This window comes from Buteo buteo, chromosome 21, assembly GCF_964188355.1.
Source record: "Buteo buteo chromosome 21, bButBut1.hap1.1, whole genome shotgun sequence".
NCBI classification, from domain to species: Eukaryota; Metazoa; Chordata; class Aves; order Accipitriformes; family Accipitridae; genus Buteo; species Buteo buteo.
The window spans coordinates 6,000,948-6,210,698 of NC_134191.1; the positions used below are offsets into that span (position 1 = coordinate 6,000,948).

Consider the following 209,751-nt stretch of genomic DNA (forward strand, 5'->3'; position numbering starts at 1 on the left):
TTAGATCAACTGTATAAAAAGCATGAGTGATTCCATTAGCAAGCACAGCTGAGAAAAGACAGGATTTAAATCAAATCTAAATATGACAAGATTATACAGCCAAAGTGACATGTCCATTTTAGAAAACATACAGGGCAGGGACAGAAGAGGCAAAACAAAAGTAGAATTTGGGGGTTATGCTGTAAAACATGTTCAATCTTACACAGCATTTAAAAACCTGATGGAAGCATCCTGTTAGCTCCTCAATTTTATACTGTACTTGTTCTAGGAAAATAACAAGTGTGCAGTTAATTTACAGGGACACCCTTTGTTCATCTTTATTGCAGTATATTTGCATGATTCAACCCTTCGAAGAGTCATTGTGTCTTATCACTTGATACAGTCATCATACACACAAGCCCTTCTACTCGGAAAACAGCAAAGCTGCCCGCAGAACCCAGTTTCAGCTCCTAAAAACTTTTGGGGTGTTGTAATGTGTCTTTGCTCTACATGGAAGGTGAAGGAAAATGTGCCAAAGGTTGGTGTTACATGGGACAGTCAACTGTTTAAAAGAAAAGGATCAGGTTTTCTAATCTGTTCTCTTTTTGAACAGGAGAGCTCACCCTGCACTTCATGAGCCTTTTCATCAAAAATGTAGTTGGAAAAATCTCTTTCCAAGAAGCATTTTTTGGATAGTACAGCATCCAACAAAGTCTACTGTATACAGAGAGACACAGGGGGACAGGTAAAGGATTAAGAAGCAGAAAGAGATGCCGTAGCTTTATAGCAGCTGATACTAGCTCATGATCTCCGATTGCTCCCTGGAACAGTTTTCTCCTGTCAAGGTAATCTTTGTGATTTCTGCTGTGCCAGAGGCGAATGAGCCATGGTATGAAAGCAGGACAAGCATCGGCGGGCCTTTGCCCCAGCTCCTGAAGATTCCTGCTTCCTCATGCGCTGCCCACTCCCGTCCTTGTCTACATCCAGACGGTCTCTCTGAAATACGTTTAATTTGTAAGCGATTTCAACACAGTTCAAAATCAGGAGTAGAGAAGGACAGGCATCAATGTTCATCTTCTCAAAGTTATAATCAAATATTAATCCATTTTAAGACCCTTAATTTTACTATGCATTTCAGTTTTTCCTATAATCTATAACCCATACACACCACAAAGTCATCACTGAGAGAGGAAGCTGGAAAAATCCAGCTACCTTTCCAAATTGAAATCAGAAGATATATTTTTAGCTACATTAAGCCAACTGCATGCAGCTCTGCACACTTATGTAATTCCAACATAAAAATAATCCATAATATTCCAGAGGAACAAATCCAATTCTTAGTCATATAAATTTTCATATTAGTCCATCAAAACCCATTCCAAAAATGTCTCAGTCTCTCTGAGCACTAGAGTTGGAACAAAAGAGTGAGTCCTTTAAAATGCCTTTGGAGCTTCCAGGGATGTTAAATCTAATTGCCCTTAGCATAGCACCGATCCACAAAGGTTTAAGTCATGGAAAATGTATTTTACCTTTATACAAGATATACTACGCAAAGTTTATCATGGCACAGTAAAGTCAGATCTAACTTACTTTGTGCAAATTTCAGACAGAAAGAAATTAACCTTTGATGCTCCACTTTGACTAACCAGGACAGAAAATGTGTCTTCTCGTTGCAGACACGCAATATTGTATTAAGGTATGTGACACAGTATGGTATGATATGATAAAATATCAATTTGTGCACTTGAGTGTAGATGTGTATGTAGAAATCCATATTTATACAAACAGATATTTATAGCAAAGCCTCTGTGTTCCAAGAAACAAGAAAGGATAGAGAGTGGGCAAAGATTAATTGTGATAGAAACCTTCTTAAGACAAAGCCAGAACCAACATTATTTGTTAATACCTTTAGAAGCTGTATAATTATCAGAGCTAAGGTTGAGCAGAAATTTCCCAGTAGAACGGTTGTTCATGACAGAGCGATCATTTGCTAAAGCAGACCTTGCAGCATCGCGGGCAAGGTAGCGTTGGGAACTGCTCGTTTCCCTGGAGGGCTCCGTGGGGCTTTGGCAGCCCACAGAAAGAAGAACGACCCAGGCGCTTGCCTGGGAGCCTGGGAAGTCCTTGAGATTCAGGTCAACCATCTGTTCCATTTCATTAAAACATAAAATAAGAACTAGAACAGAAACCTTCTTTTTTTTCCAGAATGAGTTTTCTTTGACAATCCTTCTACACTAGTTCTTTTATTTTCTAACATCTATCTGAACCGGTATTTTCCCCCAAACTCCAGAATCTCTGGTGGAATAAAACCCCCTATCTTTGGCTGTAATGGCTCTGTCACAACCAGTGTTTTACAGGCATAGGAGGAGACGATGTCTGACCCAGAGAGCTCCTAATTTTAAAGATGAAAGAGGGAGAAGTATAAGACTGTACAGTCTGCAAACAGGAAAGCAGAACAAAGGGACCAAGGGTGGATTTTTTCCTCCGAGAACTTTATTTCTCAGCTAGAAATCTGATCTGCAGCAAGGGGGGCCAAGGGACAAGCCGTGTTTATAACACAGCCAAGGACGCGGTTCCCTTGGTTGGGTCCCCCCGGAACACTCAACACTCCTAAGCTGCGTCTACTCTATAAAGGCCCAAGAAAACTTAAGCAGCCGAAAAAAAAGAAAAGAATTTGCAATGGCACGTCTTCTTAACCAGCATCATGGAAAAGTCACGCTGCTCTGCATATAGCCTTCAGGATTGTGTCTGTAACACTTGAAATCCTGCCCAAGTCTGGCTTCGCTCGCACTAACAGGTACTCTGTGTGCTTCTGCATCTTTTCCTACAAGCAAATGTTGCAACTTTCCTATTGCGACAGCTGTAATAGGCATTCACTTTACTCTGTTTTTCCTTAACACTCCCGATTCCTTTTATATCTAGTTGGGAATACACTCAAGCGCTAATGGCACTTGTTCAGCCATCCAGAGAAGGCGCAGCGTCGCCTTTCAAGCTATTTGTATTTCTTCATTTTGGAAATCTGAACTTTGCCGAGATCCAAATGCCTGATATTTAACTTAGAGTCATCCCTCTTAAGGTCAGAAGGAACCATTAAAATTATCTGGCAACACAAGATCGGCATCTACTTGGAGAAAGAAGGTTTTAAATCAGTCATTCCTTCCTCTTACTTCTGTTTGGGCAGTAAGCGGATTCCAGGTGCCAGATAATTAAGTCACCACTGACAGATGAGACAGGTGATAGACCTGCATCCATATGCTATCACTTCCAGTTTGGTAACCTCAAGGGATGTGGCTCACGCTGCACGATAGTGATCTACAGCTGCTGGTGTTTGCTAGGCGGTCAGCACAGGCTCCTTCTGCCACCGCCTGATGGAAAAGTCCTAAGGGGCTGAGCAGAATATGTAGCTTTTAAGGCTCTAAAGGCATCGTTTCATGGAAAAGGACCTGCTCTGGGGTTTCAGACCATAAGCGCTTTCTGCTGTCAGCCGTATGGGGTGGTTTGAGGCGTAGGGAACAGCATCAGCGCAGTCCTGCACAGCGGCAAAGAGGCTGAACTGCCTCGCAAGCCACTTCCAAATCTTTGAATCCATGTGCGAAAAATGGCTTGAACGGTATGAGAAGAAATGGCACTAATAAGCCCTACGAAACCCATTGGTAAGGCAAAGCAAGGAGAGCTGCAGGGGAGCTGAGGGAGTGTGGCGACAGCCAAAAAATTCAGAAACTCCTTCAGCAAACAGGGAGAGAGACATACCACCACCCAGGCAGGTCTGACATAAGGGTTTTGAACGGGAGCCTTCAAAGTTTTATTACTAGGCTCCTTTTTGTAAGGCAGGGCACAGCAAATACTCCATTTAAGGCTTCTGTGGAGTAGAACCAGAAATATCCAGCCTTGCAAATATCCTCACCAGCCAAGCGCGGAGCCGAGACATGCAAAATGAGCGCCCGTCAGCTCGGTGCCAGCACAACAGAAGGCAGAAGTGCTTCAAGGAACTTGTGACAGGTTCTCTGGATGCACCAATTCGAGACGGGCCAATCCCTGCTCGAAATGTGCAAACTCTCACACTCCTTGGCATGACCGTGCAGCCAAAATGCACATTTTTTAAAGGATTCAGAGAAAACACGACCAAAGGGACAGGAACACAGAAGAATTTGGCAATGGGAAGCAGATGCTTCCTAGGGAGGAGACAGGACTTAGTTCGGAAAAGGTTTGAGGGAAAACTTTATATATAGCAATGAAGTTGTTGAAGTCTATTTTATTGCAGAATATCTAACTTACAGGGAGGACTGTACTCTAAACAGTCACACCTAGAAAAGCAACTCCATGGAGATTCACTCTGGGGAGTGAGGAAACTTGAATGGTATAAGTATCAGTGCTCTGATTTACCTACAGCAGCCGCTGCTGGCTGACACTGCAACCATCCATCACAACCCAGGCTATGCAGGTTTTGCCATTCGCTGCTCTCCAACAACCCCTCTGAAACCCCAGAGGCGACGTACCAGGGATAGCGAGAGGGTGAGCTGGTGTGCGGAGCTGGACTGGGAAAGAGAAAGAGAGGGGATCGAAATGCATATAAGGCACAAAACAGAAGTAGAGAGACTCAAGATGAACTCCAAAGTTTCTGGCAAGAAAGAGAAACACGACCATCAGTTTTGAGGAGGGAGGTGGTACAGTCCAGGCTTGTTCCTGGCTAGTAGGATACATTTTTTGGTTGAACTTTGTCTGACAACTGAAGTGGTGCTAAGCACTGAAATGGAAAGAAAATGAAGGACAGGCTGGCTTGTGAGGGATGGAGCTACCTACCTACAAGAGAGAGAAATGGCTGGTTTGGGGGGGAAACGACCAAGGACAGGGCAGAAAGTCCTACAAGAGAAGGGAGAGAAAGAATATCCCTGTTCTCCTTTATGGCACTGAAAAAGGGTTTGCCTCCATCCAAAGGGACCTTACTTTTCTTTCTTCTCATAGGCAAGTATGAAATACATTATTCCAAACGGACCTCAGTTACAGCTTGGGCTGAGCCTTTGCATCCTTCAGTTAAAAAAAAAATAAGACACTTGCGGTTCTCTGGGCTTCAGTCCTTTTCATACTGGTGTTAATTTTATTTTTGAGGCTGAACAAGATCACTCCTCATTCACATCTTAGGGCCTCCTCATAAAATTAGCCTGGGAAAGCAAGACAATTGGACTGAAAATTTTTGGACTTGCCTTGGCTTTGGAACACTCCTAAAAACCTCATGTTTCCTTGGAAATACTCCCCTTTTGACCAAACTAAACCTGCTCTATTTCCACTAAGTGTCACAAGATCATGCCTCCCTCCAGCGGGACCAGAGAGTTTCCTTCCTATAAAGCCAGGTTTAAAGGCCAGCTGCACTCCCGAGGCTTCAGCAACAGCCTGCAGTCTCCAGCACACCACATGCCAGAAACCAGCATCTATACGGGCTCACAAAGGCTGTAAAACATCTTGTGCTGAGCGGAAAAAAAAAAAAAAAAAAAAATGCCAGGAAGCTTTGCCAAACACTTTCTGCTTATTTGCACATATGCCAAATGCTTTGCAGTCTTTTGCGGGGGGCATCTGAAAGTTACCCCGCAGCAGCCCTGGGAAGCAGGGACCTTCCTTCTGTCAGCATCCTGGGAGAAGGGCTGGGACAGAGCTCATGCTCCCAGGGAACTGCGGTAGCTTTGAGACGTCTGCAAAGACATTAGGCTGTCTGATGCCCTTGGGGAGAAAACTTTCATCTGAGGCACAATTTAATTCCAGTCCCGCCACAGAATCCTTTGCAGTTGCAAGACTGCTGCCTCAGTTTCCCCATCGGGAAAAAAATGTTAGTATGTCCTTTACACAGCTGTCTTGGGCACTGAAGGGACATCCACTTCTGAATCACATAGTTTGGAAACAGAGCAGAGAAACAGGGAAATGCAGGACATGAGCTATCCTCCTTTTGAAGAGGACTTGAGCTTCTGCAGCAGCTTGGCTTTGCTGCCCACACTGTCCTGTAGGGACCTATGAGACAAGCTCTTCTCCACACCTAACAAGAATTTTTGGCTTCAGGAGAAGCAGCTTTTCCCAATCTGGGATGTGGAATGAGGGTCTTACAGGTAAGAAGAAGTTCCTTCTTGCCCAGAAGGAACAAAGCTTGGTGAGAAAGTGAACCAAGGGGGAGAGCTGACTTAGGCCGTGCCCTTCGCTGCTTTGAAAGAAGCTGAGAGGAGCTGCATTCACCTGTTGCAGAGAGAGAAGAGAGACGTTTAAGCGCAGCAATTTTTAAGCAGTAGAGAAAAACCAGTGTCCTGGCTGGGGCGGGTGACCGGGAGCATCCCACACTGCACATGGAGCAAGAGAAACAGCGAGGCACCAGCCAAGCACTGCTCACAGGAAGAGCGGTGAAGATAAGCACTTTGCAGATGAATAGACTTGACCACAACTAACTTTCCTTCTCCGTATTTTGCTTCCTTTACCAGTGGTCATTGCCCACCGCCTTGTCCTGGCAGCCCGGGATGAAGCACCGGGTGCTTTTGCCTGGGCAGCCCTTGCCCTGGCAGCAGGGCAGCCCCGGCTCCTGGTGCTGCTGGAAGCTGCGGTGAAGCCTTTTATCATGAAAGAGTCATTTCTTCTATCGGGGGAGCGTTCAAAAGCCACAAGGGGCCACGCAGACATCCAAGAAGGCATAAGCCTGTTTGAGGAGCTTACAACATGGGAAGGCAACAACGACTCAAGAGAAATGATGGGAGAAGGCAGACAGAGGGGTACAGGGTGCTCTGGGCTTCAGGCAGCCAGTCATTAATTCCTTACTTCAGTGTGGTTTTGTTATTTCGCTATATAACGATTTGCTTAACCAGCCTCAAGTCTTCAGCTGTGAGCCCCCCTTCCAACACAGCAGAAATACTCAGTTTGGAAGGGGAAACACAAAGCACAGAGGTACCTTCGCATCTCCGAGCGACCTTAACCTCCCTCAGAAAGCACGGGCAAAGGCAGGTCCCAAACTGCTGCCCTCACAGGTCAGCCTAAATCTGTCCTTTGCGAAGGACAGCTGATTTTGACTTAAACACAGCTGTGCCTCATCCTCGGCTCCTGCAAGCTGGCATCCACCTGCCGAAGTGGGAGTCCCTGCTAACGGCTGCCAGGGGAGGACCCGGTCCTCCGCATCCGCAGCGGTCGCAGAGGACACACGAGCATCCTGAGAGCGCCGGACGGATGGTCCTGGCCACCCTGCCACCGAAGGGACATCCTTCCCCAGGTGCCTGCCCTCATCCCTCCCCACCACCTCCCTCTCGCCGTGCAGGCACCAGCGCAGAATCTGCCCCGATAATGAGATCCGGGACTGTCACTTCTGACATGGGGCTGACTTTTGTCAAAACCTATCATTAGGACTCTGTTTCCCCACTGTTTTGAACCTTCTTACGTACAACATTGAAGCCTCAGATTTGTCAAAACACGCAAAGGTGCTGCCAGAGGCTCAGCAACTCATTTTAGTCCCTTTACAAAGCCATTTTAAGGAAAGAAACAACATGTCAGGGCGATGCCAACAACTGACTGTACCAACAAGGAGAGATTTGACGTACTTTTCTATGCTGCAGTGACTGTTATAATAAAAGACAGCAGTGCATTAGTGAAAGATTTATGCTAGTATTTCAACAATGGAAAACATGAGCTTTGCTGTATTCTCATTCACACCGAGACAGGCAGCGAGGGCATGTCATGTAACGCTATTTCCAGGAATGATGTTACAATTGAAGAAATGCTGAATTGCTGGTACAGTAAGACAATTCCTGGAAGCAGGACAGACCCTTGTATTATTATCATCGCAGAGGAAGAATTTGACTGTACGGCTGCTTATCCCCGGCCGTTTAGGAGGGACGACTCTCCTGCTCCCAAAGGGGAGGAAGAAAAGGTGAGCCAGAAAGCCTGGGAGAGCTGCCGCTCCGCAGTGGCCCCCTCTCCGCGGCAGCAGCCTCCCTGGCACCGACAGAGCCCTCCATGCCAGCAAGCGCAAGTGCCAGCTAATTGAATTTGCTAATGATACATTCTCTCGAAACCCTTCGCGCTGCACCCACCATTTTGTGCTTGCAATTAAATCACAAGCAAAAAAAAAAAAAAAAAAAAAAAAAAAGAAAAGAAAAAAATGCCATGTGGTGTCATTTGACATTTAGATGTCAAAGTAACTGATTGACAGGGAAAAAAATCAACAGCGAAAGGCCCGTTCCTGCCAAAGCCAGCGAGGGGAGGTTGCCAGCGGCGTTGGGAAGAGCAGGATCGGGGCCCCCGTGGGCCAATGGGATGAGGCGAGGTGGTGGAGAGCGGACAAGCAAGCCCCTTGCCAGCTTATCCTGGCCCTGAGAAAAGTGGGAAGAGGGAATCAGCCACCTCCAGGAGCCTCCCTCTCCCTCCCGCATCATCCAACACGGGGGTTTGGGACCCACGGGGGTTTGGGACCCACGGAGGGAGGGAGGGAGCAGACCCCGACACCTTTGCGGGAGGGTTGTTCTGTGCAGAACCTGGGAAGAAGATGGGGTTCTCCCACCTTGACAGAGGTTTTGACGTCTCGGTGGTTTTTTTCTGCCCCTGTTCAGTATAAAGAAAGGAGGGATTTAAAAGGAAAATCGTTTCTGAGCTGACCATTGGGAAAAAAGCAGAATTAAAGCAAATAACTCATTTTGATCATTTTGAAATCTTTTCTTCAATTTTTTTACCTTACACAATTTTTATTGGTTTTAGCCTAAAGACTAAAGTAATGAAAATTTCAAAGGAAAAAGGAAAATTTTTAGATGTCAAAACCTGGACAGTTTTTGTAATTTAAAAAAGCTTTTTTTACCCCAAACCTTTTCAAACTGAAGAGGTTCACCACAACAGGCCCCATCCTGCTCAAAAGCCTCAGCAACGCTAAGTATGATGTTTTTCCAATGGGATTAAAGGTTTATGCCCAGGTTCCTGGTGAGCCAAAGGAGGGAGACCTGCCTCGGGGCTCAGTGAGGAGGGAAGGGGACTGCTGCATGCTCCCCCCTGCAGCCTCCATCCGCATCTGCGCGTGGTCCAGGAGTGCAAAGCACAGCTACAGTCGTGGGCCTCTGGTTTGAGAAAGGGAAAAGAGAGAAGAAACAAAGAAAAAAAGAAAAAAAAAAGGGAATTGCAGTTGCGTCTTTTCTCTTTCCTAGACCTTATGTGGAAGTTGGCTAGAAAAAATGAGTTTTTTGGGTCACCCACTGCAGGCAGTCCCGGATCCACCCATACGGTGCTCAGCTGCTGGCAGGGTGCGAAGGCACAAATTCCTATAAGAGATGAAAAAGAGGAATAATACAAAATTAAAGGCTCTCTCCCTCAAGCTCACTTACTCAGTGTCTCTAGCAAACGAGGTACACCAGTGAGCTCCCCTGCCTGCCTCCATCCCTGCCTGCAGCAGCAGTCTCCCGCAGATCCCACGGACCACCGGTGCCGTGGGTTTCGGTGGGCTTCATCTCAGCCCCCCCCAGACCAGTGCCGGGCAGACCGTGGGCGCTGGGACTCGTGCGTGTTTTAATGGAACGGACGAGGTATGTATGTGGAGTTAAAAATAAAGCTTTGGGGCTTTTTTTCCTTCTCTTAGATGCAGGTGGGGCTATAAAACCCTGTTAGCATGAGTCAGAGAGCCAGACTTGGCAAAGCTTGGCTTGCCACTTTAAAAACAGAGCACTAATTAAATCAAGTAACAACAAGGAAAAAAAATACCTCTTTTTTTCCAATAACTAATCCAGCCTGAAATGAATTAAAAATATTTTACCTGGACTCTATTCATGTAAAGAATAAAGCAAAAAAACACGCCTGAAAAAAAAAAATGGCTTGGCAAAAACCTAATGCAAATTGCTCTAGCATGAAAGTGCAGACTCTTTTTTTAAGCAGTTTAGATAGATTTAATCATGAAGCTGAAAGCCTCCTTCTTCTCTGAGGAGAGGCCAAGTGAGTAGCCCTCGCTTGGGTGTTCTTTGTAGAGGAGAGAGGATGGGACCATCAGAGTCATTCTGAATATCCCATTACAAGCTGCTACTAACAGGCAAAAGTGTATCCTTTATCTTCCAATGTATATTTTACATCCTATCGCAACTGTGAGTGGGTTTATTAAGGTGATGTCATGGCAGAAGTTTAGGCTTTCGCTTGGTCCTGTATCCCCTGTGCAGAGATTTGCCATCACTCGTAAGCCCTCGCTGGGTGATGCTGCGTGGCCCCGCTGGGCACCGCGGGTGCCTCTGCCCCAGCACCATCCCTGCCATGGAGATGCTGAGCCGGTCCTCGTGGCAAATCTTACAGGCACAACCAAGACAACAGATTTTAATAGCCATTACAGCAATTTCATTCCCCTATGTTCCCGCTTCATGCAAACGCTTGAGGAAAATGAGATCCATTTTGAACTCGCACCAGTGTAGAGAAATGTTCATTCTTCCAGTACTCCACAGTTCCTTGGCACTATCCTTACAGATTTTCTTCCAGGTTTTTTTTTTTTTTTATAATCTTATGTTGTTTATAAAAAAAAAGAATCTTCAGAAATGTTAGTATCAGCGAGACACAGAAAATTAGTGCGAAAAACACTCAGTAAAAATACTAGAATGTGACAGGAAGTAATCTATTTCTAAAATGCAGCTAATTCCTCCTGAGCATGCGACACTTGCAGAATTAGTTAGCAACAGTTAGGTTTCACACAGGAGTCACGGGACAAAGTTACACGGCTTGCGTTGTACAGGCCATCCGATCGGCTCGGCACAGCATCACTTGCCTATAAAATTACTTGGGGCAAAACGATGCACAAATCCAGCTCACTGTACATGACAGTCATGCCATTAACTCCAATAGAAATCTGCTCGCCTGAATAAAACAGGAGAGACTTGCCGGGGAATTTCTATCAGCGCAGTGAGCAGTAATAGATACAAAGCGCACAGCCTGCAGTTATTCATTCTGGAGATTTATTTTTATTGGGAGCTATTTACAGAAGTATCTGCAGCTGCACATTTGCGGATGCTCGGGCCAGCCTGGACCACAGAGCGTTTCCCCAGGCGTGATCCCGAGCGCAGCAGAGACACGCTGGCTCCTCTCCCCGTCTTTATCTGCTGCAGCCGGTGCTCTGCGTGCTACGTGCAGGCTTATACCTGCACCCCGATCTGCCGTTAACTTCGGGGACAAATTTGGCTGCCAAATAAAAGGGATGTCTGGTCCGGTCGGCCGGGTGGGTGTGTGCCACGGCAGGGTCTGCGTTACCCTTGAAGCCGATGCGTAAATCCCGTTAACGGTCATTAAAATTCCCGGCTGGTGTTGGAAGGAAAATAGACATTGATTGGTATGCGGGGGAGTTCAGGGGAGGCGGGAGGCACCGGGGAATTGTGCAGCTCTTGTTTAGGGTCCCGATCTACCGCGGGGGGGTTTCTGTGGGTCAGACCTGGTTCGGGTACGGCTCACCGAAGCACGGGACCCACAACCGCAGCAGCGCCGGTGGGCACGACGCCGAGCCCCGTCGCAACTTGTCCTCGCGCTGTTCCAAGCACCTCGCCTGCGTGAACACGGCTCCCTGGTATTTCTGCACGGAGCAGAAAACTCAAGGGCCATGCCCGAATTACATGGCAAAAGCAGTGCCGCCTGAGACTTTCCAAGTCCCATCCCTTCCTCTTTTCACTGAAGGCGTCTTTGGGGTTTTTTTCAGAGTGCTCATTTAAATTACATTTAATAAGATAGGCATGTCAGATTTTGTTTACAGAAGTTTACTGTTCAAGTCAGTAGGGAAAATAAAAATCTATCGACTGTGGCTTTTAAACAATAAGAACACAGATTTTTTTTTATTAGCACTTTATTTCAGTGCAGACAGAAACATCACTGACTATCACTGTTGTTTACTGTTAAAGGCACAGCTCCTACCGCCTTTCCACACATAGAATATTCCCATGGCAATCAATGGAAGTTTAGCATAAAGAGCAAAATATACTCCATCATGTTGTCTCTCTATATAGTAAATGCTAATTTCTTGCCAACTATAAACTTGAAAATTTCTTGCAGTACATTGCAACATAAACCTATTCTCAGTGTGTAATTTAGATTTTCAAGATGTGTACATTCCCAGCGGAGAGTCATTTGTGTGTGTATGTGTGTGTGTGAGTATATGTATAGAAGAAATGAAATGTTAATGACTTCTCCATCTACGTTTCTATACTTGTTAGCTTTTCCTACTATTTTCTTCTGCCCTTCAGAGTGCTAATTGTGCCTGTAAAAGTCCAGGAAATTTGTGTCATAAATAGTTTCTGCCTATTATAGCCAATGAAACACATATTGAGACAAATATATGGGACTGAATCACAAGTTATTTCACTGAAGTCAATGGGGTTACTCTGCATTTTGATTTCGATTTGGCAAAGCATGTGGTCTAAAGTTGGTCTTGGAGACGGGAATAAAATTAAGCACATGCATAACGTACTTGTCTGGGGCTTTTTTGTTTTAAATTGATTCCATACAGGGAGCAGAATTCAGCTAAATACATTTAATACAATTTCCTTCTGATTTTCATCACTATAGATAATAGCTTGTATTAGGAAAAGTGTACCATAAATATCACACATTTGCCAGAGAATGGGCAAATAGGAAATACTGATGCTGCACTTGAATCAGCAGTAGTGCTGATTTTGATATCCAGGTTATTGCCATCTGGCCATTAATTTTGCTGGTAGGTTGGAAAATAGTATGCTTTTCTGTGTTAACTAATTAATTTTGTATTCAGGAGCAAAAAAAAAAATCCTTTGGTTTCTCAGGTGTTCAGAAGTACTACCGTTTCTTTGCCGTTACCTATTCCCTAGTATTTTCGGTGTGTGACCCTCTTTGGTGGGTATACTCAACCCTTAAAACTAAGTTGCTCTTTATTTTTCATGGGGTACAGAATTGTATGCATGTGTGGTTTTAAACAAGGGCACCTGCATAAAAAATGTCTATCCTCATTAGATCCATTTTCTCAATTAAATTCAAGTTTCTATGTCCAAAAGGCATAAATCTGGGTATCGATTTAGTCATAAAATAATGAAACTCCCAGCAGTCTTCTAAACCCATTTTACTTGGATGAGCGTATAAGCTTTTAAAATATCAAGTTATTCCAGTATTTAATACACATAACTGCTTCCAGAGGTCTGAAGGCAATAAGGCATATCTTCCCCACTCCATTTGAAGCAGTACAGTTAGAGCTAGCCAGTCCCTCACTACTGGTTTTAAGGCTTTTGACAATTTTATTCAGTGTGAGTTTGATACTTTCTCAACAGGGGCTATATCCCCCAAAGCCAAAATCAATAACCTATCAAATCAAAGCTCTATAAAATACCGATGGGCTCTTGGTGCTTTGCTCCCATAAATACAATTCAGCTTAATTTTACACTTCCAAAATGGGCTGACTCTACATTTACTGGCCTGTTCCACCAAGTTAACTGTATCGTCAATGTGTACTTCCAAAAATCTCTTTTTTAGGCAACAAATAACGATCTATTCCTTGTAAAGTAAAGAATCAAAACCAATTCCACTTACCTGTGTTCAGGGGACAACTCTGAATCTTTCTTTTTTTCAAACAGGACAGTATTTTGCTGCGCCTGTGCATCCTTTACCTCATTCAAGGACTTGCCCAGCTGAGCAAGTATAACCTCTGCGTGGAGACAGCGGGAGTCTGGGCAAAGTATTTAAGGTTCTTGTGGTCCTATTTCAGGTTAAACTGGATTTAATAGTGCATAGACCAATGTTGGTAAACAAGCTTTAAGGTACATCAGCCTCTTACTCAGCCCTGTCTACGGTCAGGGCAGTTTGAAAATATAGGAAGAATGGTAAGTTGAAGCAAATCGAAAAAATGCCAGTGTGTTTTATTTGACTCTTTCCCACTCCTCACACACATGCTGAAGCTGCTCCTTGATAAAACAAAATCTCATAGAGATGAGCATTTTATGAGCTAAGAAACATTCTCTTCTACTGCAAAGTGTAACAGTGCAAGCAGTAACTTACCTTGTTAAATCAAAACAAATTCAGCATACCATGTTTTTCCCCAGCTGGCAGAGTTTAGCAAACAAACTTGCCCTGCATAATATAACAAACATTCTTCTCATAACTAGGAGCAACATTTCAAATTCAGTGGGTTTGCGAGGTGTTTGATCTGCTGATGTAAGCGGCGGTTCCTTTCCTTTCCTCGCTTGCCTTTAGCAGCAGAAAGCTCAGTTCACAACCACATTCTTCCAGGATTTACAATCTATACCACTGGAGCAAAGGATCCTCACTGCTGGCTGTTTTCAAATGATTTCAAAAGAATTGAACTGTCAGATTTCACTGAAATTACACACACAGAAATCTGAAGTAACGTGGTGATGAATTATCCTCCAAGTATTTTGATTATTAATGAATACGAAATACAATTACTCCTAGCAGTTTGATATATACAATCTTGACTCCTGTTCAGCAGCAAGACTAGTTTCTAAATATAGTCTTGAGGTCAGCATGTAAAAAACGTAAAGTGTGGCCACACTTCAAATATTGTTGTATATCATAAATCAAAATTAATGCCAAAAATTTCATTCAAATTAGTATCTTTTGGTTCCGCCACTCCTCTCTTCTCTCTAATTAACTCTTCTCCCACAGACATAGTGAGGTAGTCGCTATTGTTTTTTCTCTGGATGGCATTTACATAGTTCCCCTACAGCAAACACCACAGGAACATATTTATGTATTGATCTCTCTGGTGTCCTCCAAAAAACCAGTTCTCTAATAGTACTTTATTCCAGACAGGTCCTTATATTCTTGACTCTGTTCTATAAAATTAGTAAGCACATTTTCTTTTATGTTAATAAAATCAGCAATATCGGCTGGAATAATCTTCTTCCACTATTACTTTCATCTCTGTAGCTAGCAAGGACGATGTCCAGATTTGGAGGGCTGAACAGCTGCCGCGCAGGACCACAACCTTTGTTTCGTGACATCTCTTGTTTTGACCCCTGCTTTCTGGTCACCAGAGAGATGATTGACTAAGTGCGCCGAGAAGTCCATTTTTAGTACGGTGGACTGGAGCACGGCATGACAAACTGTGATGTCTGAGTTTTGCGTTACACCATCTGGCCTGCCATTTCCAGAGCCTCACATCAGAGTCCTGATGATGTATGTTTAAGCTTGGCACTATCATTTATCTCGTATCTTGTGTTTAAACAGATGCAAGCTGAATATAACAGAAAAGGAGACCTTGATGCAGGAGTCGCTGCAGAAAGTGATGCTCTTGAGCTGTCTACAGACTCCAAGATTAAGTGTAAAATCTGACAGGGAGGATATGTATTAAAAAATATGTGTTGACAGAATGATTTAACTAATATTTTAAAGGCAAAACATCAACTGAATTTCCATATCATTTATAATGTTAGTGAACAAGGTACTACAAAGCAGGCTATCCCCTCCTGTCACCATCATCTTATTCGCAACTTTATTTTACAGATCAAGAATGTTTTAATAAAAGGAAGCTCTGGGGCCTGATTTTCAGCTGCTGTAAATCAACCCAGCTACACCGATAGCACCAGGGTAGCCACATTAATGAAGCGACGCCGATTTACATCAGCTGAGGATCTGGTTCCTAATTCTGATACAAGTTCTTGTATGCAAAGATAACTTGCCGCATCGCCAGGAATACAAAACCTCAATGATTAAAATGAGCGCTTGAAATGCCGTGGGTGGGAAAGGATGACTGCAGGGTCTGATCCAGATGAGTTGGGCAGCCAAGGAAGAGGAGAGGAAAGGAGAGGGGTCTGCCCTGTGCCACAAGGTGGTGCTGGGTGGAGGGTCCCCACTGTCCCAATCGTGCTCAACTCTTTTTTTTCCTTCATCCCACATTAAAATACATGTCTCCTCCTGGATCTAGCTCACATAAATCAGCAAATCCAATGGAGGAATGACATTTCACACCAGCTTTGGATTCAGCCCCTGCAGCCTAGATTAAGTTCACCAAATTTAAATTAGCCGTCCAGGTCTGCACTCCTAATGCACAGAAAGAGGTAGGCACAACCAGAAGGGGATGCAGGCCTTTTAAGATATGAAACATACCTTAAAAGAGGGGAACAAACCTCATTTCAGTGGCAGCAAAGGGAGTGTTGAGCAACCTCATAGTATCTTGGACACCTGGGTCCCGACATCCAACAGAGAAAATACCCCAGGGCAAACAAGCTAAGTGATGCAGGCAAATGGGAACTTCTGGGGGAGAAACTGAAGGTTGGAAGGGGAAGAAAACATGATGAGCTGAATAAAAGAAGCAGGTCATTGAGATGTGAACAGTTTGAGAAGACTGAACTGTACAAAACCTAGATACATCACCCTCATACTCCCTCAACGTTGCTGTAAGCGCCAGCAGCACTTCCATAAATTCCATGGGACGTCCCAGTGCTGAAACTGGACTAGGAGCAGCCACGGTGCCGGGAGGATGAGGGAGCAGCCCCTGAGCGACATACCCCCCGCAGCAGCTCCTGAGCAGACGATTTTCAACCCTTATTAAAATGTTAGCACTTTATTTTGTGAATGGAGTGATACTTTTATTGCATGCACAATTAGCCTTTCGTATTAGCAACTTCCTAGCAACTCTGTTTCTTAAAATAGGGACTTACAGTGCAAGCTTTTATCTTATATAATCCCTTAGAAAAAGATAGCTCAGACACCTTTTGGGGGTTTTAAACATCAAATCTTCAGCTTGAGACCTGTCTTTATCAAAGGAACTAGCAGCTCTATCTAGGGTTTATGTTCTTTAGAGGAATTCCAAATTGCCTGTTTTTTATAGACTACCTACATAACAACCTCCTACAGTATTTAAATTTTTGTAATTTTCTACTCCTAATGTGATCTTCACATTTAAATGCACACAGAGTATTTTACATTTATCTATTTAATATCATAGTTATGTCTTTCTTTAAATGCCTGTTATTCAACAACTTATTAATAGTGAACTGTTTTTTTCTAACAGAAGCCATTTAAATTTAGTTAGTTTATGGTGATTTCTTGTATCTTTTCAGCCAGGAGAAAAGCCTTAATAGCTTAGAAGACTGTATTTATAAAACATATTTGTCTATTTAACCTCAGATGTATCATCATTATGAGAGGACTGAAGCATTTTTCCTGACTTTTCTTTTCACAGATACTTCATTGCTACGCATTAATAAACGTGACTCCTCTGAAACAGACTTGCTGTTTATCACCAATCCTTAAAAACTGTTTTGGCATCAAAAACCAAAGAAGTTCTCCCCCACGGAGTGCTTAAAGTCTTCTCGGGAAGCTGTCCCAAAGACAAAGGTCACAGCAGAGCTGTGCTTACCTTGGCTGTCGCGCTGCTATGGGCTCCCAACACAACACTCTCTCCGGCATCAGCTGCCAGACGTGACCCCATCCTCGGTGGTACAGAGCACCCCGATGCCTGGGGCTGTGCACACGGGCTGAATACGGCCCAAAGAAGCATCATCTTGTTAGTGAAGAGTATCTCCCATCGCCTGGGCAGGGAAAGATAAGGGAGGAGAAACCAAGTGTAGCGTCATTTAGCATCACACTCCCCCCTGCACCCTTCTTACTCGTGTGGACTGGCCCTTCGGTGCACGGGTGGGCCATAATCCAGAGCCAAGCCTTTGCACGTGATGTGAAGAGCAGAAATGCTCACAGGGTTTCAAGGACATCCTTGGCCACTGCTCCGCATGGGGCCTCTGGAGGCACACAGCAGTGAAATGTGTGTTTTCCTGACAGGCTCTGGCACGTACCGAGAGGAAGAGATGAGGGCTGGCAGAAGTGTTGTTTGTAATGACCTGCACAGGACCATCAACGGTAGGTCCAGCCAACGGTGTCATTGACTTCACCCACATTGTTGACCCCAGAGCATCTCCCAGGCAGGAGGGAGGTGACCCGCTCGCTTCTGACGGTTGCCCGAACATCGTTACTCCGAAGCAGGCTGAGCAGGAGGAAATGGAGGGTTCCCCAAGGACGGGGACAACCCAGCTCCCCGCATTCCCTCTGGGCCCACGACATCAAGCGATGTCTGAGAAAGGGGTGACTGTAGAGGTAGCCCCGGGTGCAGGGAGGGTCTCGGTCCCAGAGCATCTCACCCACCTCTTTGGGTCGTCCTCCTCCCTGCAGGACCTGAGCCGTTCACAGGTCGTGCAGCTCCTGGCCTTCTCCCTTGCTATGGGTACCTAACAGCGAGACTTCAAGGAGTCCTTTTCCTCCTTTTTATTTATCCACCAAGCGTGCTTTGCAAGGGCTAATTTATATTTGAGCAGCAGTGTGTATGAAGGTCTATGCAAGGCAGCTCAGGCACCAGAAAAGTTAATATGTGCTTTGCATTTGCTGTCTCTAATTACAGGAGGGAAGGAGCGGAGGTACAGCTATGCCTGCCTCTGCATGAGCCACTTTGACTATTGCAAAGCTAATTAAATATGTCTCCTGTATATAAAATATATCATCTCCAGATAACAGCATACTGTTAAATTCTTCATCTTATTAAAAGCTTGCATTAATGCTTTTCCAACATAAATTTTAACTGTGGACAGGTACTATTTGAGGAGCCTGACAATAGGACTGACCTAGATTAGGCTGACAGTGCCAAAAGATATATCACCTCTAGCTGTCTGGGGGAGAAGAAGGATGAGGAATACATTCTCCATTATTGCCTAATGCTGATGTGCCGGCATTATCTCCAGGAACCCGGTGTTGCTTCGCCCTCTGCTCTCTTGGTACGGTAGGTGGCCATACCATGACGAGGAATGGTATTCTCTGCTTGCCGTCTCTTATTTCCCATCTTATAACAGCTGCAGGGACATTTAAAGGGGCATTGGATAATGATTTTAAAGCCGTTGATGAGTCCCCCTATAGTTTAAAAAATTACGGGAGAAGTCAGGTAATTCCAGGTGGTTGGGTTTATGCAGTAAGTTCTCGCAGGCATTTAGGTCAGGGCTGCCATCTGTACGGGAGCAGAAAGAAGTCTGCCTGTACTCAAGCCTTTGCAAATTAAATCTTCTCTAAGATTGCTTGGACTCTTCTGCTAGGCCTGAGCAAGCAAGGGGCAGTGATGACAAGTTTAAAAACCACAGGGAGTTTCACCACATAGGGAACATTTTGTTCTTTTAGTACATGTGCACAGAGCTGATCAGAGATCTTCTTAAGGCATCCTTGTACAAAAAGGAGACAGCAAGTGGGTTCGCAAAAAGCCCTTTACTGTCACACAACTTCTAATGCAGAAAACAAGACGACTGCTGAAAAGCAGCAATATTTCTCACATGCATTACTGAATATTCAAAAGATATGAAAATAGCATTAAAAGTCTAAGAAAATAGTAATCCCAAATATTAATAGGAACTCTGCCATCGATTTTAGCACAGAGCTTGCACTGACATTGTGAGATTGCTCAGTCTTAGACACTTGATTGACACAGTGATGGCTCATTCAAAGTGTATGCAAAGTCAGTGCAACTGTATTAGGCTTTTCTCTTGACTTCAGGTTTTTTAACTTTTTCCATCGACATCCCAAGGGCCATTGTATTGACAGAATAATACTTCTGTTGCAATGCTGGTGTATGACAGACTTTGCTTTTTGGGCAGGGGGAAGGGAAGACTCTTCCACTGCTGTCCTCCTGGATGAAGAGCTCGAGATACAGTGAATGAGGTGCAGCCACAGAGTCTCCAGCCCATGAAACACTTTTTGGACTAATTGGTGGGTTGAGCACTCAAAAATTCAGTGAAAACCAGTGGGAGCTGATCCCAAACCAGCCCTTCTGAAAATGAGACTTTATACATATTCTGCTACGGGGATGAAAAGGCCAAGGACCAATTTTGGAGCCACACCTCTCTCAAAGTTGACCGTGGTGTTTCCCAGAGCTGGCTCAAACCTCTTCAGCAGGACAGAAGAAAACCAACATTGCCATCTCCCAAAAGAGGACAAAACTGCTTCCCAGGACAAGGGAGCCATTTGGCATCTTTCCTCCCTACATACGCGGCGAGTCGCCTGCTGTAGCACAGACCTGGCCCTTCCCCAGGCCGTGAGCCCATGGCCCCTGGCAGGGGCTCAGTAACGAAGATACCAACGCAGGGAAAAGTGGCCTAGTCCAGAGGGGGAAAAAAAAATCCTTCGTTGCCACATGCTTTTGCTATATAACTGGGTGAAAGACAAAGAAAAGGAAGTAAAACTGATGGAGGAAAGGCCTCTCTAGGGGAAAAGTTATCCCTTGAGCACTAGGACAATAAAGTAAAACTTACTGTATCTAGGGATTCCATCCGATAAAAAGAAAATTCAGTGCCAAAGCAAAACTGAGGATTGGAAACTCAATGAGCAAGAACTGGAAGGGTCTCAGGATCACTTCCTCGGCAGGAATAAATGGCTATAAGTGCACTGGCTTTAATACCAGACAAGAATATGTCAGGGATCTATCAAAAATGTCCTACAGAAACAGATGTTTCCACCTACTCAGAGATATGGACAAGAGTCTCAGTTACCCTAAATCCCTTTCGTGCTCTTCTAAATATACCCATCATATGCCCTTTAAAGTGTGAGAATGATGCAAGACAGATTTCACGTGTATGAAAATCTTATCCTGGATTTTTAGAGGGAAAAGCATAATTTATCATCAAACTTTTTCCCAGCACTTCCAGTGGCTGTGGAAATTCACCTCCTCATTTTGGAAGGTATGTACAGAAATCTCTCTAACTCAAGGAAGAAAAATGAAAACTGACAATAAACCATCATAATCTGCTCGATCAGCTGGAGCACAGAAATAAAAAAATGCTACTTCTTAAAAGAGCAGTCTGAATTATCTTGATTTGTACATAGAAATAAGTGACAACAGCTTCTAGATAGCACCACTTCCTATCCGCATATTTAAACTTAAAAGTCAAGGTTGAGTGAAAAAATATTGCTGCCTTGAAAGATAAATATATTACTTATATTAGCTATAACAGGAATATGTGCTACTGCATAAATATTTAAATTCGGATTTGGAAACTATATATTTTGAAGAAAGCAAGGCCAATAAATATTGGATTACAAATTCATATTTACAATTTCCTTTTAAAAAAAACCCAACCTTATGATTTTTGTTTCACTGAACTGGGGTGGTAATAATTTGTCTATGTTGTACAAATGCTTGATTTGCACTCTGTTCTCCAAGCTAACATTTCCCATTTCCTTTTAACTTCCAGAAAAGTGAAAACCTTGCCCTAAAATATTTCCATTCAAATTTCCGAGATGAAATCATATGCTTCTAAACCTCAGCCTATGACCAAGACACTTTTCCTGCAGCCCTCCAACCCAGCTAGTTGAGAGGGATGAAAAGCAATAGAGTTGCACTAATAGAGCAACGCTAGTTTGGAACAGATAAAACAGAAATGCTGCACAGCAGGCAGCTGACAAAGCCCATTGCCAAAAGACATCCCTGAAAGAAGGATCTTAGCAAATTTTAAAAAAAGGAGGTGGGAGGAAGAGACCGTTGTACATAATTAGAGCAGAAAGGGCTTGAAATGTCTTAAAATATAAGACATGCGCCAGCCTGTAAAGAACGTAAGCAAGGAGGAGGCATTTCATTTGGCCTGCTCTTTCGCTTTGACCTACTGTAAAGATTACTGCATTTAGCTCCAGGGCAGCTCTTATGGGTCATTTTTACCTACAAAATTAGGCCTCCATAGCCTGGGGTCTCATATGATCTGATGGTTCCTACATTAATTACTGAATACCAGGTTCTTCCCTCCTTGCTCGGATAAGCTGCTGTTGGTCTCTGATGGTGCAGACTTTGAATCAGAGGATTTACAGCTGTGTCAGGGCAGGAGTTGGGAAACGATAAGCCAGGAGTAACAAAGGAAAGACTGAAAATTAACTTGGCAAGTGCCATGGTGCTAAAAGTTTAAAGTATGCAAAGGATGTATTTATAAAGTTTAGGAAGAATATAGACTCCAGTCACATAGATTACGTGGAACAAAATGCTTAAGCGGGGCTAATAATAAAACAGTCAAGGGAGAAAATAATCTGGTCCTCCTATCCTACAAACCTACATCTGCAATTGTTCAGGCTGGGTAAGATCCCAGAGGGGTGAAAAATCATGTCACTGAACTTGTCGAGTCCTGTCCCCTTGTGCTGGACCCCCACGTTTGCTCATGGGGAGAGCCAGCACCCCCACACAGGCATTAGAGGAATGCTAAAATCCACCCTCGCACAGCTGATGGTGCAAACTGCACATCACTCTGAATTTCAGAAAATGATTGCTGGTTTTAGTTGCTCTTTTTGGGTGGCTGCCCAAGAGAATTGATTGCCAGAGAGCAAGGGCTTGGGCTCACTGTGAATCAGGAGCTAATAAAACGTCTCAAGGGACAGGTGAAGGCATGCCAATTGTTTTTGAAAGTGTAGGCTTTTAAACATGACATGACTACCAAAAAAAAAGAAAAAAAAAAGAAAAAGAGAAATAAGTTTTGTTCATAACCAGCTCAATAAAAATACCTGATTTCAGAGGGAAAAAAGAAAATATGGATTTTTTTGCAAAATCCCACTAGAAAATTATCTCATTTCTGAGCACCTATGATGCTGACTCAAATACATCAGGCTTTTCTTTTTTTTTTTTTTTCCCTGGGAAAACCTAGTTATCTTTTACATTCCTCTCCTTTTCATTCTGCAATCGACTGTTGCCACAATGTAGTCTAACTCTTGCCCATTACTGGACCATCAATGACTGTACCAAAAGAAAATGCTGCATACAGTTGGCGCCTTGATCAAAAGGAAAACATAAATGACAAAGAAGTTTTAAGAAGCCTTGGGATAGATTCAGTTTTCACTAGTTTGAGCTACTTTACCACTCTTTCCAGCAAGCTGACCTCAGCACGGACAACCCACTGCATTCACATGAAGCGTTGACATCATGTCCGTGACTGTAAAATGAACTTTGACAATACATCTGGCTCTCTGGGATGCAGCAGGCTGACCGCTGGGTTTCCAAATCCTCCCCTTCTCAGGAAGTTTTTACACTTGTTCATTAATACTTAGCTTAAAGGGCAATTTGCTGCCCACTACTGTGTGGACAGCATTTTTAATAAATAATGCATGTTGTGTAATGAGGACAATAAAGGCCAAGGTAAAAAATGTAAAACATTTTAACGGGATGTCTTGATGAAAGCTTCCCATCACCTTCTCTAAATACTTCACTAATGATCTTCTAGCTTGGGGAGATTATTTTTTTTCTTAGAAACAAGTTCATAATGTACTAATAATATGCTGCTAATTGTTGAAGTAGCAAAGTTCAGATATGTTATTCCAGCTGTTCTCACTGAGTAAATGCACTCGTGTCACACACCGAAAGCTTCAGTAGGGTGTAAGTGATACATGTATGGGGTCTTCTTCAGGTCTGCGCTGCCTGGGAGAACTTCAGCCTCTCAGTACAAGGGTGGATTCCAGTTTTCAGGGGTGGAATATGGAATAATGAAGTGAAATAATAGCATTAACCAATACCTAATTAACACACAATCTATTTAATTTCTAGCTCCACCATTAGGTTACTATTAAAGTATATTTAGTTGGCCTGTGTAAAACCGCATTATGGCAGCTTTTCAGAGTCAGGCTATTCACAGGCCATTTGCAATTTTCATTTCTCTTCTCTCTTTAATGTCATAGACTTAACTTCATGAAGGTCTAGAGCAGATTAGTGCAGAAGATTGACGATTACAGCCTAATAGGTTTTTTTCTTGGCCCCTCCATAGCGTGTATTAGAAACCTGCATAGGTTCAAAGCAGCAATGTGTCTCCTCTTGGCCTCCAAGGTAAGGGGGAGCTGCATTTTAAGTAAGAGGAACCGGTATTTGAAGCAGAGCTATGGCATTCTCTGCTAGACACCAAAGTGTTTAAGCTATTTGGATACTCGGGCAGGTGAACAGGACCAGTGCCTTAAACTTAGCGCCCATGGAGCTAACAGAGTGCCATTCACCGTGGGAGGACTTTACATCCAATGCAATCCACGGTGTGTTACATCTCTCTTGTATTCCTGCCTCAGCTCCTGTTCGGGTCATGGCCAAGGGCATACTTGTCCGTGATGTGCACAACTCCAGTTCTGCATCCCACCAGGTCAAAACACTCCGCTTCCTCCCGACCGAGAAGACGGCCGCATGCAAGCTCCTGCTCGTGCTCAGGGACCGGCACGGTTCATCTGCCACCACTGGGCAGAGGGGACGGAGCAGCAGGAGCAGGTCCAGCGCTGCAGTGAGCACCAAGGGGATGAGTCTGTGCTTGCAGCCCTGGATTTCAGACCAGGTGGGCGCTGGGACAAGGGTTCAAGCCAAGCACATTGCAGATCAGTCTATCGGCACTTATTCCCTCTCGGTAAGGTCTGGGTCATGTGCATTCACAATTAAACTGTTCCATCTGCATCAAGCCTGACTGTGGCCACAGATATTATGGTCAGCAGGTGAGCCTTGGGGAGTCACCGTCCCCTGTTCTTCCCTGCCAAGAGACCCCGCAGCAATGGTCCATATGCTTAGTTGCTAACTTTAGTAAATCATTCAAAATACTGCCTAGCCCATAATATAAAGGACAGCTGTGATTTAGTAAGGCTCTCAGGCTGGGCAGAGCAGAGCTGTCTCTGTTACCTCAAGCTAGAAAAGGATGAGTTTTCAACAGACCTCCTCAGGATATTTTAATTTGTGTAAGTGCATTCAAAGCATGAAAGCAGACGGACAATATGTGAATTATGAACTAATTGGGGGAAGATGGAAATGAGAAGGTAAATTTCATTTACATTATCTCCCTTTTTACGCTTGCTAAGGTCTAAGGTAAAGGCTTGGTCTCTTTCTGGTCCATAAAATATGGATTGCTATTTTCAAACTACATCAACACTGCTAATAGCCATTCCCATTAGTCAGCCGTATAATAGCATTATGATGCTATGAAATATTGACATGATAAAACAATGTAAGCCAGAGGTTACTGACAGTGCAGACTCTGCTATTGACAAATAAATGCAGATTTTTTTAATGCACTTCTTTTGCCACCTTTCTACCTGGCTGACAGTATATAAAAAATTTTTTCCAGATGCTTTACTCAGTATTGCTAATGCCGGTTGATGGCAGAGGAACACTGAAATTAATGGGACCATTCTCACTGATGTTTTCCAGTGTGGAAAAAGAATTCAGGAATTTGGCTAAAATGGGCCCAGCGCTGAAGATTTTATATCTCAGCCAGTGCGGCGTGAGAGAGGCGACACAGGCGTGGAGGTGCGAGAAACCAACCAAAGAGATGAAAACTTGCTGGATAACACCCAGCTTTTTGGAAGCGTGAGCACACAGAAATGGTCAGGGTTGGGCAAAGTGATAGACCTGGTTGCTCCAGCACCTCTTTTTTTGCACCCACACACCTTCTCTGGAAGGGAGCTGCCCTGTACTGTGCCTCCTTCACCAGCTAGCTGGCAAAGTCACCTTTCTGCAAAACAAATATACATAAACACATATCCAGCTACCACAAGGGAGTATTCTATTGAGCATTTTTAAACATTAAAATCATTTATAACACCTGTTCAGTGCCTGATTCTCCACCCTAAATCACACCTGCAGTATTTTTTATTTTGCTGGGTTTAGGCAAATTTTATGTAACATTTGATGATACAGTATAGATGAGAGGGAAAAGCTTATTTTTCCAGAAATAATGATTACTGGACACCTACTAGAATGCATTCCAGAAACATTAAGTCAGAAATCATCTCTTTAATGGAAAACGTATCCTCTGTACCAGAGGTTTCCATTCATTAGTGTTTTCTTTACCTCTTGTCTTTACTGTGTTACTCTTCCTCTCTAACCGAAACATGTCCACACAAAATTCAGCTGTGGCCGTCTCTGTTTTCCAGGTACTCCAGTGATGCCTGCTCATTTACAGCTCTGTGTCCCGTCAGAAACAGGGATAAAGACCCCTGCCAGGGGATGGTGCTTCATTCCCTGGTGTTTGCAGAGCAATTGGATGTTCCCAGGCACGAGGGTCCAGAGGTCCTGTCCTGCGCCCGTTTCTGCTTCCTTTGCGCCCAAGAGGAGCCTAGCACAATTTTGTGGTTCTCCTGGAGAATGTGTCTGCTGGGCTCACTCTCCACCTCCCAGGAGTCCAACATAGGACTGAGGTCTCCTTCTCATTCCTCCACCCCATCTGGTTTAATGATGACTAATTTCCACTGCATGTAAACCACCAGCTCCCCCTTGTTTTGCTGGAAGAATCCTTATTCTACGGTACGTACCTCCTTATCTGTTCCTGCAACCAGCTGTCCTTCCTTTGATGGTTTCTACCAGGATTGCTACACAAAATCCCCAGACGGTATAAATCCCGTTCTGTGGAAATGTGGTGATTTTGCCACCGGGGTATCCAGCCCACTCCTGAGATGACAGGACCCGAGGAAGGGTCCGTAACAAGCACTGGCTTTGATGTTCTCTTCCCACACGCTCTGTCGCCTCATGTCTGAGGCTGTACGTACCGCAGGAGGGTACGACAAGAGCAGCCTGAGGAGAGCTTGTCCGGTGGGGCTCGTTCCAGAAAGACGCGTGTTTCTGGTCTCCATTATCTGCAGGAGTCAAACAGAGGACGTGTCAGTGTGAGCCGATGGGTAGTGCTGAGCTAAGGAGAACACAGCCGCGTCTGAGCACACACAGCTTCTGTGCGCCTTTAACAACTTACGCTTCGCAGGCGAGGTCTGGATAACACAGGGAATTTCACCGCCAGATGCTGTAGCCTCTACCTGCAGACAGAGACCACACAAGGGAGCGGAGCAGCACCGGGTGAAGATGGGAGGAAGGGAAGGATGGGGTCACCGCTCACCTCCTGTGTCCTGGCACTGCTGGGACAATGAGATCTCCTCTTGCTTCCCACCAACATGCGACACGTCCTCTTGCTTAAGATAGGAAGCGTAGCTTTTGGTTACGGAGGCGCGTGGATGCTCCAAACTGCTGTGCAATTAAAGCAAGAATGAAACAGAGAAATAGGAGCAATGAATGGAAGAACAAAAAGAGAAAGGAGAAGCTCGCGCTGGCAGGGGATGTGCTTGCTCCCCGGCTATGGGCGATGAAGCTGGGAAGTGGGTTCCTTTGTTGTGCCCAAATTACGGGATGTCGCTGCCATCCCCACGGGCCAGACAGGGCTCTGCCTCCAAACTGGAGAGGCAGAGACCTAATGGCCCAGTGAGCCCATCAGCGGGGCTTGAACTGGGACATTGTGATGGGCGATTGGTTCCCCCCAAGAGGCACAAGTACTTGCTGGACATATCCTGCTGCCTCCACTGATGCCTGAGGGTCACAACCCCGCATCCAAACAGGCTCTCCGGTTAGCCAACCTGAGGGTACAAGCAACAGTCTGCAACTGTGACTGTTGTAGGGCCATAAGGCTGATAGAAATCCTGGAGAAAGCTTACATCGCCACTGATTGCAAGCATTTTCGCTGATCTTATTCAGGAGACAGCTCATGAGGACAGGCACTCAAAAATAGACCTTCCCGTAAGACTTAACATTACTAGATTTTAGCACAGGTTTGAAACCTTGCTCGGTCTAGGTTACGATGCTTGGAATATGGTGTCCTGAGTTAGCACTTTAGTCTGCTGACCTGGCTCCTTACCTGAGCAATGCTTAATAGCCGAAAAGTAGCAGAAGCCATTCCAAGTTGTGCGCTGCGTTGCTGAGCTGGTGGGTGAAGCACGGGCAATTAAAAATGTAGTCAGAAATAAGTTTTCAACCACCATAGATAAGAGAAGTGATATGCAAAGCAGTTGCTTGTCCTTACTATTTACCTTGGTTTAGAAGCTGATGGCAACCCTCCAAAGAAATGAGTTTAAACTGAACGCTGAACTCAGTTTAATTAGTTTTAAGGTATTGACACCACAGCAAGAACCATCAGACAAAACTTCAGTGCTTGATCAAACATATGGCTTTATCTGTGTCCGATGCGAGGCTTTTGCTGCCTAAACCTGAAAACTTATCACTTAATGGCTTGGCTCGAAAGAAAGCTAATTTGGGATGGTAAGTGGATTGACTGACCAATTTGTGTTTTAAGACTAATCCACATGTGCTGTACTTCACAGTGCTCCTGGGTGAACTCCTCACCTTGTTCTGAAGCTTTCTGTATAAGCTATCTTCTGTGACAAGTGCAGGGAGATGCAGTGAAGAGTTAAAAGTGAATCTCCTGCCTCTTTGAACTGTTTTCTCAGTACTGCGTGTACACAGATACACTTTTGATGTGTTAACTAGAAAATCTGACTGAAAAAGAACAAAGCAGCTGTCACTGAAAGGAAGACACTGACGAAGAACCACACAGCCTTTTATTGAAGAACTGTCAAGATTGATCCTACAGCACTCAGTTTGTCTGTAGTATTTATCAAAGACCTAGATCAGATGAAGGAAATTAAAAAAAAATAATAAAATTCTATCCACTGGACATTTATAAATGGTATCTGAAAATGCATTACATTTAAGACACCTATGAGAATGGGGTTTTTAACAATTCAGGGACTGGAATATAAGCACACTGGCATTTTTCACAAGTCTTTGAAAATAATAATTTGTCATTGTTGAACAAACTCATTTAATTACTTGCGAAGTCTTAAGTAGCAAACTTGATTAAAAAACATTCTGTGTTAATAAATAAATGAACTCACAGAAAGTTCAAAATCTCTTGCCTTTAAAAGAGAAATAAAGCATGCAATGCATCCTTTTAAGTACCGACATTCATGTTACAGTTGTGCCGTGAGAGCTCAAAACAAGATCAGGGCACAAGTGTGCCAGAACCTCCCCAAACATCTGGGTAGGCTGCAGATGGCTGCATGAGCAGAGGGATTAAGGCATTTGCCCAAGGTCACACAAGGAGGCCTTTGGATAGTCAAATCTGCAGCCCTGAGGGTTTCGGTCCAGTACTCTACCACAAGGCCAGCCGCTAATGGAACGTCCTTGCTGGCCTAGGGATGAAGCACGTGATGTGACGATGTGAACTAGGGCGATACATATCTCACAATGGCAATGACCGCCGTTGAAAGGATATCGAAAGCCAAAATCCTCTCTGGATTAATATCGCAGGTCCTGGTCCTGCACTGAGCTCTTCTGGGGAACCAGCACTCCCTGGGGGAGGTAGCAGAGCAAAACCTGTGGTTACTGTGTGATATCTCTTGGCAAATGCTGACAGTTTAATGATGAAGACTCTGGAGATCTCTGCAACACAGAGCCAACAAGACAAGTTCTTCTCCATCAACCTCTCTTTAAAAGTGACAAAAATACTGTCCTTTCTTCCAAAGAGGCAAATGCTGCACAGAGAGCTCTGAAGTACTGTGCAAGTGTTGATTAACATACAAATTCTACTCGTCTACACACACACACACATATATACCCTGGGGCGGGAGGACAGATTAAGCTTTCTGTCAGTGTTGGAAATGGAAGTTGCACTAAGGAGCCATGGAAGCCCATGTTAAAAAAAAAATAATGTTTTGTGCCATTACCCTTTGTGGAAGAGCACAAGTAAATCCTGGAAAAGCTGGTGTGCTATTCTGCATCCTGGGCCATTTCAGGCACTGTTTCACACACACAACGAGAGTGGTTGCCGGCCTTTCTTTAGCCAAGGCTCACCTGAAGAAATCAGGAAGAAATCTGCGCCTCACTGGGTCCAGCTCCTTACACCACACTCACACATTTTCACTCATAATAGTTAATATCTCCTAACTACCAAGGCTGCCAACATTTCCACCTCTCCTTCCAGTAGAGTAAAGCCACGGCCCTGAACAGGATAGGGCATATGGCCAAGAAAGGCATATATATGGTACATCAAAGAACTGTCCATAGGGGGTTCATGCACACTCTCTTTGCACTGGCAAGCAAGATGTTTGCTAATAAGGTAGTCAGGCCTTCATAATTAATTCATGTGCCTACCGACAAGCACAGCACTGGCCTGCTTCTCCCATGAGAAACGGCCCTGGGAGACATGGCAGTGGGTTAGGCAAAGCAGGGGTTAAGGAGTTGGATTGGGAATAGACGTGTGTCTCAGTTTGACAGTCATACGCTAACTGGGGATGGCTGAACAGATGCTCTCCGAATGCTAATGTCACTCATGGTGTTCTACTTTGGGCAGACTCTCTCCACCAGCACAAGTCATCTGGGAAACGGCTGAGCCTGGAGGAGCTGGTGGCCCTTGTCCTGGGGCACTGGGGCTCTGCCCAGATGGAGCTCGCCCCAGCGCACATGGCCAGGCTAAAACCCTTTGCTCAAACATTATTTAAGCACCTTAAACCAGCATTGCCCCTTTTTGCCAGCACTTGGCAAGGGGTGGATTTCTACAAATCACCTGGGGATGGGGCCTTAGCCATTCAGATACTCTTGGAGGAATTGAAAAAGTGCACTGGACTTGCTATGTACACTGTAAAAGACATTTAGCAAGTCCTTAGCCAGCATATCTTCATTGATTAAGACACCAGTTCTGTATTCAGACTAGCTCCTCCAGACTCGGAGTCCTACTTCTGAAGCACCTTTTGAAGCGGAAAGGTCTGTGCTATCAAAGGCAGTGCATGGTCAAGACCTCAAATAACAGGCTGCTTAGATCGAGGATGTACACAGTGCCGCAGGGACCTGTGACATTTTATAGCGATCATTAACAGGACATACTTAAATTGCACTTGGAGAAAATATATGTTTATTTAAACTTTGAGCAGAAGACCCCAAAATTTTAAAATCACATTGGAGCTGTCCATTATAAACAAAATAGCAGAGATCTTCCTTAGCTCTACCCATATAAACTTTCCCTGAAATTAATCAGTAATTTGTCTGGGTGATTACAGAGATGTGGGATTCTGGGTGTACAGGCAGAAGCTTGCTTGCATAGGATGCTCTCAGTGGAGTAACACTGATTTACACCACTGAGAATCTGTCCCAGAGATTTTACTTTTTCTGAAAAACACTTCCCGCTGTGGCAGACATAACGCCATATCAAAGGCATGTGCTGTAATACACAATAAAGATATAGCTTTCATAATTTTCAATTACACTTCCTCTGCAATGATGTTAGTGAATCTCACCCAAAAGTAAATTATTCAGTGCAGATGATATAGAAATCATTTGATGAGTGTCACTTTTCCATTTAAAGTTTTACCAAGATCTTCTTGGATAAGGGGCTCTTTTTTCACATGACACATTTTATATTTTGTTTCTGTCCCTCACCTTCATTCAGCAGGCTGTTTCAACTTTTTAATATACTTTTCTAACAAAACATTGAGTAGCCATTCAAATAGGTCTATTCAAGGGAACTGCTCATTCATTCAGCCAGAAATACTGATATATATGTTTTATTTAGTTTTAAGAATACTTTTTTTTTTTTAATTTTGAGAACATTGAAAGCTAGAGCCAAATATGAAAAGGCAACCTTCTTTCAAGGCAGGCTTGGAGGGAGAAGTATCGTGGGCTGCACTGGGAATCCTTTTCTTTCATGTAAATAAATAGTTCATTTACAAGAGCTTTTTAAATGGAAAAACATATCCAATATACCAATACATTTAAACTCAATCATATGGTAAAATACAGCAAACTGAAAAGCTGAATTCCAGAATGTTTTTATCTTTCTTTTCATGAAGTTACAGATACATTGGAATCTAATTCCAAAAAAAAATTAAATGCCCCTTTAACTTCACAGTTATTTTCTACCTGCTGTACTTCAGATATGTACAACAATTAATCATTTCATTTTCCCATCTACTTTTTCTCTTCTACCAAACTATTCAGAATCCTGCTCATGTGACACGGCCAGTAAATGATGTCCTAAGTTATGTTTATACAAAGCAAGCTTCTACTTTTATTTCTGGATCACTAATACGGTCCTTATTACCTCAGCCATACTGGTCAAGAAGCACCAGGTATCGGTTCCGTAAGTGTTGTGTCAATTATTCCTGTTTGGAAATGGGTGGGTAACAACTAACTCTGGCCATAACTATTTTTGCAAGCATGGAAGCAAGGGAAGGAGCTGGAGGAAGAAAATGAGGCTTGCACATTGTTACGGAGTGTTCAGCCAACATAGAAAGAAGCCTCTATACCATTATACTAAGTTGGCAAAAAAAGCCCCATCTCTATCTACTGGAGAGAGGATGGTGAAATTTCACTGATAAACACATATATTAAGATAGACCAAGCAGAGCCTTGAATAGGAAAATCAGCAGCTTGTGTCCGAGACTAAAAGATGTAGCAGCAAAGGAGATAAAAGATGATGGAAGTCTGGATGAGAGAGATTTAGCGTGTGTTGATGTACAGGAAAGGCTGCATCAGCCGTGATGGGAGGAGAGATGACATTCTTCACTGTTTTCCTCCTTCTGCCTTGGAGTACTGCACCTGCCTGCATTTCCCTAATTCTTTAAAAAAGGCCTGGATCTATCTGCAGCTCATGACAGGTGACACATACCCATGCAAACCCCCAAGCTTCAGCATCTGTCACTGAACACATCAAAAGCATAGCAAAGTATACCTGTTTGTCCTGGCATTTATCCTGCACTTGCCTGGGTTTTGGCACCACTTAGGCAGTGCAGTGCAAGTCTGGTTCGAACTTGTTGTGAATAGCCCACAAGCAAAGGTCAAAGGTAGTCTTTATCCCTTGTGTCTTATATACTAACAGTATTTTTCTTAACAGTCTAGAAAACCTTCCTGAAGATTAAGACTTCCCACTAGTCCACAGACATACACAAATTTTTGTCCTCTGCTAGTAATAATCTAGCAACAGAGACACGCAACACTATCTGAAAAAAACCAAGGAGTTTTCCAGTGGGAGAATACACCGCTGCATTACACCGCTGAGGTCCGTAAGTCCAACTGAAGTTCTGCACCTGTAATTGATGCACAGTCTTTGGGAGAAGAAACCTCAAAACTTGGTGAATTATAGTTCCAGGGTATGGACCAGAACCGCTGTGTTATGGGCTGGCACACCAGTATTACTCAGAAGTAGTTCATAGGCAAGTGATAGAATAATCAAAGCTGTGGAAAAACCCGTATGTGAAGAGCTGGAAATTACTTGGGATTGTTTACCTTAAAGGAAAGGGCATACGAGAGAAGTGGGTAATATAGATCAACTACGACCTTCTGATCTCCCTGACTCAAAACATAAGGGGAACATTAAAAGATGGGAAATTAAATACTGGTGGTTATCACATTTTCCCAATTTGCTCAAGTGCAACAGAAAGTCCTTGAAGACTACAACCTTGCAAGATTCAAGAAGGGACTGGACGTTTGTACAAATTTCACTATCCAGAGAAGTCCTCTCTCTGCTTAACAGCCATCTAGTAAACACAACACATCATGATTTTAGCCATTCTTAGATTTTGAAATGGCAGACCAGTGTGGAAAGCAAAAAGCTCCTATCTCCCTGTTGTTGGGTTTTATATTACAAATGTTAGAGTTCTCAGACTTTTGGGGCTCATGGACCACGATAAATCCACTGATGTTGCTACTGATTCCCGTCCTAGCAACGAAGAACTGATAGACTTACTAGTGTTGCCATCTAACACAAATCCGTACATCAGCTACAGATCATATACCCTTGCCATATAACCAGATTGACAGCCCATGCTGGGAAAGCTGGTACAAACTTTGACTACTGTTGGCGTGCTCCTTGTACAGACTTCAATTCAAATGTGCACAGTACTCAAGGAAACCAGACCATGGCTCAAAAGACAACAGGACACCCCTTTTTGCAAGCCGGCTTATCTCTCTAAGCCAGCGATCTATCAGGCACACGATTCCTCCCTACCACAACCACTCATCTCTGAAAGAAAATTTGTAATTCCCGTTCTTGATTTCCTTTCAACCTGTTTCTCTAAAACAATCTTCCCCTCAGGCAACGTGAGTCTCCAGCCTTTGTTTGGCTGAAGATGTAAATATTTGGGCACTCACAGATTTGATATATATATACATATTTGTTGGAACATTTACCACCTGCTATTCAAAGTTAAATCCATAGATTACAGAAAACAAGTTCTTTATCACTTTTTGTCTAATGTAAAATTAAAGGCAGCTGAAAGCCTACAAGCTTATAAGTCAGTTGTAGCATAATTACCCCTCTAAGGCTTGAATAGCAGTGAAGAGCCAAATCTTCACAAAGGCCCATCATCCCAGCAAGAGCTCCAGGAGCTTCTGTGCTCCTGAGGACATTCAATCAGAGGTCGTTAAAGCAGCGGCCACAGACTAATGAAAACTCTTCGGCTGTACTCCTCATAAGCTCTCATCTGCCACTGATAAAGGCTCACTTGGCTCCTGAAGCAGGGAGACCCAGGGTCTCCACAGATCATCACGTGCTTCCTTCTGAGACCAATGCAGGTAACACTGTGGCGGTGCATTGTACAGGGTTTTCCCAGCCCCATTCCCAAAGTTAAAAGTGTTTTTTAGAGGTCTGTGAGATCTTTACACAGCCAAACCCTTCCTGTGTGTGAGGTCAGGTCTACCAAACCTGCATTGCTTTCCCTGGGTGGCTTTTCTTCTGTAAGGCACTGAAGCAGTCCTAGCAACAAGGTCCACCACTTGGCTATGCGCAGGTTTCTCCTCTCTCCAGGCATCTCAGAAACTTCTTCAGACTCAAAATCAGATGAAGCATCTGGGTGCCTGGTTACAATCATTGAAGTGAGATTCTGCCAGCACTCAAAAAAACCCCAAATAAACGAACAAACAAAAAAAACCCAACACCAAAACAACAAAAAAACCAACCCAAAACCCAAGGAGATGTGTCTGCTGGGAGAACTGCGTTGCATTCACATGCTTCTTGTTTTCATTAAGTTTCCAGGTGGTGACCTGGGGTGGTAAGAGCAGAGGAGAGCAGACTACGTAGGAGCAGGATACGTGTGTGGAGTGTACACAGTGGTACAGCAGAGCTGGTACAAAGAGTGATGCAAACTGCAGCAGTGCCATGACCTCCAGTATCAAACTGGGCTTGATTCTAAGTACTACGTCCGGGCCTCTTCAGGTTTATTTCACTCTATGATGAGCTTTCAGGATATGCTTGAATAAAAAATAACATCCCTAAAAGAGAACAGGCTTACTTTAGACATTTCAGAATTTCCCAGCCCCTTGTGACTACTCTCAGTAAATGGGTACCAGCACAGTTTCAACGCCCACATCCACTACTGGCATCCAGGCTCCAAGCACAAAACCAAACTGTTCACCTGGTAACTGCTTTTTGCACTTAATTGTCTATGTGCAAATATTTTTGAATACCCAGCTATGTATATGGGACTTAGATGACGTACACCGAATGGTACACACAACAGTATAAGCAATATTCTCCAACCGAGAAGGTTTGGAAATCTGAGAAGCAGAAGCACTGATGGCTGGTCATTAAACTGACTGTTTGGATTTGACTGTTACAGGAGAGGAAAGGTATGTCTCTGCTCCCTAATGAAAAGGATAGACAAATATTGAAGAAGAGTAAGTTGGACTTTAATTACTGTTTTTGATGTCTGATCTATAACTCCCTAAAAGTTTTGTACAGGAGTAATGTGTAAGCATCAGAAAATTCCACTGGGATATAGATGAGGTCCAGTTTGCAAAAATATCCTCTTCATAAAGAAACTCAATGCCCTCTTTTGCTTGGCAAACCATCATGAATTTATGATGCATTGCATTTGGAAGGCAACACGGCGCACAGCTGAGGCAAGTTACTGAAACGCAAGGAGAGTAAAAGCAAAATGTTCTGAGAGTGAGGGTGCATATGGGGATGTATTTGAAAAAAATTATATATATATAAATATACACACACATTTGCTAGAGAAAATGTATATGTATTTATAAAAAAATCTAAACTTCTCACCAGTCAAAAGTTAGAAATGATGCAAAACGCATCTGCTTTGATAAGCCTGTTATAAATCTCACAGCCTGAAGCTTTTAACTGACCCTTTCCAGTTCATGAATATTTTAAGCGAACCCAGTTTAATTTAAAACAACCCTGGATCAATATATGCATTTATTCTGGTACTGTCCAAATTTCAGGCCCTTGTATAATCAAAAATTGTATCATACATCTCCAGTTTGACTCCAAATCTAGGGTTCATTCAAGGCTGGACCTCAAATAAGGGGTAAACCTACATAGATTGAAACCTAAAAATGTCTGTATGGAACCCGGCCAAGCAAGACAATTTGGCTAACTATATTTAGAGCAATCCCGGGATATAAGGTCTCTCCTATTGTCCGAAGCTGACGCTCAGAGCAGCACACAAATGCCCTGGGGAATAGGTGGTTTCCAATATCACTTTGTGATGGAGTTCAGCACGGGATATCAGCAAGGAGGCATTTCTGCATGCTGGGGAAGACCACGCTACCTAGCTTCAGAAAACCCACCCGCTTGTTCCCCAGAGCATTGGTGGGGAGAAGAGATGCCCACCCCACCAAGAACTGACAGCTCCAACCTAGCGGGGGGCACCTTCCACGCAAAAATAGTTTCAATAACCCAGAACTGCTGCTGTCTTGAACTTCTTTTGGGAGAAGTGCTCTTGCCTGTATGACACACTTCTTCATCCAGGTGTGCAGAGGGAGTCGTAGGATGAGAACCGCGAGGCTGACAAATTATTCTTTGAAGCTTTTGAGGATCTTGGAGCACTTGTATGACTTTGCAAGACTTGCAGAAAGCAGCTATTTATAAGAATAACTCCAAATCTACTGTCCAGTTTAAATATTAATGGAATTAACAACTGTTCACTGTCCCACAGATCAGTGTTCTCCGCCTCTCATCTTCATGTCAGTGAGAGGCATTTCTTAATAACTACAGTGAAAATTAAATTCCGCCGCCTTCTTAAAGTCGATGAGAGTTTTGCTCTGAGTCATAATTTGTTATATACTTATGTTTTTCCTTTCTAATACTGTTCATTTTTTTAAAAAAAGTTCTCTTGAAAGACACTAGCATATATTCTACTGCACTAAATATGTTTTTCATTTGAAAACCTCTCCTTCCACACATCTCCACCCCCTGCAAAATTCATTTGGTGCCACTAACATAACGCAGATCCTGTATTAATCCAAGTGGCATACTTCTATTGCCATTAAATTTCATAGCAGTGACAGCCGCCTGGCCGTCATCCTCTCACCTGGTGTGGGGGCAGCAGCCAGGTCCCCAGCTGCGGTCCCTTGGGTGCGCTGGGACACCCTTGTGAGCACAGCACCCTTTAGAGACTTCCCAAAAGCATGGGCACGGATTTACAGGTGTCCGTGGGAAGGGCTGTGGAGTTTCTCACTTCTCAGGTGTAATTTTAATGCCTGAAAAACATCCATTTCCATAGGAAGGACAGCCTAAGTCAGCTTCCAGATGCTTTGGTAAAGAGAAAAGCTATTGGTCATTTTAAATGCAATTAATAACAGATACTAAGCTAAGAGTGCATCACAACGCCAACATTTCTACCTAATCACACATGCTAGCAGTGATAAAAAGGCAGAAACAGGGACCATTTTTACGCTTGAGGTGCATTTGGGGGGGCTTATTCAGTGCATAGATTGTGTAACCAACCTCTAAGGAAATACCTACATAAACATCCAGCCTATGACTTCATTAAGATGCTCAGTGACTCTATGGGAAGTCCATAATAATCTCCATAGAAAGAATGCAATCAATATGTTATCAAGAAGATAAGTCAGTGTCAACGCTAATGTTTAAATATTCATCTACTTGTACCAACATCTTGCCTGTTACTGAAACAACAGGAATATTCAAAGATTAACTCTACATAAAAGACTCGGTAATTTTTTTCTCCAATTCCTTGTTTTTCTCTCGTCAGTTCTACGAACAGTTGTTAAGTAGAACAGGTTGGCATTTTTTCATCAAAACGTTACTTATTTGAAAAATGGGTCTTGGAACAAACCAAGACTTTTGCAGAAAATTTTCATTTGGGGAAATTTTTCAGCTTGTTGTCAAGAAAAGTGAAAACTGAAAAGAACTCATTTTCCAGGATACACAATAGTTCTGAATATATAATCAAAAGAGCTAAAAGAACCAGACGGTATTTGTTTTAATCCAAAGAATTTGAAGGAAGAGAATATAAAAGGACTCATATTAACTGCAAGCACATTTATGAGGAGCTTCGGAAGAGAGAAGATTTGCTTCTTCATTCAGGACGACTAGACTAACTCCAGAAAGTACCAGAGGAGAGGAGAGGACAACTTCCTAGCATTTGCGACCCACTCAAGCCATTTCCATCACTCAGAGGAGAATTCCCAACATTTCTGCAGGGAAAGATCTGTTTAAAGTTAGAAATAAAGAAAAAACTTTATGTAGAAGATTAAAGAAGCATGTGAAACGCTTGGACAGAAAACTGCTGAAGTTCACTGAAGCTTGCGTTCTGCATGGTGCTGCCTGGAGGCTCTAAATATAACCAACATTTCTGCCACCAGAGGCAACAGTCCCCTGCAAAAGGGGAGAAAACTGATCTCCCAGATGATTGCACTGCCCTGAGAAATCCTGCTGAAGAGCATTAACATGGTTTCATGCAAGATGGTGAGTACATCTACCTGAGATCTGGAAAAAGTAAAGTATGGTAGCGAACCTAGTCCCACAACTAGTTCATCTATTGCAGCACAGGCACTGTGCAGCATATCAAAAGCAAAGCAACACTTCCAACACCTTATGCACAGGTAAGCATTGAAGTTAAGCCTGTTACCATTTTGTAGGTGGGATCTGAACATCCAAATTGGATGACTGATATGACAGTAAGAGAAGCAACAGAGACAAACCACACTGTCATCAAGAGAGTTTTGTAATGGAATAGCATAGTATTTGCCATTTTGCTATTTACCAAAAACCTTGTTTTAATCAGGGCTGTAATTAAAGCCCTTAATCATTCTGAACAGTTTTAAATGAATGGCTTCTCTCATGCGTTAACATATCATTTATGCAACAACTGTACATGTAAGGTAGTGTCAGTAGTCTGTCCGGACATAGGAAGTAGCCTATGGAAACAAAAATCTATTTGTCGGTACTTTAATACAAATCTGAAAATGCTAGTTTACACATTTAAGAAGCTGTTACAAACTGTCAAGCAAAAAAATATGTATCTTGTGAATTAATGAGGCTTCCTAAAGACACAAACTGAGTCTGTACACAGCATGCTGCGCCGGTGAAAGGGGAGCAAATAGAGCATGGCAGAAAGCGCTTGCAGCTGCCGTGTGGGGTTGTGTCCTGAAGGACATCATCCAGGGGAGGGCATATTGTCCCCACAGCCAAGCCAGCAAGGGCTGAATTGGTCCTCATCGAGCCCCAGACTGGGAAAGGACTTTAACAAAAGTGGGAGTGGGATCTACAGCCTTCCCTGATGCCTGGATACATTTTTCAGGCCACCCCTGGATTCAAGAACAAATTCAAGTATTCACATGGGAAAAGATTGAGGTGGGAGTTACTCGTACTCACCCATGAACAAGAGTCTTCCTGCGTTTGCTACCGCCGATGAAGTCCTGGTACCAGAAGCTTCACGGATTGCGACGGAGTCATTTGGGCTGCAAGTAAATGAAGGCTAAATCCAGGCCTTGGTAATGAGAGGTATTTCTGGGTAACCCGTGTGTACTGTCAACGTACTCTGCTTGGTCTCCGCTCCTCTCCGTTTGCCTTGGTGCAATGGGGCGACAGCAGCAGCACCAGGAGCAGAGCAGCGGAAAGAGGTCAGGTAGGGCAGGTGGGGAAGGGAGAGCTCTAGAGAAAGAGGAAGGAGGCACTGAATGGAGAAAAGACACTGGGTAGGTGAAAATCTAGCAGTGAACACTGCAGTTTGAGAGTTTTGAAGAATTTCAACCTGTTCTGGGGAGAAGGCATATGCTGTAAGACTGCATTGGGGTTCTCCAAGGAAGAGCATGTATTTTTCCTTCCCTGCTTTAAAGAATTAAAACAGTGTGGAAATTAATATATAATCAGATTTATAATCACAGTGTAAAACACATATGGTATTAGGCAAGGCTGGAAAAGGTATCCAATTTTCAGTCCTCAACTCCTTGCGTTTCTCCTCCCAACAACTGTTTAACTCTCTCTCTCTTGAAGATCATAAACCCCCTGTTCCCAGGTGCTACCGCTCTCTTCTGTTCCTCTGTCAGCTGGCCGGAAAGGCAGCGAGAGCCTCCCAGAACTTCTTGCTCCCTAAAGGAGTGGGAAAGGCAAGCCCTTTCTACCTTGCTAGCCAAAGGTGCAGGAATTTGCCACAAACCCTTTTGCCCTAAGGGAACTGCTGATTTCTTTAAGAAAATGTTCCAAAGTGGGTTTTGCTGAACTTCCAGCAAAACATTGAGGTGTTTCTGAGGAAGAACTGGTGGACTCGCAGCGCTGCGGTAGACTCCCCAGGGAAGCTCTAGCAGAGAGATCAAAGTCCTCAGCAGGGCACGTCAGAGCCTGGGCCTCCCAAAAAGCAGAAAACCACCAGGATTTGTGTCCTCACGGCACCTGGTAGGTCCAGTTTCCTCCCAGTGCAGCAGAGAGCCAAGAGAGCCACATCTCACCGTTCAGAGTTTCCTCTCCCGCTTCGCACTGGAAATTTGAACGGTCCCGGCTGCGTTTGCTCCAGTTACGTGCTGAAACAGAGAAGTAAAACGCACCTGTGGGAAGCACTTTACTGACCTGCTGCCCTTCACTTTGCATACCCATATACTTGAGCTGCCCGTCTCCCAGATGTCCTCCAGCATGAGAAATTTTATGGGTGCTCTTCAGGGCTGCAGCGTGGGGTGCAGCCAGCAGATATTCCAGGTCACCGGTCTTGGGTCACCAGACGTCACCCACAGCACCTATGCCTTCAGGGGTGTCACCTTAAAACGTTTCTTTCGGGGCGACCAATGGCGGATGGATGAGCTAAAAGTATAAAATCCCCCTTTTTCTCTCAGAGGCCACAATAACATTCAGTCCCACTTCCATGTCAAGCTTAGGTCTGCATTTTAGCATATACATCGAGGAAACTGTTAAAAAAAAAAAATCTAATATTATGCTTTTGAATAGAGAATTTACCTAAGTAAATAATTATTTTTAAACCCAAGATTTAGGCAGCTTTAGTATTCCACATTATGCTAATGTTTGACAATTACTAAGTGTGGGTATCAGCCAGCATTTTTTTTTTAAGTTTAATTTAAAGCAATTTGACATGGAAAGGTTATTACTTTAGTTGCCAATAAAAGCTGTACTTTTAACATAAGTGTACACCAAGCCCTAGGGTATGTGACTATTATCTTTTCTGCAATTATGTGGTGTTCTACATAAATGTTTAAAAAAAAAAAAAAAAAAACTTAGAAATATCAAAAGTACTAACTTAGCTACAATATAAAAGTTGAATAGCAGAGCCGGGAAGCCCGGCTCCGCAGACACAACACAGGTTGAGGTTTCCTCCTAGAGGTACCGCCGGGAACGGCGCCTCCGCCCGCGGCCGCTCCGCACCGCTCCGCACCGCTCCGCACCGCTCCGCACCGCTCCGCGCCGGGGCTGAGCTGCCCCGAGCAACCCCACCGAACACAGATGCTGCCTTTTCGCAGCTACAGCCGCATTCCCCAGAAAGGTGCTTTTTTCCAAAAAATTTTTTTTTCCTTCCCTCAGGTCTTCTGTGCTAAGAGGGGGAAAAAAAAAGGCTTTTCTTGCATCCCTCCAAGCTTTGCTTTCCCCTTATAAAGGGAAATCGCCAAATCCACTCGCTTTAGGGCTGCGTTGCCAGAAAAGACCCCACGACTGCGGCAATGAACGTCCCCCTGTGCCCAGGGCAGTGTGCGATCCTGCACCCGGCGGGGAGCCCCGTTCCCCGGGGAGCTGCCACCAGATCCCAGCCCAAAGGCAAAGTTTGGTCCTATCAGACAGAAGCACCACTGCGCGGTGAGCCCTGCCTGGGAGTGGAAATCAGCTTTTTCCCCCCAAGAAATTACAGGGGAGACCGTGAAGAGCCACAGTGTCGTTGCCGGAGCCTGTGAAGGGATGGAGGTCGTGAAGGGATGGAGCCTGTGAAGGGATGGAGCCCTGGGTACAGGCAGGTGGAGGAGAGAGGTGAAACTCTGTCCTGGCGAGGAGGAGACAGGTTGGCTCACACACGTGTGGGGAGATGCATTTCCCTCCCGACACCTGCTCTCCTCCCGGATCCCTTTCTTTGGCCCAAGGGAGGATGCCATGCAAACCAAAAGTGCCGTGAGGGCGTTTGCCCGTCGCCCCGGGGACTTGGCACCAAGTGGCCGGGCTCCCTCGGGCCGCTTAGTTTTGAGCCCCTGCTGTATCACGGAGTGAGAGACGGCCTTTTCCACCAGCCGCTCTGGGCCAACAAGAGGCAGAGCCAGGGTCCACGTGGACGCACGGCCGTGTCTCCAAACAGGGTCCAAGCCCAACATCAGCCTGTGCAGGGAAACTGGCTCCTCTCTGTTCTGCCCGCTCAGCCCTTCAAAGGCAGAGCCTGGGGGCAGACAGATCGGAGCAAGACAAGCTCTAGTCCAAACACCGGAGGCTGCTTAGCTAAGAGATCATTTTGATTTTTTTTTAATTTTTTTTTAAAGTCTGGAGTTTTTTTCTTTCTGTCTGGGTTTTGTTTTTAAAGTTAATTTGGAAGCTTGTGAAAGTCACAGCATGACACTTACTGGCTGAAAATCTTCTTCCCAAAAACACCCGGCACCAGGGCAATGAACTTCAGCTTCCTGCAACGCCCTGCCAGTGCCTTTGGTGCTAACCTGCAACCATCTCCAGACAGGGAAAGGGAGTTCAACCTCAGCAGCCTGTTCAGCTCTTTGTCTTTCTACCGAGAAAGCGAGAACATTGGTTACAGTTCCCAGTGCCAACTGCAGTTCATGTTTCAAATTAGCTCAAGTTTGTTATTTTACACTTTAGGTAGGAGCTGCAACAAACTGTTCACCAGCAGTCCAAGCGATAGTATACAAGCCCCTCTAGGATCCCTTGGAAGAGCTCCTGATGAGTTCACCAATGTTTGCACATTAACCTCTGGGTGAAAAGCCAGCCAGCGGGATGTGAGAACTCCACCGAGCCCTCCAGAGCATGACACAAAATGATGCAAGTGTGGGAGCTAGGAGAGAAAAGGTTTTGTGAGCCCAGAAAAATAATAAAACGTTTAAATCCTTAATTGTTTTTCTTGAAGATTTATCCAAAATTGAGCTCTCCTTAAGCCTGTGAGTTTGCAGAGCATTGTCAATAAATTAGATCATGCACACAAGGCAGGGATTTCAAGCCAAAAAGCTCTAGCCCTGAGTCGCTTAACAGCAACACTCCCCAGAAAAACGACTCGAGATGAAACATGAGATATGTATTAATTATCAATGGTCTAATAGAAAATTTAATGAAGACAAGTATCTTCTTGCACTTTATCCATGATAACGATGATAGTACGTCAGCGAGATGCATACCTTACGACGTGGCGGTGAATGTCAAGTCTGAAGCCATTATAGCAATTCACCACAATAATGGCTAGCCAATGTATGGACTTGTAGCACTTAATCAAAGTAATGACATTCATCCACAATTATTTATGTTATGGTAACAAAGAGCTGCCAAACGCAAAACAAATGACATGAGGATTTGCAAGTGAATTCCTTCCCGTAAATTCTCCTTAGGTTATGCTTAAAGGCCCTCAGGATGGAAGTCTGTATAAATTCAGAGCGTTATCGAAACGGTGGTGTTATTGTACCACGTTTTATTGCCTATAAGCAATGAACCCAGCACTATTGCCAAAATGAGCTCTTCAGCCAACAGAACTGTATTGGTACCGTTTGAGCTGGCCTTGATTTACACCCAAGACTTGTCTTCAGATTTTTACGGGAGAAAAAAAAATATTTGGAAGACGACCTTTGCTTACATCTGCCTATCGAGGAAAACAAAGACCCAGTTGTATCAACATTTATACATGGGTTTAACGTAAAGTATATGAGCAGTCCCCACTTACCTCAATGGGCTTTGGATTAGAGCCATTATAATTACGAACCATGATTCTCTGTTAAGTGCATTACTTTTCTTTCAGGGGCATTTATGTGGGTGTTTGTATAAACACAGTTAAAAACTAAGAACACCAGTAAATATAAAATGGCAACATTCAGGTTCAAATGCAATGAACTAATTTATTTTTTTTAACACTACATCCAACTGTTTTTCACCACTCATAGATGTCACTGGAACAACTTGAATACAAAAAATCGCCTAAGAACAATATACTACACAGACCAGCTAATGCTGATTGCTTTAAAAATGCCCCCTGTTAAACTAAGTAATAGCCAAATTTCACTGCAGTAAATGTGCCTTTATATCATTAAATACTAATTTAACAGAAATCTGAACGTGTAGTGAAAAAACATGAAAATGTTGAAAATGAAAGATTGCTTTTTTATCCTTTTTTTGTTATTATTTTATTATACGAGTCTCCAAAGCAACACCCAAAAGAAAAAAAACAATCGTTTCATATTAGCTGACCACTTAGCCGCACAGGCCAAAACTGGGACTGAGCTAAACTCTAACAGGCACTTTCCAGTGTGACCTATACCCCTGAGGGGGGGGGCAGGAGGACGCCCCTTACCACAGGCTCTGGCCGCCCTCGATGACCAGATTATGACCCGTCATGTAATCCGAGGCTTCGGAGGCCAAATAAACGACGGCAGCCTGCAGGTCGGTGGCTCGAGCCAGTCTCCCGGCGGGGATGTCCGCCAGCCAGCGCCGCACCAGCGGCCGCAGGTCCTTGGAGCGGATGAGCGGCGTGTCCACGATGCCCCTGCCACAAGAGAACAACCACCAAGAGTTTAGGACAGGGTTTTCCCTGGAAGGAAAAGCGGCCCTTAGAGGTTTTTGAGAGGTTAATTCGGAAGGAAAACCGTGGAATAGGACAAGGGAGATGCGCAAGTCAGACCCGCTCTGTCTCTGCTGAAAGTCGCGGTGCAAACTTCGGTAGCGCTTCTTTCCTATTGCCTTTCGCCACTGCCAGGCAGGTTTACAGGTTTTCTTTAAAGTGAGTACACACGTACTATCTTCCTAGCTAATAGCAGTATCCCCTTACTTTTAGGTTACTCGTTGTCATCGCTAGTTTAAATTTTTTTGCAGAAAACAAGCATGGCATTGGAACCGAAAGCGCCTTGAACTGGGTCTGTCACGGCCTTTGGGAACTGTCATCCTTCTACCCGTTTCTTTTCTCATCGCTTCGCAGCATAATGTCACACAGCCTGTTTGTGTACAGCCAAGAAACTGAAAACAGCCCAACTTCCCGCATGTCAAAAACCAGGGGAAACAAAAGCCAGTGCCCTTCCGGGCACCAGACCCTTTCCACACAAAAAAGGAGAGGCAAAGATAAGCACGGTGCGATACCCCTTAAACCAATACCCTGACAAATCACACCGCATCTCTCTGTCTTGCCTCTTTTACATTAATGAGTGACTACACCATTTATTAAAACTCTGCTAAGTTCATTTTCTTGAGGTGCCCTAAAAATGAGTGATGCTCCAGAAAGCACAATGCAGGGCGAACGTTTGGCTGGCTTTTATGACTTTAACCGCGACTGATTTGTCATACTCCTCCTTAACAACATATTTGTATTTTGCAAAATGTATAATTTTTTCAACCCCTGAACAAATATATTTACATAACTGTGTCTAACGAGAAATTACATTTAACTTCTCAGAAATGACAATAACTAAAACCTGAACTGCCAATTCCATTTCATTAGTGTGGTAGAAATGCATTCCAAATGTTAATAAAAATTCCAACATGCTGATAAATTAGCGCTTCTAAGGAGCATGTGACACCTTGGTTAACATATTCAACCTCAATTATATTTCTCTTCAGCACCCTGTTATCTGGAACCTTTGCTGGCAATCAGAGGTGCTGTTTTTCAGCGGCCAATTTTCTAGATAATGTAGCTTATCAACACTGTGGGTAAACTTGCCAATGAAATCAGGCTGCACTGAACCACACACACGCTAATTGCATCTCTTTTTTATGCATATTTACAGACTGTCACTTCAAAGAAATCAGTGGCCCATTGAGGCAGCCAGTTAGCTGGAAGAATTGCCTCTTGCAAATGAAAATTAGCAAACAAGCTAGTGATAAATATGAAATGAACAAAGTATAAAAATACCCGTTTTGTTCTGAAACTTCATCGGCATCCCAATTTATACTTCCAAGGAAATAATTTTTTGAGACACACTGGATTCTGGGTATGAGATTTACCTTTTGTTTTAAATGAAGGCTGAAATCTGCTATTTACTCTGTTACAAAGTGGAACTAATTCAGTCTTCCCCCCAAACATTTCTGTTTTCACTAAGCAGGCAGGATTTAAATATCAGCTTTATTTTTTATTGTAATTGTCAATAAACACCAGAGCAGTTCAGAAACACTGAGCGATGCAGATCACTTAAGCTCTGGCAATGTAGTAAAATCAAACACATTCCAGTATAGGACTGCAGACAGTTCACTTATTTCCCCCAAGCACAGACCCCTGCTCTCCCCCTTGCTCTCCCAAACTCCTCGATAACTGGTTTTCTCCAGCGAGAAACATGCTTTGAGCAGCAGACGAGAAATATATTGGACTCCTTTTCCTTACGTGCCTCTCACCGTGCTTACAAAACCATCAACATAATCATTCTGGCTTTACACTATCAGAGATCAGAATAAGATCCATGTGATTTTATAATTTTTTTAATTTACATATCTGTTTTAACCACAAGAGAATGCAGATTAGGGAGTATGACACATAGTCCTCCAGCACAACAGATTTTGCTGAAAAGAGGACATTTTTCAATCTGTTTGGAAAAATGATCTTTGGTCTGATCACTGCAACCTGTAAATCACAGCACTGTGCCTCTCGCTGGGCCTTTCTTTAGGTTCACTTCAAGTAGCAAAAATTTAGATACGTAACAAAACTTCATTACAAATTTTTGTTATATAAATGAGAAAAAAATATAGCACAAAACTTAAAAGTTGCAAACACACATACTGATGGCACTATAAATATTAGGCATGTCATTGATACTACACATCTTCTGGGAAAGCTTTGGTGCCAAGTTGGGCAATTTAATGTTGTCGAACCCTTTTAGGCAGATTTTAGTTGGCTTCTAACCAGTTCCAGCAAAGACAACTGCCAATGCATTAATTCCCTACCTCATCTCGTATGCAGTGCTGAGCCTATCAGTACTTTCTGTTGCATGTCAATGTAATATCAAACTGCTGGTTCCTTAATGTTAGATATGAGCATCAATATTTCATTATTGATACACAGGACAATTTGAGACATTAGGAAAAAAAACCCCCAACAACAAAAAAAACACAATTGCCTAAAACATTTCCACTTCGAGAGACACATTAGGAAAAATATCACTTACCAGATACTTAACTGGAATTGTTATGTGCGCTCAATCCCCAAATGAGAGGAAAAAAGATTCCATCTGTGTGTAACTTGATTTCTTTCAGATGAGTTATTAATTTGAATGAGTTAAGTACACTCCACTTAATCAGGAAGTGTTTAATCACAAGATCCACTTAATTGGGACATCTCCCACGGAATTAAGATTTAAGTCCAAAGATACTTACCAGCAACGACTGCTGCTTAATGGGGATAGTAATGCTGCTTAATTGGGACACCTTCAGGGGATGCTGGGGTGCTCCTTCTCCTGCCAGCTCTGCCTCTCCTGCCCCCATGATGGGGTACACCCCAAATCTGCAGTGATCCCGCCCTACCTGCTTTCTGAGATCTTGCACCCACCGCGCTAAAAGCCTGGTAGAGCACCGTACGGCTGCCTCCGTACCATCCCAGGGGAGCAAGGCAGGCGTGCGGGAGACAAAGCCTCTTTGGTCATCGCAGCCCAAACCCAAATCCCAGCAGCCCCTGGGACTGCTGAGTTTCACTGGGTCTCCCACAAGCTGCCCTGGCTGCGGCTGTGGGTTGAGCTGAAGATCAACTTCCAGCCGCCTATCCCCAAAGTCATGACATTATAGCGTTTTATGCCTTGCAAATCAAGCAGGGAGATACAATTAGCCCCCCAAACGGACATTGATTCAGCACAACAGCTACAAAACTTTCCAACGCTGCACGTGCCAAAAACCAGAGACCCTCAGAAGTCCCCTGCTCCATCACACCCAACGCGCTTCACGTAGGCAGGGACCAGCAAAGGGACTAAACTACCCCGTGGGCGGCCAGGCATCGGCCGCCAGGCAGTGCTCTGTCAAAGTCCCTCTTCACACCCGGGTCCCCTCCTCAGGCCAACCCCCACATCCCCGTCAGGAAGACCCCAGCACCTTCTTCATATTGCACGGCATCGGCTGCGCAGCAATCGCACTAGGTGGTGGCAGAAGGGCTGAGCGTGGTATCCTCGATAACACGGAGACGCTTGGCTGCTGCATGGAGCAACAGGCAAAGTCAGCCAAAACATCCAGGGGGTCTTGGCCACCTTCCCCTCGTGGGCATGAGGCTCGCCTGGCCAGCCGGAGAAGCCTGACTCTTCAATTTTATAAATGCAATAAATTATCCTGAGGACTGTGCCATAACATTTTATGCATTGATAACTTTTATGCATTGCTCTGCATAAGTTTTATGCACTCATTAAGAAATTAAGTTGATAAAAAGTGACCAGATAGGGAGAGGGAAAAAAGGCCAAAAGGTTTGCGTGGTGAAATAATGTTTAAGGCCAGACTGGAGTGTTTGGAGCGTCAGACAGAGGTAGGCTGAGAGTGCCGTAAAGCATTAATGCAAGTGTGAGTGGGAGGGGCAAAGTACTTAAGGACACACTTATATATTTTACTTATCCAGATATTATCTTCGGTACCATCACGCCCTGTATATTCACCTCTGTGCTCCTCACACTCCTCAAGATGCCCTCCTGTTATAAGATGACTACATGCTAGGGTGGACACGCATGCTTAGAAAGACTTGTGCGTTTGGGACATTTTCCAACCCTGCGAAGTACTCTGACAGCTTTGAGTTGCATTGAGGTTACTACCCGGTGTTGGGTACAAGAGGGTCAAAGATGCCCCCCTGCCTCGGTGAGTCACATCAAGAGACACGACAGCGAGACCGGTGGGGTCCACAGTTCTGGGGATGGGTCCAGATCTGCACTGAAACACAGGTTCGCATCTCGTAGAGGCAGCAGGGTAAACGTGAATATTTGTTCACTCTCAAGCGTATCTGGGTTTTGCTTGCGGTGAGGAGGGATCTGAGCTACATGAACCGCTGTGGGCTCCTTCCTCGGAACGCTGCCCACTCCTCCCCGGGCAGCCCGGCATGAGGGGCTCGGCCAAAACTTTGGACTGCCAGGAGGAAAACTCTGCCCGGCTCCCGGAGCGGTTCGGTCCGGGGCCGGGACTGCTCCGTCCTGGACGGGGGACATTAAAGACAGCAAAAACATTTGTCCTCTGTGCGCTCTTTCTGGCTATTCCTCTGCAAAGCAAAGCCTCCCTTCCTGTCACAGGATTTTGAGCTCAGAGCTGTTGTTTAAGACAGGTAGGGGATGATCAAAATGCAAGCCCGTTTTGGCTTGAAAAGTAGAAAAAGAGAGGCATGACTATCTTTTCTCCATGCTCTGACAACTGCCTCCAGAAACATAACTTCTTCGAGTAGGAGTGTCTGCTTCCAACTTACACAAAACACTGAGTTTTGATCATTCGGTGGATATTTTTTAAATTTATGTAAACGCTCTCGAAATGGGTAAATCCTCATCTAAGAGCTTCCTTATCCGTGATTGCTGTGAATACGGCACTACTATCCCACCTCTATTGGTAAAGATTACCCATGAGTTTTCAGATACAGTTCCTGCCAGGTTGTACTGAGCTTCCCTAATTCCCTTCATCTTCCCCGGCTCCCGAAAGCCAGTGTAAATTCACTAGCACTAGTCGTGAGAACACTATTGCAGAGCTGATAGCATTGGCATGGGGAAAATCCCATTATAAAGTAAAATGCTGTTTAAAGAATCTGTGGATCACATAGAGCGACGGCTGGAGTCACTGGTATAATTAGTAATAAATAATCATAAGGAAGACAGCTAGCACAAGGAAGTTGAGAGCAGACCCACAGTAAAAACACAGGCACTTGCCATTGAGCTCTCTGATATATTTTTTTTTTTACTCCACTTTGTGGATTAAAATACATAATTTGTTTTTCCTAATTTGATATACATTATATCTTCGTTATTACAATTTAACTCCTGGGTTAAAATCCTGCCCTTCTTGCTTACTCTGATTGACTTCAATGGTCTACAGAATTTGACCGCTTCCAATTAACGCTATCCACTTGGGTTTTTGCTTAGCACTATCATGCACTGTTAATTGTTTAATAAAATGACTGTGTTGGGTACGTGTGTGAGAAATAGGAAGAGAAAAAGTGTATGCGGCAAGAAAACTCTTCTTTGTGAATAAATACCGTAAAATGAAACATACACCTTTAAGCCTCTAAAAGTGAGGAAAATGCAACTTGTAATAAATATATATACATATATATATATATATTTACAAAATTACACCTGGCCTCCTGCGATTGTCAGAACTGAACAGTATCTCAATTACAGCAGTACAATGTGGCTTTTAAAGTGCCTATATATTTGTCTCAAGTAAAAAGGGGAAAGAAGTATTGTCTATTAAGTGTCAAAAGCCTTTTCTTTAACCGCAGAAGGCTTGGACAGACTAAGGAAATATTTCATCTGGAAGAGAAATGCTAAAAACTACCCTTCACGTTATTGGAAAACCTATTATCAAATGCTAAAACCTCTTCTTAAATCCCTGAGTATACACAGCAACAGAGCAGGCTTGGTTCTAAGTATTTAAACCTTTGTTAAGGAAAAGACAACATAAAAAGGGATGCAATCCACCTGCTAATTAGAAACTTTATTTGCGGAGATACTGTTCATTTGAGCTTTTTAGAACATTTCGTTCTCTTTGTACTTTCAAAATGAGACTACGTTTTACTTACGGGGAAATGCAGTTGACTTTTACTCCTCTGTCAATCCACTCGGTTCCTAATGTCTGTGTTAATTTTACGACCCCGGCTTTCGAGGTGTTGTACGCCAACTGCTTCTGCGGGTGTGGGACTAGAAGGGATTCAGAAATAGAAAATTATTTATTCTCCACAAATGAAGATAACTTAGGCACTACATGGACAATTCCCTGCATTGAGATGAACTATTTGCCATTTTCCCTGATACTAGGCAGGGAGCAACAAGAATTTAGCCACCCACAACACAAAAATCTAAATCTGTATTTTGCCATCTAACATTTTTGCCTCAGCAGCTGGGCTACTGGAAAAAAATGGAGGGGAAAAAGAAAAAAAAATAAGGTAATTTAAAAGGTTCCATATTTGGGCAAAGCCAAAACCAATGTATTAAACATACATCTGTAATATTTGACTACTTCTGAGAAAGAGAAATAATCATATATAGACACGCACATTCATATATTATACACATATGTATGTTTATATACAAAATACTTGTACACTGTAGTACTAATAAAATATAGTATAGCATAATATGATATAATATAAAATGTAATCTAAGTGCATAATAGATTTTATATAACATATTATATTATATATAGCTTCTTGGAACAAATTATTCTCCTTAATTTTTAAATTACCCATAGTCTGAACAAACACATCATATTATCTAATCAGTGTTTGTGTGGATGTGAGCGCAGGTGCGTCCCAAAAATTCAGAACACCCACCACTTTCAAAATCTGAAGCTTTTGAAAAATGTTTCAGAGATGTCACATGTCAGTCAGAGAGGGAAAATGATCGGCTTGCTAATTACAATGTTCAAGCTTGTTAGTGCTGTGTGCTTGGGCGGCTCTGCCCCTCCGCCAGCTCGCACACTCGCAGTGTTCCCAGGAAAGCTACTTAAGGACAAATCCCCAGTGGGTGCAAAGTGCTTTAAACCCACGGGAGTCCGACCAAGTCGGTCCAGCTGTTGGGATTTACACCCACAAAGTGGCTCTTCTTGGACTTTTCTGGCTGCCGTTATGACTTCATTAAACAAATCCAGCGCAAAGCGCTGATCCATCATTAGCATCGTATCGGTACTGAGTGGCGCTGAGTTGCTGACTCTTTCGTGGAGGGAGAGTGGGGAAAATCAGTGCTAAATATCAGTAATCACAAAGGCAAGCAATTGTAGCCTGCGGGGTTAGGTAACACTGAACCCTGGAAGAAAGTGAATCGCTGCGTTTGTGCAAGGTACAGCAGGCAAACTCCACAGCATTTTGATAAAAGCACGTAAGCGGCACTGGTAGATGGCATTAAATTGGTCTTAATTTATTAAGTTAAGCCGGTGCATCAGTTCTAGATCGCTGCCATCCATGGAATCCCAACATATCCACTCTTGCTTTTATTGACTAAAACTGTTGGTTTTGAGTATGTCAATTTAAAGGGCGAAAAGAAGATGATAACAAATTGAGTTATCCAAAGTCTGAAAGAGCCAAAAGCCCTGCTGCAAATTACTGAGCATGGGAACAAAGACCTTTGCCTTGAACATAGATGTTTGTGAGTAGATTTAAAGCACACGCATGATGGGAGCAGCAATTAGTGTTTCTTTTTTTCTGCATGTGCTGAAGGTTTGGTCAGAATTCAGAGGCCTTTTGCTTGCTACAAGGAGCATTTCACACCACGGCCCCCCTCTGCCAGCATTTTTTCTGCTCTCGTTTTTTGTTCAATATGAAATAATTCGCATTTTGACCAGCAGAACCGCTTTGTCCTCTACGTGTGCCTGTTGCCCCCCAGACGCAGCGCACCGTGTGGGTTCTCGAAAAGATATGGAACGTAATTTCTTGATTAATTGCCACGCATCAGCTCCAAGTTACATACAACTTCGGTAGTTAACCTTGTAACCTCCCAAAAGCGGTTCTTTGCTAAACTTTCCAAACATGTCTGTTTGTGATAAATCATTCGGCGTTTGCTAAGAGGATAAGAGTTTTGGCACCGGCTCCGCACCTCGAGCTCACGTGGGTGAGAACAGCAAGTTGCTGCAAGCTATCAGAATCAGCTTTCTGATTTGGGGTGGGTGCTGAGACAGGGTTTTCAAGAGTCCTTCCGTGTAAATGCTTTTGTCTTCCTAAGAATATCTAAGGAAGGTTATTCAGAAGATGAAATTTCCCCCTCCTGAGACACTTGGCCCCTCTCAACTGGAAGAGCTTAAGGCGGCGGCAACGGGCGCCGCGAAGCTCTGGCGCTGGGTGGGCTTTCTGCAGCTGAGCACCCCACGCTGCCTCCTCTGCCCTCACCTAGGGTCGTCTCTTATAGACAGAAGAGCAAATCTGCGACCCTTCAAACTTGTACAAAACGGGGCTAGAGCTTGTAAATAAAGCTGTGCCTCCAGCAGTGTCACCAAAAAAATCCGAATTTGTAGGGCGTCTGGGAAGCGAGGACGCTCGCTCCTGTTTCAGACGGAGAAGACGGGAGGAAAGCAGATAAAAACGCTGCCAACATCAGCTGCATTACATTTTAAACACCTGACACTATGTTTTTGCAACCTCGTTCGGTGCATAAGGCTTCTAGCCTGACTTGGAAGCAGCCATGTAATGTCAATGAGAGGTGCACACAGATAGAGAAGACCAGACCACTTACCACTAAAGATATTCACTGCAAAAATTACAGATCTGAGTTACACCTGTGCAAATCGCAGAGCCGCAGCAGCCTCGTCTCCGCTGCTGAAACGTACGTCTGGAATAATTCCAGTGAAATACCAGAATCAAAATGCACATATGCAAAATGTATGCAGCTTATCTTCAATTAATTAAAACTGATTCTGAGCAGTGTATCTGGAAAAATCACAAACAAAAACCTCCCTATCCTGCTAAGTGTCTCCTCATTTTCCTCTATCTCTGAGGAAGGACTCAACCTACCAAAAAAAAAAAAAATATCCCCTAACTATTTCTAGAAACATTTCATACTATGCCAGTTGGCCAACATACTTAAATAACCAACCAACCAACATATTTATTTAACATTCAGCAGATGGACATGATATGAACATCGTGGTTTTCAGTCGTAGTTTTATAACTACTAGATTTTTTCAATGCCAAGATTCAAACAGGTTCAGAAGGTAAACACATCTCTCCATCTCTTAACTTCTGGCCTAGCATGCATTAACTTTCAATGACATTTAAATGCATCTTGCAATGACCCTTCCAGGCTGCTCTCAGGGTTGCTTTCCAGTGTTCGTTCCTGCTCCAGGACCAAGACCACCCTCAAACGTGATTCCCGCATGGGTCTCAGTGGACTTGGCATGCCAGCCGAGGAGGTGCAGCCCCGAGTTGGGGCTGGGATGGCTCAGCAGAACTGTCCCAGGACCTGATGGAGAAGCTGGGAAATAGCTCTCCTCAAGCAGTGGAGAGCACTTCTGGGCTGCAAAAGCAAGACTGGGAGCAGTGTGCCACACCAGCAGACCCCCACCTGGTGCCAATTGCCAGAGCTTCACAACTTTTTCTAGGGTGCAATACTTCCCAGTAAATTTTGCTTTGTGACGAGGATGTGGACGGTGACAGCCCAAGCCCAGACCAGAGCCCCACTGTGCAGGGCAGAGCACAAAAAAAAAAAAAAAAAAAAGTCTTGGGCATTTGAAATTTAAAGCCTTACATTCTTTTCAAAACTATTTTTCTTTGGGAGAGTTTGTAAGTCTGCAAAGCTGGGGCGGAGGGATGGTGCCTGTGTTTAAGCATAAGTAAAACAGCTGGTAAAGACACTTGAAAAAAAAGATTAACAACAACATTATAAATGCATTTTTTAAGAAACATTTAAAGTTACTGTGCAATAAACTGAGCAGAATGTCACAGAATGTCAAACTGGGCACAGTAAAAATAAATGTTATTCCCAAGGAAAATAAAAGGACTGCATATTTATGTAACATTCAGCAGATGGACATGATATTAATACAGGAGTTTTCAGTTGTACTTTTATAGCTACTAGATTTTCTTGCCTAACTTGGCAACCCAAGGCACCATTTGATTTTTGGATTCGGACAATACTGCAACAGATGTCCAGACCAATAAAATAAATTCCTAAAGGGCTATGCTTAATTTGTGTAATTGATCAATTTTTGTTACATGGGCCTCAGTTCACCAGCATGTAACTGCCTTCCAGATTAGCTCAGCAGTAGGGATTTCATTCCATATGTTACGATGGTTTATTGGCACTTTTGACGACACTGCTGATTCAGCAGGGTTGGTGGAGACACCTGTTGGCAACGATAATGAAACAAAACCCGCGGATACTGGGGCGAAAACCAGCGCAAAAGCTTTCAGGTGGCTTGTAAACATCTCGGGGGCACAGCTTGCCACACTCAAACGCGTTTGCCTGAAATTCCTGGGGAGTGCACCAGCACCTCTCCTATGCCATCAGCACATCGGAGTCAGAGGAGGTGACTCCACCTCTTCTATAAAAAGTAATAAGTGCTCTAAAACATAGAGAACAGATAAATGTTGAAAAATGGTATCAATAAAAATTTTGTAGTACATTTCCTCTAATACAAAATGTCAGTGATTTACTCCTTCCCAATACAGGTTTAATTGATTCAAATAGCATCGGTAGTAATTAAAATATGGATTCTGAAGCACAACTGTTAGCTCTCATCACTCACCTATTAAACTTGCCATAGATGCTGTGTTAATTATCTTCCCATATCCTTGATTCAGCATAATGCGGCCTGCAGCCTGTGACAGAAATTAAAGGAAAGACCAGTGACCCTTTTTGTGATTGTGCTAATAATGACATGATAATAAATTAGTCTTCACTTTTCAGAAGAGTTTATGTGCTAACACATTTTTTTTAAGCACTTGATATAAAAACTTGGTATAAAAATGGCTGATGTAGGAAAAATCCCATTGCCATTTCAGACCCTCTTCACTTTCAGCAATATTTTTTCAAAATAATCACTAATGTTGGGAATGGCCCCCCACAGCTTTCTGGTTTTCAGAATGTGTCAAATAACTACTGTCCAAAAAAATCTGGTCATTCTGAAATAACTGGGCTTGGGCAGCCAGTAAGTACCAGCTGCTTTTGAAAATATTGACCAAAATCTGTGATTGATATAAAGCAAATCTCTCCCTAACTCCACCAAAACTAGGATCAATTTTATCGTGATAATTAGTAATAAATTGTTATTAAATCTTGGTAAAGTAAATGCATAGAAAATTGTTACCCATTTGCAAAACAAACCAGTACAGCATTTCACACTTACTTGGCAGCACAAAAATAATCCTCGTAAATTAACATTAAAAGTTTTGTCCCATTCTTCTAGGGAAGTATCTTCGCTTGCAGAGTTCATATTGATTCCCGCGTTGTTGCATGCAATGTGAACTGTGCCCCAGCGAGCTACGATTGTATCCACAATCCTTTGCACATCCTCGGGTTTGCTTACATCTGCTGCGAGGGCAATGCTTTTAATCCCTGCATTAAAATGAGAGTGATGAAGTCGGTACAGGAATTCATAGAGGAAGAAAAAAAAAATCTATGTTATGTTTATTTGTTAATTCTTATATATATATATATATATAGTATTTTACATATATATGTGCCACCTTAAGTCATCGCTCCACAAATCGTAGCAAAATAGGTGCTTGTTATAGTGATACTGCTATTAAAGTTGCTAACTGGTGTGAGGTTTGCTTCTTGGAGGCAAACCCAAACCCGAGGTGAGAGTGGAAGCTGCCACTCCAGCAGGACGAAGCTTTGAACACTGCACCATCTTCTGTCCAAACCCTCAACTGCAGCTTCCACAGACCAGCATCACTCGTGGGTGGGTGCTCAGGAGCAAGGTAAAGCCAAGGACTCTTTCATTTGCTCAGATGTAGATGGTGTTTAGGCCAGTTGCCCCCCAGGATGCTGCAGAAATCAAACCAGTTTGTTCAAAAAGGGCTCTCTGGATGAACTACGGCATCCAGACAGCTTGGAGCCTCAGACAGAATCAAACCAGTTTTCGGTGGGAGCTAACTGGGAATACCTGCAGGGTCACAGGTGTGGTAGTTATGGTGCCTGGCCTTATTTATCGCAAATCACGCTACCAGAATAACACAAACATTCAGAATTTAAGAGATTTACTGGATTTGAAACATGCAATAGTTGGGCTTTTTTTCCTAGAAAAATCCAGGCATTGACTTTTACACCAGTGCTGATCCGTAAATATCTTAATTTAATTCACTATGAAAATCAGCTTTAAATACCCGTATTATTAAACAAAATAAGCAGCCTACTGAGGCATCTGATGCCAATGGGATTACACCCATCCTCAAAGTCAAACAAGGCTACACCAGTAGGGGCTGTGGTGAAATGGGTCTTAAATCACAAGGAGGGAGGCAGCCACTGGGGTTGGACCATAGATCAGCAGTCTGCAAGCAAACAGTGCCCAGGTAGGAAGTTACAGCTGTTAAAGCAAGATTTTTTTACTTCTATTTAAATGGAAAATGTATTCCCTATTGGTCCCTCTTTTAGATCATTCTAATAAAAAACTTAAAAGAAGCCTTAAGCCTATCCTAGAAGAATAGGAGAAGATTCTCCCCAAACGAAGCTTTGAGATGGAGGCTTCCACGAAAGCAAGGCAAAGCAACAATTGCCCAGTGACGTTTGAAGAAAATGACAGGAAAGAGGCTTTTGGATGGAAAAGCTTCCCTTGATGTCCAAAGCCTCCAGGAGCCTGCCCAGAGCGCACGCCCCGAGGTGATGCTGGTCTGGGGTGCTCCCCATGCTGGACCATGGGACCCTCATGTCCCCTCTGGCCTTCAGCTCTGCCACGGTCCCCTTGCTCTCCATGGGAGAAAAGGGCAGGCCCATAATGCAGCCACCTCCAAAAATGAATGCACATTCTCCTACAAAACAAGACCTCTTATTTTATCACAGGTTTTATGCTAAATACGCTGAAAGAATAAGAATAGCCAGACAGCCCCCGTTGCTCCTCCTAATTGTTATCAAGACACGTAACATACAGGGAGCTGCTGCAATCTTTCTAATTCAATTTACAGGCAAAATGGGTGTGTGTTACCAATGGTAACAGAATGAGGCTCTTCACCTGCCCTCCAACTCTCACCCCATTTATGGCTTCATCTTATACAATAGTTCACAAAAACAGCACAAAAGGTGCCACGCGTGAGTATCTGGCGAAGAAGCAGTGAAGGCACGCTCACTTCAAACCAGAGTCCCACACTTGACCTTAATCAATTCAGCTGATATTCCCGCACTCTGGGAGAGGAAAAAAATCCACTCTCTGTCTCTCCACTGTCCCCCCAAACCATCTGTTAAAAATAATAAATAAAATAAACTATGAAAAGATAGCTTAAAATCTGTAGTCCCAACCAGAGGTAAGAAACCCAACCCATGACCGTGCTGCTACGTGCATGATGGTGCCAGTGCATCTCTACGGTCCTCAGTTTATTTCTGTGATGCTCATGGAGGCAGTTGTGTGATGAGAGGGGCAGGAGAGGAGCCCAGCGGCTCCGTGCTGGAGAGACATCCATGTGCCGAATCTGCCTGAGGTGCCCTTCTGCAGGGGACGTGAAGATGGCCCCCCTGTCACGAGCTTCATCTCTGGTCTCTCAGTATAAATGGAAGTCATATGTCGCATATAGACAAGAAGATCAGAAGTGACATTGTGGGGAAGGCATTTGCATAGTTTACAGTGAAAAGGCACATTCTAAAAATCCCATCAGACTAATTCTTCCCTTAAGGTACAGGCAGTGATTCCTCCTGAAGACAGAGGGGTATGTAGTGGAAGGTAACCCTTAGGATTTTTTGGTTATGTTTCATCAATTTTGGTTCTTCTGTCAGGATCCATTAGCAACTGTTGAAAAAGGTATTCACGCAGGATCTAAAAACAAAGACCCCTGTAACCAAGGGACATACACCCGAGCTGTCTAACAAAGCTAAAACCGAGATCAGAGAGGTTCTGATGTTTAAAACTCATCATGAAATGATGGCACCATCCCAAAAGACAGTAAAGGGCTCCTTGGTATAAGAAGCAAAGCCGGTTTAAGAAAGCTAAGCAAAATGTTTTGAAAAAGTATCAGTATGGGAATGACTTGGGGCACTGCGTTTCCAACTTTGAGTAAGAGATCCACAACCAAAGAAGGGGGGGGGGGGAATCACAGCTCCTTTGTGCTTATTATAGCAGGAAAAATATGTATTAATACTACGGTTGCTTCAATTTACTCATGTGAATATTTTGAGAGTAAAGCTAGCTGAACCTTTTTGTCAAAATTTATTTCCAACAGAGTACGTTACTTCTTTGAAGCCAAAATATTTCATGGAAACATATTGATTTCAACAAAAGTTTTCAAGGGAAAGCTTCTGAGGTCCAGGCTAGACTCTCTCGTTACCTCTGGAGAGAAAGAGATTGAAAACCTGACCTTTTCACATCCTTTCCAAAATTGGGCATTTGGATATAATTCCCTTTCACAAAAGCATTACAAAGTTTGGGTTTTGTTCCAACAAGGAATGACAATAAATTTGAAACCTCAAAAACCGTCATGAGATGGAATAGATGTGCCCTGACCAGCAGCACTGGTCAAGTTGATAGAGAATATTTGACCTCAAAGGATAAAGATGTGTAAAGACTGAGAAGCGAGATTTTCTTTACTTTAGACGGCAATAATATTTGCTATGCTTCGTGACCTCTCCGACTGCATTTTGTAACACCCCCCCACCTCCTCCGGGCTTGCAGCCCACCGGTGAAGGAGCAGAGATGTAGGGCAGCCATTGAAGGATGGATGATCAAACTCCTACTGAAAATGCCCTGGAGATAAGTTAAGTTAGTTTTCAAATAGGCTGCTGGCATCCAAAGTCTCACGGCTCTATCAAGTAGCCCATTTCTATCTGAATAGCTCTACTTGATATGCAGGATGTCACTGTGAAAAAATGTCCAAAAGGCGAGTTAACTTGTAGGGCACAGCTACTTTGTGCCAAGACCATATGGCTTTAGTGCATAAGAAAATGAAAAGCTTCAGGGAAGGAGGGACTGGACGACTCAAGAATTTGTAATAGGAGCTGGACACTTTCTATTCTAGGTCATTATTTGGGATCAGACCAGCAATCAAAGCTTTAACCGTTACACTGACACTCCGTGTAAAGTGTCTCCTGCTTACTAGAGCTGGGATCGTACAGGCTGAGACTTTTTGTTTAGGATGTTCTCCGAGGAGGCTCAGGATGGTATCAAAACCAGAACTGAACCATTCCTCTCCCCTTCCTCAGGAAGCTGACTGAGACTGGGTGATAGAAATACATCTGCAGGGGCTGGTTTTGCTGGAGAATATGGTTTCCAATGGCCTGATCCCTTTCTGAAGTCAGAGTGGAAATAAATACTGGTGACTTTATCCAAACGGGAATGTGAAAATTTCCTGGGTAAAGCTCTGTCTTCAGAGGCAATGAAGCACTGAACTCAGAAGAAGGCTCAGCTGTAATCTCACAAAAGGAATTACAAAATGAGTAACACTTCCTTTCTTTTCTCATTAAAATTATATTTCTAGTTTTCTTTTTCCCCTTTACAATTGCAGTTTAGCACGACTCTAGGGGGAAATTCAATTTTATGTTACATTTTCTGTTTTTACTGCTAAAATAGAAGTGGCTTGTAGAAGATTTTACCCCTTATTTGGGATTTTAGTTACTATGTCTATTAGTATTTCGTTCCTATGTCTGACCTTGCATGCATGTTTGAAAGAACTATAGCTGAGGGTTTAAAAAATGACTTTGCATCAATTTGAGGGCACAATGAAAGCTTTAGGCTGACAATACCTCTACCTTGGTTTGGGGTTTTGTCTTCACAGTCCAGACATGAGGTATGGAAGAGGTGCCAGGGAGGGGGTACGTGCTAATGAGTTCGTAGACCACGTCTGTCACGCGTCTTTAGTGAAGCCCGAGGTGCCTTGGCTGCTGCATGATTTACTCGGAGGAACACCATCTCTTTTTGTTCAATGCAGGTTATACAGATCTCATTTGCGAGAGGTGGCCCTTCTCTGTCCCTGTCAGTCAAGGCTCACTGCTGTGTTTCCTTCAGGCACTCTTGGCAAGGAATTTTGTTTGGATCACTTTGCCTCTCTGGTTGAGTTTATATTGATAAATAACTCTCGCAGATGATGTGATACTGATGACTGTTCGCTGAGACAATGCTGACAACCAGCCTGGGCAGGAGAAGCTTTATGACCAGGGCATATATTTGCTGTTTGAAAATCCTTTGCTCTAACCTATTCCCCACCAGGGCTGGATGGAAGATAACTGCACTGCAGAGGAAGGGTCGGGTCTGAACAAGGAAAGCAGCCCGTTACAGCACTCAGCACCAGCTTGCGTACAGCAGGACCTGCGGGTCAGTCCCGTGCTTACCTTTGAGGCTGAGCTCACACACCACCGCTTCTGCCTTTGCAAGGACCAGATCCACAACGGCTACTTTAGCACCGGCTTCTCCCAGGGCATGAGCAAAGGCTCTTCCAATTCCCTGCCCTCCGCCCGTGACGTAGGCCACCTTGCCATCCAAACGCAGACGGTCAAGGATGCGGCACTTGTTATAACCCCAGAAGACGTCATCCTTCACCACTTCTTTCTAAAACAAAAAAAAAAATATGCATTGCGCAATAAGGTGCAAAGCTCAGTAAGTGATAGCTCTGAAGGACTCTGCCTGTGAGAATGAGGTGGGAGCACAAACAGGGATCCATGTCTTCCTGGCTCATTATTTAATACAAAAGGTATGACTAATTCAAGCCAAAAAGCACCCATAACCCTACAGATATTAGTCTCAATAGAAGCACTAAGGTGCAAGATGATGGAGCAGAAGGGCTGTGGTTTGGGGAGATGCACCAACCACTCCACTTACATGAGAGTAGGGTATGGCATCTCCTGACCCAGCTTCCCATGGGAGATGGGTCAGGTACCATGTCTTAGAAGATAACTGATTAAGTCTTCCAGTTATTTCACCCTCAGGGCCCAATCCTGCCGTCAGGCTCAGCTGGCTCCAGGAAGGCACGGAGGCTAAGAACAAGTTTCCAAAGGCAGGATTTGGCTCAAGTGGAGTGCAATCAAAATATCTTCACAAGGCTGGTGCGCAAATAAAGGTATCAGCCAATAATTTAAACCAAGCTGTCATCTGATCAGCTGCCATACATCATTTCCCCCTGACTGGAATCAAAATGGAAAATACAAGATGTTTAAAATATTGAGTTTGAAACGCCAGGAATTACCAGTGGGTGTAGCTTTGGGAGCACTCAGAAACTGCAAAACAATCAGGACATTTGGGACTGGATTTACTGAGTTAAGCCATTACGGTTCCAGATGGGAATTTCATTACAGCTGGATGATGCCCACAACATAAAATGGAGAAAGATAAAAACACCGTCTTTTCCACAGGACAAGCAAAATCTAAGGCCGTGAAAATATTCAGCTCGGAGACCATAGGAGGGCATCATGTGCTGCCTTTGAGCAAAAAAAGAGCTACTTCAGAAACACTGCACTGGTTTATTATGGCTGGACAGCGGCTCCATCCGCCCACACTCCCCTGCACGGCGAGGACCGGAGAGCACCGGGCACAGACACCCAGTAAGCAGTACGCCAGCTGCTCCAGGGATTTATCATGGCACCAGCATGACTGATCCAAAAGATTTTGCAAGGAATCAGCATTTAATAGCTTTAGTGTAACCCTGGACTAGTGAGGCTCATATGTGCCAAGCCCTATGCTGGTAAGTCCATGCTGCACAGCGCCATGGCATGACAGAATGTGAGCTGGGGCTCTCCCCACCAAACCCCTGGAAATTATTTTTGTCATTGTCCTCAGCAGAGTCAGAATTTTCCCAGAAGTGCTCAAAGAGAGGAAAAACATACCTTGGATTCAATCACTGCATCTGGAAGTGCATGGCTCCTTCGAACGATGCTCAGTCCATTCTGCACAGGTAAAATTATCTGCAAATATAATGTATACACACACAGTTCTCAACTGCTCGGTAGCTGGTTTTCTATCATCCAAATTCCACTGACATGAAGGATAGTCCTTCCTTCCTTAGGTCAAAGTAGCTCTTCTCTTACTCCTATTCTTTAGCTGACATTCCTTCCAACACAAATATGTCAGGCATTTGTATTTGCTCACATTCCTCTTCCAAACTCATGGCTTCCAAAAATGCCAGGAAAAAAATGCAGTTTTGTCACTCTGTTTTCTAAATCGGTGCCAGCTGCTGAGGTTTCTGGGTTTCCACTGCCTGGCTACTGCTGTCATGAGGATATTCCAGTCTTGGAGCTCAGCACACCACAATAGCAACACTTCAGTGTTCTTCAGCGTTTGCCAGAACATCTGCACCCATAGACGAACGTCAGTGGGTTTTGCCACCTACATTCTCTGATACCATTATCACACTTTAGTGAAAGCTGCAGACGGTGTTGGAGATTCAACACCTATATCAGACTATTAGAATATTAGATAGGAAACCACATGCTATCTACATGCATTGAATGGCTAACAGCAAGATTCAGGGCATGGAAAATTGTCATTAATCTTGCCCTCTCCTAGAAAGAAAAGCTGTCGCTCCTGGTACATTAGCTGGTCGTTGTGTTGATGATAGAACAGCACAGAATCCCAGGAGGCACCTCCAGAGGCCACCTCACCTGCAGACAGACAAGGACCTTAAGGCTACGAGGCGCACACCAAAACATGAACCTCACCCCCGGTGCCGTGGGGAGCTGTGCCGGGGAGCGGGGTGGGTGGGAGAAGGCGGCTGGGACGGAGGTGGCAGATCTCACCTCTCCCACCGTGGGACCAGCCGTACGGTGCCGAAGGGCAGGCAGGGACCCGGCCATCCTCGGTGGCTCCCCCAGGCACGGCAGCCCCTCGGCCACCCCGGCGCAGCCACGGCACGGTATCCCTGGGGTGGCATCATTCACGCCTGCTGTTAAAGCCCTGGAGGAGAAGTGTCTAATTTTGCCTTTAGAACCACAGCATATTGTTTATGCACCCTATTACTTTTCTTTTTTTTTTTTTGTCCTGCTGAAGTAGGACTTTATTGTCTCCTGTTGTGCTGGTGATGCCCTACAGCCTGCAGAGCTTTAAAGCAGAGCGGCGGTTCCTCGGTTGTGCTGTAGAGCTGATTAGTCACTCTTAAGTGCTCCACTTTTATCTCGCCTTTAACGCTCTGTGTGGTGTAGACAGAGAGTAGGGACCATTTCTGAATATAGAAACTCATACATAGAGCTCAAGTGAGGTGAATTATAATAAAATTTGAGTTCATTTTAGGTCCTCTAGATAATGGCACCAACAAAAGAAACATTTTAAAGAGTACTTTGCAAAATCCATAGCTACAGTATGACAGGCACCTTAACCAATTGCATTGCACTAACCTGCTCAACACGAGGATCTGAATTAATCACTGTATTTAATTTTCTGACAGCTAGTACATTTTCATCAGATATGTTCTCCAGGTAGACTTGTCCTTTCATGAGTGTATTCTCTACACAGATCACTGCATCCATTCTCAGCAAGTGGTTATCCATGACAAAGCTGTAGTAGTTAACAGCATTCCTTTGATCAGCATCAATAAAGACTATATCAAAGTGCTCGTCCTCAGCATGCAATGCCTGGAAAAAAATTATGTTGGAGAAAACACTAATTATTTACCTGAAAACTTAAAGTCTTGTCATTAAAATGTTCTTTATATAAAATCCAAACCAGAGAGAATCCTGTTCTTTCAAGGTAACATTGCTAGATTTACTTGGGGAGATCTTGGGAGTTTTCCATGCTTTGCAAACAATTCTTCAGCAACGCTGGTACCCAAAACTCTGAAACTCTCAAAGAAAATCAAGCTATAAAAGAGGATGGCTCATTCCAACTTGTGGTGTTGAGAGTCACAGCAGAAACATCTGCATACCTAGAGTCAAAGCGAATTAATCCATCAGGGTGAGGGAGAGGACTGGCATCAAACCCTGCAGCTGAGGTGCTGCAATACGTTATCTCTTCTCAAAAGAGTAACTATTAACAAATTGAAGAGTGGCAATTATATCAGTCTGGGAAAAAGAGGTATAAGGCTGATCCTGGGAATTGCAAACTAGTGAGTCCCACTTTAGTAGCAGGAAAATGGTTGAAATCCCAATTAATAATGGAATTATAAAGCACATAAAAGAACAGGTCATGATAGAGATAAAGCAGCGCAGCTCCTATGAAGGAAAATGATGTTTCTTTAATCTAAAAAAATGCTTTGGATGGCTCAGCAACAGAGAGGATAAAAGAGAACTGGCTGCTATCATCTAATTGGATTTTCAGAAATGTGGCACACCTTCTCTCCAAGCAGGCTGCTGATGATAATGTATAAAAGTGTTGATGGATGACCAGATGGGAGCCTTTACAGCCTTCTCCTGTGGCAGTTAATGCACTCGCTGCCCAAGAGGCTGCTATGGAATATTTCAGATTCCATCTGGGACTATTTAACTGCATCTGTGTGCGTTGCAATGAAACAACGGCTCATCCACCTATCTCGGCAAGCAGAAATGCTTTCAAGTCTTGGCATTTCGAGCGAAAAGAGAAACAATTATGTTTTCCAGAACTCACTGTTTCTACCACAACTTTTAACAGTACTTCTTGCGTCCAGATTTCCCTTTTGTGTTTGGAGACATTGTGCACAATGAGTGATGAGCGATCCCCTGAGATGTACGAGAGAAAGCATCAACAACAAATGGCAACAGAATGTGAAAAACTAATTTGTTTTCGGGAATGAGGTTGATGGCTCCCAAACAGAGATTTCAGGAGCCTTTCTGAAGCAGGGAGTGCGTCATTCAGATGAGGAAATAGTGGGAAGTGGATCACTGAAGCTCTGAATTACTCTATTGTGCAAACTGGTGTCATTGTGAGCTCGTTAGTGGTTAAGAAATTAAGCCTGCCTGAGAGCCTGGATAGTCACACTTAATTGCAGATGCTTGATAGCACAGGAGCTCTGCCAAAAGCATTCATGAGTCCACATTTTGGACACCTTTTGATACTACACTATAATGAAAGAAGACCTTAAGGCCAAATATCTGCTGGTTTATAATAAACGAAGCAGAAACTGGGACATCTGGTTTCCTGGGATTCATCTTTTCATTTCATGACCAGTAAGAAACTTTTGCCCTGGTTCCCTCTTGAGCTCTATTGGGGGAAAGCAGCAGGAATATTTTTGCTACTGTGGAAGGGCATCTTTGCAACTCGGCCAGTCTGCCCAATGTAGATACTTTAGGAAGGGTCAGAAGATGAAAGCTGGGAGCAGGAGTCCATCAGGAAGAGAGATTAGAGGTCTCATTCCCCAGAGAGAAGAGCCAAAGCCAAATTCAAGTAATTATCATGACTTATCACTACTTTCTGACTTGTAACCTTCCCGGGCAGAGGAGGTGGGGGGCAGACATTCAGAAGCAGATGTGGCCATCTCTGAACATATGTTACTACTGCTCCGTGGTACGGCTCCCTAATGAAAAAGAATCTCACTTTTATGCATTGACTTCATTAGGTCCATATGGAGTTGTGTAGCTCTTTGGATATTAGCTGGACTTCTCATTTCAGCCCTCTTTCTCTACTGCCTACCTGCTGACAGCTTGTAGCCTTCTTATCTATCTTCTGATACAGATAAACCACCTTTTAACTTCACAGCTTTCATCCCAGGAGGGTGCCTGTGTTGTATGTGTACCCAGCACACGCCTGTCTTGTCCTTGCACTGCCCGGGTGTGCAAGGCCACCGTCTGGAAGGCATTTCTCTTCTGCCAGTTCATCAAGTCCTGAACGGCCAGCCACGAAGGTCACCTGGGCACCTTTCATTTCTTCTAGATACTTAGTACCAGGCACCTATATGGAAATGCCTGCATCACTGCCTCGGAGTTTTACCAGGACCCTGCCATTTGAGCTTCTTGTTTCCACAGCTTCAAGATTGCTGTTGGGTTTTCCCTATTTAGCTGGAAACAGCTCCAGGCGTATAAGGGGAATCCATGAAATTCCATGAACCAGCTTTGCCTCCAGAGCAGCCTCTACACAAGAGGATAACAGCCACGGGAATGGGAAAGTGCTCCATCTCCTTGAGCTCCTTGGCTAGCAGAGAGTGGGTCACCCAGACATGTGGTCACCGTGGCCTGGGTACCACACTGGAGAAGGTTTCCTCCCTGCCACCACCTGCTGCTGAACCAAGACAGCCAGAAGGAAAAAATGATGCTCTACCGGCAGCTCTGACTGTGGAGCTGAACACTGGAAATATCAGTGCAGTGGTGGAGAGGAGAACTCGGGGCTGTCCTTCTCAAAATGGATGAGGGGGTTTAAGAGGAGGGATTGACCACCCTTGTCCTCCCAGAGTAGACTTGGGTCAGGCCCTGCCTAGGACCTCACAGCACGTTGGAGATGCCTTTGTCCTTTGCTAGGAGAGAGGCAGAGCCCAAACCTCTCCAACTGTGAGGAAAGCTGAGATGCAGAAGGAAATAATCTGCCTGAAAAATATCCCGCTGAAACTAATTTCCTGAATGTTTACAGTGCAATCCCTGCTCCTTGCTACAGAGGCATCATAGACGGTAACAGATGGCAACAAGAAGTGTCTTAATTCAGAGCAAACTTGGCTAAAATTAATGCTTTTGCTTACAGTGAGTCATTAACTTTCTTTTGGATTAAAAAAGAAAAAAAAAATTTGTAGCACTGCATTCCATAGAGGAGATGCATTGAAAGCGAGCATAAGAAAGGGCATGGCAGCACTGTTGATGGATACGGCAAAAGATCAGGGAGAGGACACCCCGAATGAAAACATGAATGAGTCTTCTGCCAAAGCTCAGAGAAAACCTGATTGGAGTCCTGATCAGAGACAACACTCTCTTATAAGGCACATACAAACTCAGTCGGAAAAAAAATGACTGTCCAGTTCCTTTGATATGGATCATACAGTCAGCATATTTGTAATAAAGATGTACTCAAAACTTATTACCTTCCCTATGCCTTGTTCTTGACCTAAATGTAATAGCAATCCATCCTTAGGGTACACAGAATACATGAAAAAGTACAGCTTCCTTTTAAAACACCATTAGAATATTTTACTGTATGTGGACATACACTCTTGTTACTCCTAAATGCTATTCTATTGAGTACAGTTTATATTCACCGGCAAAGCTAAATCTCTAGGGAAGCTAGAGAGGGAATGCAATTTCTAGTAATAACAGCTCACAACAGTGAATACTATCCACTTATCCCCACAATTTCCAGCTATTTTGGACTCCTTTCTGAATTAACCTTTCATATCAAAAGGAGCAATTCTGCACACTAGAGACTCCGACACAATTTCATGCATAATTTATTCACTCAGTTCAACATTAAACGCAGAGTCCTTGACTTTGTCAAGGTGGATTCTGTTGGCAGACTTCACAAGCAGCAAAACAGGAGAAATGAGATCTGCAGCTCAACCTCTTCACCTATTCTGTCTGGTAAAAGGAGGGAAAAAAGAAAAAAGAAAACCCCGACATGCTTACACAATGCCCTGCAATCAGCAGAATCTGCTGCAAACAAGGTGTTATTTTTTGTGTTGCATTTTCAATTTTAAAATGGAAGGATCAAAATCATGGATGGGAATAATTTCCTGGTAGTTTGCATTCCCTCCAAACTCAATCCTGCATCCATTGTTCAACCAAAAGTCCACCGGGAATTAAAGGAAGCGCTTTGTGCAGGATCAGGCCTCTCACTCACAGCTGATGTATGGCAAGGCACATTACCCAGGCACAACACGACAGAGTTTAGACTTAAGGAGCTTGTTGGGAAAGGTTTTTAAATGCCGGCCCAGCACATGTTGAAGAGGTAGCTAAGTCCCACTGAAAGCACCTGTATCAGAGCCTGAACCCAAGGAAAGGCTTCCCCTCAGTCCACATTTCAAAATATTACGTAAAAATTACTGAGGTCATCGGGCACAGGGGCTTGTGCCACGGTGGATGCGAGCTACATGCTTTGGTGGGGACCTAGCTCGGCAGTGTCTGTCCCTCACGGGTGGGAAAGGTGGATTTTTTCCATCACGCTCTCAGGTATGAAAAATGAACCCCGCCGCCTACCTGAGCTGGGTGGCCCCTGTCTGGTATTTATCACCCTTTGACAGCTCAAAATCCCAGATGTTTTGCAGCTGGCTTTGATCTGGGACAAGAGACGGGGAATCTGGCCGACTCTGCCAATGCTGTGCGGTAATGCAAAGGAGCAGCAAGAGGCTTCAGAAAGCCCGGTCGAGGTGCCGCTACGGACTGATGTGCTGCCTTTGCGCTGCCCTCCGCTCGCTCACGGCCCCGATGTGCCGCGGTTGTAGGTGGAAGAGCCAGAGCCGCGTGGGCGCTCCAAAGGCCCCGCTGTCTGAGGCACGCCGGCACAGATGTGCCGCATCCTTGTGGCAACGGCTGCAACATCTGGCAGCTCTCCTTGTAAAGGGCGTCGACGCCAGATGTGGACGCAGGACTGGACGCATCCTGCAGCACTTGGACGGTAGCCTCTACCCAAGGCTAGGATGTGACTCCTGGGTGGACTAGTTTTACACCAGAAGTGAGAGTACATCATATACCTTCTGGCATTTTGGACTTTCTGAATCATAGCTTCACACAGCAGAAAAGGACTTCCCTGCCAGGTAGTGTTACTTATATATCATATTACATTTTTGTGCTTTGAAAAAGCCAGTGCGGCAAGGCAAATCCTCTGCTCCCAGGAGCTCGCACTGCTGTAAAAATTTGAGAAGCAGCAGATAAGCAGAAGTCCTGCCCTATTGCACTCAGCTTGGAAGCAAAATTCAGCCACAGTCACCACAGCAAGAAAGCTGCAGCAAACACCTCCAGAGAGCACGTGGCAGGTGACCTTCTCTGCCCTCTAATTTCTCTAGAGGAACAAGAATGAGACCTGAGGCTGCAGACACCATAGACAGCAAAGGCGATCCTTGCCAGAGCTTGTTCCAGCTCTCCTGAATCTCATGATGCTTTTCAACAACTGTTAGCCAGCTCTGCTCTAGACCAGCCTCCCTGCAGACGATGGGGGACAGAAACACTGTTGTTCTCCTCCTCCTCCACGAAGCTGAGCTTGTCTCTGCCATCCCTGGCCCATCTCCCGCCTGTGACTGCCTCGTCCTCCTGCCTTTCAGCATGCCCACATGGCAGTGGAGGAAGCCTCCTTGATCTCCAGCTTAAACTGGTTTTCTCTAGGAGGGAAAAGGCAGCACACTGTCCCCAGCCTGAGCCTCTTCCATGCAATCCAGGTGTGCTCCCACATGGCTGCCCCACTCCAGCCGCGCAAACCTCAATGAGCCCAAAACGCAAAGGCACCAGAGAGACCAAATGCGTTGTTTCATCATTTACAGCCACGGTGGATTAAGACCTGTAGGACAATCCTGACTGTCCTGGTACCAATGACCAAATACCTGCCAGGTTGAGCAACTAAAGTTCAGAGCCCAGTGCAGAAATCCTGCACAGAGGTGTCCCCAGTGCTGGGATCTCTCCTGCCGAACACGAGCGTCTCCGCTCCCATCCGCTCCAAGAGCTATTTGAAGCCCTGAGTACTTGCAGAACTGGGGTCAGGATGTTACTTCACGTCGCAATCGGAGGATATAAAATCAATTGCAACATTCCGTTTTAAGGATTTAATTTTCATGTCTTTGCTCCCTTCTTTAATCTCTACACAGCATGTACTCTGCCTGCCTCTAGATATTTTAATTCAGTCACAGTAAGTCAGTTGCACAGAATGGGCACTAGAGAGCAACAGCAATTCAATTAATTTCACACTCACTGCGGGGAGCTGGGATTTTAAATGCTGCACATTGCAGGTGATCTGTAACGTTTCGTTTATTCATATACTTGGCAAAGCTCTTTGTTCCTTTCTTATCAAACTTGGAGGTCATGAAAGCCAGAGGTCAGAAAGCTCCTGGCCATTTCATTTTAGAAACAAATATGGTACCTGTTAATGCAAATAAGGTTACAATCAAGCTCACACTGGCACATCCAGATTGAAATGGAATCAAATCAAATTGGTTGCATTAATAATAGAAAGGCTATATATTTAATGAACCCAGCATGGGCATCACCTGTTAGCGTGCTGGACCTGCAGCAATGTCCTGGAGATCCATAAACTGGAATTAAACGTGAAACTCCTCTAGCTGCTGGCAATCATAAGCTTTTCTCTTTCTTGGGACAAAGTCACGAGTCAGAATGAAACAAATATAGCTAACAGATTTGCTTGTCTGAAGCTTATCATGTTGCTCTGGAAGTGAGAAACTTGGGGTCTAATTGTCTGCAGTGTTTTCAGTGGGGGAAAATAGTGAGAGGTTGTGGTTGGATTACAAACAGCTTCAGGACTTTCCCACTTCTTGTGAACATTGGGAGCAAGCTGTCCTACTCAAGAGGTGGCTCAGCAGGGCACAGATATGCTCTTCCAGCTTGTTATATTTGGAATTAGAGACCCTGAAACAAAGCCCACCCACATCAAGTAAAACTCTGCCATTGAAGCCTATCGACCTACAGTTAGAGCTGGTGATTCCTCTGATCAAAAAGCTGTGGTATTTTAGTTAAAAAGGAGAAAAAGTATCTTGTGTGACAGAACTGTCCCATCATACATTGTCATGAATAAGCAATAACTCCAGTGCAAGAGTGTGTTCACATATTTGCAAGCAAACTAGGGTCGTCATCCAGCATTTTGCGGGCAGGATGTAGGACCTGCCCGAAATTCTTTAATCTGCACTGCACAAGAGCTCCCAAAATCCCCTTCCAACTGACTTTACCTCCAAAGTGTCTGCCATTGGTCCCACTCGCATGCTTATCTTTTTGCCATCTGAAGAATAATCAAATGCTTCTTGGCTGTTCACTCCGAGATACGGCACTTCTGTACATGCAAAGATTTTGCCATCATCTGGCAATTCTTCTGCAATAGCAAGGATACTGCAACCTTTAAGCTTGCCAATTAATAAAATCTTCCTGGCTCTGATCATATGGACAAACATCCTAAAAATTTGGCCTGTTGAAAGACAAGAATGAAAATTTAAAAATAAAACCATAGGAAAGACTGTACCCTGTTCACAATGAAAATTAGATGTACATTTTAAGTGATCACTAAAAAAAAAAATCTAATCTTAAAACACTTTCAAATAAAGATTTAACAACAGAATCTGACAAAGTTTCATCTAAAATGCAGCTAAAAGACAACAGAATAAAGGGACTGGTTTTAAATGTAGAACCTTTATCATCAATGCTGCTATTGTTCAAGTGCTTGTTAAATAGTGCTTGAAATATTGCATATTTTAACATTCCCCCCATATGAAAATGGCTTTAAGATGTCTCCATATTCTTTCTGGAACCCAGTTAAAAAAAAAATCACTACATTACCTTGCATTTGCTCTTAGAGTCATTATCCCTAGACAGCACCATCATTTAAGAAATTTATCATCAGTGGTGTCCTTCGAACAATGTATTAGTGTAATACATTATAAGAGTACTTCACCGTGATGATATATTACTCAAAAGATGGGAACATCTGGGAAGAATGAATCTGGGAATAGATTTAGTGTAATAGGCTTTATATGGGGATACAAGCCTGGGTATTGCTACTTGAAAAGGTGCAAGTGCTTGGCCATGGGCCACCTCCACCGCAAAAGCACGTAAACCCCTAGCAGACACCACCAAACCCAAACCAACAGGATTTTTCCCTTCCTTCCCCTTCCCGTGAGGACAGTGATCTCTTTGCTGCTCACTAAGGGATGGGGCTGGCACTGTGAATTACAGCACTCACCAACGTGTGCGTGGGGACAAGGGCACAGGAGGTGGGGGACAAGCAAAATTCATGCGAAAGGAAGATCTCAGCCTACAGGAGGTTCCTATCTTTCTCCTTAAGTAATTTTCCACATTTTCTGAACATTTCCGTGGCATTCATCCTTTCCCCACTCAAGATGGAGTAGAGGATGATGAACTTCAGTGATAACCTTTACACCAGTCTGGCGTCATTTTATCCTCTTGGTTGACCAACTTGCCGTTCAAAGAGCCAGAGGCACGTTCTTCCTGCAGCCTAACTCTGGTTTCAGTTCCTCCAGCGTCCCCCGGGCCGCGGTCAGGTGATGTTTTTCTGGAAAAAGAAAGAAATTTCGACATTATGGTAACAACCAAAATCTGAATATCCTGCATAAAAAACAGCAACCAAGAGGGAACTCCTGGAAAAGGTTCATCTGTGCGTGAGCATGAAAAATTAGCTGAGAAGCGTTATAAATATCCCTAAATTACAGTCCTGAGAGGACCTGGCTTGGCAATAGGCTTGTCTCAGTGCTGGCAGCCACTCCAGCCATAGGTGCTTGCGAAGAAGGGGTTGTGGGGCCGAAGGAAAGCGTTCCCCACTGCTCAACCCCAAATCTTCCCCATTTCCAGTTGGTCCCAGACAGGTGTCTGTCTATCCGCTGGTTTGGAGTAAATGGCTCCAGCTGCCCTGGCCAGGTTTCATTCAGCTCTAGGGTGGGGGGGGGGGGGGTCAGCCAAAGTAGCGTTTCATTGCAGAGTAGGGGAAAAGATGTCAAATGTAAAATTTTTTGCAAACCAGGAAAAAATTGGTTTTCCTCACTAACTGCTGAGAAAAGCAAGGTATCTCCAGATGCTATTTCACAGAAGCCAGGCCTGTGGTGTCTCTGGATGAAGTGAGATGCTACCTATTACAGAGAGAAGGAAACAGATGACAGGAAGAAGCCCATAGCCTCCAGACAGATTAGATTACCCTATCTGAAGAAAGTAACCACCAGAAATGGCTGGTGATACTTCTGCGGGCCAGAATTTAGAGCCATTTGAGCTTTTTTTTTTCCCCAGCTCCCCCACCACTCCTCAGTAAAATGAGAAAGAATTCATAACCCGTGTCAGCCACACTCAAATAATCCAAGACTTAAAGAGTAGAACATTTCATATAACCTCTTTTCTGCCCCTCACAAATGCTTTAACAACTTTAATAAGATAATGTATAGCTATTATCGTACAGCAAGCGTAAGTCAAACAACTATCAGCTATTATTTCAGCAACAGAACGAAGGCTCAGCGTTCCTGTAATCCACAGCCTGGAACAGTTTACACATTGTCAATTTTAGACAGAACCGGCTTTTTCCACATATCAAAATGTACACTGATAAATGGGAATTGTTTAGCAGACCCCACATGGCTGGGTAATATACTGTAGCTCAAAAAAGAATAATGAGGGTATCAGTTGGACTTCTGAATTAATGATACCTTAAATTAGTTTAATTAATTAGTTTAGTTACTAGAGTAATTTAGTTAGCAGATTAATTAATGTTTGTTGAGCGCTTGGAGATAAAAGCTGCATATAAAGGCTGTTATTACAGGGTGGATCCAGAGGTGCAGGCTTTCTTCATTATTTATCCCAGCACCAATTTGACCCAGAGGCTCATTCTTTGAGCCTTTCAGCGGGCACTGCATGGAGGCCAGCTTGCTGGTTTTTTACAGGTTATGGTCCAACACAGATATTGCCATAGTCAATAGTCAATTGGTAGAATATCTTCCAAAATTTAGAGTTAGGACTTTTTGTTCTCACCTCGTCTCCTCGAGGCCATAGGCATACACGGACGGACACACGTCCATGCACACTTTGCTATATATTTGGGTGCAGTTAACTCTTATTCTTCTTCCTTCCACTGTCCCCCATGTTTATGGCATATTCTGAACAGAAAAATCTAAGAACACACTCATACAATCACAGGAAAAAAGCACAAGGTTACAAAGGAGTACCCGTACCTCTTTGAAGTTGCCATTGCATCCAGGTAAGGGTCTAGTCCAAGAGCAACATCAAGAGCTTTTTGTAAGTAATTCTTGAGCTGTTCAGGAACACGAGAGTCATTGAGGGCTATTTCTTTGGCTTTGAGAAGATTCTCAGCAATGAGTCCAGCTGGGGTTTCTGAAACGGAAAATAAAAGGAAGAACAATGATTTTGTAACTGCTGAAATCAGCAGAAGAAGAATTTAGACTGCAAAAAACAAGTGCTTTTTTTTTTTTTTTTTGATACAAAATACAGGTTTTCGAAGGACTATGAAAACAATCATGGAAATGTTATCAAACTGGAAAAATATTATACTTCTAATTCATTTTTGTTGCATGCATTCTCCTTTTTGTTCCCCTCACAGCTGATCCTTTTCTGAGAGGAAAAGGATAAGAATATTTCAAAACCATGAACTTTCACTTTTGAAGCTCCAGGACAAACATTGGACACCGAACAACTGCGTACGAAACCCACTCCTCTAGGTAGCTTTTTCCTTGGAAAAAACCAAAGCGCTTCTCAAACCGCTCTTGCAAAACCAGGCAAATCCTCTCAGGCCAGGACACGCAGGAACCAGGTCTAGCTTTGTAAAAAGGAGGATCACCACTGCCTGCGTGCCAACGGGGTGCACGTGTACCCCCGACACATGTCCTTGCCATGGAGGCTGCTGTGCACAGAGTTTGCAGAGCAACACGTGATGCTCATGGCAAAAATACAATTACACCTGCCCTAATGCAGCCAAACTGACAAACACTCCAATAAAAAATTATTGTCCCAAATCCAGGATGGCATAAAATCAAATATACTCTTCCACTAATGATTTCAAGCAGGTGATGTAGCAATCACCCTGGCAAGAACGCAGCCTCCTAACCCTTCTTCTGCCTCCAACCTGCCACAACAGCTCATGGTGGTGATGCACCATCCTGAACTCTGTTTCTCAAGTCACTGTACTTGCCCTGAGACCCCAGAAAACCCGTATGGCAGCAATGCAACGATGGACCTCAGCAAGCTATGGCCCCACAGAGCGAGACACGGTTCAGAAAAAGTCCTCCACTCCTCAAGTGTAAGAGCACGTGCTGGGTTATGAAAGCACTGGCGAGACCAGATTTCAGAGGCACGGGGCAAGTAGGCTGTGTGTCTAACTGGGGTGGAGCAGATTGCCCCTGGCAGGATTTTATTCCCTATGATAGAAAAGCTGCAGACAACTAAGTGAAGCGGGTGAAAAGAGGACATGCTTCCTCTGGAGGACTGGCCTGGACCAGCCCAGCAGCCGCGGGGCAAAGTCCTGTCCCTGTGAAACTGCTGTTGCTGCAGGCACCATGTCCCCATCCCAGGACGGGTTTCTGGTGCGGTCTTGGACACCGTAGAAGTCATCCAGCCGTGCCATGGCCTACTGGCCCAGCTTCGGTGTAAAGCCACCGCAGACATCTGAGCATCACCTCGTATAGGTAACTCCTCCATAGCCCACTGTTGAGGAAGACTGTATGAAGGCAAATGCGACAGCGTATTCTAGGAATAGCTTTTAATCAGAAGGTCATTAAAGGATCAGAGTGCAAAGTGGAGATACGTATGTGCCTCTGACTTCTCTGTTCTCCATTTCTTCCCTATCTACTTAAAATGCCCCCGTGGATATATTCCCCAGGCAGCGGGTTTTATGGGTGTTCTCACACAGCCTTGGCTGTGCCCTGGCGTCAGCTTCTAGCCAAGCGGTAGCACGACAGGCGGGTGCTTGGGTTTTTAATGTCTTCTCTGTCTGAGCATTTCAAGGGATAAATCTGAGATGGATACACCGAGCAACGACGCGGGACGTGAGAATAGTCAAGTCTCCTCATTGTGGACGTGACCACTTTGAGTGTCTCTTTCTACACCCCCCAGCACACCAAGACGAGTGGAGGTACAGCAGACCACCCCGCCACCAAAAGAGCACCAGGGTCTCCAGTTGCTGGGGACCGCTCCTTCCCCTGGTACCAAGGGGCACCATATGAATAAACTCATGTCTTTGGGAACAGGGAAAGGTCCAAACCTCCCAAAAGGTCTGCTTCTCAGAGCAGCGTTTCTCAGCTTTCTGTAGCTACTGACTGCTCTGTTGATTTTTGAGATAACTTCACTGATTTTCATTATCCAAATTACAAAAAAATATGAAAGAAGACAAGGAACATAAAATACGTGTGCATTTTACATGGGAATTGCCAGCCTGGACCAGACTTAGAAGTCACCTAAACAGCAACATGCTCATGGCAGTAGCCCAGCCTGACGTATGAGGAAGGGAGATTTAGACCACATATAGCAGCCCCCGATTTACGTCTCATGCCAATCTCTCGCCATCACGGGAGGCTTATTTCTCTTTCGGCAGTTTCATAATTAATTGCAAGTGCAGGAATAACCACCCCCTTCCCAGACTATCCTAGTTTGTTGAGCTCAGCCTAGCTACGCGCCGCGTGAAGACACATTGGTTTTTTGCAGCATTTTCACCACCACGTGAGCGAGCATCTCGGGGCTCCCGCTGTACGGCTGCAGGGTGCTGGAGATTGGGATCTGCTCATCCGCCCTGCCAAGCACTCTGAGGCTTTTTGTTCATTTATGGGAAAAAACATGGGTTTAATCCATGTTGCATTTTAGTAATCATCATGTTACGCTTCTGGACGAGTAACAGACAAGGATTCCCTGTCACTCAAGGGGGAGGAAAACAAGATTTACCTCCAGCTGTTTTGTAACCTGTGTTATAACACCAACTGCAAGTACCAAGAAGTGCTACCGGGGAGAGAGAGCGTGCAGTGCATGCCAAGATCAACTCTACAGCTAAGATTATACAATCTTCTCAGGAAGCGCTGCATTTTTTGCAGCCTGATGATGCTTTGGGCCAACAGCAGAGGTCAGAATTGTCTCCATTTATGCAAGCACCCGACAAGTTGGAGCAGAGCTCAGGGCTGGCTGCCCAGCCCGGCCAGGCTGTGCTCAAGGCTCTGAGCACTAAGGTGAGCGAAAATTTATATAATTTTTTTTTTTTTTTATGTTACTCCAGGAAAAGGGCTTCATTTTCAGTGCATAGTTTTGCACTACCCCAGCAAAGCTGCTGCACCATATTAAGCACTAAACTAAGTTGCCTGGTTGCCTCCCCAAGGCTCTCTCTATGCACGGACGTCTCTCTCCCTTTCCCATTTAATTGTGCATCATCTTCTTCATGCATACAAGGAAAAAAAAGGACAAAAAGTGAACTCACTCAGAGGAGGAAAATGCTGCCAGGTGCAAAGCGGAGGAGTTCAAACCCTACCATGAAAGAGCAGGAAAAGGCTGCTTTAAGCCTCCAGCAGCTTCATAAAAAAGATAAGTTGGCAGTTATTAAAATGGACCACAGATGCCAGCAGGACTGTTCCCAGCATCTTCCTCAGTAGGTGCAGAGAGCACAGTCAGCCTGTTTTACAAGGAAGCTGAATTACACACTGCAGCCTCTCCTTTTTCCAGAATCAGGCACTTTTGGTTCAAGCCGGGAGGAGTCAGGATTGCAGGTGGGGGCTCTGTGTGGGGCATATTAGCATCCCCTGAGCAGGCAGGCAGTGCAGTGCCATGGAGGGACATGCTGGTCCAGAAGCGAAATTAAACTCTGCAGCTTGGGTTTAGATGGCACTTTTTTGGGGGGGGAGCTCAGCCAGGAAAGGGGAGGACACTGTACAGTTTGCAGGGGGCTGCCCAGGAGAAGGCATGGAGACAAGCGCACAAGAAGGCAGTCTGCATTTGGCAAAAACAAAGCAAAGATGCCACAGCCAAAGATGCAGAACCAGATCTTCGGTTCCCTTTTTTGGGGCTATCCTCACTTCACCTTCCAGCCTCTAAATCTATTTCGCAGCCCCAGCAATGACTTCCAGAAGAGCTCCCCTTCCCAGCCAGGGCAGAGCACTGAACCTGATCCACTGGAACACGATGCTGCCAGACAGCTCGGTGCTCAGGTGCCGAGCGCTTTGGCAGGAGCTGCTCAGTGCTAAACACTTGGAAATCCAGTCTGATAAGATCATCCCAAACAGTTCCAGCCACCATATTCACCCAGGCACCTCAGGCACTGACAACAGCTTATCACAACACTCACCACTAACTTCATCTTATTGTGTAAATACACCTCAGCCATCGCATTTCACCAGGCAGTCCTGTTTATGGAAACCACAATGCAACGTTCGAGCTATTTCCTTACCCCACCAGAACCCCGCACACAAAACTGCAGCCTCTTTAGAGACCGTATGTTACTGCTCGACCGAAATACGTTACACCCAGCATGGGCCAAACCCAACTGCCTGGCCATTAAGCATTGCCGGGTTCAGCTGAATTTATCAGCTTGGCCCCAGCATCGGTAGTGCCAGAGCCTGCAGCGAAGTCAGCAGCGACAGCAAGGGGAGAGGTAGCAGCTTTGGGGTGGAGCGGGAGCACGAGGAAGAGGAGGGGGAGGAAGCAGCCGGGGTGGGGAAGCTGCCGCTCGTGGCAGGAACCAGGGTGCTAAACTCTGCCTGAACTTCAGGGAAAGGTGAGGAAAACGTACGCCGGCCAACACATTTTCTATGGGCTCTATTGCTGGAAAAGAAATAGAAAAGCTGGATGCTCCCCAGCGCTCCTTTGCTTGCATTAGGGAGGCTCTGGAGTCACTGGCAGAGAGTATGCAAAGCATACGTTTATTTTCATACAGAATAAAGGACGCTGTGTGTGGCAGGAATAAGCGGCACCCACTGACAGTTGGATCCAAAGCCCAAGGCAGTCGAGGGCAGTCTTTCGATAGCTTCAATGGGCTTTAGATCAGGCTGTGAGAGAACAAAGTCTCCCCATTCTGAGAAGCCCCAATCCCCACACACAGCTGTTGATTTTAGAAAACAGCCAAAAAGGCAGCAAACATCTTGCTCTGTGTGCCACACCAGGCACACATGGCTATCACAGAATGCACCGAGGCAAGGTTAAAGCTGCAGAAAAAAAATATTTATAAAACAAGTGTCCCAATCCATCAGAAATTATTCACAGCCAAAGTTCTCTCGGCACTGCAAGTGTTCGCCTTCCCACCCACCCCTTTCTCCTGGGAGCATCCTCCTCCCTCCACTTCAGGTTCCTGCAGACCCATCTCCCCTGCTCAGCCCCAAACTCCCCTCCCCAGTAAAACCTTCCTCTGCTCCTTTGTCCCACGCCACAGAGCCTGTAGGTCACATCTCTGCGGGGCAGCGGGGGACCCAGGACTGGGACATCACCCCGTGTCCCCTCCTGTCACCACCACCTTCTCCTGGAGCTCCTCACCCCACATAGGGAGTTTTACCTGCAGGATTATGCATGTTGCTTCTTGCCCCTCGGCCTCCGAGGATGCTGCTGTGGGTTTGCTGCCTCTGCAGAGCAGCACGTCAGTGCTCAGGTGTCCGTCGAGGGGACGGGCTTCTCCACCCGCCGTCGCCTGGCAGAGCCCCAGCCCTGGGGAGAAGCTGCGCCGGGAGGATGGCCCCGGGCTGGGGCTGCACCCGCTCCAGCTGCACATACCTGCCCTCACCCAGAGCACGGGCAGCGGGTGAGATCCAACAGCATCTGACATGAAAAAAGAAGAATTAAAAACAACCAATAAAGTCAACTTTCAATGCCTTCGCTTTACGTAAGAGCGATGTTCAAATCCTGACTTGGGGAAGCTGCTGGCTCTCAAGGAGATAATTGGCAGTTTCGTAACGTTCTGGTTACATAGCACAGACGTGTCCCAGCTAATCGGTCAGGTATGAAGCCGAAGAAGGCCCAGGACTTTGAACCCCAGATTATCTACAAGTGGTCCATAGCTTCAGGGTCACCTCTGCCTCGCACAAGAGAACATGGGAGCGTCCCCTGCTCTGGGGTCCAGGTCTCTGCGTGGGCTGGCCAGTGTTGTGTCACACAGGTACCCATTGACCTCCACCCCCAGAAAAGGTCCCAGGAGCCTTTGGGAGGAACCAGTGGGAACATCCAAGGTATTCAAAAGCCTAAGCTGGCCTGCAGCAGAGCTGGAGCAGAAAAGGCTGGTGAGGAATTAAAGCAAAGTAATTAAAGAGCATGTGATGGAGCTGAGGTCGGTCAGCCATCTCCTCTTCACACAGATGAAACACACACTGAAGCTAATGAGGAAACAAGGACTACCCCATAACCAGAACAGCATCTTTCACCTCTGTGATGTATCACCTAGGCTTGTTCAGTCAAGGACCGACCCAACGTACCTGCAAAGCGTGCCGAGAGAGCCGGGGCTGGGCAGAGGAGGTGCAGAGGCTGTGGGGAGCCCGTCTTCGCTGTAAGGTTCTTGGCAGCCCCTCTGCAGGATGGATGGTACAAGGGCATGGCAGTCATTGGCTATGGCAAGCAGACGGACTTTGGAAAGTCAATTTGTCAACTTCTAAAATGAAACAGAAGACATTTCAATAGAATAGAATGTTCCCCAGAATAGAACAGGGAAGTATAAATGGAAAATAAGTAAATGCACAGGACAAAAGAGTAAAAGAAAAGCAAATAAAATAAGTCTCAATGCTCAGTGCATTGCTATTAATCAAAACAAATAAATAAGATGAAGAGGACAGACCTCCTTGAATACCTAAGATTATTCCATCTTATGATTTAGTAAACAACAAGCTGCATTAGACCTGCAGTCCCTGTGGAAAGCAATCCAAATTGTGTTTGGATTGGGAGTTAAAATTTCAGACGAGTATTTAGTAAACAGGCTAAGAGCTTTAGTATGCCATCTAATTCACCCTCTGCTAGCTTTGGAGGTGACTTTTGGCAAGTTGCTTCTCTTCTAGTGACTCTGTTTTCCTCTTCTGTAAAATGGGGATAACAGTCTGTCCTCTTTGCAAAGTGCTTTGCCATCTGGAGATGAAGCCAGCAGTGAGAACTAGATGTTAGGAGTTATTACCCTTCCTGGAGCAGGGCTACATGGCTTTAGAGTTTATTCTTGTAGCTTTTTCCCCAAAATTAATTTTGAGATAAATGTAGGTTTCTAAGTGAGTTTGGCTGCAATTAAGCCTTCAATGCAAAGAAGTGGTCTTGTCCGATGGGCTCTTGAAGAACCATTTTTTCAGCCTCTGCTTTTATGCCTGTTTTTTATTTTCTTGATCTTTGCTTCTGAACAAGGACAGCTCTCAGAAACACCGCCAAGAAGGTTGCAAAGATGGGTTTGTACCTTCAGGCACTGCTGGTGAAATCAAAGGAAGATCTTCCCCTGGGCTCAGCACACAGAGCTGTACGCCAAGGGAACGTTTGGCAAGCTGAGCCCGCGACCCTCTGAAAGCCCCAGCTGGAAGATCAGATGGAAAGGTGAATTGTGCATCCCCCGGTCATGGGGGAGCAGGGTGCTGGCCCCCCACGAGCCCCCACCACGCCATCGCTTCCTAGAGAAGGGGAATTCATCCCTCTGGCTGAGCCCACCCCACAGGATCAACATGCCTTTGGGTAGGGAGATGGAGTCTCCCCGAGTACACGGAGGGGGGATCTGGCATAGTCTTAAGAAGACAAATAGGTGACAATCGCAGGAAAGCTCGGGACCCAAAAAGCAGGGTCATCAAGGCTCAGATACCATTGCCTGGACCACACTGCTGATCCTGAAATGACTCCACTGCAGGGAAACCTCAGCATCTCAGAGTCCCACAGACAGCTGGGCAAACGAGTCAAAACTCAGCTCATCCGCCAAACGGCCCTTCAGGAGATAAATGCTCTCTGATTATGCTTTTTAACCCACCAGAAAAGCGAAAAACAACAACAAAAAATCATTCCTCAATGCAAGAGAATCTCAGGAATGTGAGCTCAAAAGAGATTTGACCAGCTGGTATCGATCCCATCCCCATGCTCCTGAGATAAATGTAGGTTCCTAAGTGAGTTTGGCTGCAATTAAGCCTTCAATGCAAAGAAGTGGTCTTGTCCAATGGGCTCTTGAAGAACCATTTTTTCAGCCTCTGCTTTTATGCCTGTTTTTGATTTACGTCTCACCCCGTAAGAGCGGGTTAGAGCCGCAGCCAGATCAGAGGCTCCGCACAGCAAAGGAGGTTCCTGAATGTCGTGGAAGATCACACAAATTGCCTTTCATAACTTTAAATTTGCCGTAGGGCATCATGTTGGAAGTTAATCTATGCACTCCTATTGTATGTATGTACTTCTTAAGAATTATAAAACTAGCCGATTACACAACCCCATCCTGGTACTTGCACGTGTCTTCAAATGCTCCTACCGCCCCTAGCGTGCATCCCACATTAGGTAATCTTAGTTTTGTAATTGGTCTCCCCCGTGGAGCGAAGACCTGCCCTTCCAACGCCTGGTCACCTGGAGCCTTTAAAAAGGCACCTCAAAGGCACCCAGTTACGGGAGATCTCTGAACAGGGAGATTTTCCCTTCTGGAAGCATGCCAGTGTCAGAAGAGACCCTTGCACCAGCGGCCCCGGCCACCGTGCCCCAGGAGCCCCGGCAGACGGACTTCCAGCTGGTGCGGGTCAAGAGCACGTGGTGCCGGGTCAAGAAAGGAGAAGCCCCTTCTGACTGCGAGGACAAGATAACTCTCTCCGAAGCAAAAATGTAAGTATAGGAGCCCACGTTGGTCGTTGGCGACTGCGCTGGATGGCTCTGGCTAGCCAAACTGCGCGGTCTGCCTGGCGGGATGCATCTTGGTTGGAAAAACCATCTTGTGTGCCGTTGCGGCTTAAACCCACCATTACGTGTACAACCCTGCAAAAGCGGGCTTCAAATGTGTGCAGGATGGCAGCACAGGTATTTGCTGTTCTCCTTGGAGTGATTTGGCTAAGTTACAGAGGGAATTTTATCAATAGCCTCAATTTTTGTAGATGGGAAGTTTCTTTAAACTTCTGAAAAACTTACTCAGGGACTTCCGAATGCTGCACTTGGGCTTTTTTTTTTTTCCCTGTACGTACATGAAATCTTTGTAAGCAAAAGCTCAGGCACAGGCATGAGAGAAGGATGCATTTATAGAGGTGGTTGCAGATAAATTAAATGCCTAGATGGAAAAAATAAATACAGTAGGTCACTGACAGGAGCAAAACCCATAACACATCTCTCAAACTGTAGAAGCCACCGGATGCTGCTTCAGAGAGAGGAGGGAGATAAATTTCCCCCAGGGATACATACAGCTCTTTGCTGATATTACATCTTTCCAGTTAATTATCCTTTAATTACAGGATACTTCTTTTCATGAGCACATGGAGCCCCATTTGCGATGCAGGTCTTCCTTAACACGGCTACATTTTGCACATCAGAAGTTTCCTAGTATTTGTCGTACTCAGGTTTTAACGTCACAAGTCTAACCCTTGTCTCGGTCAGGTCAGAGGGATCTTCACCAGCGCCGGCAGCGGCTGCACGCAACCATTGCTCAGGCAGAGCTGCAGCAGGTAGGACAGGACTTTAGCAGATCCAAAGGCAGTCTGCTGGACCTCAGTCAACAGCAGGATGAACCCAGGGCCCAGAGCACACCCAGAAAAATCCCCAGTTGACGTATGCTTTAACAAGGGTGTGTTCAGCCTCAAATTCACTACTGGTTTTGTACAGCAGAGGGGCTGCTACGGGTGCTAGTGGTGCCATCCAGCACTCAAAAGCTGATTCCGCCAACTAACATTCAAAACCATCCTGTCTCTTAGAAGGGTCACATGCCAGAGGTGGATGCACAAGCACATAAAGTAGAGCCATAAGGTACATACTTGATGCATTAAAATGTACATGGTCACTTTTTTGTAATACTGCATTTTAAAAGCACAGCAGAAGTTTTCTGGAAGATATAAATCCTTACGTAATACTTAAAAAAGTTAGGGCCAGATTTAGAGGTAATTTGGTAAAGAAAGCAGAGAAGCATCTATTTAGACCAATAAGAGAAAGCTCAGGCATGTGGAAAGAAATTGGGCATGTATGGACATCTGATTATCCAATGAGCCATCTGCTCATTCAAAAACAAAACAAAGGTTCGTGGAAACCTTCAATTTTTACCCAACTGCAGCTCAAGAACACGTCTTATATAAAAAACATTTTTTCAGTTTTGTTCTGTCTTTAAAAAAAAACAAACCCTTTCCTGATTCCCAACAAACTAAAAAAGCCACTTGTTTTTCACCTGGCTCCCCCTTCCCAACAGGAGAAGTAATAACTGGATTGCAGGGCTGCATTCTTCCCTGGTTTATATAAATACTACATGCCAGTTTTGTAGGCTTCTATTTGCCCTTTCAAACTCCACTACGGAAACCTTTGCCAACTCTCAGATAATTACTTTTTCATTTTAATTACCTGAGAGCACTTCCTATTTCTATCATACCTGTTTTGAGGTAAAGAGATCCACTCTTTGATGAGATCCACTGTTCAAATGGAGAACTGTAGAGCCATTATTTTGTATGGGGGGATGTGTGTATGTGTGTGGCTGTGTGCAGATAGACAGGAATAAATCCAATCACATCACCCAGATGTACTAGGCAGAGGATGTTTCCTTCATAAATACTTCGGAAAACGTTGGCAATCTCTTCCCCACTCCCTTTTGGGAAGCTGGGATGATTGGTCTGGGTTTCTCTGCTGTTTTATTGACAAATGAATGAATTAGAAGGAAAATTATTTGCTTCTCCAGCCCTTCTTGCTCTGTTTTATCATTACCATGTAAAAGTTCAGCCACTTGACTGTTCTGTAAGATGTAGGAGGGTTTCTCTGGTGCCAAAGCAATTGAGCCCTGACACCCGGGAGATGCAGCCCCACGCTTTTGCACTGCACGGGCAGGAGACACCACGTTCCCCACCCCCAAGCTACATCCTTAAACTAGTTCAGACATGCAAAGTACAAAAGAGGAATAAAATTATTTCAAACTGTGTTTTCTGATCCTTGCCAGAGGTGAATGCGTCTCCGAAGGTGGGATATCCTGGACAATCGAAGCTCCCATCTATTTTTGCTACAAAGTGGTAGAAACGTACAATATTCTGGATCCTTCTAACACTACTCTGCTCTGGGGTCACATAACTGACCCCCAGCAACTAGAGCTAGCCACTAGTGGCAAAAGGAAGCTAAGGCGCTTTATCGTCATAGATGAAGTTGTTGATGAACTTTATGGCTCCAAAGTCAGAGAATACTTTGAAGAGAATAATGTTCAGCACAAAATCCTCGCCCTGCCTACCACTGAAGAAACGAAATCCATGGACCTGGTCTTGAACATCTTGCAAGAAGTCCAGAACTTCAGCATTGACAGGCGAACGGAGCCCATCATCGCCATCGGAGGAGGCGTCTGCCTGGACATCGTAGGACTAGCTGCGTCGCTCTATAGAAGACGTACCCCTTACATTCGGGTCCCAACAACCCTCCTCTCTTACGTTGACGCCAGCGTGGGGGCGAAGAACGGGGTAAATTTCCTGCAGTGTAAGAACAAGCTCGGGGGCTACACCCCCCCGGTAGCTAGTTTTCTGGATAGATCCTTCATTCAGAGCATTCCTCGGCGACACATCTCCAACGGCCTTGGTGAAATTTTAAAGGTATGAACTTTTGCACCTGCTGTTTTCATCACTGAAATCATAGAATCATAGAATAGTTTGGGTTGGAAAGGACATTTAAAGGCCATCTAGTCCAACCCCATGCAATGAGCAGGGACATCTTCAACTCGACCAGGTTGCTCGGAGCCCTGTCCAACCTGACCTTGAATGTTTCCAGGGATGGGGCATCTACCACCTCTCTGGGCAACGTGGGCCAGAGTTTCACCACCCTCATCGTAAAAAATGTCTGCCTTATATCTAGTCTGAATCTACCCTCTTTTAAAAGTTTAAACGATTACCCCTTGTCCTATTGCAACAGGCCTTACTAAAAAGTCTGTCTCCATCTTTCTTATAAGTTCCCTTTATGTATTGAAAGGCTGCAATGCTGGTAAGCTGTCCATCAGCATCCATGGCATTGTACAAACCGCCCTATACAAACAAGGGTGGGCCATCAAGGCTGCACGGGGACTTTTAACTCTCATTGAACCTATACATACTTTTACAGCTGCTAAACTTGTTAGAACATATCCCTTCAACGCAGTGCCTGGTGCTAACGCTGCGGACTAAACTCCAAAACTGAAGGCTAGACATAGACACAGCACAACCAGGGAAGAAAGCATCTTCCTGTTGAGGCTGATCCATAGCAGTCTAAAATGAACTGCTGGCAGAGAATTTGAGGTTCATTATACTGGGCATTAATAATCTGCAAGATCATTTGCACTGACCTCGCGGGGTATGTTGAGTGTGGTCAATTAATCTCCTGCGAGACAAATTCTACTTCTAAAATTACCTGGGAAGCGCACAGTAAATGGTTTTATGCCTGAAGAGCTTTGAAAACTTTTGATAAAGCAGAGTTCAAGCTGTTAAAGTGTATTAGAGATGAGCTCATCAGGAGCATTTTTCAGTGCTTGCATAGTGGGAAATCCCCAGGATATCTGGAGGTTTCTGGCAGGCACCGGGAAATCTGCAGGTCACCGTTCCCCACTGCAGGAGGCGTTAATGCCCGAGTCAGAGGGTGAAAAATTACATACTTCTAACAATGAAACCGCTTCTGAACCTTCATATTGCCCATACTGCAGTGCTTTCCCACCTTCCCTTGCCCAAGGATTAGATGAGAGTTATCCCGGGGATGTCCACCATCCAGTCCCTGTCCTGGGATGGCCACCATCCAGCTGAGACAGTCTCGAGTTTCCTGCCAGGCACACAAATAGCCAAAGCTCATTCCAAACCATCTGCTGGGCTACTGGAGCATGTAGCAAGCTCACAGCACGGTCAGGGCTGTCCAGTAGCAAGGGAAGTTGCCCACCAGTGCTCCCATCATCTCTGCCATTTTACCAGAGCCTCACTGGACATTTCCACACTGCCTTTTCATACGTCTTCACTTACCATAGCTGACAACACATGTAATGCCACCAAGTCACATTTCCTAAAGCCCTGAATATCCACCAGACCGGTGTACCCTGCCTACTCCTACAGTCCCATATACACACTAAACAAGAACTGTGTCTACAGAAATAACTTTTGCATGTTGCAGAGGTAGAACTTGCCTGTGCACCAAGTATGTAGGTATTTCTTTGCTAGTGTATAACATGATATTATAGTCTAGTCTATTGAAACACTCAAGTTTTCGACAGCCCATACAAGAATCACATAATTATCTTTAATCACCTCTTCTGTTCTACCCTAGATGGCACTCATGAAACACAAAGGGCTGTTTGACCTGCTCAAGAGCCATGGGAAATACCTGCTGGACACCAAGTTCCAGTCCTACAGTGGTTCTGCCAGCCATGGGGATGCTGCACTGCAGACTACCAGGATTGCGATTGAAACCATGTTGGAAGAGCTGGCTCCCAACCTCTGGGAGGATGACCTGGACAGACTGGTTGACTTTGGTCACCTTATAAGCCCAGAGCTGGAAATGGTAAGTGACAGGCTTTATATTTCAACATCTGTTAAAAAAAAAAAAAAAAAAAAAAAAGTTTTCAATCAGCAGCATGAAAGCTTTATGCAAAAGGAGCTGAGCTAAATTCCAGATTTGCACATTATCTCAGATCACCCAACACACCCAGCCTGGTCCTGTTGGATAAAGAGACCCCTTTCCCTGCCCCGTTTCCCCCACAACTCCACCCGTGTCTCCTATTCAGACCACAGACCAGTTATTGCTTCTTACCGGGCATTTACCAAAGCACAAAGATAACCAGATTTCAGCGAAGCCATTAGAAATCACCAACATGAGCTACAACAGCGCAGAGGCATGGAAACCACAGCCTGTATTACTGAGGAGAAATTGCCACTGGGGAATAAGGGAGGGGAACTAGACCTTATGCAAAATTCAGAGTTCTTCTCTCCATCCCATGGTGCTCTTCATCAGTAATTTGAATGGGAGAAGAATTAGATCCTGGATCCCTATGGGAGATTTTACATGCAATTAATCACCCGTAAAAGAGATCATCCTCTGTAACCCATAAATCACAAGAAGCTAATATCCAGCAAATCTGTACTTCTACTGATTTGAGTCAAATGACAATTTTCACGAGTACTTTTTGAAAAATTTCGAAATAATTTCCAATTATTTACTGTTTGCCACCCCAAACCTTTTCCCCCACCCACCTTTGCTCCGTTTCAGAGGGTTTTGCCGTCGCTGATGCACGGCGAAGCCGTGAACATCGACATGGCGTTCATGACGTACGTCGCCCACGCGCGGGGGCTCATCACCGCCGAGGAGAAGGAGCAGATCATCCAGTGCATGAGGGGCCTGGAGCTGCCGGTCTGGCACGGCGGCTGCAGCTGGCCCCTCATCAAGAGAGCGCTGATGGAGCGTCTGAAACACAGCGGGGGACAGCCGCGGATGCCGCTCCCCACCGGCCTCGGTGTAGCCGGTACGGCGGCGAGGGGGGGCAGCGGGCATCACGTCCACTGACACGCTGGGAAACGCGCTCTGTGGTTCGGCAGTTGTACGTTTCTGGGTTTAATTGGGCTTTTCTTAACGTCTCAGTAAGCCCAGCGAGACACAGAGTCCTGCTCTTGTGTGTAAACACCAGAACTCGGTTAAGGACTGAGGGCTAATTGCATTATGATTGACCAATTCACTTTGCAAATTGGGTTTGCAAACCAACCGTCTAAATGCAGCGCTCTGGCAGACAAAACAGAAATGTCGTAAGGGAAAAACAACGCCTGTGTTATACTTGAAAATATTTGTTAAATAATCCTTGGCAAAAGGAATTTCATGTATTACTGTGCCTAGAACTAATACCTGAAAACTAAGTAGTATCTGTTCAAAATCTGGGGTGAAACACTCTTACGAGATTTTTTTTAAAAAACCCGACCCCTGCCATAGAAGCAATGCATGGGACCAGGTTGTGATCTCTTGCATTGGTATCCATCCAGACTATTTCCATGACGCTCAGTCTCTACACACTCACAAGAAAACAGACTCTCATCAACTGTTTGGAGGAGTTACTCTCCCCCCTAGTGAGTTAGTGTATGCAAGCAGGAGAGGCTTCTCTGGATGTCCAATTAACTACAAGTCTTATTTTACAGAGATATTCAACGACACTAGCGAAGAAACCTTGGAAAGAGCGTACAAGCTGTGGGTCAGGGACTGCAAGACGGTGCTGGAAGAAGAGCCCGCTGCCCTCTGAGAGCTGCGAGCCCGGGCTGACGGTCCTGCCCCACGCGTAGAGTTGTTCAACATCGTAAGTTTGTAGGCAGGACTGGATTTTAAACAAGATAAATACAGCGGCACCTGTGAAACGCCGTACACGCCAGAGGTGCATGGAACAAGAAGAATATTGGCATCCGACCTAATTCACCTCTTTCAATTGCTCTATTTGAAAGGGAATTGATTAGACCCGTGTAGCGCTCAAGAATTGATCACTCAGAAGCGAAACCACCGCGTGCCCATAGTGTAGTTCATAACAAGCTGTCTCCTTTGGGGGAAGCGAGTGGCATTTATTCATTCTTTTGGTTAATCCAACCTGGGGGCTGCCATGGCCTTGCACAGTGCTGTCCCACCATTGCTTGTTGCTGGACCCCTCAAGTCAGTAGGTGTATCTGGCTCTTAGACCATGTAAAAGAAGTGGGGCATCTTGACGGCACCACACAAAATCTCTGTGCTATATAAAATCTTTGAAGTGGGATATCTCCTTCACTGATTTTGGCATTCTGTGATCTTCTGGTTTTCTCAGCTCATTCAAACTAGCAAAAAAAGAAACTTAGCTGCCAGCCTTTGCTCCCAGTGTAAGGGAATGACACGCTTTGATTACAGGCACCTGCACATAGCTGCAGATCAGCAGATATCGCTGCTGTGAAGCACAACAGGACCTGTATCTTGATAGCGTGGGAATCCTATGTCTTGGGACTCTTAGATACCAAGGACATGCTGGGAGGCTCACCTTGCTGCCAAAACGTATAGCGGTGGTTTCACTGCGTAACCCCTGCAAGCCACCGGTGTGACAAATACGATATGATTTGAGTCAGTGTTGCCCGTGAACAAAGTTGAGCTCCAAGCTGTACCCCAGAACCCCCCGGCATCCTCACGGAGTGTCTGCCACGGGTCTCCTCGTACCTGGCTGGCTGGGGCTCCTTCCCCATCGCGGTGCTTTCTGGGTAGATAAGGTGAGCTGGGGGAAAACCAAGAGAAATCAGGGGACACCAAGAGAGTTTATCATTTTCAAGCAGCCTCAGTGTCATGTCTCAGGATCCTCGCAGACTCAGGCCAGATTACAGATCAGATGCTGACAGTGGAAAACGTAAAGGCAATGTCATCCTTCCACCTGGAGGTTGAATCAAAGGAATCACAATCAACAAACAGCCTTTGAATTATTTACGGCATTTTTTTTTTCTTATGTCATACCAGTTTGTGCTGATGTGCTGTCTTCTGTTTGCTGAAGTAATAAAAGCTATTAAAACCGGAAAACTTTTAAAATAATGATTCCATTGCTGCGCCCAGTGCGTGCATGTGTACATTTGCACGTGCTCGATAGACAGAAGGACACTGGAGGAGTGAGGAATAGACCTGATATAATAAATTCCCTTTTCCTCTTGAGCCCAGAGAAGATGTGCCTAAAATTACACAAAAAGAATTCCTCGATGCTTCCCCAGAGCCATGCATTTCTCTAGCTTCAGGCCGGCGTTTGACACAGACGGTACCACCTTACCAAGCAGACCTCTCCCAGCAAACAGCATAAAAGCAGATCCTCAGAGCCACGGTTTCCCATAGAAATAATCCCCTAACGCCCTGAGTTAAATAAGCCTGTGGCTGAGGACATCAATGAAATTTTGTCCTTTATCCTATGTCAAACATCGGGTCATTCAGCCGGTTCCCGAGAGCAGCCACCGAGCGGGGAAAGCATCGCTCCCGCTCGCAGGGCAGCTACCTGCACCGTCAGCCGTTCGCTAGAACAGAAAAGGAGGGTGCAACACGAGGCTAGACGAGGACCCGAGGTTTTTAGGAGCGTGAGGGAGCCCCAAGGACAGCGGTGCTGAGGGACAACGTGCTGAGAGCCTCTGGGAGGGAAGGTGCGGGTTGTCTCTGCCCCATCTGGTGCCGGCCACCTCTCGGAGATGATCTGGGACTGGAGCCCTGGAGCTCTGGTGCTCCTCTCCCAGAGTTTACAGGGATCACCCGGGTCCGCTCGCGAGCGGTTTCCCTCCTCCCCGGGAGCTGGATGGGTCGTTGTTCACATCAGATGATCTAGAACTGAACGGAGCGCGGGGTTATCGGCTGCCCGGGTGTCCTTCAGCGCAGCAGTGCTGCTCCCATCTACCTACACGGAGGAGGGACGAGACAAACGTCAGCTGGAGCTGCTTATTTTAAATGTCCCGGGAGAGACTCTCAGGAGCCCAAAGTCATTTCGCACTCCAGCCCCATGGAAAGCCAAGCAGCGGCTTAGCAGGGTCCAGCTAAACTGAACCCAGGAAAGTCACAGAACCACACGTACACGTTAAAAAGCCCAGCATCTAGGACTGACGTGCTGTCGGTGACAGTGATGTGGCTGTGGGTCACCTGCCAGACGTTCCCACACGTTGGCTTTGCCTCCATCTTCAGGAGCCGGCATGTGTGTGTAACAACATATCAAAGGAGCTGGAGCACAATTAAGACTGAAAAGTGAACACATGATTATTATTTTTTACCCTCCCTTCTGCTGTGGGTGACAGAATACAATCAACCCCTGACATGCTTGGTTGCTTAGTAGCAGACAGCCACATTTTTAATTATATACTAAAATATGCTAAAGAACATAAAACGGCTGTGTGACTAATACGTGTATATCAAGAAAGGCATATGACAGCAGCTAAATTGCTTCAGTGTCTGATAAAGAGTGCCTCTGCCTGGCTTGTCATCGAAAGATCAAGGAAAGGAGGTGGAAAGTATTATTAATAAAACAGCGACTTTTTAAAATACGCCTCATTGTTTGCAGTGCATTTTTTTTAATGTCTAGCATGAATTTAATTCTTTTCCATTTATTCAGCTTTGATTTAATTCCTGCTTTTTCAAATGGAACTGTTATCATTAGACCTAAAATCTCTGCTTATTTTCTTATTACCTTCAATGACGTATTACTCCAAAGAGAAAAGTGGAAAGCCGTACGGGACCCAGCTGGATTCTCCGCAGCACAAGTTCTTCATGGATTTGTTTGAACAAAATTACTTTAGTGGTCAGAGAACAAGAAATTATTTTACTCTTTACACGTTCTGAATTTTTTTCAAAAAATGAACTTCTGCAAAAGAAAAGCAATTTCTTTTGCAACAACCTGCTCTAGAAACTGCTTTTCAGCAGGGGAAAAAAAAAAAAAAGGAAAAAAAAAAGAGAAAGATTATGAGCTCTGATGTTTTTTAATAAAGGAGTATCTAAGCAGTTATTAATCATGTCCACTCAATAGTAGCATTCAATGTAGCCAATGCAAAATGAGAATCAGGCCAGAGATCTCGAAGGCACTAAAAGATTTTGACTAAATGTATTTAAAGCGGCTAAACAAACAGCGCTGAACATCGCAGCAACTGCCCGATTCCTGGTACAACGCAACACGTGCTCAACTGTTCCGCGCTTGTCTGCCCGGAGCCGTTACCGCTGGTACAAATTCCACGCTGTGTTCAGGGAAAACGACTTGCAAACGACAGTATTAAATCATAGTTCTCCCTCGTTACAGCTTTGAAGCCGGCCAGGAAAGGACGCAGCCCCGCAAGAGCGTGCTGTTCCCCGCTTTTTTTAATTAACGTCTAACTCTTGCTGCTATCAAAGGCAGAAAGGAGGAAAGCCGGCGGGAGCGGGGAGCTCTGGAGAGGCACTGCTGAACGGCGAAAAAGCCGGCAAAGCATTTGAGCCAGACCAGAGCCCCCAGAGCTGTGTGTCCCATCTGCCAAATCCCGCTCGGAACGCAGAGCGCATCCCGCACCCCTGCTCCCGCGGGACGAGCGCCGCGCTCCGACGCCGGGTTTCCCGCTGGAGCCAGGCGCCTGCTCTCCCTCCCAAATAATTGCAGCTGCTTTACCTACCGATGGCCATGGCGAGGAAACCGCTGACTCCCAAAGCCTCTGCCGGTGTCCCACTGCCACCCCAGACTCCCAGTTCAGCTCCCTGCCCGCAGCAGACGCATCGGGCATTCGGGATTTCTCCCATAGCTCCTTCGAGACGGGATCCACAATATGCAACCGTGTACATCGACCCCGTTGGTGATTTTTATAAATACATTAAAGGAGCAATCAATATTTAGATGCTTTGCATGCCCTGGCTCGTCCTACTGACCGTAGCAGCCTCCTCGTTGCCTCGCGCAGCTCTTGGACAGCATTAACGTAGAGGTCTGTCACAGGAACCGTCGTTTCGTTCTGCGATCACGGAGCACAACGGTGCCTCAGCCCCAGCGACCCCAGCCCTGGGAAGCACAGGGATGGGGTAAGAGAGCAGCAGCACGAAGGGCTGGGAGCTGCCTTCTCTCCAGGGAATCGCGAACGAGAGCGTCTGTCCGTGTTCAGCACTGCCGGAGTTCCACAGGCGGCTTCTCGCTCTTTTGCAGTCTAGGTGAGAAAGTCATCGAAAGGAAGAAATCGCAGCTTCAGGCTGCGGTGGAGACACGAGCCTCGACACATGCCCATTAAGGGAGTCACTCTCAAAAACTTGGTTAAAAACGGAGCAGTTTGAAGTAAGGATGCACTTCGGATCACAGGCAAAGGCAACGGCGATGGTCGGTGCACATGCATTTAACCTGCGAGCAAGCATCCTGTTAAGTCTTACTGATTTTAATAAGTCAGGGACGCTTTTTCAAGCCACGTCCCTCCAATTTTAAGCAAGCGGATCTCAAAGGAGCTGCAGAAACAGAGTATGACCACCATCCAGTGCCGGGACTACCCCCAGATGGGAGAGCAAAAGGAGCAGCAGCTGCCAAACCTGCAGAAGCAACGCAATCACCGTCTCCTTCCCCGCACCGAGAGCGGCTCAGCTCCCAGGCTGCATCTCCTCGGAAGGAAAGCGCGACGCGGTGACACGGGGGCAGGATCCTGCCGTGCCGCTGCACCACGCAGCCCACAGCCCGGCCACGGGGCTTTCCAGCAAACCAGACCCCACCGGGTGTTGGCGGCCTTAACATTCGCTTTCTTACCCCGCACAGAATTTTTCAGGCTTGTCCAAAGGAACTAAAAGGCTTCTAACCACATCTGCTGCCAGCTCTTTGCTGACACGCACCGAGCAACTACTTAGAGCCGTTCTCCCCGCGACGGGTTTTCTTCCCGCTCCTCCCGCGTTCTGCAACCCAGCCAAAACCCAGAGCTGCTCCCACCGACAACACGAAATGCGCTCCCAAAACAGCGCTGGCACAACTGACCACCAAAAGGAAAGCCAAAATACATCTAAAATCTCAAACTTAAATCAGAAACTATATCCTAGGCTGCTCATAAAAACATTTCCAATCGCAGTACTACAATGCCACATTCTAACACTGTGCTGCATTTTTTAAGAAATAGCATTACAAAGCCTGCTGGAAACAAGCTTTAACTCAAGTATCTTCTACAAAGAAGGAGCAGGGGCATTTCTACTGTAGTCCTAGCTTCGCCCAGCATTTTTTGGTTGGTTGGTTTTTAAACTGAGTGATGCAGGACAGCTAGTCACTTTTAATTGCAACTGAATTAAGTATTTTCTACTAATAGGTTTCAGATTTTCAAGACAGGCCAAATTCAAGACTTCTGTTGGTTGTTTTCTGGGCTTAAAACCCATGAGAGAATAGGCATTAGCCACCACTGCTGCTGCAGCAACGTCCACAGAGACGGCGAGGACTCCACGCTGTGAGCACAGTAAGCGACAGCCCGTCGAAGAACAACACCAGAAGGGATGAAAGCAACAGAGAGACAGGGAGAAACGACGAAGATGGGAAGACAAAACGAGACCTAACCAGCACCGGTTGCAGCTCCCAGCAGGGTCCAGGAGCAGATGTCTGCACATGAGGTGAGCGGGGGGTTCAGAGGAGCGACCCAGCGGGTGAGCAGAGAGAGGACGGGGATCTCTCCGTGCTCGGGTCAGCCGGAGAAGGTGGTGAGATGCTTCTGCGTAGGACTGCTGGGGGTAGGTGACCCTGAAGGAGGGACAGCGTGGCGAAGAGGTGTAGGGCTCACCGAGGCCATGCCTGACACAGGGCATCTGGTGGGAGGCGAAGGGCAACGCAGCCGGGGGTGGTTTTGGGAGACACCCCTTTGAGAAGGGAGGGAGGCGAAAGGCAAGAGCCCACGGGAGGGGAGAGAGGCAATGACATTTTTCCACATCCACCTGTTTTGTTCCTTACGCTGGACCGTAAGTTTGGGGTCTATCCGCTTCGGTGTGTATTTGCAAAGCCCAAGAGGGGCCTGATCTGTAGCTCCGTCTCCCCCCGTGCTACCGCAATACGGACACAACCAGACAGCTGCGGTACCACCGGGGCTGCTGACCGACACCAGCTCAGGAACACGGACACATCCACCGCCAAGTCACAAACACAGGAGCACTGCTGGGACTTCAAATGCATGGAAAAACAAGATTCACTTACATGGAAAACGAGTGGCTTACACAGACGTATGTGAAAAACCAAATGCTTTAATCCATCTATCAAGAACAACAGTTCAAATTATTTCATTGGATACATTAATATTGATCCATAATTTACAGTGCTATGGACCATACACAAATTATTGCTGCAGTCAACAGCAGATGAATATCAACATTACAGTACCAAGCATCATAGCAAGAGGCAGTAATTAATGTCACTTTTTCAAGAAATATAGGTATTTATACTATTATCAACATCAGCTTCCCCCCCAGTGCATTTTATGTCAAACAACATAAATGTAAGTGCATTATTTTGTGCTTTGTGCTTTCCTTATGTACCTTCTTTTTGCTTTTACAGGTTGTAAGAGTTAAATATTGCTTTAGAGGCCAAAAGCAGTAAGGAAGAACTTCATGGTACTCTGCACGTTCCTGCTTGTTGCATGGCTTTGGCAAAGTGAGAACTGGTAGGTACCCCATCCACCCGCTCAGGAAAGCCACCGACGGCCCAATGTCACAGAAGACACCCTCATCAGACTGGGCAACGACTTCTGTCCACCTCGCTCCACCTAGTTCATGCCAAACCCTGCCTGTAATTGCTCTCTCTGTCCTCTGCCATCGTTCCCCCTGTAAAATGTCACGGCCACACGTTCACAACGCTCAAATGGGCAAAAGACATCTCCAGTTAGCACCCGCCTGGAGCTCCACGTCTCCTAGAGATGTCCCCACCGCAGTGTCAACGTGCTTCCATTCCAAGGGTGGGCAAACTCAGAGGAGGGCTGTAGCCTAAGGGAACACGGGGTGAAGAGCGAGCAGGGCACAGCCGAGTCGTACGTTACCCCAGAGCAACACAACGTACGGGGAACACGCAACACAGCTGCTGGGGCCGCAGCGACTTTTATCAAGAAATCCAGCTCTTGATGTAACGATTCTCCTTGAATCCTAACTCGTCTCCACACAGCATGTAGCCAAAAATCAAGTCATGGCTGTCAGTGAGTACCAGTGGTTTCATCTAAGCTTGAAAAATATTTATATACCACAGTCCAGACTTCAATTTCTGAATGCCCATCATGGGCATCAACCCAAACCCTTATTTAATATATTCAGTGGTTTTCAGTTACTACACTCAAGCGAGCACGCCCTGATTCTGCACAATTCTGCAGAGCTGTCCCATTTTAACGGGGAAGGGTAACGCAACCCTGTGTTACAGCTACAAGCATTTTACAGCCCTGATTTTCTTTACCTGTCACCATTACCAAATGGCAGCACCAGAAGCCTGTACCCGCATACCCGACTCGGAGCTAACTACGGCACAGCTGCCTTGCAGAGAATTTCCCTGCCGGGGGGCCGCGACGGCCGCAGCGCATCCTGCAGGCTCCCGGGTCCTGCCCTGGGCCAGAGCTTCACTACCCTAGGAAAGACACATTCCCAAAAGCTGTCTGGGGTGGGGGGGGAGAGGCATCATTATAATCTAACTCCAGCTCCTCCTTCAAAAAATAATAAAAAAAAAAAAAAAAAAAAAGCCACAACCTGGTGGTTGCATCAATACTAACACACAGCTCGCTGCTCAAGCAGAAACAGAGACAGCCGGACGCAGCCAGCCACAGCCACGGAAAAGAGCGACACGAAGGCAGACCCCCGAGTACCGTAACAGCAAGTCGCGTCCCCGCCGAGCCCCGTGCCCCTCGCCACCAGCGCCGGGAGGAGCGGGGCCGGGCAGGGGACGCTTCAAGAACCCTTCCACGGGGAAACGTTTGGGTGAAAGCTCAGCGAGCCACGCCACGGGCTATGGGAACTCCCGACGTTGTCCCCAGCTGCCCCATCGCTACCCAATTCACATTTGATTTCTGAACACTAACTGCTGCGACCAAGGTTTCCTTATGAAGCCTGCCAAACTGGCACTCAAGTCACTAACCGTTTCACTTATCCTATGTAATTTCCAGTGTAGCACAAAGGAGAATGGGAAGCTCTTGTTTTCTATACGTAGGCACCATGCTACACTTCAACATCCTATGAAACACCACCCTAAAGCTCTCTCCTATGCCACACTTCAGTCAGTGCTAGTCGAGGAAGACTACAACTAGAGTTTAAGGCACTTCATTCTGAACGAGATACGCTTGCCTGCCGCTTGCGAGTCAGCTGTAGGCTGCTATTGAGAAATCCATTCAATCCGTCTAGCTCGTAACACCACATGTCACCTCTGTAAAACACCTAGGCTTGATATAATACAAGTATAACTACCGTTATTGCATAGGACTACACTTGAGTAGATAATGCACCGAACTACTTTTACAACATTGTTGCATGTTAAAAAATAATAACATTGTTATCAAGTAACAGTTATTTGCAGATACAGTAATTTACTCTTTTTTTTTTGTTTGTTTGTTTTTTTCTTATGTCAGCCCCAGTGCTGAAATAAAACACAAAATTACTATAACGGGTATATTAACTACATAGTTATGTTTCCAAGCATATTACTACTTTTTTCTGTATCACTAAAAATAAATATGTAAGTTCAGTTTCTCTACAGAGTTGTTTTATTACCTAATCTAAATTTGTACTCTACCTTAAATGTGTTTAAAAACATTTTCAAAGTGAGACTGTAATATACAAAATATTCTCAAAATCTCTCTTAAAACACAGAACCCTGCATAAAAGCTTCCTTTCAAGTGTTTACAAAGAACGCAGAAAACTTCCAATGAGTTTTAAAAATGTCAAAAAATTGTTGCAATATTAAGAGGCAAAAATCTTACAAATGAAATACAAATATATTTAAAACAAAAAGTTGAGGATAACTAAGGAATCCATGCAAATCAAAATAAACTGTACAATGCAATTTAAAAAAAATAAAGCCAATTAGATATGTACAACATAATGTGCCCAGCTGATGTATCAATTTTTTTTGTCCAAAGAGTGTATACCAACTTACAGTGCTCCTGCTTGGTTTACTGTTGGCAAGCCATCAATGCGTGTTTCAAAACAAAATAAAAATCTAAGAGAAAAACTCGAACCATGATCAAAAGGAAAACCCAAATCAGCTCAGAGTAAAATTAAACAGCACTCTGAGAAAGAGACTTGCATCTCCCTGCAATTTTCAGCAACAGCATTTTATATCACAATCAACACAATCAGGATGTCTTAACACTTTTTTTTTTGTTTGTATTCTGAGTGGAGTAGGGTGGGTATTTTTCCCTAAACACTTGTCATGTAAAGACCAACGTTTGAGGGACACTGTATCTTTAAGGCAGCACTATTCAATTAATACAATTACAAATTGGACTTTTTTTTTTTTGGTTTCTTTACATTCTTGAACTTTACATTTTGTTTCCAAGTAAATAGGTTGCATTTACAATTCTACGATTCCCCCCCTCCCCCCCAGTAGAAACAGACTCTTCATTTGTAATTCTATTGCTTTGAGTAGATTTGACCAGTTCAAAGTTCTTGGTGAATCCAGTTCACAGATACTGTACATATGCTGTACAATATTTTGGAGGCATTGGTAGTTTTAAAATAGAATATACAAGTTTCTTCACAAAAATTCTAAAAAAAATCCTATATATATAATATATACACACACGCACACACACTGGGCTACTGATGAAGCACAAGGAAAAAAAATCAAAAAATTCTACAAAAGGTAAATTATTTAATCTACTGATCAAGAAACAAAGCAGTTTATGAAAGGTGTGCCAAGTATATGCTAACAAGCATGATCGGTGTCCTCCATGCTCACGCTGCTCCGCCTGCTACTCGTCTTCGATGCTCCAGGGGACACAGAGGAAAGTAGCGGGTCAGTTACTCCGACAGGGGAGAGGGTATCGTCCATCAAGATATCTTCCAGTTTGGATCCCATTTTTGCAGGAACGCTGTAAGTGCCAGTCGGTTCAGTCACATTTCCGAGGTTGTCACTGAAGGTGATGGTACCGTCAGTGAGATCGAGGGTGGTAGTGCAAGACAGGTCTGTGTGGTGCGGCATGATGTCTTGGTTGCAGTTGTCCAGCACAGGTTCTTGTTTGATGACCCTGTTGACCATATCAGGGGAGCAAAGGCCTGTAGACGGAACAAGGGACAGTCCGTGTGCCCGAGCTTGCATCTCAAGTTCCTGTGAAGAAGGATAAAGGACAAATTAAGAAAAAATCTGAAAGCAAAATCTGTCATCTTACGCTCTTGTGTACTGCGACTTAGTTTCCTTCTGTTGTACACAAACCGTTCCCTCCCTTTCCAGTAGCAACAAGTGCTTGCACCTTGTACAATCCTGCCCGCAGTTTTTCACCTGAACATCAGTCTCTTGTAGAGGTGGGTGAACACCACCCCACACAGGTCCTCCACACCTCTCCTCAGGACCTACACCAGAGCCAAAACCCAGCGCCCTGCAGAACAGACACATTTCCCCTTGGGCCTCTTCCCAAACCAGTGCCACAGTAGGCAAGTTTGGCATCAGGTCAGGTGAGGAAAGCATTTAAAAGTTGGGGGGGGGGGGTGAAATAGCAGAAGCGTAGGCTTAGTACTTTTTAAAAAGTCATATGTGAAGGCATAGCATGTCTATATGATGCTTGTCATTTCCTGCCGAGACACTGGAAGGGACATTTCTCATTCTACAAGTCCAGTAGAGCTGGCAGTAAAGAGGTCAGCCGAAACTGAGCAACACTGTTCCTGCACTGAAATATTAGAGGCAAAGTCAGAGCCAGGATTCTTCGAATCTTCATGGAAAGTTTAAGTCCCACCTTCACATTTAATCATATAGATGCACTTGACTGAAAATAGATAATAGAAGAATTCACTTAAATGCTCTTTCTCAAATGCAGCAGTCAGAGAGATGTTTTGCTTCTACTTATGCATTATGTTAGGCAATCACAATCACTGCTGTGATTGTACTGTTTCTGGATATTCCTGTCACTGAGGTTGATTAACAGGCCTTTTTCCATTTTCAAGCTAAGACAACAAGCTTGTAATGGCATACTGCAAGATCAATGGAGAAGGTGGAACAAAGAAGCACTTATTCCATCAGCTAATGTGCCAAAATCAGGAGTTTCTCTTACTCTGTGCTTAATCAGAATCAACGCAAAAAGGGAAAAAAAAAAAAAAAAAAGACTTTAGGTTATTTGCAGCCAGTTGTATTGCCCATTATTCAAGGGTCTGTTTTTTACGTTTTTTTGATTGAAGAAGGAGCCAGAGCAGATGGATAATGCAAAGGAAGATGAAAGATGCTTAAAAAGTGATCTGACTTAACTTTGCAATACCACTCCTTGATGTTGCTCCACAGAAGGGTTGCACATCTTTATCATCTCACTCTAGCAAACATTGCCCAACAAAGCACAAAAACTGCGCTGAAGCTCAACCCAGCCTGTTCTATTTTAAAGCTGTTTACTGCCACACTTGACTCTCAGGTATTTCTAGCTTCATTATCTACTTTGTGGATTAGCCGTGCTGTGGTTCAGGGGTCTCCTGACACAGCAGCAAGCCTGGCACGCTGCAGCCTGCATGCAGAGTTCAGCTGTTCACGCTGCAGGTGAGTAGCAACACCAGAGTATCTGGGACACCTCCATCTCTGTGTTAGGTGTTCTTACACCCAATTCTAGATACGCTTCTTTAATTACCCTTTTATGAAGAGGCGCGGATAGCCAGCTATCTTTGCCCACCTGGAGAACATGGTTGACAACAAAAGCTGTATAGGGTGCAAGGGTAGGGTTTCCTATCCAGCTTGAGGTGAAAGCAAAGGAATTAATTAGAGAAACTGAGTTCTCGCCCCAAATCTCTGTGTAATATAAGCTATTGGAAACCTGGGTGAATCTAACAAGGCAACAACCCACAGAGAAAGCATATTCATGCCACCTACTGCTTTTCAGTGTTGAACAGGAGAACTCTTTTACAGCCCTACAGACTTCAAGGAACAAGGAAGACGACAAACCATAGCTCCTCGGACAAAAAAAAGCAGCTCAACATCCCTAGCTCTTGGCTGTCTTGCTGCAAAAACTCTTGGAGCCCTCACATTAGGTGTGCTTCTCTGCAACTGCTCTCAGACAAGCCAGGCAGCTTCAACATTAAATACAGCTGCCAGACCCCAAGATACCTATGGGGAACTCAAGATACAGTGCTGCAGCATCTGTCACCAATACTGCCCTCCCTGCCCATTTTGTCCTGCAAGCAGTATTTACCCTCCACCAGAAAGCAGATGACAGATTCCTGCAGAGCATCAGGGAGAGGCTGATCAAGAGAAGAAATAAAAGATCAGATGTAAAAGACCGCAATCTGCAGAGCTTTTCTGACAGATAGGGCCTAGATTGGTCCCCAAATAGTTTAGAAAATCCACAAGCAAAACAAAAAGATTTCATTTATTGCCATTTGTCCGAAACAGCTTCAGAAGAAAAGAAAAAAAGCACTAAAGCTACAGGTCAAAAAACCTCCACAAACAAGACAACTAAAGTGAACATACTCCCAAACAGCTGAACTGAATTTCATCACTATCAACAAATAGATGATAAATGAAGTCCCAATTTCTTAGGTCTGGCACCCAGAAAAAAATATTACCATACAAACCTTTTTTGTAGGATGGTTTGCAACTTATGTTGGCCATGGTAGACCAAAAATAGACCAGCCCTAATTGCCTTACTAGAGCACTGGGACTTTATTTTATATTTTTTTTAAACTAGTGTATCTTGGGTTTTTTTCTGGAAACATCTCTGCAGACATCTCAGCATTGATCACCATTATTTAAAATGATGGTTCCTTCCAACTCATATTTCTACAAACCAGCCTCAGTTACCATTATTTGCAGCCAAACACTGCAACAGCAAGAGCACTTGCAGCTTATTTATCAGCAAACCTGTATTCTGAGCAGCAGGTGCCTGTTGGCATGTTCCAACTTCTTCTGTCTGTTCTCAAGCTCCTTCGTGCGCTGCTGTTCTCTTTGCAGCTTACGGATGTAGTCCACCGAGGCTTTTAGAATCGTTCCCTTATTCCAGCGCATATCCCTTTGAAATCAATAAAAAAGGAAGAGTTAAGGCTCTCGGGGAGGCTTTATGTTACAGTCATTACCTTCACATCAGCAGCTATGATTACACCTCACATATACGTAACACCTGGCTAGTATTTATTCCAAGTTCATGCCTACAGAAGGCATTCGAAATGCACTAGAGGGGGCCAGAGCACAGCTATTGTGAAGCAGGCTGCCCCAGCCCCGGCCCAGCCGAAGGCACAGAGCCCAGGCGCTGCCTTGCAGCCCCCCCAGGCTCCCCAAAGCCCCCCCCGGGCCAAGCCCCTGCCTTCTGCCCAGTTTGGGACCAGTTCTGCGCAAGAGCCACTGAAGACCTGGGGGCTCCTTTCGTTGCCTTAGGGCAAGGCTGCAAGACAACAACGAAACCCCACAAGACTCTTTCTCGAAACGTGGCATGGTTTGCTAGCTGGGTGATGCCCGATTTTGGCTGGGGAATTAAAAGGATCATATATGTCCTGGTGCTTCTGTGGGAGAAAGACCTGAGGTTCTTTAGCTCCCAAGAAGCAGCAAGCAATAGCCCTCCTGGTGGCACTGTATCGCAGCTGTGTTACGGTAGGAAGAGAAGAGCCCAATACAGCAGCATATTCAAGTACTTTAAACCCTGGATAAAACACAAATGCCGCGTTGCAGCCTAGAGGTGACGGTTCTTCAGTCAGGCAGTTACATGGCTCCCATACTGCTTCTCCCACACTATTCCTCCCACACCCGCTTTAGAGAGAGAGGCTGCCTGCATCATCTTCTCCCCCACATCATCTTACTTTGTTTAAATTTAAAAGACAAAAGTTTACTGCAGACCATCAGACCAGAGATCCACCTGTCCCATAGGTTGATACTGCGCAATATTGTCTTGCTTGCCTTAGAGGAAGCTGAAGAGCCTCTCTGAAGAGTAGCTATAAGTTGCTCCATGAGCATCTGCCTTAAAATAATGGAAACTCTCCCCAAAAGTGTCACAGGGCATTGATTCAGATTTAAGTGACACTTTCAAGCTCCAGAGCAAGGGAGGGTCCTTGCTACTGAATCAGCATTGGGAAAGTGTTAAGACAAGTTAGTAGCAATGAAGTTACCTAAAAGAACTACTGGGAAATAACCAGAAACACTGGCGAATTATCAGTGAAGTCACACAGCTATGTTCTTTATTTTGCCGCTTTTTTCTTGGTGGGAAGGGGAATATGATGGCTTCCCTGATTAACTGCCCTCCATTTTCACAGAAAGAGGGATTAGTTCTGTCTTGCCAAGCTATGACATCTAATAAATTAAAAGAATCATTTAGCAAGACAAGCAGCCAGGCAGCCAGCTAAGCAGCGAGACTAGACAAAGGTTTCACATCCTGACAACTCAACCTCTGGTAGGGCAGTCATTCCTAGCATCAACCCCAACCCTGCCGGGTGCTGAGCTGCTGCACAATGGTACGGTGACTGTTTTGTGACAAAAATCAACAAATTAATGTAACTTCAGCAAGTTCCAAAAGGGAAAAAAATAACTCCCAAAACAATCTTCAAAAAACATAATGGAACCTTCATGTATTTCTACACTCAGGGAGTGCCAAGATCATACAACAAAACTCAGGATTTTTTTTTTTTTTTGTAAATTCTTTTTCTCCCCTAAGTTTCTTTTTTGTTTTTGTTTTTTCTTAAACACCTCCCTCCCAGTCTCCTTGGGCACATTATACTTACGGGTCATTTGACTTGGGTATCAAAGTGCCTAGTTCTTTTATACGATCATTAATATTAAATCTTCTTCTTCGTTCAACTTCAGGAAAAACAACACAAATGTTACAAGTAATATTCACACTTAATTACAATATACAAAGTGTTTCATCAAAGATTTCTTTAAGCACCTTTAAAATGTTCATCTGAAGCTTAAAATCCAGTAACAGAGCAATTTATTTTGCTCTCCTACATATGGATGCACTAAGACAGAAGTTCTGTCTATACTGTAAAAATGTGGGACTGTAGAAGTGGCAGAGTTAAACTGAGACACTAAAAACCAGGATGGCTGCATTAGCATAGGACTCAGCTGAGAAGCAAATGTTTTCCTAGGGAAAAGCATCACAGACAAATTCAGAGACAAAAACTTACATGCTCAAGGAAATCCCAAAGCAGGAAAAGGGACAAAATGTATAGGCTCTTTTTTAAAAATACTCTTCCAGATGCAACATTTTGAGGATCCAAAAGTTAAATACCAATTTTCCTGCATTAGCTTTTCATGCTATGAAAAAGGCTTCTGAATAGCTCAAGGCATGAAACAGTTCCTTTCTTCTAGTAATAAAAAGTATAAAAGGACAACTTAAGGATCCTTTAAGTCACAAGATGCTCATTATTTAAAATGGTTTTTTCCCAACTTGGAAATAAGTGTTCCCTTCAAAACCAGGATTTTTAAAATTGCCACACTGAGGGGTGCACACTGATGTTTAAAGTCACAAATTGACCACATATCCAAGATTTTAGATTAGTTTAACAAAGGGAAAAAAAAAAAAAAAGCAAAATTGTGCAAGGTGGATTTGTTCAAAGCAGCTGTATCAAATGTTGTTCCCAGTAATTCCACTGATAACAACCACCTGTTCACTTGGTTTATTAAAAAAATAGCTTTTAAAATTCAATAGTAGATTTAAGCATACATTTCACAAGAATTCAAGATATTTCATCTATGGGCATAACATAATGAACTGGTACTATATACTACATGCAGTGTCTTGTTCAGATTTAAAACAGCAGCATTCAAATGTTTAATGCGTAAAATCATTACTAGAATTGGTGCAAAATGCGAAGAACCAAAACTTACTCAAGTTGTGATTGTCTTTCTTTTGCCTCTCCTTAGCCAATGCTCTCGCTTCTGACTCTGTAGGAAAAATACATGCTGTGCATGTGAATGAAGTAATTAGAATTCAAGCAATTCAAACACAACATTTCAGTCTGTGAAACATTTGCACAGGAAGCCTGATTGATATTTGTCAAAGCAATTATTACACTCATTCCAAGGGGTGAGAAGGGCCTGTACAGTAAGCTGTGATTGCCAAAACACAGCGCTGGTGTTGAACTTCACTCCTGCACCTGCAGAGCACCTCTACCCACACTTCCCATACCGACTTCCACGACGAGAACGTTTCCCACGGAGGCCCTGACTCAGCAAGGTATTTGAGGACAACAAACTGCTGAAATCCAACATACCTTCTCCTACGTTTACGTACAGCCGGCACACTTACGTACCACACAGAAGCTGAACCAGAGGAACAGCATGCTTATTGCATTGCTACCTGCACAGGATGTGAAGCAGCCAGGAGTCAGAGGCTCTGCTCACTGGAATTAAGGCTACATCCTTCTGTGGCACGTGCATGCACATCACCACAAGACACAAGACGTAACTTAAGCGACCTATTAAAAATACTGTATTTTCCAACTATGCTAACTGTTCTCATTATATGAAAAAAAAAGATGAAAAATTCAACACCTTTATTAGCAATAATGTTAGAAAACAATGGTCCTTGCTTCAGGAAAAGCAAAAAGAAAAGTAATGATAACCATGCTGCACACTCATTGTCTCCCCAATTCAGAAGTGCTCTTTACCTTGCTCCACATGTTTATTATCAGACTTCAGCATGCAATAGTACAGGCAAAAACATAATTAAATTTGTTATTTTCAGTTCTCATTTGATCTTACATTTCTCAAGCAATTTTAAGTATTTTCATCTTTGCTCTCCGTGTTTTAATTTTTCAAAAAGGTGAGGTCATTAATCCTTGCCCTGTTGCATTTAAATCTCAAAACCACCAAGCATTTAGTTTCACAGTTAAGTCAGTGAGGAGGAATGAGTGTATGATCTATTATCACACATTCCATTACGGAAACAAAACCCCTCACTGACTCCAACAAGTTTCTTTCCTGTATTATTTTATTGTCAAAGAACATGGATTATGTCCCACACAATTCAAAATAACAGCTGATAAGGGTTTCCCTTGGAGTACTGGAAGCTTACTACTTCATTGCTTAGAATACAGAGCTACCCGAACATTATACGCAGTATAACAAGACATATCCTTTTCTATGTTAGGCTCCCAAAGGATCCCCCCCAAAAGTGTGAAAGATAGTTGCATGTCTTAATGAAATTTGGGCTTAATCTGACATTGCCTTATGAAACAGATATGAGGTTTGAAAGGCCAAAACTGATAGAAACTGCACTCCTGGGTGAGCAGGATTCCCATTAAATGCTTCAGTAACTACAGCTGAGAACTCACAACCATCATCAAGATCAGACACTGGGGATAACAGATTCGATTGGGGGGGGGGGGGGGGGTGTTCTTCATCATTTTGATATTTATACAGCAAGATGAAGAAAAGTTTCTGACAAATGCTAGATTTAAATATTGCAAGCTCTCTCCAGCCTAGCTCCAACATCAAAATCAGGAAGTGGAGAACCAAAAGACTCCTGCCTGCAATAACACGCTGATTTTAAAATCACTGGCTGTCAGAAAACACCATCAATAGCGCTTTCTGCACAAAGGCTTGGCCAGATCAGTGTCAAAGTGACACTGTTAAATTTGAGTTTAATTCCTAAACATCTCCTAAATAAAATGCAATCTGGTAGTGTATATTTTGAACAGAAAAAGCACTCACCTGATTTTTTTTTTTCTCTGCACAGGTGAATATAACATATAGACATTTAACTTAGTTCAGGTCTACTCTGATGTACTGAGGACTTCCATAAGACCACTTCACTCACTGATTTCCCCTGTCTTTCTGCCTTCTTTGCCTTAAGTCTTACACAACCATCTACAGTGAATCCACCAGCCTGAGCATCTGACAAGTTGGATGTTTAGTTTGCAGTCTACAGCCAGCTTTACCCTTCTATAACTGGGGCAATGAAACTGTCTGTAATGCAGGACTTTGAGTAGTTCTCATCCCCTCCCACCCTCCTCTTAACACAGTTCCATTGCTATACAAGCTTTTCTTTTTCTAGCAGCCACAATTCATTGTGCAGTTTCTGTGTCTTCATTTGGTGCTGAACTCAAATTTTGTGCAGTCATCTAAATGCAAATATCCACCAGCTCAGAGATGCGGCATTTCCTCCTGAGAAGCTGACTCCTGGGCTATTAAAACTGCTCTACTTAAACTAATTCTTGCCCAGAACCTGCTTTGCAACTGAGTCAGCCTGGGAGTTTTCACAACATAAACCCAGAAAGACGACAGACAAGAAACTATGCCTCTACCATACTGCATACCGTATGACTCGCTGTTGGGCTTAAGAACAGCCATTTCTGGGTATTAAGATGATTTTGTCATCGGTTCTAGAATGGATCTCCATTTGTTCATCCTGCGGACAAGCTTGCCTTGTATACCGTAACCTACCTGTGGTTATATCCTTTCATGTGAAGCGAAACAGCAAAAATAAAACATGCTTGAGAATACAAAACTTACTTCTTCCTTGAAACTATTTAGCTTCTGTACACATGTGCTTGAGAAAAAGAGACTTTTAATGTCCCCCTTCCCTCCCCCTGCCTCTGATGGCTTATTCAGAGCCCTGCTGGAGGACCCGACAGGACAAGAAATATACAGGACGCTTCATTTTCATCTTAAGACATCCATATTCTCTCTCTTGAGAGCCTAATTTTACATTTTATAGCATCTAGGTGTCCAGATTTCATATTACAACAGGCTATTTGTTCATTACTGCCCTCCCCTAGTAGAGTAAAGCCTCAACATGTAGCATTCCTTGATGTGAATCCCACAGAGACTCCAGATGTGAAGTTTGGTGTTGACAGAGCAAACAAGAAGCCCAAACTAGAAAATAGGTCTGCAACAGATGCATGGAAGTTTCCTGTGACACAATGCTTTCAATGTGCATATTTGACTATAACAACTAGGGACTTTATCATAACTTGTCACAGTGACCGCACACATACCCACACAACTGCACTGCAGGCTAATACATCTGCTAAAAAATGGTCCACAAAGCAAAAAGTAACTATTCATCCATACATTCTTTCTCGTAACAGAAATTATACCCGATATCACCTATTCAGGTGAAACAAACTATACAATTGTATTCTTGCTCCAAGGTGGTATTTTAGACATATTTACCTGTGAGCTCCCTTTTTATATTAGGAAGATTAGCTGGACATGAGTTGCTGATGTTTAGTCCTGGAGGAGGCATGCTTTGGTTGCCATAAAGGTCAATCAAATTGCCAGACACAGGCAACTGGAAAAGATAAGGAAAAGGATCATTTGGTTTGTCCTTATGAAAGGCTTTGTACAGAAGAACAGAGTTAGGATCTGCTAAGAAATCTGTGCTCTTTTCCATGCGCAAACAGAACATGCATGAAGGTCAGCAGAAGTCACAGATATGCACAGGCCTGAGAGGAATAAAACACCTACATTGGGAAAATTCTGTCTTCTCTCCTCAAGAATATGCAGGCAGAGAATATGCAGAAGAGGTAACGTGCTGACAATTGCAGTATTGTTGCTCCTTGGTTTTCAGTGAAACTATTACATCTGTACCCCCATCGCTTCTCTTACTCAAAACATCTGAAAGAGCCTACAGAACTCTCCTGGAGGAAGCCCCTCTTTTTTCAGGAATACATGAGTGAAAGTACTTCGCAAGTTGTCACATGGCTGAGGAAGAACACTGTATTAATCAATCGCATTTTTCATGTGATTTGAAAGCTACCTACACAGAAAACATTTAAGTTTCCTTTAACTTGGTTTTCGCCTTATGTAACAAGAACACGCATCAGTAGGAGGAAGATTATTTTTACATTAAGTTTCCTCAATTACTTGTTCATTCTGCTATTCTTATTTAGGTATGTTTAAGAAAGGAGATCTATAGAGAAATAGGATAGTATTTCAACAAGACTTATCAAAGCTATCCCCCTTTAAATTGAAATGTATTTAAAGAAGTTTACGTTTACCCTGAGTGGATTATTTTACCCATCTCTTTTTTGTTTTCAAACTAGGTTTTGAAAAAGACAGGTACAAAACACTTTGATATCTTATCTGACTGGCAATACTTCTTATCATTGCTGCAAAGAAAACCAATCCCCGCAAGACACTGATCCTGCAGTGATTAGAGTAAGTATTAACTTTACACCGGTGTAATTAGTGCTGCTGAAAACAATGGAGTGAGTCACAGCCTGGACTACTGAACTCCTACTGATGGTCCTTGCCAGACTGAGACTTAAGAAAATTTCTCCATCTGGAGCTACCATAAGAAGCAAAGTTGATATGCATCCATTAAAGTACCACCAGCTAGAAGCCATGCTGATACTTGTCTTGAACAGACAGTGGCCAACAACAAAAACAAAGTCGCCTGACTCAATCTTTTAAGTGACAGAGGAAAAATATAACTGAATTCTCACCAAGATTCAGTCTTACAATTCCTCATCCGCCCCTTAGCTCCTGACTGCGATATAAAAATGAAAAAAAAAAGAAAAAAAAAAAGGACCGTCTATAATAAAGCTAAGGTCACAGCTGTCCATCACAGACTATGGTCCTAGTTGTGACCTACCCGCATTAATGTCAGGGTGACCACTCGCTCTCACTGCTCTACAAGGCTGACCCTTGTATCTTTTGGCCCCTCAAATGTATCCATGACATAGGCACAGCAATAGCGTCATACGCCCTTCTGACTTGGATGTGCTTTTTCTATTCATGCTCCTATGCATGGGGAGAGCACAAAGACCTTGTTTGTAGCCCAGGGACTTGAAGTTCAAAACCAGACATGTGAAATCTAATTAGGAATTTTGGGGCAGGAGGGGGGAAATACATTTTTTTTTTCAGAAATCTAGAAGCTAGCATCTCAAAGCCTGGGTACAGCAGCTAGTTTATAATGAAACATGGAGAACAGTTAAAGTCACCAAGCTGCTTGCCTTACTGCAAGATGGACCTGGCTTGTTACAACAAGTTTGTGATATTTTTTTTATCACCTCCCCCCCCTAAGGTGTAAACACTGTGCCAGATTTTCTGTGTAAATAAACAGGACCTGTGTAAGCAATCACCACAGAAGGGGACAGTAACACAGGCAGCAGCTGCTGAACATGCACACTGAAGTCCTGCAGAAGTTGCAAGCACCAGAGGAACCCAACTAAGAGCTGTGCAACATCCAAAGCACAAGCACTGCTGATGCAGCATCAGCTAAACAAAGGAAGATGAAGGGAGAAATCTGCACAGCTGCTAAACTTTGCAGGTTTGCATGTACACATGAATGCTATATCAAGGAAATCTGTATTAAAGGTCGATGCCAACAGCCTCAGTTTAAATCAGTGATCCATAAGCAAAGAGACTGATTGGCTTCTTTCTTTGACTACTTTTCCCAGCAAGCTGAACTCCACAGGTCAAAGCTTCAGTTTTAACTTTTTACTATGAGTGTGACTACATGTATGGTCCACACTCACACTCAGTATGAGCCTCTGAGAAGCCTCTTCTCCAGAATGGCTGCAAGTCACATCTTTGGGACTAACTTTATACAATTCACTTCAAATGAAAAATACAAAGTGCATACAACACTTCAGCTCATCTCACATGGCTAAAATACCTGCAGTTAAAGATAAGTTAAAATTGAGGCACATCCTCTGTTCACAATTATATTCCAGGTCCCAGACAGATAAAATAGTTGACTTGTAAGTTAAGACCAATAATCATTAGTGCAGAGTTTAGGGAACTGCAAAGGGGAGGAGACCCCTATATGCTGAGGGCATTGGTTTGAGATAGACAAGTCAGCAGTGCTGTGAGCACACAAAAGCAGCCACTAGGCTGAAAAGGGGCAAAAAAACCCCAAACCAAAACCAGAAGGGGCTTATAATGGACACAATGCAACACCACCTAGGCATCTAATTCAAATGCTTCCTGTTGGAAGAAACTAGGAAAAATTAAACATTGTTTGCAAACATTTCAGCTCTAATCTACTAAGATAGTCAACTTTCATGCCTTTCCCCAAGTACAAAGAGATGGGAAAACGTTCAAAACTCCCACAGCCATTTCATTGGGAAGATGGAGTCTCAAAACTTTGAGAAAGACAAGGAATTTTCTGGTGCTGAGGCTCCTTCCCTGTCTTCTTCAAACTCTAGCATGTTTCCAGCCTAAACATGCTTTCCTTAAGGCTTTCTTAGCTACTTCTGGCTAAGAAGAAATTTAAACACAGCGTCAGTCAGATCATCTACCTTTACTCTCCCAAAAAGTAAATGCAGGAAGAGTGACTTATGCCAGGCTTAGCCTGTTATCTCGATTGAAATAGCATGGTCTAAAATGCCTTCATTTGTAAGATTTCATATTTCTAGGCCTTGGCTTCACAAGGTGCACAAACATACCAAGAAAAACAAATTTCAGCCTTCCTATCACTTTGCATCCACTTTTTTTTCCTTTTTTTTTTTAATAACTGCTTTTATAGAACAGAAATATCAAATATGGTTATTATTTCTGCAGATTCATCACAGTGTACATTCAGGAGAGTCTGAGGCTTTCCTTTCTCCTCCACTACTCCAACAAAACAAGCACCCACATTCAGGTCATTGAGGCTCTGTATAAAATCACTGAGACATCAGCTGGGTGATCAACAATGCTGCTTCGAAGGTATCAGTACACACTGGAATGGATTCTGCTCCCCAGCTCATGCAGCCTGCAATGTATTATTGTGTTGTTCCCTCACCTACAAGCACATGCTCAGCAACAGTCCCTGAAATAAGACTCCTCTCTACTTCTGGAGTTTAACTTCCACAGGAAAGTCACATTTAGAAGTGGAGCTGCACGTACTCACATAGACTCTTGCTAGAATTGATTAGTTGGATGAATTAGTTGACATCTCAACTTGGCATACAAGAGTCTTTACACAGTACCTAGCAATTCAATTACTAGGTCACATCTATGCAGAAAACCCTCTTGGCAAACTAGTGACCATTTTGTGATACTTTTCACCACAGAAGCAAAGCCAGTTAACTTGTGACCCAATACCAAAGTTTACAAACACTTCCACGAGCAGTTGATTGCAATGAGCCCTTTTCAATTAAGAGGTACTTGGAAACTTCCCTTAGCTCCCTCTACACAGAAATCTCTGCTTTTGCTTATCAATTAAGTACTGTTACCAAATGTAACAAACTGGTCCTTTTGTTCTTTGTTGGTTATGGAACAATAGCAGCCTTTGTCATAGTCTCAGCACAGCTATTTATAGGTTGCCTCTCTTTAGAGACCATTTCCTCTCTTGATTTCTTCCACCGCTACTTAGCTCAGTCTACAGACATTAATTCCTTATTAGTAAAATGTTGTGTGTTTTAAGAGCTAAATCGTGTTCCATAAGAAACCTGTCTGTTACACCAGGTTAATGTTTTCCCCTAAACCAACTGTTGGGAAACATGGTTCAATTTCCATCTCTTCAGGATTGGTATGAGGTTAATTCAGAGACTGAAACGTGCTTTTTGTCTCCAGCAATTTAAGTGTACTGGTAACGAAGTCTTAATTCTACTATTTCTTTATGTTACAGACTTCATCACATACAGTGGGCAATTTTTGAAATTTCATGGCAAATGTGGATCAGGCAGTCTTTACAAGGCTTAGTGTCACACAGAAAGCAGGAGGGATACAGACTACCCTAAATATTGACTATATGGACTCCTTGCACCACAAGAGTGCAGAGTACCATTATGTCCTTGCCTGGAAACAAAGAGCCACTGCTGGGGTAACTGTGAAATAAGAGAGGAAGAAAAGTACAAAGAAATCCAAGTCCCCTCTAATTTAATGGGTCCCAATCCAATGGAACTTCAGAGAAAGGACTCCAGAAGAACCAGATCCCTCAATAAAAAAAAAAAAAAATTAAAAAAAGAAAGAAAAAAAGAGAGTAACTATCTTGAAAACTATCTTTTTCACAGGTTTTTAAGTTTTCCTCTCCAATTCCAGGGCAGATGCACTTTTGAAGTCATCATACATTAAAGGAAAATTTATTTGTTCTGGTAGGACTCTGCAGTTATTTCTCAGTCTACTCAAAGAGCACTATTTAGCAAGGGATGCTGGTGGGCCGTTTCCTGCAGCACGCACCACGTCTCCAAGAGGGCTGTGGGAATCTGTGGGAGCGTCGGACTAGGTTAACACGACATCAGATGAGTACTGTCAGCAAATGTAAACCTATGCTACAAAATTGATGCTATGTGGTAAGCTGTAAATTTTGGCACTAGATAAAAAAAGAAACAGACGCCAGCCCTGGCAGACATCTACTCAGCCAGATCTAACAGCACTTAAACCTAAGGCAAAAAATTCACTGGAGCTACCCTCCACAAAAGATCAAAATAAGATTATGCCAGAAGTACGATTATATTAATGCTCGCAGCAATGTGAACCAGCAACCAGAAACAGCAACTCAGAGGTAACCTGCTCCTTCCCTCCCTCACCGACTTTCGCACCTCTGTGTTTTTGTCTTCTGTCACAGGCTTCCTATGTCCCCTTCTCCCGTTCAGTTTTTAAGTTTCTTTATTCCTTCCCCTTTTGTTTGTTTCAAAGGTTGGTTTTTAAATTATGTTTTTTCTCCCCCTAAATTTTGTAACATCTTTGCTGTCATATAGCTAGGGCCTTCTCTCCATTTGAAATCAGGTTAAGCTAAAGCTATGATGTTAGAGCTAACAGATAAACTAGAGTGTCTCTGGATAGGGATGCTAACATGTGCTTAAGCATGGTGTACAGTTTCTTACTTGAACGTGGTAAGATACAGGAACCTGGGGTGCCAGAGGTTTCTTCTAGGCTTTCCAAAGCCAAGTATAATGACCATGGCGATTTTAAATATGAATGGGTATGAGCTCACTCTGGTTAGCCTAGTTCACTCCTCTGTTACAATCCTCTCAGTGACTAACCGACTTTGAAATAAGAAAAGCAAAATTGTCCCTTGTATTGCCTCAACCTGACTCCAGCTTGTGTTTTTAAACCCACATTTTTCATAGCAAGTGTATACCTTCAGCTCTTCAAAGAAAAACTAATTACACTTTATGGGACAATACAATAACTACTGAATTGCTTGGAAAAAACCACATGCTACAGTTTTGCATTCTCTCAAGGAAAGAGAATCAGACTTAACAGGGAAACCAGAAGGAAAGGACCATTGTACCGTATTTGCCATTTGCAGGGCTGGGTCCATCAAGCCAAGGATTTCTTCATTGTAACTTGACTCCAGACTAATTATGTCATCGATCACATCATCCATCTGCAGCAGAAAAGGTGGACAAAGAAAAACGAAGCAGTTACCAAAACCACTAGGATACAGAGGCCTGGCAAAGCACTCCAGCCACACACTGGCTCTCTGCAGCGCAGGCCCAAGCAGAGGTGCCTGTGCACTTCTGCCACGCACCACATCCAATCCCTCAGCCCTGACTCCTGCTATTCAGCCAGGACATTCAGGTCATGAGAAAGCTGAGGCTTCGTGGTCTAACCCACTCCTCCCACCAGCAGTTACCCTGCCCATGGACACACTCTTCCTCCCAGGTACGGCGGAGGAGATAGCTCCCCATAAAACGAGCCACGCTAAAGATGTGAAACCCTCTCCCCTGTGCAGCACTGCCTGCCTACCCTCCACCGCCTTCCTCTAGTTGTGGGGTCAAAACCTGCGTACAGACAGTAATGCCCAAGCCCCTGACACCCGCAGGGGAAGGAGAGGGAACAAAGGCTTGCTGCTGGGCGACAGGCTGCCCGCCACGGACAACAAAATCCGAAGGATCCATGTCCCTCATACCGAAGGAAGCACCACCCAAGAGCAGCTGGGAGATGATTTTAGTCGGATGCAAGCAATCTTCTTTCTGGGGCTGGGCTGGAAAGTGCCTTTGTAAGCTCCTGCACGGGCAGGTGAAACCCGTGCAGGTGCTCCAAACTGTCCTGCAGGATTGACTGTTTCCTTTTTGCTCACTATAAAAAAGGAGCTTAAATGACAGTCATCTAAAAAATCAATGCATAACGCTGATGGTAGAAATAGTACTATATGGGATTTTTATATCAGCTCCAGAAAGTGTGATCAGAACCAATTACACTGACTGCAAGTGAGGGCAAGAAAGGAACTAAGAGTTACAGCCCATATCCAAAGTCTCATTACTAGAAGTAAAAAACCCTTAGCTGAAAAAACAAAACAAACCAAAAACCAAACCAAACCAAATCAAAATAAAATAAAATAGGATGACTACTGAGGACAAATTACCATGGATGGATTAAAACCTTCTCTCATTTTTTTAAACGCAACTGTGATCTGCATAGAAATGTGGTCTTAGAATCTATCAGGACAAGAACACATACATGCAGTCTTGAGAAGACTGCATTAGAAAAGATTTCCTGAAGTGAGACCTTAAAGCATGGTTGATACGTTCTTCTGCTATAGCATTACAGTGCTAGAAAAGCACTAGCCTTCTTTGGGTGTCTTAATGCACTTTTGACATCAATGCTAATAAACATTGTTTTGTTCCTTAAATACATCTTATATTCAGCTTCTTAAAGACACTATGGGGCAAGTTTATTCTTCAACATAACTTCAAAGAAACATGCTCATTAGAAAGGGGACCTGTGCTCCAACTCCTGTGTCATCCAGTACCTGCATGCATGATGCTCGTGAGTGTGTATTCAGAGCCGGGCACTCACTCTCAACCCTGCTTTGCTCTTCAAATTTATAAAATCCCTGCAGAAATAAAAAGGAAAAAAAGAAGGGGAAAAAAAAAAAAAAAGAAAAAGCAAAGCATGGATCTGAGTTCATGGCACAGTCTCCGTCCCCAAAAGAGCACGATTGAAACAGTGTCATGCACACATGTGCCTGATGACACAGCAAAGTGAAGCTATAAATATCTTGAGGAAAAAAAAGATTTGGGTACAACTGGGATGATAGGGTGGAACTATTTGATTTTCTTTTCTTTTGAAGCTATGGAGCACAAGTAATTTCTCTTGCATCTACAAAACATGTTCTGTAATAACTGTTTCTCAAAGTTGCATAACGTTTTCCTCACAGAGTGCATCTGTATTAAAAATCTGGCACAAAGGCTTGAGGGGGGAGGATGAGAGGACACGAGGAGCTCTACAATTGTCTTCTATTTGTCAAGTTACAAAATTATTGACGTGATTCTTGCACTCGTTAATAACTTTCAAACATCTTCCTTCAGCATGTGAGCACACGTGTCACATCCAACTAAGTTTTTGCCAGCAAAGATTAAGACAAGGTTGCAAAGGACTTCTAGGCATAGGCTAGTGAAGTCTTTTATTTGCAGCACTGAGCTCATCATGAAACAGCAAACAGTAACATTTTAGGGTATATTAGCTGGGATAATCTGGCCTTCCAGCTAACCAAGAGACTTGCTCAAATTTTACTGTAAAAATATGTAAAATAGCTCAAAAAGCTTTGTGTTTTTCAGTTATTTTTGCTATGCTCTTGGCTCTTTCTACACTGAATGAGCCATAAATAACATTATTGCAGAAAGCTACAGCTTACAAAACTGCTTTGTATTCTCCAAAGGTCAATTATTCACTGTGCGCATCAAGCAAGGGGGAGGAAAAAAAAAAAAAAGTAGTTTTAATAACTAGCTAAAATAGTTGAAAAAGAGGAAGTTAGACGGACACAGGTTTTTTGCCAAAATGTTCTATGCAAATACATATTCATCAGGCAGACACAGAGACAGTGGTCGCATTTTCAAAGTGAACAGTTCAGAAAAGAAGATAAACATAACATCTTAACATGATCAAATACGGTTTAAAACAGAAAGCAAGCAGACTGCAATTCCATTTTACTGAAAAATATGCAGGGTGAGAGTGTATTACCTCTTTTTCACAGTTGGAGTTAAGGGTAAGCATAGCCATTGGACTGTTGGGCGCGCTGCTTCCAGTTCCAGGCGGCATGACATGATCACCGGGCTGGTTTGGACATGGCAAGCTCAGGGCTTGGTTGGCATGTTTATTTGCTAGAGTGGTAGAGAGGTACTGCTTTACCTGCTGCCGCTGGGCTTGCTGAATATGGTACTTGGTTGGATTCTCAAGGTGAGTCTGCACCTGTATGACACAATTTTAAAAGTACTTTATTGTTTTACAACATCATTATACGTGCTATTGATTTGAGCTATACATTTGTGACATATATACCAGCTAAGCATTTCACTTAAAAGTACAAACCTGTACGTCCCCAAGGAAGTCAGCAGCGCTTCACTAATTCACACTTGGTGGCAAGAAATCAGTTTATGAGCTAGTGTTTCAATAACCGACTTATTAATGGTAAACCAAGAAGTTCCACTTATTTTTCTACAATGTGAGATTTTCACTTAAAGCCAACGCTCAGGTTTTCCAGTTTATACAGATACTCCAGAACAGACGGTTCTCCATTCAGACCTTCAGCTACACAACATTTAGTTTTCACTAAAATATGGAGAAACAAGTTGCACTGCGGCACTCATTTTACTTGTTTGTAGCTACCAGTTAAAACCAAATAGTATGGATTGCTATCCTTTATCAGATGTCAAGTAATGGAGAGATCAAAAGGTTTGTTGGTTTTTGTTTTGTTTTTTTTTGAAAGTAACACACTGGTTAAAAAAAGGGAATACACCATTTTTTTCCCTACAAATTATTTATATCTCAGATATATGGCCTAAATCATATACAAATAAGACAGCCTGTTTATAAACACATTATGCAAATAAGATGCAAGAAAAGAAGTGTTTCAGTTCAGATCAATCACTGTCCTCAGCAACAGCTATTTTTGTATTTAAGATAAGCTTTTCAGTACTTACAATTTTTTTAAATATAAAATATGAAAAACCTCATACTGAACTATTCTTATACACCCTAAATAAGCAAGAGAAGAAAGGCAATTTTTTTCCATGCAAAATTTTCACCATATCCTGGAAACTATTTGTCACCTTTCTTTGACCATTAATGTTTTTATCAGAAGGTAGAAAGCAAGCAAAAATATAATAATACTCTGAGAAGTTTTTTTGTTTTAGAACAGTTCCATTAAAGTGACTTTTGCTGTTACAAGTGACCACGTATGTTCCCCACTTATCTTTGCGGAAGAAATTTAAAAAAGCATACTAGATACCAGAGGAAAAGGATTTCCCGTATACTGTAAGCCTTCTTAGCAACAGGTTTTAAAGTAAGTCTGCAATAACAACTCACCTGATAATGATTATACTCAAGCATTTCCAGCATATTACTTAGAGGTTGCGAGAGAAGCGACTGCAATATCCTTTGCTCTACGCTACTCCAGTTTGAGGGATTCACATATGGAAGCACCATAAACAAGCTACCCCAAAACAGCAGAAGAAACTGGAATGCCGCTGCCCAGACTTATAGTATCCTATGCTAATTAGCCATGCATGTAGAGAAACAAACAGTTCACACAGGGGCTTTTCTTGGAAACTATGCAAGTTTAGCCCTAAGTATTGGTATTTTTTTTTCCCTGGCTTTGACATCATGCTTTTTCATAAACATAAAAGGACCTTTTAAGTGATGGGCTATCAAAGTCAGATTGACAGTTTGCTCAAGGCTAATTCACTATTCATCTTTCATTCCAGTCGTACTAATAGACAATGGTATTTTTCTTTAGCAGTAAGGTTAAAAGTTTTTAAGTACGAAGTAAGAAATAACTGAACAAATGTCCTACGAGCCTAATGCATATCCCCTGGCAGTGGGGCGCGCTGGATAAACCCATGGGGCTACGCAGTCCTATCTTCAGCTTCTAGGTGCAGCAGTCCACCGCCCTGCCCGCACAGCCGCCGGTCCACCCAGGACCTGCCGCTGAACGCAAAGGATTTGAAAAAGCTCTACCACATCCTCAGCCTCCCTGGTGCTTCAGAGCCCATTAATTCTGTCTCAGTCTATACCTGGAAAAAGTTTTCCAGTTCAGCAATGGTTGACAATGGGCTAAAACGTGTCCCAGATGCACTGGTACAAGAGTCACAGTACCATGCACAGTCCCTACACCTTCCAGAACTTACTTTTTCTTTCTGTCCAACCCCTTGACCGAAGCTTGTACTCAAGCACAGGCATCAAAAGCTGCTCAACTTGCATTATTTTCCAAAGTCTCTGCTGCACAGGGAAGCACACTTAAGATAGCGTTTCTAGAGAGTTTAATCTGATTTGTTGCACTAAACTGCAAGACAACACAATACAGAAGTCTTCTGTGATACGCACAACACTTGCTTTGTCAGTCCCAAACTGTGTTATCAATTTTTCTGTCACCAGCGGTAAGAGTTACGCTACCCAGATAAGTCTATTTTTCACTTAAATTTTCATCTTCTGAGTAGATAAAGTTATCAGTAAATGAGTTATTTTCATAACACTTATCTTTGAATATGTTATTTTAAAAACAAGCCCTACTTGTCTGACACAATTTGCACATTCCTTTTCCTGTGGCAAAGGGATGAAGCAAAGCCTCTCCTCTCTGCACCCATCTCCTACCCACTCCCCACGCTCCCAGGAGAGAGTCCTGCAAAATTCCAAGGTCCATATCTCAACTGTGCATCATCAAATATTATATTATTTATAATATATACTAATACACTGAACTGACTCCACTACAAGTCAAGTTTTGAAACACACAATGACATAAGATTTTTGTTGGCAAAACACATACTTATTCCACAAGAACATACTTTCCCCAAGATTTTGTTGTATTATACTACATCCGAATAGTTAGCATTATTTTGCTACTCTTTTTTTTTTTTTTTAATGGGCTGTGCTGCCTTCAGTATGCCAGGGAAGGCAAGAGAAAAAAAGTTGTGAACCTTAAACAAAGGAGCTGCGTTCTTTTTCAAACTTTTAAGTTGCAGATTTCTACTTAATACAGAAGTGTAACTTTTCTCTGAGAATTTTAATCTTTCTGAGAAGTGCATCCTCTCTGGTACAGGGCAACAGGTTTCAGCTGCAGTTCAGAAGCTACTGTCTGTGTTTTTCTTTTTTTCCTTTTTTTTTTTGGGGGGGGGGGGGGGGACGACAGGGAATCTTTCTTGCTCTGCCCACCCTTACAGTAAATTTAACAGTTAGATAAACACTACTGCATATTTGTGTGCAGCATAACTGCAAAGGCAAATTATAATCTAGCCAATTTAATTCCTGACACACCACACAGTCACTTCAGCTCACAGAAAAAGGTATATCCTTCTGGAAGTATTCTGAACAGTTATCCAGTGGACCACATTTTCATGTAGAGTCAACTCTTGCTACACATGGGCAACAAGTGACTCTGAGGAGATTCATTTACTGTCAGGTGTCTGGGCTTCAAATCAGCAGCAGCAGATAAGATGCTCTATTGCCTTTACAGACAAAACCTACCAGAAGAACCGTAGTCATTATACACTAGATAGGCACAGTTCTCCAATGACACATCACCTTCACACACAAGTCCCGTAGTGAACCAAAGAACACAGAGAATTGCCTTTTCTGGCACTAAATTGCACCAAAATGATGCAAAGGAGAGATTCAGGGACTGAACATTTCCTTTTAATCAATCCACAGCTGTTAAAACCCATTTTCACATTTGAATACAAGAACGTACAATTATTCTCTGAATGGAGAAGAATGCGACATGACTATTCCCACCCTGCACGTCAGCGCAACAAGGACAGGAGCTCCCGCAAGATGGAAACAGCTTCACACACGTTCCTTCTTGGACAGTTTCAGCTACCCTTGCTCTTGCCAAATGTGAGGCTTAACAGGCTACAACATAAGACATTTGAGAAAATTCAGTTTGATCCTTCGTTGTGTCACTTACTGCCCTCTCAAGCTGCCTTAAGAGCTCCATCACTGAAATCTGGTGGGGACTATCTTTATGAACTCAGTGCTTTTTATTGAGACTACCTCTGTCTTTAGCCTAAAGCATCCTTTTCTGCAGTCTGTACATCAAAGAGAGCCCAAATGTGCCTACTTGGGCAAATGTCCCAAGATGTACCAGTCATGGTCAGCCTGCAGAGAAGCCATAAAGCTGTCTCACTTTTTGACAAACTATCTCACAAGCAAAGAGCTGCAAAAGAAACCCAAAACCAAAATTCCGCTACCCCAATTTTGAAACCATGAATAAAAGCTTTAACTTAATTAAGATCCAATTTTGGTCCTCAGCCCCTTCTTGCCTTTGGGGTGAAGAATAGTTCTTGTTGTTCTCCGAAATTCATGAGATTCAAAGTGTAAGAGGACAACCATTTATTGGTTTGGATACACTACCAAAGAAATGCGTCTGAATGGGGACATGAAATAAAAATGGAACAACTTGAAACTGAATCGTCTGGATTTCCAGCCACCTCCAGGAATCTCAACCCAAGCTTTGCTGTAACATTACTAAACTGAGTAGAACACTGGTTTTTGGACATTTTGGTATTGGCAAGCAAGAAGTAATGGAAAGAAGTAAAGGAAGTATCAACTGCAGAACTCTGGAAATTATTTAAGACAAAGTGACAAAACCAGTTAAGTTTATCACACCATAGTAACAGAAGAATTTGGCTACAAGGAACTACAGATCCGAGGATGGCCAAGAGGCAGCCTACAGCCTGGATTCAGCCCAGAAACACCTGGAAGAAGGCTGTACTGTCAATTTGTATTCAGGTGCATTTTCAATTTGCACGGCTATCAAGGTACTGCTGACATGGGTAGCAGAATAACCCTGCCTTAGAAGTAGAGGCCCAGAAATGGTTTCATGGCAGAGCAGCCTCCAATGCCAGCTCAGGAGCATCTCCACTAATCTCCATGGGCTGGCTCCATGCACTACCATTGCACCAGGTACTCCTGCACTACGAGTCTCAGAGGTCAGCAATTCAAGTTCCATCCATTCTTGCCATGCTGACAGTAAGCTAGTACGTTTTTTCTTGAGCTGAAACACTGAGAAAAGCAGTATAAAGAAATCAGCTTGACTACACCCAGATGTAACCCAGCTTAGGCCCTACAAGGCTGAGCTGAGCTGGAAATGTTCTGGATGGAGGCACGCTGATTACTCAGCACTTGTCCCTCGCTCTTTGGAGTGTCCTGAAGAACAATGTTATCTCAAGCAGGGGAAAGGCTTTCTCATACCTTCACCGATCTCAACATGATTGCTAATTCCAGCACATAGATCCAGTTCAAGTATCTGAGTAGGGGAAAACCAGCTCCTGAGAAGCTGCCTATTTTCTTCCATATCACAGAAACAATGGTAATAACCCATATACATAGAGCAGGTGTTTCCCAGTCTTTGAGTCTAGTGTCAATTAAGCAAATATTTAATCAATGGCTTTCACTAGCTTTAAGCGTACACACCATATCAGTGGGAATTTTAGGTGTACTTCAGACTACGTTCTTCAAAATCCTTGTATTACATTAAACATCAGTGACAGGACTCCTGAGCAGACCCACATGCTCCCTTCAATTTGAAAAACTAAGAATGTTTCCCGTTAAGGTGATCGGGGGCTCAGGAATTTAAACACGAAGCATAGCTGTGTGCTTAAGCACAAAGCATACGGCTCAAATAGTTCCTCTGTATGAAGCCACACAAGCAACTGAAACAATACTTCTGCTATTTGCTCCTCCTGTCAAGTCTTGCTGCGAATCACTCAGACTTAATTTACTAATAACTTGCTAATGATGGCAAGAACTTGGAAGTGCTACATGGCAACAGAGCAGTGCATCCCCACTCCCAGTGGGTATGCACGGACCAAATCCCTTTTGTAGAGGCATACAGCAGAGTTCCCTCTTGGGCAGGCGCAAGGGCAGGGAAGCCTATTGGCTTGGCCAATGCGTTTTACACAGTGTAATCCAGAAACTAAGTGGCTAATGATTAAAATAACAGGGAACATATACCAGAATTAAAAAAAAAAAAAAAGAAAGAAAGAAAGAAAGAAAGAAAATCAGTAATTAGCTGTGGCTTTACTACCCATCAACCTCTAGGAAAACTTCAAGTTCATAGAAGCATAGAATCATTTAGATTGGAAAAGACCTTTAAGATCAAGTCCAACTGTCATTGGAAGTTGTTTAGTTGCTGCAGGATCAAGCTTTGACCCACCAGTACTTCTCAATGAAGGTAACTAGGCTAAGTTAGTTAGCCTGTGTTATTTACATACTTATGAATTTGTCCATGCACAGGTTTGATTTGTTTGAAACGGGTAACTGCAGGAAGCAAGCACAAACCCAGTATATCTTGTGTTAGGAGTATTTCTTCAGGGTGGAACACTGCTTACTGGGTTTGCCATCTCAGTTACTACTTAAAATCACGTGTTACTTGTCACATCTCCAAGTACCACTACTTTCAAACTTCTCTCACCATCGAGGGAGAAATATGAAAAAAAATTATCTATTTCAGCATGATCACAGAGCAGTTTTGTATGTACAGCCAAACCCAAAAACCAACCAAAAAAAAAAAACCAACAACAACCCCCCCCCCAAAATACCAAAGTTATAAAACTCTGAAGTACTGAATAGCTGTTTTACTTGCTTGTGGTCTTTCCTGTAACTACTGAATAATTTAACACGCGATTTCATCACCAAAACTTTTGCAGATACCCAGACTACTAAGGGTTTACTCATGTTCCCACTGCGTTCGCATGAAGTGAAGGCAACCAGGCCAAGTAGAAAAACCGTCAGGAAGAAAACACTTAACGAATGTGAGGGGAACAAAGCCGGTTCTGAACTAGCCACACTCGAAACCCCGACGCCAGGGCAGGACCCGTCCGCCCTGCGGACGGCGGCCCTGTCCTGCCTCAGGGAGCCCTACCTGCCCAGGTCTCCTGGCCCCAGGGCTTCCTGCCCCACTCTTCCTCTCTCCCTGTTTTTTCATGGCAGATATCACAGCCCCATCTCTCACCACACTCTGGGAAAGGCCACCACCACTCCAGAGCCCCCGGCCATCCCCTCGCCATGGGTCCTGCGCCCAGAGGCAGCACCGTGGTCAGCCTCTGCCACCCTCAGACCCAGCTTGGCCTGCTCGGATGGGAGCCATCTGCGCAGCCAAAACAGCTTCCCCTGCTCTCCTCCTCCCAGCTGAGCTTACAGGGCACAACCACCGTTTCCTAGCGAAAAGCAAGTTGCAAAGAACCGGGACGTGGAGTTAAGCGGCGGAGACCTCACGCCTGCGCACGCAAAGCTGAAGGTCCCCGAAATCCTCCGTTGGTGCAACGCAAGTGACGGAAGGCCATGGTGATGCCAGCAGCTCTTGGGCTGCCCTGCTCCTCTGGGCCCCACGAACTAGGAAGGACCGTACTCCCACTCCCCAAACCACACAGAAGGAGATTCTTCTCACCAAAAACATCACGGAACCTTCCTGTGAAAATAAAGCTAAACCACTTAATGCTTCATTTAAGCAGAGACAGGCTTGGGCACAGGGGCATAACAGAGATTTACAGAGGACAGCTAAGCAAGGGGGAAGAGACCTTTTCCCCTCAACCCCATTTTTATTTTTTTTTTTTAAATTAAAAAGACCATTTGTTTCAAGTAAATTGCCTTAGGACTTACAGTTTATAATTAAAAATAAAATACTTTTTGGTCAGTTTTCTCAGCTCAATAGAACTTGTTGTTGCTTAGACAGCTAAATGTCATGGGATTTTTAAGAAAGGTTAAAATTCTGTGTCATTTAACAATTAATGGTACCCAAAGAAAAACGATACAAACCCACATCCACTGAAGTGTTTTCCAAGGGCTACAGGCTTCAGCTGGGTCTACTGCAGCAGAAAGCCTGTTCAACACGCTAGTCCAGGGCTTCAAAGTTGCTTTTTAAATCTGCTTCGACACTACTTTCAAGGATAAAAAACCAATAGTAGCAGCAACAAATTGTTTTCTAGGACTCTGAATAAAAACAGAAAGCTGTATAAATAGGTGTCTGTCCTTTCAGGCTAAGAGGAAAAAAGAAAAAAAAAACCCAAAAAACATATGAGAAAGACAACCAATTAGTGCCTCTTGCATTGAGTGATTTATTCTCCTAAAGTTTTCTAATCCAGATTCAAGATTCTGCAAGTCACATTCACCACAGCTTGATCCACTAAGTCTGAAAATCCTAAAGACCATAAAAAACCTTCCATTATTCTGCCACGCAACTCGGAGCAATCCAAACAACCAGCCAGACAATGGTTTAACTCATTCTCAAAGACATTTTCCCACATGCTGTATTCAAACACTAAGCAACAGCATCACATTTTTCCCCCTAAGGACGTCAGTTGCCTGAAGTAGCTTCGCATGAGAAGTTCAGTCCTCTTGCTTTCCGAAACCTCTCCAGTCCTCCAAGATGGAGCAGCTACCTCATTATTTGAAACGTAATCAAAATTAAGTTGATTTGGTTGTAATATATCATTCCCCATAGGGCCACTGTGAATACATCTATTCAGTAACTTCTCCAACTGCTGTTCTCCCCTTCCCTCCATCTTTTCTAGAGCATATTTGCTCCCCTTTTAGTCTATAACCCAGGAATAGTGGCCAGAACACTGACCAGAAAGCCCAAGAGCAAGAAAAAGGTGAAGAGTTACTTGTATTGACTGGGGAATGACAGGCAGGATGAGCTGATTCCAGCGTTTTACCTTAGGACATATCCAATGCAAGGAAATGACATCAGTTAGCACAATAAAACTCCCTCATTACTTAATTCATCCAAAAAACCTTCTGAACTTGAAAACCAAGGCAGGTACGAGAAAGTTATTTAAGATCTTGCATCGTGATTGCAGTCTAAGTGGATGTCCTGGTTTTGGCTGGTAAAGAGTTAATTTTCTTCCTAGTAGCTGGTACAGTGCCGTATTTTGGATTTAGTATAGAGTAACATTGATAACACACTGATGTTTTAGTTGTTGCCAAGTAGTGCTTATCCTAGGTCAAGGATTTTTCAGTTTCCCATGCTCTGCCAGCGAGGAGGTGTACAAGAAGCTGGGAGGAAGCATGGCCAGGACAGCTGACCCGAACTAGCCAAAGGGATATTCCATACCATAGAACATTATAGACTGAGCATGAACTGGGGGGAGTTGTCCGGGAGGTGCCGATCGCTGCTCGGGGACTGGATGGGCATCGGTCAGCGAGTGGTGAGCAACTGCATTGTGCGTCACTTGTTTTACTTGGGTTTTATTGCTCTCCCTTTTTGTTACCTTCTTTTCCATTACCATTATTATTATAATATTTTATTTCAGTTATTAAACTGTTCTTATCTCAACCCACGAATTTTACTTTTGTTTTCCTGATTCTCCTCCCCATCCCACTAGGGAGGTGGGGGGAAGGAGTGAGTGAGCGGCTGCGTGGTACTTAGTTGCCAGCTGGGGTTAAACCACGACAGCGGATCCAATAGTCATCTTCAAGCACAAATAATTATGAAAAAGAAAAGGCACATTGTACAGAAGGAACATAATTTATACAACTAGGGGTTGTTTTGCCCATTACCAAAAATTCCTCTGCGTAACATGACTTTTTATCCAAGGGAAAGACATGAAGCAGACAAAAAGAACAAAGTTTTTGTGGATTAGTATTTAAAATCTGTGCTTTAGCTATAGAAGCACATGACAACAGTATCTAAGGAAATTAAAGAGAAGTTAGCCAAATTTGCTTAAGGCAACAGGAATTGATGTAAGTGACAGGTTAGTGGCATGCTAGCTGCCATTCCATAAGTGTGGCTTTCAGAGAGGATTCAGTTCTTCAAAGTCCTGCATTTTTTTGTTAGGAAACTAGTATTTCAGCTGTTTACTTCCCAACACACAAGCCATGAATTTTTATTTTACACAGTTACTGAGAGGATACCAAAAAGCATTGCAACCTTTTAGGACAGACAAGTAATTGACTCCATAAAATGTCAGATACAAATCTTGTGCTCTGATTTCACCTACCCCAGGTGCTTCAGAGTGTAAATATTTTATGACTAACAGGCAACAACATCAGCCACACAACTGCATCTGACAGTCAAGTTTGAATTATGGCACTGCCACAGTAAAATCTTAATTCAAGCACCTCATATTTACATCCACTTCTGCCATCCTCCTCTCTCATAAGGAAGCTGGGCAGCACTTTCATCAGCACTAGAGGGTTTGAGATTGCTCACAGCAGGACATGAATGACTCCTCCTTACAGGAATTGTCAAAGATAGACATAAAGTTGCTTCCAAAAAGCTCTCTTGCAAGACCTGATGTAGAGATGTGAACTCAAGAGCGAGCAGAATCATAGGACTACAGATATTTCAGCTGCCCAAGAGCCCAAAGCCGGTACGGACGGTCTGAAGCCATCTCTGCTCCCAGCTTCCCCCTGCAAAACCTTTCACAGCCCAGGCACAATCACCCGCCCTTCCTACAGCCCAAGCAACACCAACACAAGATTTACCAGACCAGTCTAGCACAGCTCACTATCCACTTCAAAGAGTCACATTAGAGAGGTAAAAGTATTTGTCCAACCTTATCTTTCACCTAAGGTTGCCAAGCACGGTGTTAGCCAGTGCCAGCTTCAACTTGCAGTCACATATTTAGAGCCTGAGCAAGACTATCAGTTACATTTCACAGGCGTTACTAATCCAGCCACCGTTCCAGCCCTCAGTAACCCCTGCTAGACCTGCACAACAGAGTATTTCACTTCCAGGTCTCTGGTTCACTACAAGCCTGCTGGAAAGACTAGTGTCTTCAATTATTTCACTCTACTGCATTTCCTATGGCAGGGAAGAGGTGCAGAATACAGATCCCTCTCCCCAGCGGGGCCTTGACAGGTCATACCACTACTTAAATCACATCAACCTTCACACATGCAAAGGATTTTGAGATTCTGGGTATACTTCTAGAGCCCACACCCGAGACAGCATGCACTTTGCTATATAAAAGGATGAACATGAGTTTTTCCTCAAGTCCTGCAATGCCCTAAGGAGGCTTCCCCAGGTGAGAAGAGGCATCCTTCGCCACTCCTGGTTTTGCTCAGGTTGCTCATTTGTCAAACATGCAGAACACAAGCGGGACTGGGTAAAAAATAATGTCATCTTTGTAGAAAATGAACACAGAAGAAAACAGAAACCGGTTTTATACAAGGTGTTGAGTAAGAAGTAAGCAGAACTAAGCTTAAAACAGAAGGAGAGGCAGCACATGCTGACTTTAAAATAAGAAGTCCTTATTACTACCTTCCTAGAGACATGGAGTTACGCACACACAGAATGGGGCAGGTTGTTTGCTTGTCCAGACTTTAATAAATAAAATACAAGAAGCTTCAAGTCTCCAGGCCAAAAGCAGATTTTAATGTGGTACATCCTACTTTCCCCCTTCATAGACTTGTCTTCATGTGTGTCATGCAACACTGACTTTTCACAGGTGAAATTTAAGCAAAAATAGGCTATTTTGCCCAACCTGTAAATAAAAAGTATAAGAGAGGGGAAATAACCCAATCTGTTACTCTCATAAATTTTAAAAACCCATACCCACAACACTGGTCTCATTTGTCACTATGGTTTGTGAAAGGTTGCTCAATTTTATAGCATATGAGACACAGTTTTGAGCCAAGATAATTTCAAACGTTAAGGAAGGTAATCTTTGGCAGTTTGGGGCTAAGCAAGAAGTGAGTTTGATTTAAAAGTCTTTCAAACCCACAACGCCAGCTTGTGAGAAAGAACTGGTGTTCGGAATATTGCCTGTAGGCTACTGAAGTATTTATTTACAAAATTGCAACATTCAGCACTGAAACACAAGATAGGGAGAGATGTAAAGACAGCACTAGATCAAAATATATCAAAGACCCAAAAGCCACAAACAGAAAACAGTTGCATCCTTCTCTTTTTCAAATAAAAGCGATTTGTAAACTCAAATGCAACTCTTGGATTATTATATTCAATGGAAAAAACCTCCCCACTTTAGAGGCACACTGCACATCAGAAGGACATCACAGAATCATAGAATAGTTTGGGTTGGAAGGGACCTTTCAAGGTCATCCCGTCCAACCTCTACATCTTGTTGCATACAAGACATATACACTTGCTGCATACTTGTCTAAAAATGATCTAGGTGAAAGACTGCTACACTCTTTGTTCACATAATTACATGGGGACTGTGAGACTGGCAGCATGCTGTCAAGGTCACTTACAAAGCACATATCAAGAACATGCCGCTAATCAACGACCCAAATGCGAAAACATAAAACAAATACACCAAACCCAACCAGTGCCACGCAGTGCGTGCTGGAACAGCTTGGCCTGTGCATCTACTGAAAAGCCTTCCTACCAAAACTTTTAAAGAAGCGTCCAAAAACAGGAGTGAAAATAATTTCGAAAAGACCATTTATTTTAACAAACCACTTGGCAACACACTGGCTACAGCACAAAGGACACTTGTTCTGGAACACACCTGTTATGAGGCTATCCGCTTTACAACAAATACACAGTGCCACAAAAAGAAGTTAGCAAGAGAATGAAGATTTTGTTAATTCAAAACAGTTTTATGCTGTTAACATGCCCTGGGCTTCTACATGTCACAGTTAATAATTAGGAAGACTTAGCTGGGCTCTGTACCACTTTGCCCACAGCTAATGATGTCTCATGTCAGCCCCAATATGGAAGGCTTGAATAAGCAGAAGAATAAAGCAGTCCAGATACATCCATTTTATTCACACTACTAATATGATCATTAGACACAGCCTAAAATAATAATAAATTGCTGACTTCATTTAAGTGAAGGAAATGCAAGCTGGCTTACCACCGAACTCCTTGATTTTTATCCTTCTGCTCAACGAGCTGTGATGTTATTTATGACTGTATTAAAACCTACTGAGTTATAATAAAACAGTTTCAGTACCTCAGAGTGCTTGATCATCAGGTTCGCTAATGTAAGATAATCCAAGTCACCTTCATGCAAACTCAACGGGCTATGATCTGAAGCATTCTGCCAAATACCAGAATTGGGATTTGGGGGGGAACTTTGGCAAGACACAAAGGTGGGTACACTCCTTGTACAGGGTGGCAAGCCACTGCTCTGCAAGGGAATTAACCCAGGGGGACAAATTGATGCCATAGAGCATCAAAACTGGAAGCCAATGCTGTCAGGGTTACTTTTGAATAGTGGTGGCTCTTCCTAGGGAGTAGAGTGCTAATGTCTGACTCTTCCATTAAGCAACATTACATCTTTTATTTCCTGACATCTCATTCACCAAGTAGGTGCTACAGCAGACATCATAGTAGCCACAAGAGACTAAAGGTAACAACAGTAAGAAATTAAGTATGTTTATTCCACTCTAATTTTAAACCCAGAAACCACAACGAAACTTAGTATTTTAGTTATTTCTTAGCTAAAGGAATGTTGCCATAATGCTTCTGTAACACAAAGACATATTTAAGGCAAATAGCCTTGCATGACCTCACCTCTACACCCCATGATCTTATTCCCACAACAGTCAGACAGTAGCTATCGTCTGGCTCCCAGAAAAAACAAGACTAGCATCGGCTCATTTATTAAACAAGGATGCCAACATTTCAACCCTTTTAAGATCTCGGGTCTTACATACATGGAGACGTAGCATCATGATCTATTTTATACTTACAAAACAACATCCAGCCACTCAGCCATTTTTGTAACCTTCCCCACACCTGCCCCTCCATGTCTTCCAGAGATGAGCTGTTGAAAACCCTTCTCCTCATGTTATTTCACTTATGGTAGGCAAATAATTAGTTACACTGTGAAATAAGAAGCCCCTGTCCATATAAGTGACCCTTCATCAGGCCAGAGGATGGGGCGCTTGCAGGACCATCACCTGAACCAGTGAAATCTTTTGACAAAAATATGAGTTAGCTGTCAGTAGCCCTGTTTATATCGCAGTTGTAACAAAAAACTGCAGTCAGGATCATTACCTCAACAGATATTACACAAGCGTGTTCTTCATCACGAAAACTTAAAGACTCTGAAAAATAGGTTATATAAAAAGATAGTCTAAACTTCTGCAGCGATGCTCTTCCAGCACACACGCATACCCTGGCACAGCAGCATTTTCAGCCTGTGAGCACATATAAGACCTCCAGCCTGCAAGGACTACAAGCTCTTGATTCTCTACTGCATGGAATCCTACCAAGGCTGGGGTTAGGGCTCTTTCTGCAGGATTGGAATCACATTTTATTACATGACACCAAATTCCACCTTCCCAAACAGCTTACAGAAAACTCTTTTCAATGGTTCCATCTGAACTTCAAAAAAGCACAAGCCAACAACTCACCAAGAGGCACACCCACAAAACACAAAGAGTGTGTGTTATCATTCCAGTTCTCCAAAGGTTAGTTGCAAATAAGACTCGCCAAGAAATTCAGAAGTAATCGTTTTGTCAGAAGATCAAAACATCTTTTGAGAAAGAAATTCAGGGCCTCCAGGCTTGGTCTCAGAAGAATCCTATTTTAAACCGCACTTGACCCACACTAATGTAACCCTTCAAATGCTATTACAAGAGCAGAACTACGTTCATGAGGGGAAACAGGCATAGTATCTTCCACTCCACTGAAGCCATATTTATTTATGTAAAAAAAATCATGCATTTCCTTTTAACTCTGAAAAAATACAAACGACATGACATGCATTTTAGAACATACCTCTCATCACTGATTGATAACATACACAAAGTTTTAGCTACCCAAGAAATACTATGGGAACATAACCCAATTCAAGGCAACCAGATACTAGAGTTAGATAGATGCAATTAGAGATTAGATGTGAATTAACTAGATCCCAACTCAATCTTCCCCACCTTCCTTACCCTTTTTAAACCTCAAGCATCAACCCATTTTAGCATATCACTACTTCACATGATGGAATAAATATTTCTAGAGATCTTAATGCTTCAGAAATGCAAATAAGCTCACACTGAATGTAGTTTATTTTAAATTAAATAAAGTTTAAACAGAGAAAAGTAAAAGTTCAGAGTTTTTTTAACATCTGCTATAAGCCAGAGGAGATGCCAGTACATCCACGATAGCAAACAGTTGGGTTTTGACAATGGGAGATAGAGCTGCAGCCAGTCCCGAGGACACCACAGCTAGCTGTGCACCCTCAAGCAGCACAGTGCAAGACGTGGGACCCCATAGGGGAATGGTTCAGAACACTATATGCATTTCAAGCTGTTGATGTCAGACCGGCTCTAGTCTGCTCTCACAGACTGAACTCCCAGTAGTGGCTGCAGAACATGAGGTCTTCTCATTTAATTTCCTCTGACAAGAATCTAATTAGTACTCATCAACAGCACTAGGCAAAAGTAAGCTAACATGTAATAAGTGGAGACAACTGGGAATTTACTTCAAAAGCGCATTGCTGCTCTACACTAATGGCAGAGCTGGCCTGAGAAGGTGTTGGTGCTGATGTCCAGCTGCTTGTTCTTGCCCTACCACATCAGCTCACTGCTCTTTCCAAAACCAGGGCTTTTTTAAAATTTCAAACTGCCTCAACAGTCCCACATAACTTTTAGCACGGCCCCACAAACGCACGTATTGGCATAACCACAGGGGCAGCAACTACCAGGGCTGCAAGGGACATCATCAGCCACCTTTGCTGCCAGTCACAGCATCAGCCACCTTTGCTGCCAGTTAATGAATCATGGGAACATAGCCAAAAAATAAAAATGGGCACAAATAAGGAACTGACTGAGTGACAGCCAAAGCTGCTTCTGCCTTACCCCATCTGGTGGCCTATTGCTTATATAGAGCTGGTACTAATAGCTATTTAGGCATGTTATTTGGAATTGCAGTTACTAGAGAAGAAAATGCACAGTTGGATTAACTGTGTTCCTCTAATAGTTATCTGTCATTACTCCCTGGGTCCGGTAGCAGTCAGCACATTCTCACTCCAGCATCTAGACACTGTGTGCTCAGATCATGCAGAGCCATCAAGAACTCAGTTCTCACAGCCTACGGCCTTTAACCAAAGCAGATAAATGGAATTAAGACATTTTCTTGGGGAAGGTGCAAGTTCAGAGAGAGAGGCTTCCTAAGGATAAGCCCTGAGAACAGGCAGAAGCCCTGGCTGGAAGCTTTTTCCTCATTACTTACATTAAACACCGCAGGGAAAGGCAGAAGGCAATTCTGAACAGTGACCCACGGAGGAAGCGGCACTTCGCATAGAGCAGCCACTTATTGAATAAGCAGCGCTCTAGAGCAGAAGGCACCACTTTTCTTCCCTCAAAAAGCCAATGTACCTTAGAAAAAGATAAACTCTTTTGAAAAGCCACAGTAGCATGATTAAATACTATTTTTCCTTTTACACAGCAAACCATACAGGGCTGAACCCTAAGGACTATATGAACTTTCATGTGAATGGAGCCCATTAACTGTCTCGCAATGAATGGTGCTTGCGGTCCAGAATTCATTTCCTTTTAGAAAGCAAAGAGGATAGAAAACTTACGATTGCTACACACAAGTGCTGACTCATTCAAGGCCATTCTACTCCTTCCCTGAACAAATTGCTTCTTTGAGACCCAGGCTAGCATGGTATTTCAGAAGAGTATAGTTTTGGTGGGAGTCAGGAAGCAGCATTGTAAAATAGTCAATTTAATGCTGTAGTAAAATAGTATTAGACTGCTCAAAGGACAACTTCTCAATTAGTAAGTTATGGTAATATAGATGATTGCTGTATTTTTTTTTAATCAGAAGTCTCACTTCTCAGAATTTTCTGTTTAACAAGGCAGGAACTAAATTTAAAGCAGTTCCTGAAAGGTTAACATTGCTTCAACAGAACAGCCCTACTTCACATGAGGCTGTAGCAGAACTAAAAGCAGCTCTGCCCCCCAGGAAAAACAAGCTGCTTTGCCAAAAGCAGGCTTATTGCTACCGCTGCTATGAGGACAGTGATGCTGGTTAAGGGCAGCAGCTCTCTGGATCACCGATATGGCTAAAGCAGAGTCTTTCCTGAGAATATCACACCCTCTAGACAGGACTCCCAAAACCCAGAAGAAATTAAAACCCCACACACCTACAGAAAAAACACGAGCAGAGAGAAGTCACAGCCTTACGCAGCTAGTAGAAGTCTTCTTAAAGACAAGGTTTAGTGTGCTGCCTATAGGTCCTTCACAGGACCTTTATAAAGACCTGGGATAGGCAGACAGGCTGTTTTCTACACCTCAGTCTTGAAATGGGCTCCTTCCAGGGAAGGGAGTATTTTTTAAAACAGAGAATTTCCGTTACTTGCCTGTTTATATTTTCCTCTGAAAAGAACAGAAAGTTTTAATTCATAGCAAGCCATTGAGTCCATAAACTGGATTTTGATGGTTTCAACCAGCAATTTCCTGACTTGTAGGAAGCAAGCCTGAAATACAAGCTTTGATTCACCTCCCTTGACATACAAACTTCCTCTCAAATTCATAAATTATTTTTGATTCCAGGTCAAATACTGCCATGAGTGGTTCAATACCCTTACCAGCATATTTTAATATAACAGTTTACTGGCAAGGCCTTTCATTCTAAGTAGGAAAGAAAAAGAAATGTCAGTGTTAGATAGGGAGGGAAAAATACTCTGAAACTCACTCTTGGGATTTTCTAGAGCTTGCAGTAATGAACCCTTAGACCTTTTAAAGATGCTTATGTGCCCAACTACTGCCGAGACTCCAAGCTCATCTCCAGTAACGGCACCCAACACCACTGTGCATTCAGCATCTGTAGCACTCATGGCCTGTGATGCTTTCTGGCAAGCAGATCTGCCATTCTCTGTGTTCAAAAGGAGAGGATGGATGGACACGTAGACAGACAGATACAAGGAGTATCTTGCCCCAAGACAGAAAAACAGCTCTTGGTATCATTGGTTTCTTTGAACACACAAGACACGTTCCTGCTGATGTCAATGTGTTCACTTGGAGATAAGACACAGATTCCAGCCAAGTCGGTAACAAAAATGCTGTTGTCAGAAGCCAAGGCTTCAAGTAGGTGGGTTGCCTGAAAACAGCTAATGGCTTCTGGGTTCCGTAAGCCACATTCATTTAGAAATACAGTAATATTTACTACTTTCTTCCAAAAAGCCATCACATACTTCTTCAAAGTATTTTTCTTTCACTAGCTCACATTGTCTAAAAAAATCAGGATATGTAGCACAAAGCAGGAAGGGGGATATAATTTAGCACAATACAGTTGTGTCTTACATCGCTTTGAGGATTGGGAATGTTCAATGGAAAAAACACTCCAGTTTTATCGCCTAAGCTTTTTTTAGCGCTCTAGTCTTACCTGCTGAACAAGTTTATTACTTCTACTGGACGCCAATAGCAGGTTTATTTAGAAGAGGCAGCCTGCCTTTCACAGACTTTCTAGTAGTAATTGGGTTTCGCATGTAATAACTTACATACAGCATTTACTGGTTAATGGCTTAAAGGTACCTCGGGGACATTAGGTGGTGAAAATAAAATACAATAACACAAGCAAACAACACGATTAGAATAACTGTCAAAACAGTTTTTAACACCTGAGTATTAGCCTTCATCAGTGAAAGGAATAGTCTAGAAAGACGACTTCCCCAGCAGCTGAGAGCTTTCCCAAGAAATATACACACTCTTGGAAACCGTAATGCCATCTGCTGAGAGACTGTAAAAGTGCAACACAAGGAATGACATACCTGAGTGTTCTCAGTGCTTCCAAGCATTTCGTGTACTAGTTTAATTACCGTAATATTGATGTTGAAATGCATGCTGCTCTTGACCAAGTTCAAAAGTAAAAAAAAATAATTCTACTTGAATTGCATAAGTTACCCAAGAGTTTTCAAAGATATATCTGGAACTTCAACTACTGATATTCAACAAGCCGAAAACACTAAGTCAGAGGTCTGTAACAAAGTATTGTTCCAGTATGTTAAAAATATAAGACTATGATGTGGGAAACTCAAACTATTAATTTGGCGTGGACATTCTAACTTTGCAAAAACACTGGTATTAAATAGAGTTGTGTTTGTTGTTGGGTGTTTTTTTCTTTTCTCTCTTTTTTTTTTTTTTTTTTTTTTAAGATACTTGATTTTCTGCTTCACATCATTACAAGCTGGAAAAAATATCTAGTTCTAAGTCAATTTAAACTATAGAAGTTTATTAAGAAGTCTCAAAATGATAAACAAGTGGGTAACTGGCATCCAGTGGCAATGCTTCTAGTGACAACCTGCAGGGTTGAGCTGTTAGCCCAATACCCCAGCACACTCTCTGCAACTGTTTGGAGGCAGCAGGGTATTCTTGTAGTTCATAACAAAAGAATTGCTGAGAACCAAAGATTGGAAGAGTAATATTTCCACAGAGGCCATCACTTTTTTTTTTTCCATTTACCAATCTGCCAAGCATAGAAAAGCAGACACGCAGTTTTGCTGGGTCACAGCAGCAAATGACAAACACAAGCTCCCCCAGAATAAGCACTACCCCAGGGGATGCATGGAAGACAAGCGAGGAGGATGTTTTTTCTTATTTGCACTGAAACACTATATCCAATTCTGCCCCCAACAATACTGATGAGTTAGAAGAGGTTCAGAAAAAGTCTTCTAAAGCATTCAAATCTGGCAAGCCTACCACAAGCGGAAGGCTAGCAGCACAGCCTGCTTTTCCTCTAGCCCACAACAGTTTGAGAAGTGTTGCAATCCAAGTCTGACATTAATTATTAAAGGAAGATTTACAGTAATAGTAACTTAATTATTTAAGTCAGACAGATCAACCTAACCTGAGCCACTGGCCAACAACTGTTGATGTAACAAATTCAAACTGGATGCTGCCATACAGAGATACTCTCCCAGAAAAGCACAAAAGGCAGCAGTGTACTGATCCAGTTCCAGCCTGATCCTCTCATTTAATTTCTAACGCAATTCCTATCTGTAAAGAAAAAGAAAGAACGCTGCATGAATATTTTCCTAAGCAAATACAAACCAGATGAGTTCTGTCATCTACAAGCACTGAAGGGACACGTTACTAAAATGGATCATTTTGCTCAAAGAACAAGACATGAAGCTGGCACTTACTTCCCAGAGGTAAAGGGTTAAAGCAGTTACCCATTTCCTCAGCTGGACGACTACTACTATTGTAAAGTCCATATTCAGCTAAATTCCATCAGGCCATGCTTTCTTAACACAATCTGACATGTACCTCTTCAAGATCTTGGATTTTTTCTCCTCCTCTCTGCCTCTCAGTAGTAGACACTAGAAATAAATACACCCAAAAAGCCAAATGGTAATCCAAACACAAAGTAATACTTAATTATCAAGTTGGGGAGACTGATGACGGGACTGAATCATTTCTTTTTTTAAGAAACAAAATAAAACACACTTGCCAGGTCCTTTACAGACAACACAATACTGGTTTTTGTTTCAAGTTCATAACTTGGCTCTTAAAGTAGTTGATAATGAACCAGCAGGCATTATTTTAAATCAACCAGTTTTATTAAATGAGCCAGAAAGGAAAGAGGCAGGGCTAATTACCAACATTCCTTGATGAATTACCTAGCGGTGTGTGGTAAATCTTCGGGCGTCTTTGTCTTTATCCCCAAATTTATCCCTTACTTATTTCTCAAGAGGTTAAAGGACATGGGGCTAATTAAGGAACCAATCTAATGACAGACAGAATCATTCAAGGTAAGGCTGGTTTTTACTCTTTCAAGCTTTTGCATCTCTGCCTGGTACTTCATAATCTAATTTAAAAAAAAAAAAAAAAATTACTGCTGGGGAGGGGGAGGAAAAGTGCTAATCTTGTCACGGTCAGGCAGGTTGAAATTGCCATGCAGTGCTGGGCAAAATGCTACATATTTGTAATTTAGCCAATAAGAAATTCCTTAAGCCTCTCCTGAATGGCAGGAATGTCTCCAGCTTGTCACTTTGAATTCATTCACTACACAGGTTCAGTGTCTTGGAGAATAATGCTGCCAAACTAGCTGAAGAACTGAAATATTTGCGAGTATACATAATACCAAAAGATTACCTTAAGCAGATCTAAATTTTCACATTTAAAATTTAATGTCTATCAAAGGTGTCAGCAGAGGCCTCCCCAGACCTCCACCCAACATCTCCCGCTCTCCAGCGCCGCGTGTGGCTCTGGGCTCTATTTTCTGCCGAATTAAGCTGTGGAAGCAACAAGCACAACTGCAGTAATCAACACTGACTCTCTTCATATGTCCTTGGCTTAACCAGGAAAGTGTAATAAGTTGTTTTTCTAAAATTAACGTTGACTGAAAGAGGACTTAATACAAGATGTTAAAATTTGCTAGCTGGCGGGCTGCAGAGCCTTGCCAATGCTTTTAATACCCGCAACTACGAGCACCTACAAATCTTTGGGAAGATTAATTCATCTTCTGCAGCTCTAAAACAGCCACTGAGACGTGGTGAACCACCATTTTCCCAAGGTCTGGTAGCTCAGCCATCAGATAGTATGGGTAGACCGTACCAAAAAAAAAAAAAAAAAAAAAAAAAAAAAAAGTGCTTTGAAGCTGTAACAGAACAAACTTAGCAAGCTCTCCCTAACTTTGTGGATGTTGTCATGCCAGCAGGAAGACAGCAAAACCTGAAGACCACCAACTAGGGTATATACCACCAAGAACCTCTAAAATGTGATCAGAGCTCAGACCTCCAGATTCCCGTATCATTTTGTGCAAATATATCCCTATTTGCTCCGTGTCAAAAATGTTATTTCAAACTACCAGGTAACTACTGTGAACTTGCAGGGCGACAGCTCTATGATAAAGAGCAGTTTCTCAGCTACCTTCCCGCTCCGCTCAGTTACCTGTGCACGCTACTCACGGTATCTTTTGCCCAGGGCATACCCTGGCCCCCTCCAGCAACATAACTCTGTCGCAGCACACTCTGTCCCTCCACTTTGGGAGCTGTATTTTACTTCACAGTGACCACAGCTGAAGAGACAAGATGCAAACATCAGACACCTTCATCAGCAACAGCATTTCTCTCAAGAGCTAGGCAACGCACATATTTGCATCCATAGGAAAAGGACGTTTGGGACGAAGGGCGAAAGCAGTGTTTTGCACTAGCAGTCAAGCAGTCAGACATTGGTACACCAAAGCATGTTGCCCCCTTGAATTCCATGCATTTTTAATGTCTAATAACCTAGGTGTTAAGCAAGAGTTTACATTTTACCTCTATTACTAACCACAGACATCTAGCACCAGTGCTTGTTTTGGAACAGCTTTCAACCCGCTAAGCAAGCAAAAGATTTAAGGCCTGAGAGATACTTTTACTTACGTGAAGCCTTAGGAGACAAGGCAGGGTTTAGCGGTTCTGTAGTTAAATGCAAGTTTTTCTTTATGAAGAATTTGCTGTAGGCTTAAGTTACGTATACCAGAGTCACTGAGCACAAGTAATCTTAGTTTAAATGTTCTATCTGCAGTTCACCAAGACTCGGTCTGGCAAATCACTCATCTAGGTTCTCAATTGCAAATAGACGCCATGCTTACATAACATACCAGCACACACTACTATCTACCATTGTCAGGTTAGATGATTAAATTAACTTTTAATCAGATAAGTGCATCCACAAACACACGTTTGCTGTAGCAGATGCTACCACACATTTATCTTGACATCCCATTGTTCCTGTTCTTTAGAACCGTGAGATAAGTCCCCTATACAATGAAGTTTTATGGTAATTATTACACCAAAAACACTATTGCTAACTGCCCAGCCTCCCCTGCCAGGCAGGACTGCATTACCACCACAGGTCACTCTCAGTAATAAGCACACTGGAAAAGGACTAGGAGGAGGTATTTTTCTGATATATGTCCATAGTCATTAACATCACTCAGAAGGCATGCTTGGCATTTCAAAAATGAAGAAATACAGGGTATCTGATGCAAAGAGCTTATCGTGGTGGCGCATTTAAAATCTGAATGAACAATGACACGAGGGTGAAGGCAAGAGGCCAGCCTGGTCGCCTGCACCCTTCCAAGCAGCGCGGCGGCAGCCCTGCACTCCTGTCAACTTGGGAAAAGTTGCTGTAAAGGGAAAGATGAGCACGAACTACAGCAACAGGACAGCATTAAGAGACAAACGGACCCGCTCTGGTATCGGTAGTGATCAGCCCAAAATACTGCCACAAGATGGGCAAAAGCTCTTGGAATAATAAAGCAAGAGTGGAAATCCAGTAAACAGTATCTGGTTCTAGGCTTTGAAACAAAGAGGTTTCAGCTTGTTTAGGACCCCAGTGGAAGAAGAAAGGCCACAATGAGAAGACGTAGCAGTAAGGAGCTGTATTTCTAGCACCAGAAGAGCAGTTAACATCTACCATGAAGATGCCAACCTAGGCAGTGCGGCAGTGGAAATCCTAAGTGGGGTCCCTCGTGGCAGAGAAATTTTTAAATGTCCAGCATATTATAAACATTATTGTATGCAAATACACTATTATAACAAATATTAAAAATGTTTTTGTAGCCTATATTTCCATACTTTTTTTTATATACATGTCACATTTGGCGGTGAACTGCCCCGTTAGCAAGAGCAGGCGCTATGTGGGAGCACAGAGAGGAGAGTTCTCAAGCTGCAGATCAACCAAGCAGGACCAGCCTTGTCCGGATCCCCTGGAGCAAGGGAACTGTTTGCTTGCTCTCCAGAAACAAGGATAAAAGGGACGTTAGCATCCTAAAACAGACCTGTTATATCATCTGCTGGTCAGGAGACCTCTTTATATCTCGTTACCCGCAAAGTGTTTGTGCAGCGTCCAAATGACATCTGCACCGCTGCAGGAACACGCCGGTCCGTGCAGCAGACACCCGCTGCGCACTGCCACCCCAGCCCTCGAGGCTGTACTTCGCAGAGGCATCCGACGTGGCTCTCCCATCTCAGCGCCTGTGCCAAATGGAAGTTACATTCTTAAATCCCCAATGGCAGGTAAAGAGGAAGAGAGACATCAGAAGCCCAGCAGATTTCTTATTATGCTATTCATTTGGTGAGACAACACTCGGGAGGAAGGGGAGGTAAACCAACCACATCCTTGGGAGCGTTGGCATGCAGCAGCCGGGACAGACTGGGACAGGGACCACGCCACTTCACAACACATCCAGTTTAGGCTTCCATCATCAACCCTTGTGCCGTGGCCTGGTGCATCACATTAAAAACACGACAGCACAAGCGTCACATCCATGTGCCAACTGAGGATCGTGAACAAATAACATGGAGGGGCAGAGGGAAGAAGTGTCCACCCTCAGTTTTCCACCTTCTCTCTGCTTAGTGAGACATGCAAAGTGCTGGACCTCAGCTGCCCACCAGTAATGTTTTCAGTTCTGCAAGAACTGGCAGTGTTTTCAAAGGAACTGATTTGCATTCTGTGGGCCGATGCTGGCCCTGAGCCTCCTGCCCTGACTCCTGACGATGCTCCAGTGCATCTCCTCCCATGGAGGACATAAGCCTGCTCATGCCAGTTGCAGCTTCTGCAATGCCACATTGGCGTTTTGGGCAGGCAGGTCCAAAGTACTTAAGGGATTGTGTTATGCTTGTTCTGAACAGTAAACTTTATCCAGAAATCAGGCACAACAATACGAACTGCACAGCATAGCTACAATTCAATTTCTGTAACGTCTCTCAGTGAGCAGACAGGTGAGACCCCACTCCTCCCCTGGCCCACTTCTCTGAATTTCTGCAATAAGGTTACTTTCTGGACCAGTGCAAATTCTGTAACTAAAACTACTTTGAGACAAGTGCATTTAAACAAAACAAAAAAAAATAAAAAAGAGCAATCTTCAAAGGCAAGCCTTAATCAAAATCTCAGGTCTTACTACTTCTATCAGCAGAACTTCTCAAAGACTAACCCAAAAAACAAGTAGAGGATTTTGCATGTCTTACTTGGGAGAATAAGGCATGATGGCTGATACTTTCAGCCTTTAGAATGATTCCTTGGTTTCTTCATCTGGATCTTTTAGATGTTTTAGATGAAGGAAAATCCTTTTCCTTCTGTGTTTCTTAAAAGCTTGTAAAGGGTAGTAAACCTCAAACCCATACTGCTACAGTGCAGCTTTAGTGAAGATGCCAGAGGGACATTACATAAAACGCTGGTCATACAAGTCAGTGTTTCTGCCTGCTGAACAAACAAATGGCAAAATCAGCTGCCTGGACTGATGTAGAAGACTGAAAACTACCCTATAGATGAGGCTAGGGTATCACTGCCCGTCAGAAAGGCAGGGAGTTGCCCTGCTGCTGCCAGTAACTCAGGAGGCAGGAGATCACTCACTGATCACAAGAATCCTGCAAGTTGCTTGGTAGGAAAGGAGGCTGGGAGCAGGCGAGGGGGGCACAGAAGACACAAAAAGCAGAACCCAGCAACTCGATCACATTAACAGGAGATGTTCCCCGAATAACTGTCAACAGACAGCTGCTAAGGCTACAGGACAAAAGCTAATTCCGCGATAGCAAGCAGGAAGATGGTAAAGATGAAGTCCAAGACAGCTATGGGGAAGCTGATTAACAGACCAGCTTCACCACAAACCAAGAGCCTATTCTCTCGATTAATAATAGTCAAGGATTTCACCACCTTTAACAAATTTAACTCCACAAGGTATGGGATTAATAGCAGTAATATTTTGCAAATGGATGACTGAGGAGCAAAAGGACTAACCTATCATCAGGTCTCAGGGACCACAGGCAGGGACCTGATGCACGACCTCCTCAAGTCCCAGCTAACCCTTCTTACAGAAATGCAGCAACCAGTTCCCAGCGATCAGCTCTGGAACACTGAAGTTAAGATCTGCAGCGGTGCTTCTGCTCCAACAGATAAGGACTCTCACCAGACGAGAGAATAATTGCAATCGACGACAACAAAAAGAACAGCTTCTTAATACCAATTAAGTACCCAAAACTAAAATAGACCCATATGGAAGAAGCTACTCCATGAAACAACCCACCGAAGACATCTCAAGACAAACTCTTTGTGAAGTAGTGAACTCTTTTAAAGAAAAATATAAACTTACTTTGCATCTCAGGAACAGATCCTGATCCAACATTGATAGGGCTTCGAACTACTCCAACGATCAACATCTTAGGCTATATGCTCCTATTTCCAAAGCAGAGCAAGAAGCTGAATTGCAGCAGAAGCAAAGAAACTCTTGTGACATCTCTGTAGGTGATCGATGTTGGTCATCGACTACCAACAGGAGATGGATGAAAAGGTGCTTAAAGATAAACCAGCCTGTACGTCTCTGAAGCTAGCATCAGCTCTGCAGAGGATAACTGAAAGCCGAAACAAATCTTCTTTTTGCTATTAGATTCAAAGAGATACTGTTTCAAATGCGTTAGACCTGCTCCTAGTCCATCTCTTAATTAGGCTGCACAAAGCAACTCAGAACTTGAATTCCAACAGGTCATTTCCTACCTTGCCAAGCTACATTACTTGGCAGAGAAGTGATGCAGTAAGAAGTCATTACTCAAGAAAATGAAATCCTATTTATTCATATGGCCTTGAGCATACCACATTATGTAATTTGGAGATTCCTATGCAGTGTGACATAGATTCGTATGTATTTCTCTTTCTTTCTGTATCGTTTCTAAATGAACATCTCGAAAACAAATATAAAATCCAAGCTCATTAACCCCTTTGGCTTCTTTTAAAACTAGTCATTCCAAACTACCATCCTCAGACACAGAAATATTATTCTCCCTCTCACACTGGGAGATATGGGAGAAAGGGCAACTCACACAATGTAATTAAAAACACAAAACGTTGACAAATGCAACAGGTTTGGAGTGGTGTTTTTTGATGCTGAGTTGCAAAACAAACAAACAAAACCAACAACAAAAACAGCTACTACATCTGGTTTTATTTGTTTATGAAGTAATATTCAAGAAGATCTCTTTTAAAGAAAGTTGCCTTGCAGATTAACATTTCTGAAAACATAAAAATCCCCTTTTTGTCTACCTCATTCTTTAAGGTCACTAAATCCAGACCATCTGGATAATAAAGTTACCAACTTAGTTCCCTATTTATCTAATTAACACTTCTGTACAGCTCATATGGAAAATTTGTCTACGGCTAAAAAACAACTGAAGTGTAAAAAGCAGCTGCAGGGAAATGATGTCACCCGTACACTGTTACTGCAGGCAGAGCTGGCTGTCAGCGGATCGGCACCAGGAAGATCCTGATTTATTGTTAATCTCATCTTTTGAGCCAAATAACCTATTTTTAAAAAAAAAAACACAAACCAAAAAAACACAACCAACCAAAAAATCCCACCAAACAAAAAAAACCAAAAAACCCAACAACCACCAAACCAAAATTATATGGACCTTTCAGCCAAATCCTACTCTTCCTGAAGGATCAGTGGTAAATTTTCAGCAAGATCATGACTTCAAGTCTGGTATTTTATACTATGGGTTTTTTTGTTACAGAACTGGCCCACTTTTATCAGTAAGGATAAAAGGATGAATCTTTAGCTGCTTTCCCCCACCAAAAACACAAGCAACAAAACTATGCAAAGCAGTCTCTTTTCTCTCATAGGCAGAGACCAAAAGGACTTGTTTTTTCTAATTTTGACTGTTACTTATGTAAATGCAGGTGATGAGAAGATAGGCATCATTTTGTTCCAGCAGGCAGCTCACGTTTCCACAATCATCACCTTCAATGTGCAATTCTCTGTCATCAAAAAGGCAGTTCTTGCCAGTTACTACTTTTAATTTACAAGCCAGTTAAGGATATATTCTCTTAATTTTTTGCTCTACAGGGTCATGCTCACTGCCACTTGGGCCAAAGACGAGTGCAGGGGAGGTGTCCTCCTCCTTTCCAGGAGACTCTCCTCCATCAAGACAAAACAAGAGACAGGTATTTCTTTTGCAATCGTGAAGGACGAGGATTCAGGTTCAAGTCCTTCGTGTGAAGTTCCCTAGGAATGCTCTAACTCATTACAGATTTGCATACAAATCCTCTGACAAGCCAGTTCCTAGTAACCCCATTGGTAATAACCAAGCATCACCTTTCGGCTGCAGCATCTTCTGTAGTTTGTCTCTCAGAAATAAAGGGCTGCCTCCTCTCCTCTCTCATATAAAGAGGCAATTGTAAAATGAACAATATAGACAACTGCTAGTGCTTCTTCAAGACATTACACTTGTTCCTTAACACTAAAATATCATCAGAAAATAAACACTTTCCTCCAAGATTTCAGAGAGGTTTAAAAAAACCCTAAAATTCACGTCATAACATATAAGGTTGATAGGGTGAAAGGGTATAAAAATGTAACATATGCTTATTTAACTAAGTGCATTACAAACAAAAAACTATTTCATAGCACCTACACATCTGCTAGATCTGAATTCTAACTACAGTGTCATAACCCGGAAACAAGTTTAACAAATTGTTATACACAAACATTGTGTGTAATGCAAAAATGTTAGACAAAATAGCTCTTCCCAGTCAATTTCGGACTCCTCACTATATGCACATGCACACACATTCAAAGTATATCATATTTAATTTTTGATGGAAGTGTGTGTGTGTGTATATATATATATATATATATATATAATTCAAAATTAAGCTGTCACCTTTTTGTTCCTAGATCATTGACCATACTTGAGTATGACTCTAGTGTCCCAATTAAGTATTAGTTTTGGCACAGTCAACACACTACCGTAATGCAGATTCAATAAATAAAAGCACCCTACGTTTTCTCCATAAACCCGTCACACAGACTGCCTCAAGGTCCTGAGCCTGCAAGTCTATTTTAAAAACTAAATCTTTGAATACGTATCATTGATATATAACAGCGATGAGCAAACTACAAGCGGGTTGTAACCAAGCTCAGTTAACTTATCTGGTAAGAATATGCTTACCGACTGAAAGTGGTTACTAAAGATCAGACTGTAATAAAAAGATTTAGCAATAATGCAGAGCAAATAGATCACTCTTCAGAACTAATGACAATTTTATTTTCATGAAATATGTCAGCAAATTTCTCCAAAACATTTTACATTCTTTTACTCACACATTTCACATTGCTTTACTCTACTTGGACTTAACCAGTGCATGAAATTATCTCTTTTCTTATAACTGTTCACGTTTTTCTCCGAGTAATTAGCAAGCTACATCCCCTTTGACAGCGGGATACTAACAAGCTCCTACAGTTTCCAGTAGGACAAGGAATCCAAAGCTACTAATAGCAAACAAGTCATTTAAGCAAAAAAGGATTACAAAGGCTCATTGCAAGAGGCTGGAAACTCACCCTTATTTCAGATTAAGGCTTTCTGAGGAGCTCTTTTGTAATGAGTTTTGACTCCATTTTACAAAAATATTTCATGGTTTTCTTTTAAAAACCAAAATATTGATTTGAATATCTATTAATAATTTCTTCTTTTTGAAAATAATTAAGTACTAGAAAGATGGAGAAGTATTTTCCAAAGGGAAAATGATGGAAACATTAGTTTTGTAACAAAACCTACCTCCCGAGATCTCAAAGTTTAAAGAACACAAAAGTCACACAAAATTTTCAAAAAAGTTTTTCCGTTTTTCACTACCAGGACGCCACAACGAGCTGCAAATCAAGCCAGAGCGCAGCTTGTTTGCAAAATTTCATTGCCGAAAATCCCTCTAGCCACGTCCCTGTTAAAGACAGTACGCTTAGATGAGCAAGAGCTCCTAGACGGAAAGGCAGAGAGACCGGCGTACCTTGAGGACCTCCATGGGTACCTGGGTGGCGGGGGGCAGGCTGGTGGGGACGCTGACGTTGATGGCAGGTGTCTGGCTGACGGGTACGCGCTGCTGCATGAACTGGGCTGCTTGCTGCTTCTGCTGCTGCTCCCGACGCTCCTGCTCCTGCATCTGCTCACGCATGAGCTGCTGGCGTAGCAGGATTCGTGAGGTCATGCTGGAGGAGCTTAAGGGAGGCTTGGAAGCGCCAGGATGCTCGGAATTGCTGTGGGAAGACCAGAGAGAGACAGCTCAGCTTCCACAAGCGGGATCGCGGCTCCAGCGGTCGGAGCTTGCAGAATCACACCAGAACGTGGGGCGGGATGGGTGAGGATACGCGCTGCACCATGCGAGGGGGAATTCGGAGCCGACCTACTTCAGGTACTTAGTAGCCACATTAGGCTGCCTTAACTTGGCTGCAGCTAACCATTTCCAAGCGCCAATATCCAGCTGTAAAGAGCTATTTGCTGTTTCAATTTTTACAGCAACCATCCACGAGAAGAATAAATGCTTTAACGGAGAGCAGCAGGCACTCATATTCCTTTCTTAAAAAGTAATAAAGGACTGTATCAAGTCCAATGATAGGTATAGATAATACTCCAGGTCTAACGATCTAGCTCAAAAATAAATAGATGAAATAAATCTACCTCTCCCAGGAAAGCAAAATGTAAAGTTCAGTTATTTTCTGCAAAATACTACCTCGGGGTTAGATTCGCTGGTGGCGACACTCTTCATAGCTAGAAACCAGACCCAAAAAAACCCAACCCAACTCCCGCTTGAGGCCTACCATGATCTTCCAAGCACAGTGACATACAAGAACAGGCAGAAAAAACAATAACGGCTTGTTTCAGTCACACTTTATAAAGCGTATCAGGCTGGCCCAAGCTCGCTCACTGCTTCACCACCTAAGAGCCATTTCCAAGCCACTGCCCAGCAGGGCTTCCTACCAGACAGCATGGGACAAACCATGGGACTTTGCCATGGCCTGCAGGGAAACCTTCTGAAGCAACCCATCATTTTATTAGCCCTCAGAACTAAAACCCATTTATAAGATATTTCTGTAACATAAGGCGGAACAACGAGGGTATGTAAATACCAAGCTGCACATCCTTTGAGGGAAGGATGTTGGAAGTGGGTAAGGATACATGACTCCATATAAGAAAGAGCTACAGTGCCTATAATTCCGGATATTTGGTTTCTGATTCTGACCTGATTGCTGTCAGCCCATGGAAGGAAAGGGCTCATTAGGCAAAAAGGATGCAGGGCCGTGCCTGGGGAAGCCAGCAGTAACCCTCCCGCTCTAGGAGGAGATTGCTCTTGAAAATCCCACCTCTGGCTCCGGTGTTTCGGTGCTACCTGCGGGATGCTGACCGGACAGCTTGCAAAGGAGTGCAGAAGCAAGCATCCCTTCCAGGTCTCGCCTGGAGGCTGAGGCACCAAGAGCTACTGGTGCTTGGACAACCGGAGCCAGCAATGCTGGAAGTTTTCCAGCTTTGTTTAGGACTGATGTTGAAAACAGTTCAGAGTAGAAACGAAAAAGGAGAACCCACACTTAGTCCCCCAAGAGATCAAACTCTGCTTTTCCAGAGCACGCATTTTGGGGGCAGGGAGGCAGGGGACCATCTTGCTATTTAAGACCTGTCAGGTTGAAACATTCACAGAGACACTGATCCTTTTGATAAAACAAGAGAAAACCTTTGTGGTGAAACTAATGCAGCTGTGGAATAATCGTACTAATTAGCTGCTCAAGACAAGTCATTGACTGTGATACTTGTAAAAAACACCACCCTTTCAATTAAGGGTGAAGCATTCTCACATATAAACCCAGCAGCATGTTTCCTGGCTGCACAACTGAACCACTTGCACATTTCTAAACTGAGGAGATGCTTTATTTCCATGACTAGGACAGTTATAGGTCAGTGGTCTCACAATTTTTTTGATCGTGCACTGCTACAAGGAAAAAATATTTGAGCGTGCACCCCCAATATATGTATATTTATTTATTTATGAATTACAAACATGTATTACTGAAGTGCTAATATTTTCTTCCTGCCCACCAATAATATTGCGCACCCCACTTTGCAGACCACTGTAATTGATGAGCAAAAAAAGGCACTCAAATGCTGCTTTTAAGGGAGATCCATTCTCCTTATGTTGAGGAAAAGCTTATTTTGTATCACACTAAGCAGGATTCTCATTTGTGTGTTACCGGCATTTTTTACAGATACCTAATTCTGCAAAATTCATAACCCAGCAGTTCCTCCCACCCTCTTTCATTTTGAACTGTTTCTCTGCCTACCAAAGCCAAGTATGCTAAAAAACATCTCAGAAGAACCTTCCCATATACTAAAATTTTGGGGAATGTTAGAGAGAAGGACGGGAGAAATTATTTCTATGGCATTTCAAACAGCCCCTGCTAGAAACCTCATATTGCTCACACGATTACTGTACCTGCTCACACCAACAAATCTCCTTACAGCTTCCTGCAGATGAGTCAGGGGTCTACTGTTGATTGAAAATTGTCAACAAAAGCTGCAAGTAGTGCGTCTTTAAAAGAAACAATAGTCCCAGAAAATGCCGTTCTGCCAAATTCTTCCCCAAAGAGCAGAGACTCTTCCAAGTTTTATTTCTTTTGCAATTCTGCTCAGTATTTTAATTATTCAATGGGAAAAAATGGCTTAGATGTAATTAGGTAGGTAGTGCAAGGTCAGGCAATGTACTTTTTAAACAAGTATCAAAAGAAAAGCAGACACCAGCAAGGGGAAGAAGAGTCTGATCTTATTCACATCCAGAACACCAGATTTTGGTGGCCAGATGAGGGGGAAGGAAAACCTTGAGAGAAGATTACTGAACGTCTTGTTCATCCTTATTTCAAAGAAGCCAGAAACCAGCATAGCTACAACAGAGCCACGAGCTCAGCGGACGCATCGTTCTCTTATTTATGCACATTACAATTATAGGCAGAATAGAGGTGCACAAGCCCTGAACGCAGGCAGCGCTGGCAGCAACTTGCTGCCAGACCGCAGCTACTGCCATCAACGTATTTGAGTTGAAATAATGCTTTTATCTGGCATAAAAGCTGCTGCGCAACACCTGCCTGCCTGACCGGATACTCCTGTCACAAGCACTGCAAAGGAGACTGGACAAACACAAGACAGCTCCTGCCACGCAGATTTCCCGTTATTTATCCCCCGGGGGCTGTAAAGCTCCTCCAGCGGGCAGGGTGGTCTCACCGCACCAGCACTCCTTCCACTGATCAAACCTGGAAAACTGTTTGAAACTTCGGTATCTCCTCCTCTAAGCCTGTCCCATGCACAACACGGACCATCCTCCTGCCCAGCTTCCCTTCCCCACCGCGTCTGCTCCTCTTCTCAACTGCAGGACGCTCCGCGCAAAGCTCCGAGGTGGAATGGAAGATGGTTTGGGTTTCATCACTGTGTACCCTCCGGAGAGCAAACAGGAGAAGGTTTGTCAGAAACTCAGTTTTCCAATCCAAAAAGCAATTAGAAACTTGTTATGTCACAGGCTTCATCAAAAGAATTTTGAAAATTCACATTTTTAAAGCTTCTTGACCTTTATGTGCTGCTGCACAGGCAGATCTTCTCCCGTGATCAAGCACGGTGCCACGTACCGCAGTATGACCCAGAACCTGGACACGTGGATGCAAAACTCTCATACGTGAGCTGATTCACCCCCAGATTATGTAGAGTCGGTAACAGAGCCCACACACACAACTGATACACGATGTGATTTAGATACTTCCTGCAAACATGGTTTATAGATATCATTTAATTGCAATAAATGAAACCAACTCATCCCTTTAATTGACATATGATTAAACCAGTTATCCATTAGCAGTCTAATAAGCATAGTGTAATACAGACAGAGTTATTAGTTATGAGTGTCATGTGCCAATCCAATTAATCATGAAGCGATAACGTTTTATTAAATAAGTTTAAATTACATATCCTTTGCTCAGATGCCTGGGAAATGTTAGTTACTGCATACATAAGTTATAATGCAGATGGCCATTGCATAACAAAAGGCAACTGATCAGACTAAAATCAAGTTTGATTTTGTTGCTGTCAACTCAAGAGATTACAGAGACCATATCTTTTAAAGCCTTATCCACCTTCCCAGATGGGTACTGATTATTTTACCTCTGTCTCCTTGGGCAAAAAGACAAACTAGTCTTTGGTTGGTCAGGGTTTTTTTAAGATTCTTATAAATTGATCAAACAAGTTATCTAGTTCACATGCATTATTTACATGAGTTGTCGGGTTTACAAACATTATTTTGCATTAGCTATGTATTTGTTAAGAAACCTCCCCGGAGATTTTGAACTGGAAAAAAAATATTTCACTCAGCTTTGCTTTTTAATTACTGTTTTAGAATTTTATTGCTTTTTTTAAAGAAAAAAGAAAAACCTCCAATGTAAGGTTTCCTAGACAAATTACAATAATTAAAAACACAGACCAACTCCTCAGACCCAAAGCTTCCTCAAACACAGATGAACAAAAAGCAAATAAAATGCATTAAAAAGAGCTTTCAAAACCACTTGCTCTGGCAGGATAGACTGCCCTGCTCTAAGCAGAGAAATGGCACACAAGAGGGAGGCTGTTGCTCTCCTCTCTTCGTGCCAACTGTTTGTTAATGGGTTAGTCCACAAAGAAAATCAGCCAAGAAAAGCAGATTTAGCACCACAAGAAATCCACTGAGCTGCACCAGATCTCGGAGGTCAGAGGTAAGAAACAACACGGGATTTAAATGCTTGTGTTTCATGTCTTACCCTTATCCCATTCATAATTATTTATAGAGAAAAGAAAGGCATCCGCATTTATGGATCTAACATTAGCATAAAACTATCCTGATCTCTAAAGCAAGCAGATGAGAGGTTGCCAACATTATAACTCAAATATTTGGCTTGACCTCCAGAAGGTATTATCAGAAGAGACCACTGCACAGCTCCCCTTCCAACACCCCTCCTGTTCAATGACCACTAGAGTTTCCTCAAAACTAAAGTCTGTTTGTCCAGATTTTGTTTTCAGTCTCTCTACCAAGCAGTAAAGCCTGAAGAAACTTTTTGTTGCCAGTACTACTTATGTGGCTGAAGCAACAACACTTGTAGCAGCATTTAACCTGCCAGCCACCATCGCTGTTTACCACAGAGGGGGGTGACGGAAAAATGGAAGGATACCAAAAGAAAAAAATAAAAGCAAGAGGGAAACAGATTGCCCTCCAAAAAACCCAACCCCCAAAACCAAAAACCCCACAACCAACAAAAATGTCCCCTACTTAATCTCTTCTCCCCTATCTTCAGCTAAAACAAGGGATTCTAAGTACAAGAAAACTACGAGGGCATTTTCCCTGGAGCACTTTGTACTTCATTCCTAAAATTTAATAATTGATTGTGGGTTACAGCGATGCTCTACTCACCACACCAACTGGCTAGCGCTGCTTAAAGTATCAATGTTAAAAAAACAAACAAACAAACAAAAAAAAGCCCCAACAGTTGGCACCCTGGTATGTCCTTTCTTGCCAAGGACACAGCAATAACATAAACGGTGTGGAGACCTTTATCAGCCTTCATAATAAAGCAAGGACTGTGTTTCAGGCCCATATATATGAAAGAAGGTTTCCATGTTTGAAGGTTACATGTTCGAAGAGACATGCTGCCTGGTATTACATCTGGTCCATCATCAATGTAAACATTTTTCTGTCCCTCCAGTGTTTTTTTTTATCCTGACCCACACCAGCTCACAGCTGCTCTCCTGCAGCAGCACTGCTTACCCTACACCACAGGCTGCACCCGTAGAACAGCCCTCGACCCAACAGGCATCCATCCATCTACCCGAATGCACTGCGTGCACCTGGTCAGCAGGGGGAAGGAAGAAAAAACCCTCAACCATCCACCATGCAGAATTACTATCCAGGAGCTAAGGGCTGAACTACAACTCAAATTAATTCAGTGGACACACTTGTCTTTAAAAACAAAACAAAACAAAAAACCCAAAAAACAAAACCAAAACCCAAAAAAACCCAACTTCATTTAATCCTCAGCTAAGAATTTTTTTAAGTAGCTGTACACCATTTAGTAGTTTTCCATTTTTCTTCCTGTCTTTAAAACACACCTTCACAAGCTGCTGAACATAATGCTTTCTGAACTTAATGAAAACCTCTCTCATGACCCAGGAGCACTCAGTAAATAATTATTAAGCTCTGGAGGTGGCTTTTGCATGAGCATTGACTTAATAAAATTCCGTAAGTTGATCTGCTTGAATGCCCATTTACTTGGGGACACAGCTTGCAGCATAGCTTGGAAAGCTTGATCACCACCAGATTAAGGAACAAGGTAAAACTAGAGGTTCAACCTAGAAGCTGCAAAGGTCACATTTTAAAATCCTTTACTACTGTTCCTGTTAAAAGGGAGATGAATAATTGCAAACCGAGAGTACCCTCAAAGACTTCTATATAATAATCACTATAGTGCACCAAGTCTTTTTATGCCTAAACCGAACCTCCATTAGCCCAAATGTGTGTTTGACATGAAGTTTCAGAAGGAGGGGGAGAGAGAGCGAGAGAGAGAGATGTATATATGTTAGTAATTTCTTTTTAAACATGGAGTATTTTATAAGTCTTCCCCTTCTGAAAGTCACCGTCATTATCTCAGCTGGTTAGCCACAGCTCCTGTGGCTCTGCAGAAGACAGTGGCCAGCTCCCAAGCACGGTACTTTTAACTCCTAGAACACAACCTCCATCACAACAAATCAATCACACAATCTGCTCACGGTGCCGTCGCTCCGGCAAAGCGCCACTTACAGACAGGAGCTGTCAAAGGAGCAGGGCACGAACATCTGAACTCTAACAGCTTCCATCCTTTCCCCCACCCCTCGTGTCCGAGGGCTTTCGCTGAGCACCCCGGGGTGAAAGTCAAGCGGCGTCCCGGCCGGCCGCGTCTCTAGGGGTGGCTCCAGATAAGGACCTGGCAACTCCAATCCCCACAGAGCAGCAGCACGGGCAGCGATGCCCGGCGCCCGCCGGCACTGCAGACCTGTGCAATCCAGCACCTACCGAGGAGAAAAGAAGCTGGGGGTTGAGGCAGCCACGCACAAGGTCTTCAGGTATCACGAAAGGACTCCAGAACAGCCCCGAAGTTCGGAGTCAGCATCTCACTACCTCTTGCCTCACCTGCGAGAGAGTATTGCACAAACTCCTGTCGGAGACGGCCCGGAGCAAGGCGCGGGTCTGCAGCAGGCAGAGATAAATGCCAGGCACTACCAGGGAGCTGAGCGTGATCCTCAGACCTGTGCCCAGGCGGCTGTACCACCCTTGCTGTCCCGCGGACCAACAACCTGCTGCGGGCCTGGGAGAAACAGAAGATGTGGGTTGGCGTTGAAAGCACTTCTCCCCTTCGTTAATTAAAAGGGGTGTGATCGGGTCATTAGTGCCATCAGAGAAGTGGATAAGGGCTGTCCATAACGGCACAGTTTTCTCACGATCTTTATCACCAAAAAGAAGGAAAAGCGTGAATGCAAGACAAATTTGTTTTCTGGAACGTAACTACTTCACGTTCAAGGTTCACGAGGTGGAACCTCCAGCCAGCAACCACTGGAGGTGCACCTCACAAGAGCTAGATGTGCATCTGTACCAGTACAGAGACTCAAGGGGACCATGTACACACCGTTTCCCTAGTTTCACCTCTGCCCAAACAGGCTGAATCCCTCAGGCAGAAAAGGAGCAGGCAGGTGAACGACACCTACACACACGAATACCTCAAGCTCCCCAAAATGTTCCATGAAGGGTTAAAGGAATTTAAAACGTAGCTGACTGCATTACCCAATATTGGTTTGGTGCTCTTCCTCAAACTTTCAAAGCCATCACAAACTCAGAGAAGATATTACCAAAAAAAAAAAAAAATGGCATGAGGCAGGTTTGTCTTTCACTAAGCCTGACCTTGTCAAAAGCTTTTTGAACCATTTTTCAGACATCGCATCTATGGGTACTTCCCTCTCTAAAGAGCTCTACACACATTTGCAAAACAAAAAGCCAGATAGCTAAAACAACCAAGAGGTGATAAAAGAAAAAGCAAAGAGATAACGCTCCACTAACAACCTCTGTAGTTCTTGATTTTGTAATATTGAATTTACCTTCTTTTATCTGGGTAAATAGAGAAGATAACACCGTCGCCGAGAGGGAAGATGACGTATAATCACTGCGCTTTTTGATACTTTGCAACTACATAGTGCCCAGTTCTCACTCCACATCACCTTTCCGTCGTCGGATAGCAAGTTTATTCACAGAGGCAGCCCTGCAGAAACCAAGACTTGACCGTGTTGTGTTCACAGCTTGTACTCATCATCCGCATGCTCAGATTCCCTCCTAGCCAAAAAGCCACCACACTCCTTGAGGCTTACGGTGACCCAGCAACTCCCAGCCTAAACCCTTCCACTCATCCGAGGTTTTCTGCTTACTGACTCCACTGTTACAGTGCTATTCAATGCTTTCCAAAGACGACGAGGCAGCTCGAAGCCTCATCTCGCACAGATGACATCCTCGCTCTGGTATGCTGAGCAAACAGGATCTTAAGAAACAAAAGGGAAAGTGTTTATGGAAGATTTGCTTTAAATGATTACGAATGCCAAACAGTCACAATGAAAACCACCAAGTGAATTCGGTGCTCGATACGTGATGGGTTTGTGTTATCAGCATGTAGGACTTGCTTGTTACAGTCAGTACCATGTGCAAGGGGAAAAAACAACCCCTAACACATTACTGAACAAGTCTAACATTAAAATAATCTTGGACAGATAGTATGCAAACTCTGACTTCAATCTCTAGCCACAAAGCAACCCTCCAGACTGCAGAAACCAATTCCTCAGCATCCACACATTTTAAACAAACTTCAGTTTGAGAGTCCTTAAGCATTGCTTATAGTCCTTCTACATTTCTGGCTATTTGTGGAGGAGTTACTGGGGCAAAGAGGGTTGTTTCACTGTGCAGGCTGAATGACTGGGGGAGGAAATAAGCCTTAAATAAGCAACAAGTTACTTTACCAGCCTTGTGGATATTTACACTGCAATTGCGATTCGCAATTGCGGGACAGATGTACCAGTCTTACTGTCTTGGGAACCCACAGCACAGACAGGAAGGTGGGATAAGCTCCAGCTGTCCATGTAAGAAAGCATTAATGATGTTTACAAACTTGCTAATTGAGGCTGAGAGAAAGACAGTTGTTCACTGGAGGAATTGCTCAACTACAAAAAACTAGAGAAAAGATGGCCTTCAGATCCGTTGCTTAGGCCATTTAACATGACCTACAACATCCCTGACACGGGGTAATCCCAAACCAAGACTCCTGGAGAAAGCAAGCCCCAGCAGTCCATCAGGCAGCACTGCTATGCTACCACGGGATCCAGCAGCATCCTCAGTTCAGCCACCTCCAGCAATAAGGTCTCTCTCTCCCCAAGTACCTATCCCAAATCCCAACCACTCCCAGGGACTTCCCAAGACGGGTACGGTTTCTGTGCGCTTACAACCTCCGGGTGTACGCTGTGGGTCATGTCAGAACACCTTGGCGTCTGCTCTGCAGCTGCACAGGATGGCTGGGGTAGGTCAGTGCAAGTGTTGATTAGAGGACCTCTTCGCCCACCATCCAACAGCTGTAAAATCTATTTTAAGTTCATGACATCTACATGAACTGCAGTCTTTCACAGAAATATTTAGTGTCGGTTTAACTGCTGGAGTACTGGGGAATTGGCATCTCCAGGGACTGTTCTGGCAATTCCCCCCTCAGCTCCCATAAAAAAATTCTGCACCTTGTTTCAAGCCAGAAACTGTTCATAAACACCAGAGAGAGGGAACAAGGAAAGTAATTACTTAAACTTGGGGTGGCATGTAAATAAAATATCAAACCAAAAACATAATACAGAATGAAGTCTCAATCAAAATTAAAACACACAAGCAACATTTATACTTTCTGATTTCACAAAGCATCAAAACATATACAAGATGATCCTCCTTAATCTATCATAAGTCTTTTCTTAACACCTGAAACACAGCCCTGCTAATACACAGCCTTAATTTCATTTTGCAATCATCCTTTTGTTCTGCATCTTTCTTATGTTGCATCTAAAAAGCCTAAGCTCTTCTGAAAGAGGAGACCTCAGGAAAAATTCTCAGAAACAACTTTATGCAACCAAATAAAATCTCAAAAATTAATACAGCTGCTGCAGTTCTAGAAAAAGGCTATTTTAAAGTAAAACTGTTCAGCATGGTCCATGTTTTTGCACAGTTTAATGACAACTAAATGAGACATGCTGTCCATGTAACTTGCTGCAGGAATACCAGTCCTTAACTTTTCAAAATACATTACAGCTATTGGTTTATTTTTTAAAAAAAGCAGCCAACTCAAAACTATTTACAAGCCTTTTTGTTAGACCCTCTTAATCTCTTCTGCACTGCCAGAAGCATAGCACTTGAATGGCTATTTCTGTTCAAAGCTATATTTGTTGTGGAACTACTGCAAACTCCTGAATCATGTAAACAGTGGCAAGAGCCAAAAAATGTTTCACTGGACTTGAAGTTCACATCTGCCTTAGTTACTAGGACAAAAAATAAAGGCAGGCGCTTAGTTTATAACCAATAAATCCTGCAAAGACTACAGTTAATCACGAATTCTTGCAACAGGGTTTTGTTTAATCTGGTTTATTTAGCATTTGTGACCTTGGCAAAGTACCTGCGGGAGCACCCACCATTACTGTGGAGCAGCAATTCACACCTTCTGTTATTTTAGGCTACAGCAGACGACTATACAGTGCTACATTAGTCAACCAGGTTTATAAACTTGCAGCAAAGTCACCTGGAAATGATGCATAGTTCCAGACTGGAGCCCAGCAGCCAGCAGTATTGCTGCCCCTAAAAAGCCATATTATACCAGCTCTCAGACTGGACTTGGTAGCAGCTGCATGTTTCTGCAAAACAAATGTTTGGCAAACACGCTGCTGGGAGCAAAATGACTCTCCTATTTCTTTAGCTTCTTGGTCCAGAAAGGTTAGCACTACAAACCATCCCCTCACCTCAACCTACCGCTTTGGATGCAAACTTCACCTTCACTTCCCTTTTTCTATTCCTCCTGGTCCTCCTCTAGCAGGAAGAATCCCCAATATTCCCAACATGCTGGAAACTATAAAAAGCCTTAAAACAACAACAAAAACCCACGCAGGTGCTTGATCTCAACTTCCCACAGATTTCAAAGAGCTACTACTGCAGGCAGGGACAAATTCTGCCAAGTGGTCTTTGGCACTGAACCACAGGTATGAGGTGCTACAGGTACGAGGTGCTACAGGTACAAGGACAAGCAGCATATTTTTGGATAAGAATGGGACATCATTGGTGGATTAAGGAAAACCAAAAAGTGTTTCCTTCATGATCCACAGAAAAAGTCTGGATTAGATCGTAGTAGCCTGTTTTTGCCATACAACCATTTGCTGAATTCAGAAATTTAGCAGCTGCCTGATACTGAGTTGCCAATATGTGCCTAATACACTGAAAATATTTTTCCCACCCTCTTAGAAAGGCTGCTGCAAAGCCACATTCAGGAACTGCAATTGGTTTTCCAAGTACTCAGGAAAAAAAAAGAATAGAAAAAAATAAAACCTATTTTTAGCAACCTCCAGAACAAACAAGATGATTTGTTATTCTTCTTTTGTTTTTAAAAGCAGATAATAAAATGTCTTGTCCATTTATAATTGCATTATCTAACACTTACTGTAGTTTAAGATTGTACAAATCTGTCAGAAAGAGTCAAAAGATATTCTACCTTAAAAGTGTTAACCTTATACATCGTTATACTTCTGTGTCTCTTCTCTTCACAGAGCTATAACCTGGCTATACAAATCCTAATCTTAATAGAAGGACATATACTTAGTTCTGCCTAGAATTGACATTGTAGACTACTTAAAACTGTATTAAAGCCAGTATTAACCTGTACACACTCAGAGTACAGAAAATGAACATCAGCTGTCAGGATGCTGAAGCTATTCAATTAACACTTGCACAGTCAAAGCGTTTGCAATCCTATTCACAAGTTATCAAAAAAAAAAAAAAAAACCAACAAAAAACACCCCCCACAAACCAAAAAAAAACCCCAAAACAAAACCAACATGCCTGGGCTAGGGAAAGCCATCTTCTGCAGACTTTCTTGTTTTGCTAGCTCCCAGACATCTCCCTTTATACACTAGATGGAGCTTTGTCCCCTGCTTCCCCAGCCTGCCGGCCGGCACTGCACTGAGGTAGGGATGAAAAGGGTAAAGAGGCAAAGGGTGAAATGCCAACCTCACCCCAAATAAACAGAGTGCACGCAATGGCTTCAGGAACGTTGTGATACCAAGCGAGTATCTGGGCTCTCACCGTGCCCTCCCTGGTCCTGGTGCTCTCCTGCTCCCATTAATCTCTGTTTTGTCATTTCCAAAGAATCAAAGATTTCAACAACTCCAAATCCCAAACCACGCTGCAACTTCTACCAGCCTTTTACTATGGTCATGAGGCACTGCACTGAGTTCACACCACATGAAAGTTACATTGCTTTTTCTCCCCTTCTAAAGGGACAGCATTTAAGCTTATTACCAGATCACACTCCTGAACTGCTCACTGGCTTTCCTGGATCCCTCTTCATATTCCCACTTAGTTTCTTTCAAAGTAAGCTCTTCAGCCTCCTCTCTAGTAATGTGAAACATCAGTACCTCATGCCTCTGCTAAGGCTCCAGACTTGGAACCATTGACACTTTTGGGAAACAGCTCATTGATTCGAGTAAAATTCCCCTTGAATGTATCTGCTGGATTTGGTCTGTATTGTTTCAGAACACAGTTCAGGAGAAACAGCTCATCCCTTCTGGTGAGCTGCCACAACTCCATTAGGATCTTTCAAAGCACAACAGGATATGGTCCATCATCAGTATTTCTATGATGAATTTAAACTCAACGGGACAGAGAAGAGCCCAGGGAAATGAGTCACTCCTAATGGCACAAGTGGCCAGCACTGCAACACAAGCATAAAAATCAGTGGCCTCAGGCTGTATCCGACAAGGTAATACCAGAGAGGATGGAGAAGCACCAGTGTCCGTAGTACAAGATGTCTTGTGGGCAAGGGCTCCTGCGTGGGCACCTCTGCTCAGGAACAAGGAGCTGAAATTGAGGTGACGACAGAAACAAGAGCCCACTTTACAGTGGGAAGCTAAAGAAAAGTTTGGCATTTTAATCTCACAAAATGGAGGTTGACGGGGATGAGTGTTGCTGTCTATAAATACAGCAGAGAAACAAACACCCAGGAGAGAACAACCCTGGCATTTCACCAAGCGATATAAACCAGCTATGAACAAGATTAAATTGGTACCAACAGTCTCATTCTGAGAAGTCCAGTCCCAAAACCATTTCCAACTGGAGGACTGGCAAAGGAACAACTCGCTTCTTTCCAGATAAAGACTCATTGCCTAATCAAGTAGGGCACTGTGGAACGAAGCAGCCAGTAACGAATTACAGGCCACAGAAGATGCCCTCTAGCCAAAGGCTCCAACAGGACAGATGCAGGACAAAGCCAACTCTTTGGCAGAGCATACGGACCTGAAGAAGCACTGGAATATAGCATTGCACATAACAGGAGCTGTTGCCTTCACAGGTATCAGCATGGCCAAACGCAATCCCGCTGGAAGGTGAGCACGCTTTGAACGGGCTTTGCAGTGGGTCCCACCAAAACAAAGATGCTCTTCTAGAGCTACCAGCCCATTTGGACCCTAATGAAACACTCCTCGTATCATCTAGCGCACTGGGTCAGCTGGAAAGCAAGTGTCAGCAGTCATCATGCTGCAATTTCTTGGAAGTTCTCTCTCCCCCCTTGCCCCCACCTTCGGGGACACTGTTGCCCGTATCCTCTCCCACATTAGCCCAGCTGAGTGAGCCAGAGTTCAGAAGTGTTGAACTGAAGCAGTAAATAATACCTCAAAAATGCAACCCCTCCTTTCTAACTAATTCAGAAATAACTTGAGTGCCTATGTCACCACTTCGCAAGTAAGGGGCTACAGTTTAGCTGACTCCACCTTTTGTGTCTGGCTGCTACACTATTCCCCAGATTTCTGCACTGAACCATGCAGAAACCAGAGGGGCCCAGTGCTTCCTTAATGTGGGGCAGCCACAGGTTCAAATGGAGTAAATCAATGGATAAGACTAACTTCAAGTACTAAAATTAGGAAAAGGTCTGAAAATAGGCTCCAAATAAAGGTCATTTTTGTCATGCAAAAGTTCCTCCAAGTCAGTATTTTTTAAATAGGCAAAAACTCGCGTCAAGCTGTACAAATAACTGACATAATAGCACAGAAAGAAAGCTAGAGTTAGAAAACTGTGGGAGCAGGTGATGAAAAGGAAAAGCTGTTATTTGTTCACATCAGAACGATCAGCCTCGGTCCCTATCTTCCTTCTGTTGACCACACCACGTTATCCAGTTTAACTGGCCTGCACAGTCAGCGTCAAGACATTTTGCCTAAATCAAATGTTCAAGTAGGTCACCAGTTTTGAGCAAAAATATTTGCTTCTTTATTCAGTCGAGGAACAAAATAAAAATAGGAAAAGAAATAAAAGGCACACCTACTCATACTTTCTAGGCAATGGCTCCCTGACCAGCCCAGGGGTACCTCTAGCAGTCCAGACCAGATAGCCAAAACTGGCCGGTCAATTTAAGTATTTTTTCAGGTCAAGATGTTTATAATATGCATATAACTTACAGAAGACTTTGACAGAGGAAGAAAACTCACATTCCTTCCAGGAAGTTTGCTTTGCAAGGAGAACTAAGCCAATTTACCTTCAAGAGTCTTAACAGCACACCTTCATTTGCCCACCACTTTCTGCCATCCTGGAAAGCTGGAGTTCTCATGCTTTAAACTACCAGGCCATATGGGCTAATCTATCGAAGCCCACCTGCCCTTTCCCTCCCAATCCAAAACCGTTAACCCAAAGAGTATGGGTCCTCCCCAACACAAACAAGGAATACCTGCTACAGAGACAACTTAAAGTAGACAGAAGGCATGTAGAGAAAGAGATTTAATCCAGAGCAGATGCAAGAGGGACACCTTTCAAAGACAAGAACAGCAGCTGAAGGGTTCAACAGCCATACATCATCTGACAAAGATGCCATCACCCGTAATGATTTTCAACACAAGGATTTTGAGCGGAGCCCCTTAGGGGACTTCCCTGGGGACACACAGCCGGAGCAGTAAAGACAGGATTTGAAACCACATCTCTAAATCCCAGTAACATCCACCCTCTGCAGCCAACAGCCATGCATCTTTCATTATCCTACCTGGCACCGACAAGCAACACAAGACGAAACTGAAGGTGAACCTGCCAGGCTCTTGCAACACCTACTCGCAAGTTTAGCAGAGAAGAACCTTTTCAGTCTGTTACATCAGCATAAAAACCCAAACCCTCAGCATCCCGCTGCTGTTCAACATCCTGGACTTGCCATCCAAAATTTCCACTGAAGTTCAAAAGTGGAGCAGGATGAAAACACCTTCACTGGCCATGTTCTTTCCAGCCTGGGAACAAAGAACTTCAGCCTCCGGTGCTCTTTCAATACAGCCTAATTTATTCTGAAAAAAGTAATAATTAAGAAGTACACAAAACCAAAGCATGCAACCTGAAAAACACCCTCCTGTCTGGCAGAGCAAGCGCTTTCTAAAGACGCTTACATTAGCTCATGCTGCTAGAATTGTTTTTTTAAAAATAATTGGGGGAAAGCAGAGATGATCTACAAAATACACAACAATGTTAAGCTGAAAATGTTACGCTGAGAAAAAATAAAGCAGGTCAAATGCATGAGGTAATATGTTCTAGTGATTAAGTCCATATAAAGTTGTTTGAAACTGAATTCTTTAGTATTTGAACACTTATGTGTGTTTTTAAAAATCAAACACATGTTTAGTACTACTAAAAAGCTGGCACGTTAAATCTTTCCAGACTGGTATTCAAAAATTCCCTGAAACAAGAACAAAAAAGCCCTGGGGGGAGGGGGGAATAAAAAAAAAAATAAAATCAAATTTCACTACCCATGCCACCACACGCCTCTGCAGAACCAGCACTAGGTAAATTGGGCATTGCAAAGTTAGCCAGAATAATGCAGTTCCCAGGCGAAAGGCTTTTGGTTTTCAAACAGGTCCAAGACCTTGGTACTGTAGTGGCCCTGAACAGGATTGCAGATGAAGCATTAGCGAGTGCCAGCAAGGGAGGCACTCAGGACTGTGATAGCAGCAGTCTTACAAGCAATAAAACAACCTTACGGTTACGATTTCAGGTAAGTTGTATCCTCCCTTATTTAAGGAAAACCTCAATATACCACCATAAAAAAAGGCAATAAAAGGCTACTGCAATTCCAGTGAATGCAGAAGATCATAGTTTGAGAGGGTGAAAAGCCTTCTTCATGCCCCCATGCAAATAACAGACTGAGGTTGGTAGGAATCGTCTGATTCACCTCTAGGAGAAGACCATGGCACTTTCAACACAGCTTAAGGAAAATAAGCTGAGAGTAGTGTCCTCAAAATGAAACCACGCCACAAAAATCCCCAAACCACTCACTGAACCGTGGCAACTCCCAATGTATTACTGTAAGGACATATTACTACCAGGATAACTCATGGATAAGACCCATGTTCTAACATCATTCTCCTGTGCTGATACTCTCCCACCCTGAACAAAAAGGTGCACCCCCCAATCTTGCTTCCTGGGGTAATAGGTACGCAGAGACCATGCTCCAGAAAACCTGAAGAAGTCAGTTTTGTTAGAAACTGGCCAGCATGTTCTAGATTTAGCTGCAGCAGCTTAAAAACCCAGTTTCTAACTGATGTATCGTTTTCTCACTGCATTATTCAACAGCGGCATCATTTTATCAACTGCCCAAGTACTACCCTCCAAGAAGCAATATACAAGAGCTTTTCTGTAATAAAGTTTTCTATTATAACTAGACCAGCAAACCAAAAACTGATATTGGCAGAAAATTGCCAAGTTTTCTATAGCAAAGTCTATCTTTATAATTTTTAATTTGAGATTAAATGCAATAAAACTCTGTGGAACTAACAAACCAAATATACAAATACAAGGTGGGACCCACCCTGCATGCATTTTTGTATTGGTTAACATTACATATGCATAAAAACTTAAACAGTGAACTTCAAGCCAGAATGGCCAAATCATATATTTTCCTGATTTCAATTAAAAACATGAATATAACTATTTCCAGTAGGGTTGGGAACCTATAGATGCATGGAAAGATGACAAGGAAATGAAAAAAACCAAACCGAAGTACCTACAGAAAACAGATTTAAAACTGCATTTCTGCATAGCAATAAAACAACATGCTGCTTGGAAACGTTCTTCCATTCCTATTTAACATAATGGTGGTATGAATTACTGCCAAAGTAAACTTCAAAAATTTGTTTGCCATGGAGGAAAACCAAGCAAACTGAAGTTCTATGTGCAGAATCTCATTTCAAGAGTGTGAAGGTTTCTTTGTTCCCTTTAGTGCCAGGTCATTTCAAACTTTTATGTCTACATATTTTATTGCACTTGCAAAACCTTTATAAAAAAAAAAAAGGAAAGAAAGAAAACTGGAAGATTAAAAATTTTAAAAAAACACTCCTAAAAAATATCAAAAAAGCTCTGCTAGATGTCCTGTGTAAAAACAACATGAAGTGCAACATTTTTCCTATTCTATCAGTCTACTCTCAAGAGTTTGGCATCTGAAAGCAAAATATTCTTTCATGTAGCAAAAAGAGAAGGCCTGTTTTTTGAAACAAATGTTTGCATAAAATCGAGGAAAAAAGATATATTTACAATTTTAATACCAATTACTCAGTCTATCCTCTTAAATGGCAGTTTCTGACCATTAACAACCATAAATACAGATAAGACCTTTTATTCAACTATCATGCTAAACTTCAAGTTTCTGTAAGCAGCCTGATAAAGCAGCTCAATTATTCCTCCCTTGCTTATCTGTTATCTAAAACCCACAGCCAATATCATTTCAGACACCAGAAAAATACTTGGAACTTTCTATGCTGTGGCTCAGCCGCCCCAACAGATCTCTATACACAAACAAGAGTTTTCCTTCTCCATCTCTGCTTTCTATTTAGGTCTTCCTCATTTCCATGGTTTTAAGTCCATATCTTCAGCACACAAACATCGAGGCAAACAGCAATTTCAGAAAGTTTGTGTTACCTATTCAAGGTGTTTCTCGTGGTATTCGCCCTAGTAACCTTAGAATTTAAACTCAAATTGCGAGGTCAGACTCTTAACTGCTGCAGGATTGGGGAGAAAAAGATGCAGATTTTGATGAGGTTATTAGACAGCAACTTTCACTGAGCGTTTAATTACAACCTCAAATTCAAGCATAAATTCAGTGCATCATAACCAAATTTAGCTGGGACATGGTCCCAAACCCAAGGGAATCAATAGGAGTATTTCATTCTTACTTCCCATGGACTGATGCTCCTTTGGCACAGGCTATATTTGACTACAGCATTTTCAGCTGAAAACTCGCCTGCCCGCACTGCATCTGAGGAAACCGCACCGAAAGGACAATTGCAAGGCAGCGTCGACCCCACCACGTACAGCATCAGTTCTGCAGTCCACAGCATTTGCAACAGAGCAAACCGTGAACCAGCTGGCTGAACATTAAAGCACATACAAAGGTCTTGTGCATGCTTGTTAGGCTGTTTTGTAGAAGAAAAAGAAAGAAGCAGGGAAATACTACCCTGTGTGAGTTTGGTTTTTTTGTTGTTGTAAGTCAGATAATTTCTCAATTTTATTCCTACCTGGCCTAGGAGGGGAGGGGGAAAAAATGAAACAAAATGGTCACACAACACTGCTTGTTCTCCCAACTCCTGCAAGCCAGCTGCAGGAGTTGACGTGCAGACACAACCTCATGCTGGCACCAGAAGTGACAATTGCTCTGTACAGCTCTGCTGCAGCTTAGAGAAGAAAAAGGACCGAGAACTTACCCAGGGAATTCATTCTTTCACGTTTCGATCCAGCAAGGCAAGAGCTCACTGGGAACGGTGCTCCTGATGGCCACAAAACCAAGACTAGACAGAAAGGTCTTAGTAAGCATTGGCTTCCAGAAACTGCACTTCCACTCCTACCATCCACCTCCTAACCCCGCCGCTGCATTTGTGGCTGCCTTTGTTAGAATACTTCTGCAAATGAAAACAGATGAGTAACTATTGCTGCTTTAGCAAACTCCCAAGCCCATGGTCACTAATAATAGCTTTGTTCCTTTTATTACTAAACAAAACAAAAAAAAAAAGTTTAAATGCTTGTATAAAATGCACATTGCTGAATGTTTTCTTTCATTGATCCAGTGCTGTTTCCCATACGAGCTTAGGCCCAGGTCTCTCGAACAATTTATGTGGATCAACATGATGAGGAGCAATCTCAGGCTTTTGGAAGGGGCGTCCCTCACAAAAAAAAAAACAAAACAAAACAAAACAAAAAAACCCTGTAACACCAGGTTTTGTGCTCCTTCACTTTAGACATTAAGAGTTCAATTTAAAAAAAAAAAAAAAAAAAAAATCTGAACAGAGACATTCCCACTTTTTGCACAAACTTAAACCCAAATGCAGATCTGAGCTCTCTGGTATGTGACATCCCGGAGCTTATGAATTCCGAAAGGCAAAAGTGCTTTGGCAGACTGAGCTCCCAGCTCCCCGCTGGCACACCAGCACGTTGCCGCCAGCTCCGACTCCGCTCCAGGGGCAAACAGGTGGGACGGGAGGGAAAGGGCAGTGTGGAAGGAAGAGAATGTGGAGAAGGGCAACACGAGAGGAAGAAAATGGAGAGGGTATGAAGCCACTGCTGTGAAATGATGGTGGGAGAATGATGACAAGAAAGCCATCCCTTGCAGAAACCCTGATGCGGTTCGCCACTGGTAAGGAAAAGAAAAAAAAAAAAGAAGAAAAAAAAAAAGAGAAACCACTACAAAAAAGTACTTTTGCTAAAAAATTCTGATTTTTCTACCCAGAATAAAATCAGTTACAGGAACTCCTAAAAGCAATAAAAGTAACTCGCTTGCAAACTGCCCCTTTTTCTCAGAAAGTCTGCCTGCCATGCTTCTACCTGACGGAGCCTCACACTACACAACCTCCTTGGGCCCAGGATCTGCTACAGCCTCCTACTCCTCCCACCGCCCATGCTCCTGCCTCTGGCCAAGCAGAGGCTGTGCTCTCAGCTTCCCTGGCCGGGTGTGCAGGTTTTCACGCTGATCTTGGATAGAACCGTAGCACCACCAAGCCCAGGGCTTCTGTTAGCCCACACGATGTTCCTGGCCAGTGACTCCGAGCCACAGGGCTTTGGCTACCCATGCTGGAAGGCGAGTAGGCATCAAGAAAAAAAACCAAGACATTGAATGTTTAAGTCAGGCCACAGTGTTTTCTTATTAACATCCTGAAGCTTCCAGAGGTTTTTAACTTATTAATTTCTATTATTGGATTGACTGTTCCTGAATAATCCCGAGCAATCCATTGCAAGTGTGGTGGTTTTTTTTACAGGAAGTAACCAAGCCAAAAGCAGCGAAAGCATCCTCTTGTTCTTGTGCGAGCCCCTTATTTTATTTTTTTTTTCAGTTTATTTGAACAATGGCACCATGAAACAGCTTACAATAATGACTGTTACAAAATAGGAAGCTGAATTATTAGGCAAGCTTTGTCTGCGTAACTCAATCAGCCTAGGGAGGATATGACAGGCACGACTGAGACAAAGGACTGACTTGGTGACCCCAGGCATCTCTTTCAGGACTCTGTTTCTGCAACTGAGTTACTTAAGAGTTGAAGTTTCCTTTCGCTCCTTCATTAGATGCACCATTCCCGTAACTGCAGCAGCAAAGCATGCACGCTTCCCAAGAAAGCCACCACCAAGTGTGCACGCAGAAAGTAAACACTTTGGAGAGGCTGTGATGAGAACTTTACCTGAAAATAAGTTTCAAAATGGAAAAGCAAAGTTTAGTATTTAATCTTTTTAGCGAACAAGAGGTGCACACAGCAGGACAGGTAAACCGTGAGTTAGTCTTTAAGCAAATAGCCAAGCATAAGTTTCACAAACCAATAAAAAAATAACTGTTAAAAGCGGTCTTCAAGTAGTTGCAAGGTTCAAAGGCACAGAATTTCTACAAGCCTGCTGAGAGCATCACTGGGACCAGCTCTGGAGTGATATACTTTGAAGCAGATTATCAGTAACCAAAGGCAGACACCCACCATCCTGTCATTACAATAACCTTACTGAAACTACGAAAATCGGGTCTAAGTGCTCGTCTGAGCAATGCTTCTGTAGACAACAGCAACACAAGTGACTGAGCAACAGCAATCCAGGAACCTGTAAGTGAATCATTAACGAGCAATGATTTCTCCATTACTCACTGTGGATATAGAGTTACTGCGGGTAAGATTTGTTTCTAAAAAAAGGCAACAGCCAACAACATGAGTACTAACACATTCATCAAAGCCGAACACAATGTCGAAAGGAAAGAGGAAGGCACGGCTATCGGGCAGTCTTTGTCCAAAAGAGCGGTTCACCGAGGAAGGCTCCATGGAGCAGAGCAGCAGCACTGGGAACGGCATCGCACATTGTCTCCTTCCATGGGGGTCGTGTTCAGGGGCTCAGGTCAACTGGCTGTTGATTTTGCATTACTCCAAGAAATTATTAACTCATTCTACAAAAGCTATACATCTGTCAGACTAGAGATACAGATCAATAGCCAACAACCTAAACGTCAACAGTTTGACCTCTAGGCAAGGGTTTCCATACCCCTTTATCCACACTCTACAGTAAATACTCCTAGTACATTTTCTCCAAGCATTTGCCGACTATGCTACCGCAAATAAGCATCAGGAGAACCAAGCTGACATTCTCAGCCAATCTTTAGGCAAGATTAGCAAGCAATTAAAGCTGTTGTATGAGGAATTTTAAGTGCTCTGCAACTTCGTGCCAAACAAGAGCTAGGCAAGGACTGGAATTTTATTTTTTACAATTCTGTTCTATACAGAAACAGAAGACAAATTCAAAGAAAATATTTTTGAAGCACAGATTCAACCAATTACCAAAACATCTATTATAGTTTAAATACTAATATATGATAAAATAAATTCTGCATCAAAAAAGGACATGAAAAGCATTCTGATTGCTTCCTACCAAAAATGTCAGAGGTAAGGTACTCCAACAAAACACTTCAATTTCAACCAAACTGGGGGGTTTTAATCATTTTTTTTATTGTTGTGTTGGCAAAACCTAATCAACAGTTATTTTAACTGCACCCGAGCCAGTCCAGGTGCAGCACAACCTGGGAACACTTTTAAAGCCCAGAACCAAATCTCACCCCCAAAAGCAAATGAGTGCTTTGCCACCCATTGCCTACAACCAGATCCACCAGGGCAGTAGCAGAGAATACGGCTTTTGTCCCAAGAATTGCTCATTTAGTCCCAGCTATACCTCTTCATAAAGTTGCCAGGAAAACTAGACAGAATAACAGAGAAAGCTATGCATTTCATGAGGGTAAGAGTTGCAAGATGTTCAAGAGGAAAAGCCTGTTTTTAAGTACAGCAGAAAATAAAGCAGATTTTGTGAACTGTCACCCACAGCAACAATTGCATAGCTTGCATGGGTTTGATAATATGGGTTGAAAATAATTATTTTCATGAACACACCAACTGGAGCAGAAAAAAACATTACAATGAACAAAACGAGTAAACGAAGTTAAATAAGGCAAATGAAGCCTGAGCTACGGTTTCAGACTGATCTGCTGTTCGTATAAAGAACACTCTAGTTGGAGATTAGGGGTGAGAAATAAGAACTCATTAGCTCTTCTTCAGGGTTCATGATTCAAATCTGACAAAACACACACTTCAGTGTTTCCAAGCTTAAAGAAAATTCCAGCAGGGTCATGGAAGATGCTATTTATAGCTGCCTTAATCTCTGTGCACTCAAACACAGCTTTTGTACATAGACATATTTTGTTAGCACTTAAAGAAAAAAAAAAATCTCTGTCACTGAAAACTTAATCATCCACAAGTTCTGAAAACGCATATGAGTTTTTCCTCTTAATATTATCTGCTCCTGACTGAACTGCCCTGAAAACTGGCCTATAGTTTTTCCAGTCAAAACTGTTACCAGAAAAAAGCAGGTCCTGGAAAATATTCGGTGACAAAACTGAGGAAGAAGAATGTGGAAAGTTACCAGCAATTAATTTCTTCAATAGGAAACAAACTCTTCCCACCCTGAATGTACACATCAGTATAGCTGAGACTGTTCTGAGACCTGGAACACCCAAGCAGTGAAACACATTGGGAAGTGCCAGGCACTGGCAGTTGGAAGGAAAGCCAGCAGTCCTGGTCTTTAAGGTCATTCTGCAAACATAAGCATTGCTAAGCCCTCTGACAAAAAGAAAATACATTAGAGAACAATGGTCCTTCGCTCTGCCCTGGTTCCTGACTGGCTGCTCACTGCAAAGATTGTTTAGGTCTGGGGCTATTAGTAAGAGGGCAAAGCAAATGGGTCAGACACCTGTGTAATCTACACCAGGATCAGGGAAAGGCCATGGGATGGCTCCCATGCTGGGCAAACGGTGCCTCACCAAGCTGACTGCCTTCTACAGCGAGATGGCTGGCTCAGTGGACAAAACCAGAAAACAGCAATCACTGTTTACATGACTACAAGACGCGAGGAAATCTGGACAGACTGCCCAGCTCTACATGCAGCGGTCAGGCAGGTCAGCCCACGCTGGATGGGCTGGTTAATAGTAGCTGTCCTTACCGGGGGTCACCACTGCAATCAACACTGTTTGACATTTTCATTAGTGATCCTCAGGAGATAAGCAAAGCTGGACTAGACATGGCTGCTCAGAGGAGCCTTGCCCAACTTCGAACTTGGACATTGAGCCAAGGGGTTGGACCAAATGACCTTCAAGGGTCCCTTCCAACCCAAATTATTTTTGGTCCAGAAACACTGAAGTTTAGTCTTTGTCTCTTAAGTTACTTATCATATACTTAAAAATATTTCATTCATCCAAGTTGGAAAGGTTTCAGCCACGGCAGATGGGATCAAGAATGATGTGGCCCAGGCTCCGCACCAGCCCTTGGAAAGATATAGAAGAACATTTATAGTTGCAACAAGACTCTTGCCACTCTCCAACAACTGCTCCGTGCATGTACTGCTACACAGTCTCTACGTTAGTCACTTACACGCAGGGCCCTTGCTGTTATATTCTTTATTAATCCTTATAAGTTTGTCTGTTGACCTACTGTACTTTTAAGAGATTCAGAGGTTGAATGTTGCTACCAGCCAAACTCTTTTAATAGAATTAAATAGAGATATCATGTAAGCTTTTAATAATGTTGACAACTACTAAAATTCAGTTAGCTGAGCCAACAAGAAACCACTGAACCCTTACATACATTCTCTTCTCCCCACCGAGCGTGCCCAGCATAGAATGCCATGTGGAGATGGCAAATTTCCCTAACTGCCTTCTTAAAATACTAACGGATCAAATCTGACTGTAAAGGAATGGTGAGCAGCTGAACCCCTCTCCTTCTCCCTGAAACAACATTCTGGTGAGTCAGCCCTCAGCATTTTTCCTGCTCAAATCCAACACATGCACACACACACACAGGTTTTTTAGTGTACTGCTATTCTGCAACAGTACCAGTGCCCAGGATCACTTTTTATTACCCTTAAGCAAGTTTAGGAAAAGATTATAACTTAGAGGAGCATGGCAGAGCATCTTCTTTACCAAACACTACTGTCAGTGACAACTCCACATAACTGACATGCTGCATTTAAGGCTTTGAGTTAATAGCTACTCAGCACTGAAAAACAGAAGTACTTTACCAATGTACACGCATTGGAAAAAATTAAGCAGATTCAGTCAGACTCTCTCCTCCTCAGTTTTCTGTGAGTGATAGAAATCTTCTAGCAGTCATAATTCATAACCAACCGTCATTTCTCTTAAGGTACGCCTCAAGGAAACTTGATGTACATCCAAACTTCTGCAAGCTCGCTGCTTTCTGTTGGATGCATATTTCATTTTCCCTAAGAGTGCAAATCATGTTCTGGAAAGGCGACAGCATGCCAGGGATTCTTAAAATAGAAAGGCCTGTCGCTGGTGATACTGCAAATATAAATACAGCTATTGGTATAGTGGTGGGAGTAATAGCAATGACATGGACCCAGAGCAGCCCAGTGGTCAAGTTCTGCTGGCAAGCTGCTGACGGCTCCCTAAAACGCAAGCAGAAGAAAGGGAACTGCCGTTTAACAGTTTGAACGGGCATAACGCAAACGAGATGAGTTATGGCAAATTCACAGCATAATTCTAACCCTCAGGCTTCAGTGTTACTAAATTTAGGAGTTTCAGTGCAGGAAGGGAGGTAAGAGAGCTACAAAAGTGCTTTAGTAAGGTAACAGTTAGACAGCAAACTGACTGCAAATCTGTGTAATTTTGACCTTGCTGTACACAAAAAAAAAAGCATTTACAATTGGCAGCTGGGGCATCGTGTCTAACTGCCACTTCTGTATGACCAGGGAGAAGCACAACCATGGCTTTCCGTAATAGCAGACTTTAGAGAAGGATACAAACACCAAACCAGGAACCTCAGAGAAAAAAGCTGCACTGGGAAAGGCTTAGCCACCACACTAGCAAACCCTACGAACCTTAAAGTCTGCTTAAAAATATTACATGTCAAAGTTATCAAAGCACACCACCACTTAGAACTGCGTCCAAGTCTAATATAATAATGTCGTATTTATTTTTGTCCGTGAGTCCAGACTAGATGCTCCAGCTATATCTGTGCTTCTTGTAGCATTTTGCAGGAAACACACACACACACTGACTGAGCAGAGTAGAGGGCATATTAGATTATCTATGTCAGACAGCAGCCTTAGTGCATCATCAAGTTAATAAGCAATTTCAGGTCAACAGAAAGACCAAAGTATATATTGAGAAGTACTTTCCCAAACATTTTTAAATAACTGTTTCTATTGGACTAAGAACAAACAATATTCCATAGATTTTAGAATACTTCAGTGAGCCTGGTTTGGTAAACTAAAAGAAAAAGTTATTTCAAAAACTTAAGTCTAAAAGGTGACTAAGCATTTAGACATGCAATGACCCAGGCAGCAGTCAGAGCCACTTGAGCGTACAGCCCATCTGGCAGTGTCATTCAAGCTACCGAGTGCTGCAGCACACACATCTTGACAGCAAGTCTTCCCAAAACTTCTGAAGAAAACATTCATGATCTCTCCGGTTATTGCTGAGCACACTGCACAGAGCATCAGTGGGGAAAGGGGAGACAGCACTGTCCCAGCACTTGGTTCTGGTTTCAGTTGCATTGCTGTTGACTAGAATGCAAGTATTAATCACTATGTAAAAAAGAGACAAGACAGAAAGCCTTAGGACAGAGATAATAAATAGTGCCTAAACGTTGGAAAATAACATTTTCCAACATTCATTCCAAAATAACATTCATGACTTCAGTTTAGCTGCTTGATCTCTACTTAAGAGTGCACTGTCACACAAAATACTTAACTTTCAGCATCCTTCTTGCAACTAACACACGCTTGAAAACAAAAGGACGTTCACCATATTATCATCAAGGGTTCAAATTTCAGGTAGAAACAAAAGTTGAACTTCTTGCTGAAGACTGCTCCCAAAGGGTGGCTATTCCCATGACAAATAACACCTTCCAGTAGCAGCAGTCTAGCTTTAGGGACAATTAAAGTATGGTTCTTGCACTCAGAGAGGGGCTCATCCATTTTAGGGTAACACCACCTCAGGCAGGCAAAGTCAGACCTGGAGTAAATCTGGTCATTATTTTATAACAAATAAAAGCACTGTGTTACTGAAGCTCATTTAAAGTAATTTCAAATACACCAAAACCTGGTAAAGAAATAAAACCTGCATAAATAATTTGTTCTATTTTTAAGTCTTACCAGGAAAAAATAAGCCCATCACAAGGCCAAAATTACCAAATTCAAAGTATTCTGAAAAGAGGCCTAGCTAACAGTTTGGGACATTTCACACGCACAAAAAAAACCCAACCCAACCCAAACATAAAACCCCAAACACAAAAAACCCAGCTCCGCATTTGGTGAAATAACATGATAGCTGGGAGATCTGAGAGAAGAGGTCTGCCCCTGGCAGGAGCCACCAGAAATTGCTGCAGGGGAGGTCCTACGGCACTTGTTTTCAAAGATGCCAGAGATGCAGAAACCATCCCTTTCTAGTTTCTGTGTCCACCCTGTCCTCAAATGTGAGGCTGAGCATTTGGTCTGTAGAAGAACGTTTCTTTCGGCTTCCCATGAGATAGCACATGCAGGAGGTGAAGCCACAATTCAGCCCTTCCAGGTCCAGTACTCCCTCCAGTGCTCAACCCAGATGCCCCAAACACTTGGTGCTTCTAGAGACCTTCAGGAAAAACCACCGCCAACACACAAAGACATCAGGCTGGCTACATCTACAGGTTTAGCAAATAGAGATCTTAATCACCATCATCTTCCCTTTCAGAAAGGTCAGTGTGGCTGGTGTCCAAAAATCAGACAGAAGCCCCCACTTCTCTCACCACATCCCGAAGTCAGGCTACAAGTTTCAAGACAGAAAGTTGCCTGCCCTTCTCTCTACTTCCTTTTTCTTCTTCCAGCTTAGTCTTTCTTACCCCTCACCCCAAGCTTAGGATGACAGGCTGCAGATAACATGAGCTGGACTCAAGTGTCCACATAGAAAACCCATTGTTTAAAGGCCTTGGGCCAGGACTCAGAGACTCAAAGTAGATGGCCCAGACCACCCTTGGTCAATCTTCACAGTATTCAGCACAGCTCCTTTGCCTTCCCTAAATATAAAAGAAACCAGGACAGATGACTGCGGGGTGCATCCACAAAGTACTTGCAACGAGCAGCTGATGAACAAATCCATTCGCCTGAAACATCAAAAGTTATATTCTTGTAATAACGAAAAGTGATGTTCTTGCAGCCACAATGATCACACAATATAAGCAATTCAGGAGTTTGTAAGGAGACTACTTCATTAGATGAACAGAAACACTTGGGGGGGGGAATTGTAAGCTCTTAGTAGAAAAATTCATCATTAGGCTTCCAGGTGTTCACATCTAGCACTGCTCAGACCACCACCAAGCTCTGAAATACACCTCTTTTGTTTTGGTATTTCTCACACAAGACAGAAGCAGGGCAAGAAGAAAGACAGGACACTGGACAAAACCATTTCTCTCCTGTGAGGTCAACACAGTTATATTCCAGGTCTATCAGTTCCAGCATCTACTTTCTCATATGATTAAAGAAAACTACCAAACTATAAGAAAATGCTTGCTTAATGCTTGACCAAATCTAAAATACCATTAAGTGCATTGTTGTTCCAGTAGAATGTCAACAGATGGATCAGCATTAGCAACACAGAGATTATTCACATGAAACTGGCTGCATAAACCAAGAAAAACGCTGCTATTGTAGAACAACTGAGATTTCTTTGAACTAATAATTTAACTATAAAAACATTAATTGATTCCTTTTCAGTACATTTTGTGGAAGCCCAGTTCTTAGATGCAAAGCCAACTCTGCTTAAATTTTATTAGTTTTGGGGGGGGGGGGGGGGGGGGGTGGAGGAAACAGGAAATAATTCACCATTTATGAACAGAAAAGAAAAATCCTAATGCAACCGATCCATCACTTCCAATTGAGTTGGCAAGTTTTCCTTTATTGTATGAAGGGAACATGCTAAATCAAGTTACCACATTTGAATTCCTCCCCTTCCATGACAGGGGCATAGCAAGGCTTTAACATCACCAACACCATGCAGTACAGCCTTCACGCTAAACTCTAGTTATCCCACTACTAGCCACAGAAGCAAAAAATTCTGAGTAAAGAGGCAAAAATAAATCACAGTGAGATGTAAGCTACAAAGCACACATTATGGCTAGTTTGGATTGTGGACATAAGGATTAATGGATAGTCAAACAGAGGATAAAAGGAAAAAGTGGCAGAGAGGTCAGAACCCCCTCCTGAATGCAAAGCAAACCTATGTCCTGCCACAAGTGAGTGCTCTCCCATCCTACACTGGTCTCAGAAACGGTTAGTTAGCAAAATCCTTACAGTTTCTACTTGTGATGTTAACAAAAAGTCCTCAATAGAGAAAGTAGCCTCTCCTTGTCCTGCAATCTGAATTTGTAACTACTACTACCATTCTTCGTTTCCGTATTACTTACTTCCCTATCCTTTGCGCTCCAAATTAAGTAAGTTCACAAAACAAGAGTTCTGGGGATCATCCTTGGGTTTGTGCTGTACAAAACACTATGAAGTAGAGCAGTATAGATGGGATTCCTTTATACCATGAAAATACAAAGAATCAAGACCTGGCTATTGGACATGAAGCTACAGAAATTTCATTTAGTCTTCACTAGTACAGGGAGAGGACAGAGGAGAGAATAAAGTGGAAGACTTCACATCAAAAGAAAGGATGTAGTGCAAGAGGCCTTCTCCTTCAGGAGAAAGGAGCACAGGAAAATACAAGAAAAAAACCACCCAGAGATGCAGAGTAGAAGCTGCCAGGACACCAGTCAGCGTGCAAGGAACAGCCCTGAGGGATGCAGCACAGGTGGAGACCGCAGTGTGAGAAAGGTAGGAGCCAGATATCAGGGCAGGTGAGGTAAGTGACAAGGAAAGACAGAGCCAGAAAACAGTGTGGAGAATGTGACTGAGTATTACCATAGTAAGGATGGAGGAATGCTTGTCTGGATGTATGTGGAGAAAGACAGATGGAACAAGAGATGCATACTTATGGGTCCAGGAAGAACAGCATCAGTTCTTAAACAATAGAAGTAAAAAGAGAAAGAAAAAAAAAGGCTATTGAAAAATTGAGAAAACAAGAATAAGAAACCCCAAAGACTCTTGGTTTTGTTCTGTTTAAGGAAGGGTCAAAGCTACAAGTATTGTGTAACAAAAACTAAATGACAGCTTCAAGAAGTGAGCTGGTCAGAGTTCATTCTCAGTGCATGGGACCATGCAGGAAAGCACTTCCCGGCCCCAGCCAAGAGCAGACAGGGCAGGAACTTCCTTTTCCAGTAACCTGATGGATGAGAAGTAGCCTATTCTATGTCTTATTATTGTCTGCCACGTCTCTCCAACCCTATAGCTACAGCACTGACCATTGCGCTATCCCTACCTGACACAGAATATTACTGCCAGTAGCTCAAGGCCATGATTATCAGTAATGGCAACTAAGCTAGCTCTGTCTGCAGAGGGAAGGGTTGTTTATGTTCTGAAATATTTTGTAATAAACTCTTATTTTCAGAAGCTCACAGGACAGTTTTGCTTGGTGACACTAACTTCAGATGAAATAACTATAGGACTTGGCAAAGACAAGGGCTCTGTTCCTGACATCTACATCACCTGAGGGTAAGATGCTCCCTTTTCTGTTTCTATTTTCCCATCCGCAAAGCGGGAATGATGATAAAGGCCTCTTCTATAAGGCATTTTTTGAATTAGAAAACACAGCCACTGTTGTCCAGGCACAAACAATGGTCCCTATTCCAGAGAAAATGGAGAGAGGCCAAATACTTGGATGTATAACCCAAGCAGAGCCGCACAGAGGGTATGCAGTCTGGTAGAAGGTACATGGCAGGCTTAGAGAGCTCCAGCAGCACTGGCTTTAAGGTGGTGGGGGAAAACACTCCCCCCGACTTCTCTCTCCCTCCCAGTACCACCCAGAACAACAATCCACATACGTAACATTTCACTGCACAAGCAGATAAGCATTAGCTGTGCTTTAATTTCCAGACAACAAGGAAAAATAATTATGAAAAATATCTGGGATGCTGGAAGATTTGCTTTCTTATTCACAGCGTGTTGTATGTGCCTCTGCAGTTTTTCCTTATGTCTCTGCCCAGATGTGAACCGAAACTAGTTAAGTAACACTACAGTTCGCCCTTGATGATGCAGAGTTTCTAATGAGGGACTTCCCAAGAAAATAACACTCAGACTTTGAGTAATAATTATTCATACATGTTATAAATAAACACAGCTCCTAATACTTTTAATTAGACAGTATCCACCAAGAAGTTATGCTCCCCTTAAATATTTACATTGTAAAAAGAAACCATACAACATTTCTCCCAGTGATGGAGGAGTTGAAGAGTGGCCTAAGTCAAAATGGACTTACTGGAGACCTCTCTTATTACTACAGCTTTCTTTCAGACTAGGTAAAAAAATGATGAAGATCAAAAGCATTCATTTACTCTACTATATGCATTTGAACAAAATTGTTTAAGTGGGTAAAGGTTTTGCCCATCTACATTAAAAGTTACAATCGATTTGAAAGTATTAAACAAACCAGCTGTTGAATGACTTGCTTCTGCAATTGCAACAGACAGTAACCCGTACCCAAAGGCTTCTATTTTGCTACATTCCCTTGAGCATATTGGTTATTTTACCCACTGTGGGTGGGATTGGTCAGTCCCCCTACCTGAAAACAGCTTATTTACCAAAGTCACAAAACTTAAGCTTTTTATACATCTCTCCCCTGGTATATTAGCATATCACAGGTTTTGTGCACATTCACTCATATATGTACCAAGTCTCTACCTGCCACATATAAGCTACTTAATTATTTGTTTACACTGCCACAGTGCACAGGAGCAGTCAACATCAATCGGCATCTTGTACAAACAGCACTATACAAATAGCAAACATGACCACTCATGTGCCAAAGAACTTATTAAAGAAGACAGACAACCTAAGTAACATGGGGGGAGACAAAATTGTGCCAGGGAACAGCAGCAGTCCTTACAATAGATGCTAGCCAAGGGGTTTGCCTTTTTTTTAATAATAATAAAAAAACATCAAATTCCTACCATGGATCTCTTCTTTCCTTTGAAGGAAGGACAAATACTTTTTCCATACTAAAGTTAACAGTCAACTCATTTTGATGTGACAAGGCCAACAGACAGAAGCTTTTATTTGACATAGCGTTGTAGCTGGTAGTCTTCCCTCTCCTTCCTCCCCCGGCGTGGCTCTGCTCAACCTTCCCCTTCATCTTCTACGGGCGAAGTTATTATGTAATGCTGCCATAGGAAGTGTCACAGCAGAAAGCATCTCAAGATCACCTTTACCTGCCAACTTACCCCCTGTGCTGGCAACGTAAAGATCTTGAGGGAAAGAATGGAAGACCAAGACAGATGGAAAAAAACGAGCTAACAAGACTGTTGCTATTAAGAGCATCTCATCAAAGAACAACCCAAAGAAACTGAAGACATGGGGCAGAAAAAGACCACAAGAGAAAAGCAAGCAAGGTAAGCAGATTCAGTGAGACACCTGCTGTAAAAGCTTTGTGAGATGACTCACCCAGTTCTCTGTTCCTCTCTCCAACTTAGCTCAACGCTGGAGCAGAGGGAAGTGCTACACATCAGGAAAAAAGGGTGGAGTTGACGGAACATTTCCTGGGCAATCACAGGAGCAATAAGCAGCCTGTTTGTCCAGCCAGTGCAAATTACAGGAACATCAACACCGCTCAAACACACACACAGAGCATGCAAGAGTGCCCTGAAAGCTGCTCCATCGGCCTTACGCTGCCAGGGTGCAAGAGGCTGGTTATAATCTGTCCCTGTGATAGCAAGCTCCGGAGTAGGCAGCATCCATTGGAAATACTGCCGTGTGCCACTGAGACAGCCCTAAAAACATGACACCAACTCCCTGCCAGTCTCCCAACTTACAGCATAGTTCATTAACAAGACCATTTTAAAAGGCTCATGAGGACAACCATTATGAAACAGTGCTCTGTTGGACAAGGTGGATGAGCACACAGCAAAAGCTTCAGGAAGGCGAAGCAGATGTGCTGTAACACAAGACACATCTGGATCAGTGACTTCCAAGGTGGAAAGGGGAGAAGGTGAAGGACATGTATGAGATTATGGCAGCCAGTTCACTTTACTAACAGACAAAAGCCCTCCAAGATGAAAGAGCGAGTACAGGAAGCAAGTGATGGGGAGCCTCGTGGCACTGCTGGGTTCTGGGGGACAGAAGATGGATGTGAGAGGATAAGGAAAGTTCTCACAGCTAAGGATATATCTGACATACTTAATTTCAAGCCAGACAGAACAGGCAAGAGACAGAGCCTGAAGGCTCCAAGTTCCTCTTTGTGGTGCATAAAAGACCGAAGGATCTTCTAGAGATGTAGTCCCACTTATGCCGTAAGAAGGGCTAAAGGCACACATACAACAAAGAGAGGGACTGAAGCCAGACCACGGAGATGAAGCGAAAACTCACCTTGATATCAGCTCCCAGCCAGTCGCTGACACCTGCCCTAGAAACCCTCTGGACAAAGCTCCCACCAGGCCAGACTGTCTTACTCTTCCCTGCCGTCTCATTCCCTTTGGAATAAGACTCCCAATACCCCATTGCCTTCTCTCACATATCCAGCCAATACCTTCATATCCTGTGCTATTCATCTTTCTCATCTTCTTTTCATCCTCATAGCAAAGCTATTACCTACAACACTCCTAATCACAGTTAATTGATGTATGTGGAAGAGATCCATAATCTTCAAAGCATCTTCCAAACAAACTACAGCAGAAGAGATTTCCCCCTCTGCTCAAGGCATTTGGCAAGAGCACAGCAGCAGACATTACACCAAGTGGCCTTTTTATTTCCACTCCCTGAGTCACAACCCTATGCATCAAAAGATTGATTTCACGCCTATCTGGGATGAATGAGCTTCCCTAAACATTTATGACATGCTAAAGAAAAAAAAGCAGCCAGGGGAAGGTATGACTCACCAAGTATTTCCTAATCTATAGCTGATCTTCAGAAGTTATTACACTTGTATCGTGTCTCAGAAATAAACATGCAGATTTCCAACACTTATCTCAGACCTACAACACACATCACTATCATTACGGGCTACCGCAGCTACTGGAAGAACAAAACCACGCACAGTAGCTTTCTCCAGGAGACAGAAAATACCAAGTTCCCCAAACCAGTCAGAAATAAAAGAAGCCATCCTTAAACAATAACATACTCATTGATTAAAGGCCTTTTTTTCCTAATTATAATCCCTACTTTCTACTAGGTGTAAATGGCAGCACAGGCTCAGCAGACTCAAAATCATCAAAAGATGATGTTTATTTTTTCTTTTTAACCACCAAAATTCTTCTCAGGTTTCAAGAAGGACCACATTGTCTCTTCCCATCCTCAAAGGTATTTGGCACAGGAAGAGGCAACGCCTATACCATAGCTGAACAGATAAACCGTCTCCCTTGGCTGTCTGAATCACTGTTTTAAATTAAGCAGAAGAACATGGAAAATCCCAAGCTTTCCTTTGCCTCCCCATATTCCTACTCCCTGTTTCAAAGGGGAAGTCCTACAGAACTTCAGAGATTGGTTTTGCTCCCAGGCATGGATAAGCAAAGTACACAACAGTGGGCTCTAGGCTCCTGTCCTGGCTACGTTTTCTTCTCCCAGCACCAGTCTGTAAAATGACTTTAGGAGATGAAGCTGGGCTAGAGATGCAGATTTGCACGTTTGCAGTCGTTAGGTGAGGAAAAGGGCTATAACGCTTAGAGCCAGACTTGGAGTTTAGGGAACCTTGTAAATACTCCAGCACAGATTTCCCACCCCCCCTCCTTTTTTTTAAGAAATGCTGTTAGCACCACAAATGTTTTTGCAGCCTATAACAGCTGAGTAAGAGAAATCCCACCTTTGGAAAAAGTTTTAAACTGCTGAAAAATCCAGATCTCAGTGAAACCACTGGGGTAGGGAGGGCGTGACACCCAGGGAGGTTGGACCTACCACAGCTGGTGATGCCAACAACCTGAACCCCAGACAAGGAAGATGAGAACCACCAATACAGACCACACCATCAATACCACTATCCTTCACAACAGCTATCAAGTACATTAAAAGAAATTACAAAACCCAGTTAGTAGGGAAGATTATTCCCTGCTGTTCCCAAAGCATGGAGAGTTGCATTCGTTCTAGGAGATGCTCTCTTGTCCCAGAGTTACCCAACAGCATCCAACACTGCCAACCCCATAGTATTAATGCAACAGCAGTGGTGTTTACAGAATTACGCCACATGCAAAGGGTTCTTTCTCCTGAGCAAAGCAATACACATTAGTTCACATACTTTTACAGAAACGCTAATTTTTTTTTAATCAGCCAAACATTTAGGACCCTGTTGTCCCATGCACAAGAAACAACACAATCTAACGTAACCTAAAACATGCACAAAAATACAAAGACGCAAAACCACAACACCAACATTTATTTAAAACTATATCTATTGATAAGTTACTGGACATCAAAGCAGACAGAAGACAAGTAATTCTGCAGTGTTCACACCTGACACAGAACCTCCACGTTCCATTGCCACCTGCCAGATGTGATGGGACCCAGAAAGGACATCGGGGCAAACCAAGTTAGCTCCCCTAACCTCCACCAAAGTAAGTTTTTTGGTTTCTTTTTTTTGGTTTTGTTTGTTTGGTTTTGCTTTTGTTTTTTTTTATTTATTTATTTTTCCCCCCATTTTTTCCTCTTTCTGGCTCTACTTTAGCAGACCCAAAGTCTTTTTGCTAATTTTCACTCTTTCTTTTCTCCGGGCTGTATTTTTATTGTATGTGGGCACTTAACTTCTGTTTGATAACAAAGGGAATTAAGCACTCAATTACCTTATAAACTGTGTTTCTTTTCAGTATGTTCCTATCACATTTCTTTTATGTTCACCTTCAATGACTACTAATATGCCAAGCCCAGGTCTTTGTTTTTTTTTCAATGAAGCAAATCTCCTGACAACACTGGCAACAGAAGCACTGCTTGAACAGAGAGTAACCAACAGTTGTTCTTTACAGTGTATGGTAATGAATGAGACAATCCCCATTAACTATGGTTAATAACCACAGTTTCACACAGTATAGAAGTTCTGCTGCTTAGCAAATCAGAAACAGGCAACCCTCAATTAACTCTTTCTTTCTTGTGCAAATACAATTTCGTGCGCTAACTGGGGATCAAATTCTGTTTGCCTACCTCATGAGTACTTTGTTTCTTTTAGAGGGAAAACTGGTAATTCAGCTTTCATTCAAACAAATAAACTCTTGATTTGACTTCACATGCTCTTACGGCCTTACCGTCATTAGGAAGGAGCCTGCATCTTCTGCCAAGACATTATATCTTCCCCCTCGCCCCCCCCACCCCCTGCCGGTAAATTCTGCACTGAGTTACAGCTGGAAAAGAGCTGGATAACTAACAAACACAAATCCAACAACTGAAAATAAGCAGATTGATCTGTTATTCCCATTCTTGCCAGCAAGTGTTGCTGTTTACCAAGGGAAAGCAAGAATGAAAAAGAATTAAAAAAAGATATCGCTAGATTTCCCTATTCTGCTTGTATCCAAATCCTTCCATGCAGCATTCTGATTCATCAGTTGAAACTCAGTGTGGCTTCAGAAGAGCATGCTTTTGATAGCTTCTGAAAGCAGAAAGCTTGCAGACTATTTTCTGAAAAAACTGAACATGCATATGATCTTCTGCAGTGTTGATAAGCACATTGCAAATGCCCAATGAGAAAATTTGTGTAGGGAGATAACTGCAGAAACTATTCTTAGTAACAGAGTTCTGCATCTGTTAAACTAACTCTGCTGGTGCTGCGCTGAAAATTTATATTCACGAACACGTGCTCCAAATGTTGTGAAAAAGATACTATTTTAAATTCTGTTTTACATAACCTGAAACATCTCGGAGAGCTCGTGGAGGTATTTTCATTGTGTACCGAGAAGGAGCAGAGCTCCTGGAGCGGCAGTCCCCAGCGCAGGGCTCAAACAATAGCCAGTGGTGTGTGGACATCAGAAGCCTGCAAGTTAAAAACACAGCAAAAGGCAGAGCAAAGCCCGATCTCCAGCAGAAACAGGTTACACAGAGTCACAGGCCTAAACGTGCTGAAAACCACGGCTTTAAAACTGGGTTTTTGCTGGCTAAACCACTGTCACTCAGCATGGGAAACTGATCTTTAGTGAAACATTTAAGCAAATCCTTAATGTTCAGTGTACCATGGAGTTCCATTTTCTGATCCCCTCATGCAGGCAATGCAAGATTCACAGACAAGCAGTAAAACCCTTAAGAGACTTGCAGATGAAAATAATATGGTGCAAGCCTCACGTGTGTAGCAGTGAATGAGAGGGGAAACTTGGTCTGAAGACAAAATGAAGGACCAGAGCCCCAGTTTCCCATTTTAATAGACAATTTTACTGATTAAACTTCAATACTCCTTTTAACTGTCTTATTTCAATCTGAAAACTAACTTTTGGCAGGGGAAAAGTTCATTAGAGACATTTTATTTTCCCTTTCTAGCATCAGCCATTTTTAAGTTCTCCCATAGCATTTTGTTTTTGGACACTACAAGAAGTTGGGCATCTCCATGCTATATCTCCTCGACACATCTTCAGTGCCTCTTAAGTTAGACCAAGCAGAAATCATGGCAAAGTAGACTCTTTCTAATGTAGCTTCTTTATGGTTATGCCTCTATGTACCAAACAGAACTGGACCCCTGGATGCACCTATAAATAACTGCTACAAATAAAGTGCTGTCAAATGGAATAAGACCATTCACCTCTAAATCTGTGGCTGAAATCTCATCAAATGGCTGAGAGCAGTCTCCGAGTTTGACATCACCTGAAGATCACTACTATGCCTTCCTGCAACACCTACTTTGGGACCACATGAAAAAGTCATTATCCCACCTGGCAATAACTGGGACCTTTACCTGTAGATCACTGTACAGAGTTCAAGAGGTTAAAGCTTGAAAGGATTTGGAGAAAGAAAGAAGAAAAAAAAGCCTACAAGTTGCAGGGACTCCAGCAAAACAGTTTTCTAGTTGGTTAAACAGCCAAAAGCAGTATTACCCTGTACCACTCACGCCAGACTTACTCGTAACCCCTTCCTCCTGGCTCTCAGGGGCCATATTCTGGTACCCATTTTGAAAGACAGCCTCCCCTCTTTAATCACTTTTTATTAAACACTCTTTTAAAAAAAGCTGATGGTACAGATAGGGCCCTACAGTAGTTGCAAAGAACTTATTTTTTTCTGCTAACCCATCCTCATGGCAACAGCCAGAAATACCCTTCAGTAACCCGTACGTATCAACAAGCTCCGTTACAGACCAGGATGTTTGGTATAGCAGTTATTTCACAAGCCTCTGGTGGGACTGTAAATTCTGGCAGTGTAAAATACATTTCCTTTTATTACAAAACCCATTTTGAAACCATCAGAAAGATTTCTCATTTGTAAACTAGCACTTCTATATTTAGAATATTACTTGGATTACAGATTTATTTTTTCTTCCTGACACTGCAGAAATGGAGAAAAAGAAAAGGCAGGAGTGCTAGCAGGCGAACAGGCAACTTTTCAAATACTGGAGAAGGTTTTAAGTTCTTGGAGAAGGGGACTGTTCATCTGGATTTGAAGGAAAGGCCTGATTCACGACTTCTAGCTAAAACACTGTCCCTGACTTCACCCCTCTGTAAAATGGAAACTCTTCTTCTGGCCAGGCTCACCTGCAACATGACTTGTGGTCTGCTTCAGAAAGCAAAGGGTGAAGGTGTTGCAGGGATGTGGGGTAAAAAATCCCAAAGATCCATCAAGTACCTGGTCAGGAGAGGACTGCTCGTTTTCATAACTCTCCATTTCTTCTCTACTGAAAGTACAAATGCTACCTACTGACCCCTCGGCCAAACCGAGGGGAGCAGACCACCCTCACAAGGCCTCTGCTCCCCCAAAGACAGGCAGCCTTTCAGATGTATTGGACTAAGTTGTTTTAACATGTACACCGAAGTACATCATGACATGGACTTTGTGAGTCAAATAAAACATGACGAATAGTTGATGCAAGTACAGATTTCAGTTAATCTAACAACTGAACTAATACATTAGGAGAATAAACAAGTCTGCACATGCAAAGATGAACACAGCTTGGCAGGAGAGACCTCTAAATAAACACCAAATCAAACTAACAAACGTGACTGACAGGATAATAACTAATACCCCATGTAAAACAAAGCACCATATAGCTCGCTTTTATGGACTCAAGAGATTTTTGATGTCTTTCACTGAGTTCTCCCAACTCAGATAAGCTTTTTTTCATCCATTCTGGATTAACTGGCTCAGTTATCTGCTCAGAGTAAGTGATATCCACACTTTTGATTTTTTTGACTAAAACCTGCTCTGCAGCTAGAATTAATATCAAGGCCTACCCAAACAGCTTGGTACAAATAAACTGGGGGAGGGTTGCATACATTAGTTCTCAGATCTTTGGATATACTTCTTTTGGGGGGGAGGGCACTGTTCCAATAGTTTCTTAAAATTATGGCAGAACAGAGTGTGAAGCTGGGTGGCATGTAGCTGCCAACACATCCAGCATTTGCAATGATTCATTAACCCAGACTTTGACAAGTTGTTCCTGGTTTTGAAATAACTAAAGAAAGAAGGAACTAGACATCCAACCTGCCAGAGCTCAGCTGATTGGTACCTAAATTCCAGGTGCTGGGCAAATGCGTGGAATAAGCAGACTCATGGTCCATGCAGCTCAGCACCCTATCTCCAATGGGAAAGCACAGAAGCCCAGCTACTATCTATGCTCTGCTCCCCCTGTAACCCTCCAGCATCCGCAATCATTAACTAAGGGATAGAGCAACCCCAGTCCAGTTCCCTTTAGTGTCTGTTTTGTCCATGAAACCCCCTAATCTCTTTTTGAACCTACTAGTACCATCTACCTCCACAGCCTCCTGCAGCAACCAAATTCATAAGTTAACTACCTGCTTAAACTTATTTCTTTCCCTACAAACCTATATTACTGCATTTCATGTATTTACTTTTATTTTAACACAGGTAGGTATCTTGACAAATGATGGAAAAGTGGCCAGCATCTTGAAGTCATATACATTAACCAGTAGAAGAGAGAATAAACCAAGAGAACTGCCATTGGCTAGGTACCACTTTGATGGTTCAACATTTCTATTCAACCACCATCAAACTTATCTGTGTATTTTTTTTGAAGGAAAAAATTACCATAATTTCCTATTTATTGAACCGTAATCTCTTTGTCTGTTTTTCCTATTAAACCTTCTTCCAAGGCTTCCATCCTCCCTTTCCCCAGAGAAAGGGTCTTTGAAAAGTTTTTATCAAATACAATGTATAATTTAGCCTGCCTTAGCTATTTCCAGATGGCCTCCAACACGATGAATTTATTCACTTGCCACGAATTTTCCAATAGGAAAGAAATAAATGGAAGCGAGACAGGATTCCTAAAGCAAGAACCTTCCTAGTACCTCAGGAATTATGCTACTTCATTTCTTCTAATAAAATCACACAGAATTGCATCCAATTCACAGAAATACCAAAGACTCCCAATGACTTCACCCTTGTCTCTAACCCAAACAGCTTTTTCATGGAAAGAGAGCCACAGCACAAGCAGGTATTCAGACTGTTGGCACACCTTACTGGAATCTCTTGCCTGAAAATCCAGCCATTAACATATGGAGAAATTGGAGCAAGTGCTTCTATTTTTATTATACACCATCTTTTCTGAGTTATCGTTTTCCCTGCATTACAAGGTATTTGGCAAAACAGACAGAAAATCGTGAATTAGCATCAAGAATTACAGAACAGACCTTGGCCTTCCCATCAGTGTGACGATACTTTTTTCTCTACAGAATCCTCGTTCAAGTTGTTTGTTGCAAAGTCCAAATAATTCATGCGACTACATTTAAGCCTTTTCTCTCCTTTGGAAAAAGGAGCTCCTGTATAGTACTATCAGGCAGCTCTTATATGACGACAGCCTGGAAAGTCAGGAGACAGATCTCCAGGTTCCTGTCTAAGACCAGAAGGATCAGTAAAGCCAGTATTTTTCTGTTTTCGTTACAACATGTTTTGTCACTTCTCCACAGACACTGCTTCCTTGGCATGTCACATCTTAACTGAGACCCCTACACCTGTTTGAGGCTCTGCTGCCATGAATCTCGGGCCGTAGTGAACCACCACTGACTACCCAAGGAGACATGGCTGGCATCCAGAACCACGGGTTGCTGATGCTCGAGAAGAAAAGCTGCGAGCTGGTCACCAACAATGCCACGTTTCTTCAACCACATCTGCTCAGCGCTTTCTCCCATTTACAAAGGAAGGTCCTCAAAGGTACCTCCAAGTGCACCTGCCCTGCCAACCTCCATCAAGTCTGTCTCAAAAGCTCTTTCCCGGGCAGTACGCCGACCAGGGTTTTGACAACAGCGAGGCAGTGGGTGCACTAGGACTCCTTCCCATCACGCTGACAGCTCTGCCTCATTGTTTCCCCCTGTAGCCATCTGCTTCTCGTGTCTTATTCTCAGATTGCAGATCTGCTGCAAAGCAGCCCACCTTCCTTCATAGCACCTACCAGCAGCACGGGATGCTGGGTCCCAAGCAGGGATCCTAAGTGTTATAGTAGAGTAAGTCATAACATGCAGAACAAAAGCTGTTCACAGAGGACTTCACTGTTGGAGCTCCACACTGATGGGAAAATAACATCACATTTCATAATAATTTCCCTGACATGTGCCAACTACAGAGGAGTCCTCTTCAACCAGTACGGCTCCAAAGTACCCTGTATCAAAGTCCTAGGTCTATATACAAAGCTGCTGAGGAGAAACAAGGTTTATATTCTGATCAATTGTTCAGGATGAAAATACGGGCTCTGACATAATGTAATAGCTATTTTGGCACAACTTTTGAGGAGCATGAGTAAGCAGCCTCTCCTAATTGATGTGCAGATCCTGGAGTGGGTAGTAACTGCATAATAGCTTCATGTTGTCTTCTGAAAGTTAACACAGATGTGAATCCCGTCAAACTAGTCCACAGTTACCAGCAGTGGCTACACACTGGAAGAATTTAATCCTGTTACATCCATTATTTACATTTTCTGTCCCCCATGGAGAATGGATTAACGCAGGACAAACACAGGACAACTTGGACATTACAGCTGCAGTCAACGCAAGTGATTCCAGGTCTCAGTGGTGGCAGGAGGACTCAAGCACCCGATCAAAATACCTTGGCTTAACAAGTTACCATTCAGCAGCTGAGCAGCGAGAGCAGCCACATGTGTTGTTAGACCACAGCCAATGTGTACTAAAACAGCTTAGCTTAGTCTTCGGTCAGAGGTTAGCATTAGCCTGCATTACATCATATTTGCTATGAACCAGGACTTTGCACACAGATAACTGCTACAGTATAGCTGACATCAGTAAATTATTACACAGAATTAACTAAACTATGCTTGAGCCAACAGATTAGCTCAGTGAGCCAGTATATTTGGGACATGGTGCCTATGGAGTAAGCGTGAAGCTCAAGAAAAGAGTTCTGGCAGGTTACCAGACCACTGGCATTACTGCTCATTCATTTAAGAGATTATATGACTGATTCTTGACATACTAAAAGTCATCAAACTGGACTCATTGGTAAAGATGTCACTGACTGCAAGCATGGTACTTGTCACACTTTCTACTGGAATACTTTTAAGACAGCAAAATTCAGCCACATACAGAAAACCAACCACAGGCCAGCAACCATACAACTCATACATCACCTTTACCATGTTTTTATAAGGTCAGCAGTATGATTTTATGTTCCATCTAACCCAACAACCCACTATAAGTGCAAGCTGCTACAGAAGGAGGAGCCCTGCCTCCCCACAGTCTGGTTCTCAACCCTCCCCGGGCTGGGTCTCCTAATCGTGTGGCTGTAGCACAAGTCAGCTCTGTAAGCAGATGGAAAACTTTTTTTTTTTTTTTCTTAAAGCATGTGTGGTCCTTTCCCATTGAATCAGTGAGATAAACCAACTCCCCCTGCAGCCACCCAGCAGCCAGCTCCTTCCCAGGGTGCAGGACTGCACCTCAAGGCACAGACGGGCACGGCCATACCTTCCAGCAGCAGCCTGCAGCCGGAGGAGATCAGGTGTAGCACAAAACCACACCCCACGTAGTGCGTAGTCCTTCTGCCGGCATTCGTAAGGTGAACTTTTACCCCACGTTACTGCCTTAGAAATAAAGTAGTTAAGTAAGTGATAAGAGGCTATTTTTTTTCCTTTAAATCACTCGAATGATAGAAAAGACAAAGTCTCCGATTCTACATATCTAACCTCTAGAGGAGATGGCTGGGCAAACATCAAGCCTCCTGCATCTTCACCTCTGAAGTTTACTGCAGCAGACAATACCAAAGAATTGGCAGAAGTGCACTTTGACATGAGAACGCACGTCACAGGGCAAAAACACGATAAACAGTACTGCTCTACAAATACCTTTGCGTTCATGTTCTGAGTTGGCGTTCTTACACAGTCCCTGATACCCAGACCAAAAAAGATGCATAAACAACATTCTGTGCAGGCAATGTTCAGCAGAAAAGGGGAAAGCTGCCCCTTAGCCCTACAGTCACCCAAAACCTCTGGGCAGCAGAAACTGGCAGTTTTCCAGGCTGTTTAAAGACCTGTATCCAAAGGTAAATCAGAGCATATGAATTGATGTGACGCTAGCAGACCAGTCCTGAAAAGCATGGGACTTACCAGCAGGCACACACTCCACGCACACATGCAATAAGCCTGGCAATTTCTGGGGAAAATTAAAACTGTTTCCCCTTGCATAACAGCTTTGCTCTTGCGAAGGGGTGCGGCAGTATGCACCTATCCTCCAAAGCTGGGAGTAAACAGTCCTCTTACCAGGAAAGATGGGGATGACTTTTCTTTGTAACAGTAAGTTGGATGTGGTAGGATGTAAAATATGGGCACAGCAGTATGAAGAATGCTACCAGATAAGTCACAAACACCAGGCCAATATTTGTGAAGCGACTCTGCTGCCTGCAGGTATAATTCTCCTTCCACATACCACCCTTCTGTGCCTCTCTCCAACAATAAACTCAGTAGAATATGCTGGAGTTTGGCTTCAGTCTTCAGTTACAACAGAGAAGGGGATCTCAACTATTAGCCTGTATCACCCAGTTGAACCAGGGGTCCCTCCATCTTTACACGCTTTCCTCTCAGCCTCTCTGAATGCCTCGCACCTTCTGGCAGTTGTACTGTCACAGCCATCCAATGTCCAGACTTCAGAAAAAGCTGTACAGTAAACCTAAGTGCAATAACAAGTTAGTGTGCCACAACAGAAATCCCAACTCCATTACTAATTCCCAGTTTATTTCAGAACTTTACTTAACCATGCAAATGCAGAGGTAAGGCAGTGCCTTCAAATGCTTTTCATTAAGAACTCAGCATCTAGCACAGCTCCCTGTAAACTGCATATAATCTAATTTCTGCACTACCCTGTTTCAGTTTCTCATTACTGAATATCTTTCATGTTTTAATTCACATGACATTAGATTCGCTGCACGAAACGAGCACCTTCTGAACTCCAGAATAAAATGGAGTTTAATTACTAAACCAGGTTTTTAAGTGAGAGTAAAACTCTATTAATGCCTAAAGCAATGGTAAACTTGACAGCTTAATTGAAGTTAAGCATTGCAGAGTTAAACTGCCCCAACAGCTTTATTCAAGCAGCAGCTCACACAGTGAGACCTCCCAAGATCCCACATTTTACCCAGATGACAGAAGACAGGACTCGTCTGCCCCCGAATCTTGCATTTGCTGTGAGATACTGAAGTGGCATTTCGAGGTGGCCTTGTAAGCCAACATCCAGACCTCTCCCCCCACCTGCTTCTCCTCATCTGCCTTGTACACACCACTGAGGCTTAGAATATATAAGGGGAGACAAACAAAAGCGATGGGGTAAAGAGCTCTCACTGCAGGTAGTACGAGTAGAGGCAAAAAACTACCATCAAGATCTGCCTGCGTCCAGCATTCACATAGTATTAATTTTGTCACCAAGGCACCTAATGGCTAACTAAGCCTTTACCATCCAAAATCACTCTCATTTACATGAGAAAAGCCCAAAAGGACTGCATAAATGCAGACATCATCCTCACCTATAAACTTAAAGTAAGAAGGACCATTGAGCCTACTGAGTCTCAGGTTTGTTGGGAGCTTCTAAATAGTGGTAAGTAACCAAGTCTCTTCCTCAAAAAGCATTACACTGGGAAAGCACCCTTAACTTTCTGCTTATTTCTCAATAGTTATTGGAAATGCAAAAGGAACAGAGTCTGCAGCAGTAAACATGGATTATTTTCTATACTTGATGTTTTGCTATTGACAGTCAACTCCCATTACCCAAGCATGTCAGAGCTTGACAATACAGAGAAATGAATGCAGCCTCAGAAAATACAGACTGAAGACTGTACAGTCAGCACATGTTCATTTCTATGTCTGATATCAAGGGAATCAAGTAAGACTGCTATGCCATTGCATAGCACTGGACTCTTACTGGCTACTGACAGCGTCATTAGATTTGTATTTAATTGCTACACTTTATTTTACCCTGGAAGGCACCTCTGAAGTAAACATTTCCAGTAATTCCAGTAAACTTTTTTTATGCTAAAGAACCCATTCTGCAAGATCTCCAGTTTGTTAGCACTTGAAGCTGCCAAAAGCAATCTGCAGAAAGCTGAAGTGTAGTCCTAGATAACTGCATGATGCAGGACAGCCAGGCAAGACCAGTCCCAACTGAAGCTTAGATACTCAATTCCGTGTGATATTTATTTAATATAGTTTGGCAGAAGTGTATTGTACACTGTCCCAATGAACAGACACACAGTTGCAGGTTACAAAAAGGCACTTTGTGCACAGTACACTGAGGAACCTATTCTAGAATTATCCCAGAGCATGAAATGGCCAAAGGTCATGTTTGCTATTTTAAAAGTAATTTTGACTTTAGTGTATTAATTCCTAGCAGACAAGTTAGTGCTGGTGCATCAAAGAACTGGAATATTTTAGTCAACAGCCTCGTGGAATTATTATACATGTTAAACAGTCCAGATAACATCACAAGCGATGAGCATCCATCAAATGCTTTGCACAAACACCACCAAGGTACAGTTTTGCAGCACTGGACGCAACCTTTGCACTGAAGCTGAAGTGGCTATTAAATGTAACGTTACATCGCAGGGTGCTTTGCATCCATCCACAAGGGGGAATGACAGAGCAAAAAAACTAGTTTGTGTCAAACAACATTGAATGAAGATGAGGAAGAAAACCTGGCGGAAGACTGGAAAGGACGCAGAAGTTTTGCCCACCAGGTCTTCAACTATGCCTGTAGAACCGTTTTTAGGACAAATTGCAACAATTTAGATAAGAAATACATCCCCTTGCCTTACTTAGAAAAGAAAAGCTGAAGGAGTGCAACTTGGGGAGGTGTGCAGCCTCCTGCATACTTCATCTTGTGCACACTGTGATACTTAAGTCAAAAACGGTTTATGCATGAGTTATGTATTAAAAAAAAAAAAAAAAAAGAAAACCAACAAACAAAACCCCACACTTTTTACTGTGAGGGTCATCAATACCCTAACAGGTCACCCAGAGAAGTTGTAGAATCTCTGTCTTTAGAGATACTCAAAACCCAACAAGACATGGCTCTGAGCAACCTACTCGACGTGACAAGCAATGGAGCTGGATGAGATGACCTCCAGAGGCGTCACCTCAATGACCTTGTGATTCTACACAGCCACTGGGAAAACCTTAAAGACTGTTAAAAATAATCATATTCCAAATTTTCAGAACCAGTCCACGTGACACCTGATATTAGACTAATAACGCTGTGGTTGGCTTTGAGACCAATCTAATTTGGATTCAGAAAGCTACAGTCATCTACAGCTCCTTTTTCAGAGGAGCCACACAAGCACTTGCTATCGCAGTAGGCACACAGACACACGCAAGTGCTCAAGGAACTGTTCTTTGTGATTTAAGCCTGTACAAATCTAAATACTCATCTCCCAAATGCCTAAAACTTTCCAATGCCAAGAACTTGAACACTTTACTTCACCTCGCTTAAAAAAAACAAAACCACCACCCCAAAAAACAAACCCATAAGCCAATGCTGTCATCAGGGTATCAGAAACTAAGTGGGCAGTTAAGTCTTTGGCAGGGAGGGGGGGAACCTGACTGATAGTGCTCCTCCTCTGTTAAACAGACTATAGTGAAATTCAGTGAATTCTGCATCGCATGTTGAAAAGATTATACATTTATCTTTTTCTAGTGGGATTTTTTACTTTTCTAAGTAGTATTTCAATGAAAGTGGAATATATTAAAATCACAGTGTCAGGCTCAAAAGTACATCAGATTTAACAGTTTGCCATATGCCGAACACTCTTCTTCCAATCCAACAACATATTCAAATCATGAGCCAAAACTTAAGCATGAAAAGTCTGAAGCAGCACAGTTCACGTGCTTAAAGTTTGCTGGATTGGGGTAGAGCACTCCCGTGTTTGTTACAGCCCTAGGGCTGCAACAAGTTTAAACCTCGGAGTACAAAACCAATTAAATTATTTAGGATTCTGAAATAAAAAAATACATGGAAGTTTGATCAAGGGAGGTCTTTAAACACACACTTAACTTCAGCTGGCGTTTAAGTCTGATCTCTTTCAAAGAAGCCTCAGCATGAACGCTGGATGCTTTCTTTAGCTTGCAGCGCTCACTATGCCAAGGATTCAAACTACATGGCAGGGTAGGGGAGAAGCCTATAGCCTATGGCAGGCATTTGCTCAGGAAGAATGCTTTTGGGAAAGACTATATATCATTTTAATATTTCAATTACTTTTACAACTTCAAACAAGCCCAACTTGTTTCTAAAATTTCACGTCATAAACTAGCACATAGGTACCTCCCTGAATTTTAATTCAAATTCTCATCTTCATCTAACAAGATGCCAGGAAACAGAGAAGAGTCTGTTACCAAAAACTTAGATAAAATTCAGTTAAATTATCCAGATGGTTTTCATTCCACAGAAAATACTAAACCAGCAGTTTGCAGAGCATAGCATTTTCTAAATACACAAAATAAAGAGAAAACAATACACAAGTGGAAAGTGCAAATGCTGAGCCCGTTATATTTTTGTTCCAGCAGAAATGCAACACAATCAATACAATCTTGCAGTTCTAGAGCACCCGTCTTTCTGCTGCCAGGGGTGCTCTGCAACTCTAAGTGCCACCAAATAGAGTGCACACCGTTCCTACTTTGACGACTTATTTTTTCCTACACTACATGCAGTAAGGAGGAACTGCGTTTCCATCACATAGCCCCAAAGCCAGGCATTCCCTATAGCACTACAAGCAGCCAAACAGCACCTACTGAACAACCTATGTACTTTGGATGACTCTGCAAGCAGCCAAATTTAGCACTTTCTCCAAAGTATAGCCTGATTCTGTAGCTCTTAAATACAGGGAACACAGTCTTAGATTAAATAGTGATTACAGAATTGGAATTTCAAGAGCTGTGAAAGTCCTTGCTACAAAAAATAAACCCACTGAAAAGAGACAACAAGGACATATACTGCAATTTTCTGCACTGTATTTAATAAACCTCAATGCAGAGGTATTAAATTACATATGGCAAACATGCATCAGATAATTGTATGACAACACCAGAAACCATTCAAATCCACCACCAGCAGAATTAGAAAACTGATCAGAAAGATCAGCAAGAGATAAGCCATGGAAAAATATCTCTGCAGTTACAGATGGATATTCATCCCTTTTACACGGCATCTCACTAAAACGTTTCATAGCAACGGGGCAGGAGTTATCAGATAGCAGGGGATGAGACTGGTAACCATACAAACCAGTACCATCCTCCAGCTCACAGCACATCTCAAAAATGGTATGAGAAAACAGGCAACTGAGCAAAGCCGGTACTTAAACAAGGAGGAGCTGTAAGAAATCATTAATGATTTCTTCTTTAGATCATTAATATGTTTCTTCCTGCAGTACTGCTGGTCTTCCACATCAGCCAGCCAGCACGGCACAGACAAGAGCATCACCACGATCTGCTGAACATTGCACCATAATGAAAGCACACCGATTCTCTCGCAATCCTTTGGGAGAGCGGGACCTGTCATCTTCCGTGTGCCTCTGTCTCTGTGCCTACCTGGAAGAGCTGCACTGCCCAGGCTGCGCAGGAGAAGCTCTGGGCATGAAAATGGTGGGATTACCAGCTGAGACTGCACCCACCACCAGAGGTGCTCCAGGTTGCAGCTCAATGCAAGAGCCACCTTTTCTCACGAGCCTCCTTTCACTGAGCTGGTATGCAGCGCGACACTCGGCACAGCAGAATGGCATTTAGGAACATGAGATCATTGGACCTGTTCCTCTGCAGGTCTATTTATAGTCTCAAGTGGTGCTGCAAGGCAAAAGGCCAAACGGTCAACAGTTTCAAAGAGCAGGTCCCTGAAGATCCCACCTGAGACCCAAGAACACACACACACACCAGATCAGTGCAAGAGATCACTGCAGACCCAGAGGAGGGAAATTTTGTGCTATGGAGATCATGGCACCCCAGCACAACTCTTACAAAGCACCTTCATTAGAAAGGCTCAGTGAGGGATAATTAACAGTCTCATCCACAAATGAGGACTCCTTTGGAAAGAGTAATTACTGCCTACTCAGAGGGATCCCTCCCAGAAAGCAGGAGGCTGCTGTAAAAAGTAGGGTGGCCAATTCCTTTGGGAAATACCAAAAAGGCTGCAAGAAAGACCCTTCCCAACTCTGCAAACATGCAGCAGCAGCAGCACCACCAGACCCCTTCCAGCCAGCCCTGTCTTCTTTGCAGGGGCAGCTCCAGCACCTTCGAGATCCTTGTAACAGGCAGATCTGTTTCACGCTTTTCTACATTACTCAACACACTTGAAAATACAGAAAGTCCTTGCTGGCCCACAGCATCTTCAGGGCTAACAGCTCCTACAGCACAGCTTTGTACAGTAAATACCAAAAGCTGTATTAGCTGGGAACCAAACTGTCACTTGCAGAATACTTTTGCAATTAGATTGAAACTGTAAATTGTGCAACAAGCTAAATAAAAAACAAGTTTGTGATAGAGACATAATTGTATTTCATCTCCTGCCTTACTCACTTTACTCCTTTGTAACTCACTTCCACACAGACTCAATCTTCTCTTGCTGTACCACAAATGATTTCACCTTCCTAAAAAAGTAAGCACTCTTAAGAAATAACGTATACTTGTCTTCACTCTTAATATCCACCTTTGCCTGACGGCTTCCTCACCAACATATACCACTCAGAGGGCCCTTCGGCCACCAGTACCATCAGAGAGTCCACAGCACCCTTCGACTTCTTTGACCTTCCTTCAACAGTTCAGGAGTCTCTGGTTCCCATAATCCTAAAGACATTTTCCCTTAATCCAACTATCTGTGCCCCAAATAACACTCGTATTTCAAGCAGGTCCCCATGTTTCATGCTGTGACCTCAACTACAGAGATTTGGACAACCATTTTCTAGTAACAGATGGACCTGAAAACGATCTAATTCCTGAGCACATCTTCCTTGCCTCCTGGTAGAGCTGTTCCACTTTGTACAAATAACTATTTTCTGGAGCAGGGTGAGAACCATCCCAGGCAAATGCTCACTCCCTTGTGTTACACCAACCCACTCCTGTCCCAACCAGTTCAATGAATACTACACAAGGCAAAACAGACTAGCTTCTGCAGAAGTGACACATGAAAAAGCCCATGGTTTATTGGTTTGGGCACTCCAAAGGGTGGTGGACATGTTCAATCCCATGTTTTGAGTCACAGACAGGACCGGAACTCAAAACTTCTGTGTCCCAAGTGGATACAGCTGGGATAGGGGGGTGTCGCACTAGCTGCTCTTCCTCATCTCCGTAAAAGCAGACCTGTCTTTGGCACGTCACTCCGAGAAAGGTTTAGGAACAGCTCACCTAGACCAGACAACCAAATCTTCAAGAGACAGCATTCAACGCCGATACCAGCCTCTTACACCCTTCGCTGGCTGACTCAGGCAATCCCCCACTCCACATGCTGGCTTTCACAAGCCTTCTTCGAAGCCACCTTTCCCCCATGCGTTCTGTAAGGAACCTAGACACCTACCTCACGGGTTTTTTTTAATTCCACTAGGCAGCAGAACACATAAAAAATGAGATGATGCAACACCAAGCCGAAGTTCCCCTTATGAATATAGCCCTAGGTGCCCAACAGGATGTGACAGGTGGACGGACAGGCGAGCTGAGCAGGAGGATGAGGTCACGAAATGAGCAGTTGCACAGCATACTACTAATCTTAAATTCCAAACTCATTATGCACAAGCCCAACAAACAAAGGAGCAGCTTAACAGATTTACAATGTGCCTTCTCCAAGGGTGGAATAATTATTTATCAGATAGCAACCTTCGTGTTACAACAGCAATAAATAAATAAATGATCCCAGCAACTCTTCTGAACCATGCCTATGTCTTCACTAGGCAGACTGACATCTGGGATGTGCCTTTAGCTTGGTTGAGCTTGGGCAGAATTGTAAATATGTCGTACAAATAAAGTAAAGTTTGCTAGACTGAGCAGAAACCCACACGCAGTAGTTAATGGCATCCCAGAGGACCCACCGCAAGAGCCCCACACCCCCCTTAACTCCTTCCAGCTTCCAATGCACAGCCCCTAAGAGTTTTTTCCCTTTCTTTTTCCGTAAGATCATTCCCTCCTGCGTGTGTACACATCTCAGTATCATTCTGATCTCATTCTCTCAGGTTGCAACTGTTATTTATTCGGGCTGAAGTCCACAAACATTATAAAAAGGGTTTGTACCTCTCTATTCCTAGTTTGGCTTTACAGCTGTGTGTTACCATGCAAGGACATATCCAGAAAAAGCTTCTCCAAAGCAAGTCATGTTTTACACTAACTCTCTCCTTTATTTAGATAAAACCCAAATAATCCTGAAAGGAAGTAGTAAATGTGCACAAAACATGCTCAGCCAGGCTCTCCCACTCAGGTATCTCAATGATCCTTTTCCATCTCTACAGTACTATTCCAACTTCCCAATCTGAAGCTCCAGGACCACAAACCCCTCCCGCCCTTGCCCATATTCCCCATCTCTTGCCATCTGACAGCTTTCAAAGTCTGCTCCCATCTTCTCACCCTGAAACAGTTTCCAGCTGATTTAGCTCCATCCGAAGTTTTCTAGCCAGCTGCTTCTCCTCCAGAAATGATCACAGTAATTCCTATTTTCTATATGTGTTTACATGTTACAACAGGATGGCTGGCAGTAAGATTAGTAACGATCATTCATCGTTCCCGTCTCCATTCTCTGAAGCATCCTTCATTTGGGACATTCCAGTTGTTCCCACTTCTTGTTACTTTTCTCTGGTCTCCAGATCCCAAGGCCCCTGCCCTACTAGGTTTCTACCATTCATACAGCAGTTTGTGTTGTCACACACTGGAAAGACAAGAAACGATGCCTCAGCATCCTAGGGTTACAGGCAAGCTTTGACAATACAGTATCTGTTACTGGCATGATGCTTTAAACCCATTAAACTTGGCAAGCTTCCAGCACCTAAATATCTCCGAGATGATCAACATCTTTCCAGGTACCCAAACCACTAATTTTCATCATGTAAAGTCCCCTTCCCTCAGAATTCATCACAAAAATTCTTTAATGTAACAGTAGGACAAACCAGGCACATAATACTTGCACACAAACAAAGCTTGCCCTTGTAGGTTTGAACAGATACCTTCCTACTCCCTGCAACTTCAGTGGTCTCTTCACAAGCAGTCTCACGAGGTGGCGTGAGAAGACCAGACCCCCCAGCACGCTCCACCCAACCACACCAGCCTGAGCAGCAGGTTCAGGTGGGTTCATGCCCGTTTTGTGTCAAAAGAGCAGCACAAACAGAGGTGAAACGTACCTGTGAAACTAGATCACCATTTTGGGGGGAGCATGTAAGAAGGATGAATCCAGTTCTTCCAAGAGACAGCAACTGCCGCATCATCTCAAATGCGACTGTTTCCCTTAGCCAAAACGTCCCTATGAAATACCGACTGCAGGATTGATCTCCAGCCGCCTGACACCGTACCTGTGGTGTTCTAGAGTAAGCCTGTGGTATTCTAGAGTAAGAGAAAAACGGTCTGGAAAAAAGGTATTTGCTTGTTCTTGATGCTCATTTCTCCAAGTAATACAGAATTCATAAACTCCACATCTGCAAATGTATGTCTGCCTACACTGTAAAGGAATAATCTTCATGGGAACCAATTTAAAATAAAAAAAAAAAACCAAACTTGTTTACTGTTAGAGGCTGTTAATTACAACATTAAAATACTAGCCCGAACCCCACATTAAACTTGCATTCTGTTTTACATAGCAGTATACGTAACAATCATCACAGCAAGCAGCTCTATTGGCTCATGCTGGAAGAAGTAATTATATATCACAGCAACACATTTTTGCCCTTCAACCTGCCAGTCCAGTCCATGCAGCAGCTATGAGCAGCAGGTCAGGGCGGAGGGGAGCCTACAGAGGGTTTCTACATAATCACTTACCACTGAAGAAAAAAAAAAAAAAAAAAAAAAAAAAAGAGGCTATAAACCACCAGACCCTGGCTTGCATGCTTGGCAGAAAGCTGCTAACACAAACATTACAGCAGCCCTTGCAGCAGAGATGTTACCAGAAAAAATGAGCTCGATCCAAAGGTACTATTAGTGGTTAAAGTATTAGCTAGCAGTTATATTGCAAGCCTTCCTTACTAATTTTCACAATCTTTGTACTTGTACCAGTGATACCCACACCATTGTCTTTCACTTGGACGTTCCTATGTCCTCTTTGAAACACTTTTTCTCAGGTGAAGCCCAAGGACATCAATGACTAGGGCCTATGCAAGTCACAAGCTGAAATTCTGGCCAAAGATACTGGCACAGAGCCGTTCCAAAAGGCACCCCAAAATTGCTAGTGCCCATCCGCAGCAAGCAGACCCTTGGCGTATCTAACACTGAAAACTGCATGTAACTTCTATCTTGGAGATGGGCTGGAGGACAGGCTGATCTGCTTCAGACTGTATTACAGTCTTTGGTTCCAGTGAACCTAAATATTTCAATCTTGATACGCAAAGCAGCATCAGGTTTTCTACAGCTGTTGCAGATAAAGCCGTAGCATTGTTATATTACGAATATGCAACAATATTCCTTTTCCTGTGCTGTTTTTCCCCAGCATGAAATGAAGCATAGAACTACATGCAAGCCAACAGTCATCCTGTTACTGTTTAGCTGCTGGGATTATTAAAAAATAAATAAATAAATAAAATAATCACAGTTCTAGTACAGTGATGCAATAGTTAACTGCCCAGCAAAATCTGCCATGCCATGCTGCTTAATCATGTTGTCTTTGTTCCAGCAAAAAAAGATATTAAAAGACAGTGAATTTTACCAAACAAAAACGTTACAACCAATGCATTTCAAAAACTTGTTGAATCAAAAATAGAACAAGACAGACAATAATGGCCAAGAGCCTGACCAGCTTAATGGAAGTTGGACTCTCATTTTGTTCCCAACACTGAAACAGCAGATCATTCTCGGAAGACAGTTAACAGCCAACACACAACTTGAATTTTTAGCAGAAAAGTAAACAGAAAATTACTCCTTCCATCTCATTTTCAAAGTCTTAAAGTGTGTTGCTTTAGAAAGCAAACCTAGAAATAGGAGGACAGCATAGTAAGTGTCAGAACAGGTTTCTCCTGTACCTTTGTTTCTAAGCAGCTGTACAGATTTCTTCCCATTGAACTTTCAATCACAGAACACAGTGAGAGGCTGAATTTGTTTATAAAATAACACATCTGCAAGTCTCTTCTGCTCTCATTCCCCAGTTTTCTTCTAGATCCTGACCAAACCATACAGCAGGAATTAGTCACGCTGCCTACCACCGTGCTGGAAAGGACCTCTGATACATCACCGTAAGTGCCAAATAAAAACATACACAGTGCAGAATAAGCTCTGCAGTGACTTGTTAATGACAACTGGTAGGTTCACAGCAGCCCCAAAAATTTTGGTCCAGAGGCCTGTGAAATTACCTCCACTACACGCAGGGACATGTGCAGTACCAGGGCACCCCACCTGTCCATCAGCAGGGCTGCATCAGTTTATTTTCAGCCATTCAAAAGACAGAAGAATATACTGATTCAAATTATCACCTGGATTCTGTAAATCAACAGTAGCCAGCTAGGGAGCCTCCTCCTCACCAGAAAGGTATGGATGTATTTCATGCAGAGTGCATATGTACTTACACAACTAATACAGCCAGCCGTCCGATAAATAAAAAGAAAATACATGTGTATACTAAAAGGTGCACAGTCAGTGCAGTCAGCTCAGCCTCAAAATATCTGTGCACTCTCTGATCAGTTTGGCAGCTAAACAAAATCCTCCCAAGGAAAGCAGCCTAGGGAAGCAAAAAGGTGTCGTTCAATAGTTCCTATCAAAGCAAATGCTGAACTGAATTTCATGGGCTATTTCTGTTTCCTTGCTAAATAGCAAAGGCCTACTGCAAATAACAGAGCGAGAGTTTCGCCGAAGAGAAAAGGTCAGCAAGGATCTCTCGCCACTGAAAATGCTCTGCTACAGACAGGGAGCAGCACCGGCTCCCAGTATAAAGAAATATAAAGAAATACTGCTTATTGTCTCCACATGTTTATACAACAGACACTGCAATTGCAGCCTTTCCTTTTAAGACTGTTTTCAAAAATAAGAAAGCACAAAAAGTTGTGGCAAGGGTTTCCTTCCCAGTGAAGCGAATTTGAGGTGCAGAATAAACATGGGATTATTGACTCACTCACAAAAATGTTACCGGAGATATTTCAAAGAGACGTACTTTTGGCTTAGCTCTACTCCCACTGACGTTGGTTAAGACTTCTACCATTGACTTCAGTCAGTGCTAGCCTACGTATCACTTTAAAGTCAGCTATTATTACCTTTTAGTTTAAAATATGTAATGTTCCTCTGTAACAGACGGAAAAATATTTCAGGAACTTTTTAAATCTGTTCCTCCAAGATACTTTTTTTTTTTTTTTTTTTTAAACACACTGAGACGCGGTTCCTGGATGCAAGCACATGTGACCTGTTCTAAATAAAGGATATTTTCCACTTCTTGCACAACTGGAACAGATATAAGCAGTAGCTTGAACAAACTGCATTGCAGAACCCAACCAGAATACAAAACACTTGAATAAGATCCATAAATAGCAGTAATATGAAAAGACTACCTCCAATAAGGCACAAACTCAATGTTGAGAAGCCTAATGTAATCAAGTTCAAATTTAATCATGCTGCAAAGTTCATTTACAAAATTAAATTTGATCATCTGCAGACTAAGGCACTTTAGAAAAGTCCTCTTTGGCTCCAGAGTAAGTACACATTTCAAAAATGTGTGCCTCTGGTGTAATTAATATTTCCTCAACAAACACTGTCTATTAAAAGGGAAGTTTTAACTAAATCAAGACCTCAATGTTTAGCACAGTACCAGAAGAGGGGGGAAAAAAAAGCCAAAGCCAAAACCAAAACAACAACAAACAAAAAAACCAGGAGTGCTTTACAGAAGATCCTGACTGGGTAGAAATGAGGTACTAGCTGATATAAGTAAAGTATTGAAGGTTTACATTAAAAAAAAAAAAAAAAAAAAAAGGCATTTGGACACCAGGAATTATAAGAATTTTATAAAAACATCACTGCTTTAATAAGGACAAACTCTACATGTCAATGCTATTGCTCATAAAGCAAGAATAAGCTTCCTAAAAACCAATCATGCAACTTAAAAGCATTTCCTAATAATGTTTTCCACTAAAAATACTTCAGTAACTACATCATTCTGGTGCTTTTTAACAAGTCTGAAACTAAATAAGCTGGGAAAGGGCAATAGAAAATAGCACAAATAGCAGCAATTTACCTGCAGGTACCTGGTTTTATTAAGAGCAAGGCAGTAAGTTACAATAACTGACAATAATTTGCTGGCATTTGCTAGGTCGCGTGTACCATCCAAATGGACACACATTACAGAGAACCAAAAAAACAGAGAAAAGCAACTGAATGTAGATTTATTTTTTTTTTGCTGCATTTTGGCACATCTGGGTTGGTTCAGACCACCCTGTGCAAAGGCAGACTGTAAAGTCTTTACTTCCAGATTCTACTTTGATATCCAAAACATTGCTTTAATAAGTCAAATGATCTAAAGAATCTACATTAGCAGTATGATAGATGTAACTTAAGCCTACAGTGCCCTGATGACTGCATGTGGATACATCAGAAGCTGTGTTTGCTTTTGGTAATAACCGATTATTTTCTTCAACTGATCACCTGAAAATAAAACTCCATCGATTTCGTTGTGCACTGCTTGTACTGGAAAAGAAATCTTATTTACTTGTTCATTACACAAACACATACATATTTAAGTGTATGTACTTATAAATTGTTATCCTTTGGGAATATGGCAGGAGAGGAATGAAGTATGAATGTGAGGAAAAAAAATAAATCTCATTGTCTTAGTGGCTAGTCATACAATCCAGTTTCCTCCCACAGTGAAAAGTGACTGGAGAAACCAAAGCGACTGAAACATCTTCTCAGTTTTCAAAGACATTCAACCACAGTAAATTCCAGAGAACCCTTAAATGTAGCTAGCACTTAGCACGAGAAGCTAACTTCTCATGAGTCCGAGGGGTTTAGGAAATATGGTTGGAACTGATGCATTTCAGCCCCATGTATTCTCTCCATCCCTTGTGATTAAAACTTTTTGCCGGGCTTACATTTTTCCTTGGCCTCTAGCATTCAATTGTGGCTTGGCCTAAGTTAGTACAGTATTTACTGCAAAAAGCTTTTATTATCGGACCCCTTGCGGCTCTGGATTGCAGACTTGAATTATGAAATACGGATGGAGTAACTGCAAGGGTACACCGAAGAGGAGAAATCTTTAACTGGATGTCATGTATTGGAAAACAAGCAATCTGAGAAGCGAATAGGAGAGTGAAGGACAGCAATATCGGCAGGGCTGAGTTAAAGTGGGCAACAAAAAAAAGTTTCTTCTTGGTTCAGAGCACTGGCATTCCTACGTATTTCTAAGCTGGATGGCTTTTTCTATGTACTCACAATTTCGGCTGCTATGAGCAAACCAAGGACCCGTCTCACCTCTTAATGGTTAAAAAAGATCAGGGAAAGCCCTGAATGTTGCTAGGAAATCAGCAGTTCTCACCAGGGAAGAGCAGATTGCTACTTAGACTCATCTCCTAACATCAGCTATTGCCTCTGGTTTGCCTGCTCCCCAGGCACCCTTCCAGAGCAAGGCTGCAGAGAAGACAGTAAGAAAGCAATTCCCATGGACGCAGTCCCATTGCTACACCACACTGACCTGGTGCTATTCCACTGGCTGCTGTGCAATTACTCCTGATTTACATCCACAAGAGAAAGCAGCAGGGTGATGTTGGATACCCTTGATAATCATCAGTCAGACTGGTTTCAGGCCTGAGCAAAGCTGAAGGACCACAGAAGTCCTCTTAGATTACGATCTGCACATCATGAAGCAAACAGGTTTGTGAGCCACTTCTGCCTCCTGTTATCATCAAGTTTTATCAGTCTGGCTCCAGGGACAGGTGTATATGGACCTGGCAGGGGCCCCCAGCTCCTTTGCTTCTTCATCTCCCACAAGACCAGGAAGACAACTGAGACTCTACCTGGAGGTAAGAGCTGTACGTGAGCTGGGGAGGCTCCACACCAAGGTTAAACATGTCAGTTTGCTACCTGCCAGAAAAACCAGGGGTTGTTATTCCACCCTCAGGGCTCCCTCTTCTTGTACGCATGGGTACGTGTGGAGGGACACGAGGCAGACTAGGGCAAGTTGGTCACTTTTCCTACCCAACAAGCCCTTCTGGAAACATAGGAACATCCTGAGGCACCACCAGGATGTCAGGATGACTGACACGGGGGCCCACTTTTAAACCCAAAGGGTGGGCAGCGCTGGCTCTGCAGGAATATCGGGTAAGAATATACTGGGGCAATTCAGTCTAGGGAAGTCTGAAGCGACAACATTTAAAAGATGGCCAAATACTCCAGTGCTTCATTACAGAGCATCTTTATTCACTTCCCCCTGGGAGAAGTGAACAATGCAGGGATGCATTCGGGTCCCAAAGCATCAAGTCAGAGGAATGAAAAGCAGTTGGAACATCTGTGCAAGGTCAAACGCAGACCTGCTATCTAAGCTCCAGTGCAGACCTACTATCTATACTCTATGCCCACACCCTCTGAAGGCACAGACAAACTGCTGACTACAAAGTGGACGACCATAAAGGGACAACTCCTGCACACCAGTTAGAACCCGCGGCTGGTGCAAACGGCGCTATTTGACAACGGTGCAGTTGTCACGATCTACCCCGCGGCTGCTGCACTCCCCTGCTGATGCAGGCACTGAACCCAAAGCCCTGCAGGTCTCCCAGCTGCCTCCATCACAGCTGGAACCCACCATGACCGGTGAACCCATCTTCTTCTCTGGGCTGTCCTCTCTCCGCCCATTAGCACTGGCTCCCAGCTAAATACCTGATTAACGGCAACTTCCCCGCACAACCTTGGAGGGCAGAGGAGTTCTGGCAGCGTTGGTTAGGTTGGCTGGCCTGTCAGGCTGTGAATGGCTGCACATCACCACCACTACACACGCCACTTCTTGGCAATCCTAAAGGTTCAATGCAAGATAGGGCTGCTGTGAAGACAGGCTGCAGGAGGTGGCCCCTGATTTGCCAGTCCTCGCAACAGTGACAGAATTTTTGAACACCTTTTGCTACAAGATCTTCAATGTTTCTTAAACATTCAGAGCATGATCGAAAATTCATTTGTTTACTTTGAAGTCTGTCTGACAGACAGTACAAGCTAAGCTCATTCTAGCACAGTTTTTTAAAAAATATTTACCTTCTCACTGATTTTTCAAATGCATGCACAGACGTACGAAGAGCATTGTTTAAAACTAAAACCCATGACTATAAAGACAGGCTAACAACAGAATTGATTACAAACAAGATACATTTGCAGCAACGACCTTATATTCAACTGAGTACTGCTAAGGAGAGTGTCACGACGAAATGGAGGGCTTGTTACCGCCAGAGTACTTTGAATGAAAAAGCAGAGGAGAGAGAAACATGCCGTTGCTGACAAGGTAGATGCTCAAGGCGCGGGAGAGCGTTTGCTTTCTTTTTCCAGCCGCAGGACGGAAAGCGCGTACCTAACACCCCGCGAGCGAGAGAAACACGCACTGCCTGATTTCCCTTCGAGGGCCATATCTATGCAACGCAGCCACTCCAGATAAGAATAAAGCATCTATTTCGGGGGCGGGGGGGGGGGGGGGGGGAATACTTTAGGAAGAAAGTGACGTACCTAGGCAAAAGTTTCCAGTCCCCAATCAACTGCAAGTAACAAACCGTCTCCCAAAGTCGGAAAACAAACAAACAAACAAAAAAAAAGCTCAAAACAACCTTACACCGCCGCAAGACCTTGCAACAACTCTGCAGCTTGGCGCTGACCCCACCCGGCCGCACCTGCCCGCTGGAAGGGGGGGGAAGAACGGGACGGGCGTGAGCAGCGGCGGAGCTCAGCGGGGGCGGGGGGAGAGGTGCCCCCGATACCTTCTACACACACATATACACGCAGACACAGAAAGAGAGAGGAGCCCACGGGCGGCGGGGGCTCCCCCGGCGTGACAGCGAGGCCCCGCACGGCCAACAATGCCCTTTACATAACGCCGGCCCGGCCCGCCCTCCCGCCCAACAACGCCGCTATTATGGCAGGAAGCGCTAAATGGCCGCCCCGTTGCGCAGGATGCCTCCCCTCAGCGCGGGGGGTTGGCGCCGGGGGGCGTGGGGGGGGACTAGAAGGGTTGGGGGGGGGTATTTGAGCGTTTCGAAACGGCCTGACTCAGCGTGGGGACCCCGCGGTGAGTGAGGGGAGAATTTTAGGACGGGGGGGGGGGGGGAACGGCGTCCTGCGGCCGGCGCCTTGTCCCACCTGCTCTTGAGGGGCTGGCTCTTCAGCTCGTAGTAGGTCTTGGGCTCCTCGTGGAACTCCTCGCCCACCTCGAAGTCCGGCACGATCCCCGACTCCGCCTGCATCGTCGCCGCCGCCGACTGCGTGAGGGGAGAGACGGGAGGTTACCGCCGAGCCGAGCCGCGCCGCGCCGCCCGCTCCCACACAGACACACAGACAGACAGACCACGGACACGGACAGCGCCGCCGCCCGCCCCGCCTTGGGACTTGTAGTCCGCCCCGGGGCCGGCCCGGCCGCCTCCGCCCGCCGCGCAAACTACAACTCCCGCCGCTCCGCTCCGCTCCGCTCCGGGCAGGGCCGGGCCCGCCGCTGTCAGGCGGGGGCGGCGGCGATCGCAACCGAGCCGTGCCCGCCACCTGCCGCCCCGCCTCCCCGGGGATGACGTCACGCGGCTCTGACGGCGGGCCGGCGGCCGCCGGGCCGCGCGTGACGTCACGCCTGCCCTTCTGCTAGCGGGGGGGGGGGGGGGGGGGAATCGTTCCGGCCCGGAGCGGAGAGCTGCGGCTCGGGGAGGGGGGGGGATCACCACGGCGGCTGCAAAAAATAATTTAAAAAAATTAAAAAAAAAAAGAGGGGGGGGGAGAGAAACGCGAAAGGGGTTTTCGTCACAACCCACGGAAACGTCTGGCAAAGGGTCGCGTCAGATTTATTTTGCTGGGTGCGAAAGCGACGGGCGTTTGCCTCCCAGAACTGTTTGCACTTATTCTATATAAATTCTCGGCACGAGAATTTGCAGCTCGGAGAGGCTTCCTCCAAACTTCACGTGCCTTTAGAAGCGAGCGAAAGCTCATAAGCGTTGCGAGGAAAGGTGCAATAAAATTAAACATTTGAGAGCCGGCCGGGTTTCGATGATCTGCAGCAGAAAATTTGTAATGCCGCCTCGTCTTCCAGATTGGCTCCTGCGGGATTAGGAAACAAAGAGCAGATAATCTTCGAACGCGGAGTTAAGCCTCTGCCGCGCTCCGTCGGACCCGCGCCGGGGCCCGGGGACAGCAGGAGGGCATGGCGGCCAGGGTGGGCACGGGGGGATTGGGGTGATGTCGGGAATCGGGGACGTCCCGTGCCTGCTCAGCCCCTGGGGGGGGTTGGTCCCTCCTGGGGTTCAAAGGCCCTGGGGGTGGAGGGTCCCATTCTGGACTTGTTAAATGGTCCTGCGTGGCCGTGTCTTCTCCAGATCGGGGTTTCGGTGGGAGGCCGCGGTGCTGCAGGGAGGTGGGTTTTGGGAGCGGGGCCGTGTTCCCACGCTCACGAGGGGCTGTGTGTCGGCACTGACCGTCAGGACGTTCCCCTTCACAATCCAGAGGGTGAGAAATCGTCCT

The 209,751-nt window shown here is 43.6% G+C and overlaps 3 protein-coding genes across 14 annotated transcripts; 1 reads left to right on the forward strand and 2 right to left on the reverse strand.

Annotated features, from left to right (window-relative positions):
- Window positions 1–44,100: 44,100 nt before the first annotated feature.
- On the reverse strand, window positions 44,101–75,997 carry LOC142042895 (uncharacterized). Its single transcript, XM_075053467.1, has 11 exons — window positions 75,931–75,997; window positions 74,518–74,677; window positions 72,727–72,860; window positions 71,527–71,759; window positions 64,151–64,387; window positions 62,648–62,725; window positions 61,160–61,376; window positions 56,037–56,245; window positions 55,437–55,509; window positions 50,785–50,902; window positions 44,101–44,610 (listed from the first exon to the last, which is right to left on the reverse strand). Exons 1-11 carry the CDS (start codon window positions 75,995–75,997, stop codon window positions 44,415–44,417), a joined length of 1,722 nt encoding a protein of 573 aa, XP_074909568.1. The 3' UTR covers window positions 44,101–44,414.
- A 6,813-nt stretch (window positions 75,998–82,810) lies between these two features.
- Window positions 82,811–89,627, forward strand: LOC142042896 (2-epi-5-epi-valiolone synthase-like). Its single transcript, XM_075053468.1, has 5 exons — window positions 82,811–83,062; window positions 85,356–85,989; window positions 87,674–87,907; window positions 88,613–88,865; window positions 89,527–89,627. Exons 1-5 carry the CDS (start codon window positions 82,893–82,895, stop codon window positions 89,625–89,627), a joined length of 1,392 nt encoding a protein of 463 aa, XP_074909569.1. The 5' UTR covers window positions 82,811–82,892.
- Window positions 89,628–96,023: 6,396 nt separating this feature from the next.
- On the reverse strand, window positions 96,024–208,851 carry MITF (melanocyte inducing transcription factor). Of its 12 annotated transcripts, none has more exons than XM_075053293.1 (11): window positions 208,605–208,851; window positions 208,393–208,511; window positions 147,387–147,633; window positions 117,729–117,956; window positions 116,518–116,601; window positions 115,054–115,149; window positions 109,059–109,176; window positions 105,768–105,842; window positions 104,660–104,735; window positions 102,816–102,963; window positions 96,024–100,094 (listed from the first exon to the last, which is right to left on the reverse strand). In XM_075053293.1, the coding sequence occupies exons 2-11, from the start codon at window positions 208,494–208,496 to the stop codon at window positions 99,693–99,695; spliced, it is 1,578 nt and encodes a 525-aa protein (XP_074909394.1). In that variant the 5' UTR covers window positions 208,497–208,511; window positions 208,605–208,851; the 3' UTR covers window positions 96,024–99,692. The 12 variants fall into 12 exon arrangements, with proteins under 12 accessions (XP_074909394.1, XP_074909393.1, XP_074909395.1 ...); XM_075053292.1 differs by having other exon boundaries at window positions 208,598–208,851; XM_075053294.1 differs by having other exon boundaries at window positions 105,768–105,824; window positions 208,393–208,847.
- Window positions 208,852–209,751: the final 900 nt, after the last annotated feature.

Excerpts from the sequence above, each read along its gene's own strand:
- LOC142042895 (XM_075053467.1), bottom strand. The coding sequence starts at position 75,997 with ATGGAGGAGTTACCTATACGAGGTGATGCTCAGATGTCTGCGGTGGCT. Across the intron at positions 62,726-64,150 it reads CAGATCCTCGTGTTGAGCAG|ATAATTTTACCTGTGCAGAA; the intron begins GTTAGTGCAATG and ends TTATATTTGCAG. Across the intron at positions 61,377-62,647 it reads ATGCAGTGATTGAATCCAAG|AAAGAAGTGGTGAAGGATGA; the intron begins GTATGTTTTTCC and ends TTTTTGTTTTAG.
- LOC142042896 (XM_075053468.1), top strand. The coding sequence starts at position 82,893 with ATGCCAGTGTCAGAAGAGACCCTTGCACCAGCGGCCCCGGCCACCGTG. Across the intron at positions 87,908-88,612 it reads TAAGCCCAGAGCTGGAAATG|AGGGTTTTGCCGTCGCTGAT; the intron begins GTAAGTGACAGG and ends GCTCCGTTTCAG. Across the intron at positions 88,866-89,526 it reads CACCGGCCTCGGTGTAGCCG|AGATATTCAACGACACTAGC; the intron begins GTACGGCGGCGA and ends CTTATTTTACAG.
- MITF (XM_075053293.1), bottom strand. The coding sequence starts at position 208,496 with ATGCAGGCGGAGTCGGGGATCGTGCCGGACTTCGAGGTGGGCGAGGAG. Across the intron at positions 109,177-115,053 it reads CCCTGCAAATGGCAAATACG|TTGCCTGTGTCTGGCAATTT; the intron begins GTACAATGGTCC and ends TATCTTTTCCAG. Across the intron at positions 102,964-104,659 it reads ATACCCAAGTCAAATGACCC|GGATATGCGCTGGAATAAGG; the intron begins GTAAGTATAATG and ends TTGATTTCAAAG.